This window comes from Neoarius graeffei, chromosome 23 (assembly GCF_027579695.1).
Source record: "Neoarius graeffei isolate fNeoGra1 chromosome 23, fNeoGra1.pri, whole genome shotgun sequence".
Taxonomy (NCBI): domain Eukaryota; kingdom Metazoa; phylum Chordata; class Actinopteri; order Siluriformes; family Ariidae; genus Neoarius; species Neoarius graeffei.
This window is the reverse complement of record NC_083591.1, coordinates 44,012,887-44,236,089: the sequence shown is the minus strand read 5'-3', so window position 1 is coordinate 44,236,089 and position 223,203 is coordinate 44,012,887. Positions and strand designations below refer to the sequence as shown.

Genomic DNA, 223,203 nt, shown 5'->3' with positions numbered 1-223,203 from the left:
TTAAGTCATAATTGTGAGATACTAAGTCATTATTATGAGATCAAAAGTCCTATTTATCTCATTATTATAAGATATTAAACAATATTGAGAACTTTTGATTATGAGATCATCATGATCCCCATATTTGACTTGGCATAGGTTTTTACACCAGATGCCCTTCTTGACCCATCAGCTACTGGGCTCAAACTCAGAATCTTCTTGGTGGGAGCCAACAGTGCTAACCACGACACCATCATGCCGCCTTCAAGCGCCATGTTTTAGTCAAACGATTGCTTTCGCACTAGGTGTTTTTTTGGAGACAGAGCTCCAATTTGATGTGTACATTGTAACCATTACAATTTGGATGTCTACAGCCCAACTATGTCGTTACGCTTACCCACAAATTTAGCTATTAAAAAAAAGAAAGCCAACTTGCTGGTTCAACCCACTTTTACTCGGTTAAAACAACCCATGCAGAGTTCAGTCCATACTGGACCAAATTTGGTCATTTGTAATCCAGAAAATTTTGGTCTATAAACCAACCCAGTGTTGGATGATATACTGGATTCAAGTGCATTTGAGGAGTTAAAAAAGTAGTCTCTTCCAATATTCATATGATTATTTAGAACCAGTCTCCATGCATACAAAATATGTAAGGTAAGAAATGTTATGTATCGAATGTACAAATTATTGTATTGGCTATACCCAATGCTTGTGTAATGGCTCTGACCAATTTTCCCCTCTTTTCTTAGCTTCAAAACAGCTCGAGTTTCTCCCATAGGCAGCTCTCTGGTCTTGATGCTGGTTTATCTTGATTAAAAAAATAATAATAAATAATTCAAATGCAGTCTTCACTGGCAAAAGATCTCACAGGGCACACTTGAGCAACAAGAACCACCAATCAGTCATGCGTTCCTGTATACAGGAAACTGTAAAATATATTATTTTCAAACATTTTCTAGTCAGGCGGCACGGTGGTGTAGTGGTTAGCGCTGTCGCCTCACAGCAAGAAGGTCCTGGGTTCGAGCCCCGGGGCCGGCGAGGGCCTTTCTGTGCGGAGTTTGCATGTTCTCCCCGTGTCCGCGTGGGTTTCCTCCGGGTGCTCCGGTTTCCCCCACAGTCCAAAGACATGCAGGTTAGGTTAACTGGTGACTCTAAATTGACCGTAGGTGTGAATGTGAGTGTGAATGGTTGTCTGTGTCTATGTGTCAGCCCTGTGATGACCTGGCGACTTGTCCAGGGTGTACCCCACCTTTCACCCGTAGTCAGCTGGGATAGGCTCCAGCTTGCCTGCGACCCTGTAGAAGGATAAAGCGGCTAGAGATAATGTGATGTGATGTGATGTGATGTGATTTTCTAGTCATTTATTTAAAATGAAGCACATTTCAAACCTTGGAAAGACCGATATGGCTGGCAGTACCTCACAAAATTATTTACCCCTGTTGAACATTTCAGTTCCATCATGTTGCAACCTGGAAGTGGAAATCAATCAAAAAGTAAAACTTCCATGAACACATCTTATTTTATTGTGAGGAAGATAAAAACAAAAAGCAGACATGCTCAGTGCTTGGTAAAACCATATTTGTCTGCAATTCCAGCTACAGGTCTTCTGGGATACTGTACGGCTCCATCAGATTTACACATCTAGATCCTGATCTTTTTGGCGATATTCCTCTTGGCAAAATTGCTCAAGTGCTGTCAAATGAGATGGAGACTTAGTGAAGAGCAATTGAAACAGATTCTCAATTGGATTGAGAGTTGTGGGCTTTGACTGGGTCATATTAACAGATTCGAGTTCTTGGATTTGACCATGTGGCTTTGACAGTGTGTTTGGGTTGTTGTCCTCTTGAAAGGTGAACCTCTGCCCTCGACTAACCTCTATGGTGGCATGGTGGTGTAGTAGTGGTTAGCACGGTCGCCTTACAGCAAGAAGGTTTCAGGTTCGAACCCAGCGCCCGGCGAGGGCCTTTCTGTGTGGAGTTTGCATGTTCTCCCCATGTCTGCGTGGGTTTCCCCCACAGTCCAAAGACATGCAGTTAGGTTGACGTGGGGTGGCCTTGGGCTGAGGTGCCCTTGAGCAAGGTACCGAACCCCTGATTGCTCCCCGGGCACTGTGTGGGGCTGCCCACTGCTCTGGGTGTGTGCACGCGTGCATGTGTTCACTGCTTCAGATGGGTTAAATGCAGAGGATGAATTTCACTGTGCTTGAAGTGTGCATGTGACAAATAAAGGCTTCTTTTCTTTTTTTTTACTGCAGACCTGAACAGGTCTTCTAGGATTGGCCTGTGTTTAGCTCCATCCATCTTGACCTTAACCTTGACCAGATTCCCCAGTCCCCAGATTCCCCTGCTGATACAACCCCGATTCCAAAAAAGTTGGGACAAAGTACAGATTGTAAATAAAAACGGAATGCAATAATTTACAAATCTCAAAAACTGATATTGTATTCACAATAGAACATAGACAACATATCGAATGTCGAAAGTGAGACATTTTGAAATTTCATGCCAAATATTGGTTCATTTGAAATTTCATGACAGCAACACATCTCAAAAAAGTTGGGACAGGGGCAATAAGAGGCTGGAAAAGTTAAAGGTACAAAAAAGGAACAGCTGGAGGACCAAATTGCAACTCATTAGGTCAATTGGCAATAGGTCATTAACATGACTGGGTATAAAAAGAGCATCTTGGAGTGGCAGCGGCTCTCAGAAGTAAAGATGGGAAGAGGATCACCAATCCCCCTAATTCTGCGCCGACAAATAGTGGAGCAATATCAGAAAGGAGTTCGACAGTGTAAAATTGCAAAGAGTTTGAACATATCATCATCTACAGTGCATAATATCATCAAAAGATTCAGAGAATCTGGAAGAATCTCTGTGCGTAAGGGTCAAGGCCGGAAAACCATACTGGGTGCCCGTGATCTTCGGGCCCTTAGACGGCACTGCATCACATACAGACATGCTTCTGTATTGGAAATCACAAAATGGGCTCAGGAATATTTCCAGAGAACATTATCTGTGAACACAATTCACCGTGCCATCCGCCGTTGCCAGCTAAAACTCTATAGTTCAAAGAAGAAGCCGTATCTAAACACGATCCAGAAGCGCAGACGTCTTCTCTGGGCCAAGGCTCATTTAAAATGGACTGTGGCAAAGTGGAAAACTGTTCTGTGGTCAGACGAATCAAAATTTGAAGTTCTTTATGGAAATCAGGGACGCCGTGTCATTCGGACTAAAGAGGAGAAGGACGACCCAAGTTGTTATCAGCGCTCAGTTCAGAAGCCTGCATCTCTGATGGTATGGGGTTGCATTAGTGCGTGTGGCATGGGCAGCTTACACATCTGGAAAGACACCATCAATGCTGAAAGGTATATCCAGGTTCTAGAGCAACATATGCTCCCATCCAGACGACGTCTCTTTCAGGGAAGACCTTGCATTTTCCAACATGACAATGCCAAACCACATACTGCATCAATTACAGCACTGTGGCTGCGTAGAAGAAGGGTCCGGGTACTGAACTGGCAAGCCTGCAGTCCAGATCTTTCACCCATAGAAAACATTTGGCGCATCATAAAATGGAAGATACGACAAAAAAGACCTAAGACAGTTGAGCAACTAGAATCCTACATTAGACAAGAATGGGTTAACATTCCTATCCCTAAACTTGAGCAACTTGTCTCCTCAGTCCCCAGACGTTTACAGACTGTTGTAAAGAGAAAAGGGGATGTCTCACAGTCGTAAACATGGCCTTGTCCCAACTTTTTTGAGATGTGTTGTTGTCATGAAATTTAAAATCACCTAATTTTTCTCTTTAAATGATACATTTTCTCACTTTAAACATTTGATATGTCATCTATGTTCTATTCTGAATAAAATATGGGATTTTGAAACTTCTACATCATTGCATTCCGTTTTTATTTACAATTTGTACTTTGTCCCAACTTTTTTAGAATCGGGGTTGTATAACGCATCGCTTTAACATGATGCTTCCACCACCATGCTTCACTGTGGATGTATGTATGTATTCACAACAACTGCTTCACAAGCACATGGCTCAACACAGGAGAGCCAGTTCCTCAGGCTAGGACTCTGCAGTCTATCTTCATCTCAATCACAAAGGGCTGCAATGTACGCATTTTAGCCAGAGAAGACCAGTTGTTTAAAAAAGGAATAAAAGAAACCATCTTTGTCAACCTGGAATGAGCATCACTGAACAGAGGAGGTGGTCTGAGACACCACTTATGAGCCACCTACAATGCAGTCCTTGGCACACTTCCCAGAAAACTGAATACACATCCACACCAAGACTCAACTGACTTCAATGACTCACATGACGGCAGAGAGAATGAACAACCCACAGGTCACCCTAACAACACTCTAGGTGCAAACATCGTTCACATCCGGCCTCCAGGGACCCCAACAACCTACAGGATGACCGAGAGGATCAACGACACACATGACCTCAACGACACTCCTTAGGGTTGCTTTTGGTCCACTCGAGCAGTGTTTCTCAACGACTGGGCTGCGAATTTTTTTTCCAAGTTTGAAGCCAAATACTAAATAGTTCAGGATGTCATAGTGTCCCAAATCCCGTACCTGGTTTGACTTATACTTTTCAAGTGGAATAAACACATTTGTGGGTAAATTAAGAACAAGCCTTTATTTTTATCACATTCCTCCTTTGCATTTAACCCCCGCGCACGCGCGCACACAGTGGGCAGAATAAATACATATGTTTGTGGGTAAATTATATGGCCCTGTGACGCCTGCTGGAAGAGAAGAGCAGGGAGGATTGAGAATCAAGCGGCTGTGGTTTGTTTTCACCCGATACTAAAACCTGTTGCGTCCTAGCAACCATCACAAAGACTCGTACAAAGCCCAGAAATTCCTCCTTACCTGGGCAAAAACAATACAGGATTTATCAAGTCAAGTCAAGTTTATTTGTATAGCGCTTTTAACAATAAACATTGTCGCAAAGCAGCTTTACAGAATTTGAACGACTTAAAACATGAGCTAATTTTATCCCTAATCTATCCCCAATGAGCAAGCCTGTGGCGACAGTGGCAAGGAAAAACTCCCTCAGACGACATGAGGAAGAAACCTCGAGAGGAACCAGACTCAAAAGGGAACCCATCCTCATTTGGGCAACAACAGACAGCCTGACTATAATATTAACAGTTTTAACATGAAGACAGTTTCGTTGATGTTATAAACTCTTCATTGATGGAAACTTGAGTGCAAAACTGTTCATGACAACTGCAGTCCTAAAGTTAGCAAGTCAACTGTAGTCCTCAGCCATAAAAGCATTACTGTAAGAGTCCAGAGCATCCTCCAGGTATAACCCTCAACTGTCCTCATGGGGCCATCCTCCACAGGAGCAATGCGATAAAACTCCGACCAGACACAGGGCACCAGGATGGATCAAGCAAGCTGGTTCCGGAGTTGTTTGCGCCGAGTCCTTTTTTCCCGCGAGTGCTGGCGTTAATTACTAATCCTTTTTTAACTTTTTTTCTACAAATAATTTTCCAGTATCCTCTTCATTTTTATTGTACTGTCGCTTTCCTTTTTGTACTTTTCACTTTCGCTTTCCTTGTTCCGTTTTTTTTCTTTCTCTCTCTTTTTTCGGAAGAATGCCGAGACAGGAAGCTTTCTTTTTCTCTCCTCCTGTGTAAAGACCACAAGCGGAGGCCATCCACATCGGATCTGCTTTAATATAAACAGATCTTCGATTAAAGTACGTGAATCTTTTCATCATGGCACACCTTCAGCCTGTTCAGTGTGCTGAGTGCAGGATGTTTAGTCATTCTTCCTCCGTCACTAGTGATAGCTTTATTAGCTTTATTTGTGATAAGTGTAGATTAGTTAGCTCTCTGACGGAGAAGATTGCAGTGCTAGAAGCGCGTGTCCAGGCTTTAGAGAAGGTTAGTGAGCGTGAGAACAGTGTAGCTTCTGTAGGGGAAAGTCTGGATGCCCTAGGTGGAGTTAGTAATCCCCCAACTCCGGCATTAGAGCCCTTACAGCGGGGCGAATGGGTGACGGCTCGGCGGCATAAGCGTAGAGCCAAAGCTACCGCTGAGGCTCGCCCACAGGAGCACCACTCCTCTCCGCGTCACGTGCCGAACAGGTTTGCTCTCCTTAGTGATGCACCCGCTGAGAAACCTGAAAGAGCTCTGGTTATAGGGGACTCTATCATACGGCATTTGAAATTAGCTCAGCCTTTAGGGGCACCAGCAGCTTTAGTCAGGTGTATACCGGGAGCCAGGGCGCCGGACATAGCAGGTAATCTTAGGGTCCTAGGCAAGCACAGGTTCTCAAAGATAGTTATCCATGCAGGAGCTAATGATATACGCCTTCGTCAGTCTGAGGTTACTAAGAGTAACTTTGTAGAGGTGTTTAAATTAGCGAAGGCGATGTCCGATGCTGTAGTATGCTCTGGCCCCATCCCAATGTGGTGTGGCGATGTAGCTTACAGCAGGTTATGGTCGCTGAACTGCTGGTTGTCCAGGTGGTGCTCTGAAAACAGTGTGGGCTTTATAGATAATTGGGCTAATTTTGAGGGCACTGCTGGCCTGTTAGGGCAAAACAGTATCCATCCCACTCGGGAAGGTGCTGCTCTCATTTCCTGCAGCATAGGTCATAGTCTCAGAACAGGCCTAGTTAATTTCTGACAATCCAGAGCCAAGGCCAGGGAGCAGACAAACAGGCTAAACCGACTGTCTGCTAGCTGCACAGAGTCGTCACCCAGGGCCCACTACATCGAGACTGTGTCTGTTCCCCAAGCTCAACAAAAAGGTAGAAATTTTCAGAGAGTTTGTTCCAGTAACCTAATCAATATAAAACTAGATCATACTGACTGTACAGCTGCTGCCAGCACCTTTGATCTAAAGGTGGGGCTATTAAATATTAGATCTCTTACATCTAAAGCGCTAATGGTTAATGAACTCATTACTGATCAGGAGTTTAATGTACTTTGTTTAACTGAAACATGGATTAAGCCAAATGAATATATAACATTAAATGAAGCGAGTCCTCCTGGATACAGTTATATACACCAGCCTCGTCTAACTGGCAGAGGAGGCGGCGTTGCGGTTATTTATAACGATTATCTAGGTGTCACACAAAAACCTGGTTATAAATGTAATACATTTGAAGTTCTTCATACTCATATAATGTATGTAGCCTCGAAAAATAAGTCTACCCAGTTAATTCCATTGCTTATTATTTACAGGCCCCCGGGGCCATATTCTGAGTTTCTTTCTGAATTTGCAGATTTTATCTCAGATCTGGTTATTTCCTTAGACAAAGCTTTAGTTGTCGGAGATTTTAATATTCACTTCGATAACCCAGAAGACCCTTTAAAAACAGCGTTTGTGTCCATCTTAGGTTCAGTCGGGATTAAGCAGAATGTCATAGGACCGACCCATAATGGTGGTCACACCCTTGATCTAATACTAACATTCAGGTTAAATGTAGACAATATAGTCATACTTCCACAGTCTGAAGTTATCTCAGATCATAATCTCATCTCATTCAAACTACGTCTGAGTAATAATATATGCACCACACCACGCTACTGTATTACACGTACTTTCACGTCAACTACTGCACAGAGCTTTATAAATGATCTCCCAGAGTTATCAACTTTGATTGGGTCACTGTCAGCCCCTGCAGAACTTGATCAGGCAACTGAATGCTTAGAGTCAACATTCCGCCATACCTTAGATAATGTAGCTCCTCTAAAAAAGAAAATGGTCAGAGACAAAAAAATTAGGATTTATCTTGTGTCCTGATCCCCAGATCTTTAACCCAGCCACATATAAAAAGTTGTACGCCTCCATTGCTCTTCCAGGTTTCATCTGCATTTCTGTGTAGAGCGATGTCTGCAGCACCAGGTAGTTTGAGATGTCAGGGAACTCAACAGATGGATAATTTTCCAACTCATAATGAATTAATGAATAACTTTATTTAAACACGATAAGTTGATCAGCGGGCGGCACGGTGGTGTAGTGGTTAGCGCTGTCGCCTCACAGCAAGAAGGTCCTGGGTTCGAGCCCCAGGGCTGGCGAGGGCCTTTCTGTGTGGAGTTTGCATGTTCTCCCCGTGTCCGCGTGGGTTTCCTCCGGGTGCTCCGGTTTCCCCCACAGTCCAAAGACATGCAGGTTAGGCTAACTGGTGACTCTAAATTGTCCGTAGGTGTGAATGTGAATGGTTGTCTGTGTCTATGTGTCAGCCCTGTGATGACCTGGCGACTTGTCCAGGGTGTACCCCGCCTTTCGCCCATAGTCAGCTGGGATAGGCTCCAGCTTGCCTGCGACCCTGTAGAAGGATAAAGCGGCTAGAGATAATGAGATGAGATGAAGTTGATCAGCAGAGCTGGTGGGGTCGTGCATATACAGATACAAATAATTACAAATACAAAAGACTAAAAATAAACATCTTTTTAAAAACAATTTAAAATCTGTTAATTATCTTCACCTTAAGGTAATTAATAGTATGCATAACTATGGTCTTTGTATTTAGTTACGGCTACAATAAGATCAAAATTTATTCTACTAATGTCAAATTTAGCTAGCAAATTTTTCTTTCAGAGGAAAAATCCTTCTTTGTTAGCGTGTAAGGATCTAATCCCACTGAGTGGTTTCTATTATCCACTTGTTTTGAGTGAACTTCTTGGTTTTAATAACTTGCTTGTTTGCCGTACACAAACATGGCAATAAGTTCTTGTGTTAATGGACCAGACTCCACTTTTGGATCATTAATCCCTTTTGGCTGAGAATGCCCTGCATGCATGGGTTTGGCTTCTGGCACATCCGTACAGTTTTAAATACAATCCCTACAATTAAAAACAGTTTGGTTTTATTGCATTTATTTAATTCCTGGGCTCCCATCTGTAACAGGGAGTGATGTTGCATCCCATTAATACACTTTACAATAGATTATTAGATTCTAATAGAATAGATGAGCCAAAATAATTGGGGATCTTTTTTAATGACTCGTTACAAGTATGAATAGGTGGGGCTTAAAGCAGAAAAGGTCGAGAACTCCTGTCCTAGAAGATAAACACCTGGAAGTCTCCACTAGTCAGACAGAACTGAAGAAGCCTTTCGGATGAGAAGTGAAACATCTTCAAGAATTCCAAGCAAGTCCAGTTGCCTTCTTTAGCACCTACTGAATCACTGTGGATGATTTTCTCATGATTATGAGAAGTATCGAGTTTCGGGCTAAGGTTTAAAACAAATGAGTCAAACAACCACCACACACACACACCTGCAATGCTATACCGTGAAATTAAAGAAAACAGTCAAGACAGGCAGCAAGTATAGGAACAAATTTATTTAAATTTAAAACAGATACTTTTTTTATATTTTTAATAGATTTTTTTTTTTAGAAGGCGGTTATGAAAATCTTTTCAATGTTTGAATGAGGTTCAGGCAACAGTGGTTGAAATGAATCAATACAAATAAGACCAAAAAAAAAAAAATTATATTTATATATATATATATATATATATATATATATATATATATATATATATATTTATATATATATATATATATATATATATTTATATATATATATATATATATATATATATATATTTATATATATATATATATATATATATATATATGGCGAGAATGTCATAAATCAATATCCAATATGATCCCTCACCTCGAGGGCTTTAATATTAATATATTTTCTTAGCCCATAAACTCCAACCCCAACACAGAGTACATGCATTTTAATTAAAAATTTCAATTTATTTATTTAAAAAAAACAAAACACAAAAACAACAACAACAACAACAAAAAAAGCAGTTTCTCTTAAATACAGAATAAAAAGTCACTGTGTTTATCTCGTATTTAGTGTTTCTGTTGGGTTTTAAAAAGGGGACCATGTCTCATCTTTTGGTCCTTGTGGGATCTGGATGACAGTTGGCACTTCTAGAAAGTCAGTCTCCATGGAGGGGGTTGGCACATGATAATATACAACATTTACATCTGGTATAATGAAGGGGAGGGGAAAGGGGGGGAAGAGCGAGAGAGAGAGAGAGAGAGAAACTGATATTTTTACATGCCACGTTGCATCATCCTAACGGAGACGGGAAAATCGTCTTGGGTTCAATAGCGTCCAGAAAAAAAAAAAAAAAAAAGTTGGGAAAAATATACATAACCTTCCAAACAGGATTTTTAAAGTACTAGTCGTCTGCAGTAGTAGTGCCACTCCAAAATATTACTGACTCATTCACACACACACACACCGCATCACTTCCTTTCCCAGCGACGCTTGTGCTAACGCGTTTCTCTTTGTATATCTGGGTGTAAACTGTGATTCATGCTAAAACACAGCTCACACTCTCCAGAAATGCTGAATAACTGAAAGGTAACTATGACGACAATGGTCAATACTGCATTATAACTATTTGGGATTGTAGAACAGGAATAAAAAAAATAAAAAAAAAATTACCAGAAAAGTTGTGTCTTAATCAGTAATCTGCTTCACAATACACTGCACCGTGTCGAGGTGCTTCTTGCGTCGCTCCTGATACTGAAAATGCCCAAAATATCTCATTCTCACAGAGGTAGACATTTTCCTAAGAATGCTGGGCAGGTAAATACTTTTCCACTGCTGCACTGTACAATGATGGCAAACTGAGCCCGTTCCATTAATTCGTTAAAAGCTCTAAGTAGTAACTAACTAAAGGGCTTTGGAAGCTTTACTCGTCTTTGTGGCATGAGAACAACAAATAAAAAGGATCAAGAACAAAAAAAAAAAAAGAAGAAGAAAGCGCATATGAAATAATCAGACCATTACACGTCTTACGAGTCCTTATACGACAAGCATTTACATCCATTACAATCAAACTTCTTTTTTCAACAAATACATATTCATAGTGTTGTCATCCTGAGACTTCCATCCATATTGCAATTAATGGATTGACGTTATTTAGTTCTCTTAATCCATAAATCAAAACTAAAAAAAAAAAAAAAATCACGGATATACAATAGCTATATGAAGACAGAAAGGACAGGACCGATGGAGATTCTTAATTCGTACATTTTTGGGAGATGTTATGCAGTCCGTTTGGTTTAAAAAAACCCCCCAACAGTTAGCTGTGGAGAGACCAAGCAAATACTCCTGTGCAAAATTGTAGAGCGTTCTAATTTTTATTATTCTATCCACATTCACTGGATATGAGCAATCGCGCGCTCTGATTGGCTACTCTACTACTAGGATATCAGCTCCTATACCGTGAGGAGAGGAAAACAAAATGGCGGAGCGTGTTGCTGAACCAGCTGACGACGAAATAAAAACAAAACTGCAACAATATATGGGATAAAAGTATTTCCTGGCAAGAATAAAAAAAAATAAATAAATAATTTTTCAAGAAGCATCATCGCATTTTTCACAAATTGCTCCTGCCATGTGTGTTGGCTTGTTTATTTTCTAAGCAGAAATGATTTTGTAGGATGTTTTTATTGATCGAATTTGCAAAAAATAAAAATGCTTCGTTTTTCAAAATCCAGTCAATGTGGACAGAATAAAACAGTTATTCCACTCAATCTGGTCGTACATGGTTTATAGGCGATCGGAGCATGCACGACTCTATTGCGTGCAATAATTGTTAAATATTCAAAATACATACTTGCACGCTGAAGATTTGAGTTGTCATACAGTTAAAAAAAATATAGGCAGATTCTACCGTAACTGGATCCATTAACCACTTGCCCACAAAATAAGAAATTTTTCTTGTCCTTTTTTCAGTGAGGTAATATTTTCAAGACTGAAAATATGGTATTTGGTCTTCTAAAACAGCACGTCTTTTAAAAATACACTGAGTATATCAATAAAAGATTTTTAAAGAATAAAGTTCTATTTCTTTGACATATCTGACAGACATAACTCCCGTTTTAAAAATCCCTTTCATTATCCCTGTTGCTATCATCACTGAATTTCTGCCAGATGACCTGACGATAGACTCGGCCGTTATGGATCTTTGGTAGTTAGCGTGTGGAAGCAGGCTTTATCATTTTTGGGTGTCAACAGATAGAGTTGAAATAGATTAACAGTGAAAAAACTATTTCGTTCACGAGAGAAGCCCACAGTTATTTTTAAAAAATGCTATCGTCAGTCTGTCAGTCTAATGCACCTGACGATAGCAAAATTCAAGCCCTCGCCACGCACATGTTGACTGACGCAAAGAGGAAATTCTACTGCGCATGATTTTTGTAACAGCAGACATTTACTTCCGGGCAAGACTTGGAGTTCTGACAGCTAGATTTCATCAAATAAATCAAGGTAAGATTTTCAGTCAGCTATCCTGACGATAGAAATTTTTGACAATAGAAACGTTGAGAATATATTTGTGCATTCATATTTAAATTTTTCTGGAGGAAAACTATCGTAAGTTGAGATAAATCAGAGCCGCTTGCGACCCTTTCAGCCGACAGGCCATTTCAATGTGTTATTTCCCCGCGAAAGTGACACAGTCGTGTCTATCGTCACGGTTCTGACAATTATTGTTGATATTTCAATTTTGAAAATAAATTTTCTCTTTTTTATTTCAATATTTTATTTTATTATTTGGTTCTAGTGATGGGGTATTTAATATGATTACTAAATTTGTCAGATTAATAATGTAAGAAACAGTTTTGTTGCTATGGTCATCTAGAGTGTCTGTCAGAATATGATGGTAGACGTTAGTTTGTCTGTCAGATTTTGATGATAGAAACCGATGTGTTTCTATTGTCATTTAGCATGTCTGTCATGTCAGGCTTTTATTAATTAGTTACCAGGACTACTGTCCTAAAATTTACTGTGAATGTCCAAGACCCCAAATGCTACTAGAAAAACTTAATAGAATGATCAAAATAATCAATTCAGCAATTTAAGGAGATGGGACTTAACTGGCCTCTGTTATCGTAGAATCTGCCTATAATCAGATTTTGGTTTTGCCTCATGAAGATTTAGCCAGCTCCAGATTATTATAAATGATGAACGAATAAACACTTGGCTTTTTTTTTTTTAAAGATTATACACGGACACTCCGATTTATGAAAGCATGTGCAAACCCCGACAACAGCCACACACACACACAAAGTTTGCTTTAATGCAGAAGTACCAACATTATTAACAAGAAAATCCACACCTGGATTATACCCGCTCTTAACTATACATACAAGTACGCAAACTTCTCATCCAGGTGTCAAACTTACTCAACGGTCCGTTTTGGGTCTTACCTTTCTGGATTTTCTCGATTAATAAATACTTTTGAACGTAAAAAGAACTTTGATTTGAAGCCGCTCATGACGACAATCAGGCTGACAATGGCAGAAAGTGTGTAAAACAAACCGCTAGTGTTTAACGTTACTGTGCAAACGTGACCATTTACTTGGAAACCAAAAATAGTGACTGAGATTTTGGCTAACATGCCACGCCATCGAGCAGAGCTTGCGTTTTAATTCTTTACACATGTGAACAATGTATAAACTGGTGTTTAGCTGAAGAAGCAAAAAAAGCATAGTTAAGTGTATTTAGGTATGACGCTGAAACGAGGGGTGAAAAAGTGCTATGACAGATCGACAAATACAGTAGATAAATCAGGGCATTTTGGGCGGTGTTAAAGAAATAAAGGAAACACAGGATGCTGTCGAGGCATCAATTTAGATTCGTTTAGCACCAGCAGTGATTTCGAGCACAAAATTCGGAATCTTCTAGAAAAGTATGACGTTATTACTGCAAGGTAACAACGTTCTTTACCTGCTCACTCCTCTGATAACGACGGAGCTTGTGAAAAGAGTTTCATTTACATTTAACTGAACAAAACACATTCAATTCTATATTTTTATACTGTTTATATCTTTATTTATTTTTTTACTCCTCTTACTGCCTTTAATTGGTGTTACATTTGTGCGATATAATTTGGGCATGTGTGGTGGTGGTGAGGTTCTGAGTCTGAGGTGGGGTTTACATTAGACCGTATCAGCGGATCATCAGATTAACATTTTTAAAACGATTAGCGTGCACACAGCAACACCAATACATGGATACGCTCGGCTCCGCAGGCATCCTGCACTCCAAATCACTCCGCCCTGAACAGCGAGTGCCCTCTGGAGGGTGCGCACTCCGGCCCTGCGCAGCTCACACAGCACGCGAGTGAAGCGCACGAGCAGTGATTCGGGACTGAGCCGCTGTGTGTGTGATCCCAGCGCAGATCACTTACCACTTGCAAGTGGAAGGATGGCAAGCCTAAAGACAATCATAACTACACAATGGGCAGTATTTGCATCAGTATTTGCAGTATTTTCATACTTTTATACTCTTTAATGAAAGGTGATACAAGGCGGAAGTCCGCGCCGTTTTTCAGCAGTCGCGTCACATGACCAACGCCAGCGAATCAGGAAGGTGGATGTCACAGTGACGTTGTCCAATGACGACGCCAGCTAGAGCTCAGCACAGCGTATCCGCGTATTCTCAATGTTTACACAGCACCGGACCAGACACGATCTGGATTGAATACGTAGACCCTGGCGGATTCCCGTTTCCCGGCGTTTTAATGTAAACGGACAGTGCATCCGTGAAGAAAACGAGACAGATACGGTCTAATGTAAACTTGGCCTGAGCCGAACTCGTCACAGCACACGCCGCCAAAAAAAAAAAAAAGCCAACCAACCAACTCTTTAGAGGTCATTTCCTTTTGCTACTTTGACATGGCAATTTTGTAAACCATCTGTATCTCCATGCACACAAATTATATTGGTTAAATTATATTAATTATTCTGTTCACATTCACTGAATATGAGCAATCGCATGCTCTGATTGGCTACTCTACGACTAGGATATCATCTCATATAGACCCCTTTCACTGACATCACCCGAAACCGGAAGTAAACAGACCCTGCGCCATATTGGAAGACCAACAAACTCGTGATTAGGGGGAAATAACGGCAGCAGTATGTGAACCCACGAGAATAAAGTGGAGTGGCAAACGACTTAAACAAACAAATCTGAGCTGTTTTATTTATGATTTATTGGCCCAACAGTAGACTTGAAAGAAACCTGTGTGAGACTTGGCAAAAAACTGTGGATATAATGGATAAGTCTGTGCATGATCTGCGGACACTTTGAGGTAAGCAAACGCAAGAAATTCAGATTTAAAACATGCTAAAGTGGCCCCAAGTTGATAACTGTATGAGGAGCAAGCCTCCCAGACTTCTACAATTGAATAATAATAATTTAGGATGGTTTGGGGCTTGCTCGCTGCTGCCAGGTTGGTTGTTGAGTAGCCTGACTGTTTTTTTTTCTTGCGTGTGGTATCATTGTTGACGCGAGGTTGTTTTTTGAACATGCCAATGCGGACATGATTTCCCCTGATGAGTTATGACTTCAGACGCGATGCGTGTGTGGAGTCCGCGTGATATGTGCGTAAGATAGGCTTCTCATGTGTTTGGAGATCCGCGCTCCGAGACAAGCGCAAGCGCACACCCCCCCAAGGGAAAAAAAGGGACCCCCCGAAAATATTGGCATAGTTCGAACACTGGGTGTAGGCACTGGGTGTAAACAACAAATAGTTTACAATGTCTGGGTAGCAAACAGATGGCAGAATTGGTGTCCGGTCCTCCTTATGTTTCCATTCTCCCTTGCCGCGAGTCTTATCATATGGGTCAAACCCATCAATCACAGCCAGTTTCTCCACATACAGTGCCCTTTCTGCAGCTGGTAACGTACTCACATAACCAGAATTATCAGCCATCATGTCACTTTACTCTCGCTTGTACTTTGTTTTATATTGTGAGTGCATGTACTTGGTCTTCCAATATGGCGCCTAACAACATCTCGCGGTGCGGTGACGTCATGTGAAAGGGGTCTATACCGTGAGTAGAGAAAAACAAAACGTCAAAGCGTGTTGCTGAACCAACTGAGGACGAAATAAAACCTCAACTCTGAAACAAAACCCCAAAAATGCAAAAGGAATACGAAGTATTTGATAGTAAAACCTTTTTTTTTTTGGTCAAGAATTATCGCATTTTTCACAACAGAAATGATTTTATCGGACAAGTTTTTATTTACCGAATTTGCAAAAAATAAAACTAAAAATGCTCCGTTTGTCAAAATCCAGTGAATGTGGATAGAATAAAAGAGTTATTCCACTCAATCTCATTGTACATTGCTTATAGCAGACTTGGTGCTACGCGCCTCGTCGGCTGTCAGCTCATGTACGACTCGATTTCCTGGAAAAACTTAATTATATTATATGGGATATTCGTAAATCATGTTCTTAGAGTTTTGTTTGTAATTTTAACAAACAAAAAAAAAGGCCAATAAAAGATTTAGCTTAAAACAGGACAGTGAATATAATCCTATAGGGCGTGGTCACTGGCTGAACCATAAAACCTATAAAACTCTGATCTGGTCTTAACAAAGTGCACTTTGCTCGTTGAACACGAATGAGACTTTGTGCACGTTGCTGCCTCTTCACCTGTCCTGTCCTGTCCGGTGTGAGGATTGTGTTTTCTCTTAGCCCTTGATGATAAACTACGAAAGGAAACCTGTAGAAAACCGCAACACCTGTCCCCTCGTCTTCCAGCTCATCATTTACACAACAGCAAACGCACTGCAAGTGATTAGAAACGAAAACGAATTGTACGCTTAGACGTTCGACCGTTCATAAAACAAAGACTTTCCTATTTGTTTGAAACACGTCACATGGATATCAGACTATGTGAACCTTTATGAAAAATGGAAGAAAATATGGATACCGGAAAATCCATAAAACAAAAAAATTTCAGGGGGAAAAGATAAAAAATAAAATGCAATAAAAGCTGATATATCCATAGTTTTTGTTTGTTTTTACAGCAGAAAAAGACCCCACCGACTTCAAAACTGGTCCATAAATTAGATAAATAAACACTTCTTTATTTACTTGAGCTCACCTTTACTTAATTCCTCTTCTTGAAAATCATTTCATATCTTTATACTGCGAGTAATAACAACATTCACACCGTAAGAGGGGCCGTACTCATGGGTTCTTCCCCTGAGAGAGAGAAAGAGACAGAGAAAAGAAGAAAAAACAAAACACCTCTTTCTCAATTTCTCACACTATCGCTCATAACCGCTTTCATGTACAGCTGTGTATGTCTTCTGAATAATCATAATCATAGTGAAGAAAAAAAAAAACCCAAAAACAAACAAACAAAAAAAAGTCACAGTATCAATAATATAATCGATAAGAAACCAACCGAAACCGTACACGACTGCAAAGTTATTTTTTTTTTCCTTTTTTGCCAAAGATACTGTACCACAGACTTCTTTTTACATAAGCAATAAAGTGTATAGGTATTTACAAATATAAATATACACAATAAATCAAATCAATTAACTTGCGACTTCCTGAACCCCTTCACTTAACACTAGCTCCCGAGCACAAACGAAGCTAAATTAAATGTTACGTGTCTCCACAAAGTCTTATTTCACAAAACGTCTCTGCTTAAAGAAGAAGAAAGGAAAAAAGGTAGTAAACAAATAAAACAATGTGTGCGCACGTCAGGCCACTACTTGGTGGTGATATCTGATAATCCAGAGTATTACGGAGTGCACTGCTGAAGAAGTGTCTGTGTGGGAAGAAGGAAGGAAAAAATAAAAAAGTATTCGTGCAGAGTACCAGCAAGTGATTGAAAAATTAGGAGGGGGTGGAAAAAAAAAACGAAAGAAAATGATCAAGCACTTTGTATGCAAGAATCCTGAAAATAAACCTGGGAAAGAAAAAAAAAAAAAAGACGATGTGACGGAACATCTTAACCTGTGTGAAAATTGGCAAAAAACGATACCTACAGAGTCAATACCTGTACTACACACTGATAAATCCTGATAATCCTTAACATTTTTCGATTTCTTACCCATCTTTGATTGAGGCGCTGTTATACGTCACATGATAACAGCAGTAGCTATAGTAACCTATGATTAAAACTTTTTTTTTTTTTTTAAATGATCATCTGAGCAAATATACACTGATGGATTTGTATCACCTCGATCCTCATTCTGGCAGTTTTTTTTTCCCCCGATTACAAAAAAAAACCAAAAACCTTGCTCACGCAGTTTACATTCATCGATGTGAGGTGAAGACTTGCCTCGCACCACCCGTCGAACCCGCTGGAAAACCCTTCGGATTCTGGACTCCTCTGAAACGGAGCCAGTGATGGAGCCATTCAGAACTTCTAGCACCACAGCACTTGTCCTTGTGTCCATAAGAGAAGACCTTCTTTTTGAAAACTTTCCCCTGATCTGTTAAGCAGGATGAAAAAGCCAAAGGGAAAAAAACCCAAACACCTCGCTCGATCAACCCATCCAGGCAGAATAAAGATGTGACTGGAGAAGCAGAAGGAAAAGCGAGGGATGTCAATTCCAGTTTCCATGAGCATCTTTGTCGATAAACGTGATATTGTCTGATCGATTCTGCCATTTCAAACCAAGATGATTTTTAAAAATGTTTTCAAAACGAGGAGTCTATAACCCCACCCCCGTCATCAAATCTGGAAAAAAAAAAATAAAATCCCGACGGTCAAAGTCGAAGGAAAAGTTGGATGGGAGGGAGGGAAGGGGGGAGGATGGGTTTTGGACACGAGCTGCCGACAAGAGAAAGTGGACGAGCTTTGGCAAAACAGAAAGAGGGTAAAAGCAGGAAACATCTGGAACACACTCGCACATCTGGACCAAAAAAAAAACCCTCAGAGGCTGGAAAGCAAAGTGGACCGTGGGTAACTCTGTGTATATGTGTGTGTGTGTGTGTCTGTTCTGTGCTGTAGTGTGTGAGCAGTCCCCGGCGATGGCGGCCTACACCAGGTTGTACTCTTTGAGGTTGAGCTGCAGGATGGTGTCCTTGACGGCGGCGAAGACGAAGCGGATGTTCTCCGTGTCCGTGGCGCAGGTGAAGTGCGAGTAGATAATCTTGTCGCTGTCGGGGTTCAGATCCACAAACATCTTGAGGATGAACTCCCTCGCTGCTTGTGCATCCCGCTGAGGCCCTGCAAGAGGAACAGGAATGCAATCACACGCACACCATCGTATAATCACGTGACCTAGGAATCTCCATCGTGATCTAAACTCTACAGTGTAGGAGCACTTCCTTAGCGACTTAATAACACAACTGTACACTTTCAGAAATTTATCACGGACTTGTGCACAAAAAAAGTACAATTCCCAATAACGCTGTACCATCAAACTCTGGGAAGTAGTCGACCAAGTGCGAGTAGGAAATCTTCTCCTCCAGGAGGTCCTTCTTGTTAAGGAAGAGGATGACTGAGGAGTTTTGGAACCACGGATATGTGATTATTGTCCTGAAAAGCGCTTTACTCTCCTCCATACGATTCTAAGGAGAAAGGGACAGCTCATTAGTACTCGCAGCTTTATAATCAGTTATCAAAATCTGAACAAATTAAAAAAAAAAAGGGTTGAATACTACAACCAATGCTTTGTAACATTCATCCATTCCAACATCAGGGCAGGAAGTGCTTCCTGTACCAAAATGCAGCACCATATATCAGGGCTTTCCCCAGAGAAAACAAAAAAACAAAAAACAAAACAGAGTGGTGCTACTGATGCGGCGCCCAGCCCATAAGGGCCGCCTCCTAGGGGGTCCGGGGACATACTCCCCCGGAAAATTTTAAAATTAGAGACTTCAAAATGATGCATTCTGGTGGCATCTAGGAATGACTGAGGTACAATTCATTATTATTATTAACTTTGTTTTTTACCCTGACAAATGTACAAGGGGCGAAATTAAAAGGGCAAAATTAGATTTGAAACAAGACCAACTGTGAGCTACTGGCTCACTTATGTATCCCGCTGCTCTCACTCATATCAGAATGCAAGCAATCGAAGGAATAGGACACTTATCATGAAAGTTGACCTCAACAAATAATTAACCCTGAAACAAGTAAGTAATTAACTTGGACCTGGCTTAGACACTGTATGCACATAATTTAGGAGAAGATAACTCAACTGTTCTAGGCTAATTTGACCCGAAGGAATAACTCTGGATGTGTGCCAAAATCACTATCCAGGGCAAACAGCCTGAAAATTACCAATCCAAGATGGCCGCCAGTATTACAGTATTATTATTAGTGTGCTTGCAAAAGCACACTATTGTTCTTCTTAAGTTTTATTATTATTATTCCGTTTCACCTGTTTTTTGTATCCACTACTGCTCCTAGGGCTTTCAAGATAGAGACACCGTTCCAACGCTGAAACGTGGGGCCCAATCTGGAATGGCGTGCTTGTTAAAATGGTTGCACTACCCCTTGTCGTTCGTTCGGTATTCCCGTTTTTCGACAAAATTCCATGCCACTGAAATGAATGGGTAGAACTTTGGAGTGATGACGTCATAAGGAGCTCCTCCACTCTGGACGTTAGAGTGGGAGCAGCAGAAAAAAAAAAATTAAAACTGCGATTTTACAGCCAAAATCCAATGTTTTAAACCCTGTAAAACCTCTGAATTAAATTGAAAAACATATAATCTCCCTTCAAAATTATGTGAAAGAGACTTTGAGCCAGAGAAGGAGTGAGAACTGTTGACCAAAGCCATTTAAAACAAGGATTTCAGAGCACGAAGCGCTCTGAAATCCTTCTTTTAAAACATGACACTTTTGCCCCTTTTCCACCAAAGCAGTTCCAGGGCTGGTTCGGGGCCAGTGCTTAGTTTGGACCCAGGTTTTCTGTTTCCACTGACAAAGAACTGGCTCTGGGGCCAGAAAAACCAGTTCCAGGCTAGCACCAACTCTCTGCTGGGCCAGAGGAAAGAACCGCTTACGTCAGCGGGGGGGCGGAGTTGTTAAGACCAACAACAATAACAAGACCGCGAAAGATCGCCATTTTTAAGCGACGAGAAGCAGCAGCTGTACAAACGCGAAGTCAGCCATTATTATTGTTGTTGTTGTTGCTGCTGCTTCTTCCGTGTTTTTTTTTGCTTCGATATTCGCGCCCGCGTGGGTTTCCTCCGGGTGCTCCGGTTTCCCCCACAGTCCAAAGACATGCAGGTTAGGTTAACTGGTGACTCTAAATTGACCGTAGGTGTGAATGTGAGTGTGAATGGTTGTCTGTGTCTATGTGTCAGCCCTGTGATGACCTGGCGACTTGTCCAGGGTGTACCCCGCCTTTCGCCCGTAGTCAGCTGGGATAGGCTCCAGCTTGCCTGCGACCCTGTAGAAGGATAAAGCGGCTAGAGATAATGAGATGAGATGAGATATTCGCGCCAAGGTTTATGCAAACGTAGCGACGTAACTGACGTATACAGCGACGTAACTGACGTATACAGCGACGTAATGACGTGGCTTCCCTTAGCACCGCGAGCTATGGAAAAGCAAACTGGTTCTCAGCTGGCTCGCAAGTTGTACGAGTTGTGAACCAGCACCAGCCCCGAACCAGCCCGGGAACTGATTTGGTGGAAAAGGAGTATGTGTGACAATGTGTATTGGTGGGGATAGTGATTGGGTGAGAGAGAGATGTAGAGAAAGAGAGAGAGAGAATGTGGCTTCATTTGAGCAAGCACACTCCAGCAGTTTCTGCAGAGGAAATGCAATCTAGTTATTGTGTTACTCTTCGTGTTCCTGACCCTGGTTTATGTGACAAACAGTAATAACGTGATGTTAAAAGTTGTATTGTTGGCTGTTAAACATTTAGGCTCTCAAGATATTGCTGCCTACTAAAGTAATAAGTTTTATTTTGGATTTTAAGTTAACATTCCATTGATCATAATAGCATGATTGAAAATACAATTTCTTTATAGGAATCAAATGCTTGATTTCTTTTACTCTCCTAAATGATGTGCATATGTCTCCCAATTCCATGATTTCATGTTTGAGGTCGGGTTATTCCGTTTTTCCACGTTTTCTGCGAAACTGCAATTTTGGCCAATTTTTAGTGTTTTTTTTTTTTTAACCTTGCCTTTGACCATAGCTTGTTCCCTTTTCCTTCAATCATGAAAATGACATCACTAATGGATTCCCCATACCCAAAAACCCATAAAATGAGGTATTGCACATACTTCTGTGGTGAGTGTTTCAAAAATTGATATTTTCAATATGGCTACCGGCAGCCATCTTGGATTGGTAATTTTCGGCCTGTCTGCCCCAGATAGCGATTTTGGCACACGTCCCAAGTTGTTCCTTGGGTTCAAATTAGCCGAGAACAGTTAAGTTATTCTCTCCTAAATTGTGCACATGCATATCTAACCCAGGTCCTTTACTATAAAGAGCAGTGTCTCTCCCCGGGGATTTCAAACAGCGTCCTGGTAAACCATCATTCTGAAATAGCGTCAAAATCCACGCTATATGTTTCGTAAATACATTCAGTCGGTAAACAGAAAGTCGATGTGCGACAGACCTGAAAACGGTATAGAGAGCGTGCACGTGACGTCACGTGATATTTGTTTATCTGCCATCTTGGACGGCAAGGCCGCGCATAGAACTTAAACGAACCCGTTCTAATTATCAAGTGTGTGGGAGTAGATCTTTCGAGAATGGTTATATCTTGTCCAGCATTTGGTTGTACCAATAGACAGGGCCAAAAGGAGGGCCTGTCATTTTATAGATTCCCCGCAGACGAGGAGAGACGCGCAAAATGGGTGTCCGCTGTGCGAAGAGAAAACTGGTACCCCAGTTCTACCAGCCGAATTTGTAGTGAGCACTTCATATCAGGTAGGTGTAATCTTCTAATTCAATACTCCTAGTACATCTGTTAAGTTGATTTTCGGATTGAATGATAACTGCATAGTCGGTGATTTGTGATTTTTTTTTCAGACAAAAACATACATATTTACAACCCTGTCATTATCTGGTACTGAGTTTAGATTTCGAATATTCTTACGATAAAACGTCCTGCATAGTCTCTTTATGATAAACGTCTTAATGCCACTTACCCGTGAGGTTATCAAGTAGACATTCTTCTTCGGAACCTTCCAGAGGTATAGTTGGGATACCCATCCCACAACAAAATATTTAGAAGCTTCCAGGCTCTTGTAAGCTTTGAGGGCTTTGCCAGTGTAACACGATTCACGATTAACAAGAAAATTGTAAATGTCGTGGTAGGCCAGATCGGGCAAATCGCCGGCACCGCAGCTCCGAATTTCCCTGAACAAGGATTGCGGCAAGTTGTACGGATCTGCAATCCCCAACCTGGAACACTTTTCCACGCAACGCTGCCTCACATCACCTTCAAGATGCTGAACAAACTTAGACAAGTAATTGCGCGATATAGATGGGGTATTTTCCGAATTTTCTTGGGGATTACTCCCTGGATCCATTACGCTCGCGCAAGGTAAACAATCCTGATGCCATCCAATATGGCGGAGTAAACAAGGACGGGTCACGTGACTGCACATCCTCTATACACAGTATAGAACCCCAAGCTGAAGTTTGGTACCAAGTGGCTATGATTTGTGGTTGCTGAGAAAAAGGGCGTTTCGGATGGATGGAGATACGGACGGACAGAAGCAAACCAGTACCCCCCCCGGAGCAGGGATATAATGAAAACAGTGGAAAGTCAATTCAGAGAAATATTGAATTTTATTGCACAATAAAAGCACAATACTGAACAACATAGCACGCCTCTTCATTTTCCAATTCGACAGCACAGTGCAGACGTCTCAGAGTGCAGCGGAGCGCCACGTATCCGCACTTCGTGAAAAGCCCGTATACAAAAAATAGAAATAAAAACAATTATTCCACGAAATCGAGTCGTACATGAGCTGATGGCTGACGAGGCGCGTAGCACCGAGTCGGCTATAAGCCATGTACGACGAGATTGAGTGGAATAATTGTTTTTATTCTATCCACATTCACTGGATTGTGAGAAACCGAGCATTTTTATTTTTAGCAAATTCGATAAATAAATAAAAACTTTATACAAAACGTCCAACAAAATCATTTCCGCTTAGAAAGTAAACAAACTTGCGAAATGACAGGAGCAATTTGCGAAAAATGCGATAATTCTTGGGGAAAAAAAATTGGGGGATTTTTTTTTTGTTTCCCCCTCACACCAAATATTTTTATTCCACATTTTGTTGCTTTTTTCCCCCCTCCCTTTTTTTTGGGGGTGGTGTGTGTGTCTCCTTTTGGTTGTTTTAGTGGTTGGCAAACCAACTTAAAGGTGCATTACTGCCACCGACTGGGCTGGAGTGTGGAACAGGAGATTTTTTTTTGGGGGGGGGGGGACGACAACACTTCTTTTTAGCCATCTCAGTTTCTTTTAAATACTTTATCATTTTGGGGGTTTTGTTTTTGAGTAGAGTTTAATTTTGTCCTCGGTTGGTTCAGCAACATGCTCCACCATTTTGTTTTTCTCTCCTCACGATATATGAGCTGACAGTCTGGTCATAGAGTAGCCAATCAGAGCGTGCGACTGCTCATATCCAGCAAGTGTGGACAGAATAAAACTGATCTCATTGTTATGCATGATATTGAATCATGCCACTATGAATATAATGCGACAGGATTTTATTTTTATAGTGCTTCGTACAACAGTGTCTGATATCATGGATGTGTCTTAAAGTGCATATCACGGGTAAATTCAGGAGCAAGATCAATGCAATTCTCCTATTTTATATTAAACTTTGGTCAAATGTCACATTTTGCATTCTCTGCATTTTTTTTTACCTTGCGCAATACCAGAAGAATTCAGTTGAAATCAAGCCATTTGAGGCGAATTGGTCCGCCTCTGAAAAAACTTGGCATTTGGATTTCCCGGGAAACACTGATTTTCGTGACGTCGCGTGCGGGACGCCTCCTTCTGAATCCTACGTCAGCGCTGGTTTGGTTATCAGAAAACGACCTGGTGGTTTTCTGCAAATTTCTTCAACGTTATCGCATAATTATTAAAATGGTTAACAGATGTATCGTAGGAGGGTGTAGCAACACCAATCTTGATGGGATTAGTACTCATCGTTTTCCAAAAGACCGGACAGTGAGAGAGAAATGGGAGCGCTTGGTCTACACAGGCTGTGCACTGAAACCGTGCAAAGCTCGCGCAGCCTGCTGGTGCTTCCGCAGGTGACGTCACGAATCTGGCTCCAGACTCCCTTGGGATTTTTCCAGACGCGTTTTATTTTATTTTTTTCTGCTGTAGACAGATGGCCTTGTGCAAAATTACCCTTCTGGATGAGTGTGTAAAGGGACATACTTTCATATAAAAAAAAAAAAAAAAAAAACATTGGTCCAGAATATGCCCGTTAATCTTCAGTAAGCACACCAGGAGTGAAGAAGCGCTAGTCTTACAGCTCAGAGTATAATGCTAATCGCACTTTTCTGGCCACAAGCTTCAGAATCTTGAAGGCTGCCATCTGATTGGCTCTCCACACTTACACATACAATTTTATTTAATTGTATTCAAAGACCATATCAATTTGAATCGATTTATCATTATGCTTAATGCTGTAAAACGAGTCAGCTCCTGTTTTCTCCGACATTATAAAAGCTGTAAACAATCGTTCCCTCACCATTACTGTGTCTTAAGATTCCGAGAAACGTTTGCCTTTCTATCCTCTGCTAAACAGCTGTTACTATAGAAACCGTAACATTAGACCAAGTGCATTAATATGAACTGCTGTCAGAAAGTGAACCAATCAGATGTGAGAATTTAACATCACTGTGGTACAGTTTCCAACACCGGCTCGCGGTCATGTTTTATTCCTTACATCTAAGCAAGAAGAATTCTCTCAATCAACAAAGTGAGGCTTTGGTTAAAATGTTGAACCACTTGTTGAAAATGTATCGACTGTAACCAGTGACTGAAAAACGACTCTCTGGGCTTCACAGCTGCTGATACAGGAGGAGGTAGTGAGCTGTGTGTCTCACCTCGTTGTCGGACTCCACCAGCACCTGGTCGTACTCGCTCAGCGCCACCAGGAACATGATGGACGTGACGTTCTCGAAGCAGTGGATCCACTTCCTGCGCTCGGACCTCTGCCCACCCACATCCACCATTCTGAGAGCATGAGGACGACACACAGGGAGAGACTGAGTCACAATGACATGAAAGTGTACAAGTGACACAAACCTATCCTACTCTAGTCTATAAAACGTCATCACCAAGACGCTTTTGACTAGAATGAATGCGAATACAGAAACTGGAGGGCTTGAAGAATAAGATGCAACTCAGGCTGGGTAATTATGATGACGTGATACTGACAACGCCATATCAAGAGGCACAAATGGGGAAAAAAAAAATTAACAAAAACAAACTATTACCGAAGTTTTCAAAAATGCAGCACTATTTATTTATTTATTTATTTAAAAACATTGCTAACAACTTCAAAAAACGTTGAGGTCGGTGCATCGTAAAGGTCATGTATTTCTGCCATATCGCATATGAAGTTTATTTCTTCAACGTGACACTCGATACATTTTTCTATCCTCGTGAATTCAAACCATTCTCTAATGTGGCATGAACATGAGTTCCTGTCAGTCCTCATGCCACCGGGACGTGCTGCAGGAATGAGAGGCAGCACAATTCCAGCAGAGGAAAGGAGAAAAAAAAATTGTGATTCTTCTTAGTCCTTTAGAGCAGTGTTTCGCAAAGCGTGGTCCGCGAGAGACCTCAAGTGGTCCGCGAGGTGATCTACAAATCTAGTCTGCGTTTTCAAGATAAGCTAGCGTATGCTCTGTAACATCTCATCTCATCTCATTATCTCAAGCCGCTTTATCCTGTTCTACAGGGTCGCAGGCAAGCTGGAGCCTATCCCAGCTGACTACGGGCGAAAGGCGGGGTACACCCTGGACAAGTCGCCAGGTCATCACAGGGCTGACACATAGACACAGACAACCATTCACACTCACATTCACACCTACGCTCAATTTAGAGTCACCAGTTAACCTAACCTGCATGTCTTTGGACTGTGGGGGAAACCGGAGCACCCGGAGGAAACCCACGCGGACACGGGGAGAACATGCAAACTCCACACAGAAAGGCCCTCGCCGGCCACGGGGCTCGAACCCAGGACCTTCTTGCTGTGAGGCGACAGCGCTAACCACTACACCACCGTGCCGCCCTGCTCTGTAACATTATTAGAAATTTAAATTTATCCAATCTTGTTTTTAACGGCAATCAAACGGACCTGTAATTTCATCATTATTATTATTTAAAAAGCGTTCTGCATCTTATGGCGTATTCACACCTACGTTGTTTGGTCCGGACCAAACGAACCAAATTTCCCTTGGTCTGGACCTTTTGGGTTGGTCTGAATACAAACCACCGAACTCTGGTCCGGACCAAACAAGCGGACCGAGACCGAGCTGCAAGGTCGGACTCGGTCCGGACCAAAGGAACCCTGGTGCGGACCTTTTGGAGGTGTGAAAGCAGACCGGACCTAATCCGACAGTTTTGCTTTTTTGTACCTCGGGAGCTTCCGTCGTTTGTCGAGCATTATGGGAAACAGAGTCTTGACACTCCACCGCAAAGTGCAAACACTGTTTCGGTTGTCAAGGGAACCTTACAACAGTCGTTCAGTCATTCAGACCAGTGGTAGGCTAGACTACAGAGCACAAAAAATGAGTAGGGGGCAAACGTGGGCCGAGGAAGAAACACGTACCCTTGTGGATATATGGGCAGATGTCCACATATCTGAGCTTTTGGAGAGAACACACAAAAATGCCGACGTGTTTGCTGTATTCAGTGAGAAAATGTAGGAGAAGGGGTTCACGCGCTCCCCAGAACAATGTCGGCTAAAAGTGAAGAAACTCCGTCAGACCTACATTAAAATCAGGGACATTCTTTCAAAAAGTGGCGGTACTAGCGACGCAAAAAAGAAATTCATCTATTGCGTGAAGAGCCAGAACTGTCACAACATGATGCGCGCTCATCAGCGCTATCCTCCGTAGCCGCCTTGCCCTTTGTCGTCGTTGTCGATAAATTACTTGTACAACAGCATAGTAATCGCACAATTGTGAAAACAGTAAAAACTGGAAAAACTATATAGCTTTGATGACATTAAAAAGAATAAGAGCACGGAAAGCCTCCATGACTACTTTTGAACTTAACGCTTTGTGCGCGTGTCGTCTCTGACCAATAGCTGAACGACCTCAGGGCGCGTGGCTTTGTTGACAAGTTTTGGTCCGCTTACTAAAATGTACAGTGTGAAAGCGAACCGCGCCAAAATGAAAAAATAAAAAAAACATTTGGTTTGGACCAAAGCAAGTGAACTATCGAACTATCCTGGTCTGAATACACCCCGAATTTGCACCACATAAAACTTGTAGTGTGCACGTGCTCTTATTCCGCCTCTCGTCTCTAGGCAACAGTCACCTCACAAATCTCTGCCTCACAGGCAAACAGACCTGAAAACAAGCAAACGAAAATTCTGAACATATAATAGGCTAATCCTAACTAGCTCGTGTTCGTGGCGATTTTTTTAATTTACTGAAAGTGAAACAACAAGGATGGAGAAGTGGCTGACAGGTTCAGTTAAGAGGAAAAAAAACTGACACTACCGACACAAGCATCAACAAGGAAAAAATGCAAAGAAAAGAAGATTCAGTTAGCACCGAGTCCCCAACACAGGAAGAACAAGAAGCTCGGCAGACTAAACCAACGGCAAAGGTGAAAAGAAAATACCACAATGAATATCTAAAGTCGGGATTTTTTTAAAAACCACGGAGGATATGGAATGGATAGGCCTTTAAACAGGTACCAAATATAATATACCGTAAATCCTCTAATATAGGCCGGGGCCTTTATTTCACTCAAGTGCATCTTGGTCCAGGCCATTATTGGAAGGAGGTCAGAATTAGAGGCAGGCCTCTATTTCTATTTGAGCAAAACAGACTACCAGTGGAATGAATAAAAACGAGATTTTGTGTCTATTTGAACCTAATAAAATAGGTTGATGCTTGGTTGCCTGGTTACCACCAGACCTACCGGTAATCACAATCAGGGGCGCCTGCAGGGTTGAACTGTAAGGTACGCACTAGCGGTGTAATCCCCCCCCAAAAAAAAAAAAAAACGCTTGCGTGCTGCAGTTTCTATGAAGAGTCGATCTATAGGCTTATACACAAAACAACGATAGAACTTGAAATTGAACAATAGCCTTCCATGAACACAGGCTGATATTTGAACAACATATATGTGAACTACACACGACAATAAACAAACTCTTTATAGCCTCGATTAGAATCTAGTGAACTTGCTCAGCACTACCGCACGCACGACTCTGACACACACTGTAGCGCAACGTGGGGTACATAGACTCGCTGAAAAACTCCTCGGGTATTTTTCTGAGTTTACCGAAAATCAGAGTAGAAGGAGCCACCCACCCTCTGTCTGGTTTGAAGCGGTTCTGTAGGACATTGAGCTTTACAGAGTCCGGTGCACATTTTAAGGCATCTGGTTGAAGTTTACCTATGTCTGATAAATCTGATGTCAGTGATAGCGGGCTGACTCGTGGCTCATTAGTAAAGCTATCTGATGGCTCATTTGTCAGCAAGGTGGAGCAACCATCTACTTCTGATCGTAAGGGACATGGGGAGATGTAGGTGTTCTTATATGAAATTCACTGGATGTATGGCTAGTTTCAAACTCAGAGGTAGATGAAGGCAATTCCCTCAAAGGAACTGAGCTCGCATCCAGCTGCAGCGTACTGCTGCTAGGTTGCGGAGGAGTGGAAGCTGCCGGTGCCGTGTTACTAGCTGATACTGGAGAGGACTGGCAAGCAGATGACACCCCTGGATCACTGCTTTTGGACTTTTTCGTAAAAGTCTGAAACAAGCTCGTTTGTTTCAGGGTTCGTTTACTCATTTTTGACTCGCTTCTCAATAAATTCTCGCACAAGCTCTGACTACTAACGATTGCCTGTCTCCGTTTCTCAAAACTGGAGAGAATCTCAGTGGTGCAAGAAAAGTATATCTGCATTGACCAATGAGCTTTCTTGGTCACGCACACCCCGCCCACTCCTGAAGCGCACAAATGCGCCGGCACACACACACGTGTCTCTCTCTCTCTCTCTCTCTCTCTCTCTCTCTCAAATTATGTTGCATTGCCAAAGCATTCAGGTAACAATTATAATTTAAAAAAAATATCTCTCTTCCCAAGGTACGCCTAGTGCGGACGGCCATACGCCTGGCGGCGCCACTGATCACAATTGTCTTTCAGATCGGAACGATTGTGTAAGGCCACTATGATCTCAGAAACATCATTGGTTATAGCCCCGGCCTGTATTAGAGTCCGGCCATTATTTACCTCCTCTGACAGCGAGACCGGCCAATATTAGAGTCCCGGCCAGTAATGGAATACAGGCCAGTATTAGAGGATTTACTGTATACAGTTGCTGATGTGACAAAGTAACGTATTCTTAAGTATTCTATCAAATTTATATACTAGAAAACAACGAAATATCTTGGTAATTGTAAATATAATACTTTTTACGCTAAACCGCACAAGAGTCGCCATTTTTAAAAGACCATGACGTCAGCGCTACCCACTGCACTAGCGGAACTCTCCGAAATAGAGGAGAGAAGCGTGTAATCATGGCGTCGGGCGCATCGAGTGAAAGCGACAGCTCTGTCGAATCATACGAAGAGATCCCGCAAGACACACTGCAAGCAGGCTATGGCTTAGAAGGGTACCAGTTTGAACCTAGGAGAGGTACTATGTAGTGGAAGTTCATTATGTCTAACTATTAAAGCTATTTTAAGTTCGTTTCTTAAGACAAGGATTTTTTAAGATGTTACCTTGCTGACAGTTTCGGCGAGAATCTTCCGCCTTCTTCAAAACAGTCACCAGATGTCGAGTGGTGACGTGCCTTATCAGCTGATGTTACGCTACGGAGGCGTGAACGTCCCGCCCAATTTGACAGGTAGTTCACGCCTCCTGCTGTCAGGTCGCTCCCCCAGGACACATCTGGTGACCGTTTTGAAGAAGGCGGAAGATTCTCGCCGAAACTGTCAACAAGGTAACATCTTAAAAAATCCTTGTCTTAAGAAACGAACTTAAAATAGCTAGGAGAGGTACTCTCGACTCCGGTCATGAAATAAGAGAAGAAAGCTCGGATGACGGCGAGGATGAGACTGATGCTGACCATGGGCGTGGCGAGCGTGGGGCAGAGCGTCTGCGTGCAGGTGACACGGCGTGGTGCTCGTGCGGAAAATGTAACGTGGAGTTGCTCACGAGTCCAGCAGAATTTATTTGCTGCAATGAGACAGGCGCCACGCGTGGACTTGCGAAATCGTCGCAAGAGGCAGAAACGGGTATTTCACACGTGCTATTCCCAACCTCAGTGACCCAACACAACCGGGCACGTACATACATCATTTGTGTTACGCAGAGAAAATGAACGTGCATTCTGATTGGATAAAATTAATATCATGGCGGGCTGTTCAAACTGCGGAAATAGTTTGCTCGAGCTACTTTCAAAACACTATAACTTTCCAACCTTAGAACAAAAAACTTTTGTAAGTCTTGAATAAAGTTCGTCAATGTGTGTTTTATTGTTATATTTACTCTATATATTGCCCTCTGTTCCCCTTTAAAAAAAAGATCCCCAATTATTTTGGCTCTTCTATTCTATTAGAATCTAATAATCTACTGTAAAGTGTATTAATGGGATGCAACATCACTCCTTGTTACCGTAAATAAATGCAATAAAAAACTGTTTAATTGTAGGTATTGCATACACGTCAACCTATACGGATCGTAGCTCATTTCAAGGGCGTACGGGCGTATAAACAAAGTCTTACGGATTTTCAGTATTTTCTGACCTATTTTACTTGAACATCGTCAGCTGATCGTCGCAAAAACATACAAAAGCTTGATTTATAGACAAAACAACGTGTATGCAGGGGCAGATAACCCAGACTATGTGAAACCGGATGTTTATTCCTCAAGCCTCGTGCAGTATCGCGACTGCGAGACTTCGCTCGTTCCGGTAATGCGCACGATCTGCATTTAAACGCGCCAAGCGGTCATTGTTCGAATGATTTTCTCATTGTGCAGAGCGACATTGTTTACACCTGAGAGATTTTGAATAGCGTCTGCTGAGTGAAAGAATGGGAACGCCGAGAAAGAAAATGAGATACGGCGGGCGGGATCTTCCTGAATGGAAGGAGACATTTAATGGTGTCATTGTTCAGGCGAAAAATGAGGAGTACACGCACTGCACAGTTTGTGTGCGAGATATAAAAGTTGCGGCGTCTGGAGTTTACGACGTGAGGGAACACATGAGGTCCAAACTACATCGGCGAAATTTGCACCAGAAACAGAATCGGCCGCAAATGACGATGTTTGCAAAGCCTAAGACCGATGATCAACCAACAAGTGTAATCAGAGCAGGAGTTACGATCTGTAATTTTATTGCTCAGCACAATTTGCCGCTAGCCGTTGCGGACCACCTGACAAAACTGTTACCGCGAATTTGCACGGACAGTACGATTGCGAAATCTATCAGCTGTAGGCGCACCAAAACAATGCAAATAATCAAAAAGAGCTTGGCCCCCGAAGCTACACTACTGATCATCCAGCACTGCCGGACGTCGCCATTTTCCTTGATGATCGACGAATCCAATGACAAAAAGACGGACAAGCGACTGGCCGTTTTGGTGCGGATCTTCGACATAAACAGAGGGGCGAAGTCAAGAATCATAGACATGCCCGTGTGCAATATCGGCACGGGCGAGGCGATTTTCGACATGCTGGACGAAGTTCTCAGGCAAGTTATATTTACTTATTTATTTATTAAGTTTGGTGTGATTTGAAGGCTATAAGGATTTTATGTTGATTTTATGGATTTCTTCCTCTGATACTACAGGTGGACGCCCAAAGGGGTTGACATGTATGGTATTGTATTTAAAACTGTATGGATGTGCCAGAAGCCAACATAAAACCATACATGCAGGCAGGGCCGCTGACAGCTTTGGCTGGGCCCGGGACAAAATGCTCTGCATGGGCCCCCCCGGGCCAACCCACACACACACACCCACCTCTCTTATCCCAGTCTCTACTCACTCCAACCCTTAAATGACAGGTATTCAAAAACCATTCAACCGGTCAACAACCATTTCATTTTAGCATTTCAACATTTTTTACAGTTTTAACATTTCCTTAGTCTGCAACTATTCAGGTGCGAAATGCAATGCGCCGGACTTTTGTTGTGCGTGCGTGCGTGCATGCGTACTGTCCAGTGTGAAAAGCAGAGAACACCACACCGCTCGAGAAACGGTGGGATATGATTGCGGGCTAATGTGAATATTCTTAGCTTCAATCAGATGTATGAAACACAATGTTATTAAGCCGTTGTGGTTATGAAATGATTCAATGCCCTGTGCGTTTGATATGGTGTTCAGTGTGACTTGCTCTCCCCTCGTTTGATTGCGTGCCTTGGTTGGGGTTACTTTACGGGGTTGGAAAAAGTTGGCTGTGTCTTACCCAGTGATGGGAATAACGGCGTTAGAAATAAACGGCGTTACTAACGGCGTTACTTTTTTTAGTAACGAGTAATCTAACTAATTACCTTTTACATCGTTATAACGCCGTTCCCGTTACTTACAATAAAATACTATGCGTTACTTTATTAAAGCTGTTTTCATCTGGCACGCTGCTCGTTCAGCCTTTCTTTACTCTGCTTTCGTGTGGGGCGGGGAGACACGAGACAACGGCACAGTAAGCCAATTGGAGTAGATTTGGACAACATACGTAGGTAGGCCACGCCTACTGCACTACTGCGCGCTCTTTCAATCGGAAGACACAGCGATGGCGAGCGGTCAGCCCAGCACTGCGCTTTCACATTGGAAATACAGCCAGGACTTTTCATTACTTGAAATAAAAGGCAAGAGTGTTTACGTGCAATGCACATTATGTCGAGGAACAAAGTGTTTGTCCTCGTCAGTGGCCAGTAATTAGTAACAATTTTAATAACTACAAAAATATATTACATTTGATAGAGGTCATCTCGCTCCGGTTTCCCCCACAGTCCAAAGACATGCAGGTTAGGCTAACTGGTGGCTCTAAATTGACCGTAGGTGTGAATGTGAGTGTGAATGGTTGTCTGTGTCTATGTGTCAGCCCTGTGATGACCTGGCGACTTGTCCAGGGTGTACCCCGCCTTTCACCCATAGTCAGCTGGGATAGGCTCCAGCTTGCCTGCGACCCTGTAGAAGGATAAAGCGGCTAGAGATAATGAGATGAGATGAGAGGTCATCTCACATTGTCCCACAAAAATATTAATATAGTGTAGATAACATTACTAATTGGTTCTGTTAAAGTGCCATTCCACCATTGGATGTATTCTTTGGCATAAAATACAATATATTTTGACAACATATATAAATGGTATCACTAGATAGAGAAATCTTTTAGCTTCAAAATGATATATCAAACATAATTTTTTGACAACGACAAGTATATTAATTTTGCGACCAAAGTCACCTACCCTTTTAATTTCCACGCGTGATGTCATCGGCAGGTTCCCCTTCTTGTGTACCACGTGACGTGGCACATATTATCAGCAATGGCGGATAGAACGCGATAAAAATAATACCAATAAATCTAGCTAATACCAATAAATCTAGCTAACTGAAAGATTAACTCAATTTTTCGCAATTTTTTTGGCCCCCATATACGAGGAGAAATGACACTCTCACTTTGGGGGTTTCCTGGTCTAAAAATAGACCGACACGTGGTACACAAGAAGGGGAACCTGCCGATGACATCACGTTTCACTACCGCGCGGAAATTAAAAGGGTAGGTGACTTTGGTCGCAAAATTAATATACTTGTCGTTGTCAAAAAATTGTGTTTGATATATCATTTTGAAGCTAAAAGATTTCTCTGTCTAGTCATGTTGTCATAAAATATATTGTATTTTATGCCAAAGAATACATCCAATGGTGGAATGGCACTTTAAGTGTCCATTTCAGTCATTAAACACATTTAACATTCACTTTTATTATGATTACACTAATTGAATTTGATTTTTTTGAGGGGGAACAAAATGTAACGGAATAATTACTTTCCCTGGTAATTAGTTACTTTTATGACAAAGTAACTCCGTTACTAACTCAGTTACTTTTTGGGAAAAGCAACTAGTAACTATAATTACTTTTTGAAAGTAACGTGCCCAACACTGGTCTTACCTGGCTCAGCTGCCCCACTACCTTCGCTAGTACCTGCTGCATCATCTGAATCTTTTTTTAAAATATTTATGCAGTGAGCCCCTGAGTCTCTTGGTTTCTTCCTCTCTTTTTCTCTTTTCTTTTCTGTGCTCCTGACTTGTGCACATGGGCGCCGCCAGGGGGGGAAAGGTTAGAACAATTCTAGGGGCCCAGCACTGCCATGGGGCCCTTTAAGGGCTGATAATATGCTTTTAATGATTTTAATAAGACTTTTGAAATAACAACAATGCAATATTCCATCTGGTAAAATGAGCTAATTGAACAAGGTTGTCTATTTCTTGAGTTCTTCAACATATTGTCATTTAACCCTCCCCCTTTTGCGAAATGGTACGGTCCAGTTCTGGTAGAAGCGTGATGCGTTAAATCCGTGTGCTGATCAGTGCAACGCTACTTGCTGCTGTGTCGCGGTGCAGCAGCCAGCCAGCCAGCAGTGGAGTGCGTACAGTCTATGATCGCTAAATATGAAGAGTGGCTGTCAAAAACGTAAAGAAAGGCAGCTGAAAGCTGAGAGGGACCGGAGAGGCAGGCAACTGGTCACTCAGTTTTTCCCAAAGAAAGGTAGCTATCGCTCACGTGTGTTCAAAATATTAGCGAATGGTAAATGAACAGTATGAACGTGGTTGGATTAGCCTATCAGGAGAACACTTTTACAGTTTGTACAGTGACATTTTTTCCATTTTAATAACTGAACTGACTTGTGTGATAAACAAGATGAAATATTACGTTATGCTGGTGCTAATAACTAGTGCTAATAACCAGTTTCATAACTAATGGGGTGCCCTAAATATGCACAGATTCAGCCTCAGGGGGACCTCCGCCCTACCAAACCACTGAACCCCCCTTTGGAGAAGGAGGTGAGCAGCAATACAACCCATAAATGCTTTAGGATTGAAGTTTTTAATGAGCGAGCGCCATATACAGTTTGCTAGATTAAAGTGTTGCTAATAACGGACACCAGTCAAGTGTTTGACATGGTTACGTGTGTGGAATGTTCACACGTTCTAAACCATTGGTTTAGAACGCGTCACATCACACATTTCACTACCAATTGTCCTAGCACAAGAAGGCATGTGGCAAAATCTTGAATTTTCATTTGTGATTGTAAATGCACCAGAATTAGTCACTGACCAGTTTTCATCTAGTCCCTGGTAGGTTAATACATAAAATGTAATAAAGTCACAAACTCAAGGTCCATGGGCTATCAAAAGTCAAATAATGACAATAGTGCAATTGTGACGAGGGTGGGCAAAGTTGGGGGGCCCAAAATTCTAATCTTTCATGGGGCCCAAAATTTCTGGCGGCGCCCCTGCTTGTGCATGTTGGCAAATGGCACGCACGCTGATTGTCGAAGCGCTATGATCGAACGATGTCGTTTTTTTCCCCTTAATCAAAGAGTCAGACCAAACCATTTTTGCACTGGGGTGGTAGGGGGTTCTTGACGCCTTTTTCAAAGACAATAAAAGGCAAAAGATCTAGAAATCATTTATTGAATGCAAATATAGCACATTTCTCCCCCAAATCAACACATTTTGAAATGAAATAAAATAATCACAACTTCATGAGAGCCCAGTTCTGCCCCCCCCCCAATTCCTGGGCCCAGGACAACATACCCGTTTGTCACCCCCCCTGTCGGCGGGCCTGCATGCAGGGCATTCTCAGTCAAAAAGGATTAATGATCCAAAAGTGGAGTCTGGTCCATGAACACAAGAACTTACTGCCATGTTTGTGTTCAACAAACAAGCAAGTTATTAAAACCAAGATGATATAGAAACCACTTAATGGGATTCGATCCTTACACGCTAACAAAGCAGGATTTTTCTTATGAGTTGGAAAATTATCCATCCGTTGAGTTCCCAGACATCGTTCTACACGGACACACCGATAAAAACCTGGAAGAGCATGGAGGAGTACAACTTTTCATACGTGGCTGGGTTAAAGATCTGGTGATCAGGACACTACAAGATAAATCCTGTATCGTTTTTGCCCGGGTAAGGAGGCATTTCTGGGCTTTTTGTACATGTCTTTGCAATGTTTGCTAGGAAGCTACAAGTTTTAGTACCACAGCCGCTCGATTCGCGATCCTCCCTGCTCTTCTCTTCCAGGTAAATCGTTCACAAAGATCCACAGAAACCCCTTTAAAGACCTGGGTGTTACACGCATTATAATATACGCCTTAGTTTACGATAGTTTACGACCACGATCAAACAAAAACACGAGCGTCTCCTGAACTTCAAAACATCATGAAGTAACAGAAAATGGCGAGAAAAGTGACTCGCAAATCCAGACGCAATAATTCGGATGAATTTACAAACCTTTCACGAAGTGATCACTGCAAACTCGAGCGTTCTTCGATTCCGCTCTCCTCCATCGCAGCAAAAAGGTTCAAGAGCCACCTTTCTCGTCGTCTTTTGGTAAAATCCTTTGCCCTTTCACCTTTATCACTTTACAGAGAACCCAGAAGAAGCTTTTATTGGTTTCCGGATTGTTTGATTCGAGCAGCCCAAAACAACACGAGCGTAGGACATTTTTAACGACTAGCAAGGCATATCTGATGATGCAAGCCCGCAATTGTACCCTATTAAAAATTGGCTTCAACTTGGACAAAAAATTTAATTCACGACCCACTAGATGGCGCTTCATGGCCCAGTAGTTGAGAAAAGCTGCTTTCGAGTTTATGGTGCGGTGTGTTCATAAATAATTAAAGAATTCAGAGGATGCAGTCTGAAATAGGAGAATTGGAATAAAGAGTAAGATTGGTTAAAGGAAGTGAAACTATAAAGACGCCTCTTTCGAAAGCAGAGAACGTAATGTAACTATCTGAACTTCATTTGAACTTCCTCTTCACAGAAGCACTGCTTGGTGTCTTCTACGAGGCAACTTGGGCCAGTGAAGGAACTCTAGCTCTCTTCACACAGGGTTAATCTTACACATGGACCTTTGTTTGAACTTCGTCTGGGCATACACACGTGACTTCCTGTCTTCTCCGTTAAAGAAAATAGATACCAGCGTTGGATTTTAGAGGCAGTGGAGATACGCAAGCGGGCACAAAGGACGATAAACCGGGATGAGGGAGCGTATGCGCTGTCGCACACCTGGAGCGCCGTCCTGGGGGAGCGACCTGACAGCAGGAGGCGTGAACTACCTGTCAAATTGGGCGGGATGTTCACGCCTCCGTAACGTAAAATCAGCTGATAAAGCACGTCACCACCTGACATCTGGTGACAGTTCTGAGGAAGGCGGAAGATTCACGCTGAAACTGTTAACAAGGTAACGATCTTAAAATCCTTGTCTAAGAAACGAACTTAAAAATACTTAAATAGTCAGACATACACTACGTTCAGACTGCAACCTGAAACGGCCCATATCCGATTTGTTGTGAAATCCGATTTTTTTGTTAGGCCGTTCACATTACCAATTATATGAGACTTGTATGCGATCTCCAATATGAACGGAAAACGACCCAAAAGTGTCCCGCATGCGCAAATTGACACGTAATAAGCACATCTATGTAATACGTAAACAAAAAAGCGCACTCTTCAAGTTTGCAAGTAAAGCATGGAGATGAGGCGAGACCTGACGATGTGGTTTTTGTGGCGGCGGCGGAACTCACACAATAATCTGATTAATGTGGGCAGCAGACTAATGAGACCGAAGGTGTCAAATTACTGGAAATTTCCAGAACAATCTTATAATCTTGTAATACAGGATGATTTAACATCCAGGTCCCTACCAAATCCACCGTTAGCTTGATCAATTCCATAAAAGTCTATTTAAATTCTGAAAACTGTACAAATGTTGTTGTTTTCCACCAAAGAGGCGGGATTAGCCAACGCAGAATAGTGACGTTTGTCTCTTGTTGATGACGTGTAGGTCGCATGAATGCGACCTGTCCGGTCAGACTGCAGTCGCATGTGAAAATAACGGATATGCATCGGAATTAGGACCACATATCCAAGCGGCCTGGGTCGCATGTGAAAAAATCGGATCTGTGTCGTTCAGATTGTCAATAACAAATCGGATACAGGTCGCATATGGGCAAAAAAATCGGATATGGGTCGTTTCAGGGTGCAGTCTGAACGTAGTCATAATGAACTTCCACTATATATTAGTTAAGGAACCGTTGCCCTTTTTGGACGGGATTAACTTTACACATGGATCTGGGATAATTGCATAATTTACAGGAGCTTCTCTGTGATGTTTAGTTTTGCCCGGATCAACCAGTTTGGCGTTTTTCTTTCTCCTCCTGTGAGAAAATTACAAACCAAATAACCGACTGTTATTTGACCAACTCTGCACTGGATAATTTTAGCCCTGTCCAGATAAATGCCTCTGTGAGTTTGCAGGCAGACGTCTTGTCTAATATTAGAAAAGATTTTTTAAAGCTCTGTTACTTGCTGCATTTATTTGTCTACCATGCGTCTCCGTAACACTTTCATTGCAGACAGTAAGAACAAGATGTTTTATCTGGTCGACTTCATTTAATTTGTTGATATACATCCATTCCTGTGTTTCAGGCCTGCAGCACATTCCAAAAAACGCTGGGACAGGAGCAATTTAGGGCGAGTAATGACGTAAAACAATTAAATAAATTATGTGATTTGAAACCGGTGAAGTCAACATATGATTGTAATCATGATTTGGGACAAAATCAGTATCCAGGAAAGGCCTAGTCTTTTACCCCTTTTCCACCAAATCAGTTCCAGGGCTGGTTCGGGGCCAGTGCTGGTGCTGGTTCACAACTCGTTCAACTTGCGAGCCAGCTGAGAACCAGTTTGCTTTTCCATAGCTCGCGGTGCTAAGCGGAGCCATGTCATTACGTCGCTGTATACGTCAGTTACGGCGCTACGTTTACATAAACCTTGGCGCGAATATCGAAGCAAAAACAACACGGAAGAAGCAGCAACAATAATAATAATAATGGACGACTTCGCGTTTGTACAGCTGCTGCTTCTCATCGCTTAAAAATGGCAGTCTTGTTATTGTTGTTGGTCTTAACAACTCCGCCCCCCCGCTGACATAAGCGGTTCTTTCCTCTGGCCCAGCAGAGAGTTGGTGCTAGCCTGGAACCGGTTTTTCTGGCCCCAGAGCCAGTTCTTTGTCAGTGGAAACAGAAAACCCGGTTCCAAACTAAGCACTGGCCCCGAACCAGCCCTGGAACTGCTTTGGTGGAAAAGGGGCATTTGAGGAGCAAAGACAGGCCGAGGATCTCCAGTTTGTCAAGAAACGTGTGAGAAAATTATTGAACTGTTTAAAAACAAATGTTGCTCAAAGAAAGATAGGAAGGGATTTGGATATTTCACCCTCTATGGTGCAGATCATTAAATGATTCAAAGAATCTGAGGCAAAGGGCTCAAGCCAAACACCTGTGATCTCTGATCCCTTAGACGGCACTGCATCAAGAACCGTCATTCATCTATAGCTGATATAACCACATGGGCTTGGGATTACTTTGGCAAACCTTTGTCGTCAAGCTCTACAATACAGATTTACATCCATAAACGCCAGTTAAAACTTTACTATATGAAGAAAGAAGCCTTATATTAACTGCGTCCAGAAGCACCGTTGACTTCTCTGGACTTGGAGGCATCTGGGATGGACCTTCACACAGTGGAAACCCATATTGTGGTCAGATGAATCAGTATTCCAGGTCTTTTTTGTAAGAAATGGACTCCAGACCAAAGACGTAAAGGACCATCCAGACTGTTACCAGGAACAAGTCCAAAAGCCAGGGTCCATCATGGTATGGGGTTGTGTCAGCGCCCTTAGCAAAAGTAACTTACACTTCTCTGATGGCAGCATTAAAGTGCATATCACAGGTAAATTCAGGAGCAAGATCAATGTAATTCTCCTATTTTATATTAAATATCTGTCACATTCTGCATTCTCTGCAATTTTTTTACCTTGCGCAATACCAGAAAAATTCAGTTGAAATCAAGCCATTTGAGGCGAATTGGTCCGGCTCTGAAAAAACTTGGCATTTGGATTTCCCGGCAAACATTGATTTTCGTGACGTCGCGTGCGGGACGCCTCCTTCTGAATCCTACGCCAGCGCTGGTTTGTTTATGAGAAAACGACCTGGTGGTTTTCTGCAAATTTCTTCAACGTTATCGCGTAATTATTAAAATGGTTAACAGATGTATCGTAGGAGGGTGTAGCAACACCAATCTTGATGGGATTAGTGCTCATCGTTTCCCAAAAGACTGGACAATGAGAGAGAAACGGGAGCGCTTGGTCTACACAGGTTGTGCACTGAAACCGTGCAAAGCTCGCGCAGCCTGCTGGCGCTTCCGCAGGTGACGTCAGGAATCTGGCTCCAGGCTCCCTTGGGATTTTTCCAGACGCGTTTTTTTTTTTCTGCTGTAGACAGATGGCCTTGTGCAAAATTACCCTTCTGGATGAGTGTGTAAAGGGACATATTAAAAAAAGAAAAAACATGAAATTGGTCCAGAACATGCCCTTTAATGCAGAAAAGTACGAGATTTTGGAGCAACATATTCTGCCTTCAAGATGCCATCTTTTCCAGGGAGATTTCAACAAGACAATGCAAAACCACATTCTGCACACATTACAAAGGCATGGCTGTGGAAGAAGAGGGTTCCTGTCCCCAACAGAGAATGCGGGGAAAACTTTGAAATGAAAAATATGACAACGATGACCCTGTACTGTTACACACCTTCAGACCTGTTTGCAGGAAGAATGGAACAACAACAACAAAAAACCCCTGAAACACTTCATTGCTTGGCGTCTTTTTATTATTTTAAGGTGTTGTGAGGGGGAATGGGACACGGGCGATTGCTCTAAGACAACGAGGGAGGCTCAGCCTCCTCTAAAAATGACGAACATCGTGTAGGATGAATTGCGCTAGGCTTATGTTATAGCCGACCTTATAACATTGCTATTTCAGATCCAGAATCATAGAAATATATGTGCTCAACCCAACTACAGTGCGAAATCATTCCGTTATAACTTTCCCCAGTTCGCCTAATGTGTGCGTGAGTTTTTCCCCCTCGTGACAGCGCGATGCAGCCCAGCCTCAGTGGATTTCAATGGCATTTGGGAGCTCTGCGCTTTTCAATCTCAAAATGCAAGACGGTTATTGGACAAATACTGCGAAAACGCCCGCCCACCGGACTCCCAGCCTCACAGTGGGAGGGACATGGCAAAGCTTTCCGCAAGGAGACTGGTGATTGGTGAAAGCGGCTGGATATTTTTTTTGATTGACAGCTCGTTTCAACTATAGACAGGCAGCGGTGAATCTCAGTTCAGTCCCATGCGGATTCGCAAGTGCTGTGGTGTATTGTAAGAGATTGGCTTACATTTCGGTTTCATTCATTACATACGGTTTCTACCAGCTTTTTTAGTTTGTATATATTTTCATTGTAAATAAAGTGTAAATATAGTGTTGTCAAGTTTGCTATCTTAGTTCCAGAAATTTCGTTTATCTGAGTGACTGAACTTGAACTTGAGGGGGCTAGTCAGCTAGCAAGAAAGCTGCGCACGGATGCCAAGCATTGCTGATTTAATTTTGGCGAAGCCATTTGCCAGTCTTCCTTTCGAGGAAAAAATAAAAATTAAAGAGCAGCGTAGACCAATGCCTTAAATTGACTTGGTGAAAAATGTAGGGAATAATACTCGTTCCTTTCAGCTCTCCTGGTACGAGAAAGTGAATTGGCTAACAGCAAGTGACCCACATTAACAACAGTAAATAGGCTACTTTAGTAATATGTCATGGATGGACCAAAAATATAGAATCTATTTAAAATGTTTATGCTGAGTATATTATATTGGAATATATATTTTTCTGGATATGAATTAAACACAGCTACAATTTGGAAAACATTTTTAAACAAAAACACAGCCGAGAACATTTCACACTACAGACCTGGATTAAAAGTGAAGGGTTATCAAAATTGTCAATAAAACATTTCTCAGTCAAAATAAGTAAAATATAGGGAAAGTGTCATTGAATGAAATGTGTGGCACCCAGCTCTATGTTTGGCTCCCCAAGGTCAGTGCTTGTGCCTATTCCAGAACACTCTGCTGTTACTGCTGAGGTTCCTGACAAAGAGCTGCTTTCAATAATGATCAATTTTTAAACAACATGCCACAATTTTAAAATATAAAATGTTAAAATATACCCCCCCCCCAACACCACCATCATGTATATTGGACAGTAGCTAATGGGCCAAAAGAACCTGTTATTTCACAGTTTGTGACGCTGCCAACAATCAGCCAGATCAGAGGCAAGAGTATGGGCAAAACTGATGTGTTTTTTCTTTTAAAATCTGGAAATATCGTAACTGACCAGCCTCCCCTGTTTGAAAGACTACCAGCCGCCACTGGAATGGGAACATTATAAAAGTCATAAATTCTGAAAAAAACTGAACTGTGTTTACTTTGGGGGGGGGAATCATGAGGTAAAACATCAAATAATATATGTGCTGTTGTATTGTTAAGCGCAATACAGGTCAAAGATTATTTACAAATCATTGTTTTCAGTTTTAATTTCAACACACCATCCAAACTTTTTCTGATTTGGGGTTGTAAAATGCAATTTTCATTTTCTGGAAATAACTGTATGTGCCCGTGTATTGTTCTCAGTTCTTTAATCATCTCATGCTGGATACTGAAAAAAAAAAAAAAAAATCTCTCCAACAATCAACAAAATGGCCGCCTCGATTTACAAGCCAAGCTCACAGCATGCGCATCATTACGATTTTAGCGATACGACTCTTACTGATGCTCATCAATCCACTACTTTAATGACACTCTTATCAATGCTTTTTATTTTTAATAGGAGAAAAAATTAAGCAGAGAATTATTAAATATTGCTTTATTCTCATATGTATAAAAATGAACATTCCTGAATAGCAAACTGCACCAGCACTGTTTTGAATAAATTGTGATTACTGAAATGTAAAATAAATAAGAATTTTTTTATAGCAAAAAACAGCAGCAATGTTTTGAACAAATCACTACTGACTGATTTTATGATGGAAATGTAAAAACTGGAATAAACAATTATTTACTGCAGAAGAAAAACCGTGGTACGGAGTAACGCAGGCGGGACGTGCAGGTCGGCTGTAAAAGTCAGAAAGGTTCTTCGCCGTTCTTCTGGAGAAAGATCAACATGTTTACCTTCTCTGGTAGGAGTCATCGGTACTCTCAAGGGTAACCACAGATGAACTACGAGCTCGGAAGTCGAAAACTGCATTTCCCCATCTGGACGCGATGAGCATGAGCTAAATGCTTCGACAGATCACTCGTGTTTCCACCCTAACATACAAAAGACTTGTTGCACTTGTGGCAGCAATAATTGTCAGCATCAACTCTAGTGAAGTGTAAGCACACTTTTGAACGTTTAGTTCTCGCCACCATCGTCACCAAGAGCCTGTGTGTGTGTTTATATATGAAGGTGTTGCATGGTGCTGTAGTGTGTGAGAGAGAGAGAGAGAGAGAGAGAGAGAGAGAGAGAGAGAATGAGCTGCCCCATCCCTCAACAACTGCAGACAGACAGAATGAGAGAGACACACAGAGACAGAGAGAGAAAGAGACGGCAGACAGAGAGAGAGAAAGAGCAAGAGACACACACAGACAGACACAGAGAGAGACACAAAGACAGAATGAGAGAGAGAGACACACACACAGACACAGAGAGACACAGACCGAGAGATGACAGAGAGAGACACACAGACAGACACACAGACAGTGAGAGACACACAGACGACAGACACATAGACGACAGACAGAGAGAGAGAGAAACAGAGCGAGAGACACACAGACAGACACAGAGAGAGACACAAAGACAGAATGAGAGAGAGAGACACACACAGACACAGAGAGACACACAGAGAGATGACAGAGAGAGACACACAGACAGACACACAGACAGTGAGAGACAGACGACAGACACACAGACGACAGACAGAGAGACAGAAACAGAGCGAGAGACACAGACAGACACAGAGAGACACAAAGACAGAATGAGAGAGAGAGACACAGACACAGAGACAGAGAGACGACAGAGAGAGACACACAGAGAGAGACACACGGACAGACACACAGACAGTGAGAGACACACAGACAGACACACAGATCACAGACAGAGAGAGATAACAGAGAGAGAAACAGAGCGAGAGACGCACAGACAGACATAGAGAGAGACACAAAGACAGAATGAAAGAGAGAGACAGACACAGACAGAGAGAGACACAGACACAGAGACGACAGAGAGGCACACAGACAGACACACACACAGAGACACACACAGAGTGAGAGACGACAGACAGACAGAGACGACAGACAGAGAGAAACAGAGCGAGAGAGACACAGACAGAGAGACGAGAGAGAGACACAGAGTGAGAGACACACACAGATGACAGACAGAGAGAGAGACAGAGAGAGACAGAGAGAAAGACAAAGAAAGAGAGTGAGAGACACAGACAGAGAGAGAGACACACAGACAGACAGAGCGACAGACAGAGCAAGCGAAAGACAGACAGACAGAGACAGACAGCGTGCTCCCTCTCTTCTGGATTGGGAAGAGTGAAAATGCATCCTAAACTTAAACAGAAACGGAGCTGGTCAGATAAACAGGAAACTCATTTCCTTCATGTCTCCAGCACCAAAAGCAGAACTGATAACGTCAAAGCTTTATCGATACTACGGTATGTAATAATCAATCACTGGGGCCTTTTTAATGCCAGGTTTCGGTACGTCTCGCTACCACGGTCCGATTCGTATCGAAAAGAAGGCAGTCAAACAAGTGAAGCTTGTTCAAGTGAAGCACACTCCTCGGTGAACTGAATCATCGTATCGTATACACTGTACTATACACACAGATAAGCATCATATAGTCTGAAAGAGGATGACTCATGCACCCTAATAAATAGAACTTGATGAACTTCTAACCTCCCAAAAAAGGTCCTGCATTCTCATCCCATGTTAACTTTCAGCTACAGTTTGATCACAGAAGAGATGTTATGATTAGAGACATTATTACTGATGAGTAATTCTAACTGAAGGCCTTATGCTGAAGAATGTAATCAGCGAGTACTCTGTGTGTGTGTGTGTGTGTGTGTGTGTATACACATACTCGAGTGTCCCAAAACAGGTTACACCAGAAATGAGTTAGTCACTATTTATTTAGTGACGCTTCCCAGAGTGCCAAAAACACTCACCTAAACGATGTGTGCAGAGAGATGGAGACAGAGAGATAGACAGGAGAGATAGACAGACGAGCGCTAAGGGCTTTATCACAGGTTTCGGGGCAAACAGCGCCCCGCCCCTCCCCTCCCCCTCCCTGTGCCGCTTCAGCGCTCCAGCCTTGAGCCAGCAGCCCACAGAGGGGCCTTTGATAAATGAGGCCCTCTAGGAGCGCCTGCCTAAAATAAAGCTCCTTCACATCGGCCGTCCTCATTTCCTTCAGCCAGGGGCTCGCTGACCTACTTCCAAACACACACACACACACACACACACACACTCCATAATGTAGGACAAGCAGCTAAACTTCAGAAGGGACGCAGAGAGGAAGAGGAGAGTGTTTCATGAACGGATGACCTACAAGACGGTTCAAAGTTTTCGAAAAAAAAAAAAAAATCGATTGTCCTCATCTGAACCGCTACAGAGACCTCTAAGTTTTCTTGTTTCACATTTTCATCATATCAAAACTTCACTTTTTATCCTGACCTCCAAACAGAAATATAACTTCCATCTGCCTTTTAGCTTTCCAAATGGAAGGGGGGGGGAGGAAAAAAAGACGTAGCGAATCCCAAGGAGCCATCTTTCTCTCGCCAGACAAGAGAAAAAGGTTTGCAGGTTTTCGCAGCTCGATGTAAAGCAAAATCAATACGACTGCAGCAGGGAGAGCTGCTGATTGATGTTGGGGTTCAGTTTGATCTTTTTAGGTCACTAAATCACACAGACACCCACGAAGCCAAGAGCGATCTGGGATTATAAATAAACAAAGTCAGTAAAGAAAGAAAGGAGTGCGTCTTCTACCTTTACCTGAAAATGATGCTTTGCAAGTCGAACGGGTACTCAATGATGCCTGTGGTTGGGATTCGGACCCTGAGCACATCCTGCTGGGTGGGCAGATAGGACGGTTCAGCGATGCGGTCCAGATCGGACAGATAGCTAGACAGGAAAAGGAGAGATCAGGAAGGGTGATCAGATTTACAGATCAATCATCCAGGACTACTTCGCAAGCTAGGAGTTCAGTGCTGAAATACTCCGTCCTGAGAGTGTCCATGAAACTCCGAGCTGGAGATGGTCGAGCTGTGAGAGATGATATATTTATTTCATTTTTATTTAGCCTTTATTTAACCAGGAAAAAAAAAAATGGTCCCACTGAGTTACAGTAACTCTTCCACCAGGGAGTCCTGGCCAAGATGGACGGCAAAATAGTTACACATACACAAAAGACAGGACAAACCACAACTACACTACAGATAACATGCTACACTCACTACATAACATGCTACACACACTTCATAACATATTACACACACCAGCTCACTAGTAATGACAGACTATGATTAAACAAAGTAACACAGACAGCTAAAAGCAAACATGAAACCATAGGTTTAAAAACAGTTGCACAGCTCAGTTAAAGGAACAGTCCACCGTACTTCCATAATGAAATATGTTCTTCTCTGAATTGAGACGAGCTGATCCGTACCTCTCCGAGCTTTGCGCGACCTCCCAGTCAGTCAGACGCGCTGTCACTCCTGTTAGCAATGTAGCTAGGCTCAGTATGGCCAATGGTATTTTTTGGGGCTGTAGTTAGATGCGACCAAACTCTTCCGCGTTTTTCCTGTTTACATAGGTTTATATGACCAGTGATATGAAACAAAGTTCAGTTACACAAATTGAAAGGTAGCAATTTTCTATGCTATGGAAAGTCCGCACTATAATGACAGACGTACTAACACCTTCTGCGCGCTCAGGAGTGAAGGTATCAATGCGCTGTCGAAGCACGCAGAAGGTGTTAGTACGCCTGTCATTATAGTGCGGACTTTCCATAGCATAGAAAATCGCTACGTTTCAATTTGTGTCACTGAACTTGTTTCATATCACTGGTCATATAAACCTATGTAAGGCCAAGAAAAAAATAATTGTTTGTTTCCGGTTACCCGACCGACCGTTTAAAAAAATGCCCCGACCCTAGACTTTTTTGTTAGATGTTTAAAAAAAAAAAATTTATTTTCGCCGACCAACAATAAATTTTGAAAAAAAAAAAAATCTGCATTACGATTTGCATAATATTGTCGATCTGACAAGTGACTAATTCTAAAACGCATATATCGGACAAAAAACACTCATTGATTTCTCACGGCCCCAATCTGACGTCATGACCTCTTTCCGGGAAACTCCGGCTTGTGTTGTACACAACGCTAGGCATCATGGCGGCCAACGAAGTGTTCTCGATTACCGTGATCGGTTGCGACCACGCGGAAGATTGTAAGACAATAAGTTCATTTTATAAGTTTTCAACTGTAAAAGAACTCTATGAACATTATCATCCTCCGCTGGACGAGTCATGCAAACAGTATACACACAGCGCCCAGGCTAACGGCGGTATCGATATCACGATGGAAGTCACGTTGGAAAGCCTGCTCAGCAATTTTGGCTTGCGAGCACTGACATTTGAATGTAAACGGAAGCCGGAGTTTCAAAAAATGTTAGCTATCAAAACAAAAATGCTAAAAGTACACGAGGACACAAAAGTAGAGGCAACAAAGGTGACAAATAATGCATTCCAAGTGCTCATGGCGGGCGGCAGAGCTTTTGTTTCTGTGAAGAAGACGGGGTAAGTTTGCTTGTTGTGGGCGCCATTTCACTGGTTTTCTTAGGCCTGGTTCTGGATGGTTGAGTCACAGAATGACACTTCCCCACTATGTGCCACTGTTTGTCCCACACCTAAAATTAATTAAAAAAAAAAAAAAAAACCTACCTACCCGGTATTTTGTGTGATTAAAAAATAAAATAAAATAAAAAGACCTACCTACCTACCCTATTTTTTTTTCAAGATGTAATAGGAAACAAACAATTATTTTTTCTTGGCCTAAACAGGAAAAACGCGGAAGAGTTTGGTCGCATCTAACTACAGCCCCAAAAAATACCATTGGCCATACTGAGCCTAGCTACATTGCTAACAGGAGTGACGGCGCGTCTGACTGACTGGGAGGTCGCGCAAAGCTCGGAGAGGTACGGATCAGCTCGTCTCAATTCAGAGAAGAACATATTTCATTATGGAAATACGGTGGACTGTTCCTTTAAAGCTGATTTCAACCGGTTTTTAAAAATGTAAATAGAGGGAAGAGTTTCAAGATTCAGGATGGCCTGAGATTCATTCCAGACATTTGGTGCAAATGATGAAAAAGCTGTTTTACCCAGTTCTGTTCTTGTAAAAGGTATGCGTAGTAATATTTTTTCTGATGACCTAGTCCTGTAAGCACTATTTTGATAAAAAAGTAAGCTGGAAATATAATGGGGTAGTTTACCCATAAGTGCTTTCGCAATAAAAATCAAAGCATGGACTTTTTGCCGGAGGGAAAGAGATGACCATTGCACTGTCCTAGCCGATGCACCCGTGATAAAACGCAAAGCTGAGTGGTACAATATAATTTCCATATTGAAAATATATCGTTATACAAATAGGTAGGGCTGTAACGATACACCCAACTCACGATTCGATTCGTATCGCGATTTTTGACCCACGATTCGATACACCCACGATTTTTTTTAAATGTATTTTTAAAGTAGTAAATTTGACTTAACATTTACTTACTTACATTAACTATTTAATAACAAATAATTCAGACCACTGCAGAGAATGAGTAATATGTATGCAAAAATGAACAAATGTATATCCAAAGACTGTTTTATTTCTCAAAATAATACTGTTGAGCCGGAAGCTCTGTTTTTTCGGTTCTGAAAAAGTCATTTTTCCAAATCGTGTAAATCTGTTAAGATTTTATTTGGGGGGGGGGGGGGGGGGGGGGGTGGCTCTCTCACTGTCTCACTCTCATAGGGCCAATGATTTTCTGTGATCGCGGAAAACAGATGGAAATTACAGAATTTTTATAGTGAAACATTGCTCGCGTGTCAAAATGTAACTGCCGCAGAAGGCTTCTGCCCAAGCAGACATGCCTTCAGTGTTGCCAGATATTGCTAACGTTTTCCACCCCAAAATATGTTCAAAACCAGCCAAAAAGCACCTAAACCCGCCCAATCTGGCAACACTGCATGCCTTTCCGGTCAAGTGATTGTGATTGGCTTGTGGCACACCTAGCCAGCCAATGAGCTGCTTGTTTACAGATTCGCTCCCCGCGTCGCAACCAAAATGGCGACCGCTTAAAAGAAATGAATGCTCTGCCAGTGGCGAGTGTGGACGTTGCATGACTCGCAGAAGATTGTCGCAGGTCGGCGAAAAAACGACTTACTAATAGATATAAAAAATAAAAGTAATTTAAGTAAGCTTAAAATGTAATTTAAATAAAAAGTAAAGTATTCATAAATTGAAGTTTGGAAGCGCCTCTGTTTTTGGGCTGAGGAGAAGTTTGAAAGGGTGTACCGCGATTCTGCCTTCTTGTATCGCGACACGGATCGTGGCTCTGCGTATCGCGATTTCGATATGCATATTGTTACAGCCCTACAAATAAGGGGTGTAATGATGGAAAGATTCGAGTTGATTATCTGATTTCAAAGGCAACGACTGAAATGAATTGAGGCTACAATCAAATTATTACTGATAAAGAACATTGTGATGTGAGAAAGCAAAAAAAGAAGAAACCTTTATTTGTCACATGCACACTTCAAGCACAGTGAGATTCATCCTCTGCATTTAACCCATCTGAAGCAGTGAACACACGCCTGCACATGCCCAGAGCAGTGGGCAGCCACACTAGGGTGCCCAGGGAGCAGTCAGGGGTTCGGTACCTTGCTCAAGGGCACTTCAGCCCAAGGCCGCCCCACGTTAACCTAACTGCATGGCTTTGGACTGTGGGGGAAATCGGAGCACCCGGAGGAAACCCACGCAGACACGGCGAGAACATGCAAACTCCGCACATGCCCCTTTTCCACCAAAGCAGTTCCAGGGCTGGTTCGGGGCCAGTGCTTAGTTTGGAACCGGGTTTTCTGTTTCCACTGACAAAGAACTGGCTCTGGGGCCAGAAAAACCGGTTCCAGGCTAGCACCAACTCTCTGCTGGGCCAGAGGAAAGAACCGCTTATGTCAGCGGGGGGGCGGAGTTGTTAAGACCAACAACAATAACAAGACCGCGAAAGATCGCCATTTTTAAGCGAAGAGAGGCAGCAGCTGTACAAACGCGAAGTCAGCCATTATTATTATTGTTGCTGCTGCTTCTTCCGTGTTGCTTTTGCTTCGATATTCACGCCAAGGTTTATGCAAACGTAGCGACGTAACTGACGTGTCTTCCCTTAGCACCGCGAGCTATGGAAAAGCAAACTGGTTCTCAGCTGGCTCACAAGTTGTGAACCAGCACCAGCACTGGCCCCGAACCAGCCCTGGAACTGATTTGGTGGAAAAGGGGTAATAGAAAGGTCCTTGCCGGCCGCCGGGTTCGAACCCGGAACCTTCTTGCTATGAGGCGACCGTGCTAACCACTACACCACCGTGCCGCCCAAAAAACAAACAACCTTTTTCTACTTTACAAGAATTAACAGTAGGCCTCTCTCAGATTCTGAACACAGCCGTTCAAATATAACGATCGTAAAGTGCCAAACTGACTCGTATTGTAGTTGTTTCAGTGGCATCTCCAAATATTGAATCTTAGACTTATGAACCGACATGGTAGCAGGTTCAGTGGTGTCATCAAATACTGAATCGTCACCCAAAGCTAGTCACACTACAGCTCGCGATGCTTTGCGATGGACTAATCGATGAAAATGAGATGTTTTGGTGGTGATCTACAGGTGAGGTTGCGCAGCAGGCGAACACTCGACTGACTCGCCTTCGCACGCTCGAGCGGCTGCAATCTGGGGACCCAGTCGTTATGGGAAACACCTCATGCTGATTTGAGCACAGTCAGCCAGGCTTGTAGTACTAAAGTACGACTCATGCCCTAATTTTAGTGCTTGTTGAGTGGCTGGCTGCTAGCGCTAGCATCAAGCGGTGGGTGTGCTAGCTTGTACCTCCGGGTTTGCTCCTAAATGAATGCATTGCGTTGAGGTGATATTTCAGACTTGAACTCCTATGGCATGAAAATTCCTTGTTGCAGAGAACCAAGATCCTGTCAACAGATCCATCTGGGGCCATCCTTAAAAAATAAATCCGTTTCCTGTCCACCGGGTGAGCAAAGAAATTTTCAATCGGGAGGGAGGGATTTTTTTTTTTTTAATTATATACATGGATGGATAAGAAATCGCAATGCTCGGTTTGCTTTTTCTTTCAATACTTTATTACACAAGCAGACACATTTAATAAAATATGACGGTTTAATCAACTGAAACTTGTACAAAAACTAAGTTAGCATTTTAAATGCTGACTGCAACATTTGCAAAACTTTTATAAAGGTACTTAAAATGTCTGACACACGGACTTTTTGTAGTTCTAAATCGAGCGTTAGGCCTAGTTCGGATGAAATTACACTATTAAAATGATCACTGAATGATTTGTTTTTCTGAATCTTTACTATTTTGTTGTTCGCTAGAATACCATTTTGCGATTTCACACTTAAGCAAATGATGAAAACTCCGGATCTGCTTCCTTCATGGTGGCTGCCATTTTTTTGTGCCGCACGGCGCATGCGCAGAGCTGGTTCAGTTCAGAGTGCGCGCGCACTCGGCGGAGGCAGTAGTGTGTCGGAGGGAACAGAAGCAGAGATGACGCTTATTTTGTCTCCGGTAAACCAGTCTTCTCTCGTTCAATTACGTGCTGGCATCAAAAGACACCGTTGGTTGTAAATGAACCCAAACTGAGTGGTTGGAGTGTATTTTCATACACAAATGGAGAAATGTTGGCTGAGTGTGTAATTGTGTAGCCCCACTGCAGACCGTTGTCGTTGTTAATTCATAGCATGCTCAGCTGCGTGAATGCGTCATGCACCGAAAATAAGAGATTTACAAGCCAGGAACGCCTCATGATGCAATACGCAAGAAAAGAAAGAAGATTTACTGCCATTTTACTTTGTATTTGAGTAAAGTGAATGAATAAATGGTCTGTGGAAAATACATTTAATCCTGGGAACTGCGTGCACAGGAGTTTATTTTGTGTTTACTCCCCCCCGGCTGGCTACTTATTTGTCATGGCTGGCTAGTATGAGCCTTAGGCCAAGTTTACATTAGACCGTATCTGTCTCGTTTTCTTCGCGGATGCACTGTCCGTTTACATTAAAACGCCGGGAAACGGGAATCTGCCAGGGTCCACGTATTCAATCCAGATCGTGTCTGGTCCGGTGCTGTGTAAACATTGAGAATACGCGGATACGCTGTGCTGAGCTCTAGCTGGCGTCGTCATTGAACAACGTCACTGTGACATCCACCTTCCTGATTCGCTGGCGTTGGTCATGTGACGCGACTGCTGAAAAACGGCGCGGACTTCCGCCTTGTATCACCTTTCATTAAAGAGTATAAAAGTATGAAAATACTGCAAATACTGATGCAAATACTGCCCATTGTGTAGTTATGATTGTCTTTAGGCTTGCCATCCTTCCACTTGCAAGTGGTAAGTGATATGCGCTGGGATCACACACACAGCGGCTCAGTCCCGAATCACTGCTCGTGCGCTTCGCTCGCGCGCTCTGTGAGCTGCGCAGGGCCGGAGTGCGCACCCTCCAGAGGGCACTCGCTGTTCAGGGCGGAGTGATTTGGAGCGCAGGATGCCTGCGGAGCCGAGCGTATCCGTGTATTGGCGTTGCTATGTGCACGCGAATCGTGTATTGGTGTTGCTGTGTGCACACTAATCGTGTTAAAAACGTTAATCTGATGATCCGCTGATACGGTCTAATGTAAACCCCACCTTAGTGGAAAGCCCTGGGAATGCGTAAATGTCAAGTTCGATTTTAGATTTACGAACCCGAAAAAAATGTCGAAAAACCAGCGTTAAAAAAAAATTTCAACCGCACAAACGGCACTCACCCGGCCGGTGGACCGGAAACAGAACATTTTTTAAATAATGGCCTGGGTCTTTTTTTTTTTTTTTTTAAATGTTCCAAGCAGCGTGTTCTCGTCCGTCTCCTTCATTTTACTGCATGTAAAACCTGTGGCCAGAACGGTACTGCGTCAAAGGTCACGACGAACGTGATTAATTTAACGCGTTGTTTTTTCTGTGATTAATTAACGTGTTACTCTGACAGCCCAACTTTAAACATATGAGCCAATTTTATCCCCAATACATCTATTTATCCCTGAAAGTATGCAGTTCTGAAAGTATAAGCTCCCCAAGCGAGTAAGTAGTTCCTCTCAATAAGTCCTTAGAACGGTTTAATTCCCGTTTATCAATGAAACACGTTCAGACTGGGTTTCTACTTTCAGCAGGAACTAAAAGAGGCAAGTGGGGAACTGAAGAAATCTTGGACCACATAACTGATCTGAGGAATCATTTGAGCCCATTATTTGGATTAGTTGCGTTATGTTATATCGAATCTGCACAGAATTTAAACTGTCACTTGTGCTGGTGTGGAAATTGTGGCTCTGTATTGTGTATGTACATAGAAAAAAAAGAAAAAAAAAACCAACATCTGTCTGTTGTTTTGTCATTTGTATGAATCGAGGTTAAAGCGTATATGCAGAACCATGGCCTCACTTTTGTTTATAAATGCCTTGAGACCTCAAGAATGGCACAGGAATAGTTTTAAGTGTTAACAATAAATCTAATAGGAAGTTTTACGATTAAAATGATTCATATACTGTAGGTAGCGGTCTGAAGCGAATGACCTTGACGTCCATAACGTCACAGCAGGAAGTCTATCGGTCTCATCGCCATTTCCGCTATACTAAAACACAGAGCTGACTGCAACTCCGATCCTCCATTTTGAGCTAATTTATCACCATGCCACGTAGATGTGTTACTGGCCGGTGCAGAATGATGGTGGCCCAAGAATGTTCAAACTGCAAAGATTTGGACGCGTTTTGCGAGAAGTTCACGGGCACATCCGGCGCCTACGAAGTGGTCTCTCCTCTGCTCTGCACGTTTTACTGAAGACTCGTACGAAACCTCTGATCTGTTGAGGAGCGTTGGCTATAAGCCTGTATTGAAAGAGGGTGCAGTACCAACAATTAAATAAAACTACAAGAAAAGGAAAGTATTTAATTAATTTTTTTTTTTTTAAAAAGGAAAGCAAGTTTAGTTACACCAGTTCTACCGGAGTGAACCGAGGGTGGTTGGTAAAACCCGGGACGGAACGGGACAGATCGCTCAGGCAGTGACCTCCCCGCAGTTGTTGCTAAAACAGGTGACATTCCGTTCCGTCCCGTCCCGGGTTTTAGTAATTGCCTGAGCTGAGCAGTAATGGCGGAGTACTCAGTATGGAGAAAATGGAGAATGAGTGGTCCAGCAGTCTGATTTCTCCGCTGGATATTGCTGCCATTTCACCCTTACATGGAAGAAGTGAATGAACGGAGAACTGAACGAACAACTGAAAGTCAGATTGTTTCAAAACAATTGGCCACAAGGTCGGCCTTCAAGAAGCGAGAACACACAGCTAAGCTCAGACTCTCATCTGGATTAAAAAACAAATCTGCATTTAGATTAATACATGTAACTTGTATTGTGTGTTTAAGTTAGCGGTATAAGATTATTTAATTTGCTTCAGAATGTGATTGTCTCAGTTCATCTGATTATTTAATTCGCCTTTTACATTTTATCAGTGAAAATGCATGCATGTACATGTATGTTGCATAAGTTATAACACCCATCCTGTTTTAATGAGAGTCAACCCACAATCAGTGAAGTCAAATCAGTCTTAGTTGAGCGAGTCGGTAACGGGATTTCTTACTTTCATCATAAATTTTTATTTATATGACTTTGGTCTATAGCTGTAAAAGGCCTCGGCCTTAAAACCGGTTCCCGCTGTGACGTCACGCACTCGGGGCTGGCTGGCTCAGCGGGGCAGCTCGAATGCCAACTTTGTGGTCGATTTTAACTCTCAAAAATATTTTTTTTTATTCCCATTTATGCAGCATACAAGAGTCAAGGATGGAGATACTATCCACTCAGAAATTTATTTAAAAATAAAAGGTTCTGCGTATCTGCTTTAAGGTAGATTTCCGCCTCGCCATAGACATGCACTGGCTGACAGCTGAATCCGTTTTATTTCATTATAGTATTGGTGGCGGATCTTTTTACTGAGCTAGCCCCCCCCAAGATATATAAATCCTATACCTGTAGGGAGGGGAAAAAAAGGGTCCTAATTTCTAACTTGCCTCATCTCCGGAGTGGTACCCTCATGGTACCTCATCCTCAAATCATTGCTACATTCTGTGTTTTTATGGTGGCTGACCCAAAACAAGAAATCTCGTGCCTCTGAAGCGCCTTTCACATGTAGGGAAGCCATGGCCGAATGGTTGTCGGTTCGATTCCCTGGACAAGCAGGAATGGCTGAAGTGCCCTTGAGTAAGGCACCTAACACCCCCACCTGCTCCCCAGGGTCTGTTATACGTCGCTCTGGATTAAAAAAAAAAAGTCTGCTAAATGCCATTCATGTAATGTAACACGTTTGCTCCAGCAGGGGGCGCCATTTTGTGCGTTTCATATTCGGCTGGAATTCTGTCACCTGAGCCGTGAAGTTGAAGGTTTATGACCCAGGACACTGACAGAGCATCGCAGATGCTGCAAGTTCATGAACTCATGAACATCCTGGCTCGCTAAATCAATGCTATATTCAGACGCAGTGTCCCGGGGCTCCTTTCTCGAGTCTTGTTTGCTTGTGTCTGCTCCAATAATTAACAAAGGCTTTTCACTGAAACTTTACATAAGATAAGATCAGAGATCCGAGATGGAGATCAGAGAGCTGAGAATGCACTCGAGAACCATCAGGTCGCTTATATAATCCTTCAGCCTTGTTCATTCATACACGCATTCAATTATAGATCACCCAATATAGCTTTAATCCTGGTGGTGCTCCCCCCCCTCCCCACACACACACACGAGAACAGCAAGAGTACCTTGAAAATGGGTTCAATCTCTCATCACACACTTGATTAGTGTGCGTATACTTACTATTTAGTAGAATCGGACAGCTGGTACTCTCTGCGGCGGTCGTAGGCCTCCTGGATGCCCGGATCGGACCACAGTACCTTGATGGCGCTAACGTAGGGCTGATCGAACGACGAGACCTTCTCGATGTCCACCTCCTTCACCAGCATGGCGTTGGCCTGCAGTCAAATTACAGTCCCGATACAGGATGTTAACACCGCGGGAAGAAAAAGGACCAGTGCTGTTTATAAGCGTGACCAAAAGAGGAAAAGAACAGAGCGGGTCTACGCAATCTAACAAATCCATATCGTCCACATAACCTACATAAAACGGAAAAATTTAACCGAGAACTTGATTATTTATCGAGCCGTCGGCCCTTAGCTGTGTACAGGGCGGCGTCTCTGTGTGTACGTCTCAAAAAATTATCATTTCATTCATTAAAAACGTTTATATTTTTCATTCAGTGTATTCGAGCTTCCCTGAAAGTTCTTGAACGTTAAAGAAAATCCAGCTGGTAAATTTTACAGGTTATTACAATGAAACGCAGCTCTGTTTTGACTGAAATTGTCTCCCTCCCCAAACTAACCCGTTACAGCTTTTGTGCATTTAGCTCCATTTAGAACAAAACCATCTGGGCGAGTGTGTACTAGGGATGGCGAAAACTAAAAAAAAAATCTTGACCGACCACCGAGCCTCATTAGCCGGTTAAAGTCGGTTAACCTATGAGTTTAAATAGGGATGCAAACGGCACGCCTTTTGGCGGATGCCGCCTTTTTCACGGCTGAATCGTGCAGATCCAATTTTTTTTTTTAGGGGGGGCGTTGGAGTGTCTGAATAATTTCATCAGAGTAAATTCTGTATTAAAATTACTAAATAAGCAAATGGCGTTACAGTCCATGAAACATAGGAAGTATGAGAAGAAAACAGCAAATCAGAAAGCTGCGCACGTTTTCGCGGAAGCTGCGCAAACGTGCGCAGCTTTCTGATTTACTGTTTTCTTCTCATACTTCCTATGTTTCATGGACTGTAACGCCATTTGCTTATTTAGTAATTTTAATACAGAATTTACTCTGATGAAATTATTCAGACACTCCAACGCCCCCCCTAAAAAAAAAAAAAAAAAAAAAAAAAAAAATCGGATCTGCACGATTCAGCCGTGAAAAAGTCGGCATCTGTGCCTTTAGTTTGTGTGGAGAGAGATGATCTGCAATAACATGCATTGCTGGCTACAGACCGAAACATACTTTCAGAATGCACTGGCCAAGGCAGGACTAAACTCGATGTGCCTTCTAATAATTAAAAAAAAAAAAAAAAAAACAACAAAAAAAAACAGAATAGTAATTTGTAAGCTAAAAAGCCTGTGTCTACACTTTTCTTTTGCCGAGTGGCAGCGGGAGGGCGGGACATGACTGAATGGGTGTTTCTGATTTGTCAGCTGTCTTTAACTGGGGCGGGAGGGCGGGACATGACTGAATGGGTGTTTCTGATTTGTCAGCTGTCTTTAACTGGGGCGGGAGGGCGGGACATGACTGAATGGGTGTTTCTGATTTGTCAGCTGTCGTCCTTACACCGCATGGCATGCCCCAAGCGTTTACAAACACAGAATTCCAGGTTCTCCGCTCCAAAATTGGCAGCTTCAAAACAATTGATTTTTTTTTTTTTAACCGACAACCAAAAAAAAAAATTAACCGGTTGACATTGATTCGGTCAACCACCGGTCAAACGGTCATCGGTTAACATCCCTAGTGTGTACGGGTCACTGCTTTCCGACAGCCCGGTCAACAGGAACCGCAAGTTTACATATTAATGTAATGTACCGGGGCTTATATGACAGACATGCAAAAGCATTTTGCATTTTTGGAAGGAGTCTCCAGTTTCAGTACTTCGTCAGTCAGAGGTAACTTGAAGTTGTGAGATATGACCTGTCCTTACCAGAGGGGAACCGGCAGGGCCTTCTAGACCTTCAGAGAAGCCCAAACGTATCAGCATTCCAAAGATGTTATATTTAATTTCTTTCACAATTTTCATTCTAATCATTTTCTTCTGATTCTAATTTTCTATCTAATTTGCTTCAAAAATGAAAGCGTTACCGTCCTGAAAACATTAAAATCGACTTATCCAGTGAGGTTTGTTTGCTGAGAAGAGTTTAGAGCTGGCTCACTCATTGGTTAGGACTTCATTGCCGGGACAGCAGGCCATGGCAGATGAATTAACCAATCAGATTTTGAGTTATAGTGGGCGGGACCAAAAACGTATTCATTCAGCCTTCTTGAAACCCGACGTGAGCTTAACCGTGACTCGGCGAAGTCAGTGCAGCACTAAAGTCACCTTCCAGCCGGTGTAGCGTTCATCAATAGTGTTAGCTAGGGCTGCGTACCTAAACGTAACATCAGGTACCGGTACAGAGGTTTAGGTACAGGTCCGGACCTGTACCTGAACAATTTGACAAATTCTTCTGAACTTCTTCAATAATGACAGAAACATTAATAAACTGCTGACAACTTGTCAGTATCTTTATTCAAAGAAAACCGAACATAACTAGGTTTCCTACCTCACTTCTCAGTCTCACACTTAGTTAACTTGGGACAAAAAGTCATAAGTTGTCTCACAGCGAGAAGTGACTACACTAGAGTACTACAGACTCCGCGCAGTCCGCAGCCTTTAACTTGTGCGGCAAAATTACACAAAGCAACAAAGGCCGCCAATGCCAGCAAAGGAAAAAATGGCTGACCTGCTTTTGAGTCTTTTTGACCAATCAGAACGCTGGCTCAGCCAAGCTCTCGCAATGTCTCGTGAGACTGTGGCGAGAGGATCTCAAATCAAAGATGGCTCCGATTTCAAGTTTCAGCGCGGCATTTTACGTCTTTTCCAGTGCTAAATTTTCGTCTTTGTGGTCGGATTTACGCATCTTCAGTCACAAAATAAGCAGATACTTGGTGTAAATTTATATCGGTGCAGTACCGGTACTTCATGATCCGGTATTTTGGACCTGTACCGAATCGATTTTCACGGTACACAGTACCGGTACGCAGCCCTAGTGTTAGCGAATGCTAATAAAGCAGCCAAGCCAGTGCTATCTATCGAGAGCAAGTAGCACAGGCTAACGACCGAGAAACTACGATTTCGGTCTCCAGACTTTTCTTCCACGCTGGACGCTCGCTCCAGTATTTTTCCACTCAGACTTAAGTATTTTCATTTCCCTCTGCAATTTACTTCGTTATTTTTAAAATCAACATCGACAGCTACCAGACAGCCTGCCGCTAATCCCTTACAAAATCCTTCACCCTGTTGGTGTCTGGCGAAGTTTTGGCTGAGCTCAAGTCCCAGCTGTAATAGTAACGGTTCACCACTGGTCTTTACAGTTTCTCAGAAACATAAATCTCAAAAGATCTTTTGAATAAATAATAATTTTTAAAAAATACTTGGAGGAATAAAACGCTTCTTGCCAAAACACAATCCTCTTTGCAGGAGCATTGCTCAGTACTCTCTTGCTCTTCGTTTATTAAAGACTTCGAAATTCAAACATTTTTCCTTCCGCGGTGTGACGCATTTCCAAGTGGAGTTAAAAGGAGATGCGAGGCTGGGGTCAGTCGTCGAGGACTGCTCGTTCAATCGCTCGCCTCCAGAACCTGTTCAACATTCCTCAGGAAAAGGCTGAAAATTGCTTCACAGAAGAAGTGAAGCCATATTTATTTAAACCTGGCCAATGGTGTAGTCTGAGCATCTCAAGATTTCTTTTTATTTCCTGTCTGTGAATCAAAAATCAGAGTCGGGGGGGTGGGGGGGGGGGTTAGGGAGTTGGAGGAGTAACCACTGGCCAGGAATTTTTTGAACCGATTACAGAGGCCATGAGCTAACAATAAAACAAAGACCAGCTTTGATTTTTCAGGTCGTCTTTGAAACGACTTGTGGTTTCCCAAAGCATTGTAAGATGGTTTCCACTGCGAGCGAGTGTTTGATGAGAGACTCGCTGTGCCGTTTAACGACGATGTTTGAACCGCAAGGCTTTCGGGAACTCGTAAAAAACTGGTAGCGAGGACAATGTGGTGAAACTCGCTCGAGTTTGGAGGAATAAAAACTACGAATGTGGCACAAATCCGGACCGTGACCACTAAGGTATGATGCTCTGATATCTACTTCTAGTTCAAGTTTAGTTTTTAAACTTCTGAACACTTGAGCACATTTACATATGTGAACTTTGCCGTCCTGTCCATGGCCAGTGTCGGCTCTGGTTTAATATTCCGTGGATATTTTTACTTGTGTGTAAAACTATTCACAAATTATATAACGCTGAGGTCGAGGCATTCCATTTCGGGGAAGCGGAGTGTCTCACAGCCAGCTCTGAAGAGTCTCGGTTGCACTCACGCTGCATGCACAAGAGGGATAATCGCAATTGCAGGCTTTGCTTTTGGGCTCTGCGGCGCACCGGGAGAGTGTTGGTGCAGGCAGGCGAAGCCGAGAGGACTGGAATGTGCAGCCAAAAATGTTAGAAAAAACAAGTTACGCTTGCTTTCGATTTAAGTTGAAATCTTTGCGGTGCTGCTGCATACCGCAGCCTCGCACGGTGAGGTATTGGGCAAGAGATGGTAAGCCTTTTACTTAATATTAAATTACTTTATTAAAGTAAAAACTTCAACAGGGAGCAGGATTTTACTCGGACCACATAAACGCAGAATGTGTAAAATCAAGAAAAACTAAACTGAATGAGAAAATCGTGATTCAATCCCAGTGATGTGAAACAATTCAGAGTTATTCCACGAAATCGAGTCGTATAGGAGCTGATCGCCTATAATCCACGTACGACCAGATTGAGTGGAATAACTGTTTTATTCTAATCCACATTCACTGGATTTTGAAAAACAGCGCATTTTTATTTGGATTTTTTGCAAATTCGATAAACAAAAACTTTATACAAAACGTCCGACAAAATAATTTCCGCTTAGAATGTAAACAAACTGGCGAAATGATATGGAATCAATTTTGTGCCAAAATGTTCATACAATACTTTGGAAATATCAAACAAAAACGACAAATCAAAATACAAAAAAAAAAAAAAAAGTCAATTTTTTTTAGACTGGCAAACAAATTATTCGTGTAATCATGCAAAATATCAGTCTATTACTCTTCAGAAACCTTTTATTTTTGTTCCGCGTCTTTCTCAGTTTTGTTTGACATAATTTATTTTGGTTGCGATTCCAGCTTTCTCGTTTGCGCTCCCTGACTTTTTGCTTGCAGTTTTGGCACAAACTTGACGTGTGGGTGGGCTGTCCAGGAACGCATTCCCATTGGCTAACTTGTGTTTGACTGACCACTACGCTCAGCCATTCCCTACTCGGATTCTGGCGGACTGTTTGACGAGTGACTGATCCATTGACGGTAAACAAGGATCGAGTGGACTTCAGTGGCGACTATGATATTGAATTAATTCAACAAAGTGTAAATTCAATATCATATGGCCCTTTTCCACTACCCTTTTTCAGCTCACTTCAGCTCGCTTCAGCTCACTTCAGCCCGACACGGCTCGCGTTTCGACTACCAAAAACCAGCACGACTCAGCTCGCTTCAGCCCTGCTTAGCCCCTAAAACTCGCACCGTTTTGGAGTGGGGCTGAAGCGAGCCAAGCCGTGCTGAGTGAGGCTGGGGGCGTGAGCAGACACTCCCCTGTGCACTGATTGGTGAGGAGGAGTGTCCTCACATGCCCACACACGCCCCGCAAGCGCGCTGGGATCTGTAAACACCGCAAACCCGGAAGGAGAAGAATTACGAATTACGAGAATTTCTGAAGCCTTATGCGCCTCGCCTCATCTATACGCTCTTGCCAGTATCTGTCCGCGTTGTCGGTGACAACAAGCCACAGCACCAAGACCAGCAACACTAACGACTCCATGTCTTCCATGTTTATTGTTTACTATTCGGGTCGTGAGACTACCGCTTAAAAGATCACTGATGTCACTGTTTGCGCTGCTTAACGACATCACGTGACGTCCACCCACTTTCGCTAACTCCACCCAATGTGTCCACCCACTTCCAGCCAGCACGGTTCAGCGCGGTTGTAGTCGAAATGCAACTCCAACAGCCCCGCTCAGCTCGACTCAGCACGGCACGGCTCAGCCCGGCTCAGCCGCATTTGTAGTGGAAAAGCGGCAATAGTCGCCACTGAAGTCCACTCGATCCTTGTTTACCGTCAATGGATCGGTCACTCGTCAAACAGTCCGCCAGAATCCGAGTAGGGAATGACTGAGCGTAGCTGTCAGTCAAACACAAGTTAGCCAATGGGAATGCGTTCCTGGACAGCCCACCCACACGTCAAGTTTGTGCCAAAACTGCAAGCAAAAAGTCAGGGAGCGCAAACGAGAAAGCTGGAATCGCAACCAAAATAAATTACGTCAAACAAAACGGAGAAAGACGCGGAACAAAAATAAAAGGTTTCTGAAGAGTAATAGACTGATATTCTAGACGATTACACGAATAATTTGTTTGCCAGTCTAAAAAAAAATTAGACTTTTTTGGGGTTTTTTTTTTGTATTTTGATTTGTCATTTTTGTTTGATATTTCAAAAGTATTGTATGAACATTTTGGCACAAAATTGATTAAATAAAATGACAGAAGCAATTTGTGAAAAATGCTTTTAAAAACAAACAAAAACAAACAAACAAACCCTTCCCATCAAATACTTTCATTCCATATTTTATTGCTTTTTCTTTTGGGGTGGGCTTGTTTGAATAGAGTTTTTATTTCGTCCTCGGTTGGTTCAGCAACACGCTCCACCATTTTGTTTTTCTCTCCTCACGGTATACGAGCTGATAGCCTAGTAGTAGAAGAGCCAATCAGAGCGCACGGTTGTTCATATCATTGCTCAGCGAATGTGGATAGAATAATCTTTATTACTTTATCCACACTCACTGAGCAAGGATATGAGCATTGCGTGCTCAGATTGGCTACTCTACTACTAGGCTATCAGCTCATATACCGTGAGGAGAGAAAAACAAAATGGCGGCATGCATCAAGTCAGATATATCACTTTATCATCAAGTATTTAAAAGAAACAAATAGCTAAAGGAATAGAGCCCCCCGCAAATATCTCCTGTTCCACTCTCCAGCTCAGTTGGTGACGGTAATGCACCTTTAAGTTGGTTTGCCAACCGCTAAAAAATCCTAAAAGAACATCATGGCAGAGCGTGTTGCTGAACCAACCGAGGACGAAATAAAAACTCTACTCGAAAACAAAGCCCACCCCAAAAAAAGCAACAAAATACAGAAAGAAAGTATTTGATGGCAAGAACGTATATTTTTATTTACCAAGAATAGCACTTTTCACAAATTGCTACTGTCATTTCGCTGGTTCGTTTACATTTTAAGTGGAAATGATTTTGCAGATTTCTGGTAGTTCGGAACACAAGACCCGCCAGGAGGAGTAGGCGCTTGGCCCGGTCCCCACCGACCACAGGAAGGCCGCTATAGGAACGGCAGTTCCACTCGGAACCTTGCGGTCTCTACGCCTTAATTTTGTATCCAGTTTTTAAATTTATCTAAATTTGCAAAAACTTAAAAAAAAAAAAAAGCCCCGTTTCTCAAAATCCAGTGAATGTGGATAGAATAAAACAGTTATTCCACTCAATCTCGTCATACATCGCTTATAGCCGACTCGATGCTATGCGCCTCATCAGCTATCGGCTCATGTACGACTCGATTTCGTGGAATAACTTAAAATTATTCTTCAATAACATCTGAGATTTTTGTCGTTAAATTCTCAGTTAAACTTCTGTCAGTCAGTCATCGCCATGTTGATCGACTTCTACTTTAATGTTCTTCGCCTTCCTGATCGTCGCTCCTGTGTGTACCGAAAGCGAGCGGTGCTTTAGTCCTTTCACCTCCTCATCCCTACACTCCGCTTAGCTTTATAAGCTTCGACTATAATGCTACCACCACCGTGCTTTCCATCACAGTTTGCTAACCAGCCGTGTCGAGCTTCTCACATAACCCGGACAGCAGCACTGCATTCTGGACCTCGGAGTCTGACGTTTCTTGACTTCTACACCTCGTTAAAACCAAGTTTAAGATCCCTGCCGACGTCTCGCACGAATCACTACTCGTCGGGAAATACTTCAACGTAAAAATTTCAGGATGCGTTTTCTTTTCCGTCTTCCGCTCTCCCTCACCTTGTTCTGCTCGTACTTGTAGGGGATTTTGAGCGTCTCTGTGGCGCGGATCATGGACTGCATAGACGTGTAGATGTTCTGGTAGACCAGCTTGGTGAAGCCGCGCTTGTCTTCGTCCGTGTAGCCGGCTCCATGGATGATGCGCATCTGTTTGATAAACGTGCTCTTGCCGCTCTCTCCTGTACCTGTAAGGACAAAGAGGTCAGGGTTTAAAAAGGTCAGCTCCTGTGACATTTCCCACGTCATAGCATCGGTTCGGTGGATATTGTGTTCACACGTTATCAGTTTCACGCAGTCGCAAAAGACCTGCTGATGCGCACGCAGCAAAAAAAAAAAAAAAGAAAAGTCAGTCAATTAATTTGAATCGGCAACTAGAAACTTTTCACCAAATGATTTCCTGCAATCAAAAGCACATCGCAGATACAACCCCGATTCCAAAAAAGTTGGGACAAAGTACAAATTGTAAATAAAAACGGAATGCAATGATGTGGAAGTTTCAAAATTCCATATTTTATTCAGAATAGAACATAGATGACATATCAAATGTTTAAACTGAGAAAATGTATCATTTAAAGAGAAAAATTAGGTGATTTTAAATTTCATGACAACAACACATCTCAAAAAAGTTGGGACAAGGCCATGTTTCCCACTGTGAGACATCCCCTTTTCTCTTTACAACAGTCTGTAAACGTCTGGGGACTGAGGAGACAAGTTGCTCAAGTTTAGGGATAGGAATGTTAACCCATTCTTGTCTAATGTAGGATTCTAGTTGCTCAACTGTCTTAGGTCTTTTTTGTCGTATCTTCCGTTTTATGATGCGCCAAATGTTTTCTATGGGTGAAAGATCTGGACTGCAGGCTGGCCAGTTCAGTACCCGGACCCTTCTTCTACGCAGCCATGATGCTGTAATTGATGCAGTATGTGGTTTGGCATTGTCATGTTGGAAAATGCAAGGTCTTCCCTGAAAGAGACGTCGTCTGGATGGGAGCATATGTTGCTCTAGAACCTGGATATACCTTTCAGCATTGATGGTGTCTTTCCAGATGTGTAAGCTGCCCATGCCACACGCACTAATGCAACCCCATACCATCAGAGATGCAGGCTTCTGAACTGAGCGCTGATAACTCGGGTCGTCCTTCTCCTCTTTAGTCCGAATGACACGGCGTCCCTGATTTCCATAAAGAACTTCAAATTTTGATTCGTCTGACCACAGAACAGTTTTCCACTTTGCCACAGTCCATGTTAAATGAGCCTTGGCCCAGAGAAGACGTCTGCGCTTCTGGATCATGTTTAGATACGGCTTCTTCTTTGAACTATAGAGTTTTAGCTGGCAACGGCGGATGGCATGGTGAATTGTGTTCACAGATAATGTTCTCTGGAAATATTCCTGAGCCCATTTTGTGATTTCCAATACAGAAGCATGCCTGTATGTGATGCAGTGCCGTCTAAGGGCCCGAAGATCACGGGCACCCAGTATGGTTTTCCGGCCTTGACCCGTACGCACAGAGATTCTTCCAGATTCTCTGAATCATTTGATGATATTATGCACTGTAGATGATGATATGTTCAAACTCTTTGCAATTTTACACTGTCGAACTCCTTTCTGATATTGCTCCACTATTTGTCGGTGCAGAATTAGGGGGATTGGTGATCCTCTTCCCATCTTTACTTCTGAGAGCCGCTGCCACTCCAAGATGCTCTTTTTATACCCAGTCATGTTAATGACCTATTGCCAACTGACCTAATGAGTTGCAATTTGGTCCTCCAGCTGTTCCTTTTTTGTACCTTTAACTTTTCCAGCCTCTTATTGCCCCTGTCCCAACTTTTTTGAGATGTGTTGCTGTCATGAAATTTCAAATGAGCCAATATTTGGCATGAAATTTCAAAATGTCTCACTTTCGACATTTGATATGTTGTCTATGTTCTATTGTGAATACAATATCAGTTTTTGAGATTTGTAAGTTACTGCATTCCATTTTTATTTACAATTTGTACTCTGTCCAAACTTTTTTGGAATCGGGGTTGTAGATCATTTCATTATTAACTGGACTTATTAAACGTTAGATGAACTACAAATAAGGTTAAGCAGTCACAGAGAAGTCTTGGTATGAGTTCAAATCTCAGCATTGCCAGAGGACCACTACAACCATACTTGGGTTTGTATATTAGTTTAGTTTATCGACTTCGCCACATTTACACATGATAACTAATTACAAACTAGCAAAGTGTGACGGGGAAAAGGAACACAACACACGCCAAACCCCTCCATGCTAAAACACGGTAATACAAACATTACATGACAGTATGTGCTGATATGAATTAATGCACGTGTTGTTGAATAGATAAGGGCCCGGGGTCCCACGACACCAAGAACTACAACTATAATCTCGCTTGGTCCTGCCATTCAGGGAAATAAATGCATGCAACTTAGGAATATAGTCATGGAAGGTCCCCCCCAAGTAGTAGCACATTATTCCGGGTCATACTGTACAGCATGGACTCCAAAACAACCCATGTACACACTCCGGTGGCTGATAAAACACGGATCCGCAACAGATTACGGAAATATAACAAAAAAGGCTCCAAAATACAGAGTGGTTACGAATTTTTTTTTTTTAAAGATACTTTTTTGGACTTTTTTCACCTTTATTGGATAGGACAGTGTAGAGACAGGAAATGAGCAGGAGAGGGAGACGGGGAAGGATCGGGAAATGACCTCGGGCCGGAATCGAACCCGGGTCCCCGGATTTATGGTATGGCGCCTTATCCACCTGAGCCACGACGCCCCCATACGAATTTTAATCCGGATGCATCACGGATGCTAATAATTTACAGATTGGTCACGGATGTTTCAGGATATTACAGATTGGTTAGAGATTATGCTTCACGGATAAAAAATTAACAAGTCTAAAACAAACGTTTGGACTGCCGAAGTTCATAATTCAAATATCTTGCCTGCATTTCCATGTTTTTTTTTTTTTAAATTATTTACTATTGAAATTTCGCCGAAAATAATCACATATCCGTGAAGAAAAGATCTGTGCTTTGTATTCTATTTTATTTTCCGTGAATCCGTATTCCGTGACTTCATGATGCAACAAGGATGTACAAAAGATGCCCGGGGGAAACAGAGCACGTGCTCAGACAACGTCACATGTAAATAATAACAATGACCTGATTGGTCAGATGTTTATCGGATCAGGTCCAGGCCTGGAAAAAAAAAAAATGCTCCAGAAGCAAATATCTCACTGATCTGGATAAACCCAGGCCTGGACTATAGGGATCGTTATGGGTTTGGTGGGACCACGAACCACACAAATTGCAGGGGACTGATTTATTTATTAAAAGGTTAATCGGTATTGTTGGACTGGGCCTTAAGATATATAAAAATTAAATCGGACACAGAAACTGTACGATATTAGCACTGGATGGCCGACAGAAAAGGGGTTTAAAAATATTTTTAAAAAGACCCATCCAAGACATTTTTGGATGAGCAAGAAGACTCACAAATCAATAAACTATACGGTTTTGAATGGTGATGTTGGTTTCAATTTGAAATAAAATGATGAAAGAAATAATACAGATCAAACTAAATCTTTGATGTGAATATTCTATTCAGAATTTGGCAAAAATTCTGCAGATTTGTGGAAAAATGGCGGCTTGATCTGGGACATGATCAATGGTTGACTACATCGCATTCCCTTAAAAAGGTTGTAGTCCACTGAAAAGTCTACAGTTATCACTAATTGTATTTTAAGTTGTAACTTTATACAACTAAGGATTGGTGCGCTCACAGAATAATCATAACCGTAATAAAACATCATGCAAAAGATTTGATCACCGTTGTAACTCCATTTTCCGCAGACCCAAAACCAATACGATCGTGTGTTTTGATCTAAACGGAAAGCCTCAGGGTCAAGGTCACTACTTCACCAAAAGTAGTAACTTAAAATCACTACGCCATATAAACATTGTTATAAATCTGCGATTTTGTTTTTTAAAACGAAAGCTGAAAGTTAGGTATAGAATATGTTTCTTACAGAATGTGTTACGATGGTAGCTGGTCTTGTATGAATTTCTGAGCTATAAAATGAGTCGTGGTGTATTTTTTACCATAGCGTGTTATTTGTGTGCGGGGAAGGACACACATTAACAATTTGCATGTGTAGAATGGAATTTTCCACTCCGACAGTTAGAAGTTGATCGCGCTTCCATTTGCGGTCTTTCTGTTACGCGGGTGATCTGTTCGGACGTTATCACTGAAAAGGTGAGTTTGACAGTTTTATTTTGTTTTAGTCTTGCAGTATAAGGCAATAGAATGTTTCTTTTTCATCTTGCTTTCATATTTCGTAGTGTTTGCGTATTTTTGGCCAATATTTTGCAACCATGGTCAATTTAGATGGAACTTTTGATAGACTCTACGGCCAGTCATTTTGCCCCGCCCCCGCCTCGCGCTCCGTCCGGTGCGGTAGTGATGTCCCGTTGCTTGCGCGCCGCAGCAGAGACCCGCGCGACCTTCAGCCGGTACAGTCACTGTTCTTTTACCACCGCCGTTATTCTCATCTTTCCGGTGTGTTCTTGATTTTTCCATTGTGTCCTATTTCGCCGTATCAAACACCCAAACTGTATCATATTATTCATATTTAAGTGAATAATCAATTCAGTCATCATAACTTGACATTTTTAACCCAAGCAATCAAAAAGAGGAAATTTATTCAACATTTTCACTCTTCTGTGAAGGAGGGGCTTTAATTCTTCATGATGGAGTTATTTTATATGGAAATCAATTTTACAAAAGCATTTGAATTGTAATCAAAAAAATGTTCCACAGTGGAGGCCAGATAAAGCAAGATACTATCTTTATTCTTATTAAACATGACAAAAGAAACATTGAGTGTTCGGTAAATGCAAAAAAAAAAAAGTAAAATTAGAAAATTTATTTTTTGACCATAATGTCCCAAATGAGAGAGCAGTTTCTGAGACGGACTCATAAACCAATTACATGTGCATCAAGTTATCTTGCACTCCAAGAAACTCCTTTTTCATCATGAGAGCGCTCAGAAGAGACTCGCCAGCCTGGTTCGACCCGTCAGGAAAGCCATGGTAACTCAATAAATCACTCTTTACACCCGCGGTGAGCAGAAAAGCATCTCTCCACGTCAGATTCCCCAAACAGCAAAGACTGGAGAAACATTGCCAGGTCTTTTTATAATCCTCACCCTGTCTAATTATACAGCCAAACGACAACACGGACCTCTTATTGAAGAACCTTCAACAGGCCTTTCATTCCAGAAGAATGATTCAAATGATGAAAAGCACAAAAAAAAAAAAAACCACCAAAAAAGCCGGCAGTGAAAAGACCACAAATGTTTTTTTTTTTTTAAATCATTAAAGATCTCATACATTTTCACGTTATGAGCACAAAGCTGACGAGCTCCATGCCCCGATGATTCATTAACTCGTCTCTCTTCCTGTTTGGATCGGTTATTTTGAGAACAGCAAAGGAAGGATTGAACTCCTCGAAGCGGCTTGACCCGTGCTTTGAGTGAGTTGACCTTACCCTGATTCCCTTCCTCTTCAAGAGCGTTCCATTGTTTTCCTGGTAGAAATCTTCAAAACAAGTATGACGGCATTCCCAGAGAAACGGCGCTTAACAAACTACTTCAGAGGAACTGGCGTTACCTGGCGTTTCTACTGTGACTGGAACACGAGTATGAACTCGCATTACATTAATGGCATTTAGCAGACGTACAACATACCCACAGCAGCCCGGGGAGCAGTCGTGTAACAGTAGGTGCCTTGCTCAAGGGCACTTCAGCCATTCCTGCTGGTCCAGGGAATTGAACAGACAACCATTTGGTCCCAAAGCTGCTTCTCTAACCATTAGGCCATGGCTTCCACCAAGAGATCAGATTACTGAAACTGAAAAGTTTCCATGAAGGCGGCGTTTTAACGTCCTTGCTTCTGTCTTCCATGGAAATGAAGCAACCAGATATTAAAGTGCATATCACGGGTAAATTCAGGAGCAAGATCAATGTAATTCTTTTTTTTTTTTACCTTGCGCAATACCAGAAAAAAATCAGTTGAAATCAAGCCATTTGAGGCGAATTGGTCCGCCTCTGAAAAAACTTGGCATTTGGATTTCCCGGCAAACACTGATTTTCATGACGTCGCGTCATGTGCGGGACGCCTCCTTCTGAATCCTACGTCAGCGCTGGTTTGTTTATGAGAAAACGACCTGGTGGTTTTCTGCAAATTTCTTCAACGTTATCACGTAATTATTAAAATGGTTAACAGATGTATCGTAGGAGGGTGTAGCAACACCAATCTTGATGGGATTAGTACTCATCGTTTCACAAAAGACCGGACGACAAGAGAGAAATGGGAGCGCTTCGCGCGAGGCACCCGGAAAAAGCCGAAGACCAAGCAGAGCCGAGAAAAAGACCAAGAAAATTGGCAATTCACAAGTTGACTGTTGCCAGGGTAAGAAATAAGAGAGACTATACTCTAAATTAGGCGTTCCTGTGTTTGTGTGGTACACGGATAATGTTATTTATTGACACACACAAAAGTAAACAACACGAAAGCGCTGGGCGATAATTCACTTACTTCACATGTATCAAGGGATCTGCGTGTCAGGGCTTGAGATCTTGGGACCTGTCAAACGCATTAAATGTATATACAACCCTGCTTCGCCGATTCCATGTGTGTAGCTTATGAAATCTTTCTCCTATAGTAGCCAGTACTCTTCTAAATTAAGAAATACATAATAGTAATTAGAAAAAATATGATTTATGTAACAATAGATAGATGAGCATTGATACACGAGTCCAAAATTCGTTAAAATTCGTATGGGGGCATCGTGGCTCAGGTGGTTAAGGCGCCATACCATAAATCCGGGGACCTGGGTTCGATTCCGGCCCGAGGTCATTTCCCGATCCCTCCCCGTCTCTCTCTCCCCCGCTCATTTCCTGCCTCTACACGGTCCTATCCAATAAAGGTGCAAAAAGCCCAAAAAAATATCTTAAAAAAAAAAATCTGGCTCCAGACTCCTTTGGGATTTTTCCAGACGTGTTTTATTTTTTATTTTTTCTGCTGTAGACAGATGGCCTTGTGCAAAATGACCCTTCTGGATGAGTGTGTAAAGGGACATACTTTCATATATTATAAAAAAAAAAAAAACACTAAATTGGTCCAGGATATGCACTTTAAAGGATGCAGAGTTCAAGACGGCCGGTATCGTGTCGCAAAATGCGACCCAATTTTGAAGAATTGCTAATCAATTTCCCCAGCGTATCGCACGGAAATTTTTGCAATGCAAAAAGTTGGCCAACTTCTCGAAGAAAATTATAATCTTTCCTTATTTCCTAACATTCCCAGGGTAACGAGGTTAGTCACTCGCAATTGTTCAGGGAGGGAGGGATGGATGGATGGATGGATGGAAGGAATAGTAAGAGACAATAGTTTTCCAAAACCTTTACTTGCACAAATTAAAACTAAATATTTTGCATCAAATTAGCCATTACGGTGTCGGACTTCACCTTTAACGTCGTTGGGGCATTATAACTTCAGCACAAATGCCATTATTCATGAAGTTTAGAAGTACATCAAAACCTTTAACATTACTCAGAACTCTTGATCATAAAATTAGGTTTAAAACGAGGGCTCAAACAGATGACCTTCCTAGCTGGATATGAGTAATGTGTAATGACCAAAAATGGGTCTTAAAGCTTGCTGTAGTATTTGTACCATTCCATTTACGTATTAGCACAATGATATAAAGACTCACGGCAATAAAACGTTGTTGTAAACATGTCATAAGACTCGTGTCTTTATTTTCTGTCACTCGCACATTTATGACTTAATATACAGGTAGTCGTCGACTTACGACCGATCGACTTTACGACCGTCTGGTCATGACTGGCAAGTGTTTCCCAGCTGAGCGTACGACAGTTTCCGCCCCAGCTCCCGGCAGCGCCTCTCGCCGCGTACAACAGTTTCCGCCCCAGCTCCAGGCACACGCGCAGTCTCTCTTGCGCTCGCTCGCGCACTCCGTCATACAGTTTCCGCCCCAGCTCCTGGTTTATGAAACGAGCAAATGCTCCCGCCAGCCCGAGCGCTGCAACAGCTGATGATGACGTAGACGACCCACAGCCGAGCACCAGTGATGCCAGCGGTCACTAAATTTTGTATTTTGCTACTGTATGTTTTACATTTGTATTTTGGTATGTTTCAAACTAAAATGTTTTCTATTTTTCACACCTGTATTTCGTATTTTTTGTTTTGCACATATTAAACGAATTGTACTGTACGCAGTGTAGTATGCAGTGTTTGACTTAAACCAAATAATGAGCCAAGGTAATGAAATAAGAAAATGTTGATAAAATAAGACTTTAAGATGATTACAATATCATTACACATCACAATATACTTACGTTCATTTAACATAGGCCGACTTACGACCAGATCGGTTTACGACCGGTCAGTACCTGTATACTGAAACCAAAAAAAAAATGCGCTACACACAATCACTATCTTGAACATTGTCGAAGCCACTTCTCTAACCATTAATTAGGCCACTTTTGGCCTCACTTTGTTTATAAATGCCTTGAGACCTCAAGAATGGCACAGGAATAGTTTTAAGCGTTAACAAATCTAATATAGCCTAGTGATTTTTATGATTAAAGTGATTTATATACAGTAGATAGCGGTCCGAAGTGAATGACCTTGACGTCCGTAACATCACAGCAGGAAGGCTATCGGTCTCATCGCCATTTCCGCTATACTAAAACACAGAGCTGACTGCAACTCCGATCCTCCATTTTGAGCTAATTTATCGCCATGCCACGTAGATGTGTTACTGGCGGGTGCAGCAAACACAACAGAAGGTGGATTTACATTGCATTTATGGCCCAACAATGTTCAAACTGCAAAGATTTGGACACATTTTACAAGAAGTTCACGGGCACATCGTGCGCCTATGAAGTGGTCTCTCTTCTGCTCTGGACATTTTACTGAAGACTCGTACGAGACCTCTGATCTGTTGAGGAGCGTTGGCTATAAGCCCGCACTGAAAGACGGTGCAGTATCAACAATTAAAGGAAAAGAAAACTACAAGAAAAGGAAAGCAAGTTCAGTTGCAGCAGTTCTCCCGGAGTGTGAGCCGAGGGTTGTTGGTAAAACCTGGAACGGGACGTGACATCATATCGCTCAAGCAGTGACCTCCCCGCGGTTGTTACTAAAACCGGTGACGTCCCGTCCCGGGTTTTAGTAATTGCCTGAGCTGAGCAGTAATGGTGGAGTACTCAGTATGGAGAAAATGGAGAATGAGTGGAGCAGCCGTCTGATTTCTCCGCTGGATATGCTTGCCTCAGCAGCGATATCTCACCCTTACGTGGAAACAGTGAATGAACGGAGAACTGAAAGTCAGATTGTTTCAAAAACAATCCGCCACAAGATCGGCCTTCAAGAAGCGAGAACACAGACGGGTAAGCGCCGACTCTCATTTGGATACAAAACAACAAAAACACCACCAATCGTCATTTACCTGCATTTAGATTAATACATGTAACTTGTATTGTGTGTTTAAGTTAGCGGTATAAGATTATTTAATTTGCTTCAGAATGTGATCGTCTCAGTTCATCTGATTATTTAATTAGCCTTTTACGTTTTATCAGTGAAAATGCATGCATGTACATGTATTCTGCATAAGTTATAACAGCGGTCCCCAACCTTTTTTGCGGCACGGACCGGTTTGATGTCAGACAATATTTTCACGGACCAGCCTTTAAGGTGTGGTGGATAAACTGTGGTATTTTCTAAATATAGTAATAAACGTGAATCCACTGTGTACTCGTATGCAACTTTATTAGCAGCATCCTTGTAACATCGCGTCAGCAACATAACATGAGTAATGTCCTCTCTCCAGCATTCTTGGTCGCTGAGATAAGCGTCTTGACATGCGTCAAGAGCAGAGCATGTGAGCGGAGCGGACGAATTTTGAAAAGAGCGCGGAGCGGGATTTTTTTTTTTTTCAAGGATGGAGCGAGGCAATGGCCCGCTCCAGTTTCGCCCCGTTACCGCTCACATCACGAGTTTGAAGCATGCCCAACGTGGCTCAGAATGAACGACAGCGGTGTTTGTTTGCCACCTGCGCTCCGCCTGCTCATGATGCGTTTAGAGGCGGCTCGGAAAAACGCGTTTCCACGTGTTAAAAATTAATTAAGTGGTTGTAATGGCTGTAAAAAGTGCGGGGGACAGAGGGCAGAGATACGGGAAGTGCTCCGCGTCCGCTACGCGCATGCGTGCACGTATTTTTTGAGCGAGCGTGGAGTGGAGCGGGATGTAATCTTGGTGGAGCGCTGAGCGGTAACGGGCGACGCGGCATGGTGCGACATTGAGCGGGGAGCGAGCGGAGCGACCACCTCCGTGAGCGAGGACCGAAATTCTCGCCGCTCCACTCCGCTCACATGCTCTGGTCAAGCGTGAGTTATAGACGGATGTAACGGAGAGAATCCGGTCATTTTTCAAAATCAAACATCGTTCAGACTCAGATAATGAATGAAACGGAAATAGTGCAGGTTATTTATTCTTTCTGTGTGGCCCGGTACCAAATGACCCACGGACCGGTACCGGGGGTTGGGGGCCGCTGAGTTATAACACCCATCCTGTTTTAATGAGAGGCAACCCACAGTCAGTGAAGTCAAATCAGTCTTAGTTGAGCGAGTCGATAACGGTATTTCTTACTTTCACCATAAATGTTTATTTATATGACTTTGGTCTATAGCTGTAAAAGGCCTCGGCCTTAAAACCGATTACCGCTGTGACGTCACGCACTCAGGGCTGGCTGGCTCAGCGGGGCAGCTCCAATGCCAACTTTGCGGTCGATTTTAACTCTCAAAAATATATTTTTTATTCCCATTTATGCAGCATACAAGAGTCAAAGATGGAGATACTATCCACTCAGAAATGTATTTAAAAATAAAGGCTCTGCGTATCTGCTTTAAGGATCATCTATCGGCTTCAACTCTTCTCCCAAACTCTATTCTTTCCCCGTAAAGATCCCACGGCCAAACAGCATCATGAATACCGGAACAGTACTTGAACACCCTGTCTGCCTCTCGCGGGTTCATGCTTTCCTTCAATATATTTCTCCAAAAAAAAAAAAAAAAAGGCAGCTATTTTCAATATTTAAAATCAACTTCCTCTAGAATGTTCATGAAGGAAAAGAAGCAATAGGCGTACACCACCGTCAATGAGTGAGCATGAGAGTGAGAAAGTGTGAACAGAAGAGTTGTTGGCAGTTCATAGAGGCCTTCAAGATAAATCCGAGCACCTCTTTACAAACAAAACCCCTGAATAACGACACATCGAGTGGAGTAACGTGGTTGGGTCAAGGCTAAAAGTGGCCAATAATGAAATAAACGGATTTCAGGCTCGGAATAACGATCAACAGCAAAACTTTTTTTTCTTCAATACTGATAACAAGCAGGAAATATTTGTAGAAGATAAATCAAGACATTTTGCATCACAGCAAACGGCCCCAAGTCAATCTCTTTCTCAAAGTCTACCAGAGACTGGTACAAACCTGTAGCAAGAAACACCACCATTTATAAGCTCGATTCATTTTAAATGCACTCTACTTACTTGCCACGTGTGACCCGGGATCGGTTTTACACCGGATGCCCTTTCTGATGCGACCCTCCCAATCTATCAGTGCCATGTCCTAAGCCCCAAGAACGCACTGCCTTGTGCGCCCCCAGTGGCTGGGGATGTTATCTAACCTGCATGTCTTTGGACTGTAGGGGAAACTGGAGCACCCGGAGGAAACCCACGCAGACACGGGGAGAACATGCAAACTCCACACAGAAAGGCCCTCGTTGGCCATGAGGTTCGAACCCGGAGGCAAACTCATCTTCGACTCAATCAAGATCATGCTAGCTGAGTGGAATATCTCCGATATACCACTCGATGCCAGCCAATATTATTTTAAATTATTCTATCTACATTCACTAGATATGAGCAATTGTGTGCTCTCATTGGCTATTCTACGTTTGCTTTTCCATAGCTCACAGTGCTAATGGAAGACACGTCATTACGTCGCTGTATACGTCAGTTACGTCGCTACGTTTGCTCAAACCTTGGCGCAAATATTGAAGCAAAAACAACGCAGAAGAAGCAGCAGCAACAACAACAACAATAATAATAATGGATGACTTTGTGTTTGTACAGCTGCTGCTTCTCGTCGCTTAAAAATGGCGATCTTTCGCGGTCTTGCTATTGTTGTTGGTCTTAACAACTCCGCCCCCCCCCCCCCCCCCCCCCGCTGACGTAAGCGGTTCTTTCCTCTGGCCCAGCAGAGAGTTGGTGCTAGCCTGGAACCGGTTTTTCTGGCCCCAGAGCCAGTTCTTTGTCAGTGGAAACAGAAAACCCGGTTCCAAACTAAGCACTGGCCCCGAACCAGCCCTGGAACTGCTTTGGTGGAAAAGGGGCATACTACTAGGATACCAGCTCATATACAGCGAGGAGAGAAAAACAAAATGGTGGCGCGTGTTGCTGAACCAACTGAGGACGAAATTTAAAAAATAATAATAATAATCTATTTGAAAACAAAAACCCCTCCACAAAAAAAAGGAAAGAAAGTAAGTATTTGATGGTAAGAATGTATATTTTTATTTTCCAAGAATTATAGCATTTTTCACAAATTGCTCATCATTTCGCCGCTTTGTTTACATTCTAAGTGGAAATGATCGTCGGATGTTTTGTGTAACGTTTTTATTTATCGGGTTTGCAAAAAATAAAACTAAAAATGCTCCGTTTCTCAAAATCCAGTGAATATGGATTGAATAAAACAGTTATTCCACTCAATCTGGTCGTACATGGTTTATACCCCCACAGATGTTCACATTTTCATCCAGGCTGTGATGATTGGCCGAGTTTTGTAAAATCTACCTAGCAACCGAAATGCGTTTTGATTGGTGGATGATGGTCCAGTTGTCTTAATTTAAAATAAATAAATAAATAAATAAATAAATAAAACCACACACACCCTTCAACACTATGAACATATTACTGTTAACCTTTTAACAGGAAGTGAATAAATGATACCAGTTTAATACGTCCATCTTACATTTCATATTTCTTTATGTTTACCATGATGTTAAAGTCTTGAATCTGATTGGTCGGCAGGTGCCGATATATTTTCTCCAACCTCACGCTGTCGGTAGTTCTGGCTGTCCAATTGAAATGCCACGTCAATATTAAATGCACTCGTTCTATGATGGTATTGTTTCTATAGTAACAGCTCATTCATTCACAGGGACTTGTGTAACAGACAAATAATAAATCAGTTGGATTTATATAGTGCCTGTGTCATACCCGAGGTCGCTTTACAATTAGGACGGAGGGAAAAATTAAAATAAAACACACTAAAAGATGGTCACGATGTCATTCTAATGGTGTAGCTCCCACAGTCCCGCCAAAAAGCACACGAAGATAAATCCCACACCGCCGCCGTCAGGCAACACCACGCTATGGATCCACAAAGCAAGCACAGAAGTATCGCCACGCAGAGCGCTGGTACGTCCTAAACCACCTGCACAGCCACTGCGCCAAGCACGAAAGCACCGTCACACAGAGCGCTGGACAACCATGATGTTAAAAGAGCCATGAGCTCACTGCAGTCCACAGCGAGGAGCACAGGCATCACCCACGGAGAACCAACGCTAAAACTGGGTCCAGAGCTACACCACAACCGGTGGACAAAAAACATAAGGGAAAATAAAAAATAAGCTCCAGTGAGAAGCAGCAGCCAGAACGCACACAGCGTGCTCTCAACCGGAAACGGTTTTTGTACGATATGCCACCATCTCACGCTATTTTAAAGTGGATTTATTAAAAATAAACCCTTATTTAACAAATGAGAATGTGTAAATCATTGCTGTGGTGAAGAAGTTTCCTGTAAGAACACATTTATGTTATGGACGGAGATCAGTTTCCCACTGCTGGAAGATCTTCAGCATACTAAATTTGATTTCTCTGCAAAATGACCAAGACAAAAAAAGAGAGAGACACATTATACGCAACTACACACTGGTAGGATACAGGATGGGGAACGGAAACTCCGTTCCAAATTCGGGCTCAATCCAAAAAGCCAATCAGCTACCCGTTCTTAATATTTTAAATAAATAGTGGTTCGGCTTATTGGTTCTTAAAGTGCCATTCCACCATTGGATGTATTCTTTGGCATAAAATACAATATATTTTATGACAACATGACTAGACAGAGAAATCTTTTAGCTTCAAAATGATATATCAAACATAATTTTTTGACAACGACAAGTATATTAATTTTGCGACCAAAGTCACCTACCCTTTTAATTTCCGCGCGTGATGTCATCGGCAGGTTCCCCTTCTTGTGTACCGCGTGTCGGTCTATTTTTAGACCAGGAAACCCCCAAAGTGAGAGAGTCATTTCTCCTCGTATATGGGGGCCAAAAAAAATTGCGAAAAGTTGAGTTAATCTTTCAGTTAGCTAGATTTATTGGTATTAGTTAGATTTATTGGTATTATTTTTATCGCGTTCTATCCGCCATTGCTGATATGTGCCACGTCATGTGGCACACAAGAAGGGGAACCTGCCGATGACATCACGCGCGGAAATTAAAAGGGTAGGTGACTTTGGTCGCAAAATTAATATACTTGTCGTTGTCAAAAAATTATGTTTGATATATCATTTTGAAGCTAAAAGATTTCTCTGTCTAGTCATGTTGTCATAAAATATATTGTATTTTATGCCAAAAAAATACATCCAATGGTGGAATGGCACTTTAAGCATAACCCTTTATAACTGCAAATAAAGGCTATGTATCTGCAAGGACGCATGTAGCGATCTGCCAGGCCCCGTCTTCGGAGCTACGTCAAGCATCAAAGTAACAGCGTTGTGATCTGAGCTCGCATGCATGGCTCACATCACAAACCGTATCAATCATCTTTTCAGGGTTAATGGAGCAAAGATACGTTCTGTTATCTCAACATTTAAATCAGGGCTTTGAACCGGTTCAAGGAACGAAAACGAAAACCGGGAACTTTTTCTATTTCACATGGAACAGAAACGAAACCAGAAACTTTATTATTTTTTTATGTTCCGGAACAGAAACGCTTATTAAAAATAATGGTAACCGGTTAATACCGGTTTTTATTTCGTTCCTCAAAGTTTCTGTAGCCTACAAATAAAAAAGTCATTCTTCTCCTGCGCAAGTTTCTATGACCCGCTGGGGTTCACTTCCTGTGTGACGTTCGCTGATTGAATGGAGAGAGCGGGAAGGTGGACTACTATCACGTCTCCATTACTGAGTGTCTGAGCAAAGAAGAGCCTGAACGATGCAACCTCCCTATTGGCTGTTTGTAAAAATGTATCAGTTGTTGCCCCTCCCACGGGAATCATCGCGGGCTCGAGAGACGAGACCTGACGAGTTAGTTCGTTGGTAGCAGAACAAAATGTCTGGACACAAATCGGGTTTTCAGAAAAGGAAAGAAAATAAACGGAGGGTCGAAAATACAAAAAAGGAGGCAGAAAATGCAAAACGAGTTTTAAGGTAGGACAAATGGTTACTTTTCTGAGGCAGCCCGCCGTGGCTGCAGGCCTTCAGTTGTCATTGAATGGTTACTTTTCTGAGGCAGCCCGCCGTGGCTGCCTGCAGGCTTATTTATTATAGCCCATTTAGTTAAAATAGTTGATATAAAATGTTTATAGTTATAGTTATGTGATGGTTGTCCTGATTTAGACTGGTGTTTTTTTTTTTTTTTTGGGGGGGGGGGGGGGGGGGGGTTGCGCGATGTTGCACCCGGGTCCAGATTAGGGCAGAACCGGCCCTGGCTACATTTCAGGTGTAGTTTGTTATGTATGTATGTACTTGCATAGATGTGTACTTGGTCTTCCAATATGGCGCTTAACAAACTCTCGCGGCGCGGTGACGTCATGCGGTAGCCCTCTATAGGGCCTGACTAGCCTTTGGTAACACACTAAACGAATTATCTTTCATTTTTGGCACTTTTTCTGTTTGTGTAGATGGGAAGACATACTGAGAATCCAAATCGCCAACATTTGAAATAATAATTGTTTTGAATTATTTCTTGTCTTATTTAATGAAGGTTGTAATAGAATTAGCCTACATTTGGCTTAAGCTGGATGAGACAGAGACATAATTTTATAGCCATTTGTTAAACAGCTGACAGGGAACGTAATTAACCGTTCCGGGAACGAAATTTTTTTGTTCTAACCGGTTCAGGAACGTCTATTTAATGGTGGAACCCAAAACCGGAAACGTTAAAATTCCGTTTCTGTTCGGAACGAACCAACAGGAAAAAAAATTCCGGTTCAAAGCCCTGATTTAAATACCCTTCATGGTGAAATGTGTTCATTAAACAATTTTTAAATAAAAATCTAAAAATCCTTGTAGTATAAAATCATTTTAAAGAAGAAATGAAGTCATTTTTAAAACTTGCATTATTTCTTAATTAACGTGTTCTTCAATTACGTTTTCGGTTTTAGTAACCTTATATTGTGACTTGTATTGGCAACTAATTGCAATTAAATATTATACTTATCGGCCTATTCGGTTTTTAGCCGTGTTGAATCTAGTTTGTTTGATTCACGGTGGGCGTCGCTTATCCGCGCGATCTTCACGAAACTTGTGCGAGACTTCGAAACGTCAAGTGTCAGTGCCACCATTTTGAAAACTGTTTTCCAAACGAAATATTGCACAAAAACGCGTTTAAATGACGATTACTGAAGACTTTTTTCAAACTTTCCTGACTGCTATGAAAACAAACACAACTTCCAGCTTGATCACGTCTGCATTCGAAAGACGGCACGCGCGTCTTTTGACAATGTTGATCGCTTTTACCCCTTTTCCACCAAATCAGTTCCAGGGCTGGTTCGGGGCCAGTGCTGGTTCATAACTCGTTCAACTTGCGAGCCAGCTGAGAACCAGTTTGCTTTTCCATAGCTCGCGGTGCTAAGGGAAGCCACGTCAGTTACGTCGCTGTATACGTCAGTTACGTCGCTACATTTGCATAAACCTTGGCGCGAATATCGAAGCAAAAACAACACGGAAGAAGCAGCAGCAGCAACAACAATAATAATAATAATGTCTGACTTCGCGTTTGTACAGCTGCTGCTTCTCGTCGCTTAAAAATGGCGATCTTTCGCGATCTTGTTATTGTTGTTGGTCTTAACAACTCCGCCCCCCCCCCGCTGACGTAAGCGGTTCTTTCCTCTGGCCCAGCAGAGAGTTGGTGCTAGCCTGGAACTGTTTTTTCTGGCCCCAGAGCCAGTTCTTTGTCAGTGGAAACAGAAAACCCGGTTCCAAACTAAGCACTGGCCCCGAACCAGCCCTGGAACTGCTTTGGTGGAAAAGAGGCAACAGATTTCCGCCCTACGTTTTACTTCCGTCCTACGATGTCTCGCACAGGTCTCGACGAATCTTGTTTACGGCCGTTGCTTTGACAAACGGACTGGTATATTACATAGGATATTTCAAAAACCACTCATAACTTGCCATAGCAGTGACGACGTAGCTATCAAAAATGCATTCGTATATTTAATAAAATAGAGATAAATAGAATTTTGATTTAAAAATCCTTCAGTTCTCCTTTAAGGTCATGCTGTTATTGGAAAACAAGACGACATGGTCATCACTATCCCCCGCCACGAGCATTTTTATGAAGACCTCTTAAATAAGCCCATTGCTTTAATATTGACTTATGATGTAGTAATTGCTAGGAAGCCTTCGTAAAACGCGACCCGGTGTTTTTTCAGTCGCATGATCATGCAAAGTTTGATTGACGTAGCTTCTCAGAAAACTTGTCTGGATCGAGTCTGCTTGTATAAAGTCCAATAACGAAAATCAAAGGCTGAAACTCTGAAAATAATAATGATTTTCAAACTCAATTTAGATCATGAATCGTAATACGAGCACGCAAAGTTTCATTGATGGAGCTTATGTAGTTTCTGAGAAAACTTGTCCGGACTTCATTCCTATATATCCCCTGTGTACTTAATGATCAACTTCCGTGTAGGAACGGTAACTGTGCTTGGTGTCGGATTGCGTCACCTCCCTCTAGTTGATTGTTTTCTGATAAACAGCAGCACGTCTCATCGGCTTTTAGTCCTTAGTGATTACAAAAACTGGAGGTGTAATTTATTACTTTACCGTTTTATTAGCGGGTAAAGGTCATGTGCATGGACTGCGTGTGTATGAAACACTGTGCTCGTGCGTTAATTAAAAAATAAATAATTTTTTTTTAAAAAAGGAAAAAAAAAAAAAAAAAAACACCACACCCCACACACTAAATTACGCCTTTTTTGGTTACAGGTACGATTCCAGCTTAAAGTTGAACATGGAGAAATAGTTAGCAATAAATCTCAAGATTGAAATGTTATTCATTAAAAAATAAAAACAGGCGGTTTGTAGTGACGAGATTTCTGGCTGCATTACACAGCAGCCAGTAGAAAATTTGTTCAACACCGAGACCGACGAGTTCTGATCTCTCTCTCGTACTTCACACAGGCCTTCAGTCGCCCACACAATCTCTCTCTCTCTCTCTCTCACATGCAGAGAAAAACCAATAAACCCAACCTTTCGATTCACCACATCCGCAGGAGGCAAACCACAACCACAGAAAGCACATTTCATCTCTCTGTACATCAAAACACACATCCTGCCATCACTTGGCCCTCTCCCATCATCTGCACTTAATCTCTCTCTCTCTCTCTCTCGATTAGGTTACATAACACTCGTTTCTGGAAGACCAGGAAGAAGTCACCTAACCTCGAGTTTAAATCTGACACATGAAACCCGAGAGCCATTTGCGAGAAAACAAAATCACTCATCATCATCATGTGATACCGATACAAAGAAAACAAATATTTAACATGATTCTGCTGCTGAACTGAAGATCAGGTTCATAAGTAAATAAAAGATGACATCACGAGGAGGAGGAGGAGGAGGAGGAAGACGAGGAGTGCTACAGGCCTGGGGTCATGCGACTAAATCTTAGCTGTAGATACCAGGAACGTAAAGCAACACCAGTCTCCGGACCTGTATCTGTTTAGGAATTCGGATATCTGTACTCGGTATTAAACACACACACACACACAGGCTAGATCATGACCTAAATGAGTTTCGTTTCTTTTTCTGACTTTTTTTTCCCTTTTAATAAAAGAAAAAGAAAGAGACCGGCTCAGACAGTTCCTCAACCTCAACATCATCACTCAAGTTCAGACCTGGTCTCGGACAGAAATCTACATGGGACTAGGGGTGGGGAACGCGAATAATTAAAAGGTCTCTACGATTTGGTTTTGCAGAGTAAAAACAGTTTGCGCTCTTCCCCAACACACACACACACACACACACACCAATAATAACCAAGAACTGGCAGCTCCTTATCCTCCACTTCCCTTCTCATTTTATTTGGCAATGTAGCAACAATATGGAAGAGTCAGGTCAGTGTGTTTATACATTAAAAAAAATATAAAAAATAAATACACACACACACACACACATATATATATTATATAGTGTGTGTGTATATATATATATATATATACACACACACACACACATATATATATATATATATATATATATATATATATATATATATATATATACACACACATATATATACACACATACATATATACCACCAAGAAACCATCATGAAGAGCATACAACCAGCAGCGGGAGAACACTAAGCACAAACTGCTCTACCAAAGAACGATTGAAGAAGAATATCAAGAGATGACGTACATCCCCCCCCCCACACACACACACACATGACACCCCACTCCAAATTTTCCCAAGTCGAATTGGTTGCCACGGAAATACGGACAAAATAAAAAAAAAAATAATAATAATCACAGAAATCCCAAGATGTCAAAAGGCACAACTCCTCTAATCACTTAACATAACTGCCAGGTTTTGTAGGGGGAAAAAAAATCCTAATAGTTTGAGTTATGCTCCGGAAACTAAAATGTTTACAGACAGGACGGACAGACAGACTGAGTGATCGCTATATCCCCCTACATTATATGACAAAAAGATAAGGGGTTGGTATGGCCAATCAATCAAAGTCCTGACCTTCAGCTAGTATTGTAGTTAAGACCACCTCAACTGAGACCAACCCTGTGTCCGAAATCACTCCCTATGTATTGGGCTATATAGTGAGCTCGCCATTTTGTCTGAACGTACAGCGAGAATTATTACACCCTATATAGTGCACTCAAAGTATCCCACGATACATCACGAAAAGTAGTGTACAACCGATGGGCACTAACCAAGCAATATATCCCATCATGCATTGCGGTCGCGCTAGAAGGAGGGGGGGAAGGGGCAGATGACGGGGAGGAGCAAGCAGTTCAGCAATGAGAGAATATTATGTATAAATGTCAGTAAATTTCTGTCTGACTTTTGAGGATATGCTGAGTATTTGTGAATTTTGTTTAACTGTTTTTAAAAATGTAGTAAACTTTACGCCAGAAAGCACGATCTGGCACGTTTTAATTGTGCGACAGTAATGACGTAAATAAAGGTGTGACGGAGCAGTGTCCGAAACTTCTCATGAGCTCACTATATAGTAATTCCCTATGTAGGGAGTAGTGAACGAGTGAGTGATTTCAGACACAGGGAAAGTCATAACCAACACCAAAGTGGATCAAAACCGAGACCAGACCAGTGTGTGTGAAGTGGTGGGGGAGGGGTGACCGCCGGTAACAAGAAGAACATTTTCAAATTAGCAATGAGTCACGTTATTGGTCGCATCTGAAGCAGGAAGTTTTACATCCAATCACAGTAACGATGTTAACAACCTAGAGACCTGTGCAGGCCTGAGCTCAGCCTTTTACGTCGACGCCAGGATTCGAACCGACGTTACAAACCCGGACAGCGCTCTAAACCGCTCAGCCACAGACAATTACATCATGAACTGAGGTTATGCAACGTGGCCCTTCCATAGTCAGTACACAGTGGCGCCATACCACGACGATGGAATCGCTACCTAAGGCTGGCACACCAATCACATTCTTAAATAATACGCTCGAACTCGGTTAAACATACACACACAGACAGACCGGCGCCTCTATAGGCTTCGGCTAATGCAATGAAATCCCACAGTTGTGGTCTCGACTGGTCTTGAAATAAAATCCCGAGTCCTCCATGTCCGAGACTGATGCAAGCGCGAGTAAAAACGCACTGGATTCCAAGACGAGACCTTCAAAAAGTGGTCTCAAGTCCAGAGTCAGAAATACTGATGTAAACAAACAGTGACTTTTTTTTTTTAAAGATTTTTTTTGGGCTTTTTTCACCTTTATTATTGGATAGGACAGTGTAGAGACAGGAAATGAGTGGGAGAGAGAGACGGGGAGGGATCGGGAAATGACCTCGGGCCGGAATTGAACCCGGGTCCCCGGATTTATGGTATGGCGCCTTATCCACCTGAGCCACGACGCCCCCAACAAACAGTGACTGTTGTTGGTTTTCTGTTCGTGATGCTCGTTGGTAAAAAACTCGAACATCTCTGTTACTGAGGTCCAAATTTACCAAACTGTCTTCATTTGAAGATGGCAGATTAACACGCATGGAAAACCTCAATTTAAAAATACTCCTATACCACACATGCACGTACACCCTATTGTGCCAAAATAGTGATCCATTCTTGCACTGGGTGTGTTAAAGTCGCGTATTTGCTTTGGATTTGATGGTCTTCAGTAACAATAGGACGATGATGAAGGAAGCCATTAAGCTGTGTTTGCTATTGGCAAGGTTGATAAACAAACTCGCAATATTACTAAAAGACACGCAGCATCGCCTCGGGCGGGATGCAATTACTGAAGATCAATGAAGCGTCATTGATCATGCAAAGGGACCCTGGAGTGCATCTAAAGCAAATCTTTATATAATTTACCAATATCACATTTTTCTTTATAAACTCAACATGCTCCGCCAAGCAATTACATACATACAACAGTTTCGTTTTTTTAAACATTATTAAAAACAGCGTTATTATTTGCTATATTTAGCAAGCTGTTTTGGTTGTTCAGCGCCTTTGAAAACTGTAGCTGAATTTGCATGGTATAAATAATATTACAACCCCGATTCCAAAAAAGTTGGGACAAAGTACAAATTGTAAATAAAAACGGAATGCAATAATTTACAAATCTCAAAAACTGATACTGATATGAGTGTGAATGGTTGTTTGTCTCTGTGTCAGCCCTGCAATAACCTGGTGACTTGTCCAGGGTGTACCCCGTCTCTCACCCATAGTCAGCTTGGATAGGCTCCAGCTTGCCTGCGACCCTGTAGAACATGACAAGCGGCTACAGATAATGGATGTATATACAACCCCGATTCCAAAAAAGTTGGGACAAACTACAAATTGTAAATAAAAACGGAATGCAATAATTTACAAATCTCAAAAACTGATATTGTATTCACAATAGAACGTAGGCAACATATCAAATGCCGAAAGTGAGACATTTTGAAATTTCATGCCAAATATTGGCTCATTTGAAATTTCATGACAGCAACACATCTCAAAAAAGTTGGGACAGGGGCAATAAGAGGCTGGAAAAGTTAAAGGTACAAAAAAGGAACAGCTGGTGGACCAAATTGCAACTCATTAGGTCAATTGGCAATAGGTCATTAACATGACTGGGTAAAAAAAGAGCATCTTGGAGTGGCAGCGGCTCTCAGAAGTAAAGATGGGAAGAGGATCACCAATCCCCCTAATTCTGCGCCGACAAATAGTGGAGCAATATCAGAAAGGAGTTCGACAGTGTAAAATTGCAAAGAGTTTGAACATATCATCATCTACAGTGCATAATATCATCAAAAGATTCAGAGACTCTGGAAGAATCTCTGTGCGTAAGGGTCAAGGCCGGAAAACCATACTGGGTGCCCGTGATCTTCGGGCCCGTAGACGGCACTGCATCACATACAGGCATGCTTCTGTATTGGAAATCACAAAATGGGCTCAGGGACATTTCCAGAGAACATTATCTGTGAACACAATTCACCATGCCATCCGCCGTTGCCAGCTAAAACTCTATAGTTCAAAGAAGAAGCTGTATCTAAACATGATCCAGAAGCGCAGACGTCTTCTCTGGGCCAAGGCTCATTTAAAATGGACTGTGGCAAAGTGGAAAACTGTTCTGTGGTCAGACGAATCAAAATGTGAAGTTCTTTATGGAAATCAGGGACGCCGTGTCATTCGGATGAAAGAGGAGAAGGACGACCCAAGTTGTTATCAGCGCTCAGTTCAGAAGCCTGCATCTCTGATGGTATGGGGTTGCATTAGTGCATGTGGCATGGGCAGCTTACACATCTGGAAAGACACCATCAATGCTGAAAGGTATATCCAGGTTCTAGAGCAACATGTGCTCCCATCCAGATGACGTCTCTTTCAGGGAAGACCTTGCATTTTCCAACATGACAATGCCAAACCACATACTGCATCAATTACAGCATCATGGCTGTGTAGAAGAAGGGTCCGGGTACTGAACTGGCCAGCCTGCAGTCCAGATCTTTCACCCATAGAAAACATTTGGCGCATCATAAAACGGAAGATACGACAAAAAAGACCTAAGACAGTTGAGCAACTAGAATCCTACATTAGACAAGAACGGGTTAACATTCCTATCCCTAAACTTGAGCAACTTGTCTCCTCAGTCCCCAGACGTTTACAGACTGTTGTAAAGAGAAAAGGGGATGTCTCACAGTGGTAAACATGGCCTTGTCCCAACTTTTTTGAGATGTGTTGTTGTCATGAAATTTAAAATCACCTAATTTTTCTCTTTAAATGATACATTTTCTCAGTTTAAACATTTGATATGTCATCTATGTTCTATTCTGAATAAAATATGGAATTTTGAAACTTCCACATCATTGCATTCCGTTTTTATTTACAATTTGTACTTTGTCCCAACTTTTTTGGAATCAGGGTTGTAATAATAAATAATCATTTACCATCAGACATGCTCTGTGTTCAAAATCGCTCCCTACTCACTATATAGGTCACTATATAGCGAGGACGCCATTTTGTAGTGCTGTCCAAAACCTTAGTGAGGATTATTTACACCCTCTATAGTGCACTCAAAGTATCCCACAATGCATCACGAAAAGTAGTGTACAACGATGGTCACTAACCAAAGCAATATATCCCATCATGCATTGCGGTTGCGCTGAAAGAAATCAAATTAAAAGTCTCAAATTTGATTTAAAAAAAGGCAGCGACAAAGCAGAAAGTATTCAGCCTTGATTTAAAAAAAAAAAAAAAAGCCTGAAAGATGCAGGTACTTTGTATTGATTAATGTCGGAAATGCGCGCAGTAGAATATGGATTTATCACAAAAATACACGTGTTATTTACCAGCTGGGAGATCGTATCATGAAATACCGTGACCGAGGTCTTGAAAGTACTGACCGAGGCCGAGGTCACGGTATTTCACCACACGGACCGACCTTAAGCTGGTAAATAATATATTAATTTTTTTCTTGACCAAATTCTAAAGAAAACGAGAGCGCCCGAAAGGGAAAACCGAGCCGAGCCACCATTTTGAATCCTCATTCACAGCTGTAATGCAAATGGCTTCCTCCTCAGTGCACTCCCATGGCAGGGAGGGGAAAAAAAAAAAACCTGCGCACCCCACAGTGGTGTAATGGTTAGCACAGTCGCCTCACAGTAAGAAGGTTTTGAGCCCAGTGGCCGACGGGGGCCTTTCTGTGCGGAGTTTGCATGTTCTCCCCGTGTCTGTGTGGGTTTCCTCGACAGTCCAAAGACATGCAGGTTCAGTAAGATACCAAGCCAGTACGTACTTTGCGCCAGTTCCAAGCCCAGATAGACTTGCATCAGGAAGGGCAAAGACCCATGTAAAAACTTATGCCAAATCCAACATGTGGATTAGAATCTGCTGTGGTGACCGAAAAACAAACAGACCTTTTCTAAACCTATAAACGCGTGTACTCCCTTCATTTGCTTCTCTTTTATTTACCTTTCAGCAGCCTGTAAAAAGAGCTCAGATTTCTTGTTAACTCTATTTGTAAACTCGATCACAAAATGGCTCTCTCCCCATTTTAGATCCGTTTTCTTAGTGTGTTTTTGTAGCATTAGAGCTGTGTTACTTCTGCCTACGGAGAAGTCACGTGCATTCCTGCTATTGTACGTTATTGCGTTTTATGCCATCTAAACAAGTTAACATGGGGCGGCCTTGGGCTGAAGTGCCCTTGAGTGATGCTCAGGCTGCAGCATAGAGCAGCACAACACACTTGAAGAAATGACTAGCTACCCTCTTCTTCATAGATGACCTCACAGATACTCACGTCCTGTGGACTGACTGAAAGAGACTGCCATCCCTTCTGTCCTGAGAGTACGGCCAATTTTACTCTCTTGGATTCTCGGCCACTGATAGCTGAGGCATTGCGGGGACTCGAACCACCGGGATGAACAAAAATGAACTGGCATGAGGAAAGCTTACTTGAACAACCAAATCGCAGACGTTTTCATGCATCACGTTTGTTCACGGTGTGCAAATTGAGTCTCCACAATTACGTCACACTGTTTGTGGAAGCCAGCTGAGCGTCGCCTCTGCATGAAGACTTGAGAGTGCGATACTCCGTGCCCTTTTTAGTTTAAAAATCAGACAGACATGTTAAAAACAACCTCTGAAAGAACAATAAAAGGGATTTCTGTGGAATTTATCAATGTCTCAATGTGCTGGAGAACTTTCATCTGACTGGAGCTACAGACCATGAACATGACGTGGAAGGGGGGGAAAAAATCATCACAAATACTGGCTGAGAATTGAGAGAGAGAGAGAGAGAGAGAAGAAATCGAAAGAACACACTAGCTTGTTTGATATTGCATTTGTTTGGTTGTCATGGCAACACTTCCCTCTCTCTTGTTTGTTTTATGAAGGACATTAAACATGAACTCGATTTCCTTCTCACTCTCTGGGTTCATGAATGAGCAACAAGATGTGGGTGAAAAAACAGAAAGGGGGAGGAAGGCGCTGATAGAACGAGGAGAATTTAAAGGTAAAGGTAACCTTCTTTAGAAATGACTTGGGGATGAATCGACACTGAAAGGGTTTTTTTTTTTTGGAAAGCGGCAAGAAAATAGAAAAAAGGTTTTATGAAAACATAGAAAAGAGGAAAGCACAGGTTTATGCTTGAATGTTCACACTCGCAGTGGCATAGTGAGATAGTCTGGTTAACACCAGACCATATCACAAAGTGAAATATGGTCTGGAATCCGCCTATTGAATTTCTCGTAGGGGAGGTGTGGTTTACGATTGTCAACGGCCGTTTATTGGACGTTGCGAATGTCTATCATTTGGCGTATACGTAGCCCGTGGCCAATCATGGCAGTTGTACCCGGTGACGTAGTTAGAGCGACGAAGAGGCGAAGAAGAGAAGGAAAGAGGGGGGCGTCGTGGCTCAGGTGGATGGGGCGCCGTGCCATGGGTCCGGGGACCCGGGTTCGATTCCGGCCCCGGGTCATTTCCCGATCCCTCCCCGTCTCTCTCTCCCGCTCGTTTCCTGTCTCTGCACTGTCCTGTCCAATAAAGGTGAAAAAAGCCCAAAAAATATATCTTTAAAAAAAAAAAAAAAAAGAGAAGGAAAGAGAAAGAGAAGGCAAAACAAAAACAGGAAAACAATGGCACCGAACGATTACTGCCGTTTGTGCAAGACAAATATGAGAGAAGCTGGTTTGGTTAGTTTGGTTCGTATCGCTCGCCGCCATGTTAAATGTGATCCGTAAACAGTCCCAAATAAACTACAAGCTTCCGTTTGTCGAGTAGTACGCGTCACCGTCTTTCCACCCCTCCCCACTCTCTGATTGGCTCCCTAACTCAGGCGAGCCTTTAGACCATAGTTTCCATGCTGTCTTTTCAGATCGGAACGATTGTGCAAAGCAGCATGGGATTTCCCAGGCTAATAGTGAGAGCTTTACAGCTTTAAAAGTCGCAACATGGAAACGGAAAGTGTGCTCGCGTCTCTCAAACGCGACACTAACACAAAGTGACCCGATTCCGTACACGGTTACTGGTTCTGCTCCATTTTGGACAGGATTCGATGCATTCGGGGTCCTGGGGTAGTGTAATTTCCGCCCTGATCGGCCATGTCGGGGCGTTTTGAAGATGTGTTGCTACACTACCGTTCAAAAGTTTGGGGTCACTTTGAAATGTCCTTATTTTTGAAAGAAAAGCACTGTTCTCTTCAATGAAGATCACTTTAAACTAATCAGAACTACACTCTATACATTGCTAATGTGGTAAATGACTATTCTAGCTGCAAATGTCTGGTTTTTGGTGCAATATCTCCATAGGTGTATAGAGGCCCATTTCCAGCAACTATCACTCCAGTGTTCTAATGGTACAATGTGTTTGCTCATTGCCTCAGAAGGCTAATGGATGATTAGAAAACCCTTGTACAATCATGTTAGCACAGCTGAAAACAGTTGAGCTCTTTAGAGAAGCTATAAAACTGACCTTCCTTTGAGCAGATTGAGGCTACATCCACACGACAACGGCAACGAGATTTTTTTATTTTTTTTTAAATATCGCGTCCACATGGGCAACGGATCAGTAAAATATCAGGTTCATATGGCAACGCAACGCTTGCTGAAAACGATGCAATACACATGCCACACCTCTCCATGCGCTGTAAGACGGTCCCATCGGAGACACCAGAACAATAGAAGCAGACACATGCGCACAACTGCGCATGCACACAGTGACTATCCCTGTCACTGTCACACGCACACACTTTCTCACTCCCTATCCTATGGATATAGTCCCTTTAAATCACGTGCTCGTTTTTTGAATGGAGATGCGGAAAGAGGAATGAACGGGGGTAGATGGAAGCCGGTACGCCAACATTCTGATATCCTCCAGAATTCTTTAATGGTCCGGAATAAATTGAATGCTACATGTTGATGGATTACTTTGTTCTTCTACGCCCTTTTTGAGAAATGTATTGTCGGACTTAAACCAACATCTGAAGAGGTGAGATCGCTCCTTTTTTTTTTCCCTATTTTTGATGGCAGGATTGACTTTGCCCTAAGGGCTATTCTCTCTCTCTCACTTTGCACCATTACACAATAAATATTCACAGTGAAAATATTTTGTAAGTGCGTTTCATGAACCAAGTTATAGGATTTGTTGACAACTCGCATTGAGTTTGTTACACTTCTACCCGGCGTGAAGCACATGTGGTTGTGACGTCATCGTAAACAAATCCGTTCTACTCATCCAGACGACTTCGCAACGGCGCTGTTGCCAGATTTTTTTTCACTCTGGAACCCATTCTCAAAAGATTTCGTTTTGGGGCACCCGAAACGCCGGTGCCGTGTGGACGCCAGGCCGAAACGATAAACAATTTTATCAGATTCACCTGAATTTGCCGTGTGGACAGGGCCTGAGTTTCTGGAGCATCACATTTGTGGGGTCGATTAAATGCTCAAAATGGCCAGAAAAATGTCTTGACTATATTTTCTATTCATTTTACAACTTATGGTGGTAAATAAAAGTGTGACTTTTCATGGAAAACACAAAATTGTCTGGGTGACCCCAAACTTTTGAACAGTAGTGTATTTGCCACATTCAGTTCTGCAGTGACTCTCCCCAGATGTTAAACGCTTCCCACAAAAAAAAAAAAAGCTTTAGACGAGACATGAAACTGTATACTACTTGGTCTGGGCAGAAAAACCTCAACTGCACACACACACACTACACGCGAACGCGTTTTCAGGAGGTAGGCATAGAACAATCCACCCAACTCACGATTCGATTTTCCTCAGGACATTTTTGACAATAAATAAATAAATTTTCTATTCTTTATCAACTTAAATATTCCTTTTGTTAAATAATAAAAAAACCCTTGTGTTGTATTCTCTTAATAAAATCAACGATTATTATTTAACCACATTTGTAAAAGGTTGGAGTAAAATATAACCTATTTACTAAAATAGTCCTTTTATTAAAAATGAAAAGAAAAAAAAATTAAACCTTTTCTTAAGGCCCGGTCCAACAATACTGATAACTATAAATCAAATCAATCCCCTGCAGTTTATGCTGTTGGTGCTCATAACGATCCCTACAGCCCAGACCTGGGTTTATCCGTATCGGTGAGATTTGCTTCTGGAGCCATTTTTCCAGGCCATTGTTATTATTTACATGTGACGTTGTCTGAGCATGTGCTATGTTTCCCCCCGGGCATCTTTTGTACATCCTTGTTGCATCATGAAGTCACGGAATACGGATTCATGGAAAATAAAATATAATATAATACAAAAGCACGGATCTTTTATTCATGGATGGGTGATTTTTTTTTCCGTGAAATATCAATAGCAAATTAAAGTAAACATATAAACACAGGTAAGATATTTTAATTATGAACTTTGGCAGTCCAAACGTTTGTTTTAGACTTTGTAATTTTTTTTTTCCCCGTGATGCATTACCTGTATGAAATCGGTAACCAATCTGTAATATACTGAAACGTCCATGACCGATCCGTAAATTATTAGCATTCATATTAAAATCTGTAACTACTCAGTATTTTGGCTCTTTTTTAAAAAAATGATATTTTCGTAGTCTGTTACCGATGTGCATTTTATCAACCACCGGAGTGTGTACATGGGTTGTTTTGGAGTCCGAGCTGTACAGTATGACCCGGAATAATGTGCTACTACTTGGAACAAACTTCCATGACTATTCCTAAGTTGCATGCATTTATTTCCGAGTGTCAGGACCAAGCGAGATTATAGCCGGGATTATAGTTGTGGTGTGACTGCTCCAGACTGGAACTAAATTCAGGCACGGAAATAGGTCAGTCATAGTTATTGGTGTGGTGGAAACAGGCCCTTAAAGTGCATATTCTGGACCAAATTTGTTTGGGTTTTTTTTATATGAAAGTATGTCCCTTTACACACTCATCCAGAAGGGTAATTTTGCACAAGGCCATCTGTCTACAGCAGAAAAAAATAAAACGCGTCTGGAAAAATCCCAAGAGAGTCTGGAGCCAAATTCGTGATGTCGCCAGATTCCTGACGTCACCAGCAGGCTGCGCGAGCTTTGCACGGTTTCAGTGCACAGCCTGTGTAGACCAAGCGCTCCCATTTCTCTCTCATTGTCCGGTCTTTTGGGAAACGATGAGTATTAATCCCATCAAGATTGGTGTTGCTACACCCTCCTACGATACATCTGTTAACCATTTTAATAATTACATGATAACGTTGAAGAAATTTGCAGAAAACCACCAGGTCGTTTTCTCATAAACAAACCAGCGCTGACGTCACGAAGGAGGTGTCCCGCACGCAACGTCACGAAAATCAATGTTTCCCGGGAAATCCAAATGCCAAGTTTTTTCAGAGGCGGACCAATTCGCCTCAAATGGCTTGATTTCAACTGAATTTTTCTGGTATTGCGTAAGGTAAAAAACCAAAAAAAATGGCACAAAATGTGACAGATATTTGACCAAAGTTTAATATAAAATAGAAGAATTATATTGATCTTGCTCCTGAATTTACCCATGATATGCTCTTTAAACTTTTATGAGCATTTGCTTCTCTTTTCTTCATCTTTCAGCAGCCTGTAAAAACGGAGCTCTGACTTCAAACAGATTTAACAAGAAATCAATCACACAATAGCTCTTTCCCATCTTTGATTCGTGTTTTTGTGGCATTCAAGCTGTGTTACTTCCGCCTATGGTGAAGTTGCATGCATTCCCACTATTGCACCCTAAACAAGGCAATTCCAGCTGGTGGCGGGGGAGGAACCCGCCACTATGCAGCCTGATATTAATTGCGATAATTTTTTTTTTTTATCGATTTGAATAGTCAAATTTGTATCGTGATTTATCAAATCACACGATATATTACTATATGCCTAACAGGAGGCGAAAGAAGGAGGGGGGACCCATGGTGATCCCACAAGCTGATTAAAGCAGCAGTTATAATGGCAGCAACAGGTATAAAGCATTACTTCATCTCTCACATATGCACGATATTATCCTTTTAAAATGGTTTTCTATAAATAAATGACAAATATCACTCAACTATTCTTTAAAGACTACTTTAAATTATTTCAGTCTTCAGATTCAAGCTGCTTTAATTCATCAGAATTTAACGTTAACCATTTCAGGACCTGGTCACATGACGCAAACATGCAGGTTTGGAGAAAATACAACCCGCTGGAAACACACTCCTCCTGCACCAATTTTATTGCCGTCAGGATGCGAGAGCATCTCTAACGAAACCCCCCCCCCCCCCAAAAAAAAACATCTAGACGTCCCCCTATCCAAAAAGGTCTTGCGTCTTACCTGCCTTTCAAACCCTTCTTAGTTCAGTTCTGACCAGACAAAATATCAAACAAACAGCTGCCTCACTAACTGAGATACTCTAATGTTAAATTAATTCTGTGCACCGACTCCAAACCCACGTGGATTTGTGACTCTTGATTCAATGAAACGACTCGTTTTGGGATTGACTTCAGCGTCGACTAAAAGCACAATGGAGCCTCGATGACATCATGTACAAGAGTTATTAAAAACAGTTTTGAGCATCCTAAGGGGAAAAAAAAGGCTACCCTACACTACACAACGCACAAGATTTCCAACCAGTCATGTTTCGAAGTCCCAGATAGAATCATTCGAGACCCACAGGGCTGTGACACAGAACCAAGTACCATCTTTTTATCCAAAGAAGCACAAGATAACGGAACGACAAATGTAATTAGTATGAATACAGAGATGATTACAGAAATCGGACGTGCTGATTATCGAGAAACAGTCTGAATTTTCAATAGTCACCTCGAGTGACTCGGCAAAATGGCGGCTGATCGCTTCGTCACCCTAAGTGAGGAAGAATTATACCCTGTCCACTAGGGCTATAACAATATGTGTATCGAAATCGCGATACGCAGAGCCACGATCCGTGTCGCGATACAAGAAGGCAGAATCGCGGTACACCCTTTCAAACTTCTCCTCAGCCCAAAACCAGAGGTGCTTCCAAACTTCAATTTATGAATACTTTACTTTTTATTTAAATTACATTTTAAACTTACTTAAATTACTTTTATTTTTTATATCGATTAGGAAGTCGTTTTTTCGCCGACCTGCGACAATCTTCTGCGAGTCACGCAACGTCCACACTCGCCACTGGCAGAGCATTCATTTCTTTTAAGCGGTCGCCATTCTGGTTGCGACGCGGGGAGCGAATCTGAAAACAAGCAGCTCATTGGCTGGCTAGGTGTGCCACAAGCCAATCACAATCACTTGACCGGAAAGGCATGCAGTGTTGCCAGATTGGGCGGGTTTAGGTGCTTTTTGGCTGGTTTTGAACATATTTTGGGGTGGAAAACGTTAGCAATATCTGGCAACACTGAAGGCATGTCTGCTTGGGCAGAAGCCTTCTGCGGCAGTTACATTTTGACACGCGAGCAATGTTTCACCATAAAAATTCCATAATTTCCATCTGTTTTCCGCGATCACAGAAAATCATTGGCCCTATGAGAGTGAGACAGTGAGAGAGCCACCCCCCCCCCCCCCAAAAAAAATCTTAACGGATTTACACGATTTGGAAAAATGACTTTTTCAGAACCGAAAAAAACAGAGCTTCCGGCTCAACAGTATTATTTTGAGAAATAAAACAGTCTTTGGATATACATTTGTTCATTTTTCCATACATATTACTCATTCTCTGCAGTGGTCTGAATTATTTATTAAATAGTTAATGTAAGTAAGTAAATGTTAATAAGTCAAATTTACTACTTTAAAAATACATTTTAAAAAAATCGTGGGTGTATCGAATCGTGGGTCAAAAATCGCGATACGAATCGAATCGTGAGTTGGGTGTATCGTTACAGCCCTACTATCCACACTAGGGATTTTGTACTGATACGATACTACTCTCGTACCCCGACACCTGTCCACACTAGCAACTATACCGGTACTGTAGCGGTATAACTGTATCGGTACGAAACCCACAAATGTATGGGTTTCGTACCGGTACAGTATCAGTACTGTAGCGCTTCGCTGTAGTGTGGACAGATGAAGCGACTCTGTATCGATACAAATATAATGCGCAAGCGCAATGAACCATTCCTACGTCTTCCGGGTTATTCATACAATACAATACGCCCGTGCTTTCCAGCTGTAAATAAAACATCAAAATGGCTCAAAACGACCATGGAGCTACATGGAGCAAAGAAAGGGGGGAGAAAGGGGGAGGGAGGGGGAACGAGGGAGGAAGAAAGGAGGAAGAGGGGAAAAGGGAGAGAAAGGGAGGGGAAGAGAAGAGGGAGATTCGTTTTCTTTGTTTCTTTCTCAACTGCCTCGCGCGTTTTATACGATTCGACTGAATAAGTGACCACCAGAAATACAGACTGTACACTGACAACAAAAAGCACACACACGTCGTTTCATCCGCCATATTCTCGGAAGGAAGTTACTCGGTAACCACGGAAACATTTCGTGCACGCGCATTTCAACTACCGTGAAAGAAAACCGCAAACATTTCTTGCTAGTGTGGACAGATGCACTAAACTGTACCGGTATACTTTGTATCGATACAGTTATACCACTTTCGTACCGGTATAAGTGTGAACACAGCATTAGAAAAGATCAAAGAAACGCTGTTCCTAAAAGCACTAAAGATGCTACGAAGTTTGGTCGAAAACTATTCAAAAGGTAATGTGGAGTTGCGATTTATTTTATCCATTTCAAAACGAACAAAGGATTTTGTGTGACTCGGCGTAGATAAAAGTGACAACCCTGCACGTGCCTTTATTACACTTGTGTAGGGGGCTGCCATGCCGTAGCCATAGTACCCACAATTCCCTGCTTCACTTTATGGCCTATCTTCTCCCCTTTCACTGTTACAGTATTGAACACAACAATCCCTGTACTCGATGCCATGTTCTATCCCCACCCATTCTTCTCACACTCACCGTAATGGTACTGGATACAGAGATGATACCGGATACCAAAATACAGTGACGTCACGACTGCGCTTTAAAACCCGCAGTGGAATCGAAATTCTCTCTCTGGTGGTGGATCCCCACGTGTCAAAGAGACGTCGTTGCAGCTGTGCTAAAGAACAAAAAAAGAACGAGCTATTGATACCGGACCTTCAGCCAAAGTTCAATGTATTTAATCTTCGCATAGTTGTAATAATAACTGAACCGGTTAGTGACTGCAGCCCACGCAGTATTTTAAAAGAGAAAAGGCAACCGGATCCCTTTTCCCTTTCGCAACGTCGACGAACCACAAGCAAGATTCCTTCCAGATCGTCAGACAACTGACGGGACACCGAAGATCTTCAGGTGACGAGCTGTAAAAGTAAAAGGAATAGAATTGTTTTCTCCCTGGATCTGCGCGCCGCGCTGTCTTCGGATAACAGACGACGCACCTTCGGTCGCCAAGCAAGAGCGATCTCAAGTAAGCCTGGCATCTGGGCAATTGTTAGTCTTAGCTGTGGCTAGTTAATACGAAGAGTGTTGTTTATTTGAATTCATTCATGGTTTAAAAATGTACGCATTTTGATTCACATGAAAGTCTGTCTTAGGCCGCGTGTTGTTTGATATCTGTATTTAGTTTGATCGCGCATGTGCTCTCTCTCTCTTTTTAACTCCCTCCATCACACTACACTCCTCAACACTGGGATTTCAGGAGTAGCTAAAGCCTCGGTCACAACCGGCCGTACGTGCTCCTACGGCCGGTCTACGTGCAAAAAATGCAAGAAACGCACAGAGGGAGCGCGTGAAACGCACGAAGGGAGCGCGTGAAACGCACGGAAGGCACGCGTGTGACGTGCTGATTTTCGAGCCGTAGACTGGCCGCAGAGGTTCTTTGTCATGTCAAAAGCCTAGGTCACAACTGGATGTACGATTTTTTGGCTGTGCGGTTTTTGGCGTTTCCCAAATCGCTGCATTTTTTTTATTCATGGAGAAAGACGCACGTTGGCCGTAAGTTTGTCTTGCAACCTGAAAAAAACGTAAGCGCCCGTAGAGTTTGTTTGACATGACAAAGAACCTCTGCGGCCGGTCTATGGCTCGAAAATCAGCACGTCACATGCGCGCCCTCCGTGCGTTTCTTGCATTTTTTGCACGTAGACCGGCCGTAGGAGCACGTACGGCCGGTTGTGACCGAGGCTAAACAAACTCCACGGGCGCTTACGTTTTTTTCAGGTTGCAAGACAAACTTACGGCCAACGTGCATCTTTCTCCACAAAAAAAAAAACAAAAAAACGCAGCGATTTGGGAAACGCCAAAAATCGCACGGCCAAAAAATCGTACGTCCGGTTGTGACCTAGGCTTAAAGGTTGGGTAGAACTCTGTGTTTAAGGCCTAGTTGAGACTAGCGCTTAAGTTACAGATCCTTTGTGACTCTCCCTCGTGCGCTCTTCTTATTGCCCCTCCCCTCTTTAGGCAGTGCCTAGCACAAAGGCTCGCGCACTACATTCACATACCACACCCATCTCTCGCCCGTGTGCTGCACACAGCCTCGTTCCCTCACTCCCCTCCTCTTTGTCGTGCACCTGCGCACGTTCTCTCTCCCTAGCTCCTCCTCATCTCGTTAGTGCGCAGCTGCGTACATGCCTACACTCACACACAAACACGTGATTTCCCTCTCACATTTTAACATCCACTCGCCCCTACGCTGTAACACTTGCATATAGCCCATTACTTCTGATCACCATTAGTGCCTTGGTTATCACCATATTCACTGCTGATTTCTCATCCTGTTTAATGCTGGTTATTATTCTACTTACTACTGACTTGCTTTATACACTACTGATTATTACTTGTATACATTGTATCACCATTTATATTGAATTATTCCTTGGCTGCTATTGTTGCTATATCTGATCAGTATTAGTTTGCTAATTCGTGTCAGCTATTTCAATAAATGGTACCTTTGGAGTAAACGGTGTCCTGTCTATTGCTGCAACATATGAATGTTATAGCTCTAGAGTAAACGTATTACATTAGAGCTACAATACTCACTAAAACTATAGCAACATCACCACCAAGTTATTCCATTGATTTTAATAGTTTAGCTATAGACACTTGAATTAATGATTAATGAAATTTGAATAATAATTATTTTTTAAATCATTTATTTATTTATAAATAAACCACCCATGTATTTATACTACAACAATTATCCGCCTCAGGCTCCGTGAATTTCGTTAAAGAACCACAACTTTGTCTCAATTATTAACTCCTTATTTAACCTCGCTTGCTCGGTTTTTACGGGAAAATATCAAGACTGAGGTCTCAACCGTACGGATCGCTCTGTTAATAAGGAGTTTATTATACGGCTTTTTTTTTTTAATTTCCAAGATTAAAATAGACCGTCACTATAACGAGGCGTGACGTTGCTTTCAGTCACGTCACACTTGTAACGCAGTTGAGTCACGCATGCAGAATAAACGGCTAGCGGTTTCAAAACTGAATTTCTGTTAGCGGTTACTGAACGCTCTTTGTCGCTTGTTTCTTGAATAGCTTGGTGACTCGTCTGTTTTTGATTTTCAATTAAATCTTTTTTTTGTCGTTTTGTTTCCTTTTTTTTTGCAACATTGAAAACCGGCACCTTGGAAAGAAAGTCTGTAAATCGCCCACGGGCATTACGGGAAAATTCTGCCCACCAAGGAACCAATCAGAGCGCACGATTTTACCGGAAGTAGTTCGTGCTGTATAATACTTTAAAGGCGTCGTGCGGTAATTTCAGCAATCAGGCTATATCATGTGTCAAAATGTCGGGTTTGGTGGGTTATTCAAGCCCCTCGGTTTCCCGCGATCTCAGTGTCACGATGCGCCCGCTACAAGCATTTAAAGCTGACGCACACAGCCAAATTTAGGCAGCCAGCCGTTAACTAGGTCAACTTATGTGTGACGTCATACCAGTAACCTCCCTTGGGTGATGCTGGCCTGTCGCCATGTTTTCTCTATAGCGTGCGTTTACCAGAGTTGTTCTAAGTAGGTCTAAGATCATCATGGGAGAGCAAAATAGATCTATAGGATATAAACCAAAAGGCCAAATTTGGACTTGTGTCCAAATTTTACAGTGATTTATGCCACAGAGCTGCCTTTAACTAATAATTATCACTTATTACTGACGATTGTACGTTTACTAAACAATACAATACAAAGCTCAATACTCTCAGCCTATAACATACCGAATATCAAGTTAAAATCAACCGCAATAAAAGGAAAATGATGAAAACTGGAATATCAAGGGGTCTACTGTATCAGAAGGCCCACTGCATTTCGCGAGATCGCAAGCTGTCAAGTTGCTAGAATTCAATCTTTCTAGCTATACTTTCACCCCCTACAGCTATCAGTATTACACAATCATAGATTAATCACACAGCATTCTAATTCAAGTGAAAATGGTCTTTAAAAATACACACAAGTAGTGATTTAGTCAGAGAAACCAACCAAAACAAGTCTTCAAGTCGCTGGTCTTCTTTATTCTCGTCTTCGTTTCTGTCGTCGTCAGAACTGTCCTCATTTTCTTCTGAAGATGAGCGCTCAGGTTCAAATCTGTAAGGCTGGATACCACCAGGACATTCAGCTGTCAAAATCTCTACTTGTGGGCCATTTTCTTCTTCTGTATCGGTAAAATCAAAGCTAATTTCCTCAGCATCGCTCCTATTTTCTGGTGTGTCCGTCATTGCAACTGCACCGAGTGGTTACTGGTATGACGTCACGCAGCTGTTCCATTGACCGAGAGGGGGCGCTGCGAACGCGGGAAATTTCAAGTGATGGGCATGACCAAATAAGGACCGATTACAACCGCGGGAAGCTTTTGAAAAATCGACGGTCAATTTATTTCGAATCTCGAAAACATTCTGGTGCAGAATAATGCGACTTTTATCGCCACTGCGTGACGCCTTTAATATTGGCTGGCTTTGAGTGGTATATCAAATATATCCCATTCAGCTAGCATGATACTGAATGAGTTGAAGGAGAGTAGTTGAATTGAATATATCTGATCTACCACGGAAAAAAGCCAGCCATTATCATTATTATTATACATCCACATTCGATGGAACAATTACAGATTTTACAAAAAGTTAAGAACAGGGCGGTAACTTACCAATATTGAATGCCGATTCTGATTGAATGTAAGTCAATGTTTTGTCAATCCTCCATGTAAAAGTTCTAACAATAAAAATGGTGCAAGTCCAAAAAGCCTGAACAACCACCCAACTTATATACAAGCAGACAGTTCAAGTTCAAAGTTATTTTTGGTCGTAGTTAATTGTTACACTGCAGTTTTCAAAACAAAAGGGCTTTGCTGAGTGAAGTCCTCTTGTAAAAGCCTCCGTCGCGTTTCCTCACCTCCAAATAGAACTTTGACAATATTTCCACTATTGCTCTCTTTTCCAGTTTTTTCGATGTCCGTTGGTATGTTTTTCTCCTATAAAAGACTTTAAATCTTCTGCTTTTAACGAAGCAAACCTCGCTGCCATGTTTGTGTACAAACGGTCACTCGCTAGCGCGGAAGTTTTACATCTCCGACGTGTCTCTTTTCCAGTCTTTCAATGTCTGTTAGTCTGTTTTTCTCTTGTAAATCTGCGTGAAGAATCTCTCATGAAGTTTTGGTAGCCTTTTGGGTGTCCAGCGTGTCTTTAGTTTTCAGTTTATTTATTTAGTGCTTAACCCGAGCACTGAATTAACCCCGTCTACTCTCTCTCCCGTCCGACAAAGAAATGATTGTGCGCATTCGCAGCAGAAAGTTGTGTCATTGGATCTTCGCATGAGCTCCGAAGTGTGACGTCATGTTGTCTTGACAACGTGCAATATTATAACAATATTGCACGCTCATTCTCCATTGAGGAGAGCAGCGTAATACATGGAGGATGAGCGATATGATAATATTGCATGCCATCAGTAAACCCACTAGAAGGGAATAGAATACGTGTTTTTATTCCATGGAAAAAGTGGCCCGTATTAAAAATAAAAATCACTGATATTCACTTTCGGTGAATAATTGTTAAATACGAGCATAGATGCATGCTTCAGCTAGAAAACTGGATCATCTCAGACAACCCAAAAGAACAGACAGTGAATAGTAAGAATGATTCAACCTGGGCCAAGAGTGTAGTGTAATATCACGTGCTTCCATACTTTCGAGGACTTTGATCAGACACTGTTCTCTGCTGGAACATTCTCCACCGCTTCCATCAGTGTGCTTCATCATAACATAGTCCAGTTAATTCATCACTAAATTCACTGCCAGACATTTTTATTATTGATTTTTTTTTCCTCGATTCCTTGTTTTAACCCTCAATAAAAGATTACCATTGAGTTATTATACTTTGGACAGTTTTCCAAGAAAACAAGTGCAAACACAAACTGGTCACATGACTACATCAAGGTTATGAATCACACACACACACACTGCTTTTTTCGAGCTGCCAACTGCTAGTCTTTGAATTGAGCACAAATCGTTCACGTCTCGTCTAAAGTGTCCATCTTATCCATCTAAATTTTAAAGTGGCTGTTTGTAACTTTTTAAAGCCTTCTAACCGTGCGGTGAACTGTAACTGCAATTACAACACTGACAATCCTTCCCATATTCCCCACTGTGGGTTGCCTTTCAAAGGGAAATAAGAATAGCTATGCAACTCTGCCTTGAGCTCATTTCTGGGCCAGAAAAATATAAACATAAATCTAAAAAACAAACTGCCGCCCCAGATTCACTGCATGGCAATATTGTGAACCTTAAAATTTCAGATATGGGTCCGTCTCAGAAACTGCTCTCTCATTTGGGACATTATGGTCAAAAAATAAATTTTCTAATTTTACTTTTTTTTTTTGCATTTACCCAACACTCATCTCATCTCATTATCTGTAGCCGCTTATCCTGTTCTACAGGGTCGCAGGCAAGCTGGAGCCTATCCCAGCTGACTACAGGCGAAAGGCGGGGTACACCCTGGACAAGTCACCAGGTCATCACAGGGCTGACACATAGACACAGACAACCATTCACACTCTCATTCACACCTACGGTCAATTTAGAGTCACCAGTTAACCTAACCTGCATGTCTTTGGACTGTGGGGGAAACCGGAGCACCCGGAGGAAACCCACGCGGACACGAGGAGAACATGCAAACTCCGCACAGAAAGGCCCTCGCCGACCACGGGGTTCGAACCCAGGACCTTCTTGCTGTGAGGCGACAGCGCTAACCACTACACCACCGTGCCGCCCTACCCAACACTCAATGTTTCTTTTGTCATGTTTAATAAGAATAAAGATAGTATCTTGCTTTATCTGGCCTCCACTGTGGAAAATATTTTGATTACAATTCAAATGCTTTTGTAAAATTGATTTCCATATAAAATAACTCCATCATGAAGAATTAAAGCTCCTCCTTCACAGATGAGTGAAAATATTGAATAAATTTCCTCTTTTTGATTGCTTGGGTTAAAAATGCCAAGTTATGATGACTGAATTGATTATTCACTTAAATATGAATAATATGATACATTTTGGGTATTTGATACGGCGAAATAGGACACAATGGAAAAATCAAGAACACACCGGAAAGATGAGAATAACGGCGGTGGTAAAAGAACAGCGACTGTACCGGCTGAAGGTCGCGCGGGTCTCTGCTGCGGCGCGCGAGCATCGGGACATCACTACCGCACCGGACGGAGCGCGAGGCGGGGGCGGGGCAAAATGACTGGCCGTAGATTCTATTAAAAGTTCGATCTAAATTGACCATGGTTGCAAAATATTGGCCAAAAATACGCAAACACTATGAAATATGAAAGTAAGATGAAAAAGAAACATTCTATTGCCTTATACTGCAAGACTAAAACAAAATAAAACTGTCAAACTCACCTTTTCAGTGATAATGTCCGAACAGATCACCCGCGTAACAGAAAGACCGCAAATGGAAGCACGATCAACTTCTAACTGTTGGAGTGGAAAATTCCATCCTACGCATGCAAATTGTTAATGTGTGTCCTTCCCCGCACACAAATAACACACTACGGTAAAAAAATAGACCACAACTCATTTTATAGCTCAGAAATTCATACAAGACCAGCTACCATCGTAACATATTCTGTAAGAAACATATTCTATACCTAACTTTCAGCTTTCGTTTTAAAAAACAAAATCGCAGATTTATAACTAAATGTTTATACGGCGTAGTGATTTTAAGTTCCTACTTTTGGTGAGGTCGTGACCTTGACCCTGAGGTTTTCCGTTTAGATCAAAACACATGATCGTATTGGTTTTGGGTCTGTGGAAAATGGAGTTATGGCGGTGATCAAATATTTCGCATGATGTTTTATTACGGTTATGATTATTCTGTGAGCGCACCGATCCTTAGGTGTATAAAGTTACAACTTAAAATACAATTAGTGATAACTGTAGACTTTTCAGTGGACTACAACCTTTTTAAGGGAACGCGATGTAGTCGACCATTCATCATGTTCCAGATCAAGCCGCCATTTTTCCACAAATTTGAAGAATTTTTGCCAAATTCTGAAAAGAATATTCACATCAAAGATTTAATTTTATCTGTATTATTTCTTTCATCATTTTATTTCAAATTAAAACCAACATCACCATTCAAAACCGTATAGTTTATTGACTGGGTATATTTAGTGGGCTACCCCTACAGTACCCAGTTTCTGAGACAGACCCATATACATTTGAAAAACTAGGATTTTGCGTCCAGACACATTAGTAAAATTTACACACCGCACCTTTAACTATGAACAGATTTGTAATGTGTTCGCATGTGGATTTAGTGCATTATACTAAGAACATTGTGTCTGTTAAACACTTTTCTTCATGCGCTAATAAAATAGCGACGCTTCGCCTGAGCGTTATGAACGTCCAGGTCTTTCTACGTTGTTATTTGATGCAAAAACATTCCTCCGCTCATTCGGTGATTAGTCACACGAGCAGGAAATAACCGCACGAAGCCGAACGTCTCGTCTAAATGCAGATCTGCTTTGTGTCTTCACATTTCCTCGTCCTCATCCGTCAGTCTCCCCTAGTGACGCAGTGGCCAGATCCTCTCCAGATGAGCAGTGTAAAAATAAAAGAATTATTCAAATGGCTAATTTATCTGGCGTGACCCTGTCACAAGATAACACCCCCCCTACACACACACTACGCTGCTTCATCCTCCCTTTCCTCCTTCGCTAAACAGGACTCTCAATCTCTCCGTTAAACCCAACTCTTAATAAAAGACCTGATCCTCCAGCACAAGCGCAGGATATTCATCACTTCAATATTTCTCCATTCTATTTTTTAAATGGCCTAGAAATAGGAGGCCATCTATTATAGTTCGCGCCGGGTGCAGCGTAGCTCGTTTCCTAGATGAGGACCAAAAAGATGACTCACTTTAGTCATGGACTGAGAAGAACTGAGAAAACGTCCACAATGGACACGCAGTACCATGTTTAGGAGTGGACACGCCCATTGTTCATTATATTATATAAATCAAGTCACCCGTAAATGACGTGCAGGTACTTGAAACCATTTTTCCTACGGCACTTCACCTGCGCCCGCTCCCGACCTTCAGCTGGCGTCGTCTCCACAAAACGAGCCTCGTTTTAGCCTCAGAACCCTCCTGAGGGGAGGCGGAGATGGTGACTCAAAGAGCCTGGAGTATTTCTACATGATAAACATCATAGGCTTAGCTAGCGAGCCGTGCAGCCATGTTTTCCGCGGCCAATTCTCAAAAAACACGGCCTATAAATTATGTTAACCAAAATTTTGTGAAATGATTTTGTGCATTTCTGTGGACGTTTGTCGGCGGGCAGCAGTTTCCCAGCACGTGTGCTTTCTGTATATGGAAGTTAAAGGAGAAATTAAGTCATTTTTAAACATGCGTTATTTCTTAATTAACGTGTTATTCAATTACGTTTTTGGTTTTAGGTGGTGTTTACATTAGACCGTATCAGCGGATCATCAGATTAACGTTTTTAAAACGATTCGCGTGCACACAGCAACACCAATACTGTAGTGTGAACAGATGAAGCGTCTCTGTATTGATACAAATATAAGAAAAAAATTATTATAAAATCACAGAGGGCGGCACGGTGGTGTAGTGGTTAGTGCTGTCGCCTCACAGCAAGAAGGTCCGGGTTCGAGCCCCGTGGCCGGCGAGGGCCTTTCTGTGTGGAGTTTGCATGTTCTCCCCGTGTCCGTGTGGGTTTCCTCCGGGTGCTCCGGTTTCCCCCACAGTCCAAAGACATGCAGGTTAGGTTAACTGGTGACTCTAAATTGACCGTAGGTGTGAATGTGAGTGTGAATGGTTGTCTGTGTCTATGTGTCAGCCCTGTGATGACCTGGCGACTTGTCCAGGGTGTACCCCGCCTTTCGCCCGTAGTCAGCTGGGATAGGCTCCAGCTCGCCTGCGACCCTGTAGAACAGGATAAAGCGGCTACAGATGATGAGATGAGATCTTCAGAGTTGGCTGAATCTCATTTATCATCTTTGTTGTGTTTAGTAAAGATGTATTCTGTGTAACAGGACTTGATTGCAGCAATTTATATTTTGTTTTTTGTAAAGTTCTGGTTAATGAACAAGAAACTAAATCTAAAAACTATAACATTTTATTAAGTTAGTAAATAAAATGTGTGTTAAATGCCTAATAAAATATAATTCACACTTAAAATTAATGCTTTTTTCATTTTTTTTAAGGCTCAATCGCAGCTCCAGAAGTCACCAGATTGCACCAAAAAAAAAGATTAAATTTTCTACATTTGCCCCCCATCAAAATGGAGACCAGTGTGACCCAGTGCGCCCAATTGCATGGCACAGAAAGGACTTTAGAGACTCTCAGCAAGACGGTTCCAGGTTCGAACCCCATGGCCGACGGGGGCCTTTCTGTGTGGAGTTTGCATGTTCTCCCCATGTCTGCCTGGATTTCCTTGGGGTGCTCCAGTGCCCCCCACAATCCAAAAGACATGCAGGCTAGCTAAGATACCCAGCCAATGGGGGTGCACAAGCCAGTGCATACTTGGTGCCAGTCCCAAGCTTGAATAGATTTGCATCAGGAAGGACAATAAAGTGGCATAAAAGTTTTTACCCATATAAAAACTTATGCCAAATCCAATATGTGGATTAGGATCTGCTGTGGTGACTGAAAAACAAATAGCCCTTTTCTTAACAAACCTATGAACGCGTGTACTCCCGCCATCTGCTTCTCTTTTATTTAGCTTTCAGGAGCCTGTACAAAGAGCTCTGATTTCTTGTTAAATCCATTTGTAAATTCGATCACAAAACGGCTCTCTCCCCATTTTAGATCAGTTTTCTTTTGTAGCAGTAGAGCTGTGTTACGTCTGCCTACGGAGAAGTCATGTGCATTCCCACTATTGTACGTTAGCATTTTTTTGCCATTTAAACAATGCAGTTACAGCTAGGAAAAATTAAGATTACGCAACCTAATAATGATAAGTACATTTTTTTTTTATTTCATCGGTTCAAATCGTCACACTTGTATCGTGATTTATCGTCACACATCAGTACATGCCTACATTTCATTATACGATAATACTGATTAGATCACAGCACTGTTGAATTCTTGACTGATCGGTCAAGCGGTGTCGATTCATTTTCAGATCCGACGCTAACCTGGACTACAAGGTTTATATTAACGTGCTCGTTATGGGTAGTTCTTCTGTAAGGGAATTACATTCACAGCAAAACATGGCAACTTTCAGTTGCAGTACTCAAGATAAATGGCATTAAATAAAAATCTCACAGTATGGGATATCTTTTGACCTTGAAAATAAGAGTGCTCTGAGAGCACAATATCCCCCACTGGCAACAATGCCATAACTCTGGTAGAATGTGACTGAACTGAACGAAATTGCAATATGCGTATTACTGACATAACGAATCCTGTCAAGTTTCGTGAAATTCCTCCAAAAATTGTGAGAGCAGTTGATTTCAGAAGGCGAGTACCCTTCTGGGACGGACGGACGGATGGACGGACGGCATGACAATCCCCCTTCAGGCCTTTTTGCCAGCGGGGGATAAAAATTGTGAGGGAAGTTGATTTCAGAAAGCAAGCACACCTTGATGAAATTGCCAAAGTACAAGTTTGTTAATAATCGAGGGCATAACTCTGGTAAAATTTACCCAAATTAAACGAAATTTCAATACGTGTACAACTGTCATATAACAAAGCCTTCTGCCAAGTTTGGTGAAATTCCTCCACAAATTGTGAGAGGAGTTGATTTCAGAAGAACCTACACCCTCATGAAATTGTCCAAGTTATTTAATCAAGGGTCAAAACTCTGGTAAAAATTTCACAAACGAAATTTAATCGCAATATGCGTATTACCGTCATATAACAAGGCCTTTTGCCAAGCTTCGAGAAATTCGTCCAAAAATTGTGACAGGAATTGATTTCAGAAGGAAAACACACCTTTATGAAATTGTCAAAGTATAATTTTGTTAATCAAAGGGCTGTAACTCTGGTAAAATGTGACCTAATTGAACGAAATTATAATATGCGTACTACTGACACACAAAGAATCCTGCCAAGTTTTGTGAAAACCCTGCAAAAATTGTAAGAGGAGTTGATTTCAGAAGGTGAGCACGCTTCCCAGGATGGACGGACATTCAATCAATCAAAGTCCTTCCCACGCCATGTGGCGCATAGGGCAGCGCCGATCTCTGTTACCGTAGCCCTCGGCCTCTTGCCTATTACATAGCTAGGGTTACGGGGGGGGCTAGTCCTCTGGTTACCACGAGAGTTTGACTCCCCACTTGCATCCGTATTGCAGCATGCCTTGCCAGTAAGTACCATTTTTATGATGGTCTTTGGTATGACCCGACCATGAGTAGAACTCATGATCTCCTGATCGAGAGGTGGACACGCTAACCACTAGGCCAACTTGCGGTACAGACAGACATTGCCACGACAAAATCCCCCTTCGGGCCTTTCGGCCAGCAGGGGATAAAAAGCACAGAAAAACTGCCTGTTTAACTCTGAACGCAAAATCTGATATGAGGAAGGTAAAGTGAGTAATGTAATTACGTCAGAAAAAAACCCTGAACTTTCATTTCTTAAAATTCAAAACAAGATTCCTCTGAAGCGACATTGCTATAATTGGGATGGTTTTTTTTCTTTTTTTAAATATGGTTTTCAGGACATTTTGCCTTGGATTCCATACTTCAGCAAAATCACACTGAGCTGACAAGTTAAAGCAGTCTTAATCATTTCATAATTTCGGCCTCTCTGCTGAAGAACTGCCCTTATACCAACGTGTCCTCACCACTCGTATGCAGGGGCTTGTATAGCGAACGTGCCACAAACTGATTTAAACCCGTGATCTCGTTTCGTTTATAGAAGTCGTCAATGCTTTCTCGCAGTCAGAGATCAAGCTGCAAATTAAGTCAGACAGAAAAGGAGGAGTCGGTCATTGTGGTTAGCGCTGGCAAACCACAACTTTCACAAGTCTTATTTGCAAACAATATTAACCCATATTGCTTTTCTTAAAGGAACAGTCCACCGTACTTCCATAATGAAATATGCTCTTATCTGAATTGAGACGAGCTGCTCTGTACCTCTCCGAGCTTTGTGCGATCTCCCAGTCAGTCAGACGCAGTCAGATGCGCTGTCACTCCTGTTAGCAATGTAGCTAGGCTCAGTATGGCCAATGGTATTTTTTGGGGCTGTAGTTAGATGCGACCAAACCATTGAGCTCCGTATCAATGCGCTGCCGAAGCGCGCAGAAGGTGTTAGTACGCCTGTCATTATAGTGCGGACTTTCCATAGCATAGAAAATCGCCACGTTTCAATTTGTGTAACTGAACTTGTTTCATGTCACTGGTCATATAAACCTATGTAAACAGGAAAAACGCGGAAGAGTTTGGTCGCATCTAACTACAGCCCCAAAAAATACCATTGGCCATACTGAGCCTAGCTACATTGCTAACAGGAGTGACAGCGCGTCTGACTGACTGGGAGGTCGCGCAAAGCTCAGACAGGTACGGAGCAGCTCGTCTCAATTCAGATAAGAGCATATTTCATTATGGAAGTACGGTGGACTGTTCCTTTAAAGTGCATATTCTGGACCAATTTCGTTTTTTTTTTTTTTTTTTTTATATATGAAAGTATGTCCCTTTACACACTCATCCAGAAGGGTAATTTTGCACAAGGCCATCTGTCTACAGCAGAAAAAAATAAAACGCGTCTGGAAAAATCCCAAGGGAGTCTGGAGCCAGATTCGTGACGTTACCTGCGTGAGCTTGTGCTGTTTCAGTGCACAGCCTGTGTAGACCAAGCGCTCCCATTTCTCTCTCATTGTCCGGTCTTTTGGAAAACGATGAGTACTAATCCCATCAAGATTGGTGTTGCTACACCCTCCTACGATACATCTGTTAACCATTTTAATAATTACGCGATAACGTTGAAGAAATTTGCAGAAAACCACCAGGTCGTTTTTTCATAAACAAACCAGCACTGATGTAGGATTCAGAAGGAGGCGTCCCACACGCGACGTCACGAAAATCAATGTTTCCCGGGAAATCCAAATGCCAAGTTTTTTCAGAGGCAGACCAATTCGCCTCAAATGGCTTGATTTCAACTGAATTTTTCTGGTATTGCGCAAGGTAAAAAAAATTGCACAAAATGTGACAGATATTTGACCAAAGTTAATATAAAATAAGAGAATTACATTGATCTTGCTCCTGAATTTACCCGTGATATGCACTTTTATACCTCTTGAGTATCAAGTGTCATTTTGTGTGTATCATGGTATATAATCCCAGTTAAATCCATTTCAGTTCCAGACTGTAACACAACCGGTTCAGGAATGGGGGGGTGGATACTTGTGCACTGGATCTGAGCTACATTTCAGGACGTCCGCTGCTCTTCCTCATCCATCATCCTTTACATCACAGTTCTATTGTAATATCTTATCTCATCTCATTATCTCTAGCCGCTTTATCCTGTTCTACAGGGTCGCAGGCAAGCTGGAGCCTATCCCAGCTGACTACGGGCGAAAGGCGGGGTACACCCTGGACAAGTCGCCAGGTCATCACAGGGCTGACACATAGACACAGACAACCATTCACACTCACATTCACACCTACGGTCAATTTAGAGTCACCAGTTAACCTAACCTGCATGTCTTTGGACTGTGGGGGAAACCGGAGCACCCGGAGGAAACCCACGCGGACACGGGGAGAACATGCAAACTCCACACAGAAAGGCCCTTGCCGGCCACGGGGCTCGAACCCAGGACCTTCTTGCTGTGAGGCGACAGCGCTAACCACTACACCACCGTGCCGCCGTTCTATTGTAATATGTGCCATTAAAAATAGCTGAAGAAATAAGGCGTGGGTCCCCACCCCACCCCACCGCTCCTCCGGTTCCACCTTGAGCTCAGGTTACTCTCCATGTGCCGTTTTCTCAGTTCACAAGTTTTACTGTCGTGTGAATCGCTCGCCAATTTCCGTATCCCGGTTGAATCATTTCAAGAGTGCTGGGGTGCTCGGAAGACAAAAACAGGGGGCATTTGAGCTTTTGTGAGCAAACTGCGTCGAAATTAACAGTAATCGTTTCAAGATGAAGGGAAACGAAACGTCAAGTTCGGAGAGCAAACAGAGCGAGCGCGCAGTTTGCGCAGCCCCTGCAGAAATGTAGGATAATGCCGCGCCTCGGGCTGCAGCTATGCACGAGTGGCCTCCATACGGAGAGAGACGAGAGAACGTGGGCCAGAAAAATCGCTCCAATCTAGGCTACTCCTATCCCTTATGCCCTGCTGGAGTTTCAAGCAATGAGCGCTCTCTCCCTCTCTCTCTGTGTGTGTGCATTTAAAGAGGCCAGTTTGCACAAGCACACACACATGTGCAGACGCACTGAGCACCACGTGGGTGGATGATGCTCAAAACCTGTGCTGTTGCCATAGCGACAGGCCTACAATACTCCCCCCCCCAAACAGGAGTCTGAGCTTGTGTACAGCTGAAGTGGAAGCGTTTGCACTTCAGCACCTTACTGCGCAGAGGGGGAGGGGGAGCGCTGGAATAGGAAATAGCATCGCCATGCCCTCCCTGCACATAAACACACCTCCCCCAACACTTCCTGTGGCTTCTCCATGGTCATATATTCATTGTTTGTTTTTTCCCCCCCAGCCTGACCTGACTAGGGCTGTAACGATAGAAGACTTGCAACCACGTGATCAAAACGTGCTCCGTCATGAGCGTCCGCCATGATGGTGGATACACAAAGCGACTAGGACGGCAGCCGCTGAAAGCGTGTCTGTAAACAAAGCTGAATTTTCTCAGCGTTACTACGATTTGAACGCTCGAGCGAAGATTCGATACAAAGAGAAGATAGATGCACGTGGTTTTGACCCGTATTATTTCTGAAGATAAGACGCTACTACTGACCGAGTACGAATACAGGTTGTTCGTCCAATGCCTTTTTTATATGCACTATTGATCATTTTATATTTCAGGTATGCGTTTGTTCGAAAAACGGAGGAATTCTCAATGGAATTTGACCGAAACGAGATGCATTTTTGTAAAGCAAATGAGGGCCGTAGCATGGATCGTGTTAAATCTTTAGGTGCCAAGCAGCGCTCTCGCGAGGGCTTCGTTCGCAAACCGGCCTGAGACTGTGCTCTTTCCAAGAGGGAGGCGCCTGTAAAATTTGCCTTCGCTGTGAGCTCCGTTGGCAGTAGCTCACGTGGCTATGGAGCACTTGCATGTGACGTCACAGCCGATCCAGATTGTGACAGACGCCATCTTGTCGGTCAAACGCCATATTCCGCCTTCTACTTCTGCTTTTACTTCTACCTTTTCTTCTGGAAAACCCTACTATATACAATTCTACCACAACGGCTGCGGCTACAAGCTCTCCCTACCTGTGCAGGTTTTTTATGTTTTTTGTGTGTATTTTTGCGTGTTGTTCGTCTGTACCGGACTTCAATATCCACTACAACCGTATGGACTTACTGGACATTGGTTTCCAGCAGAAAATGACGGTTTGTAGCGATTTCCATCGCATGCACAACATTCCGGACGAGAAAAAAAAAAACATTCCGGACGAGATAGCGAGACCAGCGGGGTCTCCGTGGATTGTTATCGGAAGCAAAGCGAAGGAGGCGGCGTCGGGAGCGGAAGCAAAAGCGAGGCTACAGGCAGAGCCGGCCTGTTGACTAAGCTCAGAAAACAGCCACTCAAATCTCCACTGCTAAGCCTCTACCTCTCCAACGCCAGATCCATGTAAACAAGACGGACGATTTGGAATTACCTTATTCTATTCTATAATCGGCTGGTCAGTGCTATACTCAATACTTAAGTGACTTACCCATCCAATGAGGATTCTTGTTTACAAGATGCCACATCTGAGTTGCTGACAAATCCTGAATTTCTGTAAAGATAACTGTCCAGAGATTTATAAGCACGCAGTGCTTCACCACTGAACAGCGAGGGAAAGTTAATGAGGTAATCATACACGTCCGGGTATTCCGCTGGCAGTTCAAAATCCGGTCGTGAAAACTCCGTCCGGTAAGCCATAAGGGTCACAAATCTGTACATCGTTTATTTTAGACATATATCTAGTTATCTGTTCATTAGAAAAATGAGCCGTGTAGTCCGTCGGTTGAAATTGATCCATTCTGTACACGAGTGCAGCAGTATTCAGCGGTGTTTTTGACCGACAAGATGGCGGTTGTGTACTTTCCGGTCACGTGACTGCAAGATCTCTATACCATGAGAAACCAGACTCGTTTATAATTAGCTCTGTTGCTCTTCAGGAGACCAATCTGATCTTCCAAACAAAAGACTCATCAAAACCCAGTGAGGATTAGTGATGTGTGTGAATTGTGGACGGACGACGCGTGACGGCAATAGCTCATCGCCTTACGGCTGGTGAGCTAATGAAAACGAAACAAAAACAGAAAGCGGCGTATTTAACCAAGGCAAGGCAAGGCAAGGCAAGTTTATTTATAGAGCGCATTTCATACACAGTGGCAGTTCAATGTGCTTTACAGAGGTAAAAGCAAAACAGTAAACAATGGAAAATAAAAATGACATAAAATAAAGGGGGAAGAAGAGAGAAAGTTCAGTAAAAACAGCAGAATAAAATGGAATAAAAGTTAAGTAAAATTTAAAACATGCAGAGACTGTAAAAGTTAAGTAAAGTTTAAAACATGTAAAGATAATGACATTTATCAGTTAGCAGAAAGCATCTGAGAACAGCTTGGTCTTTAGTCTAGATTTGAAGCTGCCAACAGCAGGAGCATTTTTGATGTCCTCTGGGAGTTGGTTCCATAGCTGCACTGCATAGGAGCTAAAAGCTGATTCACCACACTTTGTTTTAAAGGACATGGGACATGGATTTTTTTCTGGGTATAATTATGTATAAAGGACATAAGAAATGCCATCTAAATCACTGCAGGGCGTCAAAAATGTGAAAATCATCACATTATTCAACTTTTTTATATGGGTCAGTCCATGAAATGATGTTACTTTTCATTGGTCCGGGTTTACATAATCATTTCATCTTTAATTTCCATGATTTAAAGAAATATTTAGCAGATTATCCATAAATATTGTTTGAAGAAATAAAATAAATAAAAAATGAAGTTTTCTTTTGAAATAAAGAAATATGAAACATTTTCTTCCCCTGTGACTGGACACGGATGACACGTTTTTTGCGACATGGAATATTTGCTGACTTTGAGCTTAAATAAACCTTCATTACTTTCTGAGAATTTCAATAAAATTAGTTTCATGGTACTTGCAATTTAGTTTTACACTCACATAATAAAGTTAAGAAGGTTCTATAAACTATTTAGCTTCGAATTCATCCACTAAAAATAGGTTGTGAACGTAACATTGTGATGTCCTACCGTGTTACGTTAGAAACCAGGCTTATAAAAAATGATAAAACGAGTTGAAATCATGATTGATGTTTTTAATATAAAGAAGAATATACTATAAAATGATGTAGGTAGAAAGAAATTTAAACAAACGGCAATAAAAGAAATTATCAATGTTTTTTCTCACATCCTAACTTGGCGTCCACTCACTTCCTGGTTCGTTCACAACCTGCGAGACCTATTTACTCAATCTAGGTCAGCTGAACTGACGCGAGATAACTTCTCGCGGGATCTCACACGCCACAACATGTGCTCTTGTCGCTATCAATGGCATCAAAATGGCGGCCAGCAAGAACAGGTAGGTGATATTATCAGCGTGTCCAGCAAAGTTACGCTTAAAACCATGTTGCGTTCGACCGACAGTTGGTGATATTATGTGATAAGGAAGTCTACTATGTTATTGTGACTTGTATAACATGAGGATGAAACTGTTTCCTGTTAATGACTGTTATTGTTCAAATCTTAGAGATTTTATGAAGTTTGTGAAATACGGGTATTTCATATTTTCAGTGTTTATGATGTTGAACTAATATTTCTAATGAATTCTTATTCAGTGTTAATGTTTAAAGTAAGCAAATAAAAGCAAAAAATTGATTTTATCAATATTTTTCCTTTATTTTTAAAAGCTTGTTCGTGTCCTTGTTACATTAGCAACCGGGTAAATATTTATGGATTTTATCATACATTGTAGAGCAGGAGTTATCTTAACAACTATGTTATATTTTCTTATATGGTCAATGCTTCATGGAAATAAAAGTTGTTTTCAGTTGTAAATTGTTTTAAGTGACTCCCTCTAGGTCACATTTTGGTAACCCCATTTCATGGACTGACCCATACATCAGCGTAAAACAAGGACTCGTTAATGAGCTAGGTGGTCACGTGACCCATGACGTCACAAAAACTTTCCAAGGAGCCAGCGCTTGGGTATCTAATGTAAACAGGTTACCGAAATGGACACCATCGACAGTAACATTCCCGATGTTTCACAGAGATGTGAAGTTAGACCCTATCAATTCGAACCGATAGCTGGAAATTCACATGAACATGGATCTTGTCTTTACTCTGACGGGTCAGATGATTCTGAGAGTGAGAGTTCATTCAATCCCCATGAAACTGAAAGCGGTCGGCTCGATAATGCATCCTGGTAAGTTAAAAACAATTCTGCTCAAAGTAGGGCTGTGCGATATATCGAATATACTCGATATATCGCGAAAACTCTGTGTGCGATACATAAAATTATTATATCGTAACTATCGAGTATTTTATGGTCATCTTCCGACTTGTTTGTTTAAAACCTTTTCCAGCAGTTTTCTCTCTGTCCCTCAGGCAGTAACATGAGAGGCTGCCTAAGGGTAAAGAAAACAATAACGTCACGCACTCGCCAACCAATCCCGGGCGACATCTCGGTGCTGAAAGGAACTTCCGGGAAGATTTTCTAGTTTCGGTTGTGTTGCCAGATTGGGCAGTTTTAAGTGCATTTTGGCGGGTTTTGAACATATTTTGAGCTGGAAAACGTTAGCAGTATCTGGCAACACTGCCGGCGGGAAGATTTCCTGGTTCCGGTTTACAGCGCTGACTCAGTTCATGCAATTGCTGGTGTTGCATAGGCTACCGTGTAAGCTCTGTCAATTTCAGCGACAAATTACTTCCTAAAAGAACTAGTAAGGGGTCAGTCAACTGGCATTTTTTGGATATCGCGAGGAGGACGTGGAACAGCAAATGCCAGTTTGTAAAGTGTGCAAAAAAAAAAAAAACCTGTCATCACGAAAGGCAGCAGCACTACAAATATGTTCCATCACCTGAAACTCACCCGGTACAGTATGAAGAGTCTCTTAAACTCTGAGCTACTTGCCCACGAGCTAAAACCCCCCCACAAGCTAAACAAAATGACCATAGCGGCCTCGTTCTCCAAAGCCCTCCATATGAGAAAACGAGTCAGAGATGGAGAGCTATAACGGATGCAATCACTCACTTCATTGCCGAAGACATGATCCCGATTAGTATAGTGGAAAAACCAGGCTTCCAAAAATTACTAAACACACTCGATCCCAAATATGAGTTGCCTGGTCGCAGACATTTTACAGAGAAGTCAATAGAGATCTTGCAGTCACGTGACCGGAAAAGTACACAACAGCCATCTTGTCGGTCAAAAACACCGCTGAATACTGCTGCACTCGTGTACAGAATGGATCAATTTCAACCGACGGACTACACGGCTCATTTTTCTAATGAACAGATAACTAGATATATGTCTAAAATAAACGATCTACAGATTAGTGACCCTTATGGCTTACCGGATGGAGTTTTCACGACCGGATTTTGAACTGCCAGCGGAATACCCGGACGTGTATAATTACCTCATTAACTTTCCCTCGCTGTTCAGTGGTGAAGCACTGTGTGCTTATAAATCTCTGGACAGTTTTCTTTACAGAAATTCAGGATTTGTCAGCGACTCAGATGTGGCATCTTGTAAACAAGAATCCTCATTGGACGGGTAAGTCACTTAAGTATTGAGTATAGCACTGACCAGCCGATTATAGAATAGAATAAGGTAATTCCAAATCGTCCGTCTTGTTTACATGGATCTGGCGTTGGAGAGAGAGAGGCTTAGCAGTGGAGGTTTGAGTGGCTGTTTTCTGAGCTTAGTCAACAGGCCGGCTCTGCCTGCAGCCTCGCTTTTGCTTCCGCTCCCGGCGCCGCCTCCTTCGCTTTGCTTCCGATAACAATCCACGGAGACCCCGCTGGTCTCGCTATCTCGTCCGGAATGTTTTTTTTTTTCTCGTCCGGAATGTTGTGCATGCGATGGAAATCGCTACAAAACGTCATTTTCTGCTGGAAACCAATGTCCAGTAAGTCCATACGGTTGTAGTGGATATTGAAGTCCGGTACAGACGAACAACACGCAAAAATACACACAAAAAACATAAAAAACCTGCACAGGTAGGGAGAGCTTGTAGCCACAGCCGTTGTAGTAGAATTGTATATAGTAGGGTTTTCCAGAAGAAAAGGTAGAAGTAAAAGCAGAAGTAGAACCAGAAGTAGAAGTAGAAGGCGGAATATGGCGTTTGACCGACAAGATGGCGTCTGTCACAATCTGGATCGGCTGTGACGTCACGTGCAAGTGCTCCATACCGGAATTATACACGTCTGAGAGGCAGAACCAGAAAACATTCAGTTCAAAAGTGTGCAAAGAGGAAAATGATGTTTTGCAGATCTCTCTCTTCTCTCCCTCAATCTCTCTCTCTACTGTGAATGTTCCAGTAGTTCTCAGTAGTCAGGTTAATAGCTTGGAGATCTATTTTTTTAAATAATTTAATGAATGAGCACTTTTCTTATTTAGGCTAAATGTCTCTCTCAGTGTTGAGCTGCACTTTATTGGTTTGAGCTCTGATCAGCTCTGTATTGTTTTGCCCCTTTGTTGCAATTTTCAAGGTTGTTTTTGCAGTTTGTGCCACATCTTTGTTGAATAAAAATAGTCTTATTTCAATTCAATTGTGATTAATCACTAACATGAAAATTTAAAATGTGTTGTTGAAAAATCACCTGTAAAGTTAACCAAGAATGTTATTTAATCTGCAGGGATTGTAGTGAAAACAGTAAAGAGTAAACGTTAGATTTCATGGGGTCCTTTAGAGATTTAAATATATTGAGATGTATATCGTATATCGTGAAATGGAGAAAATGTATCGGGATATTCATTTTTTCCCCATATCGCACAGCCCTAGCTCAAAGGCTAATGATCTGTTGAAAGAAGTATTATTTTTGTATCATACATTGAAAGTTCATCATAGATCTAGCTAAAGTCCGTTGCAAGCTATTTTTTTTTGCTGATATTTTTCGAGATTGATTGAGGTACAATGCTTCCAGAGTCCGAAATGAAAACATTCAAAATGGCGAAACGCCATCACACAGCCAACAACACTACGCCGTTTGGCGAAAGAGATGAAAATTAAGAAAAGTTAAACAAACTTACCAACATAACTTAACATTTTAAATGTCCATTAATGTTACAGGATTTCTTGACTGTCTCTACAGTTGTAGGAATGTTAGGCCCTGTATATTATGGCGCTATCACTGCCTCCATGAACCTGGCTATACGGCCTCTTAAATTTGGCTTGGCAATTAATATCGCGCAGTACCTGAGTATTAATGTTGAAAGAATCCTCAGTGAAATGGTCCGAACACAGTTTGTGGGAAACAGTAGGTGCAAAGTTTTTTCTACGGCAGTAGTGAGCCCACACTTTCCTCAGCTTCGGGTCCTTGGGGAATGCAAAAAAACTTACTCCAGGGCATTTCCCATTGGAATTATTGCAACCATAAGCAGCACAATACACCATGATGTTCAATGTACGTTAAAGACTATAAAAACAATTTTCTTGTCATCCACTTCTCCATTCATCTACCCGCTTGTGCTGTGCCCGAAAGTTTTCGTGACGTATGATCACGTGACAGCGACTCTTCCGGTTGTAAAATATGCATATCGGAGCTCGAGCAGAAATGCCATATAATCATCACGAATATAACGATTTTGCTGAATTTAATAGATGATTTTGTATTTGTTGATGCAATTAATTCATATTTTTAATGGAAAGAAACTGATATAGCGTGCTTTTATGTTTCATGTCCCATATCCTTTTGTTTTAACAACAGGTTTTACCAGTAAATTTTGCTGCTGCGATCTGGTAGATCTGACTGGGTTAGGCCGCTGCAACATATCAGAGAGGTAATTGGGCCCTGTACCATTTAGAGATTTGTACACCAGCAGCAATACTTTAAAGTCAATTCTGTAGCTTACTGGAAACCAGTGAAGGGACCGTAGAATTGGAGTAATGTGCTCTGTTCTTTTTGTAGTACAGCAGATAACTGTAAAAATCGTTCAGATGGTGAAACAAGCATGAAATTTGGCACAGATTGTCTCCAGGACCTGCCCTTTTCAAAAAAGGCGTTGGCCACATGAAAATCCAAGATGGCGACCATTTTTCAAGATGGCCGACATCTGTGGTTGAAAGTGATTGGACGAGGTTACATAATGGACAAAGTATGCAGAATTTCTGAGCTCAACTCCATGGATTTGGGTGATAAGTTGCTGCATACAGGTAATTTTAGTTACAGAAAGTGTTGCTTGGGAAATATCCAAGATGGCGTCCAAAATGGCGGCCACAAATGGTAAAAAACTTAATACCTCAGCAACTAATTCAGATAGACACACGATTTTTTGATCCAATGATGTGTTTTAATCAAGGAAGTTTATTAATATGTTATTCGAGCCAAACTGGCCAGGACATGGGTCAAGACAGCATCGAAGGTGGCCACCAAAAATACCATGGGGTAAAATATTTTGGTCATACAAACAGTAACCATAGGAAAGATATCATGTATACCTGGATTCAAGACACTGAACATGGGCATGTTACTGTGATTGTTTTAGCTACACTAAGTAACTTTAAAAACGCACATTGATAAAACTTGCTGAATTCGTGCTGAGTTTCTCTCAAGAAGAAAAGAAATATATCACAATGGAAAAATAACTTCGTTCCGCCCGAATAAGTTCCAAATCTGTGCTCAAATCAGAATTTAAGGGAGTTGTACTCAATAACGTACAATATGACTCGGGTAGTCAATGACATGGACAGGCTTTAATTTTCAAACAAATTTTGCATACACTGTACACACACAGTCTTGCCTATAAATACCCGGGGGAAATGATGGGAAAATTGTCATTATTGAAGATGCCACGCCTAAGCCAAAATCAACGTGAACAGGCCATCGGGATGTTGCGTGCCGGAAGTACAGACAGAGGTCGCCTGGCACTTCGGTGTTCATCATTCGACCATTTCCCGTTTGAGTCAGCGTTACAGACAGACAGGGAGCACCAGGGATCGTCCACGCCCTGGTCAGCCTCGAGTCACGACGCCAGTTCAGGATCAGCACATCAGGCCAGCTCACCTCCGTGACAGATTCCTGACACCCTCAGTCACTGCTGCTGAGACCCCTGGACGACACAGACCCAGAATCTCCAGCATGACGGTCCAAACATAGACCAACTGTCACTTTGAAATTTTTTTATTGTGAATTAATTCTTGAGTTTGACAATAAATGTCCTTTATCGATGTTTCAAGATGTGTGTGCATTACATACAATATCATAAATTTCAAATATATGCATGGATCTAAAGTGATGTGTTGAATTCCATTGTGCGTTTTTAAAGTTACTTAGTATATATAATATATAAACAAATCCGCTGCGCTATTGTTCTTGTGAGAACCCTAGCCGCTGCATTTTGAACCAGCTGAAGTCGTTTGACGGTCTTTTTTGGCAGGCTTGTGAAAAGGCCATTGCAGTAATCAACCCTACTAGAGATGAAGGCATGTATAAGTTTTTCCAGATCATTTTTTGATACAAATCCTCTTAGTTTGGAAATGTTTGTTAGGTGATAAAATGCCGATTTAGTGATTGCTTTCATGTGACTGTCAAAGTTTAGCTCGCTGTCAATGAAAACACCAAGATTTTTAACCATATCTTTTGTTTTAATCCCCTTTGTGTCAAGAATAGTGGTAATCCTGAGTCTTTCATCTTTTTCCCCCAAATAGAATTACTTCTGTTTTATCTGTGTTCAGCTGGAGAAAATTTTGTCATGGAGAAAACCAGTCTCATAAACATGACCGTGATGATGATAATACTTCGCAAAGCCTCTGTGAAAACGGTGTCCTTATACGCGTGTGCTGATTGCACTCAAATCAGCATCAGGCGTTTCCCATAACGACTGGGTCCTCCGAGTGAGCGTGGCCGCTCGAGCGCACGAAGGCGTGACACTCGTGTTCGCCTGCTGTGTGACCACAACGTTTAGCTCACCTGTAGATCGCCAACAAAACGCCTCATTTTCATCAATAACCCATTGCAAAGCGTGGCGAGCTGCAGCGTGACCGTAGCTTAACACAAGTCAATGACCGACGAAAACAGGAAAACGTAATCCGCTAAAAAGAGAATTTACGCAGCAAGCCGACTGTAGGCGTGAACGAAACGCAAGTGAACGCGCACATCTTCCAATGCACACTACCGCCGTTTCCTGAAGTGCGAGTTTCAAGATTGAGAATGCAACAGCAAGCTCACGCGCCACAAAAGTGACTGAATCGCCATGGTTACAGTGTATCAAGCAAGATGAAAACCTGAAGAGACGTGTTGGGGATGCCTGTGCTACGAACGGTTCTTGCTCACAATTCCCCTCACACACACAAACACACTTTCCATGCCATCACAGTGACAAACAAACGACGACACGGAAAGATGTCGGTCACAAAGCAGCGATTCCCGAGTCCTTGGAATTGAACATAATTTTTAAAAATGTGATAAAACAGGAGGCAGGTTTTGGTGTGCGCGCGTGTGTGTGTGTGTGTGTGTGGGGATTTCTATTATGGCTCACCTTACGCGCTAAAAATAGAACTGAAGCGTGTCTAGAGAAAAAAAAAACCCGCTCCTGTCATGTTTTTATGGATGTAATATGTGCTTAAAGCGCTGCCGGTCGCCACTGCTGCGCCGATTCCAATGGAATTCTATCTGTAACAAAAGACAGAGGAGTGAAAAACACCTCACAGACGGTCCTGGTGGAAATTAGCCTTAAATCCCTGCTTCGATTAGACCAGTTTTACACGGGAAGGCGGGGTAACACCACAGTTTCTCTGGATTTTCAGTCCCATCCCAAATGCACCCCCCCCCCCAATTTTTTATTTTTTTTAAACAAACCATGCGCTCCTGTGTTTAAGATTGCGGCGCTTTTTACCTTCCATAAAATGAGCCGTACAAATAACCCCAGGTTATACCAATACCATGTGAGTAGACATGTAAATATTCCATCCATACCCTGCGGTTTTTCTTTAGTCATGTGTAACTCACTCTCACCCTGTATTTCCAGATAATCGATGCCTTGTGGCATTTTCTCCTTGACGGAGCGACACTGCATGCAAACGTCTTGAAATACGGTTTAGTCTCATTTGTTTAAACTTTTTCTGAGAGTGATGTCCAACCCCAACTCAAATTCGCCACAGCTTCAGCCCTTGTCTAATTGCGCATTTCCTTCCCTTTCTGGTTGGGGTCATATTTTACCCCTTTTCCACCAAATCAGTTCCCGAGCCAGTGCTGGTGCACAACTCGTTCAACTTGCGAGCCAGCTGAGAACCAGTTTGCTTTTCCATAGCTCGCGGTGCCAAGGGAAGACACGTCATTACGTCGCTGTATACGTCAGTTACGTCGCTGTATACGTCAGTTACGTCGCTGACGCAGTTAACGGCTGACTTCGCGTTTGTACAGCTGCTGCTTCTCGTCGCTTAAAAATGGCGATCTTTCGCGGTCTTGTTATTGTTGTTAGTCTTAACAACTCCGCCCCCCCCGCTGACGTAAGCGGTTCTTTCCTCTGGCCCAGCAGAGAGTTGGTGCTAGCCTGGAACCGGTTTTTCTGGCCCCAGAGCCAGTTCTTTGTCAGTGGAAACAGAAAACCCGGTTCCAAACTAAGCACTGGCCCCGAACCAGCCCTGGAACTGCTTTGGTGGAAAAGGGGCATGTGTCTAGTTGGGCCATTCTTAGAAAATGTGACGAGTAACGGTAAAGACACTTTAAAAATTTTTGGATACACCAATTTCAGTTACAATCCCTAGAAGTACATTTAATAGAAAAAAAAAGCATATTTCAAGAATTCACAAAGCAAGAGATATCATTATTATGAAAAAATAATGCCCAGTTGTTGTCTTTACCGTTACTCTATAGCGTAACGGTAAAAGACATCTCATGGCATTTTGGGGTCACTGAGTGCAGAAAAAAAATTAATGCATTTATCATCCCATCCTACTTGTCTAACTAAACTTTCAACATGCAGCATCATTATCTTTATCAATTGGGGGTAACGGCAAAGACAGTTAATTTCCCCAGACATCTCAAAATTTCATATTTACCTGATCAGTATCCTGGATTCCAACATTCGTGCACCAATGATTTTTTCAAAATGGCTGCTCAACATCCTGTTCCTTCCTCATGCACTGCCCTCTATTGTCAAAGCCCCGAATTACAGGATGATTTTACCATTTGGGTAACGGTAAAGACATCAAGAAAGTACACATTCTTGCGCATATATTTTAGGCTGTATACTAAAAACCGTTGAAGTAAAGCCCATGATATTTTCCACAATCAAAGAGAAGGTATAGATGTCATATTTTATAAAGAAAATTGAAAAAAAACCAAAACAAAGGAATTATTTTAATTCAAATTTCACTAATGCTCATTTAGACACATGACGGTAAGGACATTTCGGTATATTTGGGTAAAATAAAACTGGCAAATACAGAAAAGTTGTCTCAGTAATTTTTTTTTTTACTGCTCTGTTAAATTATTTATTTTAAATGTATAATAGAAAGCCAGGATTAATGGTTTTAGAGAAAAAACAAACTTCATGTTTAAAACTGAAGGTCACATTTTCTGAAAATGGCCCAGTTATGAACAGCTTGTGTGTCGGTGGTGCAAAATCGAGTCACCACTCCCACCTCTTACCGTCATTTATACCAGAGATCTCTCATCCCAGTATATGCGAATCGCCCATAAATATTATCCCCCATCTCTAGATGTCAAACTAATCCCGTCTGAATAGGGCTTTACAAATATTACTGATTTCCTTATATTAATACCCTTCCAAAAAGAAAAGAAAAGGGACACATTCATTCAGGCCCACTGGGTGGGCAGACCATGTACAGATCGTTTTCTTCTTTTCTCAGACTGCTTTCCTACACGTAGTGTTCAGCCAGTATAAACCCAGACCTGAGGGGCGGTCTCGGGCCGCTTCCAGGCAAACCAGAGCGTGATTCAGCGTGCAGTAAAAACACATCTGGATCCGAGAAGCCGTGAATTGAGCCAAACTAGAGGATGTGAACTATTATGTACTTTAGGTTGTCCCCTCATACGTAGCGCTGCGATATGTTCAGGCTCTAACGTGTGCTGGCACTCATTAAACCTCTGGTTTCCATTCAGCATGGAGCAGATACAACACTGACCCATGACTGCTTTCTAGTGTGAAGTTCATTTTTGCAAGCTGCCACTCAAAATGCATGCAAAGTCATCAGCAGGTCATTTGCATCGAGGCCCGACCGCAATGATCCGCTCGTGGTCACCAAATCAGATCGACACCACAGATTTACATGCACCAGTTAGAAGCTACTGATAATGAAACTCGCTCAATAAATCGACAGGGGAACACCACAATACACACTAACGCAAGGGGTTGTAACCTTTTCGGGCCAGTTAGCCCACCTTAAGGGGTCAAAATTCTCATGACAGCTCCACTGAATTCAGACTTACAACTTAAGTCTAGTCCTGTAAAGAAGCCCACAGAATGTTATGCAATTCATCTCCACTGTTACAACCTTACAGCTCCACGCACAGCCCCTGAACCCTGCAGCTCGGAAAAAACAGGTGGGGTTTACATTAGACCGTATCAGCGGATCATCAGATTAACGTTTTTAAAAACGATTAGCGTGCACACAGCAACGCCAATACACGGATACGCTAATCACATGACTAATTAGACGGCACGCAAGTTGCCTGCGGCTCGGCTCCGCAAGCATCCTGCGCTCCAAATCACTCCGCCCTGAACAGCGAGTGCCCTCTGAAGGGTGCGCACTCCGGCCCTGCGCAGCCCACAGAGCGCGCGAGTGAAGCACACGAGCAGTGATTCGGGACTGAGCCGCTGTGCGCAAGTCACTTACCACTTGCAAGTGGAAGGATGGCAAGCCTAAAGACCATCATAACTACACAATGGGCAGTATTTGCATCAGTATTTGCAGTATTTTCATACTTTTATACTCTTTAATGAAAGGTGATACAAGGCGGAAGTCCGCGCCGTTTTTCAGCAGTCGCGTCACATGACCAACGCCAGCGAATCAGGAAGGTGGATGTCACAGTGACGTTGTCCAATGACGATGTCAGCTAGAGCTCAGCACAGCGTATCCGCGTATCCTCAATGTTTACACAGCACCGGAACAGACACGAACTGGATTGAATACGTGGACCCTGGCGGATTCCCGTTTCCCGGCGTTTTAATGTGAACGGACAGTGCATCCGCGAAGAAAACGAGACAGATACGGTCTAATGTAAACTTGGCCACAGTTCGCCCGTTCTCAACCAAAACCAAATCTCAAGTGTTGCCAGGCAAAACAAACCTCACCCGGTAGCACTTATGATTAATATGAAGGAAGATCTCCCCCCCCCAAAAAAGGGGTACTACTGCTTATAAATAAAACAGTTTTCCGATACCATGTCCATACAGTAAATATAGCGCGCATATTATATATTTACTCTATGAGGCAGTAATCACAAAAACGAAGCATAATCCAAAAATGAACTAAAAAAAAAAAAAGTAAAATATACCAAGCATTTGTCTCATCTCATTATCTGTAGCTGCTTTATCCTGTTCTACAGGGTCGCAGGCAAAGCCATTATTAAAAAATGTCCTGTTTCCGGTCCACCGGCCGGGTGAGTGCCGTTTGTGCGGTTTCATTTTTTTTTTTAACGCCGGTTTTTAGACATTTTTTTCGGGTTCGTAAATCTAAACTCAAACTTGACATTTATGCATTCCCAGGGCTTTCCACTAAAGGCCAATTTATGCTGACAACGCAGTCCTCGCAGACGGTGTCGCAGATGGCGTCTGCGTAGCCCCCCCCCTCGCAGACGCTCTGCGCGCACCTCCCAAAAATTGTGACCACCGCAGAAGCCTCGCAGACAGCGTCGCAGACAAGAGGGCTCTGATTGGTCCACTCTACATCCGCTGTACACGCACTTCTGCTTCCCTACTTTCCTGGTTTGGTTTGTTTTCACGATCGCCATTTTTAAAAACACGAGCGAAGATGGAGCAGCACGAAGAGCGGTTGATCGAGGAAGTGAGGAAGTACGTACATCTATACGACTCCAGTTCTAGTCATTATAAGTAACCGGAGGATAAACACTCCACTAACCACACCCACCAACTACTCCTAGCGATTTCGTGACTTCGCGCCCCCTTGCGTTGTGGCGGTGAATAACATCGCGCACGCCTATTACTCCCCGCTCAACGATAAATTACAACTGTCTGCGAAAAGCTATCTGCGAAAGCCTTGTCGCAAGAGCATACAGAGGCCCTAAGGCTCATACTAGCCAGCCATGACAAATAAGTAGCCAGCCGGGGGAGGGGGGGAGTAAACACAAAATTAAACTCCTGTGCACGCAGTTCCCAGGATTAAATGTATTTTCCACAGACCATTTATTTATTCACTTTACTCAAATACAAAGTAAAATGGCAGTAAATCTTCTCTCTTTTCTTGCGTATTGCATCATGAGGCGTTCCTGGCTTGTAAATCTCTTATTTTCGGTGCATGACACATTCACGCAGCTGAGCATGCTATGAATTAACAACGACAACGTTCTGCAGTGGGGCGACACAATTACACACTCAGCGAACATTTCTCCATTTGTGCATGAAAATACACTCCAACCACTCAGTTTGGCTTCATTTACAACCAACGGTGTCTTTTGATGCCAGCACGTAATTGAACGAGAGAAGACTGGTTTACCGGAGACAAAATAAGTGTCATCTCTGCTTCTGTTCCCTCCGACACACTACTGCCTCCGCCGAGTGCGCGCGCACTCTGAACTGAATCAGCTCTGCGCATGCGCCGTGCGGCACAAAAAAATGGCAGCCACCATGAAGGAAGGAGATCCGGAGTTTTCATTTGCTTAAGTGTGAAATTGCAAAATGGTATTCTAGCGAACAACAAAATAGTAAAGATTCAGAAAAACAAATCATTCAGTGATCATTTTAATAGTGTAATTTCATCCGAACTAGGCCTAACGCTCGATTTAGAACTACAAAAAGTCCGTGTGTCGGACATTTTAAGTACCTTTGTAAAAGTTTTTTTTTGCAAATGTTGCAGTCAGCATTTAAAATGCTAACTTAAAGTTTTTGTACAAGTTTCAGTTGATTAAACTGTCATATTTTATTAAATGTCTGCTTTTGTAATAAAAAAGTACTGAAAGAAAAAGCAAACACAGCATTGCAATTTCTTATCCATCCATGTATTTAAAAAAAAAAAAAATCCCTCCCTCCTGACTGAAAATTTTTTTGCTCACCCGGTGGACAGGAAACGGATTTTTTTTTAAGGATGGCCTAAGCTAGAGCCTATCCCAGCTGACTACGGGCGAAAACCAAGCATTTGTACTTTATATTATTCTACTCTTACCTCTCACGGTTTTCGAAACTGAACCCTCCGAACCGAGGCTGACACACACAGGCTGTCACCATGACCCAAACTCTTATTTCCCGGAAATGGCCCGGCGCTAGAGCTCAGTGGAACGCACTTTCCCTCTGTAATAAGCATAAGCATGTCCGAAAGCGATTTCTTTAGTCTCGTCCATTTATTTCGAATGGTATACACTCACCGGCCATTTTAATCGGAACGTGTGTATGCGCAGTGCGCCATTCTTACACTCTTACAGCTCGATGACGTAGTGGCTAGCGCCTCTATATGAGGCAGTAGACACAACAAAAAGGATTTTGACCTTTTTGGTGACCCTCAAAATGTTGGAGGTTCTATTTGAGACCAATGCCCATCTACCCTGAAAGTTTCATGAAGATTGGTCCAGCCGTTTTCCCGTAATATCGTTAACAATAAAACAAAGAAACCCAACCGAAACAATACCTCGCCCCGCTGGTCGACTCCGTCCCGGGACGAGGTAATTAAACCAGTGAAAAGCTAAACTGACCTATTAAAAGCGATTAACCAGGAAATTTTGAACTTATGCGGTTATGAAATGTCATTATACATTAATACGAGATGCTCTAGACGAAAAAATTAAGTGGATTTTAGCTTAAAAAAAAGCATGTTAAAGTTGGAACAACAGTCCGTTGGGCCATTTCCCTGGGCGTGGCCATCATGGATTAGCCAGATACACGAATGGATGCATTAGGAGATGAAAACGAGCGTGGCGTGATCTAGGACTCCGCAAGACAACATGCAGGGTCATGCTTGAAACGGATGGAAAGTAACCAGGCAATTTTTAAAAAATAAAATAAAAAACGAGCGATAAACTCGCCCCTACTTTATTTTGATTCCTTTTCTAATAGATTCTAAAGATTGTGGTGTGGCTCCGGACCCAGTTTTGGGCGTTGGTTCCCTCCAGGCCTTAGTTTGCCATGGGTGATGCCTGTGCTCCTCGCTATGGACTGCAGTGAGCTCATTGTTCGTTTTAACATCGTGGTTGTCCAGTGCTCTGTGCAGCAGTGCTTGGTGAGATGTTCCGAGTGATGTTGCTCGGTGGCATCGCGGCAGCTAGCGACATACCAGCGCTCTGCGTGGCGGTGCGTCTGTGCTCGCTTTGTGGATCCATGGCGCGGTGTTCCGAGTGATGTTGCCCGGCGGTGTTGTGGCGGCTGTGCAGGACTTGTTTTCGTGCGCCTTTTGGTGGGACTGTGGCTGCTACACCATTGGAATGACATCCTGACCTCTATTTGGTGGACTTCCCCCCCCATAATTGTAAAGCGACCTTGGGTTTTGAGAAATTCACTATATAAATTGAACTTACTGTTAATACTGCATTGCTGTAATTTTCATGGAGAAATGCAAACAAATTGACCGAGAAGTCACGCAAAACCATAATATTATACTTTAATCTAGTTGTCACAACAGAAAGACTCTCGGACGCGCTCTGGACAGACTCTCGCACGTGCTACAAATGACACACACCTGTAAGGGATTGAGGCTCAATCAGTGCACCTAAATAAGGACTCCAAATGCAGACTTACTTTGCGAAGTATTGCGTTGTGACAGGTTACCGAGCCTTGTTTCCTGTTCCTTGGTTTTGACCCTGCTTCTGTCTACGATATTCTGTTTGTGCCTCGCTTGACCTTTTGCCCGTTTTACCGTTCACGATATTCACCTGCCAATTTGGACTGTTTGCCTGTTTCTTTATAATAAAGATCTTCTTCTGCGCTTACGTCCGTCTCCAACCATCCCTGACAGAATACTTCACCCCGCTGACACCAGTATAAGATGTACTTGTACACCTCCGCTGTGCTCGTGGAAAATGACGACATTACGCACGATGGAGTTCGGTGGCCTCTCTGACAAAAAAAATAGTCCCGTCTATTTTCATCACTTTACTGGTTAAGAACAAATTCAACATACTTTTTTTTGTTTGTTTGTTTTGCTTTTTTAATAAAAAGGACAAAAGACCGACTTTTAGCCCAGTTTGTTTATTTGCGAGATATTTTCTTTAAACCTTCTTTCCGCCACAATTGCAGCCGTGTTAAAGTCTGAACGTCTCTATAAAAAGCGTATTAATGGACTCTGTGTTAAAGCATCACAGACGTTCTTCTTTAAAACCTGTCCATTGTCTCCTCCCAGGCTCGAAAGAATTCGATTAGTCACTTTGGAACCTTTTGCATCACTGTGGACGCTTGCTAATAGGAATTCTGTCGCATGTCCCAGACCCGGTGAAATGTAACTGAATTGTCTTGGCCAGCCCTAAGGGCCCCATCTGCATCCCATCACCCAATCAAGCATCCAGCCAGAGCAGGTCATGATATTTTTTACCATATTAACATGCCATTGTTGTGTATTATGCCTGATGTCAAGACTCTCGTCTCTGCGAGCCTACCACACAGATTTAATACTTGTGTCATTTTTAGGGCATACCTAACAACCTGTGTTTTCTCCCTCTCTCTCTCTCTCTCCCCCCCCAATCTGTCCCTCTGAATTACATGTTGGTCCTGGGATTGAGATGCTGGCCTCTTCTGCCCCTCGGACCTGCCTGATCCATCCTGGTGCCCTGTGTCTGGTCGGAGTTTTATCGCATCGCTCCTGTGAAGGACGGCCCCATGAGGACAGTTGAGGGTTATACCTGGAGGACGCTCTGGACTCTTACAGTAATGCTTTTATGGCTGAGGACTACAGTTGACTTGCTAACTTTAGGACTGCAGTTATCATGAACAGTTTTGCACTCAAGTTTCCATCAATGAAGAGTTTATAACATCAACGAAACTGACTTCATGTTAAAACTGTTAATATTATAGTCAGGCTGTCTGTTGTTGCCCAAATGAGGATGGGTTCCCTTTTGAGTCTGGTTCCTCTCAAGGTTTCCTCCTCATGTCGTCTGAGGGAGTTTTTCCTTGCCACCGTCGCCACAGGCTTGCTCATTGGGGATAGATTAGGGACAAAATTAGCTCATGTTTTAAGTCGTTCAAATTCTGTAAAGCTGCTTTGCGACAATTTTTATTGTTAAAAGCGCTATACAAATAAACTTGACTTGACTAATAGCGCAAGTGTCGAAGAAGAATGCGGTGTGAAGGAATGAGGAGTTGTCATCAAGTGGGGGCACATGGCTCCTGTTTGTCTGCATCGACAGGAATTGAACTGATGCACACTTGCTGTGAGTGAGTGAAAGAAAAAAACGCTGGCCGGCGTTTGTTGTACAGGAAATACTAAAACACGAGAAGACCCCAAAAAAAAAAAAATCCCCCATTTTTAAAGCCCATGCCAACTTTTATAAGGTTACATAACGGGTCGCTAATAATTATACAATACAATGTTACTAACGTTTACATCACAGTGCTGCTGAATTCTCAAATCCGATTGGTTGCAAGTTGTTGATTAATTTTCCACAAAGGCGTCTCGGAATGTAACGGAACTCACAGGTTCACACTCACTGGCCACTTTATTAGGAACACCCGACTGCAGAAAACAGCAGCAGGTATCCAAAACGAATTATCAGCCGACCCCTCGACAGCAGCACGACGCATAAAATCATGCAGATACGAATCGAGAGCTTCAGTTAATGTTCACAAACATCAGAATGGGGAAAAACTGCGATCTCAAAGTGTGACTTTCATTTCGCTGCGGCATGGTGTGTTGGTTTGAGCATTTCAGAAACTGCTGATCTCCTGCGGTTTTCACACAACAGTCTCGAGAGTTTACATGGAATGGTGCGAAAAACAAAAAACATTGGAGCTGAGCAAGCGACAGTTCTGTGGGTGGAAACAAACGCCTTGTTGATGAGAGGTCAGAGGAAAATGGCCAGATTGGTCGAGCTTCTTTTTTTTTTTTGCCTGGAAGGATATAGCAACTCTTTACAACCGTGGTGAGCAGAAAAGCATCTCCGCATGCAACAGCAGAAGACCACATTAAGCCTAGGTCACAACCGGACGTACGATTTTTTGGCCGTGCGATTTTTGGCGTTTCCCAAATCGCTGCGTTTTTTTTTTTTGTTCGTGGAGAAAGACGCACGTTGGCCGTAAGTTTGTCTTGCAACCTGAAAAAAACGTAAGCGCCCGTAGAGTTTGTTTGACATGACAAAGAACCTCTGCGGCCGGTCTGCGGCTCGAAAATCAGCACGTCACACGCGCGCCCTCCGTACGTTTCTTGCGTTTTTTGCACGTAGACCGGCCGTAGGAGCACGTAGGGCTGGTTGTGACCGAGGCATTAGGTTCCACTCCTGCCAGCCAAGAACAGGAATCTTATGGTGATGATACACGGGGCAACTTTTTGGGCAATGTTGCCGAGCAATGTTGCTGGCAACGGGCAACTAGGTGAGACACAGGGCAACTTTTCAGGGCAACTAACAATGGGCAACAACAGTTAGCAACGGCAGTTTACAGTTAGCTAAAAAAACAAACAACAACAACAAAAAAAAAACGATGTCTTAATTTTTGCTGTGACCATTTAATCAAGCTGTCTGTTGTTTTTTAGAGCTTTGGTGAGGTAAATTCCTCCATATAGAATATTAAAATAACAACTTACCGGCGTAAAAACAGATGGAGTCTCTCCATCTCTTCACTCCACTGACACTGAGCGGCCACCATATTTGTTTGAAATTTCTGATCCGAACCTCACCGGATGTCACATGACTCGATACTCGCGTTCTGATTGGCTTATCTCAAAAAGTTGCCAGAGATTATCAAAACCATTCAGAAAGAAACAATGTTGCCCAATCTCAATAGAAAAGAGTCAAAACGCAATTGCCCAGCAACATTGCTCGGCGACATTGCCCAAAAAGTTGCCCCATGTATCATCACCATTACAATCAAGAACAAGTTCCTGTTAAAAATGCACAGATTTGAATACGTTATTGTTTCAATAGCAACAAATCACTCACTCACTCAGATAAACGGGTTTTCAAAGAACGTATTATTGAACAAAGAAAACTCTTCACAGAGATGAGATGTTTCCCAAAGCGGAAAGTTCTCTCCAATAAATCAGTATTTTTTCCTAGACAGAGGACTTTATGCTTTCTTGGCGTTATTACGCATTATTAACAGTCCGGTGAGTAAACAACTCTTTATAGCTGTTGTAGAGTCAAATATTAAGAGGTAGTTTCATAAACATTAAAACAAAAAACTATTTAACAGTTATTCCACAAAATCAAGTCGTACATGAGCTGATAGCTGACGAGGCGCATAGCACCGAGTCGGCTATAATCCATGTACGACGAGATTGAGTGGAATAACTGTTTTATTCCATCCATGTTCACCGGGTTTTCAGAAACGGAGCTTTTTTTTTTGCAAATTCGATAAATAAAAACTTTATACAAAATGTCAGACAAAATAATTTCTGCTTAGAATGTAAACAAACTGGCGAAATGACAGTAGAAATTTGTGAAAAATGCGATAATTCGTGGGAAAAAAAAATCTCTTACCATTAAATACTTTTATCCCATATTTTGTTTAAATATATTTTTTAGGGTTTTGTTTTCGAGTTTTTATTTCGTCCTCGGTTGGTTCAGCAACACGTTCTGCCATTTTGTTTCTCTCCTCTCACGGTATATGAGCTGATATCCTAGTAGTAGAGTAGCCAATCAATCAGAGCGCACGATTGCTAGAGTGAATGCGGATCAAATAAAAATGGATATTAAAAAAAGACGTGTTCTTTAACTAAGAACCTCTAATCGTCTGCAAATTGCTGATTTCACTATAACCGTCTGCACGGTCGTTATTTATGCTGCACGTATAGGATCCGCACACACGGAGATCTGCTAGCGTTTGAACCCCGATGCATTTAATATAGCGAGTGGATATAAACAAGACCAGCACTGTGGACAAGGCCGAGAGAGCGAGAGCTGGGACGGGTGATCGAGGATTGTAAAAGGGTGTGTAATATTTATCTCTGCATCGTTAGAATCAGACAGACCTCACAAAAGCACTACGAGTAAGGTGTTGGATACGAGTCAGTAAAACTATAAGAAGCAAATCTGTGATACACTATATTGCCAAAAGTATTCGCTCACCTGCCTTGACTCACATATGAGCTTAAGTGACATCCCATTCCTAATCCATAGGGTTCAATATGACGTCGGTCCGCCCTTTGCAGCTAGAACAGCTTCAACTCTTCTGGGAAGGCTGTCCACAAGGTTTAGGAGTGTGTTTATGGGGATTTTTGACCATTCTTCCAGAAGCGCGTTTGTGAGGTCACACACTGATGTTGGACGAGAAGGCCTGGCTCTCAGTCTCCACTCTAATTCATCCCAAAGGTGTTCTATCGGGTTGAGGTCAGGACTCTGTGCAGGCCAGTCAGGTTCATCCACACCAGACTCTGTCATCCATGTCTTTATGGACCTTGCTTTGTGCACAGTCATGTTGGAAGAGGAAGGGGCCAGCTCCAAACTGTAAAAACAGTCTGCATGCTAGGGCTGCACGATTATGGAAAAAATGATAATCACGATTATCTTGATCAAAATTGTAATCATGATTATTAATCACGATTACTCTTGATGTTAGGGAAATCACTTAAATTTTATTTCACTATATTCAAACAAACAATATGAACAGCTTTCAGTGCAGAATGAAATTTAAAAGAGAAATTCTGATTTCCAAATGACAAATAAATGAAATTTATCCAAGAAATTACCAAAGGACGAAGGAACTGAAAACTCAATTGCAACAATTACATAGCATTATACTGAGGCCTACAAGTTTTTAGCTGGAAAGACCAGCCTATCAACATGCTCTGGCTTTAAACATGAGCGAAGGCAGGTCACAGCATTGCCTCCAGTGCTAAATACGCTCACTCTGTTACCTACTCTCACGCTATCACCCCTTGAAGAAGATACCGCCAGTGTTGCCAGACACTGCTGACGTTTTCCAGCCTAAAATATGTTCAAATCCGCCAAAATGCACTTAAAACCGCCCAATCTGGCAACACTGGATACCGCTGCACTGAAGCTCTGCGCACTTGGCTTGCTTGCTTATTTAGGCGGAGTAATGAAACCTTACATGCGTCGGTTCGCCCCCTAATGGTTTGGCGGAGTACTGGTCAAAAAGTGCTTGATCAGATATGCAGCAGAGCTCGCATTTTAAATGGAAATAAATCGCGATTTTCATTTAATTTAATTGTGGCAGCCAAAATCGCGATTTTCGATTAAATTCGATTAATTGTGCAGCCCTACTGCATGCCTAGGTGCTGGATTTTATACACCTGTGGCCATGGAAGTGATTGGAACACCTGATTCCGATAATTTGGATGGGTGAGCAAATACTTTTGGCAATATAGTGTATTTCTTGATACGGAGACCAAAAAAAAAAAAAAACCCCACAAACAAAAAAACCCTTCAAATAGAGCAAACCTCTGTGCCCCAGTGCTCAGCAACTTCATGACCTACTTTGTTCTAGGAAGAAAATAAATAAATAAATAAATAAATAAATAAATAAAATGAAAACCACACACACACACACACACACACACCCCAACCTTATTATCTCTAGCCGCTTTATCCTGTTCTACAGGGTCGCAGGCAAGCTGGAGCCTATCCCAGCTGACTACGGGCGAAAGGCGGGGTACACCCTGGACAAGTCGCCAGGTCATCACAGGGCTGACACATAGACACACAACCATTCACACTCACATTCACACCTACGGTCAATTTAGAGTCACCAGTTAACCTAACCTGCATGTCTTTGGACTGTGGGGGAAACCGGAGCACGCGGAGGAAACCCACGTGGACACGGGGAGAACATGCAAACTCTGCACAGAAAGGCCCTCGCCGGCCACGGGGCTCGAACCCGGACCTTCTTGCTGTGAGGCGACAGCGCTAACCACTACACCACCGTGCCGCCCCACACCCCAACCTGATTGATTAAATGTGTCAAGAATAATAAAAGAAGGGTTAGAAGAGTGCAAGTGCGCCGCCGAGTGAAGCCCGCGGTATCAAAATCAGCCATGTGGTTACCATGCTGCTTTTTTTTTTTTTAAACTCGCCCTTCCTGCTTTTTAGTCTTGCTGGTGAAACCGAGTTGCATAACTGTGGTTACGAGAAATGAGACACCACCTGTCAAGTGACAAGACTGTTTCACACCGATATGAGGGGGGAAGAGGTGTTTTGAAAGCCTTGGTGTGATGGGGTCAATGCCCGATCCAGGTCAAATGGAAGTATCTGGGATTTGTCCTTACAGGAATGCAGTGCTTTGTAGTACATCGCTGCTCTCTACTTCACGCCAATATTTCCAGCACTCAACTCCGAGACTCTTTTGAAAGGTCTCTCCAAATCCAAATCTTTCACCAATTTCCTCAGACTGACGTCTGAAAAATGACAGTCATGGGCTTCATCCAAAAGTACAGCACTTGTACAACTACAAGCTTGATAAACATTTAGCAGCCACAGCAGCACTTCTCCCAGCCGCGGTCACCGTTTACGTTCAGCTGCTCACTCGGGGGCATGTTTATCTTCCCAGATTGGATTTTTTTTTTTGAAACCATCATTCAGCCATAAAACCACGGCAGAATGTTCCAACCAGCCATGCTGCATTGTTTCAGGAAAACCCTTTTGTTTTAGCCAAACCCCACCCACTGGGAAGACTGGATGATCTGGAAATACGATACTGATACTATAATGCATCACAATACCATTTTCTGAGATATTACTGGTCAACTCCTTTGTTACTCTGAGCGCTGTGAAAAAGTCCAAGCACCACCATCGGCACACTAAGCACTGCTGACGTTCTACTACTTGCTTTTTAAATATTTACTATTTAAATCAAAAGCACGTCCTCACTTAACAAAAATGGCGTTTTTATTAGGCATCTAACGATAAATTGCAATCCATCTAGTTCTGTAATTATATATCTAGCTTAATTGAGCTCAAAAAGGTGTCCAAGTATAGTTTAAGATCCAATAATGAGCCTTTATTGAAACTGTTACCATTCATAACTTATTTAAAAAAAAACACAACATTAGGCGATAGGACATGCGCATCGGCAGCTCCAAAGCTTTGGAAGATGCTGCCAAGTTTAATTAGAAAAACTGATACTTTATCTACTTTTAAATCTTTACTTAAGAACACATTAATTTAGCTTTTAATTATTTTTTCAAAAATTTTATATGAACTAATAAATGTACAGGCTTTCGTCTAAACGGGGGAACAGGGGCGCTGCGCCCTCTTACTCTCGGCGTGCGCCCCCTTACCGACTCTGTGAAAACATCCCAGCAACACCACGTGACAATGTGTCTGATCATCAAATACGTTATAATTGCTCCAAAAATATTCCAATCATAGTAGATACACCGCCAGACGGTGCAAAAACAATCCGAATTGGCGTTTTCCAGACTGAGGCGCCATGTTGTTTAGTTGTTTACTTGTCGCGGCTGCTCTCGCGAGATTTGACATGGGTTACATACAAGGTCAGCTGACTTGTAGAGCGAGATTTCTCGAGACTGAATGACCTTTCACCCACCGGCGCGGGAGCTTTTGACAGAAGTAGTTCGCGAGTTGTTTTTGTTGACACTTGGGCATTTAAAGATGTCGTCCCGCGGCACGAAGCGGAAGAAAGCCAAAGACTGTCCGGGGCAGAAGAAGATTACTTCTTTCTTTTTCAATGTTGACAGACAATGTGTTACAATTTCCCTCTCAGATAGCCTTAGAATGTCCCATTGGAGCATTTTTCAAAGGCTTTGCATGGTGGGGGGGGGGAACCGGCACCATCTCCCCCCGCTTCGCTCCCTCGCCATGGTGAGCGCCCTCATACTAAACTTTTCTAGAAAAAACCCTGATATATATATATATATATATATATATATATATATATATATATATATATATATATATATATTTTACAGCTGAGCAATATTTTATGGCTTTTATATCATCTTTGGGATATCACTGCATTTATATTTGCTTTCTTTTATTTATTTATATTTTAAGCACATTGATCATGCGTTATACAAGTAATAAACTACTACCATTAACCAACGTTATCATTACGATTTGATTTGAATCAAGGCAATTAAAAACCCAAAGTGACTCGTGATCATCATCAGGTTGCATAATATCGTAGTTTTTCCTAATTATGTTGTTTAGACAGTGTACAATAGCAGGAATGCATGTGACTTCACCAGAGGTGAAAGTAGCACAGCTCTAATGATGCAAAAAACACAGAAAAGATCTAAAACGGGAAAGAGCTGGTGTGCGATTGACTGTCCAAATAGAATAAGAAATCAGAGCTCCGTTTTAAGAGACTGCTGAAAGCTAAAGAAAAGAGAAGCAAATGGAGGTAATAGAAATGTTCAGAAGATTAAGAAAAGGCCTGTTTGTTATTACCTTTCATTTTTAATAAATGAAAAAAAAAATTGTTAATAGGCTATACTTGACGTACTCCAACCTTTACAAAATTGTTGCTGTTCAAAAGTAATTTAATTTCACAAAATGATTTTTTTTAAAGAATAGAAAAATAAAAATGTTGCATTTTTTTGGGAATAAAGTTTTTTTATTTAATTTGTTTCAAAAATATCATGGGAAATTTGAATCGTGAGCCCAATATCATGAATCAAAATGAATTGTCAACTGGGTAAATCATTACATGGCAACTTTTCATAACATGCATGTTACTGTCATTTTTGCATTTCTGTATTTTGTATTAAAATTTCATAAAAATAAAAAAAATAAAAAAACCAAACCACATTGAGTACAAGGAGGAGAAAAAGAAAAAAAAAATCCACCCCTCTGAATCGTCATGTTGCTGTGGTCGCTTTTTTTTTCCCTTTTTATTTTTAAACTTTGTAGATACAGAAATTAAGATTTTTCTTCATGCATCAAAGATCTGCAAAAATGCCTCATGCAAGTGTGGTAACCTGAGGAAACCTGTCCGATATCACATTGGCTAAAATCTTTAAATAAATAAATAAAAGCAGAAACAAAACGATCTTTTCATGACCGCCATGCTTTGATCACGTCGTTGAATAGTCACATGACAAATCAATTCAGTTTGTTTCCACCTTTTGTTTGCCTTTTCTGTTTTGTGGGCAGCGAACAAGCGTCCTGTACCATGTAAAAGTTCAAACCGTGATAGTCTAAAAATACAGTTATTTGTCCATTTAACAAAACACAATCCTGTGAAAACTGAATTAAATAGTTATTACATAATCTTTGCATTTTTTTTCAAAGTTTGTCCATCCAAAAGAAACAAAAACAAAACATTCATTTCAATACAATAACCGACTTTTATAATGAGCGCTTGAGCGTTAGCAGATCATATGACCATTACAATGATGCAGGCTTAATCTGTGCCGTGATTTGGCAAAAAAATTTTTTCAAACCACTCCAGAAGCTTTGCTTATCTAACAATCCTCCCTCCTCCTTTTGAAACCATAGACGGTTTTATTGTTCTCAGCCAACACTTGGTTTCGTTTTGGTTGGGCCTGAAGACGAGAGAAAAGCAGAAACACTTCCTGGAGTGTCTTTATACTAAGATGGGGGAAGAGAACGCCAGTATTTAGCCAATCACTTTTTCAATAGAAGATAAAACCAGGTGAACTGTGAGCTACAGCTCACTTACGTATCCTCCCGCTCTCGCTTATCAGAATCGATAAGCAATCGAAGGAATAGGACACTTATTATGAATGTTGACTTCAACAAATAATTAACCCTGAAACAAGTGAGTAAAGAGCAGCGTCTTTCCTCAGGGATTTCACACAGCATCCTGGTAAACTGTCATTTTGAAATAGCATTTTGCTTCTTGAAATAGCGTCAAAATCCGCCCTATATGTTTCGTAAATACATTCAGTCAGTCAACAGGAAGTCGATGTGCGACAGACCTGAAAATGGTCTACACGGTATTGAGGTTTTTCACCCACGTGACCAAGTCATGTGATGCATCGTGAGTCTGCCATTTTGGACGTCACGGCTCGAATCAGTTTGAATGCGAGGAAAGCGGCAAACGAAAAACATAAAAGGAAAAGGAGCGAGATGCAGAAAACACCTTCGCTATCCAGCGACGTAGGGCATTTACAGGGCGAGCAGAGGGAGAGGTATTTGTAAAAATTGAGGTTAGCAGGCTTAGAGAACGACATTTACCTGCTTCCACCAGGATTGTTCACTGACGTACGGAAGTACACGAAGCCCTCGTCTTTACCTGACTTCAGCCCACATGATCTGTATACCTATGTCGTTAAAAACCCATCGCCATACACAGGTATTGATCTGAAAGCGTATACGAGTTTGGATGCCTACAAATATTTTGTGTCAGGCTGGGTAACATGCCTACATCAGTGGGTCGTCCCTGGAGCCGGTGGTCGCCATCTGATTACAGCTAAGGTTTGTTCACATTTTCATTTACTTTCGGTCCTCAGGATAAACAAAATGTTATTAAAATAACTTCTTAGTCTGTTGAGACATGGCCCGTTATAAATTTGCTGTTACCAGGCAATGACCAAGAACTGTATTATTAGGGTCGGTGTCTGTGTTGTAGCAGTGTACTAGCAGCTAGCTGTTAGCACTAGCTAATGTCAACAACATAGTAGCTAGTATGTTACTGTAGCAATGTTTACGTTCAGTCATTTGGATGACTGTTAAAACCTTTCAGTCTCAAGTTTTTCCTTTACTGTATTTACTAGTTTACTGTAATTATGATCCGGCAGCTATTTACACCGGATCCAGTGTAAATAGCTGCCAGAGTGCGCTCCGGAACCTCGGCTGGAGCACTCCGGGAGCAAGCCGGAGCGCGCTGCTTAATTTGAGGGGGAGCAAGCCGGAGCACGCTCCGGCAGCTATTTACACTGGATCCGGTGTAAATAGCTGCCGGATCATAATTACAGTAAACTAGTAAATCCAGTAAAGGAAAAACTTGAGACTGAAAGGTTTTAACAGTCATCCAAATGACTGAACGTAAACATTGCTACAGTAACATACTAGCTACTATGTTGTTGACATTAGCTAGCTTGACCATCAAAATGGCGGACACCGGGGCGTCACGTGACCCTGTGATGTCAGGTGAAATACCTCAATAGAACCCCAAACTGAAGCTCGGTACCAAATATCAAGCAGTTATGATTTGTAGTTGCTGAGAAAAAAAGTGTGACGAAAATTTTGTAAATCCACGCTATAGGTTTCATAAATACATGGTCAGTAAACAGGAAGTTGACGTGCAACAGAACTGAAAAAAGGGATACATGGTATAGAACCCCAAGCTGAAGTTTGGGGTTCGGACAGACGGAGGTAAACCAGTATAACCCCCCCTCCCCCTTTCAGAGGTAGGGAGGAGAAGCAGTGCACCAAGGCAAAAAAAACACGACACTTGAAACGGATTTTTTGACTGCATTTAAAAAAAAAAAAAAAAAAATCAGTAGTGAGGTAACCACTCAATCATAGAAAGTCATGCCCTGTGTCTGAAATCGCTCACTCATTCCCTACTCCCTATATCGGGAATTACTATATAGGAGGACTATATAGTGAGCTCATTGGTAAAATGAAAGGAAAAAAAAAAAAAAAAACCGCTTTCAGACACTAATCCATCATGCTGGTATTTACGTCATTACTGTCGCACAATTAAAACGTGCCAGGTCAGTCGGCTGGTGGGTTTTCAAAATAATAAATACATGCATGCATTTTCGTGATAAATCCATATTATACCGAGCGCATTTCCGACATTAATAAATACAAAAGTACCTGCATCTTTCAGTTTTTAAAATCAAGGCTGAATACTTTCTTCTTCACCGCTGCCTTTTATTAAATCAAATGAGACTTAATTTGATTTCTTTCAGCGCGACTGCAATACATAATGGGATATATTGCATTGGTTAGTGACCATTGGTTGTACACTACTTTTCGTGATGCATTGCGGGATACTTTCACTATATAGGGTGTAAATAATCCTCACTAAGGTTTCGGACAGCGCTACAAATTGGCGTCCTCGCTATATAGTGACCTAGGGAGCGGTTTCGGACACAGCCTGAGTAACGAGTCTATGAAACGTTAGAACGACTTCAGGTTGAGGTACATCCAAGAGAAAGTCCAGGAAAGTTGTCAAAACTGCACCATGTCAGGCCTCGACATTCAGCATTTACCGCTGGTGGCCCATTGGGCCGGTGGAATTGAAAAGTTACTGGCCGAAATGGAAAATGTGGTGGCCCGAATGCGCGCGGTACCCGAACCACGACTGCCGCAGACAGCCGCTGCAAGCACCACAGGTGCTTGCACAAAGAGGGGGGTCCAGGGGCCCTGCCCTGGCAAATTTTGATTTTTCAATTCATATTCGTGCATTCTGGTGCATTTTAAGGTGAAATTAATGAAAATAAGATTATTCATATTTTGCTAACATTATTATATCTTTATTGTTTGCTCACATTGATATTTTATTGTTTGCATTTTTTGTTCTATCAATTTCTTAGTTACATTTAAAAATTTCCTTTGTTCGTTTAACACATGCTGTTGATTACTGTTTTACATTAACAACTGTTTGTACAAGTTTTAGAATAAGCTAAGTTTTGCCTCACCATGCAACTAACTTGTTTATAGAATAAGCTTTGCCTGTAACCCACCCTGTGTGATGGAGACAGATTTCCCTTTTTTGTCATGGTTTCAACTTTGGCTCATATATTCTCAACATTGTAGATATTGAATTCTCACCACTGTAGATATTCTTATAGAAATAGAAGTACAATGAACTTTTTAAATACACCTTTATATAATAGCCACAAGACACACACAGGCCAGTCCCAAGTCTGGATGAAAGGTGAGGGTGGCATACGGTACTAACCCTTATGCTGGATTTAAATGGGCATTTTTATTGCCCATGAAGAAGTTTTATTTCTTAATTAATAAAATATCATGAGAATCATTGACAAACCATACATTTCCTGAAAGGGTGGACTTTGGGAAATAATCTAGTGAGATTTTTGCAAAGCCTTACCTGCTCGGGGGTGATTTATAACCCTAATTACCTGTTAATTAGCTAATTAACAGGTATGCTCAGGTGAGCCAAAAAGGGGTGAAATGTTGTATTTTTTTTAATAAGACAAGATATAAACACCAAATTTTCAGGATGTGTCCTTGGGGGAACTAGTAGTAAATTTTTGCAAATTCAGCTCATTTGCATAAACTGTTGCCATGGCAACAGCAGATACCCTAGCAACTGGGGATATACTGGGTTTAGCATGGTCTGGTTGTACCAGAGAGGGTCAGAATAGTTATTATTTTTGTTGTAATGAACTAATGTAAACCTAGTTTGGCTATTTTGATAGATTTCATCATCTTTGGATATTTGAATAATAGAATATATGGGATCAGATCTAATTTACCGCATTATTTTATCTGTTCTATTTCAGTCATAGCAACCAACATTTATACTTCATTCTTTAATCACTAGAAGTTGATCCACGTGTAGCCATATTTCTTGGCAGTGTATCCTGAAATTTTGATATTAATATACAAAGTCTGAACGATTTTACACCATCTGAAGCTAAAGTGCGTGTGTTGAAATGCTGTTTTACAATTCAGCGCCATATTTGGCGAATTGTAAACCGAGCGTGACGTCACGCGCTCTGATTGGCTGCCGAGTTTAAAATGAAGCCGTTCGTTAACGCCCGATAGTTAATTTATGCACGATCGTATTTATGAATGAAGACACCACTGAACTCTCTAGCAGAAGAGGCAGAAAGTGGTATAAAGATGGCGACGATCGGACAATGAGAAGTTTGTTTGTTTTTAGCTCAAACTGTTTACCTGGCCTTTGGCCAGGTTGGCGAGCGTGGAGTTTGAACATATTTCTATTTGAATTTCACCGTTCTGATGGTCTCCTTGCCGCAACCGTCTTCGTCTACAAGATGCTATTTTCCTGCCAAAATGATGCTTCCGAACAGCGCCGAACATCTTCAAAGATGCACAAAGACAACACACTCCTGCCGCAGAGCGGAGGGTGACGAAAACAAAGATGGCGGACCTCGTATCGAAAAGGTGCATTTTACGAACAATTTCTTCACAATTCTGGGTAAAACATGAGTAATAAAATTGTTAATTTGTATAAAAAAAAAAAAATAATAAAAAAAAAAAACCATACTGGCCTGCCCGGGCCACTGTTTGGCCAAATTTAGTGGCCCGAAAGACATAAAAAACACCGCCGGGCCATCGGGCAAGTACTACTGTCGAGGCCTGCATGTGAACCGTTTGCTCAGGCTGTGAGCTCATATATATGACTGAGCGCCCATGTTTCCACACCTTTATATATTTTTTTGATACAGCTTTGAAAAGAAAGTTCTCTCCAGGTCACATCCATAAAAAGTTCTGCATTTACAAAACAAAACAAATAGATCTTTCTCCCTGTAGATATGCAACTACTGCGGCCAGCAATTAAACAGAACAGTCTGCAAACTGGTCAAAGGTTAGCGCTATAAAAGCTGGAACTGCAGTAATGTCAATTTAGTCTGGATGATAGTTCGGCTGTGTTTACAGTCACTCGTTTTATAGACACTTTACAGGACACTGGAGATCCTGGGGGCGGAGCCCTGATCTTACGGAGGTTTTTTTTTTTAGGAGAACGAAGGAGGAAAAAAAAAAGATAATTTTACCTAATGCTCCTTTAAAGATGATCAACACGCTTATAAAAATCATCAATACAGATGGAAACAGAATGGAACGGAACCGGGCCTGACAGTGCTGTGCGACGGATAGAGCAAGGAAGAGAAGGGCAAAATGAGATGAGAGGAGCAGATGAGAAAAAGAGAGCAGGACGGAGAGAGAGCTTCATCCATCCCTACAGTTCTCTTTCTGTGACGCTGAAGAGTGGCACCTGTTCTATTTATACAGCCACAGGGGGAGAAACTCGGGTCACTCAGCCACCTTGAAGCATCTCATCAAGGAGAACGGAGAATTTTCCACACCCTCCCTCTCTCTCTAAGAAGAATGAACGTAAAGCATCCAATATCTGAGGTTTCTAAAAAGCAGATTAACTAGCATTAGGTGAATATACTGTGTAAAGAATAAAAACACACGGTTTTCCTAAATCAGCACAGTCACCGACAGGGTGGTAGAGCTACTGTTCCCATCCTGAACTAGATCATTTTCCTTTAGTATAAACACGCAGGGGATTATAGGAAATCGCACGTGCTGATTGGTCAAGAAATTCAGATTTTCTCAATCGCCTCGAGTGACTCGGCAAAATGGCGGCCAATCGCTTCGTCAGCGTAAGTCAGGAAGAATTACAAATTACGAAAAGAGATACTGCTCCTAAAAGCACTAAAGATGCTACGAAGTCTGGTCTAAAACTCATCTCATCTCATCATCTGTAGCCGCTTTATCCTGTTCTACAGGGTCGCAGGCAAGCTGGAGCCTATCCCAGCTGACTACGGGCGAAAGGCGGGGTACACCCTGGACAAGTCGCCAGGTCATCACAGGGCTGACACATAGACACAGACAACCATTCACACTCACATTCACACCTACGGTCAATTTAGAGTCACCAGTTAACCTAACCTGCATGTCTTTGGACTGTGGGGGAAACCGGAGCACCCGGAGGAAACGGGGAGAACATGCAAACTCCACACAGAAAGGCCCTCGCCAGCCACGGGGCTCGGACCTTCTTACTGTGAGGCGACAGCGCTAACCACTACACCACCGTGCCACCCTGGTCTAAAACTATTCAAAAGTAAGGTGGAGTTGTGATTTATTTTATTGATTTCAAAACTAAGGATTTTGAGACTCGGCGTAGGTAAGTGAGCGTACCTTTATTACATTTGCAGTTTGAAATTTTTTTTTTTTTTTTAAATACGATTTTTTTTTTAAAAAAAATATGTACACTGTGTATTTATACTAAAACAATTATCCGCCTCCGGCTCAGTGAGGCCGACACGTCGCACTTTTTCAACTCTACATACACTGTAGATCAGACCTGGGCATTTTACGGCCCGCGGGCCGCATCCGGCCCTTTGGTTCATTCTGACCGGCCTGCCTAAGGTTAATTAGAAATTACAAAATAAACGTATTTTCTAATTTTACCTCATGCATGGACTGAATGTGCATTGCTTTTATTTTGAAGTTGTGTTCAACAAAAACGCAATGTGCGCGACATGAACATGACATGAAATCCCACGAAACCTAATCCCGCGATAACTACTTCCGTGATTTGTCCAGACCAACCGCAAACTTGTACGTCATCCTTCAAACGGTCCAGCCAATCACATAGTGTGACATCACCAGCAGGCGCCGGAGCCCGAGCCGATCTGTAGATCTGATCCCTACACTGAATCGAAGTTGTTGCGAGCAGGTCACAAGAAGACTTTAGCCCCCAAAACGTCCGCAAAAAGAAGAAAGGTAGATGCCGAATGCAGGGCTTTCAACAAAACATGGACTGCTAAGTATTTATTTACTGAAGCCAGAGATAAAGCCGTGTGTTTAGTTTGCAGAGAGCAGATCGCAGTGTTCAAAGGCTACAATTTGAGTCGGCATTACCAAACGAAGCACGCTGAGAAATACTGAAACTTGACTGAAGCTGAAATAGCGCGGACATCGGAAGCTTTGCTGGCTAAGCTAGAAAAGCAGGAAGGCTTTTTTACCAAGCGTCACACATCCAGAGATGCAGCAACCAAGACCAACTTTGTGCTTTCCACAAAATCACTAAAAACAGTAAAGGCCAATTTATGCTGACAACCCAGTCCTCGCAGATAGTGTCGCAGACAGTGTCTGCGTACCCCCCCACCCACCTTCGCAGACGCTCTGCGCGCACCTCCCAAAAAATTGTGACCACCGCAGAAGCCTCGCAGACAAGAGGGCTCCGATTGGTCCACTCTACATCCGCTGTACACACACTTCCGCTTCCCTACTTTCCCGGTTTGGTTTGTTTTCACGATCGCCATTTTTAAAAACACGAGCGAAGATGGAGCAGCACGAAGAGCGGTTGATCGAGGAAGTGAGGAAGTACGTACATCTATACGACTCCAGTTCTAGTCATTATAAGTAACCGGAGGATAAACACTCCACTAACCACACCCACCAACTACTCCTAGCGATTTCGCGACTTCGCGCCCCCTTGCGTTGTAGCGGTGAATAACATCGCGCATGCCTATTACTCCCCGTTCAACGATAAATTACAACTGTCTGCGAAAAGCTATCTGCGAAAGCCTTGTCGCAAGAGCATGCAGAGGCCCTAAGCCATTCTCGGAGGGGGAATTTGTGAAAGAGTGCTTGGTGAACTTGATGCTTGGAGTAGAAAGACAATATTGTCATGTCTTTAATGTGTTTTGGGGTGAATGTGACAAAAAAAAAAAAAAAAAAAAAAATAGTACAAACGGTCACATTTTGTTAACCATCGTTTTGGGAAATACATGATATTTTTTGTAAGGCAACCTCGTTTTTTTTTTCCCCCCCCATACTCTTACCAGTCTTAGCAGCTTGTAAAAACAATGTTATTTACTGCTTTATATAAAGAAATACAATTAATATTATGCAGAATTTAGTTCAGCCTTTTGGTCCGGCCCTCCACAAAATTTTCTGTTTCTCATGTGGCCCCATGGAAAAAAATAATTGCCCACCCCTGCTGTAGATACAATCAGTGCTCCAGGTCATCCCGAAGCTGTTCGGTGTGGGTTTGAGGTCATGGCTTTGCGCAGGCCACTTGTTCCCGCTTCCATCACATTAACTTCGAGGACGGACTGTTCACTTCCTTCCTGACACGTCTCACTGTAATGAGATAAATCGATGTTATTCATTTCACCCATCAGTGGTTTTAATGTTATAGTTGATCGGTGTACATATCTTCTTCCGGCTGCTCCCGTTAGAGGGTCGGCACAGCAGATCTGTTCTGCATATTTGATTTGGCATAGGTTTTTACCCTGGATGCCCTTCCTGACGCAACCCGCCACAATCTAGCCAGGCTTAGGACTGTCTTGCACAACCCCAGGGGCTAGGTATCTCTGCATGTCTTTGAACCTTCGGGGGGGTTTCTGGAGCACCTGGAGCCCCCGTTGGCTGGGAGGTTTGAACCCGGAACCTTCTTGCTGTGAGGAAACAGTGATGACCACTGCGCCGCCGTGCCACCCCTAATCAGTGTATATAAAATCACTTGTAATCCAACCTCCCCAGTTTATTTTTCCCCCTTTCCCTTGAAGTTAAGATTTTTTTTGGTGGGGGGGGTGTTTAGAAGACACGACAACGACACCCACCACAACCAATCCCACAGTGACTACGAACTTTCCAGATAGTGCAAAAGCGATTCTGTCCTGAAGACTTTCCTGCAGTGGAAAACTTGCTGATCGTTACAAAGAAAGCTCAACACTCCTTCCATAAATGTTAAACATCTCCTTACTTCAAATAACAAAATCACCTTTATCTTTCTTCAATAACGTTTTCTAGTATTTATTATTAGTTTTAGATTATATAGCGCATCAGCTAAACACGTTATTATAGAAACGATGACATTATCTGACCAATTAGGTTTAAGAATCCAGAGCTGTGGTTGTCGTCATCATCGGCTGTCCATCGCTAGTGATGATGACTGCTTCATTAGGAAGCGCAGAAACTGAGATGGGCCACTAGGCCCACACCAGAGCTCCTCTCCTAACGAAACGCCTTGCACGGTAAGGTAAGACAAACAAACAATGTCGTGCTTCAATCGTGCCGTCTCTCTGGACCTCCAGATCTGATGCCAAGTGGTGCACAAAAGTGCCACAGACCTGACGGGTATGGAAGTTGATCCACAGGGACAACTGACTTGCCGAGTGATGCCATCCGTTGGCCATTTGAATGGCTCTTCTACATGCTATCTGGTGGTGCGCCATTGACCCTGTTGGGTTCATCTGCCACATTGCACCGAAAAGCACCCTGCTTAAATAAGCACCTTATTGGTGATGTACCATTTAACCCATAGTTGGAACCCAGGCAGGTGCTACCACTCCGGGTCAGAGCAGACCTGGGAGCAATGGTGATTAAGGGGTAACTTCACTTTCCCCAATACTCAAGTCCTCCCAGACCTGAGACTCCCCACCAGTTGCAGTTTAAAGTCATACCCAGGACTAAGAGCTGCTGTATAAAGCCTAGGTCACAACCGGACGTACGATTTTTTGGCCGTGCAATTTTTGGCGTTTCCCAAATGGCTGCGTTTTTTTTTTTGTTCGTGGAGAAAGACGCACGTTGGCCGCAAGTTTGTCTTACAACCTGAAAAAAACTTAAGCGCCCGTAGAGTTTGTTTGACATGACAAAGAACCTCTGCGGCCGGTCTGCGGCCAGTCTACGGCTCGAAAATCAGCACGTCACACGCGCGCCCTCCATGCGTTTCACACGCGCCCTCCGTGCGTTTCTTGCGTTTTTTGCACGTAGACCGGCTGTAGGAGCACGTACGGCCGGTTGTGACCGAGGCTTAACAACAAACAAACAGTGAGGAATTGTTGGCAGTTCAAACTCAGGATATTACAGACAGTCATGATAGCTTGTTAATTAGTACACCCCCTCTTCAGCAACAGCAAGAAAACTACCAACACTTCCAATTTTTTAAGGACCAGGCACACAACAATCCTGTCTTCTTGGTTTCTACTGGCTCACAAGATGGCGTTCACTTAGACAACGTCAGTGCGACGCAAAAAGAACTGCTCATAACCACAGCCCTTACTGCACATATATAATAAACCATGCATTTACTGTTTACCTTCAAAAAAAAAAAATGCAGCATATGCTACATACCTGGCTGGCTGAGTACATAAGGCTATAATTCATATAAACATATCAAATATCATGCAAGGCCATCTCCCAAACCCACAGCAACAAAAATTCAACCTTTTTGTGGGGAAGCCATGGCCTAATGGTTAGAGAAGCAGCTTTGGTACCAAAAGGTCACCAGTTCAATTCCCTGGACTAGAAGGAATGGCTGAAATGCCCTTGAGCGCTAACCTAACCACCAGCTGCTCCCTCGTATGCTGCACGTCATTCTGGATAAGAGCGCTTGCTAAATGCCATTAACGTAACGTAATCTGTAGCAGTAAACCAAAAGTCTCCAATTACAAAGGAAAAACAGCAGATCTGGCAACCCTTGTAACCCTTTCCCACCGTCACCACTGATCTGTTCACTTTTGTTCAACCGTGCTCTGTTGATGCATATTAGCGAAGGTCAAAATTAAGTTCAAGTTGCCATGGCAACCAAACGACACCACTCGTTTCTTGTCGCACAGCTGCAATTTGGTGCTTGGAGCAGCGATGTGGGTCATGACGCCATGATGTGTGTCTCCTAGTCTTGAAGGAAGGACAATCTGACCCTGTTTAAATTTAGGTTGCGTGTATGAGTTCTTGCCATCATGCCACATCCAGGTGAGAACTATACTGTAAGGGCAGAAGTATGTCCACACCTGAGCACCACACCCATTCCAAATCCATGGGTATTAACGCAGTTGGTCACTGCTTTGCTGTTCGAATATCTCTCCATCCTCCAGTCTTCTGGGAAGGCTTTCCACTTGATTTTGGAGAGTTTCTGTGGGGAACTGTGTTCCAGTTCATCCCAAAAGTGTTCAGTGGGGGTTGATATCAGGGCTCAGACCACTAGAGTTCTTCCACTCCAACCTTGGCAAACCATGTCTTCATTGACCTCACATTATGCACTGTCAGAACAGGACTGGGCTTCTTGGTTCCAGTGAAGGGGAAACTGCAACTCTCACCAGCCTATCTACGCCAAGTCACGTGCTCACTGAACCAGCCTCAAGAACCTACTCCACAGACAGGACCTTCATCCACACTGCAGTCCGGATCTGGACTAGACTCCCAGACAGCATAGTTGGAGAGATTAATGGCAATAGTCTTCAGTCTTTCAGCACTCGTGTTCGTCACTATTTGCTTTCCGTACAGTGATCTCCTAGGGAGAACTTCTTGGCTGCTGTGAACTACTGATTGGCCCTTTTGGTTTACTATTATAGTTCTTTGTTGCCTATATTACTTTATGCCCTAGTCAGACTTCTTGCAGCTACTGTTCACCAAAAAAACACATTATAAACTGTAATGCTACAACACAAAAAAAAAAATAAAAAAATCTATACAATCGTGTGGTTCCAAATTTGTGCCAACAATCTGGGGATGACCTACATATGGCCAGTCGGTGACCGTCAGGTGTCCACAAACTCTTGGTCATGCACTCAATGGTTATGAGCTACAGGGGAGCAAGGATAATTATAACCTACTCCTTGTTTCAGTAACCGTTTCTCTAAATTGCTGATGAAATGGCAAAATAATTAAGTGAAACAGTAAATAATAAAAGTGTAACGAGATAGAGACTGTGACTAAAGTCACAGTAATTTGCGCTAGCTCTTACAAACTGGAACATCTGGTCACCGTACCCTATAGATACGGAACGGTAAGAGATAGAGAATGACGCTTATGCCGCTTTTCCACTACCAACGCGGCTGAGTTGGGCTGAGCCGTGCCGTGCTGAGTCAGGCTGAGTCGAGCTGTGTGGGGCTGTTGGGGTTGCATTTCGACTACAACCGCGCTGAACCGTGCTGGCTGGAAGTGGGTGGACACATTGGGTGGAGTTAGCGAAAGTGGGTGGACGTCACGTGATGTCGTTAGGCGGCGCAAACAGTGACATCAGTGATCTTTTAAGCGGTAGTCTCACGACCCGGATAGTAAACAATAAACATGGGGGACATGGAGTCGTTAGTGTTGCTGGTCTTGGTGCTGTGGCTTGTTGTCACCGACAACGCCAACAGATACTGGCAAGAGCGTATAGATGAGGCGAGGCGCATAAGGCTTCAGAAATTCTCGTAATTCGTAATTCTTCTTCTTCCGGGTTTACGGTGTTTACAGATCCCAGCGTGCTCGCGGGGCGTGTGTGGGCATGTGAGGACACTCCTCCTCACCAATCAGTGCGCAGGGGAGTGTCTGCTCACGCCCCTAGCCCCACTCGGCTCGGTTTGGCTCGCTTCAGCCCCACTCCAAAACCATGCGAGTTTTGGGTGCTAAGCAGGGCTGAAGCGAGCTGAGTCGTGCTGCTCTGAGGTAGTCAAAACGCGAGCCGTGTTGGGCTGAAGTGAGCTGAAGCGAGCTGAAGTGAGCTGAAAAAGGGTAGTGGAAAAGGGCCAATAGTGAGGAAAAGTTGCACCCTGCCACCCTGAACAAAATAAACAAGAGTGCTCCGAGAGCACAATATCCCCCGCTGGCAACTATATCTATGCTACAAGTGCTTAATACACCCTCAGGAAATTGTCAAAGAACAAGTTTGGTAATCAAGGGCCATAACTCTGGTAAAATGGGACTGAATTTAACGAAATTGCAATATGCGCATTACCGATATATAACAAAGAATCCTCTCAAGTTTCATGAAATTCCTCCAAAAATTGTGAGAGGAGTTGATTTCAGAAGGTGAGTACCCTTCCCGGGATGGACGGACGGACAGACATACATCGCCAAAACATAATCCCCCTTCAGACCTTTTGGCCAGCAAGGGATTAAAAAGATTTTTTTCAATCATGAAAATTTACAGAGTTAAGTGATTGAAAAAAAAAAAATCCCCTTTTTCATGGATCAATCCAGTTCAGTGATCCAGATCAGCACCAAAAGTCATAGCAACGTCATTCAGCCCAGAGGTATTCAAGTGAAATTTGGTGATTGGTTGAAAACTGAGGGAGAAATACCCTGTGTCTGAAATAGCTCATTCGTTCACTACTCCCTACTCAGGGAATTACTAGATAGAGGACTATACAGTGAGCTCATTGGTAAAATGGAAAAACGCTTTCGGACACTAGTTCGTCGCGCTGGTATTTACGTCATTACTGTCGCACAATTAAAACGCACCAGCTCAGGCGGCTGGTGGGTTTTCAAAATAATAAATACATGCATGTGTTTTTGTGATAAATCCATATTATACTGAGCGTATTTCCCACATTAATCAATACAAAGTACCTGCATCTTTCAGTTCTTTTAAATCAACGCTGAATACTTTCTTCTTTGCAGCTGCCTTTTATTAAATCAAATTTATAATAATAATAATTAAAAAAAAAGATAGATGCTGTGACTAAAGTCACAGTAATTTGTGCTAGCTCTTACAAACCAGGACATCTGATGACCGTACCCGACAGATCCAGAACGGTAAGAGATAAAGAATGACGCTTAGTGAGGAATAAAGCCCATTTTTCATGGATCATTCCAGTTCAGTGATCCAGATCAGCACCAAAAGTCATAGCAACTCAATTCGGCCCAAAGGTATTCTTCATGTAAAACTTGGTTGAAAACTGAGGGAGAAATACTTAAAAAAAAACTTAAAAAAAAAAAAAAAGGGGGGGAGAGAAGAAGAAAGATCCTGAGTGAGAGAATTAGTTTGCGCTTATGCAAATTAATTCTTTCTTGTCAGGACATTCATTAAAGAGAGAGAGAGATGAACTGTTATCCACGACACTATCCAGAGCCAGGTGAGTTTGTGACAAGTATCCAAGCTGAGGGATATTCCTCCGATTCCAGGCTAAGCGAACTGCGGTCATTACCTTATACGAACCCGAACTCTGATTCCCGTTAAGGATGAGCAAACTGTCATTGAAAACACAACATGCCTGACACAAACAGCGCCTGAGCACCTCCTAATGAAAAGTCCAAAGTCTACTCTATAAACCCTGTGTTTGTACAGCCAGCGATGACCGTCTTAAGGCTCTGCAGTGGGAGGTGATGGCAGAACTCACCCTTTCCTCCCAATCATCTCATGATCTGGGGGTGGGTTTCCCAAAAGCCTCTTAACATTAAGAGCATCTTAACTCTGAGAGAGAGACACACAGCATTCATTGTGCTGCTCACTCTACCATAACAATGATCTTTGCGCTACGATGCTTTTGGGAAGCTCAGGCCTGTTCAGTTTTCAGTAGTTTAAGATCCTGTGCAGACATTCAGAAGACCCAACATGGATAGCATTTCACCAGGCTCAGAACTGAAAGTGAAAGCTTGGATGTTCACCCTGAATCACTTTTCACCACTTGATAGGAATTACACACTTAGGTGTTACCATTCTTCAAGCTGTCCAAGGCATTAATACAACAAAGCGCAAAACCTGTTTTGAACGGTGTCAGGCTTCATCCTGAGGCTCGCAGACAGTACTGACGAGTTTAGCATTCGACTTCTACTTGCATTCCTGATTCAACTCGTCATGTCTTCAGCTGAATCTGGTGCAGGAGAAGAGGCTACGCAGAGGGAAATCAAATCTCTGTAGGGTTGCGACCCGGTGACATGCTACACGATAAGCAGTTGTTTAATCGTTTAATAGCCAAAAGCACATTTTACTGAACAGACCGAGACGGTGTTTAAGTTTGAATCCTTCTGGGTGATGTGATGTCCTACATTAATAGCAGATTTACTGTACCGTGCATAGACTGATGCATATCCATTTAGCACAGAACCACAAAACGCTTCACCTGCATCCAAAACGACTGTTCAACCATGCCTACAACTCCAGCGTAGCCCAAAATATCCACACACCAAGTCTTATCTCGACCCTCCGGGATGCACTTGTCAATCAAGAACTAAACCAAGCTTCACATTTATCTTCCTGTCTTTCTTCCCTGCCGCAGGGGTTGAACCGAGTTGGTTGACAGGACGGCTCCAGGCAAATGGTATAAATGAAACATGAACGGGGGCGTCGTGGCTCAGGTGGATAAGGCGCCATACCATAAATCCGGGGACCCGGGTTCGATTCCGACCTGAGGTCATTTCCCGATCCCTCCCTGTCTCTCTCTCTCTCCCCCGCTCATTTCCTGTCTCTACACTGTCCTATCCAATAAAGGTGAAAAAAGCCCCCCCAAAAAAATCTTTATAAATGAAACATGAACTGATCCTGAACTGAATTCATACTCAACCAGTTGCATGGATACAGCCCATTAGTATGATTTCACACTCCAATTCCAACCAATATGTACTGAACACAACTACCCGCTGAGGCAAACTCCGCTTGGGACAGAATCAGCCGTCAGACTTTCTGTCGCATGTCCCAGACCTGGTGAAATGTAACTGAATTGTCTTGGCCAGCCTTAAGGGTCCCATCTGCATCTCATCATTGCTGAGGAGTGTGCTCCCATCACCCAATCAAGCATCCAGCCAGAGCAGATCATGATATTTTTTACCATATTAACATGCCATTGTTGTGTGTTATGCCTGATGTAAAAACTCTCATCTCTGCGAGCCTACCACACAGATTTAATACTTGTCATTTTTAGGGCATACCTAACAACGTGTTTTCTTTCTCTCTCTCTCTTCCCCCCCCAATCTGTCCCTCTGAGTTACATGTTGATCCTGGGATTGAGATGCTGGCCTCTTCTGCCCCTCGGACCTGCTTGATCCATCCTGGTGCCCTGTGTCTGGTCGGAGTTTTATCGCATCGCTCCTGTGAAGGACGGCCCCATGAGGACAGTTGAGGGTTATACCTGGAGGACGCTCTGGACTCTTACAGTAATGCTTTTATGGCTGAGGACTACAGTTGACTTGCTAACTTTAGGACTGCAGTTATCATGAACAGTTTTGCACTCAAGTTTCCATCAATGAAGAGTTTATAACATCAACGAAACTGACTTCATGTTAAAACTGTTAATGTTATAGTCAGGCTGTCTGTTGTTGCCCAAATGAGGATGGGTTCCCTTTTGAGTCTGGTTCCTCTCGAGGTTTCTTCCTCATGTCGTCTGAGGGAGTTTTTCCTTGCCACCGTTGCCACAGGCTTGCTCATTGGGGATAGATTAGGGATAAAATTAGCTCATGTTTTAAGTCGTTCAAATTCTGTAAAGCTGCTTTGCGACAATGTTTATTGTTAAAAGCGCTATACAAATAAACTTGACTTGACAGAATCACACATTTGTTATAACGTGCTAAAAATTTCAGAGGTGTTCACGTCGCTTCCTGTGCATTATTCCGCAAACTAGCCTTACCGAGAATCCCTTCTCTGGGCTGCGACACCAAAATATAAAAAGTCACCATGCACCTTTGGAGCAAAGACTAGTTCACGAAGCTGATTAAGGATGTGGATAATCCAGATGAGTCAAGACTTATCCAGGGTTACACTGACCATTTTAACTCGATTAGGATCAGTGCCTAACAGGATGACCATCAAAAAAACCAACCCATTTCTACTTGATCAAACAGGGCAACAGTTCAAGTTTATAAAATGTTGCATGCTTAATGTAATTATTTAGCTTTGCCATAGTGAGGTAAATATGTCGATACTTTATGGCTGGGACTGTGAGTTGGCCTAATGGTTAGCGTGTCCGCCTCTTGACTGAAAGTTCTCCTCACGGTCAGGTCATAAAAATGGTACCTACTGGCATCTGGTGAAGCACACCACAATAAACATCTGAGTAGGGAGTCAAACTCTCGTGGTTACCAGAGGACTAGCCCCCACTGGTTAGTGCTGGGCTGGGAAGGACTTTGACTTTTTTTTTATGGCTGAGAAACCAATACAGCCTGTGCCAAAACTTTTGATGCTGCCCCTAAACAGGCCAGTGATGTCACATTTTACCTTTAGATGACTCAAAATGTGTGTTTATAGTTCCGTTAAATGGTGACAGTGTTGTAGTCGAGTCACAAAGCCTCAAGTCCGAGTCCAGTCCCGAGTCCCCAGCGTTCGAGTCCAAGTCACGAAAGAAAATTGAGTCGAGTCAGAGAACAAGACTCCATGCGCACCATTTGACGGTGGCTGTCGCTGCCTTTATGTGAAAGCGTCTCTGCTACTTTAGCAGTGTTCACACTTATACCGGTACGATAGTGGTATAACTGCATCGATACAAAGTATACCGGTACAGTTTAGTGCATCTGTCCACACTAGTGAGAAATGTTTATGGTTTTCTTTCACGGTAGTCGAAATGCGCGTGCGCGAAATGTTTCCGTGGTTACCGAGTAACTTCCTTCCGAGAATATGGCGGATGAAACAACGTGTGTGTGCTTTTTGTTGTCAATGTACAGTCTGTATTTCTGGTGGTCATTTATTCAGTCGAATCGTATAAAACGCACGAGGCAGTTGAGAAAGAAACAAACGAATCTCCGTTCTTCACTATTTATTCAGCGAAGACATCGATTGAGGTGTGTGACTTTGCGCATGCGCATGATATTTGTATCGATACAGAACCGCTTTATCTGTCCACACTACAGCGAAGCGCTACAGTACCGATACGAAACCCATACATTTGTGGGTTTCGTACCGATACAGTTACACCGCTACAGTACCGGTATAGTTGCTAGTGTGGACAGGTGTTGTGGTACGAAAGTAGTATCGTATCGGTACAAAATCCCTAGTGTAGACAGGGTACAAGTTGGACTAACGTTCCTGCTCGACTACCTCATTTTAGTTACAGATAAAAGGCTTGTTCATCACTCAGCAAGCCCCGCCTACTATCAACAGGGCAAATAACATGAGAAAGAGTTAACACTAGCTAGTTCATCACTCAGCAAGCAAGCCCCGCTATCAACAAAGCGATGAACATAGCGTGTCACTTCCTTCTCTGGGTAGAGTCTTGCCAAATGACGACTGAAGTTCGAGGTCGTCCCCTCAATAGTTCTTCTACATCTGGAACACACAGCAGTGTATTTTTTCCCACTGCACGAGAAGTCTGTATAAGCAAAGCGGACAATCCTAGGGGCTTCTCTCCAGGCATTTTAGCGCCATTAATACAAGTTTGTTCCTGAACATGACGTATGAACAGGTGAATGTGCGTTCTCTTACACGAAATTAGTATAAAAATTTATGTAGATATCAATATGATATGCCAAATGATTGACAGGTTACAAAAAGTCAGAGTCTAAGACCCCGTCCACACGTAGCCGGGTATCTGCTAAATCGAAGATATTTTTCTACGTTTTGGCCTGTCATCCACATCAAAAACGAATATTTAAAAAAACTCCGGGCAAAGTGAAGATTTTTGAAAACTCCGTGTATGCCTTTTCGTGTAGACAGAGATAACCGGAGTTTTGTGTTTTAGAACGTCACAATCTGCGCCAAAAAAATGACAACAAATCTGCCCTGACGTCAAACGTGCGACCTTTGTTTACTGCAGAAGCCAGATTAAGCATGGACAAAGAGTAATGGATCGGAGTAGTGCCTTGAAAGCGTTAATTATTGTGCAGGTGCTATTTACATGTTTAATTTTAGAAGCCCGACTACTGACAAGATTCCCAATCAACGTTTTCTTGCGTCTTTTGAAGTTTATACTCCAAAATTGTGTTTAGAAGCAATTCTGTCTCCGAGTCTGTCCAGACGAACGAGCTTGGCGCCATGTTTTATGTTTAGGCGGAAGTGACGCCAACAGAGGGCTATTCTGATGTGATTAGGGGGTAGGGTTTGGGGAAATAATGCCATCTACAGGTTTGGAATGCTTATGAATGTGATTGAAAACGCAGATGTTCGGTTATGTGTGGAAGGGATTTTTTTTCGAAGACGAGGTGGTGTGGATAGAACATTTTTACAAACGGAGGGGGGGAAATGTTCGGTTTTAAAAATACCCGGCTACGTGTGTACATGGCCTAAGTCATGTCACGAGTCCTGCAAGCCTGAATGATGGTCAAGGTTTACAAAACAGCTTAGGTTCCTATTATCACTTACGTTATAAGACTAAACATTTGCTCCATCACGAACCTTTCGTTCCCCCCCCTTCAAGTTACGAAAGCAAGAAGCACAGCTTGTCATGTTACTGAGAAACCTGAAACAGGAGGTCATCTGTGCTTAAAAAAACAAACAAACCACACACCACACAGTTTGACCACAAACTACTGATTAGATGCTCAACTTTTGAATTTTTCAAAACACTAAATTTCAGGTTAGTTGCATTTTTTTTTTTACAGTTTCCCCTCCTTCTTCAGGCTCAAAGTATTTTTTACATTGTTAACCATTAAATGCAAGTTACCAATTGTTATTTTTTTGCTTTTAAACACAACATGGCAGTTTGTGAGCAAACCTGTACACCGTGACACATGTTGCGTTTCTCCCAACATCTAGATGTTATATTTTTGCCACATCCCACACCCCTAATAGTGACTGCTCGCCCAGGCTCGCTCTTTCATGCCCCGTTTTTCCCCTCCTCTGTACTCCTTTTAGACATTACCGCTGATCAGCTGCCTTTTTCTGCACTCGGTGCTGTGGTGGTGAGCGGAAATGAATAGGAAATGAATGCAGAGCGTGCCCGAGTCAGATATTACTACACGACTGTTCAAGTCACACAAACAAACACATCCGGACCTTGAAACAAACCGTCGTGGCTTGATAAAGCCCACATTTCGACTTCCGAATGGATCTTCAGCTCTTCCACCCACAGCGCTATCATCGGCGTGTGGCCACGGACGGCTGTCGTTTTAAAATAAACCCTGCCGATTAGGAGACAGTGTGCAAGTGGAATGATGACCTCAAACTGTCTTGTGTGGAGCTGTAGCCTAGTTCTTACAAAACCTCCATGATGCTCGCTGGTGACAGGATGGTGTAAAGACCCATGAGACGTGGACTTAAATCATTCGTTTGAGATGAATCAGAGAAAGAGCTCATTGCCCCTGGTTCAAAAAGCATGCGTGTTACACATGTGACGCATTTTCCAAGGAAAACATTGAAATTCCTGTCTGTAGATGATTTCCTTTAATGGAATCCTTCCAGTGCGTCTACTGAAACACCAGTCAAATGACTACCAAAGACCCTGTTTACACTTTGGTTCATGTTGTATCCACCACATTTGCATCTCAAGCTTGGATTGAAATCAGATTCCTGTATCGTGGATCGTATGCAAACCAGCCATTATGATCAACCACCAAATGATATACCATGCAAAAGCACAAGGTCAAAGAGTGTCGATTTTGCATGACATTCTGGCAGTCAGGAATCACGACTGTCGAATACACCATGAGATAAATTGCCGTTCTGGTGGAGCAAGATTTCCGCATGTAGCCATAACGGTCAAGGAGACGGAGGCGTCTTCGCGATGTACGTATTCGCGTCGCACTAAACGTTTTACATACACAACACTTTCATGCAAAAATGATCAGGTCACATGTCCACAACATGTACTTAGGCTAAACGTGTGCTAGGAACTTAGCAACTTGCCTAAAAGTCCTGCTTCTCCGATAAGACCTTTTAATGCTGTGTTCACACTTATACCGGTACGAAAGTGGTATAACTGTATCGATACAAAGTATACCGGTACAGTTTAGTGCATCTGTCCACACTAGCGAGAAATGTTTGCGGTTTTCTTTCACGATAGTTGAAATGTGCGTGCGCGAAATGTTTCCGTGGTTACCGAGTAACTTCCTTCCGAGAATATGGCGGATGAAACAACGTGTGTGTGCTTTTTGTTGTCAATGTACAGTCTGTATTTCTGGTGGTCACTTATTCAGTCGAATCGTATAAAATGCGCGAGGCAGTTGAGAAAGGAACAAAGAAAACAAATCTCCCTTTCTCCCTCTTCCCTTCTCTTCCCCTCCCTTTTCCCCTCTTCCTCCCTCCCTCCCCCCCCTTCTTTGCTCCATGTAGCTCCACGGTCGTTTCATTTTCGCATGCGCATTATATTTGTATCGATACAGAACCACTTCATCTGTCCACACTACAGCACCGATACTGTACCGGTACGAAACCCATACATTCGTGGGTTTCGTACCGATACAGTTATACCGCTACAGTACCGGCATAGTTGCTAGTGTGGACAGGTGTCGGGGTATGAAAGTAGTTTCGTATCGGTACAAAATCCCTAGTGTGGACAGGGTATAAGTGTCCTCTACACTCACCGGCCACTTTATTAGGTACACCCTGATGTTTTATATCAGCCAATCCTTTGACAGCAGCGCAAACGCAGAAAAAATAAAATCGTGCAGATACAAATCAACAGCTTCGGTTAAATGTTCACACATCAGAATGGGACAAATTGCGATCTCAAAGTGTGACTTTCATTTCACTCTGGTACGGGTGTAGGTTTGAGCATTTCAGACAGAATGGCGCGAAAAACAAACAACACTGAAGATAAGAGAGATCCGAGGAAAATGGACAGATTGGTTCGAGCCTTTTTTTTTTTTTTTGCCAGGAAGGATATAGCAACTCATAACAACCGTGGTGAGCAGAAAAGCATCTCAGCATTGGGTTCCACACCTGCCAGCCAAGAACAGGAATCTTACAATCAAGAACGAGTTCCTATTAAAGTGGCTGGTGAGGGTGTATTTTATTGCTCTGCATTTCAAACTTGACCTGGTTTCGTTTTCATCTCAGCACAACACGAGAGAAAAGACTGTTCCAGGATACAACAGAAACTTCAATATGTCAAGTTGTTTCGACAGGCAATTTTATAAATGATGTGAAATATCTCATCTCATTATCTCTAGCCGCTTTATCCTGTTCTACAGGGTTGCAGGCAAGCTGGAGCCTATCCCAGCTGACTACGGGCGAAAGGCAGGGTACACCCTGGACAAGTCGCCAGGTCATCACAGGGCTGACACACAGACACAGACAACCATTCACACTCACATTCACACCTACGCTCAATTTAGAGTCACCAGTTAACCTAACCTGCATGTCTTTGGACTGTGGGGGAAACCGGAGCACCCGGAGGAAACCCACGCGGACACGGGGAGAACATGCAAACTCCACACAGAAAGGCCCTCACCGGCCACGGGGCTTGAACCCAGGACCTTCTTGCTGTGAGGCGATAGCGCTAACCACTACACCACCGTGCCGCCCCAATGTGAAATATCTACATGATATTTTTGTCTTTCGCAATGGTCACCATGTCAGATTAGATCATAGCGCCATAAATTCTTGCTGTACGTTGGTGAGGAAACTGGCAACACTACAAGTTGACCAATCATCGTTCACGTCCGTGCACGTCGTCAGGAAGGAGGGTCAAGAAACGGTCAATCATGGCTACAGAAGGAACTTCAAGGACCACCACAAAAACTTCTAACATGCTCAGTTTTTCAGCATAGGGGCGTTGGGTTGTTCTAGACGCCACGTCGCTGTTCTCTGATATTGCTGACGCTCAGATTTGGGCTTGATGCCGGAAACATGCCGGCTACGTTAAAATCGGGCTAATCGGGCTGCGTAATCCGATTCTGGGATGATCCCATCTGAATAGGGCTTTAATCCGAATACTCGACAAGTGTTACACGGACAGTGTCACCATCAGGCTTCTGTGGACCACCCTTGGACTCATCAGTAACCTTTTAAACCAGTGGGAGAGAGAGAGAGAGAGAGAGAGAGAGAGAAAGAAAGAGCCATACTACAGCGCCCAGGGAGCAGTCAGGGGTTAAGTACAGTGTTCTCCACAGGCGCTTTTAAAGTGGCGCACTGCCATGTTATAATTCTGGCCCGCCGCCCTTCCCTTGGCCAAAAAAAAAAAACCCTGCAACTTCATCAGTATACACCAGATAAATCATAAAGTATTCGCTTCATTATAATTTTGTAACTATTTAAGATGTAGAAGACCATTAAACGAATGCATACGGGGCTACCTGAAGTGGCCACGCAATTGCAATAGAAAACCAGCCAGCCAGCTGCATACAGATTGTGAAACAGCTCTGCATATTGAGGTCGATCCCTGCGTTACACTACACCACACCGACACATAGTGACGCTGGAAGCTACAAGCTGCAGCTAGCCAGCAGCTAAATAACTTTGCGGGTGTTTGTAGCATTATTGTGCTATGGTTATGCTTATCGATCGTCTTTTCTGACTATACACAGTTACAGTAATCATCTAACAGCACACACACACACTAGTTAAGTTCAGGTCTTTTATTTTATGTATCTGTGATTGTGTAGGTGAGAGCTGCATTTTCCTGTTGCTTCCCTGTGGTTGTTTACTTTCAGGTTCCTGGGTCAAAAAGAGGCCAAACTATGGAGGCCGGGGTGGCTTTGTAGTGCTAGTCTCGGGCACGCGCACCAGCTCATGCATTGATTGGAGTGGTTTCACCCAATTAACATTAAGTATGTGTATTGTAAAAAAAAAAGTATGCATTTATTGTAATTGGGTATTTTGTTTATGCATGGAAGTTCATTTATTTTTCACACACAGAAAAAGATCTCATCTCCTCTCTCATTTCATTATCTCTAGCCGCTTTATCCTGTCCTACAGGGTCGCAGGCAAGCTGGAGCCTATCCCAGCTGACTACGGGCAAAAGGCAGGGTACACCCTGGACAAGTCGCCAGGTCATCACAGGGCTGACACATAGACACAGACAACCATTCACACTCACACCTACGGTCAATTTAGAGTCACCAGTTAACCTAACCTGCATGTCTTTGGGGGAAACCAGAGCACCCGGAGGAAACCCACGCGGACACGGGGAGAACATACAAACTCCGCACAGAAAGGCCCTCGTCGGCCACGGGGCTCGAACCCGGACCTTCTTGCTGTGAGGTGACAGTGCTAACCACTACACCACCGTGCCGCCCCACAGAAAAAAAATATATAATTAATTCAGGGATATGCAACAGGCGCATCAGTCTCAACTGAGTCTCATAATAAAGATATGTACAGTAAGAATGTGTTAATTTTTTGTCAATTAATTTTAACAATGATTATTGTTATTCTTATCCATTTATCGGCCAGTTTCACTCTCAAAAAAGCCCAAAGTCTGTCAGCTTCAGGGAGGACTTCGCCCCCCTGACCCCCTACCAGGGCTCCGCCCCTGGATCCCATTGGAGGCCTAGGTGGCCCCCACACCCGTCACCACCTTTTATTTTTGAAAAGTGGAGAACACTGGGTTAAGTACCTTGCTCAAGGGCACTTCAGCCCATGGCCACCCCACATTAATCTAACTGCATGTCTTTGGACTGTCGGGGAAACCGGAGCACCTGGAGGAAACCCACACTGACAACATGCAAATTCCACACAAAGGCCGCTGCCGGCCGCTGGGCTCGAACCCGGAACCTTCTTGCTGTGAGACGACAGTGCTAACCACTACGCCACCGTGCCGCCATGATTTGGGGGCCATAAATCAGGAATTATCTTTCATTTAACCACAAACATAAATGAAGTTCACTAGATGCTACCAAAACCAGGTTCTATGATCAGATCAGGCCAAAAAAGAAGCACTTTCTGGCAACAAACACTCAAGGTGGGTAAAAAATGGTGTAAAAAGAAATATGGGATATACAAAAAAAAAAAAAGCAATCCAAGACTTTCTACAGAAAGCCTGATCAGCATCTGCCCCAGGACCAAGTAGTACTATAAAGATTTCTAAAGCTACTCTGCAGGTGATGGAACCTTTTGTGGAAGTTATGGTCAAAAGGTACCATCCTATCATCCTGAAAAAGAGCAGAGGACTGCATTGTACCAAAGGAAATGGACTCCTCCGAGATAAAACGGTTCTAAACCATTTCACGCCTGAGTGAGGAGGGGAAGAGCTTTTTCTCTGTCCTGGGCAAAAGGTTGATGACCTACATGGTGAAGAACAAGTACTGTATATTGAGGCATAAATCCTTGGCTCATCTGGGTGTTCAGAACATGCAGGTGTCCTCAACCATCTGATCTGGGAGGCCAAGGAGAGCAACGGCAACCTAACAGTTGTCTAGCTCAACTTGGCTAAAGCATATGGATCAAGCCCTCACAACCTCATCAACATGGCTATGGAACACTACCATATACCTCACCATATCAGGGGAATGATCACCAGATATTTTGAGGAATTCAAGCTCAGTTTCAAGACTACCCAGTGGCAGGACCTCGAAAAAGTCATTGTAATGGCTTCTATCTCACCTATCTTGTTTATCATGGGAAGGAATCTGCTAGGGTTTATAGAGGATGGTGAGAACATGCAAACTCCACACAGAAAGGCCCCCCATCAGCTGCTGGGCTCAAACCCGGAACCTTCTTGCTCTGAGGCGACAGCGCTAACCACTCAGTCAGTTGGTTGGGTTCAATGCCTGAACTGATCATCACATCATCAGTTTTTCTTTGGCTAATCAGACACAAGGTACGACACCACTCTTGCAGGAGCGGTTGGGGGTTAGGCGCCTTGCTCAAGGGCACTTAAGCCAATCCTGTTAGTCTAGGGAATTGAACCAGCAACCTTTTGGTCCCAAAGCTGTTTCTCTAACCATTAGGCCATGGCTTCCCCGAACCACTACACTACCGTAAAGAAAGAAAGCACAACTTTATTCATCACACACTTGTGAAATTCCTCTCTGCATTTAACCCATCTGAAGCAGTGAACACACACTTGAGCAATGAGCACATACCCAGACCAGTGGGCAGCCATGCTAACAGCACCCATGGAGCAGTTGGGAGTTAAGCCAGTATCTCACTGGGCTGCGACAGCTTGTGACAAATTGTGAATATCATTCGCGAGAGTGTTTCAAAAAAGTGTCTTGAAACATTCGCGGGGCTTCTCGATTTCCTCGCAAAGTGTCGTTCCTTCGTCGCTGAAATTTTGAACATGTTCAAAAAAATCAGTGCGACAAAATTTCTCTCAAAATAGCCACAAATGCGTCGCTGGTGTCACAAAGCCATCACAAACCCTTCTCAAGTCAGTTTCCGTGAGACAGAAAGTGTGAGTGTACCTCACTGGGCTGCGACAGCCTGCAACTAGTTCGAGACACAACAATTGCGATAAAATATGCGAATATCAATTCAGTGTGATTCCAAGTGAAAATTGTCGCTAATTCGCATATTTTATCGCAATTGTTGTGTCTCCAACTAGTCGCAGCCTAGGTGCTTTGCTCAAGCGTACCGCCGTCCCATATTACATGTCTTTGGACTGTTGGGGAAACTGGAGCACCTGGAAGAAACCCATGCAGAGACGGGAAGAACATGCAAATTCTACACAGAAAGGCCCCTGGCCTCGAACCCAGAACCTTCTTGCTGTGAGGCGACCGTGCTAACCACTTACATCACTGTGCTGCCCATTAGAAAGAAAGCACAGCTTTATTCATCACACACTTGTGAAATTTCCTCTCTGCATTTAACCCATCTGAAGCAGTGAACACATACACACATGTGAGCAATGAGTGCACACACACATACCCAGAGCAGTGGGCAGCCATGCTAACAGCGCCCGGGGAGCAGTTGGGAGTTAGGTGCCTCGCTCAAGGGCACCTCAGCCCAAGGCCGTCCCATATTAACCTAACAGCATGTCTTTGGACTGTGGAGGAAAACCATGCAGACACGGGGGGAACATGTAAACTCCACACAGAAAGGCCCTCGCCGGCTGCCGGCTTCGAACCCAGAACCTTCTTGCTGTGAGGCGACCGTGCTAACCACTTACACCACCGTGTCGCCTCGCCCATTAGACCCTACTCGAAACCAGTAGAACCCTATAATGGTTTCTGTAGTGTTGTGGTTCACTGCCGGTCATAAAAACCAATTAGAAATCACTGTTGTGCAACACACAAGGCCTACTCAGAGCAGGTGAAGGTTTTTATTTCGAGTGTTCGCAATTTCATGTTACAGAAAAACCCAAGGTGTGTATTAAGAATGGCAGTTTTGGAAACAAACCATACTGATTATTCCTAGTTCTGAGTCTGAGAGCTAATGAAGCTAGCTGGGGGAAAAATAAATATATCACGGGCGATTGCTCTAAGACAACGAAGGAGGCTCAGCCTCCTCTAAAAATGACGAACATCGTGTAGGATGAATTGCGCTAGGCTTATGTTATAGCCGACCTTATAACATTGCTATTACAGATCCAGAATCATAGAAATATATGTGCTCAACCCAATTACAGTGTGAAATCATTCCGTTATAACTTTCCCCAGTTTGCCTAATGTGTGCGTGAGTTTTTCCCCCTCGTGACAGCGCGATGCAGCCCAGCCTCAGTGGACTTCAATGGCATTTGGGAGCTATGCACTTTTCAATCTCAAAATGCAAGACGATTATTGGACAAATACTGCGAAAACGCCCGCCCACCAGACTCCCACGGACTCCCAGCCTCACATGGGAGGGACATGGCAGTTTCCGCGAGGAGACTGGTGATTAGTGATCTTTTGGTGGAGACCTCAACTGGCTATCGTAGCCTGCAGGGAATCGGCCGTCAGACATTCTGTCGCATGTCCCAGACCCGGTGAAATGTAACTGAATTGTCTTGGCCAGCCCTAAGGGTCCCATCTGCATCTCATCATTGCTGAGGAGTGTGCTCCCATCACCCAATCAAGCATCCAGCCAGAGCAGGTCATGATATTTTTTACCATATTAACATGCCATTGTTGTGTGTTATGCCTGATGTAAAGACTCTCGTCTCTGCGAGCCTACCACACAGATTTAATACTTGTCATTTTTAGGGCATACCTAACAACCTGTGTTTTCTTTCTCTCTCTCTTCCCCCCTCAATCTGTCCCTCTGAGTTACATATTGATCCTGGGATTGAGATGCTGGCCTCTTCTGCCCCTCGGACCTGCTTGATCCATCCTGGTGCCCTGTGTCTGGTCGGAGTTTTATCGCACCGCTCCTGTGAAGGACGGCCCCATGAGGACAGTTGAGGGTTATACCTGTTAAAACTGTTAATATTATAGTCAGGCTGTCTGTTGTTGCCCAAATGAGGATGGGTTCCCTTTTGAGTCTGGTTCCTCTCGAGGTTTCTTCCTCATGTCGTCTGAGGGAGTTTTTCCTTGCCACCGTCGCCACAGGCTCGCTCATTGGGGATAGATTAGGGATAAAATTAGCTCATGTTTTAAGTCGTTCAATGTTTATTGTTAAAAGCGCTATACAAATAAACTTGACTTGATTTGATTAGTGAAAGCGGCCGGATATTTTCTTTGATTGACAGCTCGTTTCAAATATAGACAGGCAGCGTTGAATTTCAGTTCAGTCCCATGCGGATTCGCAAGTGCTGTGGTGTATTGTAAGAGATCAGCTTACATTTCGATTTCATTCATTACATACGGTTTCTACCAGCTTTTTTAGTTTGTATATATTTTCATTGTAAATAAAGTGTAAATATAGTGTTGTCAAGTTTGCTATCTTAGTTCCAGAAATTTCGTTTATTTGAGTGACTGAACTTGAACTTGAGGGGGCTAGTCAGCTAGCAAGAAAGCTGCGCACGGATGCCGAGCATTGCTGATTTAATTTTGGCGAAGCCATTTGCCAGTCTTCCTTTCGAGGAAAAAATTTAAATTAAAGAGCAGGGTAGACCAACGCCTCAAATTGACTTGGTGAAAAAGGTAGGGAATAATACTCGTTCCTTTCAGCTCTCCTGGTACGAGAAAGTGAATTGGCATGGATGGACCAAAAATATAGAATCTATTTAAAATGTTTATGCTGAGTATATTATATTGGAATATATATTTCTCTGGATATGAATTAAAAAACACAGCTACAATTTGGAAAACATTTTTAAACAAAAACACAGCCGAGAACATATCACACTACATACAGACCTGGGTTAAAAGTGAAGGGTTATCAAAATTGTCAATAAAACATTTCTCAGTCAAAATAAGTAAAATATAGGGAAAGTGTCACTGAATGAAATGTGTGGCACCCAGCTCTATGTTTGGCTCCCCAAGGTCAGTGCTTGTGCCTATTCCAGAACACTCTGCTGTTACTGCTGAGGTTCCTGACAAAGAGCTGCTTTCAATAATGATCAATTTTTAAACAACATGCCACAATTTTAAAATATAAAATGTTAAAATATACCCCCCCCCCCAACACCACCATCATCATGTATATTGGACAGTAGGCTAATGGGCCAAAAGAACCTGTTATTTCACAGTTTGTGACGCTGCCAACAATCAGCCAGATCAGAGGCAAGAGTATGGGCAAAACTGATGTTTTTTTCTTTTAAAATCTGGAAATATCGTAACCGACCAGCCTCCCCTGTTTGAAAGACTACCAGCCGCCACTGATATATATCTATATACACACCCAAATATATTTATTTACACACATGACAGGTTAATGTATCAAACTGTCATGCCATAAATGTGTCCTTTACAGTAGTTTGTCAGCAACCACACACACTTATAGGGGAAAAAAAGTAATTCAGTGAGTTATACATCCTGTCAGGAAAACACTTCATTCACATTTCTGCCTCAAGCTGGCCCACAGAGGCTAAGCTAAGCTAACCAAGCTATCAGTTAGCACGACGGCTAGCAGGCTAACGAGCCTACATTACATACAAGTGCTGCGTTGGGAAGAAAACGTTCTGAGAGTTATATGAGACACAGAGAGAGAGAAAGAGAGAGAGACTACGCCATTCATACGTAATTATTAGCATTCATTGATATGAAGCAGAAAGCTGTCCGGAGCGCTGGAACACGGTGGAACCTGTTGGGCGGCTGGTTTTAAGCCCACACCAAACCGCCACTCCACGCTGCTTTTACTCTTTTTTTTTGTGACATTAAAACGGTAGGAGCAGAAAACGCCCAGACTCACCGAGAAGGAGCAGCTTTAACTCCCGCCTGGCGTCTCTCTTATCCCGGCGCAGCTGCTTATCGATCTCAGCGTTGATCCGCTTGGACTCCTTCGCCTCTTCACTCAGGCAGCAAGCCATCATCGACTCTAAAGTCATCCCCCCTCCTGCGCGCGAGCCCGCGGCCTCTCCGCTCCGCAAACCCTCCAAATAAACCCGCGCGCGAGGGAGAGAGAGAGAGAGGGAGAGAGAGAGAGGGAGGGGGAGAGAGAGAGAGGGGGGAAAGTCAGGCTGGGATGAAATAAAATAATAACAAAAACGGGGTTCTGGAGCGGGGGGAGGAGGAGGAGGGGGCCGGGGGGCCTCGCGCTCGAGTAACGTCCCCTTACCGAAAAACTGTGCGCCTTCAACCGGCTGCGGATCTCAGCGGAAAATCACGGAGGAATAAACCGGGGAAGGAGGAGGAGAGAGAGGAGGAGGGGGAAGGAGGAGGAGAGAAAGAGAGGTGGGGGGAGAGAGAGAGAGAGAGAGAGAGGGGGGGGAGGAGAGGGGGGGGAGGAGAGAGGGGGGGGAGGAGGGAGAGGGGGAGGAGAGAGGGGGGGGAGGAGGGAGAGGGGGAGGAGAGGGGGGGAGGAGGGGGAGGAGAGGGGGGAGGGAGAGGGGGAGGAGGGAGAGGGGGGGGAGAGAGAGGGGGGAGGAGGGAGAGGGGGGGGGAGAGAGAGGGGGGGAGAGAGAGGGGGGGGGAGGAGGAGAGAGAGGGGGAGGGAACAGGGGGAGAGGAGGGGGGGGGGAGGAGACCTGAACCTTTCACTGCTACCGCTGCTTAAAGCCGCACATCCGTCCCGGAGCTGTTCCTGTCTCACAGCTGAAATTAAAATACGAGTTTATGGAGGAATTTACTTTCTCTCTCTCTCTGCCTCTGTCTGTGTCTATCGCTCTCTCTGCCTCTGTCTGTCTATCACTCTCTCTGCCTCTGTCTGTGTCTATCTCTCTCTATGTCTGTCTGTGTCTCTCTCTCTCTCTGTCTGTCTCCCTCTGTCTGTCTCTTTCTCTCACTATCTGTATGTTTCTCTCACTATCTGTATGTCTGTCTCTCTGCCTGTCTGTCTCTCTGTCTGTCTGTCCATCTATCTCTCCCTTTCTGTCTGTCTGTCTCTCTGTCCGTCCGTCTGTCTGTCTCTCTCTCACACTATCTGTATGTCTGTCTCTCTGCCTGTCTGTCTCTCTCTCACTATCTATCTGTCTCTCTGTCTGTCTCTCTATGTCGGTATCTCTGTCCGTCTGTCTGTCTCTCTCTGCCTGTCTCTCTCTCTCTGTCTGTCTGTCCATCTGTGTCTCTGTCTCTCTCTTTCTATGTCTGTCTCTCTCTCACTCTGTCTGTCTGTCTGTCTCTGCCTGTGTCTATCTCTCTCTCTCTCTCTCTCTCTCTCTCTCTCACTATCTGTCTGTCTGTCTCTCTATGTCTGTGTCTCTGTCTGTCTGTATGTGTGTGTGTGTGTGTCTCTCTCTCTCTCTCTCTCTCTCTCTCTCTCTCCAGGCTGTAGATTCAAGTGCTCAAAAACACGGCACGCATGGTAACACACTGAGGAAACGGTAACGCACTGGGCACGCGCCATATCTGCCGCAGCTCTGCATGAAATGACTGAGCATTAACAACACAACTCGATCATTTAGTCCAGCATGTACATTAGGAACTGTTTCATCTATTTTTTAAAATTTAATTTAATTTTTTTATTTTATTTTTCAGTAAGAAACTTCCTACATTAGTAACTATTTCAGCTAAAATTTTTATTTTGCAGCCTGGTATCTCCTACATTTAATAAATATTTCAACTGAAATAAATTTTTTTGTTTTATTTTTATACTTCCTCCAACCCCGATTCCAAAAAAGTTGAGGTGCAGTGTGAAACATAAAACAAACCAGAATGCAATGATTTGCAATTCCCTTTCAACCTAAGACAAGACATTTAATGTTCAAACTAATAAACTTTGTTGAAAATATGCACTCATTCTCCATTTGATGCCTGCAACATGTTCCAATAAAGTTGGCACAAGGGCATTGTGACAACTCTCTGAGGTTTGGGATACAGAGGAACTGGGAGCAGGCTTCAGAACAGGTGTGTGTTTATTATTTTTTTCTCACTTTTCAGTGCAATTATTAAACCACAGACACCACACACATTGAGGAACACAGCTCTCTCTCATTCCTGCCTATCTGAAAGACACACAGAGACCCACGTTAATAGACAGCCAGAAATTAGACACAGGTATACCTCGTCACCTGTTATCTGCTGGTTCAACCTGACTCCTTGCTGTTCACAGCTGATGCTCGACCACACCCCCACTGCCACAGGCACATTTACCACTGTATCACACCACCTTTTCTTTTAACGCTCAGCAAGTGGGCGGCACGGTGGTGTAGTGGTTAGTGCTGTCGCCTCACAGCAAGAAGGTCTGGGTTCGAGCCCCGTGGCCGGCGAGGGCCTTTCTGTGTGGAGTTTGCATGTTCTCCCCATGTCCGCGTGGGTTTCCTCCGGGTGCTCCGGTTTCCCCCACAGTCCAAAGACATGCAGGTTAGGTTAACTGGTGACTCTAAATTGACCGTGAGTGTGAATGGTTGTCTGTGTCTATGTGTCAGCCCTGTGATGACCTGGCGACTTGTCCAGGGTGTACCCCGCCTTTTGCCCGTAGTCAGCTGGGATAGGCTCCAGCTTGCCTGCGACCCTGTAGGACAGGATAAAGCGGCTAGAGATAGAGAACACTCAGCAAGTGTTTGGGAACTGAAGACACGAATTGTTGAAGGTTTGAAAGTGAAACTCTTTCCCATTCTTGCTTGTTACATGACAGACTGAGTCTCCATTGTTGTATTTTGCGCTTCATAATGTGCCACACATTTGCAGTGGGAGGCAAGCAGGCCAGTTTAGCACCTACACTCTTTTACTAAGAAGCCATGCTGTTGTAACATGTACAGAATGTGGCTTGCCATTATCTTGTTACAATAAAGCCTTGGTCACAACCGGCCGTACGTGCTCTTACGGCCGGTCTACGTGCAAAAAACGCAAGAAACGCACGGAGGGCGCACGTGAAACGCACGGAGGGCGCGCGTGTGACATGCTGATTTTCAAGCCGTAGACTGGCCGCAGACCGGCCGCAGAGGTTCTTTGTCATGTCAAAACAAACTCTACGGGCGCTTACGTTTTTTTCAGGTTGCAAGACAAACTTACGGCCAACGTGCGTCTTTCTCCACGCACAAAAAAAATGCAGCGATTTGGGAAATGCCAAAAATCGCACGGCCAAAAAATCGTACGTCCGGTTGTGACCTAGGCTTAAGCAGGGACGTCCCTGAAAAAAGATGTCATCTGGACGGCAGCATATGTTGCTCTAAAACCTGTATGTACCTTTCAACATTCATGGTGCCTTCACACATGTGCAAGTTACCCATGCCATGGGCACTAACACCCCCCCCCCATACAATCACAGATGATGGCTTTTGAATTTTGTGCTCATAATAAAGCAGATAGTTCTTTTTCTGTTTAGCCTGGAGGACACAATGTATATGATTTCCAAAAACAAGATAAAATGTGGACTCTTCAGATCACAGAACGCTTTTCCACTTTGCGTCAGTCCATCACAGATGAGCTCAGGCACAGAGAATTCGGCAGCATTTCTGGATGTTGTTGGAGGGATCTCCTATTTTAGTAGTTATTTCAACTTAATTATTTCTGTTTTGCAACCTCATCTCATCTCATTATCTCTAGCCGCTTTATCCTGTTCTACAGGGTCGCAGGCAAGCTGGAGCCTATCCCAGCTGACTACGGGCGAAAGGCGGGGTACACCCTGGACAAGTCGCCAGGTCATCACAGGGCTGACACATAGACACAGACAACCATTCACACCTACGGTCAACTTAGAGTCACCAGTTAACCTAACCTGCATGTCTTTGGACTGTGGGGGAAACCGGAGCACCCGGAGGAAACCCACGCAGACACGGGGAGAACATGCAAACTCCGCACAGAAAGGCCCTCACCGGCCACGGGGCTCGAACCCGAACCTTCTTGCTGTGAGGCGACAGCGCTAACCACTACACCACCGTGCCGCCCACTGTTTTGCAACCATTTACCCCAATTATTCTGTATGTTAATAATTAATACATTGATAATTATTCTAACTGAATGAGGTTATTTTACATCCAAGGACTTCTTACATTATAACATTAGGAAGTGCATTTCAACTAAAATGCGTTCATTTTATTTTATTTGTTCTTAATTTAAAACTAATCCTATTTTAAATTAAAATTCACATACTTACTTGATTTATTTCATGTTTAATGCATGGGGATTTTCTTTCTATTTTGTTTTCTTTTCAGTCTCTATTAACCACTGTGGTAATAATTATTTCAACTAAAAATGCACAATGTCAAAGCTGTTTTTTTCCCTAGCCAGGAAAAAATGCATTTATTATTATTCATCTCATTATCTCATTATCTGTAGCTGCTTTATCCTGTTCTACAGGGTCGCAGGCAAGCTGGAGCCTATCCCAGCTGACTACGGGCGAAAGGCGGGGTACACCCTGGACAAGTCGCCAGGTCATCACAGGGCTGACACATAGACACAGACAACCATTCACACTCACATTCACACCTACGGTCAATTTAGAGTCACCAGTTAACCTAACCTGCATGTCTTTGGACTGTGGGGGAAACCGGAGCACCCAGAGGAAACCCACGCGGACACGGGGAGAACATGCAAACTCCGCACAGAAAAGGCCCTCGCCGGCCACGGGGCTCGAACCCAGGACCTTCTTGCTGTGAGGCAACAGCGCTAACCACTACACCACCATGCCGCCCTTTATTATTATTATTATTATTATTATTATTATTATTATTATTACAACTGCATCTGCTGTGGAAGATGCAGATGGTGTCATGACAAGGTCCTCAGAGCACTGACTGACATCTTGGCGCAAGAGAGATGGAAAAAGCATCAGACCCATGTGAGACCAGCTCCATCCGCTGGAGTCTCAGTTCATCGGGGAGAAGTTACCCTATCCAAGAAGACTGTCCAAACATCCCAAATATCACTGAGGCCTGTCATGGTCATATGGTCAGAGGATGAAAACAGGATTATCCTGATGGAACCGATAGCCCTATGGAAAGTCAGATGCAAAAAGGCCTTGGAGAGGAAGACTACCAAGTACCAGGACCTGGTCCAACAATGCAGGGACAAAGAGTGGCAAGTTGGCTGAGGTTGGCTGCTGGGGTTTCCCAGCGTATTCTGTGTGGAAGATGCTCACAGCTCTGCGAGTAGCAGGAAGAGAGAGGAAGACAGCTGTTCAAAGGTCAGGGAGGTAGCAGAAAGAGCCTCTTGTTGGCTTTGGAACAGGTGGAAGAAGTTGACCTGGAAGCCAGGAGAAGATGGGCGATGGCTGGCCATTACTGCAATCCCACCAACTGGAGATTGTGATTCAGGGTTGAAACGTCTGAGGAAAGTTGGCCACCACTTGATGACATTGAATCCTGGCTAAAAGCATCAGTTATAACAAAGTAACTGAAGATTTTAGCATTTAGATGTATCCAATTGTAGTATACACTTCTTCTTCTTTTGGCTGCTCCTGATTAGGGGTCGCCATGGTGGATCTTTCATCTCCATTGCTCCTTGTCTTCCACATCCTTCTCTACCACACCTGCCACTTTCATGTCCTCTCTCACCACTTCCATGTATCTCCTCTTTGGCCTTCCTTGTTTTCATGTGCCTGGCAGCTCCATCCTCAACATTCTCCTTCCAGTAGTAGTATACACTGCTTTGTGAAAATATTTATCTCCCCCTTAGTGTTTTTTCCTGTTTCCTGGCATTACAACCTGGAATTAAAATGGATCTTTATTTGGAATTTATGCAATGGACTAAATTATCTCATCTCATTATCTCTAGCTGCTTTATCCTGTTCTACAGGGTCGCAGGCAAGCTGGAGCCTATCTCAGAAGACTACAGGCGAAAGGCGGGGTACACCCTGGACAAGTCGCCAGGTCATCACAGGGCTGACACATAGACACAGACAACCATTCACACTCACATTCACACCTACGGTCAATTTAGAGTCACCAGTTAACCTAACCTGCATGTCTTTGGACTGTGGGGGAAACCGGAGCACCCGGAGGAAACCCACGCGGACACGGGAGAACATGCAAACTCCGCACAGAAAGGCCCTCGCCGGCCACGGGGCTCGAACCTGGACCTTCTTGCTGTGAGGTGACAGCGCTAACCACTACACCACCGTGCCGCCCGGACTAAATTATTATTATTATTATTATTATTATCCAGGGACCCCCTGCATTTATAATTATTTCAACTGAAAAAAATGTATATGTAATAAAATATAAAAATTTATTTATTATTTACATATTATCCCCATATTATCCCCTGGGCGGCACGGTGGTGTAGTGGTTAGCACTGTCGCTTCACAGCAAGAAGGTCCGGGTTCGAGCCCTGTGGCCAGCGATGGCCTTTCTGTGCGGAGTTTGCATGTTCTCCCCGTGTCCGCGTGGGTTTCCTCCGGGTGCTCCGGTTTCCCCCACAGTCCCAAAGACATGCAGGTTAGGTTAACTGGTGACTCTAAATTGACCGTAGGTGTGAATGTGAGTGTGAATGGTTGTCTGTGTCTATGTGTCAGCCCTGTGATGACCTGGCGACTTGTCCAGGGTGTACCCCGCCTTTCGCCCGTAGTCAGCTGGGATAGGTTCCAGCTTGCCTGCGACCCTGTAGAACAGGATAAAGCGGCTAGAGATAATGAGATGAGATGAGATGAGCACTTTTCAGATTAAAAAAGAAAATATAATGAAGGCTACTGGGTTTTGGTGCAAAATTAAGAAGCGAGTGTGACAGTCGTGTCCAGAAGAACTGTGGCTGGTTCTGTAAGATGCTCAGTAAAACCTACAGCTCATTTCCGCATAAAACTGCACTCACTGTACCCTTCAAACTACTATTTTTTTTAAGCAAAGGGTCATGTCACACCAAATATTGACTTTGTTTCACTTATTATGGCTTACTGCTGTTCATAATAATTTTTTTTTTGTTTTTAAATGTTGAAATATTTAATTTTTTCATTTTTTTAAAATTCGGAATCACCATTAGCACTTGTTATAAACAAGGCTATTCTTCCTATTCTTTCATTATTTTTAAGCCATTTTAGTCTACAGTATTTCTGTACATGTGCCTAAGACCTTTGCACAGTACTGTGTGTGTGTATATATATATATATATATATATATATATATATATATATATATATATATATATATATATATGTATATGTATGTATGTATAGTCAAGGTGTTACCCAAAATGACTTCACAAGTATTTACAAGTTAAATACTTAACCATTATTAAGCATTATTGAACCTGATCACAAATGACAGATCTTTGTTGACATCTAGTGGCCATAAGTTATAAGATTTTTAAAAAATATCTCATCTCATCTCATCATCTCTAGCTGCTTTATCCTGTTCTACAGGGTCGCAGGCAAGCTGGAGCCTATCCCAGCTGACTACGGGCGAAAGGCGGGGTACACCCTGGACAAGTCGCCAGGTCATCACAGGGCTGACACATAGACACAGACAACCATTCACACTCACATTCACACCTACGGTCAATTTAGAGTCACCAATTAACCTAACCTGCATGTCTTTGGACTGTGAGGGAAACCGGAGCACCCGGAGGAAACCCACGTGGGAACCCGTGACCACAGGGCTCAAACCCAGACCTTGCTGTGAGGTGACAGCGCTAACCACTACACCACCGTGCTGCCCCCTTAAAAAATATCTATTTATTTATCTAACACCACATTATCACATTTCTTAACACCTAAATGTAACTCAAGTATGTTCCTATGTTTTACTTTTTTAAAATCACCTTAAAGAACCATGTTTAAGAACTTTTAGTCATCCACAACTTCCTGTTTCATTGCAGTATGCATACCATCCATCCATCCATCCATTATCCGTAACCGCTTATCCTGTGCAGGGTTGTGGGCAAGCTGGAGCCTATCCCAGCTGACTATGGGCGAGAGGCAGTTACACCCTGGACAAGTTGCCAAATTATTGCAGGGCTGACACATAGAGACAAACATTCACATCCGCACCTATGGTCAAATTAGAGCCACCAGTTAGCCTAACCTGCATGTCTTTGGACTGTGGGGGAAACCCACAAAGACATGGGGAGAACATACAAACTCCACACAGAAAGGCCTCCATCAGCCACTGGAACCCAGAACCTTCTTGCTGTGAGGTGACAATGCTAACCACTACACCACCGTGCTGCCCAGTATACATACGTATGTATGAAAGATACCAAAGTTCCCTTAGTCATCTTAGTAGAGAACACACAAATGGAAAATATTTACACACCACAAATTCCCCATATTCAGTACTCGGGCAATAATAATTAAGAAGATAAAAATAACTGGAGCCATAATGAACCTGACTGGAAAAGAACACAAAGTTATAAATAGTGGGGAAGGTGGTTAGAGAGGGGGGAAAATCCTCCAAGAGATTTACCAAAAATTGCAGGATTTGGGAGCCATCCATCCATTATCCGTAACCGCTTATCCTGTGCAGGGTCGCAGGCAAGCTGGAGCCTATCCCAGCTGACAGGCAGGGTACACCCTGGACAAGTTGCCAGGTCATCACAGGACTGACACATGGAGAGAAACAACCATTCACACCTACAGTCAATTTAGAGCCACCAGTTAGCCTGAGTTAGCATGTCTTTGGACTGCGGGAGAAACCGGAGCACCTGGAGGAAACCCACGCAGACATGGGGAGAACATGCAAACTCCACACAGAAAGGCCCCCGTCAGCTGCTGGGCTCGAACCCGGAACCTTCTTGCTGTGAGACGACAGTGCTAACCACTACACCACTGTGCCACCATGATTTGGGGGCCATAAATCAGAAATTATCTTTCATTTAACCACAAACATAAATTAAGTTTACTAGATGCTACCAAAACCAGGTTCTATGATCAGATCAGGCCAAAAAAGAAGCACTTTCTGGCAACAAACACTCAAGGTGGGTTAAAAATGGTGTAAAGAGAAATGTGGGATATACAAAAAAAGCAATCCAAGACTTTCTACAGAAAGCCTGATCAGCATCTGCCCCAGGACCAAGTAGTACTATAAAGTATAAAGATTTCTAAAGCTACTCTGTAGGTGATGGAACCTTTTGTGGACGTTATGGTCAAAAGGCACTATCCCATCATCCTGAAAAAGAGCAGAGGACTGCATTGTACCAAAGGAAATGGACTCCTCTGAAATAAAACAGTTCTAAACCATTTCATGCCTGAGTGAGGAGGGGAAGATCTTTTTCTCTGTCCTGGGCAAAAGGTTGATGACCTACATGGTGAAGAACAAGTACTGTATGTTGAGGCATCAATCCTTGGCTCATCTGGGTGTTTGGAACATGCAGGTGTCCTCAACCATCTGATCTGGGAGGCCAAGGAGAGCAATGGCAACCTAACAGTTGTCTAGCTCAACTTGGCTAATGCATGTGGATCAAGCCTTCACAACTTCATCAACATACCTCACCAAAATTCACAACTATCCCTATCATCAGTGGTTGAGGAGTTCAAGGTGGCAAAGTGGAGGGTTGTAATGATGTGCAGAGACTCCAGCAATGAAAAGGTCAGAGGTGCAGGTTCCAGCACAAGATCAGGACACAAGTGGGCAACTGACACAACAGTGGCACAGGTAGAAAGCATGTTGAATTTGAAGGACAACATTGGGAACCAGTGCATGGGGGAAATAGGGTTCGGAACCATCAACTTCCAGCAATGGGGGAAAGCAGACCCAAGGCAAAAGAGAGACATGGTCTGAAACCTGGTAGAGGAAGGGCAAAGGTCAAGGGCCAAAGAATTTGGATCAGAAGGAGTCTATACAAAGTGGAACCTGCCAAAGTGGAAGATCACATGGCCTAAACTTTGGAGAACGGAGCCCTTTCACATCTCTTTCCTGTTCCAATCATTGTATGACACTCTACCAACATGAACAAACAGACAAAGGTGGGGAATGAGGGAGGACCCACTGTGCAAGTTATATGGTGAGAGAGGCATGTTGGCACACATACTGGTGGGATACAAGACTGCACTTACCCATGGAAGATGCAGATGGTGTCATGACAAGGTCCTCAGAGCACTGACTGACATCTTGGAGCAAGAGAGATGGTACAAACATCAGACTCATGTGAGACCAGCTCCATCCACTGGAGTCTCAGTTCATCAGGGAGAAGTTACCCTATCCAAGAAGACTGTCCAAACATCCCAAATATCACTGAAGCCTGTCACAGTCATATGGTCAGAGGATGAACACAGGATTATCCTGATGGAACCGATGACCCTATGGAAAGTCAGATACAAAAAGGCCTTGGAGAGGAAGACTACCAAGTACCAGGACCTGGTCCAACAATGCAGGGACAAAGAGTAGCAAGTTGGCTGAGGTTGGCTGCTGGGGTTTCCCAGCGTATTCTGTGTGGAAGATGCTCACAGTTCTGGGAGTAGCAGGAAGGGAGAGGAAGACAGCTGTTCAAAGGTCAGGGAGGTAGCAGAAAGAGCCTCTTGTTGGCTTTGGAACAGGTGGGAGGAGTTGACCTGGAAGCCAGGAGAAGATGGGCGATGGCTGGCCATGACTGCAAACCCGCCAACTGGAGATTGTGATTCAGGGTTGAAACATCTGAAGAAAGTTGGCCACCACTTGATGACATTGAATCCTGGCTAAAAGCATCAGTTATAACAAAGTAACTGAAGATTTTAGAATTTAGATGTATCCAATTGTAGTATACACTTCTTCTTCTTCTTTTGGCTGCTCCTGATTAGGGGTCGCCACAGCAGATCTTTTGTCTCCATTGCTCCTTGTCTTCCACATCCTTCTCTACCACACCTGCCACTTTCATGTCCTCTCTCACCACATCCATGTATCTCCTCTTTGGCCTTCCTCGTTTTCGTGTGCCTGGCAGCTTCATCCTCAACATTCTCCTTCCAGTAGTAGTATACACTGCTTTGTGAAAATATTTATCTCCCCCTTGGTGTTTTTTCCTGTTTCCAACCTGGAATTAAAATGGATCTTTATTTGGATTTTATGCAATGGACTAAACATAACTGTTGAAGTGGAATGAATAAAATACCTTGTTGAAAAAAAATTAAAAACTGAAAAGTTGTGAGTGAATATATTCACCCCCTTTGCTATGATACCTCTAAAATAAGATCTGGTCCAACCCATTAATTTCAGAAGTCACATAATGAGTTGATTAAGCAACAAAACACTACCAAGGGGGTGAACAGCAGCAAGATACATAAAATCATGCAGATACAAATCAAGAGCTTCAGGTAATGTTCACTTCAAACATCAGAATAGGAAAAAATGTTATCTAAAAGTGTGACTTTCATTTCACTGTGGCATGGGTGTTGGTTTGAGCCAGATGGACTGGTTTGAGTATTTCAGAAACTGCTGATCGCCTGAGGTTTTCACACACAACAGTCTCTAGAGTTTACACAGAAGGGTGTGAAAAACAAAACATTGAATGAGCGATGGCGGCACGGTGGTGTAGTGGTTAGCGCTGTGGATGAGATGAGATGAGATGAGATGAGATGAGATGAATGAGCGACAGTTCTGTGGGTGGAAACAAATGCCTTGTTGGTAAGAGAGGTCAGAGGAAAATGACCAGATTGGTTCGAGCTGCCAGGAAGGATATAACAACTCATAGCAACTCTTTACAACTGTGGTGAGCAGAAAAGCATCTCAGCATGCAACAGCCGAAGAGCACATTGGGTTCCACTCCTGCCAGCCAAGAGCAAGGATCTTAGAATCAAGAACAAGGGTCTATTAAAGTGGCCGGTGAGTGTAAATTGCCATCAATTATGATATTACTGATGTACTTGATTTTATCTGCTATTAAGTATGCACTATATTTACTATGCTGCTAGATTGGAATAAGTTTTCCCTGTTCTTGCTGTTCTCGCAGAGCTGTAAAGATGATGACTGCCAATGTTATATATTGTAAAACACATGAGATTAAACCTGAAATGTTCAAATGCCATGAACAGTGTGGCAGCGGGGGCGTGGCCAAGCGTCGGTTTGTGAATGGAGGGTGGGGTCAGGGAAGGTGAGTGGCAAAGTCAATACACCTGTTGTCCATTCACAAACTGATGCTTGGTCACACCCCTGCTGCCACAAACAGTATTTAACATAATAATTTATTCATTCACTTTCCGTAACTACTTTTTCCTGGTCAGGATGGGGACTGATTTGTATCCTATTGGACATGAGGACACCAGTCCATCTCAGGGCATCTCTCTCTCTCTCTCTCTCTCTCTCACACACACACACACACACACACACACACACACACACACACACACACACACACACAACTAGGGGCAATTTCGGATAGCCAGTCCAACATCTGGAATGCTTTTGGAGATGGGAGGAAACTGGAGAACCTCAAGGAAATTCACATGGACATGAGGAGAACAAAAGGAACATTAAGTTGTCCTTAACCTAACAGAAACGTGATGTCATCGGCAGGTTCCCCTTCTTGTGTACCACGTCACGTGTGACGTGGCACAGATTATCAGCAATGGCGGATAGAACGCGATTGTCAGCTTCGGAAAAGAAGCGAAGGAAAATAGCAAGTGATGCCCAAAGGAGACGGTCGATGGTGAATATCGGCACAGCAATCGACAAGTGGAAATCGCGTTCTATCCGCCATTGCTGATAATCTGTGCCACGTCACACGTGACGTGGTACACAAGAAGGGGAACCTGCCGATGACATCACGTTTCACTACCGCGCGGAAATTAAAAGGGTAGGTGACTTTGGTTGCAAAATTAATATACTTGTCGTTGTCAAAAATTATATTTGATATATCATTTTGAAGCTAAAAGATTTCTCTGTCTAGTCATGTTGTCATAAAATATATTGTATTTTATGCCAAAGAATACATCCAATGGTGGAATGGCACTTTAAGTACACTTAACCCATCTGAAGCAGTGAACACACACATACCCAGAGCAGTGGGCAGCTATGCTACAGCTCCCAGGGAGGTGCCTTGCTCAAGGGCACTTCAGCCCAACCTTCAGGCTGTGAGGGAAACCGGAAAAGGTTTCCCTGATAGCCTCTCAGGACTGTGGGGGAAACCGGAGCACCTGGAGGAAACCCACACAGACACAAGGAAAACATGCAAACTCCACACAGAAAGGCCCCCGTCAGCCACTGGGCTTGAACCCAGAACCTTCTTGCTGTGAGACAACAGTGCTAACCATCTAGCCGTCGATAGTGGGTAGTGCAGGAAACTATTAACAGAAGTGAAAATTAACCAACATGTCAATCAATTTTAAGCTAAAAAAAAAGACAATTCAGTATTTCATTGCAAAATAAATCCGGAAGGCTATTGAAAATATTTTTTTCCCTCTAACTTAGCAGTAATATCCCCTTCAACCAGCAGACGGAGACAAACAACAGTTTTGATCTGTTAAATGTTGCTTCTCTTGTTATTACTGCAGTGCACAACAGAGGGCGCTGTTATACTATAAACCCATGTATCAAATTTCACCATCAGCCCAGCCAATGAAGAAATTTAGTCTCAGTCTTCGGAGCACATTAGAACAGCTAATCCAGCATGCTATCGGCATGTTTTCTGGAGGTGGGAGGAAACTGGAGAACCCAGAGGAAGCCCATGTAAACATGAGGGAGAATACATGAAACTCCATAGGCTACTTAGTAAACCAAGCTCAAGCTTGAACCTGGGATCCTGGAGCTGTGAGGCAGTACGTTTCCCCTGAGACAACACAATAATCGCAAATCAGATTTTCTACTATTTCAACTTTTTCTGTAAATCATAAGAGAGTAATCTCAGTGAGCTCCCTGCAGTCGTGCTCAGTCACTGCAGTAAACGGAAAATTGAGCCCTTTTCAGTCCATTGCTCTTTCCTACAGCCAAATCTTCTTCATGCTGAATGCAATATGGGTTTCTCCACGGCTGTGAAGCTGCAAGCCAAACTGCAAACAGTGAGCCTGAGAACTGACAGCAGGAGATAGAGAGAATAGGGAGGGAGTGAGATATGTAAAGACTGTCAGGAAAATGTAAACGAGATGGATTTTTTTCTTCCGGTAAAAGGCCTACCTACAGGATGGCTTTTTGTCTGAGGTGTTAATGGAAGAAATGATCAGTAAACAGTGAATAAACAACAAACACAGGATGCCGGCTAGCTCTTTTCCTTTTCCTTTATCACCGGTGCACCTGTAAACACATACCGGCTTTAGATTTCATGCTTCAGCTTGAGATTTCACATACAACACAGTCTTTTGGTCTTTCAGTCTTTAATCTAGACTCAGACGTTTAGAACGGAGCAGGAGCTTCTCACACACACACACACACACACACACACACACACACACACACACACACACACACACACACACACCAAACCTCTGTTGCCAGTGGCAACCATAAATGCGCGGGAAGTTTCTGCTGCCATCTGACAGCGCAGCAGGGTGCGTAGAGCTTACTGTACGGCAAAGACGAGGGGAAAGAACGGCAACAGGGATTAGGAGATCACAGATTTGTGTGAGAGAAAATAGGACTCGATGGAGTTTTGTAGAAGTCAACATAGCTGTAGAATTTTTGCAAAACGAATCATATAGAATTAGCACCATGGGGTATAGTTATATTTACCCATTATGTACTTTTCACTAATTAGCTACACTCTTCAAATGGCTCGACACTACAAAAAAAATGACAATTTAGTCATAGCTTTTGATTTGTCTATATTGAAGAAGGTTTAACTGATAAAATATGAGTGATCTAGAAATACAAGTCTTTTGCCACCTAGAAGATTTTGCCTCATGGATCGATCCGGGAGCAACAACCACTGATGCAGACACAGCAGCTCAGAGATGTTTCTCCGTTTGTTAAAGGACAAACATGAATATCCACTCACCGGCCACTTTAATCGGAACTTGTTCTTGATTGTAAGATTCCTGTTCTTGGCTGCAGGAGTGGAACCCAATGTGCTCTTCTGCTGTTGCATGCTGAGATGCTTTTCTGCTCAACACGGTTGTAAAGAGTTGCTATGAGTTGCTATATCCTTCCTGGCAAAAAAAGCCAGAACCAATCTGGTCATTTTCCTCTGAGCTCTCTTATCAACAAGGCGTTTGTTTCCACCCACAGAACTGTTGCTCACACAATGTTTTTTGTTTTTCGCGCCATTCTGTGTCAACTCTAGAGACTGTTGTGTGTGAAAACCCCAGGAGATCAGCAGGTTCTGAAATACTCAAACCAGTCCATCTGGCTCAAACCAACACCCATGCCATAGTGAAATGAAAGTCACACTTTGAGATCACAATTTTCCCATTCTGATGTTTGAAGTGAACATTAACTGATTTATATCTGCATGATTTTATACATTGTGCTACTGTCAAGAGATTGGCTGATTAAATAACTGCACAAAACAGGGTAGGCAGATGTGTTCCTAATAACGTGGCCGGTGAGTGTATATCCACATTCAAGAGTGCGGTGTAGCAATATGATTGGAAAATGTAAATATCAGGAAGCAGAGTTGGCTGGGTGGGATAGGGTAGCTTCAAGAGATGATGGAAAATTACTGAGCGGGTTATAAGGATTTAACTCTTAGTAAAGTAAAATATCTTGAATACAGTCAAATATTTCTAGTGTTTCCTATTTATAAGATGCAACTGAACAAATATAAGATGATTAAACCTGTATCTAGACACATTTAAATTTTTCTGAAATTAGATAATTCTGCTTCTTTCTAGAAATAAATGCTCAGCAAAATTGTTTGCGATAATATCTAGAAACAGGATTATTCATCTGATATTAATCTTATAAGAGGAATTATTCTATCCACATTCACTGGATATGAGCAATCGCGCGCTCTGATTGGCTACTCATACTATCAGCTCATATACCGTGAGGAGAGAAAAACAAAATGGCGGAGCGTGTTGCTGAACCAACCAAGGATGAAATAAAAACTCTACTTGAAAACAAAACCCCAAAAATTATCAAGTATTTAAAAGAAAGAGAAATAGCTAAAAGAATATAGTCGTCTCCTCCCCCCATATCTCCTGTTCCACTCTTCAGCCCAGTCCGTGGAGGTAATGCACCTTTAAGTTGGTTTGCCAATCACCAAAAACTCTAAAAAAGAAGAAGAAAATCCCCCAAAATACAAAAAAGCAACAAAATATGGAATAAAAGTATTTGATAGTAAGAATGTATTTTTTTCAAGAATTATTATTATCACATTTTTCACAAATTGCTACTGTCATTTTGACGGTTTGTTTACATGCTAAGCAGAAATGATTTTGTCAGACAGTTTGTATAAAGTTTTTATTTATTGAATTTGCAAAAAATAATACTAAAAATTAGGGATGTCCCGATCAGGTTTTTTTGCCCTCCGATCCGATACCGATCATTTGATTTTGAGTATCTGCCGATACCGAGTCCCGATCCGATACTTCTTATAATCCATAAAAAATAATAAAGACGAGGAAAGAAACGGATCCAGGATGTTCCTCATTTTTTTTAATTTAACACCTTATTTTAACATCCAACAACTCCGTTAGCAAACAGAGCACTTACGTGAGGTAGTTTGAACAATAAATAACATAAATTAAAAACATAACCTTAAAATACCTGGCAGGAATGTAAACAAATAAAAAAAAAAAAAAAACTGCCACAGTGCCAGTAATTTGCTTTTAAGAATGCATCTCACAGTGGTATACAGTAATTTCAATTAAGGAAATGAACGTTTTTCTTGATGAAAACAAGCATTTCTACCCTTTCAGGTTTGAGCCTGTTTTTGTCATCCAACATGTTTGCAACAGCACTAAAAACTCGCTGTATTGTGTCGGGTGTTTGTTTTTCAGGTGCCGTATCAGGTTTGTTGTATTAAATGCGGCCCTTTCCTGTCCACCCCTTGAAATTCCAACTTTACATATTTCACAGTTTGCTATGGCAATGTTGTCATCAACTTTGAAATACTGCCACACCGCAGACATGCTTTGCTTTCCGCTTCGAACTGCTTCCGTGTTCAACTTCGCCGGCAACAGGCAGCCAATAACCAATAGCGTCTCCGCTACAAAGTGATGTCATGCCGCACGCGTTGATGTTGCTGTGTTGAGACAAGAGGTCTGGTCTCACTCTGTGCCAACGCATAGCTATTGATGTGTTAAAAATGAGAATATATTATATAGATATATATCCGATCCCTGATCGGGAGGTAATGCCCGATTCCGATCGAGTCTGAAACCACGTGATCGGGCCCGATTTCCGATCACGTGATCGGATCGGGACATCCCTACTAAAAATGCTCTGCTTCTCAAAATCCAGTGACTGTGGATAGAATAAAACAGTTATTCCACTCCGTCTCTTCGTACATGGCTTATAGCCGACTCGGTGCTACGTGTCTCATCAGCTATCGGCTCATGTACGACTCGATTTCGTGGAACAACTGATAAATACTCTCTCTCATTCTCTCATTATCTCTAGCTCCTTTATCCTGTTCTACAGGGTCGCAGGCAAGCTGGAGCCTATCCCAGCTGACTACGGGAGAAAGGCGGGGTACACCCTGGACAAGTCGCCAGGTCATCACAGGGCTGACACATAGACAACCATTCACACTCACATTCACACCTACGGTCAATTTAGAGTCACCAGTTAACCTAACCTGCATGTCTTTGGACTGTGGGGGAAACCGGAGCACCCGGAGGAAACCCACGCGGACACGGGGAGAACATGCAAACTCCGCACAGAAAGGCCCTCGCCGGCCACGGGGCTCGAACCCGGACCTTCTTGCTGTGAGGCGACAGCGCTAACCACTACACCACCGTGCCGCCCGCTGATAAATACTAGATAAATCAAATTATTTTCAAGATATATTCACTTGCTAAGCTGTTATTTTTGCAGTGTACTTGGATATATCTTCATTTTAATGAGTAACAAAAATATTTATGAATAATAAGTACTATACTGGCATAGGTCTACTGAGAACAAAATCACAAGAACAGGGAAACTGTTGACTAAATAGGATTAAGGATTAAAACAGGGAGTGATCAGATTTGGCTGTGAAAAATGAATATGCAACAGTGACAATCGATATAAATATGCTTCCATAAAATTAATCTACTTAAAAAAGAGAGATAACAATTTGCATGAATCTTCCGACAATCTCAAAATGCATATTAAGTAAATGCTTTATGTAACACATCTAATACTTAATTTTTTTTCAACATTAGAAATCTAAATGAGGGGTGGCACGGTGGTGTAGTGGTTAGCGCTGTCACCTCACAGCAAGAAGGTCCGGGTTCGAGCCCCGTGGCTGGCGAGGGCCTTTCTGTGTGGAGTTTGCATGTTCTCCCCATGTCCGCGTGGGTTTCCTCCGGGTGCTCCGGTTTCCCCCACAGTCCAAAGACATGCAGGTTAGGTTAACTGGTGACTCTAAATTGACCGTAGGTGTGAATGTGAGTGTGAATGGTTGTCTGTGTCTATGTGTCAGCCCTGTGATGACCTGGCGACTTGTCCAGGGTGTATCCCGCCTTTCACCCGTAGTCAGCTGGGATAGGCTCCAGCTTGCCTGCGACCCTGTAGAACAGGATAAAGCGGCTAGAGATAATGAGATGAGATGAGAAATCTAAATGATTATATTGTATCTGTTGCTCTAAAAACAATGATACATTTTTAAAAATTATTATTATTATTATTATTATTATTATTATGAGTTTTTCCTTAATGTCCTGCTCTGTTTGCTCATGGAGCCGAGTCCATCCCTTGGACTTTGGGCTACCATGAGGGTGTGATGGATCTACTTGATAGATACGGTCCTCCTTAATATGTGAACAGTGCCGAGGAGGATGATCTTCTGAATTTCTTGTATCTTGATGTTACCAGGGATTTTGCTGGTGTATTTTTCAATCCCTTTCTTGACCAGACTGAGAGCACCTATTACCACTGGTGTTGGATTTATCAAAGCTTTGAAGTATGCTTCCATCACACCTTTGTACTCTTCCCTAGACCATTTAGTTCTGGTCAGCTTTTGGTGGTTTTCAGTTGATGCAGCTTGAGGGCCTCTGTGAGGGATATCCTTGGCATGGTGATCCTCGTTTACATGTTAGATAGAATTTGTTCCAGTAGCAGACTTTTCGACCTCAGCCTGGTTCCCTACTGAGGGACACGGTCCTTGTTGACCTGCGCGATGACTGATGTGATATGGTAATCTGATTGGTTTTTCTGCCATTTTAGAAGTGGGTTGTCAAGTCCTCTTTAGCCGCTCTCATAGCTGGTTTGTTATGATTGCATTGCCCAGTCCACTTCACGTAGAGGAGAGGTTGAACTTCTACAGACATTATTATTATTATTATTATTATTATTATTAATTGTTTCATCTTTAGTAAGTGCTTTTCCTGGTCGGATTGTGGTGGGTCTGGAGTTTATCCCAGGAACTATATGTCTTGATGCAGTGGTGGTTTGTTGGTTACAGCTCTGGACTGAGATTGAGATGCTGATCTCTTCTGCTCCTTGGACCTGTCTGATCCATCCTGATGCCCTATGTCTGGCTGGAGTCTCATCACATTGCTCCTGTAGAGGATGGCCCCATATGGACAGTTGAAAGTCACACTTGGAAGATGCTCTGGACATTTATAGTAATGCTTTTGTGGTTGAGGACTACAGTTGACTTGCTAACTTTAGGATTGCAGTTGTCATGAACAGTTTTGCACTCAAGTTTCCATCAGTGAAGAGTTTATAACTTCAACAAAACAGACTTCATGTTAAAACTGTTAAAAATGTTATCACGTTGTCTGTTATCACCCAAATGAGGATGGGTTCCCTTTTGAGTCTGGTTCCTCTCGAGAGTTCTTCCTCATGTCATCTGAGGGAGTTTTTCCTTGTCGCTGTCACCACAGGCTCGCTCATTGGGGATAGATTAGGGATAAAATTAGCTCAGGTCATTGAAATTCTGTAAAGCTGCTTTGCGATAATGTCTATTGTTAAAATTGCTATAAAAATAAACTTGACTTGACTTGGACTACTGACTGGAAGGTTGTGAGTTTGAATTCCAAAACCCCCAAGCTGTCACTAACAAGTCCTTGAGCAAAGTCTTTAACCATGTTCTCAGTTCAACTGTAAGCCACTTTAATAAAAGTGTCTGCTAAATGAGTGAAATGTAAAAATGAGGCAGGAATACACCCTGGATTTAATACTAAGTCTGTCACAGGGCATTGTACACATGCACATTCACTTTAATTCACAACCCAAGGCAATTTGTAGCAGCTGAACTACATAGGAGGTGTGAGAAAACGGGAATGTGGAAGAAATCCACTTGTTACTGCAAATGAACACACGCAATGTAATTCCATATTTTCTTTAAAACTGTAGGTTTTAAAGATGGAATATAATTGGCGCATTTGCATCAGTAGGTGTGAAAAGTAATAACGTAAGAAACTGATATGAGTATATGTGACAGATATTTCCCATATATGTGTTCATTCACCCAAGTTCAAACCTGCCCGTTGTTGAGCAGATGCAAAATTCAAGCGGGGGGGGGAATAAATAAATAAAAGGTTCAGGAATCAGTGTCAGTGTGACATGGTCAAAGATGTTGGCTCTGGATCTGTCAACATTATAATGGTACAAAGTGTGACTTTCATTTCACTATGGCATGGTTGTTGGTTTGAGCCAGATGGACTGGTTTGAGCATTTCAGAAACTGCTGATCTCCTGGGGTTTTCACACACAACAGTCTCTAGAGTTGACACAGAATGGTGCGAAAAACAAAAAACATGGAACGAGCAACAGTTCTGTGTGTGGAAATGCCTTGTTGATAAGAGAGGTCAGAGGAAAATGGTCAGATTGGTTTGAGCTTTTGCCAGGAAGGATATAGCAACTCTTTACAACCGTGGTGAGCAGAAAAGCATCTCAGCATGCAGCAGCAGAAGACCACATTGGGTTCCACTCCTGCAGCCAAGAACAGGAATCTTACAATCAAGAACAAGTTCCTATTAAATTGGCCAGTGAGTGTATCTCTCCAGCTGCTTTTTATGATTTGGTGTTTATTTAATAAGGTGCACATACTGTTAGTCGCAGAAGCACAGAGTTGTCACCAAGTGCTGATTGCACCTCTGGAAAACATGAACATTTCTTTCTGGCCATTTTGAAGTAATAATCCATGCTCCATATTCACAGAATTAATCTATTTCTTTGATATCGTTGAATTCTGTCCTGAAATTTGGGACTTACTTTTGCAAATAAGCTAAACACAGAGCCGATTACTGGAGGTCCAGGCATCAGCGATCACACTTACATACACTCAGCTGCACACTGAAATTGGACTCTCCTTGTGAAACTTGAGATGGCGGGACTGAAGGCACTAAATGACCTTGTCATAGCTTCATATTTCCATGAAGAGGCTTTTAATGAGATTTGGGTCAGGGATCTGCTTAGCAAGTCTGAACAAGTTCCATTGCATGAATAAATGAACAGGAATTAAATTCTCTCTCATCTGCCTGGGACTTGATTAGCAAGAAATAAAACAACCAATTTGGCTCATAAACCTATTGGATTGAGCTAATCTATAGCTGGGCTTGGATTGTTTATTCATTTGTTTCTATATTTGAAAGGCCTACCCTTACAAAAAAGAAGTTTATTCAAGTGTGCTTCTAGTATACTTCTTTTAAACTAAAAATAAGAGTATGCTTTCAGTTTACTTTTTATTTACTTATCAGAGATATACTTAATAAAGTTATACATAAATATACTTGGCTTATACTGAAAAGTATATAGAAAAGTCGAAGTATATTCAGCTTATACTTAAACGTTTGATCAAGATATACTTAACAAAAGTGTAATAAAGTATTAAAATATTTGTGCCTTATGTTTAAGTGTACTTGCCCTGGAGTTGTGCTTCAGCATTGTTGACTCTTAGGATTTTTTTTCTTTTTCTTTTTTAATTTCTCCTGAGTGGGATAATATTTTTTAATTATTATTTATTTCTTTTTCATTAGAGCTTGGATGTTAATTTCAGTTGTCATTGCCATGTTTTTATACTTTGGAACTTAATCCAATGTTGCTTTAAATGTTGAATTTTAAAGAAAATGAATATGTTCTTAATCCTGAGTATCTCTTGTTATTTTGAGAATTCTTACCTTAATAACTTCATTGTAACTTAAGGTACAAAACACTTAAGTTGTCTACTGGTAGTGTGCATGAGGTAAGGGTTAGGGCTAGAAAACTAATAGTACAACCCCAATTCCAAAAAAGTTGGGACAAAGTGCAAATTGTAAATAAAAACAGAATGCAATAATTTACAAATCTCAAAAACTGATATTGTATTCACAATAGAACATAGACAACATATCAAATGTCGAAAGTGAGACATTTTGAAATTTCATGCCAAATATTGGCTCATTTGAAATTTCATGACAGCAACACATCTCAAAAAAGTTGGGACAGGGGCAATAAGAGGCTGGAAAAGTTAAAGGTACAAAAAAGGAACAGCTGGAGGACCAAATTACAACTCATTAGGTCAATTGGCAATAGGTCATTAACATGACTGGGTATAAAAAGAGCATCTTGGAGTGGCAGCGGCTCTCAGAAGTAAAGATGGGAAGAGGATCACCAATCCCCCTAATTCTGCGCCGACAAATAGTGGAGCAATATCAGAAAGGAGTTCGACAGTGTAAAATTGCAAAGAGTTTGAACATATCATCATCTACAGTGCATAATATCATCAAAAGATTCAGAGAATCTGGAAGAATCTCTGTGCGTAAGGGTCAAGGCCGGAAAACCATACTGGGTGCCCGTGATCTTCGGGCCCTTAGACGGCACTGCATCACATACAGGCATGCTTCTGGATTGGAAATCACAAAATGGGCTCAGGAATATTTCCAGAGAACATTATCTGTGAACACAATTCACCGTGCCATCCGCCGTTGCCAGCTAAAACTCTATAGTTCAAAGAAGAAGCCGTATCTAAACATGATCCAGAAGCGCAGACGTCTTCTCTGGGCCAAGGCTCATTTAAAATGGACTGTGGCAAAGTGGAAAACTGTTCTGTGGTCAGACGAATCAAAATTTGAAGTTCTTTATGGAAATCAGGGACGCCATGTCATTCGGACTAAAGAGGAGAAGGACGACCCAAGTTGTTATCAGCGCTCAGTTCAGAAGCCTGCATCTCTGATGGTATGGGGTTGCATTAGTGCGTGTGGCATGGGCAGCTTACACATCTGGAAAGACACCATCAATGCTGAAAGATATATCCAGGTTCTAGAGCAACATATGCTCCCATCCAGACGACGTCTCTTTCAGGGAAGACCTTGCATTTTCCAACATGACAATGCCAAACCACATACTGCATCAATTACAGCATCATGGCTGCGTAGAAGAAGGGTCCGGGTACTGAACTGGCCAGCCTGCAGTCCAGATCTTTCACCCATAGAAAACATTTGGCGCATCATAAAATGGAAGATACGACAAAAAAGACCTAAGACAGTTGAGCAACTAGAATCCTACATTAGACAAGAATGGGTTAACATTCCTATCCCTAAACTTGAGCAACTTGTCTCCTCAGTCCCCAGACGTTTACAGACTGTTGTAAAGAGAAAAGGGGATGTCTCACAGTGGTAAACATGGCCTTGTCCCAACTTTTTTGAGATGTGTTGTCATGAAATTTAAAATCATCTAATTTTTCTCTTTAAATGATACATTTTCTCAGTTTAAACATTTGATATGTCATTTATGTTCTATTCTGAATAAAATATGGAATTTTGAAACTTCCACATCACTGCATTCCGTTTTTATTTACAATTTGTACTTTGTCCCAACTTTTTTGGAATCGGGGTTGTATACCTAGACGGGTAATTGTTGTATACTTCAAAACTAAAAAGTGGACTAGATGTATATAACCAGTAACTAATAGTACATTTCCAACATGCTATAAAGTATACTTTTATAAACTAAAAAGTGGACTAGAAGTGTGTAACGAGTAAACCAATAATATATTTCCAGTATACTACAAAGTATACTTTAGTAAACTAAAAAGTGGACTAGAAATATAAAACAAGTAAACTCATAGTATATTTCCAGGATACTAAGAAGTATGTTTTTGTAAACTAAAGAGTGGACTACAAGTATAGAACTAGTAAACTATTAGTATATAAAAGTTTACTTGTGGTATGCTTGCAGTACAAAGTAAAAAATCCTAGTTGTATACTTAAAGTTTACTTCTCTTAGACTTAAAGTATACTTTTTATAAACTAAAAGTGGGCCAGTTTAGTCCCAAGAAGTATTACATTAGTTTACTTACAAGCATACTGTAAGTATATTGACATCAGTATACTTGGTACACAAGAGTATACATAAAGAAATATACTTTAACTTTACTTAAGTATACTTAATAAAATGAACTTGAAGTATACTTCTTTTTGATAAAGGTATATATTTTCCCATTACAGATTTAGCTCAGAAACATTATAAATGCTCATAGCCAGGGGTCACCAAGTGGTCTATGATCTAAATGCAGCCCGGGTGAAGTAGTTCACGTAATTCAACCAATTGCTTGAAAAAGTCCTGATTATTGTATAAATGAAAACATGGTTTGTCAAGGTTGGAGTGGAAGAACTCAAGTGTCCTACATAGAGCCCCGACTTCAACTCTACTGAACACATTTGGGATGACCTGGAACGCTGACTGAACCCCAAGCCTTCTTGTGCAACATCAGTACTTGATCTCACTAATCCTCTTGTGGCTGAATGAGCACAAATCCCCACAGTCACACTCCAAAATACAGTGGAAAGCCTTCCCAGAAGACCAGACGTTATTATAAGAGCAAAGTGAGGGCTAAGTCCATATTAAACCCATGCCTTTGGAACAGGATGTTCAACAAGTGTGTACGGGTGTCATGATCAGGTGTCCACATACAGTACCTTTAACTACAGTGTGTACAATGACGTGTTTGTGTAAAGTATTTAACAGATGGCATCTCACTGAATCAGAGGCTACAGGGCTAGAGACATTAAATCAGAAGGGGGAACGTTATTCATAGACTTTACATAGATTTTTTTTTATTATTCCATTGATCTTTTCTGGTAATGACCAAGAAATTGATCAACATGCCTTGTTTTTTTAAAAACAACTTTAGGCCAATTGGGGAAAAAACAAACAAACAAACAAACAAACAAACAAATCCCAACCTACACTACCGTTCAAAAGTTTGGGGTCACCCAGACAATTTTGTGTTTTCCATGAAAAGTCACACTTTTATTTACCACCATAAGTTGTAAAATGAATAGAAAATATAGTCAAGACATTTTTCTGGCCATTTTGAGCATTTAATCGACCCCACAAACGTGATGCTCCAGAAACTCAATCTGCTCAAAGGAAGGTCAATTTTATAGCTTCTCTAAAGAGCTCAACTGTTTTCAGCTGTGCTAACATGATTGTACAAGGGTTTTCTAATCATCCATTAGCCTTCTGAGGCAATGAGCAAACACATTGTACCATTAGAACACTGGAGTGAGAGTTGCTGGAAATGGGCCTCTATACACCTATGGAGATATTGCACCAAAAACCAGACATTTGCAGCTAGAATAGTCATTTACCACATTAGCAATGTATAGAGTGGATTTCTGATTAGTTTAAAGTGATCTTCATTGAAAAGAACAGTGCTTTTCTTTCAAAAATAAGGACATTTCAAAATGACCCCAAACTTTTGAACAGTAGTGTACATTTATTCTCCAGGCATCAAATTCAAAACACATGTATCTCATATATTCAGAGTCTATGCCACTAGTCAAAAATGGCAGTACTATAAAAAAAAAAAAAGACCGTCAATGATGGCGTAGCTCACTCCGGCCCCGTCTAGTCCAGAAGGAACGATCTAAAGTGGGCCACCTTGCGCAATAAATGTTGCAAGCTACACTACCATTCAAAAGTTTGGGGTCACTTTGAAATTTCCTTATTTTTGAAAGAAAAGCACTGTTCTTTTCAATGAAGATCACTTTAAACTAATCAGAAATGCACTCTATACATTGCTAATGTGGTAAATGACTATTCTAGCTAAATTCTACTAAATGTCTGTTTTTTGGTGCAATATCTACAATGTGTTTGCTCATTGCTTCAGAAGGCTAATGGATGATTAGAAAACCCTTGTACAATCATGTTAGCACAGCTGAAAACAGTTTAGCTCTTTAGAGAAACTATAAAACTGACCTTCCTTTGAGCAGATTGAGTTTCTGGAGCATCACATTTGTGGGGTCGATTAAATGCTCAAAATGGCCAGAAAAATGTCTTGACTATATTTTCTATTCATTTTACAACTTATGGTGGTAAATAAAAGTGTGACTTTTCATGGAAAACACAAAATTGTCTGGGTGACCCCAAACTTTTGAACGGTAGTGTAGATACACTATATACAAGCTATATATAGAAGCTGTATACATCCTAGGAACACCTACGTATTTGCCAGAAAGAATCCAAAATGGCAAGGAATTGACCGAGAAAAGCGATTTTTGTTGAACTGCTTATTAAGGCTTAATTAGTCCATAACTTTACTAATAAAGCAAATCTGGATAGAAGTCATATGCACCCTAGGTACCCCTACCTTCATGCCAGAAAGGATTAAAATCAGTGAAGAATTGAGGGAGAAGAAGCGATTTGTGTGGAAACTGCTCATTAGGGCTTAATTACTCCATATCTTCATTATTAATTGAAATTATGCAAATTTGGGTAGAAGCCATATGCACCCCAGGCAGACCTACCTTCCTGCCAAAAAGGATAAAAATTGGTGAAGAATTGAGAGAGAAGAAGTGATTTTCGTGAAATGTGGACGACGGATGATGGATGGATGGATGGATGACGGACAGATGACACATGATGGTATAAGTTCATCGCCTGTTGGCCAGATGAGTTACAAAATGTAACTGCTTCAAATGGTTTTATTTACACCCATAACATAATCATTAATGATTAAATCATTTGTCACCATACCGTCATGCTCTCTGCTACTCCGTACCTTTGTCAACAAGGAATTTTATTCTGCTACGGTATCTTTGTGTCAGTGTAAAATTCTTCTATTTTTAATAGTCTGCATGATTGATAAGTTCAAGATGTAGCATCACATATAATTGTCATCTATTTTTAAAAAAATCTTATATGTATAGTAATTTCATTCTCTGTTATGTACCATACTGTGAAAAAAATGGCAATAATGAAGCCATCATATCAGTATCACTATACACAAATCCTATTACTTTCCCTGTAGAGCTGTTTAAATCCTCTCTCATATTTCCAAGCCACTCTCTGATTAAGGCCTTCTCCCATCTGTGGCGGTGTTACAATCTTGAACTAATCAAAAGACTCACTCTGATCCAATTAAGACAGTGATTAAGCAACTTGAAGGAATTTAAATTAGGGTGACTAACAAGGACCTGTTTATTAATACAGCAGTTGGGTGATGCTGATGCAATGCCTTCAGTCACTTTAAAGACTAGTAGGAACAGAGGATCAGATAGATTGTTTTTATTTTTTTTTCAATCAGCTTCAAGTAATAGAATCGAGAAATAGGAGAAAGAGAATAAGGCTAATATTATATACATTAAAAGAGTTGTGTAAATACTGTTTACTCTAGAGTGGTGCTTGAAAGTTTGTGAACCCTTTAGAATTTTCTATATTTCTGCATAAATATGACCTAAAACATCATCAGATTTTCACACAAGTCCTAAAAGTAAATAAAGAGAACCCAGTTACACAAATGAGACAAAAATATTATACTTGGTCATTTATTTATTGAGGAAAATGATCCAATATTATATATTTGAGGGCGGCACGGTGGTGTAGTGGTTAGCGCTGTCGCCTCACAGCAAGAAGGTCCTGGGTTCGAGCCCCAGGGCCGGCGAGGGCCTTTCTGTGTGGAGTTTGCATGTTCTCCCCGTGTCCGCGTGGGTTTCCTCCGGGTGCTCCGGTTTCCCCCACAGTCCAAAGACATGCAGGTTAGGTTAACTGGTGGCTCTAAATTGACCATAGGTGTGAATGTGAGTGTGAATGGTTGTCTGTGTCTATGTGTCAGCCCTGTGATGACCTGGCGACTTGTCCAGGGTGTACCCCGCCTTTCGCCCGTAGTCAGCTGGGATAGGCTCCAGCTTGCCTGCGACCCTGTAGAAGGATAAAGCGGCTAGAGATAATGAATGAATGAATGAATGAATGAATTATATATTTGTGAGTGGCAAAAGTATGTGAACCTCTAGGATTAGCAGTTAATCTGAAGGTGAAATTAGAGTCAGGTGTTTTCAATCAATGGGATGACAATCAGGTGTGAGTGGGCACCCGGTTTTATTTAAAGAACAGGGATCTATCAAAGTCTGATCTTCACAACACATGTTTGTGGAAGTGTATCATGACACGAACAAAGGAGATTTCTGAGGACCTTAGAAAAAGCGTTGTTGATACTCATCAGGCTGGAAAAGGTTACAAAACCATCTCTAAAGAGTTTGGACTCCACCAATCCACAGTCAGACAGATTGTGTACAAATGGAGGGAATTCAAGACCACTGTTACCCTCCCCAGGAGTGGTCGACCAACAAAGATCACTTCAAGAGCAAGGCGTGTAATAGCTGGTGAGGTCACAAAGGACCCCAGGGTAACTTCTAAGCAACTGAAGGCCTCTCTCACATTGGCTAATGTTAATGTTCATGAGTCCACCATCAGGAGAACACTGAACAACAATGGTGTGCATGGCAGGGTTGCAAGGAGAAAGCCACTGCTCTCCAAAAAGAACATTGCTGCTCGTCTGCAGTTTGCTAAAGATCACGTGGACAAGCCAGAAGGCTATTGGAAAAATGTTTTGTGGATGGATGAGACCAAAATAGAAGTTTTTGGTTTAAATGAGAAGCGTTATGTTTGGAGAAAGGAAAACACTGCATTCCAGCATAAGAGCCTTATCCCATCTGTGAAACATGGTGGTGGTAGTATCATGGTTTGGGCCTGTTTTGCTGCATCTGGGCCAGGACGGCTTGCCATCATTGATGGAACAATGAATTCTGAATTATACCAGCAAATTCTAAAGGAAAATGTCAGGACATCTGTCCATGAACTGAATCTCAAGAGAAGGTGGGTCATGCAGCAAGACCACAACCCTAAGCACACAAGTCGTTCTACCAAAGAATGGTTAAAGAAGAATAAAGTTAATGTTTTGGAATGGCCAAGTCAAAGTCCTGACCTTAATCCAATCGAAATGTTGTGGAAGGACCTGAAGCGAGCAGTTCATGTGAGGAAACCCACCAACATCCCAGAGTTGAAGCTGTTCTGTATGGAGGAACGGGCTAAAATTCCTCCAAGCCGGTGTTCAGGACTGATCAACAGTTACCGGAAACGTTTAGTTGCAGTTATTGCTGAACAAGGGGGTCACACCAGATACTGAAAGCAAAGGTTCACATACTTTTGCAACTCACAGATATGTAATATTGGATCATTTTCCTCCATAAATAAATGACCAAGTATAATATTTTTGTCTCATTTGTTTAACTGGGTTCTCTTTATCTACTTTTAGGACTTGTGTGAAAATCTGATGATGTTTTCAGTCATATTTATGCAGGAATACAGAAAATTCTATAGGGCTCACAAACTTTCAAGCACTACTGTAAGTAGTACATTAACTGCCAAATTTGAACGTTTTTATTGGTGCAATTGTTAAACACTGTTCAACAAATGGTCAGTTACATTGTTTGCCTTTTCAGACCATTTAAGTTTATACAGATAAATATTTTGGTTTCTAAAACAGAGTTAAGCTTCTGATAATTTCAGCCTCGGAAACCAAGTGAAGTAGCTTAAATATGGTCAAATGTACCGGGTATCCCCTATTATAAGATTACCGTTTAGATGACTTGCAACCATGTGATCAAAATGTGCTACGTCATGAGCGTCCGCCATGATGGTGGATATACAAAGCATCTAGGATGGCAGCCGCTGAAACCGTGTCTGTAAACAATGCTGAATTTTCTCAGTATTACCACGATTTGAATGATTACGCAAAAGAGAAGATAGATATGTGTGGTTTTGACCCATATTATTTAAAAAAGTCAGATTTTTCTGAGGATAAGACACTGCTACCTCGCATCGAGTACCCAGATATCACATTCTATCTGGTTTGGCAGACTTCATGGGTCAACAAATCTCAAATGAAGGCTTATACGTCCATGGAAGCCGATAACTTCTTTGTCTCCAGATGGGTAAATACCTTATTTATTAAACCAGTCAATGATGACATAGTATTTGTACTTGCAAGGGTAAGTTAGGGCTTCTTTTGCATTTAGTTTTACTTCTATGTGTAAACAACAGATGAAGTGCGAAATTTTGACAAGTCTCTAGCTTTATGGCTCACAAATCACATTTCAATTTATTTCAGGTCAACCATTCTAAAATTATAACATAATTTTATAATTATAAAATTATAACAACGACCCAGTGAACCACGACAAGAGAACACTCATAGCAAAATATAGCAAAATTCTAGCAAGACGAAATAAAATTCTTCCATGATATTATCGAGAAAGCTTTTGAATCTCACTTGAGATAAAATGATCACTGCAAACATGAGCTGTTTTGGTTTTCGCCTCTGTTCGATCAGCCCTGCCGATGTTGTTCAGCCGTGCTCGTCTCCTCTCCGTACTAAGCCTCAGAGTTTTCTCGCCCTCTTTCCGAATCATGGACGCAATTCTAAAAAATCGGAACATGCCACGGTCACGAGTACTGTTGTGACCACAACCATATACTATATTTTAGCTATATGGCATAGCTAAAAGAACACTTAAAGCAGTGGAAAAACAAAGAGAGTTGCGCACGCATGACTATGTTTTGTATGGAATGTCACTTGACCCCGTATTTGTATATCCACCAACATGGCCGACATCTGGGTTTCTATTTTACTTTGACGTCACTTGTAAGTCAAGGATACAGAGTATAAGATTATTAAACCTTTTTTCCAGGCTTTCAGTGATCTGCCAATAGAACAAGACTATTCACTTGAAATTAGTAAAAAGAAAATGTCTAGGAATAGTTCTAATCATCTAATAATTCTCATCTCATTATCTCTAGCCGCTTTATCCTTCTACAGGGTCGCAGGCAAGCTGGAGCCTATCCCAGCTGACTACGGGCGAAAGGCGGGGTACACCCTGGACAAGTTGCCAGGTCATCACAGGGCTGACACATAGACACAGACAACCATTCACACCCACATTCACACCTACGGTCAATTTAGAGTCACCAGTTAACCTAACCTGCATGTCTTTGGACTGTGGGGGAAACCGGAGCACCCGGAGGAAACCCACGCGGACACGGGGAGAACATGCAAACTCCACACAGAAAGGCCCTCGCCGGCCCCGGGGCTCGAACCCAGGACCTTCTTGCTGTGAGGCGACAGCGCTAACCACTACACCACCGTGCCGCCCCCATCTAATAATTGATTTATTGTAATCTAAATAAATGGGACTATATCAAAGATATTTTCACTTGCTAAGATGTATGATAATTAAATAATACTGGTTGGTGTTGCGGCACGGTGGTGTAGTGGTTAGCGCTGTCGCCTCACAGCAAGAAGGTCCGGGTTTGAGCCCTGTGGCCGGCGAGGGCCTTTCTGTGTGGAGTTTGCATGTTGTCCGTGTGGGTGTGCTCCGGTTTCTCCCACAGTCCAAAGACATGCAAGTTAGGTTAGCTGGTGACTCTAAATTGACCATAGGTGTGAATGTGAATGGTTGTCTGTGCCTATGTGTCAGCCCTGTGATGACCTGGTGACTTGTCTAGGGTGTGCCCCGCCTTTTGCCCGTAGTTAGCTGAGATAGGCTCCAGGATAAAGCGGCTAGAGATAACGAGATGAGATGAGATGGTTGGTGTTGAGCGGTCTATCAGATATATTTCCATTCAGCTAGCATGATAGTGAACGAGTTGAAGATGAGTAGTTGAATGGAATATATCTGATAGACCATAAAAAAAGCCAGCCAATATTATTATTATTATTATTATTATTATTATTATTATTATTATTATTATTATACTCTCTTTATATCAGCGTTCTTGAAGGCCAATACTAGCTTACCTGTGACTCGGTGCTGTTAGTGCGGCAGTCCAATTACCTTCCAGCTGGTGTAGCGTTAGCGAAAGCCAATGCTAGCGCAGTCAAGCTGAATATTATTATTATTTTCCCTGTGTAATTTACTTAGTTACTTTTAAAATCAACATTGACAACTACACACAACGGAGCGACCTGGCAGCCAAAATGATCTCAAAATCTTCCATTTTTAGTGAAGCAAACCTGGCAGCCATGTTTGTTTACCAACTGTCACAGTCACTCACTAGTGCAGAAATTTTACATCTCCAATGTGTCTCTTTTCAAGTTTTTCAATGTGCGTTGGTATGTTTTTCTCTTGTAGATATGCGTAAAGAATATATAATGAAGTTTTGGTAGCCTTTTGGGTGTTCAGCACGTCTTCAGTTTCAGTTTTCAGTTTATTTATTTTGTGCTTAATCTGAGCACTGGATTAGCCTCGTCCTCTCTCTTTTTCTGGCAGACAAAGAAATGATTGTACACCTGCGCAGCAGAAACGTTTTGTCATTGGATCTTTGCATGAGCTCCGATATATGATGTCGTGTTGTCTTGACAACGTGCAATATTGTAACAATATTGCACGCTCATTCTCCATTGGAGAGAGTGGTGTAATACACGTAGAATAAGTGATACGATAACAATATTGCATGCTATCAATAAACTCACTAGAAGGGAACAGAATGCATGTTTTTATTCCATGAAAAAGTGGCCCATATGTATAATAATTAAATAATATTGGCTGGTGTTGAGTGGTATATCAGATATATTCCATTCAGCTAGTGTGATACTGAACGAGTTGAAGACGAGTAGCTGAATGGAATATCTCTGATAGACCATGAAAAAAAGGTAGCCAATATTATTATTATTATTATTATTATTATTATTATTATTATTATACTACATTCCTTTCGGGTGTTCAATGCATCTTTCTCTTTCAAAATTCTCTCATAATCTTCTGTATTTAACGAAGCAAACCTGGCGGTCATGTTTGTTTACAAGTTGTCAGAGTCGCTCACAAGCGCAGAAGTTTTACGTCTCCGACATGTAACGTCATGTTATCTTGACAACCATGCAATATCGTAAACCATATTCAACGCTCATTCTCCATTGGGTAAACTGATGTAATACACGTAGGATAAGCGATATGCTAACAAAATTGCATGCTCTCAAACCAAATGAATGAAACCTGCTAGAAGGGAATAGAACACATGTTTTTATTCTACTGAAAAAGTGTCCTGTATGCATAATAATGTACCTTATCTGTATATTTCTTAGACAAGACAGTGAGTTGATTTTAATGTTAAAGCGCTACATCGGTGAAATTTTACCAAAACGACGAAACTCCTTTCAAACTTTGCAGATATAATGTTTAATCTTTCAATAAAGCCTGCGTGTAATGTTTTTCTCAAAATTTGTATCACAAATGCCTTTTCTGAAGCATGTTTTTGCGACCGCCATTTCAGCCTTTGCATTTTTCTGAACTTGGATGACGCAGGAAGGAGACGTCACAAACCAAAACACAAGTCATATGTAATGCTGATGTGTGAAAGGCGTCATTCTAAATCTTCGTGGACCTGAAAATCACAATTTAAAAAATACTTTTTGTAATGTAAAAGATACCTCTGAGTTGTTGTGTTATGTAAGACTGGAACAACACAGCTGATCTAGAGACAGGGATTTCAATCCATAACTCATCTCTGTCAGGGACTGTATTGATGAGGCGGATGAACAGAGGTAATCGCAGAAAGAGTGTTTATTTAAAAACATGCAGGCAGACAGATCCAAGTCATAAGGCAAACTCAGAGTAGACAAATGAGCAATGAGGCGAGGCACGAACAGAGTATCAGAAGCACAGACAAGAGGGAGAATCAAATAAACAAAGTCAGAACCAAATAGTACAGAATACAAACAGCTTGATAATGATGAACACTTAGGAACAGAGCGGATACTTTGCAAAATTCTGTGTGTTGTCTGAGTCCTTATATCCGCGCACCGTGATTGCACTATGATCCTCAACAGATGTCTGTAATTAGTCCTTGTCTGGGACTACAGCATTCAAACCACTGTTTTCAAACTCTGTGCCATCTGAAGGGGATTCGCATTCAAAATTATCCGAGCAATCCGAAGAAAACCTGAAAGAGATCTCACTTTCACTAGAAGACATCGCAGAACTTCACAATATTTGTTGTGTAGCTTGAGTAGAGGGTTGCGTGTCTGACATCACGGTTTAGCACACATACGCAAAATTAACATGGCGGACCATAAAATTCCAAATATTAGAATACAGATTTCTTGTGACTTTTAGCTGACTCAAATTTAAACAAAATTTATTTTCCAAGATATTATATTTTTCTTTGAGTCGGGAGAATTTGCTTGTGTATGTTGTTTAAATTTCGGGAAATTTCGTCAAAGTAGCACTTTAAAGGGCATCTCATGGGTAAATTCAGAAGCAAGATCAATGTCTCATCTCATCTCATCTCATTATCTGTAGCCGCTTTATCCTGTTCTACAGGGTCGCAGGCAAGCTGGAGCCTATCCCAGCTGACTACGGGTGAAAGGCGGGGTACACCCTGGACAAGTCGCCAGGTCATCACAGGGCTGACACACAGACACAGACAACCATTCACACTCACATTCACACCTACGGTCAATTCAGACCCCGTCCACACGTAGCCGGGTATCTGCTAAATCGAAGATATTTTTCTACGTTTTGGCCTGTCATCCACATGAAAACACATAAAAACGAATATTTAAAAAAAACTCCGGGCAAAGTGAAGATTTTTGAAAACTCCGTGTATGCCTTTTCGTGTAGACAGAGATAACCAGAGTTTTGCGTTTTAGAACGTCACAATCTGCGCCAAAAAAATGACAACAAATCTGCCCTGACGTCAAACGTGCGACCTTTGTTTACTGCAGAAGCCAGATTAAGCATGGACAAAGAGTAATGGATCGGAGTAGTGCCTTGAAAGCGTTAATTATTGTGCAGGTACTATTTACATGTTTAATTTTAGAAGCCCAACTACTGACAAGATTCCCAATCAACGTTTTCTTGCGTCTTTTGAAGTTTATACTCCAAAATTGTGTTTAGAAGCAATTCTGTCTCCGAGTCTGTCCAGACGAACGAGCCTGGCGCCATGTTTTACGAACATTTGTTTCGTAAAACACTCGTATGTTTAGGCGGAAGTGACGCCAACAGAGGGCTATTCTGATGTGATTAGGGGGTAGGATTTGGGGAAATAATGCCATCTACAGGTTTGGAATGCTTATGAATGTGATTGAAAACGCAGATGTTCGGTTATGTGTGGAAGGGATTTTTTTCGAAGACGAGGTGGTGTGGATAAAACATTTTTATAAACGGAGGGGGGGAAAAGTTCGGTTTTAAAAATACCCGGCTACGTGTGTACATGGCCTTAGAGTCACCAGTTAACCTAACCTGCATGTCTTTGGACTGTGGAGGAAACCGGAGCACCCGGAGGAAACCCATGCAGACATGGGGAGAACATGCAAACTCCACACAGAAAGGCCCTCGCTGGCCGCTGGGCTCGAACCCAGGACCATCTTGCAGTGAGGCGACAGTGCTAACCACTACACCACCGTGCCGCCCACCTATTTTATCTAGTTATTGTAAATTACAGAACTGAATATAGATGTTCATTATTTTGTATATTATGGCTTATTTATATTAAAATGGACTATTTTCATGAACAAACCTTTGCAAATGAACATAAGCCGCAGCTTTTCTCTCCATGCACTTGGTGGTTACCTTAAAACCTGGTACATACAGGTGCAAAACAAAAACTACAGCAACAACAACAACCAGGTGAAAATGTGAATTTAATTGCATTTAATCTAAACCTTAAAGGAACCTTAAATTTAGTCATGTATTAGTTACTTTTACGACCAACTCTTAAATTTAGTATTCATTCAGTAAGTACCTTTACTGAAATTTTTTAATTCATTAGACATACTAGAGCGGCGGCTACAATTATCAACACCTTAACGATCTTTTGGCCATTGCAAAAGTCGAAAAGACTTTCAATACGTAAATTGTGCATGAATAATTACTCAAACTTCCACTGGAAAAAAGGAATTGATTCCCAATTACTCTTAGCGTATCAGATCCCTGATATCAGACACCTTTGTCCACAGTTATCGACACCGTTCCACAATTATCGACACCCAGATGATTATTTATTAAAAAAAAAATCGGTATGTGGTATTAAGCTAACAAACCATAGTTTTTATTTAAAATTTGTTTTACATAGACTTATATTTAGTACAAAATATCTTTTATATAAATATATCAATGTCGGAGTTTACGTAAATGAGGATGTAATTCTAATGTTTGTACACAAATGAACTGATAATGTTTAACCTGTCAGAAAATCTTTTTGTTCCACTTTGTACCCATTTTCTAAGTATTTTTGTAGATCACTGTTGCTTGTATTAATTTCCAGGTTTGTTAACAGGCAGTTGACATTGTAACCGTATGAAAATACAGGTCAAAGGTCGATTTTTTTAAAATTGAGATTTGAAATTTACATCTGAAAATATAAAATGTCTACTGGTATTGTAATATGTGGTAGATATTTACAATAAACTACAAAAAAAATTCTGAATGGAATAGAAAAATCTGAATATTTCAAACATGTAATTTTTTATATGTTCGGAATTTAATTCTGGTCTAATTCTATTTACTGCAATCGGATTCTAAATAACCTATAAACATTCCATTCTGTTATGAATCAGAAAAAAAAGATTATAAATCACAGCACTTTTTTTTTTAAAGTACTTCATCTACTTCAACAAACAATGTTACACAAAGATTGATTCATAACAGTTGTAAATGTCACTTAATTCCACAAGGTGTTGATAATGGTGGACACTGGTGAAAGTGATCACTATTATCGACACCTCACGTGACTTCTCAAACGCCCGTCGATATACAAAATGGCGACTGTCAAATGAAAGAGTAAGAAACAAAGTAGGTTTCGACAAGGAGATCATGAAATATCGGTGAATTTGAGAAGTAAAAACATACCCATGATCTTTCCACGCTTACCTGCGATGATAACGTACAGGTTTTCCTCAAATTGCTGATCGTGCGGAAAAAAATTCCATCTCAGGTAATGAGCTGTGTCATCAGACAACAAGATCAAAGGGTGAGGAGGGTCTTCTGGTTGATTAATTAACCAATAATAACTGTTGTAACTGAAACTCACCTTTGCAAAACTGTTTTTTATTGGTAAATCTGAAAAGGTGTCGATAATTATGGACTGTTGATAATTGTAGCTGCCGCTCTAACTTTAAGACCCTTTATTGGTATTCTTGAAAGTAGTAGTGACTTTAAGTACATTTAAATGTTAAATTTAGTAACTATAAGTGACATCTTAAACATTTTTCTTAACAACATTTCGTTATCTTTAAGACATCATGGAAAGTCACTTAAAGTTATACTATAAGAATACTTAAAGTTATCAAATCAAATCAAGTTTATTTGTATAGCGCTTTTAACAATAAACATTGTCGCAAAGCAGCTTTACAGAATTTGAACGGTTTAAAACATGAGCTAATTTTATCCCTAATCTATCCCCAATGAGCACGCCTGTGGTGACGGTGGCAAGGAAAAACTCCCTCAGACGACATGAGGAAGAAACCTCGAGAGGAACCAGACTCAAAAGGGAACCCATCCTCATTTGGGCAACAACAAACAGCCTGACTATAATATTAACAGTTTTAACAGGTATAACCCTCAACTGTCCTCATAGGGCCGTCCTTCACAGGAGTGGTGTGATAAAACTCCGACCAGACACAGGGCACCAGGATGGATCAAGCAGGTCCGAGGGGCAGAAGAGGCCAGCATCTCAATCGAAGGATCAACATGTAACTTAGAGGGACAGATTGGGGGGGGGGGGGAGAGAGAGAAAGAAAACACAGGTTGTTAGGTATGCCCTAAAAATGACAAGTATTAAATCTGTGTGGTAGGCTCGCAGAGACGAGAGTCTTTACATCAGGCATAACACACAACAATGGCATGTTAATATGGTAAAAAATATCATGATCTGCTCTGGCTGGATGCTTGATTGGGTGATGGGAGCACACTCCTCAGCAATGATGAGATGCAGATGGGACCCTTAGGGCTGGCCAAGACAATTCAGTTACATTTCACCGGGTCTGGGACATGCGACAGAATGTCTGATGGCCGATTCCCTGCAGGCTACGATAGCCAGTCGAGGTCTCCACCCTCTCCACCAAAAGATTTCCTGTTGACTCCATGTAACTCAGAGGGACAGATTTGGGGTGGGGGGGAGGGAAAGAAAACACAGGTGGTTAGGTATGCCCAATGTCACCTGAATAAGTAGGAGCAGTATACATATTGCACCGAGTACAAGCAGGGACTCCGGCAACTATGACAGCATAACTAAAAGGAGAGAGCCAGAAGGTAACACAGGCATGAGGGAGCCCCGGGACATAAAGCAGCAGCCACTACACCGTCAACAAACTCGAGTGAGCAAGCAAGTGGGGACTGACAGCATCCATACATCCCAGTTTACCAAAACACTCTATGTCTGAGGACCCTCCAGATCTACTCCTTTACCTCATAAACACCATTAACAAAAGGCTTGACTAAACAGATATGTTTTCAGCCTAGACTTAAATGCTGAGACTGTGTCTGATTCCCAAACACTACTTGGAAGGCTGTTCCATAACTGTGGGGCTTTGTAAGAAAAGGCTCTGCCCCCTGATGTAGCCTTCACTATACGAGGTACCAGCAGATAGCCTGCACCTTTTGATCTAAGTAGGCGTGGCGGGTCATAGAGGAGCAGAAGTTCACTCAGGTACTGTGGTGCGAGACCATTTAGTGCTTTAAAGGTCAATAGTAGTATTTTATAATCAATACGAAATTTGATTGGGAGCCAATGCAGTGTGGATAAGACAGGCGTGATGTGGTCATATTTTCTAGTTCTAGTAAGGACTCTTGCTGCGGCATTTTGAACTAACTGGAGCTTGTTTATGCACTTATTGGAACATCCAGACAGTAAGGCATTACAATAATCCAACCTGGAGGTAACGAAAGCATGGACTAATTTTTCTGCATCATGCAATGACATTAAAATTCTTATCTTTGCAATATTTCTGAGATGAAAGAAAGCTATCCAGGTGATGTTATCAATGTGAGTTTCGAATGAAAGACTGGGGTCAATAATCACTCCGAGGTCTTTTACTGCTGCACGTGAAGAAACAGAAAGGCCATCCAGAGTCACTGTGTAATCAGAAAACTTACTTCTAGCTGTATGTGGTCCTAGCACAAATACTTCAGTCTTGTCAGAGTTAAGCAGAAGGAAATTAATAAGCATCCAGTGTCTAATGTCCTTAACACATTCCTCAATTCTATTAAGCTGGTGTCTCTCATCAGGTTTTGCAGAGACATACAACTGTGTGTCATCAGCATAACAGTGGAAACTAATACAATGTTTACGAATAATATCGCCCAGAGGTAACATATATAGAGAAAAAAGCAGTGGACCCAAGACAGAACCTTGTGGAACACCAAACTTTACCTTGGTACGTCTAGAAATATCACCATTTATATCAACATACTGATAACGATCAGTTAGATAAGACCTGAGCCAGGAGAGGGCCATTCCCTTAACTCCCACAACATTTTCTAGTCTATCCAGAAGAATGGAATGATCAATGGTATCAAATGCTGCACTAAGGTCAAGCAACACAAGCAGCGAGACACAGCCCTGATCAGACACCAACAGTAGGTCTTTTATAAGTAAAGTTATAAGTAAATAAGTTTCTTAATAAGTATCTTGGGTATTGTGAGTACTCACAGAAACAATAAGCTTATTGACAATCCAATTTATTTTTAAACAAAATAATTCTTTTGACCTTATTTTCTTGACAAAATGATAATTTTACATTGATTTTAAAAACATTTACATGCCATTTTGTTGAAATACAGTGCTGTGCCAAAGCCTTAGACACCCTATTTTTTTTAGTGCAAACTTTATTATAGATTTTTATTATCTGACTTACAAAACGTACAAAACATTACCAAGTTAGTACAAAAACATTTCACATTTCAAACATTAGTTTTCCAGCACAATATTAAATGATACAGAAAAAAATGTTTGGATGTCAGTAAAGAAAGCTGGATATTGTGTAAGAGACAATTTTCAGACAAAAAGAAAACATAATGAAGGCTGCTGGGTTTTTCTGCAAAAATAAGAAGCAAGTATAACAGTCAAAGTGTCCAGAAGAATTGTGGCTGGTTCTGTAAAATACTCAGTAAAACCTACAGCACATTTCCTTATAAAACTCCACTAGCATTTTTTAAATGTCAAAACATTTAAGTTGATTATTTTTGAAGACGTATCTCTTTTTTTGCTCTAGAGCATTTATTTGCATGCGAGTTCTTCTTTGTAAGACTTCTGCACAGGACTGTATATTTCTGTTTTCTTAAAGTAGAGGTATCAATGGGTGGCACGGTGGTGTAGTGGTTAGCACTGTCACCTCACAGCAAGAAGGTCCTGGGTTTGAGCCCAGTGGCCAACGAGGGCCTTTCTGTGTGGAGTTTGCATGTTCTCCCCGTGTCCGCGTGGGTTTCCTCCGGGCGCTCCGGTTTCCCCCACAGTCCAAAGGCATGCAGGTTAGGCTAATTGGTGGCTCTAAATTGACCGTAGGTGAGAATGTGAGTGTGAATGGTTGTTTGTCTCTATGTGTCAGCCCTGTGATGACCTGGCGACTTGTCCAGGGTGTACCCCACCTCTTGCCCATAGTCAGCTGGGATAGGCTCCAGCTTGCCTGTGATCCTAGTGTACAGGATAAGCGGCTACAGATAATGGATGGAGATATCAATGTACCCTGTATTATTAGCAGAAAACCCCTATTGTGAACTTTTAGCCATTCTCATTTGCCAGAAATCAGCTACAGCAATGACGTCTGTCTGCTTTTCCCTGACCACCATGAAATATAATTCATTGTCATCACTGCCGAACCCGATCCGGGCTTGAGGCGAACCATGTTTGGTTGACATGGCCAGAATTGCAGCAGTAGGGTGGCCGGTTCCTTTCTGTCCACTCACACACACATTCACACCTACGGGCAATTTAGAGTAGCCAGTTAACCTAACTGCATGCCTTTGGACTGTGGGGGAAACCGGAGCACCTGGAGGAAACCCATTCAGACACGGGGAGAACATGCAAACTCCACACAAAAAGGCCTCAGTCAGCCACTGGACTCGAACCCAGAACCTTCTTGCTGTGAGGCAAAAATGCTAACCACTGCACCACCATGCCACTCAAAATATAATTAAAACCAGATAGAAACATTGTTTTATATATATCCTAGTTTGCTGGCACTCTGTTAACAAACCCAAATATCATTGTGTACTTAGTGTGTCGTGAAAACATCTTCATGTACCGAGATATGATTTTTTTAACAGCTTGTCCGCCCGTAAGTGAAAACCAATACTACTGGATCCTGCTAATAATATACAAAATAGTACATGTGCAAAATAGTACATTTGAAATATGTAATCCTTACAAACCTTCACTTCCAAAGGCATCAAAGCTATTTTCAGTATGATCTCATGCTGGATTGCTGTCATGTCTTACAAAAAGGTCTGGGTACCTGGAAAAAAATTCAGGAAAACCTACAACCAGGTTTGTACGAATTGCAACGAATTCTAGCTCCATGACTTATGAACAAGAAAGTCCTGGCAGTTAGATGACATAAAGGCTGAATATGCTGATGACATGGCTATGCTATGCTGATGACACCCAACTGTTTCTCTCTTTTCCTCCTTTTGACACACAGATCTCCGCTCACATCTCTGCTTGCCATCCAGAGCTGGATGGACAACCATTACCTGAAGCTCAACTCAGGCAAGACAGAGGTAATCTACATCTCTGGTCCATCTTCTCCACCCCTGGACATTGTCATCTCCCTTGGGGACATCTCCAGGTCTCCCTCACTCAGTGCGAAGAACCTAGAACAACAAACTCTCCTCCTCAGCGAATATTGCTGCAGTGTCCTGGACATGCAGATTCCTCCTCTACAACAGCTGAAGGACCTGCCCTTTACTTACCACCTACTCTACTCGGCTCCTGGTCCAAGTGCTGATCCTCTCCCACTTGGACTATTGCAACTCTCTTCTTGCTGGCCTCTCAGCTTCTGCCATCAGACCCCTGCAGCTCATTCAGAACACTGCAGCTTGCCTGGTCTACAACCTCCCTTGTTCTTCCCATGTCACCCCTCTGCTTGCTGACCTGCACTGTCTATCTATTGCAGCTTGCATCAAATTTAAGGCATTGGTGCTAGCTTACCAGGCTCTCAAAGGGTTAGGGCCAGCATACCTCCAGAGTCAGATCCGCCCCTACAAGCCAGCCAGATCCCTATGCTCCGCTATACTGCTGGTCGCTTGGCCCCTCATCCTCTCTGCTCCTGCCCAGCCTGCTCAAGACTGCTATCTGTCCTGGTTCCCCATTGATGGAATGACCTTCCCATTGAAGTCAGAACTGCTGACTCCCTGACTATCTTCAAGTGCACATTGAAGACTCACTTATTCAGGCTACACCTCTCCCCTTCTTCCCTGCCCACTGTGTAACTGCATTTCGGTCTAGACCACCCCAGGCTGTGTACTGTCTAGCCTGAGGTTAGCTGTTTTGAGTTCTCTATTTAGTTATGGTTGGTTTGTTTCCTTGGCTGTTTGAGTATTGGTAGTTCAACAGCATATTACACTAGGTATTGCTGTCACTTGTTCAGCTGACACTAAAACTTTCTTGACTAGAAGTTCAGCACTTTGTGTACCTGACTTTTGCACTCATTGTACGTTGCTCTGGGTAACAGTGTCTGCTAAATGCCATGTAATGTAATGTAATGTAATAATACACACACCTAAGACCTGATACGGGTAAATACAAATTACAAGAGGGATTACAAGAGATGTAGTAAATAGTCATGTATGAATATCTATAAATATGGATGTGAAAGTTCTTGATGAAAGTCAATCAGTGATAGACAGTTCATTGATTCAAAGCTCTCTTCTCATAGCGCTTGGCTCTTCTTCTTTTGTTGTCTTCCTTTCTGACACTGTCTAACTTTTTGCCTATGTTGTTAGTGCACTTCCGCCATTCTGGCCTCTCAGTTACAGTGTCCTTCCATGTGTGCAGTGCATCACTAGGTTTCAGAATATCCTTGATAGTGTCTTTGTGACTAAGAAATGGACGACCGGTTCTAAATTTCTAGAACCTTCTGCCAGTTCACCATAAAATAGTGCTTTGACTGACTGGTCATCTGGCAAACATGCTACATGTCCCACCCAACACAGTTTGTTTCTAATAAGTATGTTCTCAATGTCTTCAGACTTAGCATGTTCTAGAACTTCATCCCATTTGATCTTTAGAATGGATCTAAGATGCCGTTGTTGGATGGTTCTTAGTTTTTTTTTAATTTCATAGTGATATGAAGTGGGTGGCATGGTGGTGTAGTGGTTAGCGCTGTCGCCTCACAGCAAGAAGGTCCGGGTTCGAGCCCTGTGGCCGGCGAGGGCCTTTCTGTGCGGAGTTTGCATGTTCTCCCCGTGTCCGCGTGGGTTTCCTCTGGGTGCTCTGGTTTCCCCCACAGTCCAAAGACATGCAGGTTAGGTTAACTGGTGACTCTAAATTGACTGTAGGTGTGAATGTGAGTGTGAATGGTTGTCTGTGTCTATGTGTCAGCCCTGTGATGACCTGGCGACTTGTCCAGAGTGTACCCCGCCTTTCGCCCGTAGTCAGCTGGGATAGGCTCCAGCTTGCCTGCGACCCTGTAGAACAGGATAAAGCGGCTAGAGATAATGAGATGAGATGAGATGAGTGATATGAAGTCCAAGTGGTGTACGGCACGGTGGTGTAGTGGTTAGCGCTGTTGCCTCACAGCAAGAAGGTCCGGGTTCGAGCCCCGTGGCCGGCGAGGGCCTTTCTGTGCGGAGTTTGCATGTTCTCCCCGTGTCCGCATGGGTTTCCTCCGGGTGCTTCGGTTTCCCCCACAGTCCAAAGACATGCAGGTTAGGTTAACTGGTGACTCTAAATTGACCGTAGGTGTGAATGTGAGTGTGAATGGTTGTCTGTGTCTATGTGTCAGCCCTGTGATGACCTGGCGACTTGTCCAGGGTGTACCCCTTCTTTCGCCCGTAGTCAGCGGGGATAGGCTCCAGCTTGCATGCGACCCTGTAGAAGGATAAAGCAGCTAGAGCAGGGGTGTCAAACCTGATCCATAAAGGGCCATGTGGCTGCAGGTTTTCATTCCAGCCATGCAGCAGCACCCTGATTTGGCTTATTCAATCAACTGACACACCCACCCTTTAATCAAGGGTGGGTGTGGCTGCAAGTATTTGACTGTGTGAAGACAGTTCAGTTGATTGAATGAGCCAAGTCAGGTGTGCTGCTGCATGGCTGGAATGAAAACCTGCAGCCACAAGGCCCTTTATGGATCAGGTTTGACACCCCTGAGCTAGAGATAATGAGATGAGATGAGATGAAGTCCAAGTCTCACTTCCGTACACCATCACTGGAATAACACATTGATTGTACACATTAAGTTAGTTTTCTGTTGTTAGTTCCCTACAGTTGAAGACTCTGTCTCTGAGCCTACCCACAGCACATGAGGCAGCTTGAATATGCACAGTAATTTCTTTATGTAACTTGCAGTCATTACTAATGTAGCTGCCAAGACATTTGAAATGACCTACTTTAGTCAACTTCTGTCCATTGATGAAAAAGTAGCCTCAACGAGGCTGTAGCTCATACCAGCCACTGTTGTTGTGTGCAAGTTTGAAATCTAATCAGTCCTGTGGGAGAAGTAGCAACTTTTGTGAAATTGTATATGACCCCTTGTGTAGCCGCATCCATGGTAGGTGGCGCCACCTGGTGAACAATTATTGTTGGAATATGTCTTTAGAGTCTTCTGGGTGAGTTTCAGTAAAAACATCCTAGCAGTTTATGAAGAGTAGTGTTTGGTGTGACGAATCACCCAAAAATTTCAGACGCCAATAAAATGTTAAATATGACAGGTGGTGCCACCATCATCTTGACAACTTTTATACGTACCAATCTGGGGAACATTCCATATGAGTTTGATCAAAATCCGATCACTCCTGTAGGAGGAGTAGTGATTTTTGTGAAATTGCATATGACCCTTGTGTAGCCGCATCCATGGCAGGTGGTGTCACCTGGTGAACAATTCTTGTTGAAATACGTCTTTAGAGTCTTCTGGGTGAGTTTCGGTAAAAATATCCTAGCAGTTTACGAAGAGTAGTGCTTGGTGTGACGAGTCACCCAAAATTTTCAAATGACCATAAAATCGTAAATATGACAGGTGGCGCCACCTTCTTGACAACTTTTATGCACACCCACCTGGGGAACATTGTATGTGAGATTGATTGAAATCCAAGCAGTCCTGTCGGAGGAGTAGTGATTTTTGTAAATTGTGGACAGATGATGACGATGGGGGTGGCATGGTGGTGTAGTGGTTAGCGCTGTCGCCTCACAGCAAGAAGGTCCGGGTTCGAGCCCCGTGGCCGGCGAGGGCCTTTCTGTGTGGAGTTTGCATGTTCTCCCCGTGTCCACATGGGTTTCCTCCGGGTGCTCCGGTTTCCCCCACAGTCCAAAGACATGCAGGTTAGGTTAACTGGTGACTCTAAATTGACCGTAGGTGTGAATGTGAGTGTGAATGGTTGTCGATGTGTCAGCCCTGTGATGACCTGGCGACTTGTCCAGGGTGTACCCCGCCTTTCGCCCGTAGTCAGCTGGGATAGGCTCCAGCTTGCCTGTGACCCTGTAGAACAGGATAAAGTGGCTAGAGATAATGAGATGAGATGAGGACGATGGATGACAACGGACGGACGACGCGTAATTGCATAAGCTCATCCGGCCTGGCCTACAGCCAGATGAGCTAAAAATCAGCTTGTTCTCCAACACTCGTAGTTTCTGTTTTCTTGGTATTGATCCGAAGACCAATCTTCTGTGATAGGCTGTTGTAAGCAGACAGAAGTTGTTGAAGTGAAGCGGCATCATTGCAGAAGATGGCAATATCATCAGCATATTGAATTTCTCTTATATATCTGGTAAGTGCTTTGGTTTTGGATTTCAGACGCCAAAGATCAAACATGTCACCATCATATCTGAAGTGAAACTTGATGCTGTTTATAGGACTGATGTTCTTGAAAGCGAGGAACAGCAGTACAGCAGCATATATACCGAAGAGAGTGGGAGTGAGCTTGCAGCCCTGCTTTACACCACTGTTATACTTGATAGGCTCAGACAGCTCTCCATCAATTATCAGTCTTGCATGTATGTCTGTGTATAGTCAGACTGCGCTGAATAATATCAGCACTGAAAGAACTGACACTCCATTGCTGTAGCTGTGCAAATATTTCTTTTAAGAAATAAAAAGCAGTCGTTGTGACTAAGGCGCAACAGATGGACAGCTGCAGTGCATCATATTAAACAGCTTGCATTACATTTACACTGTCTCTGGGAACAGATGCATATTGTATTGTATGTTATTTCTTTCACTTAGGACCTCCTAGTCATTTGCTTATGCGTTCTGCATTCATACAATTTGTCTTTCTGCTCAATAAAGATACCCGAATCTGCTTTGTGTTGAAGTAATTAAAATAACTCAATCTTGTCACTGTACATCTTTCTCTGTGAAAGGTTTTGAAAAGTATTTGCCATGTATTCACAGATTTGTGGGCTTTGCACAATGTCATACATATAAACGTCGACATATGGAGCTTTTTTTCTGTTTAATGGACGGGGATAACTGCAAATGATGCTTCACTTGCTTCAGCCATTATATCAGCACAACACAGCACTGTTAACTGCTTTCCCTCTGTCTCTGATTGCGAATGTTTGCGACTCTGGCTCAGTTTGAGATTGTGTTTCTCAGCATGTGTGCACGTCTCTAAAGAGCAGAGGGAGAAGAAACAGGGAGTACATGCTGCAAATACATTTGCATTATTCAGACATTACTTTTGAAGATGTAATCTCAACTCTGTAAAGTGTCAGGATTTGAAGTTTTGTAACTTATGTATTGATCTGTAAGTATATTCATGACTAATAATGATCAGGACACAGAAATCTGGTTGTAGAAGTACAACTAACATCTATTTAACAGTTATTCCACGAAAGCAAGTTGTACATGAGCTGATAGACGATGAGGTGCGTAGCACCGAGTTGGCTATAAGCCATGTATGACGAGATTGAGTGGAATAACTGTTTTATTCTATCCACGTTCACTGGATTTTGAGAAGCAGAGCATTTTTATTTTTTGCAAATTTGATGAATAAAAACTTTATACAAACGTCCAACAAAATAATTTCCGCTTAGAATGTAAACAAACCGGCGAAATGACAGGAGCAATTTGTGGAAAATGCTAGAATAATAATTCTTGAAAAATAAAAAAAAGATACATTCTTACCATCAAATACTTTTATTCCATATTTTCTTGCTTTTTTGTAATTTTTGGTGTTTTCTTCTTCTTTAGGCCCTGTGTCCAAAATCGCTCCCTACTCACTATATAGGGCACTATATAGTGGGGACGCCATTTTGTAGTGCTGTCCGAAACCTGAATGAGGATTATTTACACCCTATATAGTACACTCAAAATATCCCACAATGCATCATGAAAAGTAGTTTACAACCGATGGTCACTAACCAAGCAATATATCCCATCATGCATTGCGGTCGTGCTGAAAGAAATCAAATTAAAAGTCTCAAATATGATTTAATAAAAGGCAGCGGCAAAGAAGAAAGTATTCAGCCTTGATTTTAAAAAAAACTGAAAGATGCAGGTACTTTGTATTGATTAATGTCAGAAATACGCTCAGTATAATATGGATTTATCACAAAAATACATGCATGTATTTATTATTTTGAAAACCCACCAGCTGACTGATCTGGCACGTTTTGATTGTGCGACAGTAATGACGTAAATACCAGCGCGACGGACTAGTGTCCAAAAGCATTTTTTAATTTTACCAATGAGCTCACTGTATAGTCCTCTATATAGTAATTCCCTATATAGTAAGTAGGGAGTAGTGAACGAGCGAGTGATTTCGGACACAGGGAGGGTTTTTTGGCACTTGGCAAACCAACTTAAAAGGTGCATTACCGCCACCCACTGGGCTGGAGTATGGAACAGGAGCTGGGGGGGGGCGCGCTATATTCTTTGAGCTATTTCTCTCATCTCATCTCATTATCTCTAGCCGCTTTATCCTTCTACAGGGTCGCAGGCAAGCTGGAGCCTATCCCAGCTGACTACGGGCGAAAGGCGGGGTACAGCCTGGACAAGTCGCCAGGTCATCACAGGGCTGACACATAGACACAGACAACCATTCACACTCACATTCACACCTACGGCCAATTTAGAGTCACCAGTTAGCCTAACCTGCATGTCTTTGGACTGTGGGGGAAACCGGAGCACCCGGAGGAAACCCACGCGGACACGGGGAGAACATGCAAACTCCACACAGAAAGGCCCTCGCCGGCCACGAGGCTCGAACCCGGACCTTCTTGCTGTGAGGTGACAGCGCTAACCACTACACCACCGTGCCGCCCCTTTCTTTTAAATACTTTAACAATTTTTGGGGTTTCGTTTTTGAGTAGAGTTTTTATTTCGTCCTCAGTTGGTTCAGCAAGGGCGGCACGGTGGTGTAGTGGTTAGCGCTGTCGCCTCACAGCAAGAAGGTCCTGGGTTCGAGCCCCGGGGCCGGCGAGGGCCTTTCTGTGTGGAGTTTGCATGTTCTCCCCGTGTCCGCGTGGGTTTCCTCCGGGTGCTCCGGTTTCCCCCACAGTCCAAAGACATGCAGGTTAGGTTAACTGGTGACTCTAAATTGACCGTAGGTGTGAATGTGAGTGTGAATGGTTGTCTGTGTCTATGTGTCAGCCCTGTGATGACCTGGCGACTTGTCCAGGGTGTACCCCGCCTTTCGCCCGTAGTCAGCTGGGATAGGCTCCAGCTTGCCTGCGACCCTGTAGAAGGATAAAGCGGCTAGAGATAATGAGATGAGATGAGATGAGTTGGTTCAGCAACACGCTCTGCCATTTTGTTGCCTAGTAGTAGAGTAGCCAATTAGAGTGTGCGATTGCTCATATCCAATGAATGCAGATAGAGTAAAACCAGTTATATTAAAATTAATCTAGTTGAGATTTGGATAATCTCATAATTAGTAATTATTTACTTTCTACCACACTGCTGTTGAATTCTCGATTCTGATTGGTCAGAAGGTGTTGATTCATTTTCTATCACGGCAGCTTGACTTCTTCCAAAAAACTTCACCACATCATTCGGTTTATTATTAGTCTTAGATTTGTGGTGCAGCCATTATTGAGATCCACTGTATGAGCTGTTACTATAGAAACAATTCGAACAAGTGCATTAATATTCACTTTCATTTAACCTGTGCTGTTATACCATCCATCCATCCATCCATCCATCCATCCATTATCTGTAGCCACTTATCCTGTTCGACAGGGTCGCAGGCAAGCTGGAGCCTATCCCAGCTGACTGTAGGCGAGAGGCGGGGTACACCCTGGACAAGTCGCCAGGTCATCACAGGGCTGTGCTGTTATACTAAATACAAAAAAAAAAAAAAAAAGCACACCTACTGACCAAATAGATTCAAGCATTTAACCTTGCTTTGGTATAAACATAAGTATAAACAGTTAGAAATATGGCATGTCATTCAGTAATAAATTAAAATTTGTAAAATGGAATAAGAAGAGTAAATGTTTTCAGGATAAGCTGATATAAGAAGTTTAAGGTGGCAACAGTAACTTTACTTTCCATTAAGCTCCATCACAACACCTTGTTGGATTATTTTCCTAGTACAGCATGTTGCCATCGGTTTTATTCTTTGCTTCTGATGACAATAGTGGATCACAAAGTGCAACAGTTCATTAATAAGCTGTACTTTAGCTTGACAAATCTCATTACAAGTCTTATCAAATGGTGAATCGCTGACATCTTTGTAGCAGAATGAATTGTGGTTTGAAAGTTCACAGTAATATGAAATCAATTGGTGTCACTGGATGATGGATGGATGACGGAAAGGTTAATTAATGAAAGGATCTTAGTTTCAAATGCATTCGTGTTCTTGTTCTTGGTTTTGTTTTGAATCTCAAACCCGTTAGGATTCCGTAGTATGATCTAAGAAGGAAAGGATAACAGTGTTGGATAAATAAGTGCTATTGGTGCTATTGGTATGAAGTGTGGTAATATGTATTGGGGTCAACAGTTGAATCTTTCTACCAAATTTGCTGGCTTGGACTTCAAAATTGCTTGGAGTATGACAATCTTTGGGTGTCAATGGGAGGTTGCAAGGAATAAAAGGAAAGATAGAAAGGTAGATGTGTGCAATCAGGATGAAATGTAGTTATGTGCTTTAGGTGAACAGTTGAATCCTTCCATCAATCCATGTTTGATGACTCAAGCTTGAATATCACAGTCGGGTTCCTCTAGGAGAATGTAATGAAAGATGAGTGGATGAAAAACAATTGGGTATACTCTCAAATTAAGACTGCTCAGTGATGTTCATTTATATCACTGTGCTATTGAATTTTGAATCAGAAGGTATGGATTCATTTCCTTTAATGACTGTTTATAGCTGCTAGAACCCAGTTCCATAATTAAATATCATCTGGCTTTGAGTGGTATATCAAATATATTTCATTCAGCTACAATGATATTGAATGAGTCGAAGACGAGTTCAATATCATGCTAGCTGAATGGAATATATCTGATATACCAGGAAAAAGCCAGCCAATATTATTATTATTACTATATATACACGGTGGTGTAGTGGTTAGCGCTGTCGCCTCACAGCAAGAAGGTCCGGGTTCGAGCCCCGTGGCCGGCGAGGGCCTTTCTGTGCGGAGTTTGCATGTTCTCCCCGTGTCCGCGTGGGTTTCCTCCGGGTGCTCCGGTTTCCCCCACAGTCCAAAGACATGCAGGTTAGGTTAACCGGTGACTCTAAATTGACCGAGAGTGTGAATGGTTGTCTGTGTCTATGTGTCAGCCCTGTGATGACCTGGTGACTTGTCCAGGGTGTACCCCGCCTTTCGCCCGTAGTCAGCTGGGATAGGCTCCAGCTTGCCTGCGACCCTGTAGAACAGGATAAAGCGGCTAGAGATAATGAGATG

At 42.4% G+C, this 223,203-nt stretch overlaps 1 protein-coding gene across 1 annotated transcript; it reads right to left on the bottom strand.

Moving 5' to 3' along the window:
- Window positions 1-16,775: 16,775 nt before the first annotated feature.
- Window positions 16,776-172,243, bottom strand: gna11b (guanine nucleotide binding protein (G protein), alpha 11b (Gq class)). Its single transcript, XM_060906218.1, has 7 exons — window positions 171,895-172,243; window positions 65,439-65,623; window positions 57,304-57,458; window positions 47,128-47,256; window positions 25,823-25,952; window positions 19,191-19,344; window positions 16,776-19,000 (listed from the first exon to the last, which is right to left on the bottom strand). The coding sequence occupies exons 1-7, from the start codon at window positions 172,028-172,030 to the stop codon at window positions 18,810-18,812; spliced, it is 1,080 nt and encodes a 359-aa protein (XP_060762201.1). The 5' UTR covers window positions 172,031-172,243; the 3' UTR covers window positions 16,776-18,809.
- Window positions 172,244-223,203: the final 50,960 nt, after the last annotated feature.

Coding starts and splice junctions, on each gene's coding strand:
- gna11b (XM_060906218.1), bottom strand. CDS start 172,030: ATGACTTTAGAGTCGATGATGGCTTGCTGCCTGAGTGAAGAGGCGAAG. Junction 65,624..171,894: donor GTTAAAGCTGCTCCTTCTCG/GTGAGTCTGGGC, acceptor TTGTCCTTACAG/GTACAGGAGAGAGCGGCAAG. Junction 47,257..57,303: donor CTGTCCGATTCTACTAAATA/GTAAGTATACGC, acceptor TTTCCTGTCTAG/CTATCTGTCCGATCTGGACC.